Below are 279262 nucleotides of genomic sequence, written 5' to 3'. Positions count from 1 at the left end.
TTATCTGCGCTGGGGCAGCAATTATATGGGACTCCTTGCCACCAATAGGCCCACCATTCCTCCCTGCTCCACACAACTACTAGTGCTTGAGGGGGTGAGGGCCCCCAGAAATATCAGTGTATGAGGCCCCAAGATTTCTGTTGCTGGCCCTGCCTCCAGTGTCCTGCCTCCTGGAAGTCAGAGACAGTCAGGAACGGTGACTGGTGTCCTAAGCCGCCAGTCATTGGTAGCCGCTCTGGGAAGAGGAACACCCAGCGCTGTGATGGGACAAAGTGATGGCTGTCACAAGCTTTCAATCCCCTCTCTCCCCCCTCCCTCTCCCCCCCCTCCCCCCTCTCTCTCCCCCCTCCCTCTCTCTCTCCCCCCTCTCTCTCTCCCCCTCCCTCTCTCTCTCCCCCCCGCCTCCCTCTCTCTCTCCCCCTCCCTCTCTATCTCTCTCCCTCTCTCTCAAGAGACAAAGTGATGGCTGCCACAAGCTTTCAATCCCCTCTCTCTCCCCCTCCATCTCTCCCCCCTCTCTCTCTCCCCCCTCCCTCTCTCTCTCCTCTCTCTCTCCCCCACTCTCTCCCCCACTCTCTCTCCCCCTCTCTCTCTCTCTCCCCCCTCCCTCTCTCTCTCCCCCCACCTCCCTCTCTCTCTCCCCCCTCCCTCTCTCTCTCTCTCTCAAGAGACAAAGTGATGGCTGCCACAAGCTTTCAATCCCCTCTCTCTCTCTCCCCCTCCATCTCTCCCCCCTCTCTCTCTCCCCCCTCCCTCTCTATCTCCCTCCTCCCTCTCTCTATATCTCTCTCCCCCCCTCCCTCTCTCTCTCCCTCTCTCTCCCCACTCTCTCTCCCCCCACTCTCTCTCCCCCCTCTCTCTCTCTCTCTCCCCCCTCCCTCTCTCTCTCCCTTCCCCTCCCTCTCTATATCTCTCTCCCCCCTCTCCCTCTCTCTCTCTCCCCCTCCCTCTCTATATCTCTCTCCCCCCTCTCCCTCCTCTCTCCCTCCTCTCAAGAGACAAATGATGGCTCACCTTTCAATCCCCTCTCCCCCTCTCTCTCTCTCTCTCTCTCTCCCTCCTCTCTCTCCCCCCCCCCTCTCTCTCGCTCTCCCCCCTCCCTCTCTCTCTGCCCCTCCCTCCCCCCTCTCTCCCTCCCCCCTCTCTCCCTCCCCCCTCTCCCTCCCCTCCCTCTCTCTCTCCCCCCTCCCCCCCTCTCTCTCTCCCTCCCTCCCTCTCTCCATCCCTCTCTCTCTCCCCCCTCTCTCTCTCCCCCCTCCCTCTTTCTCTCCCCCTGCCTCCCTCTCTCTCTCCCCCCCTCCCTCTCTCTCTCTCCCTCTCTCTCAAGAGACAAAATGATGGCTGTCACAAGCTTTTAATCCTCTCTCTCTCCCCCTCCCTCTCTCCCCCCCTCTCGCTCTCTCCCCCTCTCTCTCTATCTCCCTCCTCCCTCTCTATCTCCCCCCTCCCTCTATCTCTCTCCCCCCTCTCCCTCTCTCTCACTACCCCCTCCCTCTTTCTCTCCCCCCTCTCTCTCCCCCCTCCCCCTCTCTCTCTCCCCCTCCCTCTCTCCCTCCTCCCTCTCTCCCTCCTCCCTCTCTCCCTCCCCCTCTCTCCCTCCCCCCTCCCCCCCCTCCCTCCATCTCTCTCCCCCCCTCTCTCTCTCTCTCTCCCCCCCCCCTCTCTCTCTCTCCGCCCCTCCCTCTCTCTCCCCCTCCCTCTCTCTCCCTTAAATCCTGAAATATCTACACTTTCAGCTGCGCTGGTGCAAACCATTGCTCAAGAAATGGCTCCTGCCCCTGTCTCCATGGCCCCTGTTGCAGTGTATGTTGCTCCTGTAGCTGTTCCCATGGCAAAGCCCCTGCCTGGCGTCACCATGAGCCATGCCACTACGCCTATGTTTAAATATCCCATTGATTCGCAGAGCATGCGCATAACAGCCATACCTCACTAATTAATGTCTTTCCCTTTGCTTGTTTTCTTATGAGCCCAAAAGCTATGGTTCTCATGTTAAAGGGAAACTTCTTTAAAATATATTTTGCCGGTGGGGAAAATAAGTTCAAATGTCGTAGTGTTGTAGTGATTGAGATAACTACCAAGAAAAATGTAATGTACTTACATTCAAAATCATATGTTAGGTTTTAAGGCATTAGATTTCTATAATAGTTTTAAGTTAATCATATACATTTCTGTTATAAAGTATGTAATGGGCATCATGTGTGGTCTTATGTGTAATTGGCAAAATGTGCAATGGGCATTACAGTGTGTGGTATAATGTTGGGCTGTGCCCCCTTTTCAACGCGCCAGAGCCCAACTACTAAAAATTGGGGGGGGGGGGGCGCAAAATATGCCCTTGCACCGGGCGATATGGCACATAGCTACACCACTGCCAACAGGGACTATAATGATATTGTATTCAAATACATATACTTTAATATGGAGTTGATGCCCCCTATTCCACTTCTTGGAAGGCTGTTCACAAGACTTAAAAGGGTTTCTGTGGAATTTATTCTGTAGAGCATTTATGAGGTCAGACACTGACGATCAATGAGAAGACCTGGCTAGTAATCTCCATTCTAGGACATCTGAAAGGTGTTTGATGGGGGTTGATGTCAGGGCTCTGTGTGGGCCAGTCAAGTATTTCCACACCAAACACTTCAAACCATGTCTTTATAGGATAGGGTCTTGTCAATGGCCATGCACCCTCCAGTACAAAGGCAAGACACAGCTGTTAGCGCTCCTGCATCTATTCTCGGGATAATAGTTTTTTTTCCTCCTGCTGTCCAGCTTCTATAGTAAAGATATCATGATTTGGGTACAATGGGTTAAAGGGGCAGCCTTTTGGGTATCAGAAGTCTAGACATTCTAAATGCAGTACACGGCTGTCTATGAAGATCTTATCAATCATTTTACATTCTCTATTTTGTTAGAAACCTTGCATGCAGAGTGACACAGTACAAGCTGCAGATGTTATGTAAACATACAGTTTTGATGCCCAGGTTTACACTAGCGTTTCCACTATGATACATTGCCTGCATGGCCTCGGGTCATTTTGGATCACTGATTTTGCTATGTTATGTTTGTGTTGCCAAAGCCATGATGGAAACATTGTCATTACACAACAAAGGTAACAAATTACATAATTCTACAAAAGCCAAATGACTAGACAACAAACATTAGAGCCATTCATACATAACGTGCAAAGAGGTGACCATTGTATTTGCTTATAACAATCTAATTTTACACTTGTCAGCTGTCTTTGCTATTGTGTTTCTTCTAGCTCGTTACTACAGACACTGCAGTCATTTGGTATATTGCACTTTTTTTTTTTTCAAAATAATTTTTTATTTAGAGTTTCAAAGCAGAACAGTCATACCACTTTCACATCGCCGACACGTTTTAAAAACCGGTATTTAAAACGGTAATTAAAACGGGTCAGAGCCTTAACATTGCCGCAGATTACCGTTTTAAATACCGGTTTATACCCCTTTCACATCGCACTTTTAAAACAGTAAATTGCCGTTTTGTTTTTCCCTTTTTTTAAACGTTTAAGCCTGCACTGTGAATGCATAGCATTGTACACATTCACATTGCACAAAAAACGGCAAGGAACCGTGTAGGACTCTGCTTTTTACACGGTTCGAAATGCCAGTTAACTTTAAACGGTAAATCGGCTGTGGTGCATTCACAGTGCAGGCTTAAACGTTTTAAAAAGGGAAAAAAACGGCAATTTACCGTTTTAAAAGTGCGATGTGAAAGGGGTATTACATAGTAGATAGCAATCAGCAGGTACATGACAAAGTAAAAACATAAACAACAGTTAAACGGGATGGTAGGGGGTGGGAACTGCAGAAATGTGTCCAGTTCCTTATATATACAGGTTGAATATCCCTTATCCAAAATGCTCTGGACCACAAGAATTTTGGATAACGGATTATTCCGTATTTTGAAATATTTTTATATTTGAATGATGTATCTTGAGGTATCTTGAATTTATGTTGTATAAGCACATCAAACACATGAAATACACACAAAGATATTTTATCTGGGCATAAAACGGTTTTAAAACATGAAACAACATTTGTGTACTATCTCAGGCATTGAATTTAAATGTCAACCAATAATTTTCTTGCACATATTGCCAGTTACATGTTATTTTCCCAGTATTGCCAGTTACAGATGTCCCCAGTAGTGCCAGTTACATGTTTTATCCCCAGTAGTGCCAGTCAGGGCCGGATTAACAATGGGCCTGATGGAGCTACAGCTCCAGTCCCACTCTCCAAATTGGCCTAATTTGTAGATGAGGACCGGGGCAAATCTGGAATGTTTTCCCCATAGGATAACATGGGACCCACTAATTCCGACCCCCACCCAGTTTCAATAGCTGCCAGCCCCCCCCCCCCCGGCATCACAGAAGCTTGAGGTTGATCTCATTCGAACCCAAATTGCCTTCAATCTAATACCAGGCTGGTTCATGTGAGTTAATTGGTTCCAGAGATATTGCGGGTAAACCGATTTTTTTATTTCTGAAATGTAATTTCCTGGCTATTTATGTTCTTTGAGGGCAGATTTCTCTGGAATCAAATTGCCCAGTTTCATGGGACAAAAATCATTCGAAGCCCACTTAAAAGTTCTTCAATATGATACTGGTCTTATGTAAATGGGTCAGTTGGTTCCAAAGAAATAGCCGGTTAAATGATATAGCAGGTTAAAGGGGGAGGGTTTCTCTCCCCTTCACACCAGAAAATGCAGGGACTAGGCTGGTGTTAAAGGGGCCAAACTGGTAATGTCCCTGCATTATCCTGGGACCATATTCCCAGGTAAATCCCTGCATTTTTCTGCTCTCTGTCCGGCTCTCAATGGCTGTCACTTCTCATTTTTAATAGGCATTATGGTGTTTGGCATAATACATAATGTACATTATAGTGTGTGGCTTAACATGTAATGGGCATTATGGTGTAAATTTTTAATGTGCACCAATGTCCCTATTTGTGAAGCATATTGTAAATTTTGGCTCAATCTGTTTGGTATAGTGTGTATTTTGGCTCAATCCATGTGGCAAAATGTGAATTTTGCCTTAATCTGTGTAGCATAACGTGAATTTTGACTCAATCCATGTGCCATAGTGTGAATATTGGCTAAGTCTGTGTGAATTTTGGCTCACTCCAATGTGTAAGAGACAAATACTGTGTAAGGGGGTTACTATTGTGTTTCATGATTTGTATAAGGGGTATATGGTGATTGAGTCGGATGGCTGCGTGTTCGGTCAGACGGCCGATGTTTTGTGTTTCCGCATATCCAGAGGCATTTCTGCACATGTGGGAACACTTCGCACACCTGAATACGGCGTGAATTCCATACAGAAAATTATCGGTCGTAACAATCCGAACAGGGAGTGGAGAGGGGCGTGAAGGGCTGTTTGGGCTCATTACCATATGCGTACACCCCACGTTTCATGGGCGTTCCCATGAAAACCCTGGTCGTACGTATGGTAATGCGGCCGTGACGCACGTGTGGGGGGGCGGACAGCTGACATAGACGGATGCCAGCTGCCCGTCCATATCGCTGCTTCCGCACGGAGAAATGTCCGAGTGGTCTGGAGCACACGGAGCTGTCTGACCGCTCGGTCCATCATTCGATGGTCGGTGACCATCGGAGGATGGGGGAAGTTCCCACAGATGGGGGAGTTGTTCACACTCGCGGTCTGTTCGCTTGGCGTCTTACCGCATTCGGACGGTGTGAGCGATCTATACAGTAGGCGGGTGGCCATCCGAAAATACGCATCCGTCCGAGTCAACTAGAATAAGGGCCAAAAGGTGCTGAAATGTTGTCTACCATGTTTTGGCTTTCAGTATTTTTTTTTATGACTGAAGTGCCGCCTCACCCCGCAAGTATCTTAGGACATCAGCGTCCTGTGGGTGCACCTTTGGAGGGCACCCGGCAATATATCTCCCTGCATTCTGCGGGTCACAAAAATGTGATACTTTAATGTGTTAAAATGCATTAAAGTATCTACTTTTTGCATGAGACCCGGAGTGACGGCCATCTGTTCCTGCACTGTATTGGCGGTATACCCACCCAGGCAGTTCACCATTGGAGAGTGGGGAGTGCCGGACATTCTACAAAGCTACTGGCAGGGCCGGTGCCACCACTAGGCAGAGCTAGGCATTTGCCTAGGGCGCCGGCCACCGGAGTGCAAGTGGGGGGGGTGCATTGGGCGGCGGGCGGAGGATTTGCCTGGGCGGGGGGGAGGCTTGCACCGGCCGTGGCTACTGGTCACAGCACTGGTCACATCCCCCACGTTATTAGATGCTGGCCACAACCCCTATTATTGCACATAATAGACCCTTGATAATTTTCAGCTCCAGGTCCATTTAGACCTTAATCTGGCACTGGTGCCATTTACAGGTTTTTAGCAAATAAAAAATAAAAAATTAAAGTACATTTTGGAGACTATTGTTCTTGGAATACTTTGGATAACAGATATTTGGATAAGGGATACTCAACCTGTATGTGTGTGTGTGTGTGTGTGTGTGTGTGTATATATATATATATATATATATATATATATATATATATATATATATATATATATATATATATATATATATATATATACGGATGGGGGGGTGTTCAGAGTGCGCTCAAGTGATACCACTTAGCCACAAACTGATAGTCCCAAATAGATGTGATCCTGAAGTCACTTTTATTCAGACGGAGTATTCGTAAACTTCAGAAATGAAACCGAAGACCTCGAATATAAAAAGCAATTCTTTATTGGAAGCCCAATGGGTTTCGTCTACGCGACTTCATCAGGGGCATGGCATGGCCTAATACGGCCAGAAATCCAGAAAACAGTGGCAGTAATGGACAATGTTCCTTTACACGTACAGTCAGTTAAAATCAGTGTGGGTGGAGACGGAGAATAAAGCCAAGGATAAAAATCCAAGGATAGGTATCCACAAACAATCCCTTCAAAGGTGGACAAGCAGGTGTAAATAGCCAAGGGGGTGAGATCCAAAAATGTGGATATAACCTACAGGCCTGGAGGTAAGGACTTCCTTTCTCACACTCAGTAAAAAATAGTAAAATCCGCAGTAGGGGAATGTGGATGCTTACTCCACTGCAACCAGGATAGCTATCCACCTTTGAAGGGATTGTTTGTGGATACCTATCCTTGGATTTTTATCCTTGGCTTTATTCTCCGTCTCCACCCACGCTGATTTTAACTGACTGTACGTGTAAAGGAACATTGTCCATTACTGCCACTGTTTTCTGGATTTCTGGCTGTATTAGGCCATGCCATGCCCCTGATGAAGTCGTGTAGACGAAACGCGTTGGGATTCCAATAAAGAATTGCTTTTTATATTCGAGGTCTTCGGTTTCATTTCTGAAGTTTACGAATACTCCGTCTGAATAAAAGTGACTTCAGGATCACATCTATTTGGGACTATCAGTTTGTGGCTAAGTGGTATCACTTGAGCGCACTCTGGACACCCCCCCATCCGTGTATTCTATTTTCTGTCTCTCACTAACAGGAGAGCCGTTCCAGAGGTGCAGCTGGTCGAAAGACCAATTCTAGCGCAATTCCTGACCATATTGTTTGTTTTATATATATATATATATATATATATATAAATATATACACACACATACACATTTAGATTCTCCCATTAAACCATATTAGGGGGGTATGCAATGTTGGATCACGGCTGTCGATACCCGCCGACAGCCGTGATCCAGGCCCATTTGCAGTCAGATCGACCGCATAACGACAGACGGGACTCAATGTCCCGCCTGCCGATGGGCACAAAGGGGGCGTGGCCGCAAAAAACGGCCGTGGATTGTCGATCTGCGGCCTGGATAATGACAATCCACGGCCGTTATCGGCAGAACAGGCCTGACAGCTTCTGAAGTTGGGCCTGTTCTGCCGTCATCCCGCATCAATGCTGTCGTTAATGACAGCATTGAATAGGGAGCCGCCGCTATTTCCCACGTCGGAAATAGTGGCGGCAGATTGCATAACCCCCTTAATGTCTAGGAAAATTAGCTGAAAAAAAATTATTTTCACTAAATGTAGTGTTACTTCATCACATATGAGAACAAGATTACAGCATGAGCTTGAAATATTAGATTCTAAGAGAACTGATTGAATGCAAATAAGGAAACCACTTACAATAGAATGCTGAATTCTGAAGATTGCAAGCCAGCAATATAATGGCACAATGCACTCTATTTATGGATAGCAGGATCCTTTTTTTCTATAATAAGCTTGTTTTGACAATTCTTGATTTTTAAGCTCTTTGAGATGGATCTTTTGCATTGGAGACTGTATATCAATGCAATATACAGCTGGTAGTGTTTCTGTTTTCAGACCTGCATATTCCAGTTAAGAAAGGAAAAATATGTGAGTTTATGGGGTAAATTTACTGTCTTCTAAAAATAGGTGATGTGTGGCCTAAAACAACCAATCAGATTTTGCCTATCATTTTCTAGAATAGACAGAATCTGATTGGTTGCTATGCACAAAATTACCTTTCATTTTTGAAAGCTTAAGTAAATGTATCCCAGTGTGTGCAGTAAGCTTTTTCTGTACTGAACAAATCAGTGCTATAGCAGAAATGTGAAAGGTAATGAGGCCTACATACGTAGTGATATACAGGCATTTTGTAAGAGATCTCACTGGATTGCTTAGCAAATACCCTTACATCTCTCTGTGTGTTGGGGCCATAGCAATAGCGATGCACGGTCCTGCGCTTCACTGTCATCCGGCGATTAATATCCAGCACGCTGGATATTAATTGGTCAGGTCCAGTGTTCTCACCAGAGAACACTGGCCCTGACAGATTGCTCAGCACACAGTGCTGACACATCTCTGTGTACTGAGTGATCTAGAATTGCTGTGTGCTGAGCCGTCTGATATAAATATTAATGAGAGAACTTCTGTTGATTCCTGATGTTGCGGTAGACCACCAACTCTCACAAACGGATCGCTCAGTGTGTATGCCCACATTACATATTTAACATGGGCATCTATGGTGGGAACAGCACCATAGACACCAATGTTAAAATTTAACATGGGCTTCTATGGAGCCGCAAACAGCCAATCAGCCATGGAGCTCGCCTGGAGTCTGCTCCTGATTGGCTGGGGGAGGACCCAGTGATTGACATCACCAGGAAATCCTTCAGTTTGGAGGAGGAGCTGCAAGTGTACAGTTGCGGCTTCTCAGTTTGTATGATGTTTGGACTCTCGGTTTCTTTTTGTATCACTCGTGGATGCCTTCTTTGGACTGGAGAGGACACAACCTATGCCGTAGGAGCTTGTGAGTATAATTTCCTTTCACAGGTACCCTATATTATGGGAGAAGTGGACAGGCCTACGATGGATCGAATAAGTAAGTATGCATGGGTGATTTTAGTATGTATTAAAGCTGTATGTTTTGGGGTGTGTATCATTTATTTGAACATTGGACTTGTTGTAGAAGCTCTCCATGCTTCGGGCTCGGTGGCTCGCTGCGCTCGCAACACTATATAAAATCAACTCCACGCCGTCGTGGATAGTGGGGGTATGAAAAGGTCAGAGGACGCGTTCCGCCGCCTCTCGCGGGGCTCGCTGCGCTTGCCATGCTTCGGGGTGACATGGAGAGTGGTGGTGTTTTACCATATTAACTACTAAGATCGCATCTCACATCTCATGCCACAAAATGCCATGCGATGCGATGTGCGATGCGATTTCTCTACGTTAGCATACGTAGGAAATCTGGGCGCCGTGCTAGGAAACAAGTACCGTAAATTCAGTTGATTGGATATAATTTGCAAAGGCACATGACTGTCTATATAAGGTCCCACACTTGGCGATGCATGTCAGATCACAAACCAAGCATTAAAAAGGAATTGTTTGTAGACCTCCGAAACAGGATTGTCTCAAGACACAAATCTAGGGAAGAGTACAGAAAAATATCTGCTACTTTAAAGATCTCAATGAGCATAGTGGACTCCATCATCTGTAAATGGAAGAAGTTCAGAACCACCAGGACACCTAGAGCTGTCCAGTCATCAGGAGAAGGGCCCTTGTCAGGGTGGTGACCAGAAACCCATGGTCACTCTGTCAGAGCTACAGCATTCCTCTGTGGAGAGAGGAGAACCTTGCCGAAGGACATCATTCTCTACAACAATCCACCAATCAGGCTTGTATGGTATAGTGGACAAACGTAACTCACTCCTTAGCAAAAAGCACATGGCAGCCTGCCTGGAGTTTGCCAAAATGCACCTGAAGGACTCACAGACCATGAGAAACAAAATTGATTGGTCTGAAGAGAAAAAGATTGAACTCTTTGGTGTGAATGCCAGGCGTCATGTTTGGAGGAAACCAGGCACCACTTATCACAAGGCCAATACCATCCCTACAGTGAAGCATGGTGGTGGCAGCATCATGCTGTGGGGATGTTTTTCAGTAGCAGGAACTGGGTGACTAGTCAGGATAGAGGGAAAGATGAATGCAGCAATGCACAGAGACATCCTGTATGAAAACCTACTCCAGAGCACTCTTGACGTCAGACTGGGGCAATGGTTCATCTTTCAGCAGTACAACGACCCTAAGCATACAGCCAGAGTGGCTTCCAGACAACTCTGTGATTGTACTTGAGTAGCCCAGCCAGAGTCCAGAATCCAATTAAACATCTCTGGAGGGATCTGAAAATGGCTGTGCACTGATGCTTCCTATCCAACATGATGGAGCTGCAAAAAGGAGTGGACGAAACTGCCTACAGATAGGCAGCCATAGCTTGTGGTATCATATTCAAAAAGACTTGAGGATGTAATTGCTGCCGAAGGTGCATCAACAAAGTGTTGAGGAAAGGCCGTGAATAATTATGTACATGTGATTTCTTAGTTTCTTTTAATAAATTTGCTAAAATCACCCAAAACTTGTCACTATGGGTTATTATGTACAGAATTTTAAGGGGAAAAAAATTATTTTTACCATTTTGGAATAAGGCTGTAACATAACAAAATGTGGAAAAAGTGAAGCACTGTGAATACTTTCTGGATGCACTGTAATAGCCCTTTACCAGTAGCAAAAATAACCCGGAATTTTGCCGCATCCTTTGTAAAAATCCAAGGTCGGCTGACCCAGAAATCCAACCCAGGTAATTACCTGGGTTGGACCAGAGGGCAGTGGAAACTGGTAACCCGGGTCAATGCAACCCGGGTCCCATTAACTGAAATGCAATAGCCAGCGCCAGAATACAGAATGCTCTCTTCACCCAGAACCAGCTCAGGACCCGCCTCCGGTGATGTCATCCACACAGCATTATGCCGGGTAGGGACACTAGTGGAAAAGGGGTTCACAACCCCTCGCCTTTAACTCCTCCTGCAGCCCCCACAACTTACCATTCTCTGCGCCAGTTGTCGGTCCCAGGACAAGTAGGGACAGGACCACAGCAGCAGTACATGAAAGGAGGCCATATAAGGACAGTACCAGTGGTATTTCAAAATTAGAGCCAGTTGTGAACCAAATCAGACTTTGAGACCTGTCAGCCAATCAGGAGCTGAGGCTGCTTATGATTGGCTGCCTGCTTTGCACTTCAATCTACACTGCTAACATATGGGTCTCCTCGCTGTCTGAGCCTGGGACTGGAGTTTCGGCTGTCTTACCTGATGGCAGCCCTGATTGTAGCCCTTTGTTGCTGGTAAACACAGTAACTATAAATTGGACAAATACAAATATCCCAGAAGTCACTGTCCAAAAGAATGTTAACAATGGTTCAATAGCTTAATTGACCTCTTCTAATTTATTCAACGTGCAGAAGGATTGTTACTAATTACCGGGTGTTATTCCTGTTTTTGCTGTCCTAATAAATACTGGGACTTTATTGTATGGGCGTAAGACATATGTCAACAACACCAATCAGTACGTAGGCAAATATGTGCTAATTTGAATAGGCCAGTAAGTGTAAGTGTATGACAAATTCAATTACCCAGAGAACACAGTGTTTCATTGTGCAACCTTTGGATCAATTTGCATTCTATTTGATTTGCTTTGCTTTTTTTTTGTAGAAGAAAGGAGTATTGTGCCTTTACACTAAATAATTTAAAACTGGTTTTAAGATATTCTGTGGTATTTGTTTCCTAGCACGGCCACAATCGCGGGCATCGTGTGTCATTTTTAGTGGTATACGACGCGACCGACGCGATGCCCCCGATTTTCCCATTGAAATGCATTGAAAATAGTCAAAATCGCGTCGGTCGCGTCGTATGCGGCTAAAAAAGCCTTAAATGGTCCAGACGCGATGCCCACGATTTCCCTATAGGAAACAATGTTAAATGGCTCAATGTACCCGCGATGCCCCCGATTTCTCATAGGGAACAATGTTAAATACCTCAATTTCACCAAATCATCATAGGGAACAATGGTAAATGGGCCAGAAAGCCCCAAAAACACCCCAGAACAGTGAAATGTCCCCCCAAAAGTACTTTACGCCATCCCACGATCAACGCAAACCCGAAGCGTGGCGAGCACAGCGAGCCCGCGAGGGGCGGCGGTACGCGTCCTCCGACCTTTTCATACCCCCACTATCCACGTCGCCGTGGAGTTGAGAATAGAATAGTGTGGCGAGCGTAGCGAGCCACCGAGCCCGAAGCGTGGCGAGCGCAGCGAGCCCCGCGAGGGGACACGGATACCTTCACAGGTAAATGCGTCCCTTCGCGGGCTTCACAGGTATCCGCGTCCCCTCGCGGGGCTCGCTGCGCTCGCCACGCTTCGGGCTCGGTGGCTCGCTGCGCTCGCCACACTATTCAATTCTCAACTCCACGCCGACGTGGATAGTGGGGGTATGAAAAGGTCGGAGGACGCGTACCGCCGCCCCTCGCGGGCACGCTGCGCTCGCCACGCTTCGGGTTCGCGTTGATCGTGGGGTGGCGTAAAATACTTTTGGGGGGACATTTCACTGTTCAGGGGTGTTTTGGGGGGTTTATGGCCCATTTAACATTGTTCCCTATGATGATTTGGGTAAATTGACCCATTTAACATTGTTTCCTATGGGAAATCGGGGGCATCGCGGCTAAATTGAGGCATTTAACATTGTTCCCTATGGGGAAATCGCGGGCATCGCGTCGCGACCATCGCACCCGATTTTTTAGTGCTTGCGATGGCCGCGATGGCCGCGATGCCCCCGATTTTTCCTCACGATGCCCACGATCATGATCGTTGTGGCCGTGCTAGGAAACAAGTACCTATTCTGTATAAAAACATGTCAAATGCAAAGATATGATTTTTAAGCTAACCACAATGGGCTCAAATGAATTTGAAGAAATTAAATAGATACCAACTAATAATGAGTACTATGATCTGTTGAAGAAGGACTACTAACCCAGAATCTCCCTACATTGATCTGGGGGTTGAGCTTTCAAATTTGTTGCGCAAACTTAATGGAACTCTCTTCCTCGCTCAGTGCGAATGTAGAATCCTTTAAAAATAGACTAAAGATGTACCTATTTACACAAGCATTCTACTGATTTCTACTGTTAAGCTTGTTTTGTATTTGGAGCTGTAAAGACAATGGTGATGCCCCAGAGTGATGAGTGATGTTTTTTAAAGCAGCAATCACTTACACTGCAAAACCAGGCTGATTTTGCCATGTAATTGATTGCTGCTTTAAAAAAACATGGGAAAACTCTCCCAAAATCTCTCACTTTCTGAAACTCTCACCCTATTACATTTGGCCCAGGATCTGATTGGTTGCCCATAGCAACATCACATGTGAAGTAGAATACACATCTTAGTAAATTTCCCCTAATGTGTCATATGAGTAATTTGGTAACAAATTCCTACCCTAATTTAGAAATGACCCAGTAGTTACAGCATGTAAAGTAAAATATGTATAAGAAGTGTTGTTTCTTGATGCTATAGTGTCCCAGGAACACAGTCCTTATGCATTTGGCCGAGGATTTACCAACACTGATTAAGTGGGCAATTCAAATTCTCCACTTTTCCCATATCTCATTGATGAAGGTATACATTTCAAGTGTTAATCAGTGGCGTAACTAGAAATTTTGCGACCCCCTTCCAAAAAAGTCCCCATCTTCCCCCCTCTATTCATTAATTAATATTTATTACCTACATGGGTTTTATATTGTCAGGGGTTACATGCTCATTATTAAGGGTTTCATTCTCATGTCCAGGGGTTCATTTTTCTTTGACAGGTGTTTCATGCTCGTTGTCAGGTACATTCTTGCAGTTAAGTCAGCATTCCTGGAATCCGGCACTTACAGGTAACGGAATATGCCCTGCACTTTCCTGACAGACACTAGAGATCCAGAATGACGTCTACTCTAAGGTGGTGGCCATTTTGGAGGGTTGTTCTTGCAACAGATTACATGAGGACAGCCAGACTGCATGGAATCTGGATAGACCATGCGCCTGACCTGCAATGGTTCCACCAAGCCACTGCTACAATTGTCACGTCAAAGTCATAATCTCAATCCAACTATTAAAAAGCATCATCACACCAACCAGAAAACAAGGAAGAATGGGAAAATCACTGCAAAACAGTGTGTATATATATACCAGGTACAAACTTACCCAACACTAAAGCTGTAATTGCAGTAAAAGGTGGTATTACCAGGATCTCATGCGGTTGAAAACACTTTTTGAAACAATCTGTGTATTTGTCATTTGTAATACAGGCAAATCTGTTGATTTTGTAGGGGCTTGAATACTTTTGCAAGTCGCTGTATATTTATCCTGAAGCTATATGATGGTTTGTGTGTCTTTCTGCCAGACAGTACAACATTGAGTATATGGCATTATTATGTCTTGTGTAAATATAGATCATAAATGATATGTTGGAAAAAAATCCATGGTGGTAATTAAGAGAATAATAACATGTCTGTCATGAGCTGAGTCACGTCAGTGACAGACAGAATATGTGACAATGTAGGATAGTTATTCATCACAGCTTTTAATTAAAAAATATGAAAGGAGAGCAGAATGTTATGTTACAGTAACAGCTCCCGCTGGCAGGAATATATTTCCACCAGGTGAAACTTGGCCACCTGCTATGTGTAGATTTTTATTATTATTCTCAAAAAAAAAACTATAAACTCCCATATTCAAAGCACAAACCCGGTGCATTTACACAGCAGGGAGCTAAAGACAGTACCACAATATTGTAATTTCTCATATCCCCTACACACAGCCATACATCCCGCTTTGTAGAACACACTTTTGTACTGATACGTAGCTATGCAGCATCATTCCACAATACTATGGGGGGTATTCAATCCTATATTTCGACTGTTGGGATCCTGCCCTATTTTGGGCCGGCTTGACAGTTTATCGACAGGCGAAATTCAATGTTCAATCCTGTCGAGTGTCAAAAAAGAGGCATGCCGGCGAAAACAGTTGTGGATTGTCGAGATCAGGTCATGAACTTGACAATCCACAGTCATTTCCGATAAAACAGGTACAACTGGTTTGAAAGATATGTTTTGTCAAGTTCCACCTTCAATGCTGATGGAAAAAGCGGTGGGGATTTTTACTATTACTTTTTTACTATTTTCTTGTACTCTTGGAAGGATCTGGATAGCTGAACACAAATAAATAGGTTCCCGAACTTACTATGTCTCACAAATACAGAAATCAATATACTGTATACCAAGTAATTCATCTTCAAATTGCACAACAACCAGAGCCCTGTTGGCTGCTTGGTCCAATGATATTTTCCAGCGTTTCCTCTTTTTGTTTTACACTCCTGGGCAAAAACTGTTGAGGAATCAAATTTGATTGGAAGGAACAATCACAAGTTTTATACAAGAGATTGCAATTTGTGATTGGTCCTTCCACTCACATCCCTTCCAATGCTCTTTTAAAGTTAATTAATAAATTAATTTGCTAGTTACAGTATTTTTATTACGCGTTCCAGCAGATCTCAGAGAATGAAAGAAAATCTATCATATAGGTGGCAATGCTCTTTTAGATATAGTTTTGGACTTTATCAAGAAAGCATTACATAACCATTAAAATTGCATTTAATATGAAAGACCTATGCATAATGGGCCTGATTCAGACCTGTTCACTAAGCTATATATACTCGTGTGATGTCAGCCACCCACATCGAGTAGGCATCAAGCCACCTGCGTTCCCAGGAGAAATCCCAGGCGTTTTATGGGGACACCCATAAAACACTTGGCTTTCCCCTGCTCCTGCTCCCAGTCGGCCCCCGTCCGCCTACTCTGGAGTGAATGACCTGGTGAGTGCATGCGCAAACCCCAAACTTCAAGGAAGGGAACAAATTCGAACCGCTATGAGTGGGCCTGAATAGGACCCAATGTTCAAAAGGGGTTATACAATGTTACTTCATATGTCAGCCCTTTATGAAAGCTGATTTTTTGCTCACTGGAAGATGATCTGGCAGCTGCTCACAACTAACTGATGTTGGCCCATAGACATGGTCACACGTCTCAGTCATACTGTATGTGTATTACAGTATCTACAGTCATCCTATGCAGTCTTAACTGCATTGTTGTCCCTGGGCAAAGCAATGCACTGGGGCATCTACATCTATCCCTCCTGCATTTCTGAGCCGTTTCCCCACATGCTTCCATACAGTGAATGATTATCAGCACAATGGTTGGTGGAGAGCTTCAGCCGTTCACCATGCTGCTAGACCGTCACTGCCTGACTGTAGGCTGGGAGGCAGGTAGAATATGCAGTCTGGCTGATCTGATCATGTGACCACCACCCACACTTGCTTAAAGTCCCCTAAAATTGTTGGGACACTGAGTAGCTCAGTGCACCTATATGTTAAGATGGCCATGCGGTCATCACATCATTTGTAATATAATCTTCTAGCTCTGTATAGTTTTTGTGAAACCTTAACCCTTTGCAGGCCAAATTTGTTTTTGCAATTCAAAAAGCCTGGTTTAAATGTTTAAATTAATTGTCATTTTTATATTTTTTTATTCAAAAATGGTCTACATTGAATGTTGAATGATGTTAATGTTCTTATTTTAAAGTGGCTCACCACTGGATCCGCTATTAGCGCTAGGGCTGTTGAGCCTGACTGGACATTGGACCTGAAAGGGTTAAAGTGGTCCTTAAAACTGATCATGTATACTTTAGAGATATTTTTAATGTTAAGGGTATTTGATAAGAGTCATGATAGCTTGACAGTGCCATATATAAATGTAAAAGTTGCCTTACCCTGTTCCAACACAAAGAAATGCAATGAAGTGTCATGTACACAAAAGTGTCATGTACACAAAAGATTTGTCTCTACAGCGTTAGTAATAAATACAAAACTTTCCATGTAAAATGTTGTTGGATAAAAATGACACAGGATTCCCTACTGTTCTGCTTATAAATCCAGTGGGCATCTTCTTTTCTACAGTGTTCCAAATAGCAATGATAAATAAGATAGTCAAATAGACTGTCACAACCTGGAACATTATAGCCGCAATGTAAATAAATGAAGTAGTCAGCTTAAGGTGTCAGTAAGCAAACAGTCAACCAGAAGTGTCTAAAACCGTGCTCTAAGTCAGCACATATCTGTATACCAGGCTTCCAGTCATGTCTGGGGATGCACCTAGTGTAAAAATAGATCTCCACATGGCACAGTACACGTACTGTACTTGTACATGCCCTTCCTGCATTGTAATACATTGTAATACATATGGTTATGTCCAACTCTAGATGAGGCTTGGTATATTATGTAGAGGAATATGTTATGACTAACATGTGCAGGAGACATCTCCTATATCTTCTGTGAAAGGAATGTATTAACTAAGGAGAGGGCCCATGTGCAGTCTTTGACTGGCCTCCCTCCTCTGACAGTAGACTTTAATACTGTGCATTTGCAGGTCTCCAGGAAAATGGTGCAGCAACCATTTTCCCAGCACTTTTTCTACTGCACATGTGTAGATTTTAGTAAAATTTCCTGGTAATTTGTGCAGTGCTGCTACTGTGGACTATGGAGAGGTACATATTAAAGAACTTGGGTGCATGGTGTTTGGATACCCTAATTCCAGAGGCCCATGTGTAACAAATACCCTGCACCCATTATACAGCATACACTGTGCTGCGGTCCCAGTGGCGTAGCTACATATGTGGCAGACCCCGCAGCGGCTTGGGGAAGCAGTGCTAGCGGGGTCTGTGGTGGGCGCCGCTGGCTGAACTGACAGGCGACCCAGGCAGCAGTGAGTGCTGAGCTGGTCCCGCTCTGTACATATCTATTGAGCGGGGACCCAGCGCAGTGCATATTTAATGAGTGGGTCCCCGCCCCGTGCATATATAATGATTGGGTCCTGCTCATTACATATGCACGGGGCGGGGGCCCGCTCATTAAGTATGCACTGCGCTGGGTCAGCGCTCATCAGATATGCATGGAAGTGGGAGAATATCCTTTAAATATTTTTATGACAATAAAAATACTGATAGCACAATGGGGGGAATTTACTAAGATGGGAATAAGACTTCACATGTGATGTTGCTATGGGCAACCAATCAGATCCTGTCTACTATCTTCTAGAGGGTGCTAAATAAATAAGAAGTAGATTCTGATTGGTTGCCCATAGCAACATCACACGTGAAGTCTTATTCCCATCTTAGTAAATTTCCCCCAATGTGTTTAACCTATGACTTATATAGTGTATTCAAGGAGGATCTTGGTTACTATGTTATCTATTTCAATTTTGTTTGTGGAAATTGTGAACAATGAAAACCATACATCTAATGTTTATGTAAAAGGATCCAGTGTGAGAACTTCTGCAGTTGTGGTGCAGCTTTTTGTGAAGCTTTACAAAGCCCATTCATTAGGTCTTGTCTAGAGAGGAAATTACAGACTCCTGTAATTGTTTGCACTTTCCTAAACTCTAATGGGGAATTCCTTGCATCAAAGTATAATAAATAAATAAATAAATAAATAAATGTTATGATTCATACATTTGTTGTAAAATGATCCCTGGATGGCTAATTAATGGAGAAAACGAGCTCTGAATGTCCTACAAGCTTCTCAGCTTGATTTGGATTGTACAGTTTTCAAGGAGCTCACTGCTGTCTTGATCTGTCAATATGAAGCTCCCAACTATCCTGATTTTGGCATCCCAATTTTGGGTGACATTTAATAGAATGCGATTTTTAGGCACTTTCAAATTCGCCCATTATCGCACTTTTTAAAATCACATTTTTTTCTGCGAATTCGCATATTTAATGAGGTGCGTGTTCCGGGGGAAGAAGCGCGATAATGGGCGAATTTTAGTAATGAAAGTGTGCAAATTTTAGGCATGAAAATGTGGGAATTTGAGCAAATATGCGAATTTCTGTTTAAAAAAATAAAAATTAAAAAAATAGCGTGAGGTCCCCCCTCCTGAGCATAACCAACCCAGGGCTCATTGAGCCGGACCTGGTTTCAAAAATACGGGGGACAAAAAGCATAGGGGTCCCCCGTATTTCTGAAACCAGCCCCAGACTCTTGGACCGGTCCTGGTTCCAAAAATCTGGGGGACAAAAAATCTGGGGGTCCCCCGTATTTTGAAACCAGCACCGGGCTCCAACAGCCCGTGGTGTCATGCCACAGCCGGGGGACACTTTTTATATAAGGTCCCCCAGCCTTGGACTGGGTACCTGGAGGAGTGGGGACCCCCCAATAAAGGGGCCCCCCCAGGCTTCACCCATCCAGGGCTGAAGCCCGGGGCTGTCAACGGCGTCCATGGCCAGTGGACGCCGGCCTGATAGTAACCCTATTCACATATTCCTAACATTGCTTTATGCAGGAGAACTACAAGTGCCAGCAGACCTCCCCTGCATGCTGGGACTTTGAGAACCACAAGTCCCAGCATGCGGGGAATTAATGGGCCCGCTGGGACTTGTAGTCCACCTGTAAAAAGAATGTTAAAAGAAAACACACACACACAGAAAAGTTCAACTTTATTTCACACACAAACACACAACTCACTTTTCCACCAATATACTTATTAATCCAGGGTCCAGCACTGGTCTGTCTCCTGCATAGCCGGCTCACCCCACACTGACAGCAGGGTGAGACTGTCTCCTGCGCAGCTAACACCTTAGAGGCTGATAGCATCTTGGGCTTATGCGTCTCCATGGAGATGCATAGCTCAACCAATCAGGGCTGAGCTATGCGTCTCCATGGAGACGCATCGGCCAATCACGCTAACAGCCTCTGTAGCGCTGGAAGCGCCGGAACAGTCCTAAATGTCAACATAGTCCATATGGACACCGTATTGGTGCCCTGCGTCCCCTCGCATGGCTCCCTACGCTCACCATGCTTCGGGCACGGTGCCTCGCTACACTCGCCACACTATTCTATTCTCCCTCCACGCCCTAGTGGATGGTAGGGCATGAAATACATATGCCGGCTAAAATAAAACCCATGTCGACCTTTTGACTGTCGACCATATGTCGAAGTAATGCTTCTGTCGACCTAAAGACCCTGTTGACCTACAGCCATGTCAACCTTTTCAGGTGTTGACCTAAGGCCATGATGACCTTCAGTGGTCGACCCAATGCATGTTGACCTTAGTTGTGGTGACATTACGACCGTATCCCGCGACAGCTTTCCAGTCTTATAGCAACCTGTGGTGGAAGCTGCTGCTGACAGAAATGTGGTCCCTCCTGGTATGCGTCATGTGGTGATATGTAATATTTCAGGGTATGCCCCTAAAAAAATATCCCACTAATATTATTTGATAAATAGACTCTTTAGTGTTGAAGAAGTGAGTTCTGTAGATCATCGAATGCTTTTAATTTAATTCAGTGTGTCCCCAATAATTTTCATGGTGTGACATACCTGGCACCACAGAAGCCACATGATCCGTGCTTTCCCTGTTACAATGAATGCATGTGACCTTCAGTCTAGCAATTAGACACATATGCTGTCAAACTGTTGGATGTCACTGAGGTACCGCTATATGCAAAGAGTAATGGGTATGAATATATATATATGATTTTCTATCCTGATATTGGTGAAGATACCCTGCTCTGTCTGTTGGCATTATGCTGGAGTGTGCAACTGCAAATATTCCTGAAAAGTTTAAACTGTTCAAAAAGCTAAACAATACAGTCAGTCACATGACTGGTTCTATACAAAGTATTTTCCATGTGAGTCATCCAAAAAACACTGACAGACATTAGATGTAAATGCTTCAAGCCATATTCTATCAACATGGGAACTATGCAGCATTAAACTCAAATGTGTCAACAACACCTACAAAATAACTTTAATTGCACATTTACGAGTAGCAATTTGTTTTTACAGTTTACTATACCTTGGAGCAGCAGTATTGTATAAAGTACCTTTACAAACAGGTGCACAGAGATCTCCAATCACATGACTCCGTTACAGAAATCACAATTACTGTAGTGTGCCAATTCCAATTTTTTTTTTTTTTTTTTAAGTCTACACTTGCTTCAGTAGTGTGGAGAAAAATCTCTTAACAATAGAGAAACAACAACAGATGAATGTATCTACTTTCCTTTGGAGTTGTGCAATAATTATGTATACAGTACTTTAACTGCAATACATGCAAGTGCCTGAGCAGTGTAAACAGAACTGACACTATAGCATGAATATTTCATGAAAATGCGAGCCCATCAGTATAACCTCCACAGATGTCACAACTTAGCACAGTGCATTTTTCCAGTTAAGTGAAGGGTTCCTATCTAGCAGTTGCCAGCTGGTCTCAGATCTCAATCTTGCAGGTTCTGGTGTTTCTTTAAGAGAGTAAAATCTATGTTTTAAAAAAAAAAATACTTTAACTTTACTTTAACTACTTACTCCATAAAGATTCCTTTAAAACATGGAGAAGCCAGCACTTGACTTATCGAAACCAGCAAATAAAATACATTCTATTGAATGAAATATTAGTTACTGTAGCAGGTCTGTCTTTATAGTTGCTCCACCTTAGACTGCTCCTGTTGAATTTCTTTTGGCAAAAGTCTAAGTGCGAGCAATGCTCCATAGGCACCTGACCTTAGGGACACTTGTGTTATCGATGCCCTAGTTAGCGTCTAGGTAGGAACTGCACTTGAAATGCATGCACAAGTTTGGGCACATGCCCATTACATCAGTAAGACTTTATGTTATTTTAATTAATTCTGCCCTTTATCTAGTTTTTGAGCAACAGGTTTTGTACCCACAGTTAGGTTCGTCTTAACATATCACGGCCTTGTTTATTTAACCTCTGACTTTTTGTGGCCCACACAGATATCTATGTATGACCCAGATCCACCTGCGCTTGTCTTTGGACTATGGGCCTGATTCTGGTTCCATCAGTCCCTCGTGTATTCACACGGGGAATCGATGGTAAACCTCTGTGCATGCGCATATTCTCATATGAGCATGTGCAGGGTGTCAGGAACCCCGGTTCTCAGACCGCTCGCGTGCGCCCCTTACCGGCACGCTGGGGTAATATACTCCGCAGATCAGCTGCCGGTACAGTCTGTAATCCCTGGCGTAATGTCTCCTGCTTCCAAGTCATCCCCTGCGTCACTTAGAGCTCCAGGTGTATTCCCTGATCAGATTGCGGGTCACATGATCCAGGTAAGCTCCAACTGACTTCCTGGTCTGTGTGCTGCTGCTGTGGCTGATTCCCTCACCTGCGTCTGATTCCCTGATTACCTGGAGGGATAAAAGCCTGTCTCACAGTCTCCTCCCTGTCTTGAACAACTCGTCAGTTTCCCCTGAGAGTTCTCCAGCGTCAGCTCCTGTCAAGACTCCCCACTTGCTCCAGAGGTCCGGTTTCCTGAGTCCACTGTTACTTGTGTCATTCTCAGCATCCCTGGTCATTCCACTCCTGCCAGAAGCTTCCACGAGTTCCATCTGCCGTGTGATCCAGCCTTCTCTCTGCAGCCCAGGTTGTCTCCTCAGCGTCCGGATACCAGTGGGTTCCCATGCCCGTCTCCTCTCAGCTCCCAGGCCGCTCCAGCGATCCCCAGTGATCTCCAGTGATCTCCAGCGATCCCCAGCGATCTCCAGTGATCTCCAGCGATCTCCAGCGATCTCCAGTGATCTCCAGTGATCTCCAGCGATCCCCAGCGATCTCCAGTGATCTCCAGCGATCCCCAGTGACCTCCAGTGATCTCCTGCGATCCCCAGTGATCACCATTGAGTTTCCCTCCGGCTCCCAGGCCGCATCTCACGGTACTCAGTCCCCATCACTGTGTACATCCTGCTTTACAAATTCCTCTGTGCCCTCCGTGTTGCTACCAAGCATTCAGTGCCATCGATCACCATCGATGGTTTAAGTACCCCTCAAACATCTTTGCTCTAGAGACTCCAGAGTATCAAACCCTGCTAAAGCCACAGAGGAACCTGGGCAGAGGGCCGCGACCTAGTCGGCAGTTGCAGCTAAGTCCATATCCCCTTGCGGGGGTCCCTGGTGAATACCGCTGTCGGCTTAGACCCCGCGCCTCTGCTTTAGGTCTCAGCCAATCCTCTGTGTCCCCGGCAGGTTATTCTCATCTATCCTCCATGCATGAGCTCCAGCTACCTCAAGCCTCCCCGCTTCCGGTTCCCTGCGCCCTCCACTGGCGCACCCAGGTCAGTGCCGGGAACACAGCTAGTCCAGGCCGTGACACAGGGCTTCTGCACAGTTGGTGTGGCGCTCGTACGGGGAGGGGGGGCAGGACCGGACAGGGGCGGAATGGGGCAGGAGGAAGTGTGTCGGGGTGGGCGGCTGACGTTATATATGATGTCAGCCACCCGCCCTGTCTTTGTGCAGTGGCCCGAAAATATAAGTCAGTCTCCACTGACTTATATTTAAAAGAGGGTTGCCAACCATTGAATGAATTCACCTGCTGTAGGTGCATGGATGCGAGGGGATATGGCAGCGGGGAGGCGGGGATTCGCCAGGGCGGCGCCACAACTGCTTTGTATGCTGTGAGCTTCACAGCTCACCGAGCGGATCAGAATCAGGCCCTATATTCTGATTTTTTTTTTGGGGGGGGGGGGGATCCGTATCTACATACTGCCCGACCTAAATCAATATCTAATCATTCGACTGTGTGTGTCAGAAGCTAAACAATTTTAGGCTAGAAGAACCAATCGGGCGCAAATACTAAAATTTACTCTTGGAAAGAAATATTAATAAAAAGTAGGAGTTACGGCTGCTCCCAAAGAAACAAACTGGATAATTTGTTAAATGGAACACTAAAAGCAAGGGGGTAAGGATATACACGAAAAATCGCATATAACCAGAGAAAACCACACAATCGATTGTAATCGGGATAAAATTAATTTATTAATAAACAAATGCATATAGTATAAAACTCCTTTGAAATATATAATTATTTCAAAGGAGTGTATGTATGTGTATGTTACCTTTTCTTTTTAATATTTTTCAAAAGTCTATACTGTTGGTATAGTTTTATACTACAGGTACACCACCGATTTTCCGGCATCATTGGTTCCAGTGTCATGCCGGATTATCGATTTTGCCGGATTAACAAAGGATTTCTAGTTTTTACTAATTTTGCACCTTCAGTACATTACTAAAGCAATAAATAGTCAAATATATGCTACAGCATAATATTAATGAATGAATAAACACAGTAGTGTTTGCAAAACTGTTTATTACAGTGTACTACGTGCTGTATAAGCAAACAAGTATCAGGTATATTTTGAACAAACATTATCAGTAAGTGCAGTATGAATGAAAGTCTTGCTGGGACCTTGGACGCCATATCAGCCCCACTGCTGCCTGCTGTGTCACCTGCAGTGTCCTTGGAAGCTGTACCCAGTGACACCTGTTTATGCTGTCTTTATGTGCGGTACTTGCTGGGACCTTGGACGCCATATCAGCCCCACTACTGCCTGCTGTGTCACCTGTGGGATCCTTGGAAGCTGTACCCAGTGGCACTTGCTCATGCTGTGTGTTCCGCCGATGTGTGGTACTTGCTTTGACCTCAGACAACATGATGCTTCCTGTGTCACCTGCAGTGTCCGCGGAAGCTTTACTCACTGACAGTTGCGCCTATTGCGTGTTACGCATGCGCAGAAAGTGTTCAGGATTAAAAGAGGTCCCTAAACTCCTTTAATCCGGACAAATCAAAATTGTCCGGATTAAAAGAGGTTCCGGACCAACGGTTGCCAGAAAATCGGTGGTGTACCTGTATATGCATTTGTTTATTAATTAATTAATTTTATCATGATTACAATCGATTGTGTGACGCTCTCTGGTTATATGTGATTTTTCGTGTACATCCTTACCCGCCTGCTTTTAGTGTGTCAGAAGCTGCCTTGAGAAACTAGCTTGTAAGGCATGGGTCTTTGGTTTAAGTAGGGCAGTGGTGTCCCTACCTTAGCAGACGCCCTGGGGGCCAAATATAATAGGGTGTGAGAATTGGAAAGTGAAAGATTTTGGGAGAGTTTTCCCAGTTTTTAAAGCGGCGATCAATTACATGTTAAAATCAACCTGGGTTTTCAGTGTAGATGATTGCCGCTTTAAAAATATGGGAAAACTCTCCCAAAATCTCTCACTTTCCCATTCTCACATTCTATTACATTTGGCCTCCAGTGCAGGGAGCCTTAAGCTCTGCCAACACAAAAGCTACAGCACTGTAGTGTGAAAAAAGCAGCTAAATACTGCATGAGTCTGCACTTTTGTGTTACCCCCTTTTAAATATGGACACCCATGTTACCCCCTTTAAAACATGGACACCACTAAGACTGGATACCCATTATGTTTGGCAATCTGGCTTAGGCATTTCCAACCAATTGCAGAATAGTGGGTCCACATCATACACATTTTGTGACACATAGAGTAAAGGACTTGTAGTTTTTTTCTTTTCTATTAATTAAACATTGTTATGACTGATTAATGATTCATCAAGCATTGATAAAAAATAGGATAAATACCTATATAACATGCATTTTATGACCAAAATGTGTTGTTGTTTTTTAAATTTCAATATAATACACAATTCAAAATGTATAGAGCTCATTATGGAAGTGACAAACTTAATTTGCCCTCAGAGCATGATTTCAGAAATGAAAAACTAAAATATAATAGAAAGATCAGTCAATGTCCAAGCAAATTACATTATGCTAAAACTCAGAGAAATAATCACCACTGTTTGTTTTGCAAATTAAAAAATAGCAGAAGTGCTTTAAAAAATGAAATCTGCAAATTGAAACACACTGGGATTATTGAGCAACAGAGACAAGCGGTGAGGTGAGTTATTCTCCACTATACTTCAGAATTCTGACTATAAAAATGATATGTGAATACCTTGCGGAAACTAATTCCATTGGTGATTGGTGATATCAGGAACTGCGTTACAGAGGAAACCAACTTGCAGCTGCATTAGCATCAGCGGCAACTCATACCTCATCAAGGAGGTGGGCTGCTGCTGGTTGCACTGATGGCACACCCCTTCCCCCACAGTAGCTGCTCATCGCTGCTACCAGTCCCTGCACATAACCCCAACTTCTATGGGCTGCAGCCCATAGAAGCCAAATTGGGCTGCACAGCAAGGCAGAGAGAGGCTTCCTACAGGAAGCCAGCTTTCTGTCTATAGCAGCCCGGACTGGCTGTCTCCGAGAGGGTGGGAACAATAGGAGTGCCTTTTATGTGTATGACTGGCAGGTAGGACTTCCAATGGGAAGTCACTGCCGGTAACAGTGAGGCCAATGCAGTCTCATGCACTACATCTGGCTTCACTAAGACTGAGCACAGTGGACAGGGGGGGGGGGGGGGGTATTCTGCAGCCACTGATGAACATCCATCTCTAAATTAGGTCCCAAAATCGCCCAAACTCTTAGTTGTATATTAAGTACATTAATTACAATAACACTGGCATTTAGAGGTTTAACTTTTTGTTGTTTTTCCTCTTTTATGTCTCCCTTGATTCCTTAACCATTGATTAAGTGTCCACACTGGACAGGCATTAGACATCAGTGACATGGGATAAACAACACATAACTTTGTAATTTGGTTTGGTGCCTCCTGCCATATTTTTCTTAAGACTATTATGCACAGATGAAACAATTCCTCACAGTACCATAAACAGTGCTTGCAACGTCTTTATATATATACAAACAAAATACCACGGCGCAAAACCTCTGCGACAGAGATATGTTTACAGGTCCCCAGTAGTGTGCCGCTTACTCCAGGACTCTACCACGGTCCAACGGTGTACTCATAGACAAATAAAGGAGAAGCACACCATAAACAAAGTAAAAAACAGTTATTTTATTGATCATATATGCTCACATACGGCCTATACGGTGGACTTCGTGATGTCATCCTGGTGAAGCGAGCGGAGAAGGACGGCAGTGACCAGAGTTATTGCAGCGTGAGAGGCTGCTAAGACGGAAGATCCCTTGAGCCGTGTCTGATATCTGTGTTTGATATCCCATCCGTTCCAGTTCCACCTGGGCTTGGCAAGCTGATTTATTTTAACACCATGTATGTGAGCATATATGATCGGTAAAAGAACTGTATTGTACTTTGCTTATGGTGCGCTTCTCCTTTCTTTGTATATATATATATATATATATATATATATATATATATATATATGTACTTGTTTCGTAGCACGGCGCCCAGATTTGCTACGTACGGCACCGTAGGGAAATCGTATCGCATCGGGCCATTATAACGGCATGCGATGCGATTTTTTCATGTATTTTTTTACACCACAATATCGCATCGCATAGCATCTCATGTCTGGCAAAATCGCATGCCGTTTTATAGGTTGTACAATGCCATGACATTAGGTATACAATAATATGATTGTATGTCCCAAAAATAGATGTAACGCACCCCCCCACTATCCAAGCCACCCTGAAGCATGGCGAGCGGCGGCGGAACGCGTCCTCCGACTTTTTCATTACCCCACTATCCACGTCGGCATGGAGTTTATTTTATATAGTTTGGCGAGCGCAGCCCGAAGCATGGCGAGCGGACGCGGATTACTTTACTTGTATTCCGCGTCCCCTCGTGGGGCGCGCTGCGCTCGCCACGCTTCGGGCTCGGTGGCTCGCTGCGCTCGCCACACTATATCGACTCCACGCCGACGTGGATAGTGGGGTAGTGAAAAAGTCGGAGGACGCGTTCCACCGCCCCTCACGGGGCTCGCTGTGCTCGACATGCTTCGGGTTGGCGTGTAGTACCTATATATATATAGGAAAGCTCAGAGTGCACTATAGAAGGACACACAATTTATTATAGCAACATTTAATAAAATATTGCCTCTGGAGGCTATATGACATGTAAGATAAAACAATCACAACATAAAATGACTAATTTAACAGGATTTTTTTTTTATCTTTCCAATGAAGTTGCAGTCCCAGGGCCTGCAACTTCATTGGAAAGATCAAAAAACATTCATCCAGAGGCAATATTTATTAATATTTTATTAAAATTTGCTATTTTAAATTGTGTGTTCTTCTATAGCGCACTCTGCGCTTTCCTTTATCTCTATCAATTTCCCTGGTCAGGGGACGATCAAAGGTGCTGCTATTTACCTTTGTGCGCGGTTTTGGTATTTCCTTGTATTTGCATATATATATATATATATATATATATATATATATATATATCTATATATATACATTGTTTTTAGATTTGTTAATTGATCCAATGTGAATTGTATTACTCTGCCTTAATATTTCAGTAAACAATAATGGATCAGATGCACTAAGCTTCAAAAGTAATAACAGAGAGTGATAAACAGCCAGCCAATCAGCTCCTATCTGACATTTTTCAAACACGGTATGTGACATGGCAGGTAGGAGCTGATTGGCTACTTCTTTATCACTCTCCATTTTACCACTTTTGAAGCTTAGTGTATCTGGCCCAATGTCACTATGAGAATGGTGTGCATGTAATTCACTTAAAACATTGTGGGCGGTATTCAATGTGCACCGTCACTGCTTCGCATGACGATAATAAAATGTTATCGCTTGTTTCGCATTGCGTTAATGTATCGCTTAATACCTTTTTCCAGCTATTCAAAATTTGTCTGACGCGTAACGCGTAATTGCGATAAAACACCTATTAGGCGAACGGTGGGAGTTTCTATTTCGCTTTCCCGCCATCGATAAAAGGTATATATTGGCATGCACGTGCAGAGTTTAGTCATTGTGGACACGTGCGTCGTAGATAGGAGTGATTTGATCATGAGAGAGATATGAATCATGGGTAAAAAAGATCACATGGTGCACCAGAGCATCATGGGTAAAAGTTAATGTAGAAATATATTGCCGCATAAATTAAATATATATTTATTTACAAGTGTTACAGCTTTAAAAATGATTTATATAAAATTCGTAGAAAAAAAGCATTATTTCAGTTCTGTTATTATAGCTGAAAGCATGCAAAATAGTTATTTTACTTTCATTGCACATGTAAATAAAATCGATATGAGGTGGCGATAATTACACCGTGAAATGTACAGAAGGCTGCATAAAGTAAACATCGAATAGGTGATAAATTAACGAGCTCTTTCTAAGGCCATAAATTAAAGAAATCACTTGAACAATGCAAATTTTTCACTGAAAACTAAGCGAAACAAACGAAAATGAAAAAAACGAGCGAAAACGTATCGACATCCCATAAATCCAACTTTGAATAGGTGAAAAGTATCGAACATAGAAAAAGAGCGAAAAAATCAGAAACTGCGAAAAAAACACAACTATCGGAGAACATTGAATACCGCCCTTTGTGACATGTACTGACTAAGATCATGTGATATGTATATATCAGTAATACCAGTGATGCTATTATAAATATCAATGTATGAGCTTTTCTAATTTTTTTAAGCACAGACACAAAATGCATTTTATTTGCATAATTGCAGCTACGTAACTAAGGGCCTTATTCTGGTCGGATGCGTATATGCGGACAGGACCGAGCGTCCTGAGCCCCGCCTTCCGTACGGACCGATCACTGCGTCCGAATGCGGTAAGCCGCTGACCGCACGGAGCACGAGCGGATTTCTCGTGTGTACACCTCCTCCATCTCTGGGAACCTCCCCCATCATTCGATGGTTGCAGACCATCGAATGCAGGACCGAGTGTCCAGGCAGCACCGAGTGCTCCAGACCACTTGGGCATTTCTCCGTGCAAAAGCAGGGATATGGGCGGGCAGCTGACATCCGGCTATGTCATATGTCCGCCCGACACACGTGCATCACTGCCGCATTACCATACGTACGCCCAGCGTTTTCATGGGAACGCCCATGAATCTCTGGGCGTACACATATGGTAATGAGCCAAAACAGCCCTTCACGCCCCTCTCCTCCCCCTGTTCGGAGTGTAGAAAATTCATGCGGTATTTGGACGTGCCTGCCGTTCGCACATGCGCAGATATGCCTCTGCACGATGCTCGCGATTTTACATAGAAATGCATGGTAAAATGTAAATTGCGACGGTCGCATCGCATGCGGCCAAAAAATCACATGCGTTGCGACCGACACGATTACCGATTTTACATAGGGAACAATGTTAAATGGCCCAATTGACCCAATTTTACATAGGGAACAATGTTAACTGGCCCACAGACCCCAAATAGCCACCTTGAAGTGTGAAATGCCCCCCCCCCAATTGTTAACGCCACCCCACCATCAACGTCAACCCGAAGCATGGCGAGCGCAGCAAGCCCGCGAGGGGCGGCGGTACGCGTCCTCCGACCTTTTCATATGTCCGCCCGACACACGTGCATCACTGCCGCATTACCATACGTACGCCCAGCGTTTTCATGGGAACGCCCATGAATCTCTGGGCGTACACATATGGTAATGAGCCAAAACAGCCCTTCACGCCCCTCTCCTCCCCCTGTTCGGAGTGTAGAAAATTCATGCGGTATTTGGACGTGCCTGCCGTTCGCACATGCGCAGATATGCCTCTGCACATGCGCAAACACCAAACATCGGCGGACCGACCGCACGCGGACAGAACCGCACCAACCAGAATAAGGCCCTAAATTATGATTCCAATTCAACACATAAAACATGTTATAATATCATATATTTATAGCAACTAATATTGAATTAGCAAATTTTCTAATATATAATATGCTGCAGGTGTTAAGGAGGGTATTCAATCTGTGGGTCATGGCTGTTGAGCCAGTCCCATTCTCGGTCAGCTCGACCGAGAACAAGCAGGCGGGATTCAGAAGGGGGGCGAGAAGGGTGTAGATATATATATATATGGTACTTGTTTCCTAGAACGGCGCCCATCGCGGGCATCGCATGCCATTATAATGGCATGCGATGCGACCGATGCGATGCTCGCGATTTTACATAGAAATGCATGGTAAAATGTAAATTGCGACGGTCGCATCGCATGCGGCCAAAAAATCACATGCGTTGCGACCGACACGATTACCGATTTTACATAGGGAACAATGTTAAATGGCCCAATTGACCCAATTTTACATAGGGAACAATGTTAACTGGCCCACAGACCCCAAATAGCCACCTTGAAGTGTGAAATGCCCCCCCCCCCAATTGTTAACGCCACCCCACCATCAACGTCAACCCGAAGCATGGCGAGCGCAGCAAGCCCGCGAGGGGCGGCGGTACGCGTCCTCCGACCTTTTCATACCCCCACTATCCACGTCGGTGTGGAGTTGAGAATAGAAAGTGTGGCTAGCGCAGCGAGACACCGAGCCCGAAGCGTGGCGAGCGGACGCGGATACCTGTGAAGCCCGCGAGGGGACGCGTATAGCTGTGAAGCCCGCGAGGGGACGCGTATAGCTGTGAAGCCCGCGAGGGGATGCGTACAGCTGTGAAGCCCGCTAGGGGACGTGTATAGCTGTGAAGCCCACGAGGGGACGCGGATACCTGTGAAGCCCGCGAGGGGACGCTCGCCACACTTTCTATTCTCAACTCCACGCCGACGTGGATAGTGGGGGTATGAAAAGGTCGGAGGACGCGTACCGCCGCCCCTCGCGGGCTCGCTACGCTCGCCACGCTTCGGGTTGACGTTGATGGTGAGGTGGCGTTAACAATTGGGGGGGCCATTTCACACTTCAGGGTGGGTATTTGGGGTCTGTGGGCCATTTAACATTGTTCCCTATGTGAAATCGGGTCAATTGGGCCATTTAACATTGTTCCCTATGTAAAATCGCGGTAATCGCGCCGGTCGCATCGCATGCGATTTTTTGCCCGCATGCGATGCGACCGACGCGATTTTTTTCCCTGCGATGCCTAAGATCAATATCGTGGGCGCCGTTCTAGGAAACAAGTACCAAAATATATATATATCTGCCACCCTGGTAATTGCTTCAGTGTCCTGTCTTCTCATGCAACTATCCTTATTAACCATCTATTATTTATCACTTTTCCTAAATTGTTTTGTACTGTAATTTATTTGTTTTTTTTGCTCATTTATGTATTGTTAGGCACTGCAGAACCCCTGTGGCGTCATATAAATAAATGATAATAATAATTATTATTAAAGTAATCAAGGCTTGAAACGTGTGACATCTGTTTTAAAGAGGAACTGCACTAGTCACTTGTTATGAAACATTACTACTTACAGTTTACTATTGTTGGGTGGAGTTCACCATGCTAAGATAAAACATTGAAATGTTACTTATCCAGGGTTGCCATATGCTAGATCAACATCTGTGACCTTCCAGTTCAAGGTCCAGTTGGACTTTGCACTATATATATTGCTTTAAGTTTTAGGATTTGCTGTTGCTAATTGTAATGTATCAGAAACCCATATATACAACCTATGCAACAAGGAATGAGGAACAATAGAACATTAAGTTATCAATAATAGTCCATACATTTATATTTGTTCCATGCACTTTGTTTACCACATCTTCCGCACTTTTATTTGGTATCTGGTACTAAATACCTTCACCCTCTCCCCAACACCTCAACCCCTGTCCCCAGTGCTAGCAACCACTTGCCTGTGGTCAGGTGATGGAAGTGGCCCATACATCAGTATGTATCCCTCTAGTTGTGTCGTGCCCATAAACCCCCCCCCCCATATATAGTTAAGGCCCTATAAATGTACAGTTCCTGTGGCAGCAGCTACATACACAGCCTCTCCTCCGAGTCCCTGCATCCACCAACCCATCTTCCTTGTGCACGTTCCCCCCACAGCATCTGCATAGTTATTGCCTGTGAGTTGAAAAGCTACTACGGCATCGCAATGCTGCTGCCTCACAGGGCACCACTTCTTCTCATCCCCAGGCTGGTGTTCATATGCATGCCTCTCTGCAGCTGCAGTCACATTCACAGTGATCCCATGTACTGTAGATGGGTTATTAACCCTGCGAGGCACTGCTGGTCTGGCCATCACACAGCTATCATCCTCCTTTAATTTATTTATTTGTTAACAGTTTCGGTACTCTTTACCTAGAACGGCGCCAGCGATTGAAATCGCGGTCGTCGCGGGTAAAAATCGCGGTCATCGCGGTCATCGCGGGCATCGCGGGTAAATCGGGATGACCGCGATGCCCGCGATGACCGCGATGACCGCGATTTTCCCATAGGGAACAATGTTAAAAAGGCTGATTGACCGCGATTTGACTGTTAAATGCCTCAATGGACACGATTTGGCCCTAGGAATCAATGTTAAATGGGCCACAGAGCCCAAATAAGCACAATTAACCCTTAAATGTCCCCCCCAATTTTTAACGCCACCCCACGATCCACGCGAACCCGAAGCGTGGCGAGCGCAGCGAGCCCGCGAGGGGCGGCGGTACGCGTCCTCCGACCTTTTCATGCCCTACTATCCACTAGGGCGTGGTGTGAGAATATAATAGTGTGGCGAGCGCAGCGAGCCACCGAGCCCGAAGCGTGGCGAGCGCAGCGAGCCCCGCGAGGGGACGCGGATACCTTCACAGGTAGACGCGTCCCCTCGCGGGCTTCACAGGTGTCCGCCTCGCCACGGACACCTGTGACGCCCGCGAGGGGACGCGCATAACTGTGAAGGTATCCGCGTCCCCTCGCGGGGCTCGCTGCGCTCGCCACGCTTCGGGCTCGGTGGCTCGCTGCGCTCGCCACACTATTATATTCTCACACCACGCCCTAGTGGATAGTAGGGCATGAAAAGGTCGGAGGACGCGTACCGCCGCCCCTCGCGGGCTCGCTGCGCTCGCCACGCTTCGGGTTGGCATGGATCGTGGGGTGGCGTTAAAAATTTGGGGGGACATTTAAGGGTTAATGGGCTCTGTGGCCCATTTAACATTGATTCCTATGGCCAAATCGGGTGGATTGAGCCATTTAACAGTAAAATCGGGTCCATCGCGCCTTTTAACATTGATTCCTATGGGAAATCGGGAGCATCGCGTCGCGGGCATCGCGGGTACATTTATGGCCGGCCGCGACGCGACCGACACGATTTCCATGTTTAACATTGGTTTCAATGGGAAATCGCGGGCATCGCGTCGGTCGCGTCGCGGCCATACATAAATGTATCCGCGATGCCCGCGACGGGCGCCCTTCTAGGTAAAGAGTACCACAGTTTCTTATATAGCGCATACATATAACGCAGAGCTTTACAGAGAATATTTGAACATTCACATTTGTCCTTAGTCTGGGCCCCAGGGCATGTGTCTGTCTGCACCCCCATTTTAAGCTCTCACAAACAGGGCTGTCTGATTAGCTGTAAATCCATTCGCACCTCACTCACCATGTAATGATTTTCCTACTATGTGTAGTCTGTGTGTAGCCCAGGTCCTAATCAGCCAGTGCGATAGAAACATGAGGAATGAGGTCACAGTTTACATCACAGACCCTCCCTTCAAACTTCTGACACTCCCAGAAAATGGACGGATGAAACCCCTTGACTTCCTGTCAATCTCCTGGCAGATGGGCAGCGATTAAAAAAAGATGCTAGATTTTACCACAGGATGGCCTCACGATGATCCATATGAATGTGGTCGTACGATAATGGCTTGTGTTGCAAATTCACAGCTGTGCTGCTGAATCCTTGTGATACCATATAAATAAAGGATAATAATAATAAGAGTACTAATAATAATATATGACTAAACGATTGCTCAATATGATTCTTGTGTTGGGTAAAGGGAAGTGTAATTGGCTGTGTTACTGAGACACTGTCATGGTGCCACCAGAAATGATGCTGACATTGTGCGTTTTCTGTTTATGACAAATAGCAACATATAAACATGAGTTTCCATAGACGTATGGAAAAGTGCAATAACCAGCAAGATACGGAAAGCCATCACATTTCACAATGTCTTGTGAGGAAATGGTTCTCATGATGTGCTGACTATGGAGGTTGTCAATATGTGTTCTTATCATTTAAAGTGTGTGGTGTGTTTAACAATTTTTAAATTACATCCTGTGGAAAAGTGTCCTGTTTTGGAAACTATAAGAATAAATGTGGATCATGATAAGCTATCACACTGAATTTTTCCATTCTGATTGTAAAATACATTGTTTTATAGCATGTGAAATTGCAGATCTTAAAGGAAAATGTTAATTATTTTCTTCAAACTGGTCATATAAATTGCCCAGGTTTAAAACCCCAGTAAAACATTTTAGCCAGCAACTTAAGCTACAATCATGGTGCAATAACCTGGTCATAAATAGTACAAACAAAGAAACAATGTGATGTGAGAGGCAAAGAGTTCTTCTATTTTGTAGAAGAGTTTAAAAAATGTTAGTTCTAAGCTTTTAGAAATGTTTGCAAATGTTAATGTTTTTGTAACTGGTTATAGGCAAAAACATTTTAAAGAGAATTTTTATGTTGTGCTCAGGGCCGTAAATACAGTATAGCCAAAACTGGGTATTTCAGGGGAATAATCCTTGCAGACCCAGACCCATGGCTACAGTATCCCTCCCTCCCAAGTTATTATTTATTTATTATTTATTTATTAACAGTTTCTTATATAGCGCACACAAATTCCGCAGCGCTTTACAAAGCATAATTAGGAACAAAAACACATATCAAATTACAGTACAAGACAGTTTAGGACAAGTACATGGTTAATATGGATAGTTGCATCAGGGGACAGGACACTGAAGCAATCATCAGGGTGGCAGAGGTTTATATATTCTAAGAAAGGCACAAGAGGAGAGAGGGCCCTGCCCGTGAGAGCTTACATTCTAAAAGGGGAGGGTTAGACAGACGGGGTGACACAGAAGGGAAAGAAGTGGGCATAAACAGTAAATTAGGATGAGAGATGGTCAGGTTTTATGCTGGAGGGTGGGAAGAGGTCAGCTTAGTCTTTGATATTTTAAGTCTAAAAAAGCGCTGGGTCATCCAGGAGTAGATAGCAGAGTGACAGTAGGAGATATGAGTGAGGATGGAAGGAGAGAGATCAGAAAAGGAGCGGTAGATTTTAGTATTATCAGCATAGAGGTGATAGTGGAAGTTAAGTGAGCAAATAAGTTCACCCAGAGAGGACATAAAGAGATAGAGAAGAAGAGGACCAAGAATAAAATTTTGGGGGACACCTATTATCAATGGAAGAGCAGGAGAGGTGAAGTCATTAGAGGTACAGCAGGGCATTTTCAAAACAGACAGTGCAAATACCAGCATTAACAGTGATATTCAAAGTTTTAGCAGTTGCAGAAATGGTGATAAGCTGGATGAACAGTCAGATACCCAGGAGTAGTATGTTGTGAGTATGAAGTGAGCTCACTCAAAGCAGTCCTTTGGTTTTCTGAGTTGCTGTAGTTTCTGTTTTTCTGAATCACTTTGATATCAAGATGTTAAGTTGGTTGGCAGTTTCTGTCCAGTTTAAGTCCAGAATAAGTCCAATCTTTAATCTATGTAACTTTTTCTCCCTACTTAAAAATCTTCCTACTTTAAAAACTGACAAAATATCAATAGTCAGCTTTCAATAGTCAGCCAGGCTGTGTCAGCCTAGTATTCTCACTAAATACTAAATGCTGTTTCTAAGTTAATTGATTAAGACCCCACCCAGCCAGAGCCCCTCTCCCACTAGCAATAAAACTAAGATAAACAAATGGTAAGAGGTTACATACCATCCCAGCCACTAATACATTCAAACTCACTTTAATTCTTAATACAATTGCACAAATACCTATACGAATGCAATATGCAGGCAGAGTGATGGTGACTCAATACTGGCAATGGCATGTAAGGTTAAATACCTATAAGAATGCAATATGCAGGCAGAGTGATGGTGACTCAATACTGGCAATGGCATGTAAGGTTAAATACCTATACGAATGCAATATGCAAGTTATGTCACACTTATTCTAATATTCTGAGGTTCCAAATCTTTTGGTTTTTGCTCCTCAACTATCTAGATGAGTCAATGTTTTATTGAGAGGGTTTATGACAAGAATGAGGTTGCAGAATCAAAAGACAGATGCCTGAAATTAAGGAGGGAAGATTTGCTCACAGCCCAAGTGAGGAAGGAAGATGACAATAGACTGATCTTCTCCAACACTTATTCAATCAACTCCTTTTTTGAAAACAGCCATTATTAAACACTGGCACATACTGCGAACAGACCCAATTGTGGGGAAGCAGTGTGAAAAAACTCCACTATTCTGCTATAGGAGGAGTGCCAATATCAATCAGAAGATTGTTTATAGCGATGTTGGTCCTAAGACACCTAGGAGCAATACATGGTTGAACACAGGCATTGGAGTCAGTAAATACTCCGGCTATGTAAACTGTACACACATTGAGACAGGCAAAAGCTGGCAACATCTATTCACTGGACAGAGTTATCCGATCAAGTACCGGATGGACTGTGAGACCAAGTTCACGGTATATATAATTCAATGTCCCTGTGACAAAATATATGTCAGTAAGACCATATGTATGTTGAAGGAGAGGATAGGATTGCACCATTCCAAAATGAAAAATACTTTATCTAATATGGATGACACCACACCCCCAGTGGCTAGACATTTTGCCACTCGTGGACATCACCTCAAAGATTTCAGATTCACACCTCTTGATCATGTCCCACCTCTCAAGAGAGGAGGTGATCAGCACAAACTTCTACTTAAGAGAAAACTACTGATTCCATGAGTTACAAACAATGGAACCTGTTGGACTGGATGAATACTTCAATATTTCAGTCAATTTATAATCAATCTTGATGGAGCCAGGTTCTAATTAATGTTTTTAGTCTTTCTATTTGCTTATAATTCATATAATTGTTTGTACTCTATCCATACATGACCAATTCGGTTTCCCTTGGTTTCATTCCTTCAATCTAGTTGTTATGTACTATTTGCATATTTGAGTACAGACTAGTTCAGCATGCGCCTAGTAAGCATTACTATGTCCCCCAAATAATAGTATATCACATAGACACAGACACATCTGATCTTTTAGTCTGCAGATTAGTTTGTTTATTTGCGTGTGTTTGTTATTAGGAGCCGCATCTGTTCCTGTGCTGGTGAGCGACTTCCAGCAGATAGAAATTTTCCACGCTTCCCCTCCGGCAGGTTGACAGCGTTTAGGTTCCGGGTACCTAATGTCATATGCGGGAGACTGGGCCATGTGTGGCAGCTGAAGGAGGGTGATGGCGTGGATAAGGCGTGGTAGGAATCGCTCCTATCACAGGACAGGTGAGTTCTCCAACCCACTTTTGTACATATACTGCTCTTGGTTTAGCATTTAGGTGATGCCCTTTGATGAAGGTGTATTAACACCGAAACAGTCCGTCAGGCCTCTTGCAAAGGAAAGTGTATTCCTCCATGCTGTATTCAGTCAGTCTGTCCGGTATCGACATGATAAGTAACCAATGCCTGTAATCGAATCATGAGTGCTATATCTGTTATTGCATGTTAAGTATCACATTTTAAGTGAATTATAAATGGGAGTGAATGTCTTCTCTGGACATTAGAGGCCACAACACCTCTTGATGTGTTAGACAGTGAATATATATATATATATATATATATATATATATATATATATATATATATATATAGGTGCACGAATGGAGGTAGGCGGCACTCTCGGAATTTTCAAAATGCAAATAAGTTTATTGTGGTGACTCCAACATGTTTCGGGCACAGCCCGTCCTCAGGGAACAACTCACACAGTGCACAGTGCTCAAATAAATACCAAAGCTCTACATAGGAAAACCCGCCCCCCGCCTCATTAATCCCCCACAACTCTCACCTGTGGGCTCCCCTGCAGACTGTCTCACCCGTACTCCTTTGCCGCGCTTCGCTGGCTCAGACACCTCAGTAAGAGCTCCGTTACCACACAGGCTTCCGGCTTCTCCCTCTGATGTCGTCACCCCGCGCTGCGCGTCATCTGGAACGCACAGGGAGTCCAAGCCTCTCTCTGGGTGCCGCTTCAGGGATGTGTTGCTAGGGCAACCAGGCGCTCCTGTAAACAAACCAAAAACAAACATCTATGAATAAAATTGTGCTGAATGTGACATAAGAGACCTTTGCAGGCCTATTTAAGAGATGCCTATTCTGGCATCATACAATAACTGCGTTTTAATGCAGTTGTGTTATAAAAGATGTGTAAAATTTACATACATATAAACATACATTTAAAAATGGCACAGCAGATCTATGGAAGGGTAGCTTTTATCTTTATATACTCTCACTATTGAACGCTATACCCCTCCAGAGCAACACTCAACATTAGTATCTTATACAAAATATTTTTAACTCATTAAATAAAGTGTTGTAACCCGTGTTGCTCGTTCAGGCCCCTGGGAGCCAGTGTATCCAACAGGTGGATCCATCTGGCTTCTGCTTGTAAAAGCTTTTTCTTCCTGTTGCCTCCTCTAGCCGTGGCTGGGACTTGATCTATAATCTTTGATCTTATGCTCGCGAGACTGTGTTTGTTTTCTACACAGTGGCGGGCTACGGGTTGGTCACTTCGCCCTGTATCGATAGCCTGGCGTATGGCCAATCGATGATTGGCCATGCGTTCTTTGAACTGGCATTCTGTCTTGCCCACGTAGTATAAACCACATGGACAAGACAGAATATAGACCACGAATTTTGATGAACAGGTTACAGAATGTTTAATTTTAAATTTTTTCCCTGTATGAGGATGATTAACCGTGTCTCCTGTGAGCATTGAACTGCATGTCACGCAGCCAATGCATTTGTAACATCCTTTTGGCCTAGATAAAAAATGTGATGGTGTACTTTTTTTCACCAATGACGAGACATCTGTCTTTACCAAAAGGTCTGCCAGATTCCGCCCCCTCTTATAGGCTGGCATGATTCTGGTGTTATGCAGGCTTTTTAAATCACGGTCTGTGGCTACTATAGGCCAGAGTGCTTTGACCTGTTTAGTAGTATCGCTACTTTCTACACTAAATTTTGTGACCCAAGGGATTTTATTTCCTAATGATCTTTCTTTAGTGGCCCCAACTAGCGCTTTTTCTCTTGGGGTGGCCAGTACTTTTTGCTTGATTTTAACCAATTCCTCAGTTTTATAGCCCCTTTGTTCAAATTTCTTTTGCATGCTGTCAAGTTCGTCTTTCACATTTTCCTCTCTGCTGGTAATACGCCTTACCCTAAGCATTTGAGAATAGGGTAGGCCCTGTCTGAGGGGGATTGGATGGCAGCTTTCCTGTCTCAGGATCGTATTACGATCTGTTTCCTTTACGTATAAGGATGTTTCAATTTTATTGTTGATCAACTGTATCTTGACATCAAGGAAGTTCACTGTATCCCTACTCCAGTTATAGGTGAGCTTGATAGGGCTATCACTAGAATTTTGTATCTTAAAGATATCTTCTAGCTCACTAGAGGTACCTTGCCAAAAAATCAGTAAATCATCAATGAACCGTAAATACAGTAAAACTTTCCCAGCATGTTGTCCTGCAAAAAAAAGTTTGTGATCAATTTCGTTCATGTACGCATTGGCGTAGGATGGGGCCACATTGGATCCCATCGCTACGCCAAGTCGTTGGCGGTAAATCACGCCATTAAATAAGATGTAGTTCTTATGCAATACCATAGATAATAATACCATGAACAAAGAAATAGGGGGGCCATTATACTGTGGGCTATTCCTAAGCAAGTTCTCTACCGCCTGCATGCCCTCTTGATGTGGAATGCAGGTGTATAGTCCAACCACATCGGCGCTACACATGATCAAATCATCTGGCAAATTCCCCAATCTGTTAAGCCGGTCAATCAATTGATTAGTGTCCTTCAGGTATGACCGTGTGGCCTGCACACAAGGGTTTAGTACTGCGTCCAAGTATGTGGACACCGGCTGGTAGAGAGACCCCCTGGCCGAGATGATAGGTCTGCCAGGGGGCCTCTCCAGTCCCTTGTGTACTTTTGGTAGTGTGTAGAAGGATGGAGTGATAGGATATTCTGTGCTCAATGCTTTACCCAGTCCTTCCGATATGATGTCATCTCGGACTGCTGCAGACAATACCACCTCCAATTCCTTCTTATACTCCATGGTAGGATCTTGTTTCAAAACCTCATAGATCGTGGTATCTTCCAGTTGTCTCGAACATTCACGGATATAATCAGGGAGATCCTGCACCACGACAGCTCCCCCTTTATCCGCCTTTCTTATAACAATGTCAGTTCTTTTTTGCAAATTAATTAGGGCTTCTTTTTCTGATTTAGTCAGGTTTGGGTGACCACCCGAATAGTTGTGCTGGTTTGTTGCCTCCATCATCCTTATTAGAGTTTTAATTGATGGACTTGTTACTGGGGGATCAAATGATGATTTTTGTTGTAGTTTCTTCACCTGTGGCGGTATGTCCGTTCCCTTTGACTCCACCACAGGTTTATCCTTAAAGAACTCTCTAAGGCGTAAAGTTCTTCCAAATTTATAGCAGTCGACCTTCCACTCAAAGTTGTCACGTGTGTGGCTTGGTACAAATGACAGCCCTTTGGAAAGGACTGCCACTTCCATCTCACTGAGTGGTGTCTTAGACAAGTTGAAGACCAGTTCCTTTAGGGGCGGCTGCTTTTTCGGCTTGTTTTGCCTCTCGGTCTGCCGACCGCGCCGCGTCCGCCTCCTCCCCTGCCTGCGGGTGTTTTTAGACCCGCCCGGGTCCGAACCCCTAAAGGGTGGATATTTTCCGTGAGTGTGGGATTTGGATTTTCCATGTCGCTTGCGGACGTGCTGGTCCCTTCGTAGTCAATGCAAGGTGGTTGTCTCTGTCGATTAGGGTTACTCATTTGGGGCCCCGCCGTACTGAGCCACTGGTATACCCGGTTGGTTTCGTAGTCGGCCTGCACCTTCCTGCGTTTCTCACAATTGGGCGACAGAACGTGGCCTTCTGCAAGCGTTGGGTCAGCATCTTAAATAAGTGCTCAATGGACCTGTTATTATTAGTAATTGATGAATCTTCCAAAGAATTAGCAGCTACCCGCACCAAAATTGAAGTATTTGAAAATACTAATCTATCTACTATTAATGCCGACACACAAGTCGACTGGTGCAGCAAATTGAAGAACCAGATTGAAACCTATAGAAAAGAACTGGTTAAATACAAACGTGAGAAACGCAGGAAGGTGCAGGCCGACTACGAAACCAACCGGGTATACCAGTGGCTCAGTACGGCGGGGCCCCAAATGAGTAACCCTAATCGACAGAGACAACGTCGACACAAACAACCACCTTGCATTGACTACGAAGGGACCAGCACGTCCGCAAGCGACATGGAAAATCCAAATCCCACACTCACGGAAAATATCCACCCTTTAGGGGTTCGGACCCGGGCGGGTCTAAAAACACCCGCAGGCAGGGGAGGAGGCGGACGCGGCGCGGTCGGCAGACCGAGAGGCAAAACAAGCCGAAAAAGCAGCCGCCCCTAAAGGAACTGGTCTTCAACTTGTCTAAGACACCACTCAGTGAGATGGAAGTGGCAGTCCTTTCCAAAGGGCTGTCATTTGTACCAAGCCACACACGTGACAACTTTGAGTGGAAGGTCGACTGCTATAAATTTGGAAGAACTTTACGCCTTAGAGAGTTCTTTAAGGATAAACCTGTGGTGGAGTCAAAGGGAACGGACATACCGCCACAGGTGAAGAAACTACAACAAAAATCATCATTTGATCCCCCAGTAACAAGTCCATCAATTAAAACTCTAATAAGGATGATGGAGGCAACAAACCAGCACAACTATTCGGGTGGTCACCCAAACCTGACTAAATCAGAAAAAGAAGCCCTAATTAATTTGCAAAAAAGAACTGACATTGTTATAAGAAAGGCGGATAAAGGGGGAGCTGTCGTGGTGCAGGATCTCCCTGATTATATCCGTGAATGTTCGAGACAACTGGAAGATACCACGATCTATGAGGTTTTGAAACAAGATCCTACCATGGAGTATAAGAAGGAATTGGAGGTGGTATTGTCTGCAGCAGTCCGAGATGACATCATATCGGAAGGACTGGGTAAAGCATTGAGCACAGAATATCCTATCACTCCATCCTTCTACACACTACCAAAAGTACACAAGGGACTGGAGAGGCCCCCTGGCAGACCTATCATCTCGGCCAGGGGGTCTCTCTACCAGCCGGTGTCCACATACTTGGACGCAGTACTAAACCCTTGTGTGCAGGCCACACGGTCATACCTGAAGGACACTAATCAATTGATTGACCGGCTTAACAGATTGGGGAATTTGCCAGATGATTTGATCATGTGTAGCGCCGATGTGGTTGGACTATACACCTGCATTCCACATCAAGAGGGCATGCAGGCGGTAGAGAACTTGCTTAGGAATAGCCCACAGTATAATGGCCCCCCTATTTCTTTGTTCATGGTATTATTATCTATGGTATTGCATAAGAACTACTTCTTATTTAATGGCGTGATTTACCGCCAACGACTTGGCGTAGCGATGGGATCCAATGTGGCCCCATCCTACGCCAATGCGTACATGAACGAAATTGATCACAAACTTTTTTTTGCAGGACAACATGCTGGGAAAGTTTTACTGTATTTACGGTTCATTGATGATTTACTGATTTTTTGGCAAGGTACCTCTAGTGAGCTAGAAGATATCTTTAAGATACAAAATTCTAGTGATAGCCCTATCAAGCTCACCTATAACTGGAGTAGGGATACAGTGAACTTCCTTGATGTCAAGATACAGTTGATCAACAATAAAATTGAAACATCCTTATACGTAAAGGAAACAGATCGTAATACGATCCTGAGACAGGAAAGCTGCCATCCAATCCCCCTCAGACAGGGCCTACCCTATTCTCAAATGCTTAGGGTAAGGCGTATTACCAGCAGAGAGGAAAATGTGAAAGACGAACTTGACAGCATGCAAAAGAAATTTGAACAAAGGGGCTATAAAACTGAGGAATTGGTTAAAATCAAGCAAAAAGTACTGGCCACCCCAAGAGAAAAAGCGCTAGTTGGGGCCACTAAAGAAAGATCATTAGGAAATAAAATCCCTTGGGTCACAAAATTTAGTGTAGAAAGTAGCGATACTACTAAACAGGTCAAAGCACTCTGGCCTATAGTAGCCACAGACCGTGATTTAAAAAGCCTGCATAACACCAGAATCATGCCAGCCTATAAGAGGGGGCGGAATCTGGCAGACCTTTTGGTAAAGACAGATGTCTCGTCATTGGTGAAAAAAAGTACACCATCACATTTTTTATCTAGGCCAAAAGGATGTTACAAATGCATTGGCTGCGTGACATGCAGTTCAATGCTCACAGGAGACACGGTTAATCATCCTCATACAGGGAAAAAATTTAAAATTAAACATTCTGTAACCTGTTCATCAAAATTCGTGGTCTATATTCTGTCTTGTCCATGTGGTTTATACTACGTGGGCAAGACAGAATGCCAGTTCAAAGAACGCATGGCCAATCATCGATTGGCCATACGCCAGGCTATCGATACAGGGCGAAGTGACCAACCCGTAGCCCGCCACTGTGTAGAAAACAAACACAGTCTAGCGAGCATAAGATCAAAGATTATAGATCAAGTCCCAGCCACGGCTAGAGGAGGCAACAGGAAGAAAAAGCTTTTACAAGCAGAAGCCAGATGGATCCACCTGTTGGATACACTGGCTCCCAGGGGCCTGAACGAGCAACACGGGTTACAACACTTTATTTAATGAGTTAAAAATATTTTGTATAAGATACTAATGTTGAGTGTTGCTCTGGAGGGGTATAGCGTTCAATAGTGAGAGTATATAAAGATAAAAGCTACCCTTCCATAGATCTGCTGTGCCATTTTTAAATGTATGTTTATATGTATGTAAATTTTACACATCTTTTATAACACAACTGCATTAAAACGCAGTTATTGTATGATGCCAGAATAGGCATCTCTTAAATAGGCCTGCAAAGGTCTCTTATGTCACGTTCAGCACAATTTTATTCATAGATGTTTGTTTTTGGTTTGTTTACAGGAGCGCCTGGTTGCCCTAGCAACACATCCCTGAAGCGGCACCCAGAGAGAGGCTTGGACTCCCTGTGCGTTCCAGATGACGCGCAGCGCGGGGTGACGACATCAGAGGGAGAAGCCGGAAGCCTGTGTGGTAACGGAGCTCTTACTGAGGTGTCTGAGCCAGCGAAGCGCGGCAAAGGAGTACGGGTGAGACAGTCTGCAGGGGAGCCCACAGGTGAGAGTTGTGGGGGATTAATGAGGCGGGGGGCGGGTTTTCCTATGTAGAGCTTTGGTATTTATTTGAGCACTGTGCACTGTGTGAGTTGTTCCCTGAGGACGGGCTGTGCCCGAAACATGTTGGAGTCACCACAATAAACTTATTTGCATTTTGAAAATTCCGAGAGTGCCGCCTACCTCCATTCGTGCACCTACAAAGGACCCACCAAGTCCCCTAGGAAGGCACCGGGTCATACTGAGTGACATCCGCAGGAGTGCCGGGCATTGGGTAAAGTATATATATATATATATATATATATATATATATAGCTGGGAATCACTCACCAAACTTGAAATGCATTTAAAAACCACTGTTTTTTTAATAATGGTATAACATCCAGTTATACATACAGGTATATTCAACATTTCTGTCCTCTCTGGACAATCATCAGGAGGAAGTATCCATTAGAAAAAAAGTAGTAGCACCACAGCAAAGACCACGCATCAATACCTACAGCTGTATATATCAATTCTCTTCAGCTGAGGCCTTGATTTTAAACAAAGGGTTGAAGTTTGCACCCGATAGCCATCTGGATCCCTTTAATTTATTAATTGATTTGAATAAGTACATCAGAAATCTTACTGTACAGAAACATTTTTTTTAAAAATCCTGCCAACACAAAAAACGTGGAAGAAGATAAACCATTAGTATCCCTACCCTGGCGGTTCTACTCCATGGAGTCAAGGGGGAGCCACCTAGAATTTTTTTATGAAGCAATCCGGAAAGATTTTAGAAAAATCAAACCCAAAAAATGAGCTCCAAAGACTCTAAACCCACAGGAAAACAAAGCACTAAAAACCCTTAAGAAAGATGGAAATACAATCATAAAAAGAGCTGATAAAGGGGGAGCAGTAGTTTTACAAAACAAATCAAGTTACCTAACCGAAGCCAATAAAATTTTGGATGATGAAACAACTTACATTAAACTACTGAATAACCCCACAGAAGAGTTTCAGTTTGAACTGGAATCCCTCTTATCTTCAGGTCTTCAAAAAAGTGTCATATGTAAAGAGGAGTTTGATTACATGCTGGTGAAATTTCCCACGCTGCCCATTTTCTGTCACATTCCAAAGGTACATAAGGACCAGTCACATCCACCAGGATGCCCCATAATTGCTGGAGTGAACTCTTTAACATCTAATCTTTCAGACATTTTAAACCTTAAGTTGCAGCCTTATGTTCTACAAAACAGCTCCCATCTAAAGGATAGCTCCGCAGTTTTACAAATATTGAAAGGTAAAATATGGTCTTCTGACTTTTGTTGGTTGAAAGGCCTTGAATCAATTGAAAACATCCTAAGAGGTGACCCTTAAAAAATTTCCTTTCTAGCTAATAGCATCAAATTTATACTGGACCACAATTTTTCCGAGTTCAATGGTGATTTTTTTTCTCCAACAACAAGGTACCGCCATGGGGATAACATTTGCCCCAGCTTATTGGAATCTGCATATGTGAATGTGGGAGGAAGAATTCATCTATGGTACACCATATGAAGAGAATGTCATTGTGTATAGAAGGTATATAGATGACCTACTCTTGATCTGGCAGGGAGACCAAACAAGTATAGCTAAATTCATGACTCATATTCAAAATAACAACTTTAATTTAAAATTCACATTGAAATTAGATCCTATAAAAATAGAATTCTTGGACCTAGAGCTTGAAGGAATTCCAGGAAAAGAGATCACTACAAGAACTCATTTAAAATCCGTCTATGCCATTAGCTACATCCCAGCCACAAGTTGTCATCAGCCCACCTGGAAGAATAGTGTACCTTATGCACAATTCCTAAGAAATAAATTAACTTGTAGCGATATCAAGGACTATTGGCAACAGTCACAACTACTATTCCACCGCTTCCTTGAAAGAGGTTATGACAAAGAATTCATAGACATAGCTAGGGAGAAAGATTCAATTAAAGAGACACCCTACTGTCACAAACTAATAAACCCAAAAAGGAATGGAAATGCAGACCTTTCATAGCCCAGTTCAATTGTGAGAACAAACAAATCAGAAAAGCACTGCAACACCATTGGGCTATACTATTGAGAGACCCAATTTTGGGACAAGACCTTCCCCCAAAACTCAACCTGGTATTTCACCAAGTATCAAATTTAAAAACTATTTTAGCACCGAGAAAATTGAAATCTGCTAACCCTGTAAACTCAAACGCTACACATTTTCTTAACAAGAAACCGGGTATATAGCTGTGCAACAAATGCATCTTTTAAACAAAACTAAGTTTAGCTATACTGTAGACAATGGAAAGTTCTATAATATTACCGAAGCAGTAACTTGTAATTCAGACTGTCATCTATATTATATAAAACAGAAATTGCGCTAATTATTTACTTACAATTAACACAATTGCATGGGATTGCCTGTAAAGATATCAAATTTATTAAAACATAATTTTAAAAACAATTGATAAAATAATTATATATATATATTTTGTTGATTTATTGATGGAACCTGCCTGTGCAGATGGTAACGTGGGGATAGGGGATAGGCACCTTTAGTGTCTCAAATTGATTAACATAGTTGTAAGTTAATCCCTCACCCGTTCACACGGCACATGCAGCAACCATCCGTTTTGTTTATTTATATTTGGATAATATTTGTTTTTGACTATGATGTGTTTATTCTATGTATCAGGGATGGAAACAACGCGTCTCCATGCCAACGCTGACGCCGTGATGACAACATCCGGTGCTGTGCGGCCGTCTTCCGGTTCCCCGCACTCCTTTGACCAGTCTTTTGGTTCCTAGGCCCGATATCAAGTTCCGGCTAGTACAGGGAACCAGACGGAAGTGGAGAAGCGGTGGGAGGATGCGCCGGCGAGGATGGCGTCCACGGCGCACGTGAGGATGTGAGTATGCACTAATTTACTCCCTATTTAAGGTCTAACTGAATCCATGCCAGGTGATACCCTTTGAGAAAGGCGCCCCAGCGCCGAAACGGCCCGTCAGGGTTACTGGTTTTGATTCACGGACACCGCCATTACATGTGTGATCCATGCTGTTCATTATCCATGTCAGATCCACTGCTGCCCGTGATAAGTATATTGGCCTTATATACTTCTATTATTCACATTAAATATGTGTTGAATTCTTACCTAGATTGGTGATTATTTGGATGTGCTGGTCCTATCAACGGCTTTGGTATAAATCTCTATATTATATAGACCTGGCACTCCTATTGCTTGAACTGAATTGTGTGCGTCTCCCTACACGAATATATATATATATATATATATATATATATATATATATATATATATATATATATATATATATATATATATAGAAACAAATACATTTTTAAGCAGAGCAACTTTAAGTTTGGTCAATGGAAACTGCTGGCTTGACTAAATCCTCTTGGGAAATCAGCAGAATATATATGGCAACGTTTTGATAAACGTTATGAAGTCTCACTACTTGATGTTTATGGGATTTTTCCGGCTTGAGTCCAATGGTCCTCAATAGGGCGTGGTTGTGCAGTATTGGTAAGTGGCTGCTGGAGGAATATCAAGGACATTGAGGGGCTTCCCAGATGGTGGTAGAGTCTTTCACTGCAGTTTGGTAAAGCGCTGGTTGCCAGTTAAGCTGTTTACCGTGGTAGAGGATGTAGTAAAGTCTTGTGCCAGGTTAAGTATGCCAAAGGGGTGCTCTCAATAAAACTGAGTCAGTGGCGTAACTAATAAAACTGCGCCCCCTCCCCCCCACCCGCCGATTTCAGAAGCGGCGCCCCCAAGCTCCCCCACACCCTGAGTAAAGTAAACATCCCCTCCTTACCCCTCCGCATTCCACTTGCCGCCGCATTCTTGGGCTGGATCTGTGCCACGGTCCGGCGCTCCTCTTCTCCTAATGAAAACATACCCTCCCAAAATGGCTGCCCCTTATAGCAGACCGTTTTTAAGGATGCTAGAGGAGGCCGCCGCCGCCTTGTGTATGGGGGCAGCCATTTTGGGAGGGTCAGTTTTCACTGCAGCAGAAGCAACGAGGAGAGCCGGGACCACACAGACCAGTAACAGTGAGTCCCGGCCACAGACACAGACACTGCAGCAACGTAACCATAGCCCTGCAGACCCCCGGCGCCTACACTTTCTCAGCGCCTCCCCGCCACTGCACTGCTATAGCTACGCCACTGCACTGAGTTATGTCAGCTTTTTCAAGGTGAATCATCATCTATATGATAACCTGTAGCTGCAACCTCAAATACATAGGAAAAACAATAAGACAGACCAAAATATGGAATCAAGAACATATGAGAAACCTCAAAAACAAAGTTTGAGTACACAGTCTACCAAGACATTTCATGGATAAACGCAACTCGTTACAAAGGAGAATTTTAAATTCACTATTCTAGAAAGAATCATGGAAAATCCCAGCGGTGGCAATAGAGGCCAAGAAAGCTACTGGATATATACCTTGCATACACTCCAAAAGGTCTATGAGGGAGTGGATTTTGCGGCTTTTCTTTAAAATCATCATTTCCTATTTGGACAATTTTTCTACTACCCTTCATTAACCCCTCTTCCACTTGTCTTTGCCTTTCTCCATTATCATCTTTTTATTGTCTTTTTTCTTGAAACTCTCCTTACAATTGTTTATAGGTTGAGTAAGAACTGCCGACTGTTTAAAATCGAACGTTTGTCTGGATGGATGCACTATTGTAAACTGCTGTATATGTCCGATTATCGTTCATTAACTGCTGCAGATATGCGATTATCGCGATTGATCCAGATAAGTAATCTGTAGTGACCATCCTAAGATCGCTCATTATATCCATGAATTACTAATTGGTATGTTTATTAATATATTTCACTAATCGTGATGTGTATAAGATCGCTCATTATTTCCACAAATTCACTAATTGGTATGTTATATATATATATATATATATATATATATATATATATATATGCCTCTGGCAGGGTTATTAAGAGTACTGTAGCACATAACTAAGCTGGATCTCCATTTGTGACTACGAAGGTGAGTAGACAGAATTGTGGGCTATTCATAAGCGAGTATACACAATGGTCTGGCAATTTCAAATGTTTTTCATAAACGATGGGATTGGGGCAAGTCTGTGCTGACGGTTATAAAGCCAAGCTCTCACAAGCACAGACAAGGGCGATGCAGCTGTATAGATATAGCCAAATCTGAATGCAGCCAGAAGTCTGTGGCTATTTTCAAACATGTAATGCAGCTGCTTTGTCTGCAGCTATTAACCAAGGTTGCTTGCTGGTACTGGTATGGGGTCATAGGTGTGCGCACATTGAGTGTTAGGGGGTGCACAGGCACCCCCTAATGCTGTGCCCCACCCTTATGAACACCGCTAACAATACCAGCAATACCCTTAACCAAAGACTTTTGCTTTTTAGAACTGTATTCCATTTAAAGAAGCGCCCATCAATCAATTATATGTGTGTTTGCATTGTTAATTGTACTAGACCAGTGGTTCCCAACTCTGGTCCTTTAAGTACCCCAACAGTGCACATTTTCCAGGTCTCCACACAGAATCACAGGCAAAATAATTAGCTCCACCTGTGGATCTTTTAAAATGTGCCTGAATAATGAGTGCACCTGTTGGGGGACCTGGAAAACGTGCACTTTTGGGGGTAGTTGAGGACCAGGGTTGGGAACCACTGTACTAGACCATTGTCATATCACTAAATACCTGCGTCATCCATATATGTTTATGACTGTATTTGCATGTACTCTTACACAGAGTAATTAGAAGATTAAAACTGAAATAGGAGGGAGATTATTTTTTATAATGTAGCGAGTGCCAATAGATGATGGAAGACACACCTGATTGGCGGTGTTAAGGTGGCCATACATCAGAAAGATATTGTACCCAATCATACAATCTCAATCGATTGTAAAGCTGGCCATACATCAGAAAGATCGATCTTAAGATCGATTGCGCTCATGATTGTGTACAATTTCCCTTGAAATCCCCGGCAGTCCTTGGTGGTTTTTGGACACACAATCTACACACAATCGATCATACAATCAATCATACAATCCATCTACTGCATGATTGTGTACACAAGATGTGCACACAATCTGCATACAATCCATCTTACAATCAAACATACAATCCATCTGCTGATTGATTGTATGATTATGTACATAAGATGTGCACACAATCTGCATACAATCCATCTTACAATCAGTTGAGATTGTATGATTGGGTACAATATCTTTCTGATGTATGGCCACCTTTAGATGGATTGTATGCAGATTGTGTGCACATCTTGTGTACACAATCATACAATCAATCATAAGATGGATTGTATGACTGATTGTATGATCGATTGTATGCAGATTGTGTGCACATCTTGTGTGCACAATCATGCAGCAGATGGATTGTATGACTGATTGTATGATGGATTGTGAGTAGATTGTGTGTCCAAAAACCACCAAGGACTGCTGGGGATTTCAAGGGAAATTGTACACAATCGTGAGCGCAATCGATCTTAAGATCGATCTTTCTGATGTATGGCCAGCTTTAGACACGCCCAATAGATGCACCCCCTAATAAAATGTGCTGCGCACGCCTATGTATGGCGTGCTTGCATCGCTAACAGCCATGAATGACATAAAAGGCTTAATGACATTACTGCATTACAAATGTATGGTTAGATTTAATGGGTGAAATTTAATAGGAAGAGAGATTCAGAAAGTGAGATATTTGGTAAGAAATCTCCAGGGTTTTTAAAGCGGCAATCATTTACACTTCAAAATCAAACTGGTTGAATCATTTTTTTCGGTACATGTGAGTTATCCGGGCTGCCGATTTGGTCCTTAAGTTTGGTTAACTTAAGGACACCCGACCGACGCGATGCCCACGATTTAGCTCCAAATCGGGGGCATCGCGTCGGTCGTGGCCGTTATAAGGGGCCGCGACGCGATGCCCCCGATTTCCCATAGACAGTAATGTTAAAAGACACGATATCGGGGGCATCGCGTCGGTCGTGGCCGTTATAAGGGGCCGCGACGCGATGCCCACGATTTCCCATAGACAGTAATGTTAAAAGACGCGATGGACCCGATTTCCCATAGACAGCAATGTTAAAATAAAATTACAATGTGAAATTGGCCAATATGTTTTTAAAATAAATGTTTCATGGCCCCCCACCACCGTTAACGTCACCCCGCTATTGACGCCAACCCGAAGCGTGGCGAGCGCAGCGAGCCCGCGAGGGGCGGCGGTACGCGTCCTCCGACCTTTTCATGCCCTACTATCCACTAGGGCGTGGAGTGAGAATAGAATAGTGTGGCGAGCGCAGCGAGCCACCGAGCCCGAAGCGTGGCGAGGGCAGCGAGCCCCGCGAGGGGACGCGGACACCTGTGAAGCCCGCAAGGGCACGCGGAGACCTGTGAAGGTGTCCGCGTCCCCTCGCGGGGCTCGCTGCGCTCGCCACGCTTCGGGCTCGGTGGCTCGCTGCGCTCGCCACACTATTCTATTCTCACTCCACGCCCTAGTGGATAGTAGGGCATGAAAAGGTCGGAGGACGCGTACCGCCGCCCCTCGCGGGCTCGCTGCGCTCGCCACGCTTCGGGTTGGCGTCAATAGCGGGGTGGCGTTAACGGTGGTGGGGGGCCATGAAACATTTATTTTAAAAACATATTGGCCAATTTCACATTGTAATTTTATTTTAACATTGCTGTCTATGGGAAATCGGGTCCATCGCGTCTTTTAACATTACTGTCTATGGGAAATCGTGTCGGAAATCGGGTCCATCGCGTCTTTTAACATTACTGTCTATGGGAAATCGTGGGCATCGCGTCGCGGCTCCTTATAACGGCCACGACCGACGCGATGCCCCCGATTTCGGGCGCGATGAAAAAATCGGCAGCCCGGATAACTCACAAGTACCTTTTTTTCATATAATCATGTCACTTGTGTAGTATATATAGTTATATATTTATATTATTGCTGCATATACATGTATTAAAAAAATAAACTTTAATTGTAGAGCTTGTATTCCTAGGCACTGTTGTGGAAAAAATCATTGGACATTCCCTCAAGAGATAAGCACACACACACACCCACTTCTTATGTGTCAGTGCAGCCATCTGTGTGTGCTGGATGACACAATGAATCTTTGATTTCTATCTGAATAATTAACTTCTTCCTTTAATGGAAAATAAGTTTTAGACATACTGTATCATGGTCTCTGGTGACTTTTCCTTTTTTGGGGATTATGTAGTGCTTTAATGTAACACAGACCATGTTATCAGATTTCAATAAAAACATCACTCACTGGGTAAAGATTTTATTTTGCATTATTTTACCAAGTTTTTATCGGCTTACAATGCTAGACACTTGTAATGAATGTATTCAGTAATCTATTCCATTTTTTTTATGTATTTGTTGTTCAGCTATAGAAATTGTTTAAAGTAAGCACAGATCCAGGATATACTGTAGGAATGGCTGACTTAACAATAGGCATGGATAATAGGGGTCAATTATCAATCTGCAAAATATACAGCCATGCAAAGCAGATGCATTTTGGGCTACTGTATTGTACTTATATCATTTGCATTTGCTTAGTAAGTCAAGGAAACAACTAATATTTAAAATCCAATGGGAGGAACTGGATGGACTGAGGCAGTCATTGGTCGCTTAAGGCTAATGTAGCTGCTGAGAAGTGGCAGGCTCTGCACTAACAGACAAGCTATGCTGATATGCTGAGTAGAGATGAGCGCCAGGGCCAAAGATTTGGATTTGGATTCGGCTTTGTCGAGCGGTGGTGAAAAGCTTTGGATTTGGATTTTTTTTAAAAATGGTCAAAAACGCCCAAATCACATCATTTTGGCATTTTTTGCCCCTAGAGTAATATTTACCTCAATAACATTAATTTCCAGCCCTTTCCAGACAATTTTGAACACTTTACACCTCACAACATTGTTTTTAGGGCAAAAGGTTACACAGAGGTAGCTGGATAACTATGCTAAGCCACACAAGTGTGTGGCACAAACATGTGGCTCATCTGGGAGTGGCACTGCAGCCGCAGACAGGATGGCAGTTTGAAAAAGTAGGCCTCAAAAAGCACATAATGGCAAAAAAAGAGGTGCAAGATGGAATTGTCCCTGGGCCCACCCACGCACCCTTTACTTGTAAAAAATTGACATACACATTGCACACTTGAACACAAACCAGCGACGGCGTTAGTATTAGTAGTACCATATTCGTCACCATGAATGATGGCAGCAGCTGGTATGGGAGTATTTGGTCCAAGCTGTTTGTTCTCCATTTTTAAATTAAATTTAAATAAGAGCAAAATATTTTTTTTCTTGTTTTTGAGGACAGAGCTTGTATAACGCTGCGTGAAGGCCGAACAATCACACACCCACCTTCTCACAGTATATACTATGAGTGCAGTACACAGAAAGAATGAATAATAAAAGACGAGAAAAATTGATTAGGATTTTTTTTACTTTAATTAATTTAATTTGTTTTTAATGCACAGCTTGTATAATGCTGCGTGGATGCAGAACAATCACACACAGAACTTGTGGTGTATACTATTGGGGTGCAGTATACTGTACGTCAAAAAAAAGAACAGCAAAACAATTTTTTTTTTTTTTATGGACGGGCCTTGGATAACACTGCGTGGAGGCAGAACTATCACACATGGAACTTGTTCTGCTTCTGACAGTAGTATATATTATGTATGGTGTATTGAATTGCAGTGCAGCACACCACAGTGACCACACACCACAATGAAAAAAAAAGAACAATGAAAAGCTGACTGACAGCCTGCCTGTGTACCCAACTACACTGAATGACAGCCTGCCTGTGTACCCAACTACACTGGCTGACAGCCTGCCTAACACACGACCAGCACAATAACAACATAATTAAGTATATACATTATATATATATATATATATATATATATATATATATATATATATATATAAAATCAACCACCAACATTTCTAGAATTGCGCTTAAAATTGATTGGTCGCCTATAACACTTGGCTCCCTACTAGTGGAGCCTCCACAATCCAAATACACCCACAGTAGTGTCATTAGGCACCCCAGAGAAAGTTGTACGTTATTCCAATCTTTCCTTACTCCAAAAAAATCATAAACATAAATTTATACATAAAACATTTATTAAAATATAGATTTTAAAACAAACTTTTTATGTCAATTTCTTGTCATAGGAGTACTTTTCTTTGGTTTATGGATGAAAGCAGATATCCAACGGATTTCGTCTCACTACGAGACTTCATCAGGGGTGTAAAATGTTTATACAAATCTTTTATGGATTCTATTATTATCGAAATGGCTTCTTTAAATCTCCTTAATGTTCAAAGTTTAGCTGGTGGTCCATTCAATGATGGGCTTCTCCCTGTAATAAAGGAACTTATAGTCTAAATCAATCGTGTCATCTTCTTTTCCATCAGAAAAATTGGTATCTAATGGGTACCCTTCTCAATTGGGTTATGATGTGATTATTATGTCATGGATGTTCCACAAAGAGTGTGTTCCAAAAAGTAGAATTTAAGAATTGGATATTTTAAAAGGGAAAGAACTCTCTATTGGTCCTTTAACAAGTTTTAGACCTGGGCAAGAAAATTAACCGCTCCTGGTGAATGAGTGCAGGTGTTCTGCTCAGAGTCCATACAGCAAGTCCACACAAAAAAGCAGCAACAAAAGTCCTTAGAGCTAGTGAAAAATGAATATGTGTATAATTTTGTTTCTGTATACACACACGGTGGCTGCTTGGTGGAATGCTTCTTTGTACTATAGTTTTCCTTTGCCACTGCAGTATACAGCCCTGAGAGGCAAAATATATACCCATAGGTGAAGCTACACGGAACATGACATGTCTCCTCATTAATGTGTGGCGAGTCACCGCATTCAGGGCAGCCGAGAGGGGGGGGGGTACTAATTACCCGGGCCCAGGCTTGCTCCCAGGTAGCAACAGCAGCACAAACTTCTACAGCATGTGCTGTGCTGACAGCAGGCTCAGCATGAGCATCTCACTGACAGCGTGAGAGGTCATACTGAGCCTGTTGTCAGCACAGCACATGCTGTAGGTGTGTGCTGCTGCTGAGATTACAGTTTTTAGAGTTTTCTTTCACCCTATTCTAAACATTTTGGGGGCATGGCCTAAGTGTGGGAGGTGACCACACACCCCACTTTGGCCACGCCCCTAAAATTTTACAGGGGCCCGGAATTCCTCTCGGCTGCCCTGAGTCCACATTCTGCTACATCCTAAAACCTCGCTTAAGCTAGTTTTCCAAAGAAAGCAAGTACAGTATGTTCGCACCCCCAGAATCAGGTCCTGAGTGATCCACTTCCACCAGACAAAGCAGCAGAGTTTCTTTTTCTCAATAATATCTTTGGATTTTTACAAGTGCTCAGAAATGGCGGACACTGGTGTTTACTTTTAATAGGATGCCATTGCACCAACAAATATCAATGTCATAAAAGGATTAACATGAATAAATAGGTAGAGTTAAATACATTCCTGATATCTCAAGGTTTGCCAGCAGGCAGGGCATTTGCCAGTGAGCACTTTTTGTTTGGAAAGTGGGTGTGCTCCTCCTTTGCAATGGGTTTTAGTCAAACTTTAATGTGCTGTGTCCTACATTTTTGGCAGCTACTAAATGAGTCAAATAGTCAGTATGCTTATGCTGTGTACACACGGGGTAATATGATTGCAGGGGATATATTGCTAGCAATATATCCCCAGCAATCATATTGCTCAGTGTCTCCTTTTCATCAGCGATGAAAAGGAGACACTGCTACGGGGCAGAGGGGGAGCGCAGCAGCAGCAGACGCTGCTGCTGTCACTTTGATGGGAGGAGGGAGGGAGCAACGGCACGGGGCTGGGGAGATCAACGCTGATCTCCCCGGCGCTGACCTCCCGGCACAGCGATCGCAGGGGAAAGCCGCTGGTCGCAGGAGCATGCTCCTGTGACCAGCGACCATTAGGCAGTGCACACGGGACCGCGCAGCTAGCGATTTATCGCTCAGCGACCATATTCCCAGCGATTTTACATGAAATTGCACCCGTGTGTACTCACCTTAAAGCCCCGTACACACGGGGGAGATATATTGCTCAGCAATATATTGCTAGCAATACAATATTGCTGAGCAATATATTGCCCAGTGTCTCCTTTGCATCAGCGACCAGAGATGGTCGCTGATGAAAAGGAACCTCTGCTGGCGGTGCCGCAGAGGTAATTATCAAGCTCCTGCGACCAGCGATTAGAAAGGGGCTGAAAACGGGAGCGCGCACCCGGCGATTTATCGCCGGGGCACACTCCCAATCACTGGCAATATGGTCGCCAGTGACCATATTTCCAGCGATTTCAGCCCCTATTGCCCCCGTGTGTACACAGCATAAGTCTCTAAATGCCAGCCTTGCTGTATGTAAAGTATGTACATCTACACTTCTGCACAACCAAAAAGCTAATTTTGAGGACAATGTAATCAAACACATGAATTGGGCCAGTGCTGGCACAAAAATACATATGACTCTACATACGGGGTCATTCTGTCACGGCTGGTGAGGATATTTTCCCCAGACAATGGTCTCTTTAGGCTGGAACCAATAAAGTTTAAGTGCAAGTTGATTAGCCAAATACTGGCGAGTATCAGACAGAGATGGAACAACAAAACATTAGTACATGTGGAGCTAATCAGACTGTCGAGGTATAGACTAGAAATAACCAGCAAGGCTTCCGTACAAGTAGAGTTGAACCATGAAACAAAGTATCCACTGAACACTGTACTGACTTCCCTTAAATAGGTACTGGTTGTCTGAAGTCAGCATCCCAGAGATGTAAGTAGGACTAGAAAAGTTCATGAATATGTGTGATCTGACGATGCCCTGGTTGATTGGGGTGTGGTATGATGGTCAGAATTCTGACGGTCAGTATACTGACATTGGAATCTTGACCACTGGTACTCCGACAGCGGGTGAGTGCAAATAAACCCCTTGCGGTATCGCTGAGCTCACCATGCTGCTGGCTTTGTGGATTGCTGCGCTGGCCACAGGCTCTTTTCTTCCTCTATAGGGGGATCGTAGGTCCCCACAAGCGAAAATAGCCCCTGTCAGTCGGGATCCTGACTGACGGGCATTTGAACATTCGGGATTCTGATGTCGATGTGCGGCCCTCCAAAAATAATCAGGGATGCACATTTTCAGCCCTGCATCGGGATCTGAATCAGACCCATTGTACAGTACTTTGCTGGACATCTTGAGTAAAGGTGGCCATACATCTACAGATCGATTGTCAGATTGGGCTGGTTGGAACAAAAACCTGGTAATATCTGAATGACAGTTTTTGGCAGTTTACCAGCAATTCAAAGCAAATGGTCAACTGTCATTTGCTCTCATCCATTGTCTGGAGATGTATGGCCACCTTAATCTGAGTGATAATCCTGTGCATTTGGCACAGGGCTTCTGCATTTGGTATTGATAACAGTAGCACCAGCACGTTCATTAGCCCAACAGACACTTTAGCCCCATACACACTAGAAGATTCAGTTGGAGTGACATCAATAACAATATCATCGAAACTCCAGGGCGAAGGATATAGCGCATACATCCTGAATTATTTCATTAACACAACATCACCCTCCCCAGCTCCTAGCATGTATTGTCGCTAACAATGTGTGGGAATGTGCATTGGTAATGATATTAAGCGTACACACCAAGCGATATTATAAACGATATTGCTCAGAAGGGCCAAAATACATACCTCCCAACTTTTGAAGTCGGGAGGTCGGGACGTTCGCGCGGCGAAGCCGCGTGCTCCCGGAAAGGGGGCGTGGCATCGAGAAAAGGGGATGTGGCCTCACGGGGTGACGCGAACTCTGGCCACGCCCCCGTTTTCGCCGCTCGTCGGCGCTGAATAGATGCTGTGCGCATGCGCACAGCGTCTATTCTCGGCAAGCTGGGGGGCTCCCAACTGTCCCCCCCCACCGCGGGACAATGGCGGCCCCGGGCGGGACGCGGGAACGTCCCCGAATATCGGGACGTTCCCGCAGAAATCGTGACAGTTAGGAGGTATGCAAAATGAGCAATATCATTTATAATATTTCTTAGTGTGTATGGGGATTTACATTAGCATAAAGCACCCGCAGGATCACCACAGAACATAACCACTTTGTGTCCCTGTATGTTTATTGCTGCTAGCTCACATCTATTCAATACCCATTAGGACGTGGCAGAGATGTTACTGCTGTGAGACAGTTGCGTTATTGCACAACTTCAACATCACCGTAATTATTAAAATGTAATAGCTCGTTTATCCTGTTAAGTACATCTGCAGCAGTGGTAGCTCAGTGCTAGCAATACAGCTATGGCACTGATTCTTTCCCACATCATTTACCTGCCACAATATTCAACTAAAGTGTAAATTAATAGACAATGAGTGTGCGCCACTTTGCATCGCAGTGCACACGCCGATCAGCGCCACTTGCTGTATGTCCTCACAAAATGAAGAGGGATGCCGGCCTTTTGCCACAAGTTACTGACTGACTGAGAGAGATATGAATGGGGGCATGTATGTGTGTAGCAGCAGCGGTGCAGGGAATCCCGTGTGCAGAACACTACACCATGGTATATGCCAGTCACCAGCACACACATTAAAGCACAACACAGACACACAATCACACACCGTACCCGCAGCAAGCAGCAGTATATTATATATATATATATATATATATATATATAAAACGCTGCCACAGGCAGACACAATGTACAGCACGACGTCATGGAAATAAGTGCGTCAGGACCAATTAGCCAACGGCAGCAGGCCGAGGGGGCGTGTCCGACAGGGAGGCGGGGCAGCGCACACTCCGGCAGCGCCTACTCCAGGGCGCGGACCAATGTCCGAGCGGAGGCGCTGAGAGCGAGACGTCACTGGCACTCTGGTGAGCACGTGACGCTGTCGGGTGAGGCGGGCACTGAGGGGGTGTGAGCCGGGGAGGGAGGGTGTCTCGGGCGGCTCCTCCAGCGCCTCTCACACAGCGTCTCTCCGCGCTCCTCCTCCTTCTAGCGGGCTGCTCCATTATTGGGACACCCGACGCCGGTATTTCGGAGTTCCCCTGCCGCCCTGAGCCGGTGTGGGGATGCGGGTGCGGCGCCGCTGAGTGTCGGGCTGTGCTGTAGCGGTGCCCGTGGAGGTGCGGGGCTGGCGGCCGGCGGGCTGCTTGTCATTTCAGTCAGGTCTGTGTCTCTCCTCCTCGCCGGTCCCCCCCTCCTCATCCCGAGCAGCAGCCCTCCTCCCCCTCCTCCTCGCCCTCCCTCTCCCTCCCCCATCACCTCCCCAGCAGCTCCAGCCGCCTTCAGTCTGCGTGTGAGGGAGAGAGCGGCCGGCCGTCGGGGGAGCCGGGGACACCATGCTGTGAGCGGGCACCTCCTCTCTCTCTCCCCCCACTGCTGCACTCCCGGGACCGGACGCCACCTGCACAGCCTCCCCCTGCCAGGTAAGCGGCCCAGGCTGGGACATAACGGGAATGGAAGTGCCGGGAGCGGCCGCCGCTGCTCAGCCGGGTCCTCGCTCTCTCAGCCGTAGTGACAGGTGCGGGCAGTGCCCTCTGCGCTGCTACCAGTCGCCCGCCCCCCCCTACTCGCCCACATGCTGCCCGCCGCTGTGTGCTAGGGACGTCTCTTGGGCAGATGCCTCCAACAGAGCAGGCCGGCGGTAATGCCAGCACACAAGGAGATGGCCGTGGTGGCAGTAGCTGCAGGTGGTGCATCGCCGCGGCATCGGGTTCCACAGGTTTCTTTGGCCATTTGCCTCTTCCTTTTGTGTGGGTGGCAGAGATGCCCGGGGTGGGCACCAGGTGCCTCTGTGCCGGGGCTGCTGGTGAGGTGCCTGGCTGCTTTGACCTTGAGTCCGGCTGGAGCTGTGCCTCGGGGGGCAGAGCTGTGTGCCCTGTCCTGGGGCAGCAGGTCAGTGAATGGGTGATGTGATCCCGGTGCAGCCTTGGTACAGACGCTGTGCTCTCCCGGCTGCATACATGGGAGCAGCAGCTCTGGGCTGGCTGGTGAGGAGAGCAGGGGGGTACACAGATAATGCAGCATATAATGTAGCTCTTCTCATTGTACTAGTACATGGCAGAGGCAGACCAGGCACAGACTGGCCTTGCACTGCTCCCGGTAAGGGCCATCATGTAGGGATGGTAAATGAAACGGACTAGTGAACCTTTATGCGTGTGCTGGTCGGATTAAATAGCTGGGATTAGTCTCCTGGCTGCTTACGATCTCAGATGGTGACACTGCTCCATGCCGGGGACACTGCAATAATCTGGAATTTACCAGCTGCAGCTTTTACCACACAATACTGTTTAGTCTGACCGCACACTCTTCATTTATTTTTCATCACACACATTCATTGAAATGAAGAGACCATTATATGGATCGGTGCTATCTCTATTTTTAGCTTTGCATTTATAACCATTTGTTTTTGCCTAGGTTGTTCTTCTCGTTTTGAAATTCTTGAATGTGCTAAATTATGTATTTATTAGCATATATCAATAATATCTGCTGAAATGATTGAAAAGTAATATTGCACCATTAAACTGATTATGGTAATAGTGCTGCAGGTGAAAATGATGTGATGTGCTTGGAAGGGACCTCCTTCCCCAGGTGTAGCTCATTGACACTTCCTTTACTCTGAATGTGTTTTTTTTTCTTGTAGCTGTGAAACGATTATGGCTTCTATATTCATTGATGGTAAATCCCATATGCCATGACTGACCACAGTCCTATATTGGGTCAAGTTTCAGGATAGATAGATATTCTGATCTCTTAGCTACTCATTTCTTAGGTGATTGCTGTGTTGAGCTTTCATCTGTTTTCTTTGATCATTTTCTCCCTTCTGTGTTTGACAGTTCCTGGTGCTCATGAGTTACAAGAATAGGGTTTTGTGTTTCAGATTGTCACTGCATTAGTTTTATTAAGAGCATAAGATAGAGCTCCTTGGGGAACATTTGATTAATTTTAGATGTGTAAATATGTGGTTTTTCCATTGGTAAAGTTTCTGTAGTGTGTTTTATTGAAACTGCTAAAAATCTATGATCTTTAAGTGTGTATGTATATGTGTGTGTGTGTGTGTATATGTATATATGTGTGTGTGTGTGTGTGTGTGTGTGTGTGTATGTGTGTGTGTGTGTGTATATATATATATATATATATATATATATATATATATATATATATATATATATATATATATATATATATATATAATTTTTTTTTGTATAAGCTTATCTAAAACAGCTGAAGTGACTAATTGTTATTTAACAGTTTCTTATATAGCGCATACATATTCCGCAGCGCTTTACAGAGAATATTTGAACAGTCACATCAGTTCCTACCCCAGTGGAGCTTACAATCTATATTCCCTACCACATGTACACGCACACAGACATTCTAGGGTTAATTTTTGTTGGAAGCCAATTAACCTATCTGTATATTTTTGGATTGTGGGAGGAAACCGGAGTACCCAAAGTAAACCCACGCAAGTACGGGGAGAATATACAAACTCCACAGTAATGCCATGGTGGGGATCGAACCCATGACCTCAACGCTGTGAGGCAGTAATGCTAACCATTACACCATCTGTGCTGCCCTAATTAGCTGAGGTCTATAGCAAGTAACTTACATCGTTGACTTATCAAACATTCTGTACTTTAGGAGGTTCTAGACATTGAATGATTACCGTAAACTATGTACAATCTTTCAACCAATGTTCTAATGTACATTAAAGCCCTTGCATGTAAAATGTCTACCTGCAGCTTTAACAGACATGTACATCAATAGGTTTGAATAACTCCAAACATTTAACCGCTGAACTCTAATTTAACAGACATGTACATCAATAGGTTTGAATAACTCCAAACATTTAACCGCTGAACTCTAATTTGGCTATTTCCCTCTGTGTATATATTGCACATTAATGCTGACTAAAAGAAGTACAGTGATTTAATTGCAGGTGGTGTTTACTTCATACCAATATGTGTACACTATATGAGGAGTTGTGAAATGCAGTTATTTCAGTGGTGGTGATGTCATAGTCTGTAATTGGTCCCAAATCATGACTGATTATTGTGGATATGGTTTGCATCAATGCAATAAAGTAGTGATAGGTCAGCTATAACTGATAGAAGGGCTTTTGAGGTAGTTAAGTGAAAGCACAAATATCTCAAATACGTCTACTGTAAATTGAGTTGATCCGTGAAATTACTTAACTTTTTTTTTAAATTACAAACTAAAGTCTAGTTTATGTCCAGTTACAAAACGTAAAGCAAATGTACGGTTATTAATGTTACATAGTAGGTAAGGCTGAAAAAAGACTTGCGTCCATCTAGTTCAACCTGGTAAAGATATCCATTGCTGATTTGGTAGGTTCTGGTATTTTACAGACAAATTATATTTCTTATTTGTACCCATGGATGTTTTTCTCCAGTAAATGTTTGTCCAACTTTGCCTTGAACGCATTTAATGAGCCAGCCGTTACCACCTCTCTTGTAAGAGAGTTCCAGAGTTTGACTGTTCTGACCGTAAAGAAATTCTTTCTACTAGCTGAATGAAATCTTTTTTCTTCTAATCTATACTCATGCCCTCGTGTCCTAGATTCCTTTCTAGTAGAAAAGAGGGTGTGTGACAGTTCCTTATATTGGCCCTTGATATACTTGTACATGTTGAGCATGTCCCCCCTTAAACGTCTCTTTTCTAATGTAAATAGTCCCAAATTGCTTAATCTCTCCGCTTAGCTTAAATTCTCCATTCCCCCTAATAAGCTTTGTTGCTCGCCTTTGGACTTTTTCTAATTCTATGATGTCCTTTTTATAGTGTGGGGCCCAGAACTGCACTCCGTACTCGAGGTGAGGTCTCACCAATGCTTTATACAGTGGCATAATTACCCTTGAGTCCCTATTTCCCATTCCCCTCTTAATACATGCCAGAATTTTGTAGCTACATTACAATGGGCACTACATCCCAGTTTGCTGTTTATTTGGATTCCTAGATCCTTTTCAAGTATGGAATTACCCAGTTCCTCTCCGCTAAGGTTGTAACTTGCACACTGGTTGTGTCTCATATAATAAAACATGCAGAATCTACTCACACATTTGTTCAAGTGTTTATGCAGTTACATTTCTTTCTCATTTTGCATATATAAAAATATTTCTTTCATTCCCCTTTTTAGTATGTGGCATAAAAATTGCTCAATTGCAAGATAATGCTCATCCGTTTGCATATTTACTAGTAATATGCATTTTAAAAAAAATCCATTAATTGTGTTTTTAAAAAGGAGATATATTGTAACAAATGAGTGTACTCTTTACCTAGAAGGGCACCCACGATTTTGATCGTGGGCATCGTTAGGGACCAAAAAATCGCATGCGATGCGATGACCGCGATTTCCCATAGGGAACAATGTTAAATGTCCCAATTGACCCGATTTTCCGTAGGGAACAATGTTAAATGGCCCACAGAGGCCAAATAGGCACCCTGAAGTGTGAAATGGCCCCCCCAATTGTTAACGCCACCCCATGATCAACCCGAAGCGTGGCGAGCGCGGCGGTACTCATCCTACGTCCTTTTCATACCCCCACTATCCACGTCGGCGTGGAGTTGAGAATAGAAAGTGTGGCGAGTGCAGCGAGCCACTGAGCCCAAAGCGTGGCGAGCGCACGCAGACAGCTGTGAAGCCCGCGAGGGGACGTGTATACCTGTGAAGGTGTCCGCGGGGCTCGCTGCGCTAGCCACGCTTCGGGCTCGCGCTCGCCACACTTTCTATTCTCAACTCCACGCTGATGTGGATAGTGGGGGTATGAAAAGGTCGTAGGGCGCGTACCGCCGCCCCTCGCGGTGCTCTCCACGCTTCGGAGTGGCGTTAACTATTGGGGGGGCCATTTCACACTTCAGGGTGCCTATTTGGCCTCTGTGGGCCATTTAACATTGTTCCCTATGGAAAATCGGGTCAATTGGGACATTGAACAGGAACATCGGGTCAATTGGGACATTTAACATTGTTCCCTATGGGAAATCGCGTAGGTCGCATCGCAGGCGATTTTTTTTTTTTTTTTTTTTTTTTTTTTTCGTACATGCGATGGGCGCCCTTCTAGGTAAAGAGTACCCAAATGAGTCCAGTATTTAAGCCCCACACACAGTGCTTAGCAATGTAGGGCAGACTATTTCCCCAGTGGCTAGATCACCCATGCACACATAGCGATATGTGTATATGAGCGATCTGCACTAACTTGGTGTTCTTAATGCACGTGAAGGCAATCTATCTAGATCTTGACTGCATGTGCAAAAGATCTAAGCAGGCGATGGCAACATGCTGGACTGTGCATGGCCATTGGGTGTATGCGCGGAATCATTTGTGATAAATGTCTAAAGCCCCATACATACTCACTGCAGCCTATATAGTTAGCCATATCTACCGTAGGCAGCGGATGTTGTCAGTAGACACTGAATGGTGTTGGCTGCCGATACTGTCCAGTGATGTCATCGGGGCATGCAGGTTGTTTAGCTATATTGCTTAACTGGCCTGCATGTTTAATAGATATCACTTAGCGTTAACGATATTGAGTGTAAACAATATCTCTCAGGAGCTCCTTACTGAGCGTTATCGTGGTTTACGCAATGCATTTATGGTTAATGCGATGGATACAACCTCACGAGTGACACAGGAAGCCAAATTACGAAGTGACAGATGTGTTCTGGAGAATACTAGTGGCTTTTATATGTTATGTATAATTTATGGTTGAGGCAAGCAACAGATTGGCAGGGGCAGTCTACATTATTTGTATTGTTCATCATGCTAAGTTAATGAAAGTGACTTGCTGGTTTCTGATCTTATGTGCACTTAACTGAGGAATTTTTTGGGATGCCAACCATATTTTGTCATCCTCATACCCTCAATGATTTAAATGAAGACACTGCAGTCTGGTTTACCAATATCAGATGTTGCCTCAGGTAATGTAGCAATTTGCAATATGGCAGCATGGACGGTGTAATGATGATATCAGTGAGCTCATGGGTACAATTCCTACAATGGCCCCTGTTTGTAATGTGGTTTTTGAAGTGTAGGATCTTCAGTACATGGAACTGTTCTGTTTTATTTATTCATTATCACATCTTTTTAAATACCTGGAACTATCATGGAATCTTTGCCGAGAGATGTCATTTTTTTTCTTTTTATAAATGTCTTTAATAGTTGCGTTATGTTGGGACACTTGTATTATCCTTTGAAATGTTTTCCTTTGTTCCTAGCAAATGCATAATGTGAGGTAATACTGAAGCTCACTGTTAACATAAGTGCTTATCACTGACCTCATTCCTTGCCAGTCCATTATTAAGACTTTTGTCAGAGCATCCTTTGTTACAGGACGTTTTGGTTAGTTTGTATCAAGTTGCTTATTAGATGCTTGTGACGTCAGAGTGCATGTGACTGAAATAGAGCCGAGGTTTGTAGAAAGGCCATCTATATATGTCTCAAGCTTTTGTCATTGAATGGCTTTCTGAATGTTCAAGTAACTTCTTTAGTCCGTTTTGTCACCCATTCTTATTGCTTGCAGTTTCCAAGTTATGCATTTGTTAACCAAATGTGTTCATAACTTATGACTATCCAGGCCTCATAGACTTCATGTTTTGGAACCCTTGGAAATTTCTGTAGCGCGTCTGTTATGTCCTGTGTGAAATGTATACCAAAAAAATTTGAAATAGCGCTAAAAAAATAAAGTAAGCTTATGTTGACAGATGATGCAATGGTGATTGAGCAGTATTCCAGCTCAAAACTAATAGAGGCTTTTAAAGGGAGTGCATTTTTATCAGGATGTTGCCAAAGGATTTGGTTTTCTAAAGTTGGCATCAAAGGAATTGATGCATCTGTAAATATTTGATAAAAATCCATGGCTTTTTTTCTTGTTCCAGGGTGGCATGAATTCATTCAAAATTTCTTATTCGAAAATATTTGGTACGTAGATGTTCTGGCTTTCAATGTCCAAGCAGAATAATATTATCTCACAGATGCGTGAAGGATAAGCATAACCAATGCATTTTGGTAAAAGTTTATCATCTACCCAATTTGACCCTGACAAGTTCCACCTCACACCAGAGGAGCTCTTGCGCTCTCTGACCTGGAGCTAGGCCACCTCACACCAGAGGAGCAGTCGTTCTGTAACAAACAGAATTGTGTATTTATGCCTAAGGGTTCTGTTTTCTGTGTATGTGCAGCTGACAGTGCTATAATGTACTACATTTAAAAAAAAAAAAACTTTATTGTACCTTGAGCATGCCATCCATAAATAATAAATAATATTTTTTTTTTTGTAAGAACATTGTTCTGTATTATATTTTCAATAAGTTATGTAAAATGTTTAATAAATATGCAATTTATTTGGCTTGGGGTGTGTATGTGTTCCCTTCTCTTCTAACTAATGCCTCACTAACTAAAGGCAAAAATATTTATTAAGTTTCTTATATAGCACACATATTCTGCAGCGCTTTACAGAGAATATTTTGAACATTCACATCACCCCAGTGGAGCTTACAATCTGTATTCCCTACCACATGTACACGCACGCAGACATTCTAGGGGTAATTTTGTTAGGAGCCAATTAACATACCAGTATTTTTTTTTTTGTATTGTGGGAGAAAACCAGAGTACCTGGAGTAAACCCACGCAAGTACGGGGAGAATATACAAACTCCGCACAGTTAGAGCCATGGTGGGAATTGAACCCATGACATCAGCGCTGTGAGGCAGCAATGCTAACCATTACACCATCCGTACCACCCATGCAGGCGTTCCTTTGATAAAGTTATCTTCAAATCTGTCCAACAAGTTACTTTGCATTAGAAATGAACATTAAACACACACCTTGTGAGTGTTCCAGTATGACTGACTGGAATTCTTACATTGAAAATGTAGATCCCATTTCAAGGGGTGTATGTATGGACATACCATCTCCTCTGTAAGACCATTCTGCTTTTTGTTTCACTTGGTTGCCTTATCGTTGCAGTCCTTGTTACCTGTCTATTCTGTTACGTTCATTTATTTTCATTGAGTTCGTTACAGTATCTAAACACACAGCGGCTAGGTTAACATTGTCTTCATGTTGGTCATGTATGGTGCTTATAAGCATTGCCATGGATACATAAATAGGATTTGAATAAATAACATCATTCTCCCTCTGTGCAACTGTTAAGCTTTCTGTCCATTTTTATCCTTTGTAGTGTACCTCAGTTGTATTTGCTTTGATTCAATTCTTTTGTATGAATTTAGCTACAGCGCACCATGTTAAAATAATAATAATTTATATAGCGTGCACATATTCCGAAGCGCTTTACATAGAATAATAGAACATTCACTTCAGTCCCTGCCCCAGTGGATCTTAGTTTATATTCCCTAACACATGTACATGCATACACATTAATTCTAGGATTAATTTTGTTGGCAGCCAATTAACCTACCAGTATATTTTTGGATTGTGGCAGGAAACCGGAGCACCCAGAAGAAAACCACACAAGCACGTGGAGAATATACAAACGCCACACGGTTAGCGCCATGGTGGGAATCTAAGCCATGACCTCAGTGCTGTGAGGCAGTAATGCTAACCATTACACTGTCTGTTCAGCCCTTTTGAGGTTTTTTGTAAATTTGAAACACCCCTGTAACCTTTACATTTTTGAGTGCCAAGTGAATTTGTTAAAATAGTTGTAAAGTGAACATTTTTATTCGACCTATGATGTTTACCTTAAGTTATTATAATGTGACGTTTGTGTGTCTCCAAAACACTGCCATCTGATGGCAGTGGGTGAAACTACATCTTTCTCTCACACATGCGTAAACACAGAGGCAGTCACAAGGTAGCAGACTAGCTTTCAAAGCATTTGCTTCGAGCGGGCTTACTAGTATAGTAAATCTATTTTTGCACAACACTTGTTTAACTTTCTATAACAAATGTGAGCAATGCTGGATATTTTGAACATCTCTCAGATGTTGGCACTCAACGGGTAAACCACCACGGTGGCCATAGATGCCAATAAAAAAAACAATACTTTGCACTGCTAGCCAATAAAAAAAACAATACTTTGCACTGCTAGCCAATAAAACAAACAATACTTTGCACTGCTAGCCAATAAAAAAACCAATACTTTGCACTGCTACCCAAAAGATCATGAAATGGAGATTTCACACCCCTTCCTTCTCTAGTCTATTTATTTATACAAACTTAGTGGAAATCTGTTAATCGCTGGTTATTTAAAAAAAAAAAAAAAAAAATTCTATCAAACAACGAAAGTAAACTTTCATTTAAAAAAAAAAAAAAGTATTTACTTTAGGACTAGAACATTTTGCATACACCTAGTCTGAAACTGAACTAAGCAATTTATGTAGATAATGGCAAGATCCCCTACACAAGGTAAACTTAAAGTGGATATGGTAGAGCAAATGTTTTGGTGCAACACCCGAACAGTTGCCCCAATCTAATTTGTCTCTTTTGCCCATATTCATGGTAAGAACTCTCTATTTTGGCACCTCAACACATTTTTACTCTTAGCCTTGCTCCGTTCTCACAGTAAAAAAAATCTTATAATTGTATAAATATTTTTACAGTCCACGAGCTCCAGCACTCCAGATACATACACATTTTAGTACATAATGTAAACATGCATGGTATACAATAAAAAAAAAATAATGTAATTTATTTTTATTTATGCCAAGTAACATACATTCTGTTTAATGTAACCAAACAAATGAAAGTTATAATTTTGGAAATGACCCACTGAGGGATGAAATGTGTATCACAATTGAAAAAAAAAAATATTCTCACCCTGTTTATTTATAATAATCAAAAAGCCAGAGGGGAAATTGTATGCCTATTCTGTTTGATAAACAATCACATACTTACAATTTTTATTATAGGATGCAATACAATGTTTCTGTCGAACTGGACATTTTTCCAAGCATACCTCCTGCAAGTTGTACAAAGTAAGATGCTCAAATAGATATTCCAATTGTGGGAGGATTAACCTACCTCATGTAAAATCTCTCATTACGATGCTGCCGGCCAGGGGGTGGGATGTATTCCTGGGCAAGTGAACAGTAGCTTAGAAGTTGATGTGTTGGAAGCGGGAAAATATGGGCAAGTGTAAGGATCTGATTGACTTTGACATGGGGCAAATTGTGATGACTGGGTCAGAACATGTCCAAATTGGCAGGTGTTTCTTGTATGCAGTGGTTAGTACCTCCCCAAAAGTGGTCAAAAGAAGAAGGGAGGAACTGGTGCCCAAGGCCCTGATGCTAGCCCATTTAGTTATGTCCCGTAGAAGAGCCCATTCCAGGTGGGACAATTTATGCTCTTTATCTGGAATTCCGTCTTAATACTTAACTGGCGTCACCTGTGCTGCACTAATTTCCAATACATGTGATTGCAATCATGAATTTAGAGTGAAGTCCAAGAACAGAGCACTTTATACTTTCTGGAACGGGTCATGTTGGGAGGTACAATGTAGCACAATTTCTGTAACGTTAATGCTGGCTATGATGGAATAAATGGCACATAGCAGCTTGGGGCTGCGTCGCCCCAGACCAATCGCAGTGTCCATCCTGACCCTTGTCTACTGTCAAAAGCACCTCCACAGAGCCAGACATTGGAGCTATGGAAGAAGATGGCGTGGTCTGAGTCACGTTTACTTTTACGTTGGGTTGATCACCTGATGCATGTGCACCTGTACTTGAGGAAGAGTTGGCACAAGGATACGTGTGCTATGATAGGGATGGCCATAGTTTTGAACTTTATTATCTACTCTAGAGCTGGGTACACATTAACGATATTGTTGACTGAGCAGACTGCATAACTATTTTCCATGAACTCCTCAGAGCCCAATGATTGAATGATGTTGCGCATACAACCGACCAATTAGACACACAATAAAGATATATATTGTTTTCAGTGACCATCTTTTTATATTTTATCATTATCGCTTGTACACTCAGAACAATGGGCTCCGTATCATAAACATGCAAATGTTTAACTGCATGTACAGATGGCAGGGGGGGTTTGATAAAGACCCTTAGGAGCATGTGTCCTTAACGATATAGATACAATGAAACGCAGCACATTACACTTTTATATAGCTTGATAATGTATTGTACACAAGGTTACAAGACCTAATGTTCTGGACATTGCAATTTCTGTACCCAGTTTGAGGGGAGCTGTGTGTGCGGGGTGAGGGTGAAATCTGAATGGGGAAGAGCTGTATGCATATATACATGAATATGGGTCCCCTGAGTAGGTCTAATTTCAAGGGTAATGTGGTGGCGTTTTCAAACTTATATAAAATATTTGCCTCCCTTAGGGCCAGGTGTATCAAGCTTCGAAAAGTGATAAAATGGAGATTAAAAACAGACATTTTTCAAACCCAGCCTTTAACATGACAGTTAGGAGCTGATTGGCTGATCGTTTATCACTCCATTTTATCACTTTTGAAGCTTGCTACATCTGGCCCTTAGTGCTTTAACACGTACAGGCTTCTCAAGCACTTAACTGGCAATGGTTCATGGGATGCAATAGGCATCTGTGTGAGCCATTGGGGATCTTTTGCTGTCTAGGATTGACTGTACCAATGCAATGGAGGTCTAAATATCTTATCCCTCTTATGTCAAAATACATGTTCTAAACTTACATTTAATGAAAAACACAATTTCTGTTAAGTAGTTAATAGTACTGTAAAGGGATGACTGTCACAATACTAATTGTCATAATGTGACTTATTGGGGGGTATTCAATGCCGCAACGAGTGGCCGGCGAGGGGGTTAAACAGCGAGGATTGCAGAAAACCAGCGATCCTCGCTGTTTAACCCCCGCGCCGGCCGCTCGCTCTATTCAACGTTCTGGGGAAAACCTCGCCGTCACAGGACGGCGAGAATTCCCCAAAACAGCGAGACCCACGGCTACTGCAGAAAACTCGCAGTTTTTAGCCGCGAGTCTCCCTGCTTCTGGAGCCGCATCCGCCAATTCTCCCTCGCTCAAGAAACGTTTCTTGAGCGAGGGGGAAATGGCGTATGCGGAGGGTGTGTTGAATACTGTCAGGGTGAGTGGTGAAAGCGAGCAGGAAGCCCTGCTCGCTGTCACAACTTGCAAACGGCATTGAATACCTGCCATTGATTCTTTACTTAGGTAAAATAGTTGTCCTTAAAGAAACCAGCTTCAGGCAGCTGTAGGTGGATGAGATCACCACTATCTACCTAATGAGAGCTGTCTAGCTGAATCACCTCCTAACTTCCCCATACTCTTGTCCGGTGTATGTGTATTTTTTGGGGGCGACCTCTGCTCTGGCCTTGTACTTGTGTCTCATTCAATAAAATAAAAGGTGTTCCTTTGCCAAGAGCTTTTTGAATTATTGTTTATGTATGGCCAGTAATATCACTTGTGAGGTGGACACCCTATTCTGGGATGTAATCTCCACATATGAAAAAGTCGACATGATTTTTTAATATTTTTCCTTGATTTTGGGATATAATTTCCCTAAAACCATACCTTTTCCATATGTCAAACTTTTGAGGTCAACCAAGATGCTGTCTACCTAATTCGTGTTAATCCTATGATCCAAACCATCCCACTGCACATACTTTACTAATATTTTCCCATTGTATGATCTTGTATGTTATTTAGGTTTGTTATTTTTGGTACTATTTTAACTGCGTAAATGATCCCAAGCTGTTTGACACCATACTTCTAACAGGAAAACTTTGTGTGGGCATAAAGCTTCTATATTACATACTGTTCAAATACTTAATACTTTGGGGGTTATTCTATTAGCCACACTAGATTTAGCATGGAAGAAACTGGCTTTTATCTTAGTATATGCCTGATGGTCATTATATCAGGCTATCCTATTATAGCCCGTTTTTATCCTGTGGCAACATCTATGGTTCGAAAAACCAGACCTGTTTGTTTTCGGGTCACGGATTGGGGACAAAAAGGCTTCATATCTGGGAAAGCCAGATTGGGGGCATTAAAAGATGAGGGATTAGCCATGGTAAATGCCTATGGCTAATTGTATAGCACCTTATCTCCTGATCTCTAATATTACAGTAGTTTGTAAATTATGTTAAGTATTGCCAGCAGTACACATCTTAAACAATTTGGCAAATTTCCTCAAGAATGAGAAGGAAGGAGTTAACACTGTTTCACTGTTCCACTGTTCTTGAGGAGTCTCATAGAAGAATGTATTAGCACATTGAAAATGAACAGTATCAGCTTAGGAGACAGATGGTAACAAATGCATACTTATGCCAGCAGCAAACACCATTTGAGTCATCCTTACACTAGTAGAGCAGATGGAGTGGTTAGGTAGAAAATAACTATTTTACAAATTCTTGGTTTCGGGATATAATTGCCCTAAAACCATCTCATATGCGATTTTTTTTTTTTTTTTTCACATAATCGTTCTGCATACACAATGGGCAAAAATGTGTAGTGTGTATGCACCTTTCGAAAGATCATGGTTTGGAAATAGTTGCATTATCTTCTCCATATTGATTACATATTTTTACATATATATATATTTATTTATTTTATGGTGTGTACCAGCTTAAAGGCTGAACATCTTTTGCAGTTTACCATGGTGTAGTGTTCATTCTAGCACCCGCATGTGTCTGCATCTTAAGCCATGTAGAATGAAGGCTCTAATTTGGTAGGTACTGATGTGAATGATTGCACTATATGGCACTGGGTAATTAAACTGATGCTATGTAAATGAAAATACTGCCAAAAAGCTGCTGAACCTGAGAAGTTTTCCAACCTATTTTAATGCCTCACACAGTACATTACCTTATCTATTTCTACTGTCTGTGAAATGCTTAAATAAGCTTCAATTTGTTTCCTAACATAGACTTTTAATATTAAGTTATGCATTTGGTACAGAAATACTGTGTTGTTTTTTTTATTCTATGGTTTCTTTGTGGTCCGATATGACATCGCTTGTAGCTGTATATTTCTGTCACTTTCTGCCTGACCTCATTGGCAGTCTTCTCCCGATCAATCCTAGACTGGGGCCACACATAGTGGTGTAGCGGGATCCACTTCACCACAAGGAGCTTGCACACAGGCTCCCATGCCGCTGCCGGCACATTAGCGGCAGGACTGATGGATTTCATCAAGAACACATACATTACTATGGATCGTAGGGTTCCAGCCTAAATGTTAAGTAAATCCCACATTCTAATTACCAGAAGGTGGATTTTGCAGGAACTGTAAGATTTTTTTTATTATTATGAACTCTTGTTATTATAACATGCATGGAAACCCATTGAGGAGTATTCAATGTTTTTTGAGAGTCTGGCTCACCGCTCACTGTTCTGTGTCCCTGTGATCTCGCTGAAGTGCTCGCCACTTTTTCATCTCCTCATTTCTGACTTCCTCAGTATTCAACGTGTGGCCAGCTCACTGACCCCTTTTGCGAACTTAGCATAATTATGCGAGTTCAAATGGGAGAGCTGTAACTGGAGACATCTGTTTTCTTCTGCTCTCCACGTGAGCTGGTCAGAGTGGGATATTCCTGAGCAGGGTGTTCATCTCAGCAGCATGTTCCTCACATTTTGTGGACTTGTATTTTTTTACAAAGGTTTAGAAAGGTAAATGTTTTGTTCAGTATTTATTTTACACCAAATGGCTGTGTGACTATTTTAATTGGGTTTGTGCAGACGGGTGTATTTTGTTCTGTTTGGCCTTTATCCTTGTGTTGTGCTTTTAGCATTGTTTCTTTGCCCTGTGTTTTTTTATTTAATTTATTTTATAATGGTTAGCGTGTTTAAAAGCCTGTTTGGGGGTTAGGTGAGGAAAAAGAGAGGAAGCATGGGAAATTACTAGGAGCATTACAAAATGATTTCTTATTGGTTACCATTAAAATAACTTATTAAATTCCAAATAAATTAATATAGAAGTACAGCATTATGGCACTTGCAATAAATACATTAGAGTACATTTTAATTTATAAGCCATAAAAAACAAAAAAAATAACAACTTTAACAAAGATAGCCCTACAGTTCACCTAAAAAAGATGCAGAGGGAAAAATGGAGAACATCTCTAAAAAAAGAAACCAGCAGGACTCGCAATTTGTGCATTGAATACACTTTTTGAGAGAGACACTAAAATCCCCATTGAACAGACATGGGGAGAAGTGCAGGGTGAACGGAGTTAGCTTTGCATTTTTTGGGAGAAGCAACAGAGCTGAATACAGGGAAGCACAAAATAGGAGAGAAAAGTTCACTACTCTCCACATGCACACTCACCGTTATTTACGGCGACATAGGAGCATTGAATACATGCCATTGATTGTACGTTTTTATGCAGAATTAGTGTGCACTAAAAGGATTACGGTGTTGAAAAAACAAACGCTAATTGAATAGCTATTTCCTTTTGGCTGCAATTAGCTGCCAGATTAACCACATGGCTATTGCAATATGCACCGATATATCCACATCTGTATTAAACTGCACAGTTAAAGCTTAGCGGCTATTTAGTGAAAAGATCTCTTGCCTTATTTAGCCATTAGGGTACGTGAAAAGTGATCTGACAAATGCTGTTGTATAATAATGCACACTTAATTTGCTGTTATGATCTTTGTTCATCGCGGCGATGGTGGCTACCAAATCTATGGTTTATTGCTAAGTAGTTAATATGCTATATAAAAAAACCCTAAATTGAGAGACTGTCCTTGTTGCTAGTTATAGATGTTCAATTCCATGGCTTGTATTCAATGCGGCGAGCGAGGGGGTTAAAAAGCTGGATCACAGAAAACAAGCAAGCCTTGGTGTTTAACCCCCTCACCGGCCACTCACCCTATTCTTCGTTCCGGGGGAATCCTTGCGGTCACAGGGCAACCCCCTCCCCTATGGCATGGTAGCCATTCACCAGCATCCCGATCAGGGCTCGGTTAGCAACCTAATCCTACCCCCCCTCCCATTGTATGTGCCTCAACCTAAGCCTCCCCCAAAAAGCCTAACCTTACACCCCCCAGCAGCCTACCCCTATGCTCCCTCCACTGTTCGCTAAACCTAACCCCCCCCCCCCTCCCAAACCCTTCTCCAGCCACAAGGTAGCCAGCCCTGCATACTTAATGGTCAGGAGTTCAGCTGTCTGTATTCCGGTATCTGCATCCTTTTCGAATTTCCAGGCCTGTTTTCTGATGGCAGACAAGATGCTATGAGATGACATGCCAATGTCCTCCATCATACTGCATGTTAAGAGGATGGAGGAGGTCATGGATAATGGGCAGGTGAGGGCATTGTCTGTGACAGTGTTCACACCCCTGGACGATATTCACATTTTATCACATTCTGCACGATTAACCCAAAATCAACTTATATTCATGTATTCTGTTTATGCTGGTAAATGCCTCATTGTAGTTTTTTTTTTTATTTTGATGGCCAAGGAATTCTTAACGTTTTAAGTTACAGTTGCACACTTATTTAAGAAATATAGTTGCTGGCTTTTGTGCTGCATTTTAGTGGTCAATCAGCACTTTAAATATAAAGCTTCACTTTCACCAGTGATGCTCAATGTCAACTCTAAAGAAATCCGCATTGGGTCCTGTTGTAAGTATTTCAGTCTGTCGAAGCAGCTGAGAGAATTGCTAATACAAGAAAATCTGGTAACTGGCCTGTGGATGATTAAAGAAATCCACAAAAACATGACCGGAGGTATTTGTGAATCATGAATCTAAATACTTTAAAAGTAATGTTGAGCATTCATATACATACTTTTTGTGGTGTTCTGATCATTCTGTAGTTTTGGGTAGTCTATTTATGCAATGAATAGTGTCTCCATCTGCCCTCAAGACCTGTGCAACACAGCTCGCCCCTATCTTTACCAGGATTTTCAACACTTCACTAGAAATGTGCAAGGTCCCCACCTGCTTCAAAGGCTCAATTATCGTCCCAGTTCCCAAGAGCTCAACTGCGAAAGACCTCAATGACTACAGGCCGATTGCACTAACATCGGTGGTCATGAAAGTGCTTGAACGTACTGTGCTGAACCACCTGAGAGTTGTGACAAATGCTCACGTCGACCCCCTGCAGTTTGCCTACCAAGCAAACAGAAGTGTCGAGGATGCAGTCAACCTAGGGCTGCACCACATTCTACAGCACCTGGACAGTCCAGGCACCTATGCAAGGATACTATTTGTTGATTTCAGCTCGGCATTCAACACTATCATCCCTCACATCCTGGAGCCAAAACTCCGTTCACTAGGAGTCCCAGAACCTACATGCTCCTGGGTCACTGACTTCCCGACTGAAAGGAAACAGGCGGTGAAAGCAGGCGCATTAATTTCAAACACATGCACAATTAGCACCGGTGCCCCTCAAGGATGTGTCCTCTCCCCCCTGCTCTTCTCCCTCTACACAAACGACTGCACCTCAGCAGAACAGTCAGTAAAAATTATAAAATTTGCAGACGACACAACGGTTATCGACCTAATCATGGATGGAAACGAGTCGGCATACAGACGGGAGGTGGATCGGCTAACTAAATGGTGTAGCAGAAACAACCTTACCCTCAATCCACTCAAAACGGTGGAGATGGTGCTGGACTTCAGAAGGAAACCAAATGCCATGCACCCACTCATAATATCTGACAGAGTAGTGTCGAGGGTCGACTCCTTCAAATTCCTAGGAACAAAGATTTCCTGCGACCTCAAATGGGGTCCCAACATCATTACAACTGTCAGGAAGGCTCAGCAGCGGTTGTTCTTCCTGAGGCAACTCAAGAAATTCAACATCCCGCAGGAGCTGCTGCTCATCTTCTACACTGGCATAGTAGAGTCTGTCCTTTGCTCCTCGATCACAATCTGGTTCGGAGGAGCAAACGAGAATGACAGACGAAGGTTGCAAAGAGTGGTGAGGATGGCAGAAAAGATCATTGGGGCGGAGCTCCCCACTGTCCAAGAACTATACCTAGCCAGGGTCAATAAGCGTGCAGGAAAGATCTTGGCGGACAAGCTACACCCTGGCCACAACCTGTTTGAACCCCTTCCGTCAGGCAGACGTTTTAGGTCCATCCCAGCAAAGACGACAAGAACTACAAAAGGCTTCTTCCCAATAGCTGTCCACCAACTAAACCGTATTGAACATACCAAATACTAAATACTAACTCAAACTTTTCTAGATACATGTGAAATGTATGTGATGTATGTTTATGCCTCTCTTCCCACCCCCTTTGTGTTCCCTGATTGATGCTGCACTGTTACCACAAAAAATTCCAAGCATACGCAAGTATACCTGGCCAATAAAGATGATTCTGAATAGTCTTTACATTAAGCTCAGAACTCCAACAATTTGTTTTTGGCCCAATTTTGGTAACCGAAGGAAGCTCACTCCCCCCTCGCCTTCATCTGACACACATAAAAGGCAAAGTATTTCAGTCACCTCCCACTGCAGGTTGTATTGTATTCGCAAATGCAGAAATTTTTTGAAATTGTTAATAAATTCGCAAGCTTTATGCCTGTGGGTTTTTTACATCAAGGTTGTTGCTGCTCTTTAAGATCCTTAAATAAGGGCTTGACAAATTTCTCTAAAATTGAAGATCCAGACCCCCGCCTCCCAAAAAAAATGACTGCAGCCACAATCCTGGGCAGCTTCCCCCAAGGCAAAACAACTCCCATGCCCCCACCCCCACCTGAGCATGTTAAAATGTGGTGCTTGAATGCTGGGCTGTGCACAAAGAATCCTGGGGCATTCAACAGGAAGTAATGTTTGTGGTAGACGCACAAGGCCCGTTAATGATGTCTTCATTGCCATATAAAACAGCAGGGTGAGAAGGGTGGACTCCAAATTTGAGAAGAGCAATCACTTTTTCTTATGCAACATCTATAATACCACGATTGCTGAATATAATGTTCTATGCACAGGAACATCACTAATTCTATATAACTGAAGCTGTATGCTGTGACTAGATTTGGCAATAATTTTACTGGTTTCATCACTGAACAGAATTGTTGAATGGTCATAATGTTGGGGTGACTACCTTCACAGATGTGATGCTTCAGACATTACCCCCTTATTACAGGGGGGGGGGGGGGGAGTGACTGCGCACCTCTGTCTTCACATGACCTACCAATTCTCTACATTGACTGACCGGATTCCTTTTTTCCTGAATCGGTTAATTTAGCACAGATTTACAGTTGGATAGCCCAACTGTTAAAAGAAAAATGTATTTATGTGTAGCCAATATTATGCTGTAGGAAAAGTTTTCCACTAGTTTCTATTCTGATTTTCCAGTGAGCTTGGTACAAAGTGCAGAAATTGTTTTTTAATGAACTTGAATGCTGTAGCAACACTTTGAAGATTATAGGTATTGTTACTAAGTCTATCCCTGCTAATCATACTTAACATTCACAAATTAATACTTAGAAAAGAAAATCTGCTGGTGTAAATTGGATTTGCCTATTTAACCATAGCCTTAATGTCGTAACTTTAACAAATATTTTTTTGGCTTCATGGATATTTGATGTACTTTTTTTTTTTTTTTTTTTTTTTTTTAAGCATCATGAGTCAAGACAATATAAACCTAATGTGTACATTTTCCGTGTAACAAGTTTTTGTTAAGAGTATATCATTACCATAGTACATTGTAAGAGTAGTTTTTGTTTAGAAAAGTTCACAAATACACAGAAAAATATCCCAAAAGAACTTATAAGAAGGGCCTGAGTCTGCTTCCACTACAACCAGTGTTACAACCCATTAGATGTTATATACTTTTTTATATCCCACATAATAAAGCATTTCACATTGAATGGTAAGGTATGTGAGGGCCTGACAGTGTTTCTTGTTGTGGAGGCAATACTTGTTTGAATGCTGCTGTAGTTCTCATTTCATGGACAAACTATTTTTCAGCTTGTCAGACAATAGGTTCTTGGTGACGCGCATAGTTACTTTCAAACCTCTGAGACTGTGATATATTAAGATATGCCATTAGGGACATTGTTGAACAATGTTCTACAGCAATAATAAAATGCATGTCCTTTTTGAAAACTATTGTGAAATGGTAATGTCTGGTTTCATAACTCATTAGTGTTTTATTTTAGAGACAGATTTTCCTGGTTTCCTACAACCTCTTCCTTATCTACCACATAACGATTCTTCCCCTGACTATCGTATTAATGTACCCACACAAGTGAAAAGGTAGAGCTATTTTGTGCAAATATATAGGTGTAATCCCTTCAGGATCACTTTTTTTTTTGTTTTTTTTTTAAGTATGCCTTGCCTAAAGCCACAGAAAGAACTGCCAATATGAGCACATGTAAAAATATAGACTTACTAATAAGACTAAATAAATAACTTCATTAATACTACAGTGATACGATCAGTTCAACATTCTAGATCAGTGATAAACAAAAGGCCTAGTTCAGTGTATCTTGTATGGAAAATGTGCATTAAAGACCACCCACAGTTTTCCGACCACCTTACTCTGCACTAGAAACTTTAGAATGTGAAATAATTATTATTATTTAAAAAAAAAAAATTGTATAAACATGATTTTTTTTTTTTTTTTTTTTATTGTTCAATCCAGTCTCCCTCTTTTCTAGTCAAGGATGCAGTTTGGTGTTGGTATTAAAACCGGTTTGTATTGATTGCTCTGCTGTTTCAAAATGTAAGAACTGTGTATTAGGAGATGTTGTTAGTTTATTTTATTTTTTTAAATTTTTGTTATTGAAGCCCAAGCATGAAATGCACAAAACAAATGTAACATTGTAAAGTGAATACATTGACAATGTTGTTACAATCTATAAAAATGCAGCAAATGACACTGCAGGACAAAAAAGAAAAAGTGAAAATCCACTTGAGAAACCTCCCCAAGATCGTGTCACATGATGCACAGCTTCACCATGACTATTTCTAATTTTTCAACCAAAAGAAATGGAAAGCAACTGTTAATCTGCAGTCTTGCCTCCCTGGAAGAAAATGTAGTCCTATCAAGTCAGAAAAAAATTAGAGCTCAACCAAAAATGAGAGGGCTAATATGGCTACATGCAAAAACTATTAAATAAAAATGATGGTGCAGGGGAGAGCCACCAGACATTCCATATAGACTATATTCCACTGCAACTCCCTAAATAGCCTGATATAAAAAAAAAGGAAGGGGGGGGGGGGAAGTTGTGAGGAATGTAGTTATATAGACAATAGGAAGAGGGCCCAAAAACAAATGCTATTTGTAAAATGTGTGCTAGGTGAGCCAAAGGTAACAAGGCGAACTAGCAAGGGGCAGTATTAGTTACCAGACTTTAAGTGTAGTGTATAATGCTGATTTTAAGTAATTCTATTACTTTTTGTCTCTGCCCATCAGACTGCATGAGTACATATTTAGGATTTGATGATCTACAACAAAATAAATGACTGAGCTAGTAATACCCCTTGAAGACCACTCTCTCAACCCATGTTATTGCCGGGACATTTCTTCACCAACCTAATTCGAGGTGTGGTGTGAAAGGGCCACCCCGAGTCCGGACTAAGGTTGAACATGGCTCTGACCCGGGTCAAGGTGCAGTGTGAACGGGCAATCCGGGTCAAGCGACCCGGGTCCCGTTCACAGTATGGAGGGCTCAAATTCCGGTGGCTTCTGATTAGCTGATAGGTCTCAGCAGGCCACACAGTCTTTTGGAAAAAAACATTTATTCAAATTCTGCCGCCCGTCTCTAATTACCACTGCTTGACTGCCCTCCTATTGCATGCTTCGCTAAACAGATGCCCGCCAGTCCTCTTCCAGCACCCAATGTGGCATGCAATCAGATGCTGGAGGAAAAAGCACTTTAGATGTGATAGGAAATAGCATTGTGATGTCACATTGCATCCGTTCGCACATGTGTATGGGCACCATTTGTAACCTATACCATTGACTTTACCTTATTCCTCAAACAGCATTTGTAGAGTTCTCCTCTCAAAAAAATGGAATGTTACAAATATACCTACTTTTTTTAGTGTTCCCTCTAGGAATTTTTTGGGGCAGCGCAATGGGGGTGGACCGGGCCGCCACCGTCGTGCAATGGGGGCGGACCTGGCCCCGCCAAAGTCCCTGAGCTGCTGGGGGAGCCTAGCACTGACGAGATTGCGATGCCTGGAGCTTCCCCGGGCAAACCAGTAAGACAGGCAGAAGGCTCTTTTAGAGGGGCAGGGCGCATTTTGCCCTTTAAAAATCGGGCAGGGCCCAGCGCCCCGCTAAAACAGCCTAGCGGGAACACTATTTTTAATGATGAGCAGGTCAATAATTGCGAATACAAGTATGCTAGACTAACATTATTTGGATATTGCTTTAAATGTGAACAATGAAAGACTGCCTGGAATGAAAAATGGCTTGTGATTTGAAGCATTGACAGAAAAAGTGATCAGTGGTGACTATTAATAGTGAGTGGCGACATCGGGAGATCAGACTTTAATATCCTTAAAGACTGCAGATGATTCATAAATCTGGCCAGATCTACATTTCAGTTTCTATGTAAAAGAGGGGGCTACCATAGAGAATATGGATGCAGTTGTTTAAACTGGCAATTTGTTTTCACGATTTATATGCAGTAGTCATTGTCCACATTTTTGTTCTCATAACAAATATTTAACTTTTTCACTCTTTAAGCCTTTGAGTGCCAAATTAATTTGTCAGAATAGGTGTGAAAGTTGCCAAGCAAACATTTTTCATTCATCGTAATGACCTGTCATGTTTCTTTTTTTTTTATATATAGGTGTGTGTGTGTGTGTGTGTGTGTGTGTGTATATGTATGTATGTGTGTGTGTGTATATGTATATGTGTGTATATATATATATATATATATATATATATATATATATATATATATATATTCTCTCTATCCCATTCTAGCCGAACGCCGTGATGCCCCATTCTACATACGCCGCACGCCATGATGCCCCATTCTACATATTATGCCACATAAGTGCCACTTACCTACTTGCTCATTGCCAAGGGGGTTTGAAAGCGCTCCACCAGCCGCACACAATCTATAGCTGTGACAGCCAGGCAGAGTGCTGGGCTGCCCGGCTGTATTATACTGAAAACAGGTCCGCTGCTATTTTGAATGCTCCCGCTTTACCGCGAGCCAATGGGAGCTCACGATCCGGCAGCTAATCAGGAGCTGGCAGTTGTGACTCTTGATTGGCTGCTGGATCGCGAGCTCCCACTGGCTCGAGGTCCAGCGAGAGCATTCAAAATAGCGGCGTACCTGCTTTCATTATAATACATCTGGGCAGCCTAACGCTCTCTACCCGACTGTCACAGCTTTAGATTGTGTGTGGGGCGGGCACGTTACATAGGATTTGCCTACCCCTCAGAAGGGAACCGGTGGCGGCTTTGGGCGATGGATGGGTGACTGCAGAGTGGTCGAGCCACCCGGATTGCTACTGTTTTGTTGAACACCCAAAGCTAATAGCCTTGGTAACCATTGAATTCCCCCTTAAGTAATCTTTGTGGTTTAGTTACCTATGTTTTATTTGTGGAATTCTTGTTCACTCCTTACAATGCTGCTTGTTGTGTTCATTTGTTTCTGAATGGCTTACTTTCTGAGGATCTAGATATAGATAGCAGTAGGTCCGGTACTCCAAACACCAAGTTAAGATGTCTCCGGTGCCCTCACATGGGTATATTGGTCGCTGGTGCGGCACTCGGATAATAACGACAGGTAGTCAACGTATAAGACAACGTTTCAGTTTTTCAAACTGTTTTCAAGTCCAACAAGAATAAAGTGCAATACATGTATTTATAAGAAAAAGACCAACAAACATACCTCCAGTGAATTGCTTCCGTGTGCCTGGGGAGGGACCGGCAACCCACCCGGTGTTTAGTTATGTATATATATTAGTACTGCTTTCCTAGGACGGCGCCCACGATCTAGATTGTATGTGTGGGGCTGATATCTCAAGCATCTCATGCATCTTATGTGTTTGTGCGGCATAAGATGCATGAGATGATGCAATCGACGAGATTAGCATCTTATGTGTTTGTGCGGCATGAGATGATGCAATCGACGAGGTTTTTACATTGGAATCAATGTAAAAAGCCCCCAAAACCCCAATTTTAATTGCTACCCCCCCCCCCTAATGGGTGAAATGGCCCCCCCCCATTAACGCCACCCCACTATTGATGCCAAGCCGAAGCGGGGCGGCGGTACGCATCCTCCGCCCTTTTCATACCCCCACTATCCACGTCAGCGTGATGTTGATTTTATATAATGTGGCGAGCCCGAAGCGTGGCGAGCGGACGCGGAATACATGTAAAGTAGTCCGCGGGGCTCGCTGCGCTCGCCATGCTTCGGGCTCGATGGCTTGCTGCGCTCGCCACACTATAGAAGTTCAACTCCACGCGGACGTGGATAGTGGGGATATGAAAAGGTCAGAGGACGCGTACCGCCGCCCCTCACGGGCTCTCTCCGCTCGCCACGCTTCGGGTTGGCGTTGATAGTGCTGGTGGCGTTAACAATGGTTATTGGGGGCTCACGATTTTTATCTCATGCATCTTATGGATGCAGAAGATCCATGAGATTAAAAAATCGCGTGCATTGCGTTGATTGTATGCCTTAAGTACCTTAAACTTAAGGCATACAATCAATGAGACGGGCGCCATGCTAGGAAAGCAGTACCATATATCTATATATACAGGTTGAGTATCCCTTATCCAAAATGCTCGGGACCAGGAGAATTTTGGATAATGGATTATTCCGTATTTCGTATATTTTAATATTTCAATGATGTATCTTGAGGTATCTTGCATTTATGTTGTACATATACATCAAACACATGAAATAAACACAAATATATTTTATTTGTGCATAAAACATGAAACAAAGTTTGTGTACTATCTCAGGCACTGAATTTAAATGCCAAGCAAGAATTGTCTTGCACATATATAGTGCCAGTTACATATCATTCCCTCAGTAGTGCTTTTACATATGTCCCCAGTAAGTTTTTAGCAAAAAAAATTTTTGTTCACTTTCTGGAATGTATGGTTTTCTTAATAATTCGGGTAACTGATATTCGGATACGGGATACTCAACGTGTGTGTGTGTGTGTGTATATGTATGTATGTATGTGTGTATATATATATATATATATATATATATATATATATATATATATATATATATATATATATATAAATTCCATGCAATTCATCTGTCTGTTGCATAATACAATTTTGAACAACTTTCAGGCATTGGTGAGATGGTTTATTTATTAACAGTTTCTTATATAGCGCAGCATATTCCGTTGCGCTTTACAAAGGGGACAGTGATGCAACAAAACAGGGTATTTACAGTCAAAATGTAGGAGGGCCCTGCTCGCAAGCTTACAATCTATAGGGAAATAGGCATTGATACATAAGGATAGATACTGTATTCTTTATTGCATCAATTCCACCAAAATGCAAGGTTCTATGACTGGTTCTGGAATTTGATAAGCTTGCCTGAAGAGATTAGTTTTTAGGGAACGCTTATAGGTTTGTAGACTGGAGGAGAGTCTTATTGTGCTTGGGAGGGCATTCCACAGAGTGGGTGCAGCCCGTAGAAAGTCCTGCAGTCTGGAATGGGAGCGAGTAATGAGTGAGGCTGAGAGACGCAGATCTTGGGAGGAGTGTAGAGGTCGTGTTGGATGATATTTTGAGATAAGAGAAGATATGATATGTATGTTGGTGTAGTTTGGTTTATGGCTTTGTGTGTAAGTAAAATAATTTTGTATTGACTACGGTAGAATACAGGTAACCAATGAAGTGACTGACAGAGTAGCTTTGCAGATGATGAACGTCTAGGAAGATTACGTTTTTATCCTTGAGTATATTTTAGTATAAAAAGGAGCTTATGGTGGACACGTTGCTAAGTTGTAAGGTTCACCAATAGCTGCCTTAGTCACTACTTCAATGGTGTACTTCAAACCATGCTTATTCATTGTCTTTCTGATAATAGATCTGTATGACTTGAGTTCTTTGTATGTTTATCATATGTATTGATTATATGGGAGAATTTGCCAGGCTTTCCACTCAATGGGTAGTATTCAATGCTCCGGCGAGCACATGGCAGTGTACTGTTTTGGATTTGCTGTGCTTCCGCAATCCTCCCTGTCCGCCGCCAGCCCTCCCTCTCACCGTATTCAACTAGTCAGGGGCTCGCTGCCCCTGACAGTGAAATTGTTCTTACCCAGCGAATGCCGTACACAGCAGTGAGGACGGCGGAAGGCAGGGGGACAGCAGCCTCCCTGTTAGCGCCGCACACAGCAGCAAGGGGGACGGCGGAGGAGAAGGAGGGCTGGCGGGGAGACAGGCACACAGAGCACCAGAATGAAGCTGCAGTTGGAGAGGAGACCAGGCAGGCTGGGAGCGCAGATCTGGTCCCGCTCCATGCATATGTAATGAGCAGGACCAAGCGCAGTGAATACCTAATGAGTGGGTCCCACTCCCACATATGTAATGGAAAATAAATAAAACCAGAAAATCAAAATCTAATTATGTGGTGCTTGTAAAGAAATCCAAATAGCAAGATCCTTCAAATAATAAACTGATTTTTTGACACACAAAATTCATAGAAAACCTTTATTTTAAAAGTACATTCCAGTTCACCTAAAGATGTCAAATGCAAAATGATGAAAATCAAAAATCACGGTGAAAGCAGTTCTCTATTTTAGCATTGAATACACTTTCGGTGACTTAGAGCCAAACTATGAAACAGTGAATTGGCCGGCATTCACTGTTCGCTTTTGGCGAACAGTGATTATTGAATACAGTGAATATAATTTTTGGTGAAAATTACTTTTTCGCCGAAAAATAGCCCTGTTCACCGAAAAAAAAAAAACGGTGAATCAAGAGCATTGAATGCTGGCCATTGTGTTACATGTGTAAACCATTTTCCTCGCTGTATAATCTTTAAATTTGCCTTACTGTATACAGCCTTCCAGACTGAGCCACAAAAATTAGCTCTGCGCTCTTATGCGTTCAACAAACCTGAGTGTTCCAAAATAGCTTGCTTAGGATAGAGTTTTATGATGGTCCAATAAATCAAGTGCAAATTTCCTTATTTATTGACCTGGGGGCTTGGTTGTCCACACACAGCTTTTTTAGGCTGGAATATGGTTTTGTTTGATGAATGACCGTTTTTGGAACCATGAATTGTGCACGATCCGTGACAATCACATCATGAATCAATAGCTATATATTTAATATGTAGATAATGTTGCATTATTTTTTTGTTTGTTTTTTTGCCCACTGGCTGTAAAACAAATGTGTATATAAAGTAAATTACATACTGGTGCAACATATGTTATCGCAACATATTATTAACGAGCTATTTTGATGCTTTGTAAATAAATGTGTTCTGGAGTTGTGCCATAGCTTTTTTTTTTTTTACATAAGGTCTTAACTCGCTGCAATTCCAGGTATACATGTCATTATGGTTTCAGTGATTGAGGTGCCATGTCCTCCAATCAAACCTGTTGCTTAACCAGACCTAGGAATGATTGGGCTCTTTAATTGTGGAAGGAAGAACTTTAGTTTGGAAAGAAATGCTTAAATCAATTACTTGATGGCCATGTGGTTGCATTTTCTTTGCACTGGGACCACATGTGTACTTTTTTGTAGAATTTAGCAAAGGTCTTCAGCTAAGATTAGCCCTTTCCCCCACTGCTCAGTAGTCCAGTCTGTGCTTTTTCTGCCACTGAACTACCAAACATTCATTGGCAGGTGTGGTGAGTGTTGTAAGCACTGCAACCAGCCTGTATATTGTACACTTGCTGGTAATTAGTCATTTGTTCTGTAGTTTCTGCCTTTCTTTTTCACATTGGATTAATGCACGGTATCGCAATGATGTGTTATCTCCTTTACTTGGAGTTCCATTTCCATATTGCTGTACTCTACAACACCATTTCTTATGAATCACAAGCAAACTGTCTTCACACTTGTTATGGATGCCCTTCCTTTTCTAGGCGTCTATTGCCAAGTTTCCTTTTTTGGCCATTGCTTCTATTTGAGTATGTAAAATTAATGTTTCAAATGCTCACCACGTTGTCGGAGGTGAAACGTCACAATTATAACAATGTCAGCAATCGGCGGTGCAATTATTACACAGGAAAGTACCTACCAAACCTGAATCCCTGTATGTGGAGGCAAGTACCCTATGTTTAACAGGCGTATGTACCTATCCTTGGCTCCGAAACCTCCCCTTTTTAAACCACAGAGCATCACTTCACTTGTAACATTGTGACCGTAGACAAGCTGACAGCTCCTATGTTTTTATAACTTGATCATGCCTGCAGTTGGGGAACACTGGAAGGGCTGTGAAAAGTGTATCTATAAATAACTGAAAATGTAATGTTCCATCCATTTAATAGTTCTTTACTTATACATCCCCTTTTTGTATATGTAGCTTTTGTTAGTGGAAAAGGTTGCCCAATCAGAGTAGTGGTGGTTCTGTGGATAGTTCATAATTGTAACAGCAGCTCATTGTCTTACTTATGTAGTAGGCTTCCTAGAGTCTTAAATGTGCTTAAAGATTAGTAATGCCTATTTTTTAATTCAATTTGTGTGTGTGTGTGTGTGTGGCTGTTTTAGCGGGGCGCTGCGCCCTGCCCAATTTCGAAAGGGCAAAATGCGCCCTGCTCCTCCAGCAGCGCCCCGCTAAAAGAGCCTGCTGCCTGTCTAATGTTGTGCCTGGGGAAGCTCCAGGCACCGCAATCTCGGCGGCGCTAGGCTTCCCCGGCAGCTCACGGACTACGGAGGAAGCCCGGGCACGCCTCCTGGTGACGCGGCGGCCCGGGCACGCCCCCAGCTGTGAGGTCGGTGTTCCCGGTCCGCCCCCCAGCGCCCTGCCCGGTGTCACTCCTAGAGTGAACACTACATGTGTATATGTATATATGTATATAGTGTGTATGTGTCCAGATAGGAGCAGCACTTCCTCAACAGGTCACAATCAATGGGGTGCCATCCTTAACCCCTCGGGGTCAATGTATAGATCCAGAAGGCGGCACTCACCCAAAAAATATTCTCATAGGCAGAATTCAACGTTTCAAACCTTTTTATTAGCGGTTCTTCATCAAAAAGGTTCGAAAACGTTGAATTCTGCCTATGAGAATATTTTTTTTTCATTCACACATACTGGTTCTTTGGTTTTAACCCAATTGCCAAAGCTCTTGGCAGCTACTTGTGCCTTTTTGTACAGTCTTCATTTTCAGCTGTTTTATATACAAGATAAAGCACCCATATGAAGTCCCAGAATAAATAGGCCCAGCTGTCCTGCAGTATTATGCCACACTGTTCTATTTCAGTATATGGGAAAAAAAACCTAAGTTAGTATTGTAAATTATGAATCACCCTGGTGTACACATGCTGCATATAAAGAGTGGTACAGTATGACTGTAATGCCAAAGTAATATGATATGTGCAGGTAGTGATATAAGCTGCTGCAGGTAGACATGTGCTTTCACAAAGTACTCTTAACCGTTCAGCATAAAGGCATCTTTCCACAATTAATCAGGCAGTGCTAGTAATGTGCAAAATCTGGCTTTTGGGTACTTAAACAGCACTTTGTGTTGCAACCATCCATTTAGTTTGGTTTAGCGGCTTTGCATGACTACCACCAGTATTTTCAGGTTGGACAAGAAAAATACTTAGTGGGCGCCCAAAACAATTGAATTGCTCAGTTGGTTGCAGATTTATCTCTGCCCAAAAATACAATTGAATAGTTCTCATAAGCTGATCACTGGAAAGCATGCAATTTTTAAGGAGGGAAAAAAATTGCCGTAAGTGATAACTGAATTATAATTTAATGCCCGGTATATCTTTTTTTTTTTCATGTGACCTATAGTTTTCTGGCACCCCACACCTATGACTAGGGCAAAGCATTAATTTTTGCCATGTTCTGTAAGTCCATACTACATGGGTTTGTGAGGCCTCAGATGAACTAATTAGATTAACCAAGAAGCTTTCCTTAGATAATCAGTTAGGGAGCCATTTCTTATGCCGAAGCTCACTGCTGATAATGTGCAGTTGAAGGTCAAATGCTTAGCAGAGAATAGCAGCAGCAGAGGCTTAATCTCAGTCAGGCAGTGGTTTAAAATTACTTAACGATTGCCTTTTTAAACATCCATGTGAATCTGAGACTTTTAATTTGACTGAAGTCTGGCAAAAACAATTACCAATATTCAATGTATATTTTAAACATATTAACATTGATTCTTCTTCACTGATATATGTTCTAAAATTCAAATGGCAAGTGTTCTTTTCTTGGGTAGGATCATTTGGGATAAGAATCTCTTGTCTTTCTCTCTTGCCTCCTTCATTGCAGGGCTACAAGCTAGCTTAAGACATTTGGTGTTTGCTGTACACTGCCCAAAATAGTTGTGCTTATATTAGGCACATGTCTGAGGAGTTTGTCACTGGATGCTAACAAATCTCTTTATCCACGATTGAGTATGAGTTGTAAACCTGCCTGCTAAAGACAGAGGGAAAAACCTTAACTAAAAAATTTATTGTGCATAAATTAAGTTTTGATAGCACTCAAAATATTTTAAACTAATAAGTCTGCTCAAAGCAAAAGTTTTGAAAGCTAGTTGCCTCTGTGAGAAAGATGTAGTCTCACTCGCTGCCAACAGATGGCAGGGTTTTGGAGACACACAGACATCCCGGGGGCATGGAGCCGTAACTGCACTTGTTATAGTGAGGAAATGTAATGGGTAAACTATTGTGGGTTAGTTTGGTAATATGCTGTAAACTCCACTTTGATGTGGCAGAATGTAATGGAGGAATGTGTTCTTAACAAATCTATGGAATTAAACTCATTTGTGGGAGTACTTTCTACCTTATGTTTACACTAACAATTACGGTACAGTTTTGTTTTTATTTTGCAGTTTGGGTCAAGAATACAGTTATACATTTAGATGTGCCAGCAAGTATTTTTGGGTCTGTTCTCACCTTGTGACATTACTGTTTGAATGAATCATTTGAATTAAATGCAGAAGTGATAACTCATGAGTCAGAAGTAAAAGAATTAGTAAAGTTTTACTTTTGCAAGGACTGCATTTATTTCCATACATGTCATGATATAATTACTACAGTATATTGTTGTCTTAGTGATATTTGCATTCTAGTATGCTTAATATATAGTGATGGTTTTCTTTTCCTTCTCCATTCTTATAGTGAATTCTGGATGCAATTACATGAAATTGCGAAGTTTTACCATGGAACAGTATTCTAGACACATCAGTGGAAGTCCACTTATGCGTTTTTGATTATCCCTTGAAATGAGCTTGGTATAGAGTTCTCAGAGAAGGGTTTCATCAACTTGGAAGAAAACCTTTGCTCCCTACTGGATTTCCCTACTGTCTGTCTTCACTTGGCTATCCCAAGGGATTTTCTGTGGCAACAATGGCAAACAATTCGGTTGCGTATAGTGGTGTTAAGAACTCTATTAATGAAACAAATCATGGTGGAGAATTTGGGATCACAGTTGAAGAGCTCCGGGACCTTATGGAATTGAGATCAACGGATGCATTACAAAAAATACAGGATTGCTATGGAGACGTCTTTGGCGTATGTAGTAGATTGAAGACTTCACCACACAATGGTAATGCAAACCTTTTCAATTTTGAGTTTTATTATTATTATTGTGCTTTTTTTAATTTTGGGTAAACATTTAATATCGATTCCTGTTGAAATGTCAAAATCTGTAGTCTTGGGGAAATAGTGATTGAAACAGCTGATATTACAGGAGTAGAAGCACTGCATAATTTGATATGTAGGGAAAATAATCCATATAAATCATTCCATACTTTGGAAGCAAATTAAAGCATGCAGAATTGGAGTATACCTCCACCTATTGTAGTTGGTCAAGATTAAAAACTGAAACAGATGCCCTTTTTATATATATATTTTTCCTTTACTTCGTAAACGTTGTATTTTCTAAAGAATTGGTATTCTTTTGCAGGCTGTTGCATTGAGCTATAAGAGATTATTTTATTCTTAGCATTACACCTTTTTTATAGGGGTGAGCTAAACTGCTTTATTCGGATAGATAATGAATGGGCACATAATGATAGCAGTTTAATTGTTCCGTGAGCTCATTAAAAATTGTGCTTTTTATGCCATAATAGGCAGGGTTTAGCAGCATACAGTGGCTAATGTCTTGGTAAGGGCACCCAAGCCACACACTTCTCTTACATCCTGCTTTCTGACAAGTAGTAATGTGTCCAGCTGTAGCACTCGTGGTCGAAAAGGAGCACCAATTGAATTATTTAATCAGGTCTTCCGTTACAACCACTGTAATCATCCCCTGTCCTTTAAAAAAAAAAAACTTTACCACTTGAGAAAACAAAAACGGCGTCGTTTGTGTGAGGGTTGCTTAAAAAAACAGTTGCTGCTTAGTGAGTAATTGACTCTATGTAATACTATTATGCATGGCTGTATTATGCTATATGGCCTGCAGAGCATTTTAAAAAGGTGGAAAAACTGTCAGCAGGGCAGTCGACAGATGTGACAATCACCCGATCATATACAGCTGTCTGTGACACATTCTCACCCTCACTTTGAAAATTGCTGTAGCTCTTAAGACTGGAGAATACAACCTCCAGTAGACCTTTAACACTGTTCTGCTTTTCGCTTAGGAGGAAAAGATTAATGAACATTATCTCCAAAATATTTTCATATTGCTTTAAATAAGACCACCTTGGATAAGAGTACATACTAGAATAAATGGTGTATAGATTTTTGTTTGTTTGTTTAGATCTGTCGTATATGCAAGTGCTATATAAATGGTAATACGTGTTTTTATTCCAAAAACACCTGTTTTAGCTGGCTCTATGTGCTTAATCCCCCTCCCCATGTTTCTGGACTATGGGGTGGGTGAGGTGGATTCAATGGGGCACTATTCACCTGTGGGTTTTTTTTTTTCATGCCCACACAAACCAACCAAATCCCTGGGCACCAGGGGAAACTGCCATTTGCTCACATTACTTTTTTCGCATTTCCGAGTGCCACCTCTGCGAGAAATGTTAGCATGTCTGTCGACAAACAAATGCATAGCTGCCGGTCGGGGAGTACAAGAAGAAATATCTGCCCTTACCACCTTTCTTTTTCCTCTATAGCAGGGATGGGGAACCTTCAGCCCTCCAGCTGTTGTTGAACTACACATCCCAACATGCCCTACAACAGTTTTAGAATTGGCAAATAGCAAAACTGTAGCAAGGCATGCTGGGATATGTAGTTCAACAACAGCTGGAGGGCTGAAGTTTCTCCGTCCCTGCTACAGGTATGTAGTGCTGACGAGCTTTCCATTGCATCTCCTTGGGGCCTGGCAGACTTGTTGTGCTATTCTGTAACTGCACATCACATCAATATCTCTCTGAGAATGCATTCACTTCAGGGCATGCAGTATGAATGAATGAGTCTATCTTGTTTATTTTAGAGCAGGGGTAAGCAAACATGTTTCGCACTCCAGCTGCTGTGGAACTGCACCTCCCAGTATTCCTTCCCACAGTTGTGCTGTTTTTAAAGTATGTCGTCTGTGCATCCTGCAATGTTCAGTTTCACATTGTCTGCCTCTGTTTTTAAAACAATCCCTAGGCAGTTCATAATTGTCAAGTACAAACCTACTTAAAACTATATATTTGAAAGAAGTAAGACTTCGATGACAAATGATATATCCTCCTAACCCTCTTTGAACAGCATCCTTGAGAGAAATCTGTTGCATTAACCCTTTAGTGTACTATGCAGATATATCGGTCACATCTGCTTGTGTATACACACGACCGACCAATATGCTAATCACAGCATCCAGTGAACATAACATAGGACTTGGATCTTTTGGGCAGATATATTTTCTGCGGCTAGTTGGTGTGTGTGTGTTCCTGCGCGTGTTACACCTCACCAAATTGTCAGGCTGGCTGGCTGATCAAAGTGGGTACCCCACATTATCCTTCTGTGTACAAATACATAAACTGGGCTATATAGACCCAGTTTTGGCACTCGTTGGATGTAACCTTGATTGACCTTGACCAGGTCAATAAATAGGATGCAAGGGAAATTCTCTGCATGGTTTACATTAGGATTCAGTGACTTTTTATTTTTTTGCCTGGGCTGTGGGTTTCTGTGCAGTGGATAAATGGAACCTGTTACCAGCATTCCCACTCCTGTGATCTCTAAGATGAAAGAGCACCTTAAGGTTGAGTCCTAGTGTCGACAAAAACCACCAACTTTCTTCTCCGACCGGTTTTCTTGACTTGTCAAGCGCATGTGTGGAAAAGGATGAGGACTATGTTGAAAAATGAATAGTGCATTACCTAGAGCTGGGGTAGCCAACTCCAGTCCTCGAGCTACCAACAGTTAATGTTTTCCATATCTCCTCACAGAATCACAAGTGACGTAATTAGCTCCACCTGTGGATCTTTTATAATGTTTCAGCTAGTAATGAGTGCACCTGTGCACAGCTAGGTTTTCTGGAAAATGTGAACTGTTGGTAGCTCTCGAGGACCGTAGTTGGCTACCACTGACCTAGAGGATAAACTGAGTTATCAGGTTAAAAAAAAAAGTGTTCAAATGGCTTCCCCAAATTTATAGTCATGGAGGCTTTACTTTTTTTCCAGCTACATCCATCGAATAAATTTGGACACCTTTTGAAAATGTATTCAAAGTCTGGGGCATTGACTCTGATCATGCCTAGCAGGCTGCTGATTTGCAATCTCCGGAGCAATTGGACCATGTAAGATATCTGAAACTCCGGCCTTTATTCAGTATACTGGGATGGAGCTGTAGCTTCAGTGCGAAAGCGGTATAAAAAAACGACTGATACCATTTATGTACACTGTTAACTTGAAGTGCAGGGTGCTAATCTGTGAGGTATATTTTAATTTGAAAGGGTGATATTTTAGATGTGAAATATTGCTACAGAAGCTGTTGTGCTCGTACATCACGTGTAAAGTGTTGCCCAATAAATATGCCATCCTCCTTGATTAGCACCTTGCACTTAAAGTGAACACTAATGTATATATTTCTGGATATTCCAAATTGTAGGATTTTGGCCTAATCCTAAACCCTGTTCCTTTAAAAATAATTGGTTCAGGTACTTATGTAGTATCTGGGCTGCCGATTTTGAAATCGGGTCCATCGCATACGACCATATCGCATGCGATGCGATGGACCCGATTTTTCCATAGGATTCAATGTTAAAATGGACTGAGTCCATTTTAACATGGAATTCAATGGGAAAAGGGGTCCTTTTCATACCCCTACTATCCAAGTGGGCATGGAGTTGGATATAAACCTGTAGCGAGCCCCGCGAGGGGACACAGAATACCGTCCCCTCGCGGGGCTCGGTGGCTCGCTACGCTCGCCACAGGTTTATATCCATCTCCATGCCCACTTGGATAGTAGGGGTATGAAAAGGACCTCTTTTTCCCATTGAATTCCATGTTAAAATGGACTCAGTCCATTTTAACATTGAATCCTATGGAAAAATCGGGGCATCGCACTGATTGTATGCCTTAAGTTAAGGCATACAATCAAAAATCGGCAGCCCAGATACTACATAAGTACCTTGGTTCAAAACATTTTAAGGGAAAAGTGGCTGAACAATTACTTTGGACGCCATCCCTAGCTATACAGTAGATCTGTGTCTAAGTTTAACATGCCCAAAATATCTTCAGATAATCAAGGGAGAATGGATCGCTGTTTGAGGAACATTTTATTTGGGAAGGATTGTACACTTTTCTTTTAACAGTTTTACTCTTGGTTGGAATGCAGTATTCATTTTGCTGACTATAATGGAAAGCTTTGTAGTGTTCAATGTGATTATTTTTTATATATATATATATATATATATATATATATATATATATATATATATATATATATATATATATATATATATATATATATATATATATATATATATATATATATATATATATATATATATATATATATATATTTTTTTTTTTTTTTTTATTGAAGTAAATTTTGAATTGTAACATTATTTTATAGGTGAATGCAATAATCTAAAGTATTCCAGGAACCACAAGTGCCCATTGTGCTTGGGTGTGTTTGCCAGTGCCTAAAGTTGCCAATGGTTACAATAATACTCCTTTAATCCTATTCTATTATAACAGATTTCAAACTAATTTGTGCTTACATGTGTATGTCCTGTGTGTTTTTATTTTGTTTAGTGTGGGGTTATTTCTATTCTGTGGGGGAATGTTTTAGAGAGTATTTACTACTCAAGCTTGACAGTGTTATGGCTGGCATGGTTTTGTCCCCAGACTGACTAGTGGAAGTTTTCATGCCACTATCATCCTAAAGAAAGTGTGGTTTAGCAAAAAAATCTTATTTACAGGAAATTGAAAACAAAAACGCACAGATTTTTCTTTGTGGCGTATTTTGGAAACCCTTTACTTTAATAGTGTGTACACCTGGTGAGAGATGGCCGATGTTGCCGATATGTCGGAAGCCATATCGCATGCAGATCACATGCTTTTTTAGGGCTTGCGAGCCCGATGAGCGCTCCCATGGGAGTGAACATCGGCAGACAGAGAGGGCAGGCAAGACTATAGAGTGCAGATCTGCACTATATAGTCTAAATTGTGCCACTGACTGTATGCCGTGCAATGCGAGTCCCGATACATTCTGATCGCATCGGGACTCGCATAGCACGGCATCTCGACCGTGTTTACACACCATAAGATAAGTGAACCTATACAATGCAAATATTCTGCTATATTTTTTTGAATGTCCACCTAAAAGATATACAGCAGAAAGGACTGAAATGCCCTGTATATTCTTAGCTTTGTGGTACCAAGCAGGAGAGGCTGGGCATGTCCCCTTCAACAGAGCGCATAACATGGACAAGAAGGAAATGCCATTTCAGCTGATAGTTTCCATGGAAACTGACTAGTCATTGAAAAATGATCTTCATATACATCCTTTTCCAAGAGTGTTTACCATTTTAGTGGTTTCAATTTTTTTTTCTTGCATATATTTACATATTTTGCTACATACTTTACCCTGACCGTACAACCTGGCCACACCTCCCAAACTGAATTATTAATTATTTCTTTTTTTTAGTTTAGGTTGCTATAGATATCAATATGCAGAGTTTGCTCCATTTTGTCAAATCTGCAAGTTTCCGGATAGTATGAAAATATTTCAGTCCTTTATTTTCACTTTTTGTATGTATCAACCATACTCTAAATGTCTTATGAAATGTGTGGGTTTTTTGTTTTGAAAAACAAAAGTAATGATCGTTCTGAAACGACAAAGTTTGCATTGATAAATTTTGGATACCAAATACCGTAACATTGCTAGAAATTCTGTTCCCTCTAATACTATGTGCTATATAAACTTAGCTTCATGTCGTAATCAGTACATGCAGTTGTTTGCTTTAGATGTTACACTGTAAAAATGAATTGATATTTTTAATTTAGATATGCTGTGCTATGTGAGTCCCGATACGATCAGATCGTATCAGACAGTACTCGCATCGTATGGCATGCATGCAGTGACACAATTTTGACTATATAGTGCAGATCTGCACTATTAGTCAAGGCAGCCAAGACTATCTGCCTTGCAATACGTGAGCGCACATCGGGATTGTAAGGGTTAAAACCCTTGCGATGCCGACACGATGTTAACTATATCATCATCGGGAGGCATATTGTACCATGTGTACACACTGTTAGCGTTCTTTGACTTTATCAGAGCCCTTTCATTTTTTATGTTGCCTTCTTTGGTCTGAAGTCCCATACACACTACTCACTTGCCAGCTTCTCACGGCGCCCCCCCCCCCCCCCCACCTTCCACTGACACTGCTGCTGTCGACTCGAGTGCTGCAGCTGTAGGGGGGCACCTGGCTCCTTCATTGTTCCCCCAACTGCTTGAATTGAAGTCCACCGCTGCTCTCCCGCCTCCACATGAGTGACAGCAGCATGGCGTTACTCTCCTGTCTGCACACTATTTCCCACTCGGCAGCTCCTCAGTCAGGCATGCACAGTGCAGAGCGCTGAGCCTAGGAACCAGAGGGGGAGCACAGATAAGCATCATCAGAGTGTTCTCGCTCTGTGTCCTAGGCTCGGTGCTCTGCAGGCTGCACTATGCTGTGTGCGTGCCTGACAGAGGCAGCCTGACTGAGGAACCACCGCGCCGAGCTTGAAACAGTGTCCAGGCAGGACTGGTGAAGCTGTGCCACTGTGTATATATGTATATGTGTGCCTAGCGATCCCTTCCTTCAATGTTTGGTCGGCGCAGCACAAACTGATTCGGAGCATGACACAGGGGCGTTAGGGGTATGGGGCACTATCTGGGCATTATGAGCCTTATTCTAGTTCACTCTTTCTGACAATCTTTCTTAGATGGACAAAACCATGTGCACTGCAGGGGGGCAGATGTAACAGGTGCAGATAGAATTTGATTTGGGTGAGTTCTTTTGTTTATGTGCAGGGTAAATACTGACTGCTTTATTTTTACCCTGCAATATAGATCTCACTTTGAAGTAAAACCCCACCCAAATCTAATTCTCTCTGCACAAGTAACACCCCACCCAAATCTAATTCTCTCTGCACAAGTAACATCTGCCATGATTTTGTCAGAGTGAACTAGAATAAGACCCTATGTGTAAGTGTTGCTATATTGGGCATTATGCATATGTGGCACTATTCTGGACATTAATTATGTGGCTCTACTATGGGCATTATGAAAGTGGCACTAATCAGGGCATTATGTGTAACCATCGCTACTCTGGGCGTTATGTGTATGAGTAGTGTTCATTCTAGCACCCACTATATTTGAAAACCCATGCAGTTCCTCTTACCTGCCAAGGGTGTCAGTGTCTGCTGTAGTGCTTCTAGCACAGTGTGCAATGTATATCAGCACTGATCTAAAAACCAGACCTGTGCTAGAAACGCCACAGCAACGGCAACATCCCAGGCAGGGAAGAAGGAACTGCATGGGTTTTCAAAGATAGCAGGTGCTAGAATGAACACTACGAGGCATTATGTGTAAGTGTCACTACTTTGTGAATTATGTGTATGGGGCACTACTCTGGGCATTGTGGCAGCGCAACTATTCTTGGCATTGTTGTAAGGGGGCGCTTCTGTGGACATTATGGGTGTTATAATGGTTCACTCGCAAAGGCAATTATGGACAAACTGATATCTATATTGCAGTGTAAAAATAAAGCAGCCAGTATTTACCCAGCACAGAAACATTATAACACCCACATCTAACTATCTGCACATGTTACATCTGCCCCACCTGCAGTGCACATGGTTTTCTCCATTAGAGAGTGAATTTGCCTTTGCGAGTGAACCAGAATAACCCCCAATGTGTAACCTGCACTACTCTGGTCATTAAGTGACATTATGTATAAGCAGCATTACTGTGGGCATTATATGCAAAAGGCACTATTATATATATTAGGGGCACTACTGTGCTCCTAATAGATATAGATATATATGAATCTAGGGTGTGGTGTGATGTGAATCAGTGACACTATATGCAGTGTAATTTAAATAAGATTATACTACTGTGTGCCATAATTTGAAAGAAAAAGAAACACTCCTTGTGAGAACATACCCCCCTTTTTTTTTATGGTGCAAGCCTCAGCATGCACTCTTTTATAAGGTATGGGAGAGCACAAAATTATAGTTTGCAGGAGGGCGCCCAACACCCTTGCACCGGTCCTGGCGAGGGGGTTTGACGTCGAGCTTGGCTTTTTTTCGGCAAGGAAAAGCCATCCTCTCCTTTCAAAAGGACATCCACTCTCCATCGCCAATTGAATACAGCCCATTGTGTACAGGGCTTGAGTTATATCTACCAGTTGTCTTTCCAGTGTCACAGTTGAATGTTAAATAACACATTAAACCTACTGTAGAAGTACCATAAAAGCTTTTTAATTTGCTGTTGTGGTTTTATTTTTTTTATATTTTGTCAGGGACATATAATAGGGAATACTAGAATAGTATTTAGTTTGCTCTCTGTGACACTAAAAATAAACAGAAAATAATTGAAAACTGTTTAGCAGGTTTTAAACAAGCTTTTATTTTAACCTTTTAAGTTCCTGTCGTTTGGGAACTTTCTTTAGGGCAGTTTTGCAAGATCCTGGCATTCATCTGTTTAGACTTAGGGCAGTACGGATGGTGTAATGGTTACATAGAATTACTGCCTCACAGCACTGAGGTCATGAGTTAACATTTCTACCTCAGTTCTAACTGTGGAATTTGTATATTCTTGCCATGCTTCAATAGGTTTCTGCTGTGTACTCTGGTTTACGCCCACAATCCCAAAATATACTGCTAAGTTAATTGGCTTCCATAAAAAAACAAAAAACCCGCTGTGTGTGTGTGTGTGTGTGTGTGTGTGTGTACACATGGGTTTAGGGCAGACTATATGGGCCAAGTGATTCTTATATGTTGTCAATTTTTGTTATATTTAAACACATTTAAAACACTGGGCAGCACTCTGGCTAAAAGAGCACTCTAAGCCAATCAGTGGACGCCTGAATGTGAGGCTTTTGGCTGAGAGCTCTCTAAGGGCCATACAGTGTTTTAAATACTTTTGTATCAAATTCTGCCACTGACTTTTGCTGCCTGCCAGACCTTCTGCCCAGCGTTGCGATACAGACTCCTGCTGCCAGCCCTCTCCCAGCACCCGATGTGGCATCGCAGATGGCAAGCTGGGTGCTGGGGAAAAAAAGCACTTGGGCCCCATAAGATGCCATGGGACATCTCGTTGCTATGTCGGAACACATGTGTATGAGCACCATTATTCCCTTAACCGGTCAGTGATTTAAATGTGGTGTGTAGTTATATAGATATAAATGTTTTCGATCTTTTTTTTAAGCATGGCAAAGTACGGTCACCTGTGGGGGGGAAAAAGTTTTATTCTCAAACTTTGATACCTGAAGGCAGTCAGGATGCTCACTGCATCCACCCTGAGGTACCAGGCCCTATCACCTTGAGCAAAAGATAATACTGGAGCACTGCCCTCCACCCCATCTGTTTCTTGTCTCTTCTTACTGCCATTAACTTAACTAATATATTTGTCCATCTCTACCACCATCTTATAGCTGTAATGATTCCCTCTCAGCCCCATCTCTTATATAATGTTTTTCTCTGACCCCCATCACTTACAAAATATACTGTATTTAATAATTTTCTAACCCCAAATGTTAACATGATTTTTTTTTCTAGCCCTAAATCTTTACATGTGTTTTGCTCACTGAGGTCCCCAGAGTTGCAGCATTGTCAGCTAGCTTTGAGTACTCTTTTTGGAGGATGAGGTCATGATGTCTTATGCCCTTATGTCAGCAGTGCTGCTTTGCCATCGATTGATCACCACCACCAGCCGAAAGGAAGCTATCGCATAAGAACAGACTGATGCTTTCTCCATGGACGATTCCACTGTGTCCCTAGGTCTTCCTGCCTGCACAGCAGGAGCCTGGAGCCTTTATCATTCGGCCTATATCATTTTTAAGGTACAGATAGCCAGTCACTGTGACGTGGTGCGCCAAATTGGGTGACGATGTAGCCACAATATATAGTAACATAGTAATTAAGGCTGAATAAAGATGTTAGTCCATTGAGTTCAACCTATCTAACTTCTAACTACTGAGTGAAGTAAGTCAGATTTATAGGATTCCCTTAGTGGCCAAAAATTCATCCAGTTTTGATTTTAAATTCATTAATAGTAGTTGCTGTAACCACCCCCACTAGGAATAGGTTCCAGAATGTTACTGCTCTAATGGTGTGTGTACACATCTGTATACGACCATGTGAATGTTGGACTTTCCATATGTGATGTCATATGCGTGGAATACAGAAGCATTGTTTTTTTTTTTGTTTGTTTTTTGTCTGGTTGATTATTTAGGGAGCCACAAGAGACACAACTAGTGGTAATTGTGGCTACTCTTTGCTTTGTAGAAGTTGCTCTTAAGAGGCCCAGGCAGAGACTGAGCTATTGAAAACACACATATGCTAGATATCCCTCATGGGGACTTCCTTTTTCATAAGACCATTCTGTGCCTTTCATGGGGTTGGTGCACGTTTCAATGGTACAGCCAATGGTGCGTGGTTGTACACAAGGTAAGGGTGGTATTAGATTATATGGACAATGAATTTAAGCAAAATATATGAAAGCTAGTGGTAATGATTATTTAGGAGTATTTTGCCACAGACTATAAGTTACCTAATGTCAAAAGTGGGTTTTTTGATACATGGTCATTTTCAGGCGATCGAGCAGGCAATTTTTACCAAGCAGTAGGTTAATTACCGATTTTTGGGTGATAACACGTGGGATATGTTGTAAGTTCCTGAACCCATGTGTATTTGTGGAAAACAGGTCACTGAAGGCTAGGTATATGGTACTTTGCTGTGAATTATAATGCCCAATAAATAGATATTTGTCAGGGCTAATTATCTACCCGCCTTAGTATTTCATCAATTATCCCTTTGATTGCCATCCCATTGATCTGTGAGATGTGCAAAATATCTGCTAAAATGCCAGCATCTCACATTTCGTATATAAGATAAATATTACAAGTCTTTTCATGAATAAAAATGTTTTTGCTTGGCATTTTTTTTATTTATTTTGACAAATTCACTTGGTACTCAAAGGATTAAAAGGTTGTCATGTTTTATGCTTAAAAATGTACTTTATATAAGAAAAAATAGGACTTTGGGTACCTACTGGTAAATCCTTCTCTCGAAGTCTATATGGGATACTGGGTTCACTACTATGGGGATAGAGTTCCTCCGCAGGAGAGACAGGCACATTAAAACTTTCAGTTTGGGTGCACTGCCTCCTCCCCTCTATCTCCCTCCACTAGTCAGTTAATGAAAAACTGTGCCGAAGGAGAGCCATGTGAGGAGGTATGTGAACAAACAACGTGGTGAGATTCTCACAGCACACCCAAACCAAACATAAAAAAAAAGAAAAGAGGTGAATCATAACTTCTGATGTCACCAATAACTGTTGAAGAAAGTCAAAATTGGCAACAAGCCCTAACATTGTAATGATTAGTGTCTTACAGCAGGAATGCCGCACAGAGGCGGGCTCCCAGTATCCCATATGGAATACGAGAAATGGATTTACCGGTAGGTACCCAAAATCCTATTTTCTCTACCGTCCAATGGGATACTGGGTTTACTACTATGGGGAGGTCCCAAAGCTACCAGAACGGGCGGTTATGTGTGGAGTATGCTGTAGAATCTCTTGTCCGAACTGGGAATCCTCCCTGGCCAGGTTGTCAAATCTTACAAATGTGTGATGACCCGACCATGTTGCAGCCCTGCAAAGCTGCAGGGCCGAGACCCTACGGGCAGCCGCCCAAGAAGTCCCTACTGAACTGGTTGAATGAGCCTTCAACGATGGTGGAAGGGATAAACCAGCCTTAGCATATGCCTGTTAGGTCATGCAGCGTATCCAACGAGCTATGGTCTGCGTAGAAGCAGGAGAGCCCTTCTTCTGCGCATCGTAAAGCACAAAGACTATCAGTCTTTTGGATTCTAGCCGTGCACTTAACATACACTCTGATAGTGTGAATCACATCCAAGGAAGGAGGTATATCCGGATGTGCCGAGCTTGAAGGAACCACAGGTTGGTTGAGGTGGAACGCCGACACAACCTTCGGCAGGAATTGTGGTCTCATCTTGAGTGCTGCCCGATCCTCATGAAACACCAGGTAAGGGCTCTTACATGACAATGCCCCAAGCTCAGATACCCGCCTGGCCGAAGCTAAGGCCAGCAGGACAACAGTCTTCCATGTCTGATGCTTTAAATCAGACTCCCCCAATGGAACTGCAGATAGGTTAGAACCACGTCCAAGTCCCAAGGTGCAGTGGGCAGTACTAGTGTTCACTCTAGAAATTTTTTAGGGCAGGGTGCTGACCACAGGAAGGGCACATTTTCAATCGCGAGGGCACATTTTATTTTAAAAGTCAAAATGGTGACACCTGAGCTACAAACAATCAGCACGTTTATGCTACAGTATATAATCCACCTTGTGACACCTGAGAGCGTCACACCATCGGCACATTTATGCTATATAACCATCTTGTGACACCTGAGCGTCACACCATCAGCACATTTATGCTATATAACCATCTTGTGACACCTGAGCGTCAGACCATCAGCACATTTATGCTATATAACCATCTTGTGACACCTGAGCGTCACGCCATCAGCACATTTATGCTATATAAACCATCTTGTGACACCTGAGCGTCACACCATCAGCACATTTATGCTATATAGCCATCTTGTGACACCGGAGCATCACGCCATCAGCACATTTATGCTATATAATCCATCCTGTGACATTGAATATTTACTGGGAGTGTTAAGCGGCCCCCCAGCCAAAATAGTTGCCCACCCCTGTGCTAGGATGTCATCATCATCCTCAGTATTAGGGGCCATTGCTGCAGAAGGCCTTTTCTGAGGCTGTGCAGGGGGAGGGGTGAGTATCAACCCTTGCAGACAAAATGCCCAATTTTCTCTGTACCCTCTGGATCTGCTGATTATTGGTAGACAGCTGGGTAGAGACAGTCTAGCAGTGATTTAATGCTGCTGGCCCATGCAGGTTCCTGACTATCAACCTGCGACCCACCAACCAGCTGTGGGGGTACCCCACTGACCTGAGTGGCCACACCACTTGGCTGTGGGAACATACACGGTTCACAGGTAACCTGTGACTGAAGTTGGTATGAACTTAGTGCTGCATACCATACAGGTCAATTTCTCTTTCAATGGTCCTGGTGACACAGCTTCACATTGGGATGTAGGAGGGTCCGCAGGAGCCAGGAACCTATCCTAAAGCTTTTGGAGGGTAGGCTCCTCCCCTACTGCATCCCAGACTCCTCAGTTTGTGTTAGGTGCCCACTGGAGTGGGTGCTATTCTAAAGGGCTGCCGGAGCAGCCGAAGGAGTAGTTAGTTAGGGTTTTTATTATTTTATTAACTTTTACACTAGCTAGGTAGGCACAGTGTGAGGATTCTCATTAGTGAATCCTCACACTGCTAGCGCAGCAGGAGCTGACAGAAGCGCGTCCTGTCAGCTCGCTGTGCACAGGGGAGATGCTGTCGGGCCTCCCTGTGCAGCGCTTACAGCTTCTTTTAAGAAGATGCCTGGGCTCCGGAGCGTTCTGAAACCGGCTTCACGCTAGGTGGGGATCATGGGGGACAGGCGCTCCGTGATGGCAGCGGCCATTTTCTGCGGAGCTTACACACTGAGCTCCTATATGAGAGGACAGCAGTGTGGTACAGGCATGTTCCGAGTGGTCCCCAGCTGAGGGGGAGATACTGGAACTAGGAGATCCTACTATGGGAGCGGCTGTCTGGGGGTAGTTGGCGCCAAGTCACAGACCCCGCAGCAGCAGGGACTTGGTCCCTTCCCTCACTCTGTTTTGGCGCCATTCAGAACGCTTGCAGCGGAGCTGAGCTGGCTTACAGATCCTGACAGAGTGATTGGATTTCCTGGGCATCGCTTTCCCCATTCTGAAGACTACAGAAAGCTAAGTGAACTGAGTATATTGGTTCTGTATATAATGTCTGTACATTTAATGCTGTGACTGTGTTATTTGAGAACATCATGTCTGAGCAACAGTCTGTGGTTTTGGGGGAGGGAGCCTTTAATGCATTGAGCGCTTGCAGTGGTTGTACACTGAAATTTGTCCCTGAGCAGATAACGGGGGGGGGGCTTATGTAATTCTTGCACTGCTGTGAAACCCATGGGGAGTGAACCCCAGAGGGTAGTGCTATCTGAGCTTGCGTGGGCTAAGTCCCTGGGCAGGTCTGAAAATGCTTTGGTGCATTACTGGACAGGCAGAGTGATGGCTGGTAACTTCCCCCTAGACCATTGCCATTCTCTCAGCAGTCCTCTAGCTCCTTGCCTCGGTCCCAGACAGACCCTAACTTATTACAGGTCTTGCAGGATACTGCTAAGGGAATCAGCAGGTTTAATTACTTGTTGGACAAGTTTTATGGTTATTCTGTGGGGACCCCTAAAAGGTCTTATTCAGTGCCATTGTTAGGCTGATGAGGAAGGAGAGTACACAGACATACCCTGGGATCAGGGTGATGATTCTGAAGAGTCCTCAGCCTCAGGGGTGGAGGATTTGATTACTGCTGTTAAACAGGCATTGAATTTGTCTGTGAAGGATAAACTCCTGCAAAGGTTGTTTTTAAGAGACAGCGTAAAGAAACTGATATCTCCCTGCAGACGAGGGTTTACAAGATTTATTGGAAAACCCCTGATAAAAGGCTTTAGATGCCTAAAAGATGTTTAAGCCTGTATCCCATGACTAAGGATCATGCAGAGCGCTGGGAGAAAGTTCCAGTGGTAGATGCTTGTCAAAAGCCACTGTGCTACCAGTGCAGGGGGGAACAGCCTTCAAGCATGGCAATGGTTAAAAGGGTGGGCTACACACTCCGCCCTCTGATTGCTTCAGCCTGGGTCTCTAAGGCCATGATTGGTGGGTCAATGACCTGTGCATTATTTGACATTCTATTCCTTGTGTTACTTGCGGAGAAGCTTAAAGCTGCTGCAGAGTATGTGATTGAGGCTGAGCAGGAAGCTCTCAAAATGGCTGCCAGAGTTTCCTCAGTGTCCGTCAATGCCAGGAGAGTGCTCTGGCTTATAGCTTGGGAGGCAGATAACGAGTCTAAGAAGGCTTAGAGGCATTAGCTTTTAAAGGAAAGCTGTTATTTGGTTCAGAACTGGAAGAGATTATTAAGCAGGCCACAGGTGGAAAAAAAGCACTTTCCTGCCTACCCCTGCAGCCAAGCAGACATCAAGGTTTTCTGCTTTCAGGCCGTCCTTTCGGCCCTCCCCTAGAGGAGGTGCGTCCTTTCGAGGACAGTCTGTTAGGGGATAGTCTCAGTCCTCCAGGGGCAAGGCCCCAAAGTCAAAATTTGGTTCCTTTCATAAGAAACCAAAGGAGAGGACAAACCCTCCGCATGACTGCCAGAGGTTTTGGCCGGCGGTGGGGGGACGTCTGTCACTGTTCAAAGACGCATGGGCACTGTTAGACCGGGACTCTTGGGTGTTAGAAATTATAACCCAGGGTTACAAGATTCCCTTCAGAGGTCTTCCGCCGAGAAGGTTCATTCCTACACCACTACCAAAGGAGGCTCGGCTCCGTACGGCTCTCTTGGGAGCGGCTCATTCTCTTTTAGAGAAGGGTGTGGTAGTCCCGTCCCCAGAGCGGAGTAGAAAAAAGGCTTTTATTCCACTCTGTTTTTGGTGCCCAAACCAGACGGGTCTTTCAGCTGATCCTAAACTTAGTCATTAAATATCCATTTGTGGGTAGACCATTTCAAAATGGAGTCTCTACGGTCTGTGCTGCTAAGCCTGGACCAGGGAGAATTTTTGGCGTCCATGGATATCCAGGACGCATACTTGCATGTTCCTATCCACCCAGAACATCAGGCTCTATTGAGGTTTGCAATAGGAGACCTACGCTTGCAATTCCAGGCGTTGCCCTTCGGTCTGGCCACAGCGTCTAGGGTATTCACCAAAATAATGTCAGTAATGGCGGCTGTGCTTCGACTGAGGGAAATCACGGTGATTCCATTTTTGGACGAACTGCGGTTCAAAGCGGAGTCAGCAGACGAAGAGTCACTTGGCAGAAGCCATCGGGTTTTTGCAGATTCACAGCTGGCTTTTAAATTTACAAAAGTCTCAGTTAGTGCCGTCACAGAGACTCCAATTCTTTGGGGTTGTTCTGGATACCAAGTTGCATCGGGTGTTTCTACCAGAGGCAAAGGCCAGGGATCTGGCTGCCTTGGTACAGGAAATCCTCGGGTCTCAGAGCACATCAGTATGGAGGTGCCTCAAACTGCTGGGGAAGATGGTGGCGTCTTTCGAGACGTTACAGTTCGCCAGGTTCCACTCTCGAGTGTTCCAGTGGAACATTCTGACAGACTGGTCAGGGAATACTCAGACCATGATGTCAGAACAAATAGTGTTGTCTTCAGAAACTCGATCCAGGTTTTATGCCAGGACGGGGGATCCACTGGCAGAAGCAGTGGATGCCATGACTATCCCCTGGGAGGGTAATCTTCTTTATGTTTTCCGCCAGTTCCAATGCTGGCAAGAGTGTTGAAAAAGATACAGGCCCAGACAATTCCAGTAATTTTAGTGGCCCCAGATTGGCCAAGGAGGTCCTGGTACTCGAGGCTTCAGAGATTGTCTGTGGACTCGTGGCGTCTACCTCTGAGGTCAGACCTTCTAAAACCAGGACCGTTCAACCATCTGGATTCAGCTCGATTAATTTTGCCGGCCTGGCTGTTGAAACCGCCATTTTGAGGAATATAGGATTCTCAGAGGCGGTGGTTAACACAATGATTAAAGCCAGAGAGTCAGTGTCTTCTGCAAATTATTATAGGGTCTGGAAGACCTATATTCAATGGTGTGAAAGACAGAAGTCACACACATCGCGATTTTAAAGGGCTAAATTGTTGGAGTTTTTACAGGATGGCCTTTCCTCTGGGTTAAGCCTTCAGTCACTCAAAGTACAGATCTCGGCCTTGTCAATTTCTTTCCGAAGAAGGATTGCATTAATACCGGAAGTACAGACCTTCCTGCAGGGGGTTTCTCGATTGAAACCTTCCTACAAGCAACCAGTAGCGCCATGGGAATTATCTCTGGTTCTGGAGTACCTTCAAAAGGCACCTTTTGAGCCGTTAAGGTCGGCTGACCTTAAATTCCTTACAGGGAAACTGGTATTTTTGTTGGCGGTGGCGTCAGAAAAAAGAGTATCGGAGTTGGGAGCTTTGTCCTGCAAGTCTCCCTCCCTTATGTCATGATGATAGGGCTGTCTTTCGGACAGTACCCCAAATTTTTACCAAAAGTAGTCTCTGCTTTTCATCTAAATCAGGAGATAGTTCTGCCTGTGTTTCAACCCCAGAGGGTTCAAGGAAAAGGGGCAAATTGAGGAATTTGGATGTTGTGCGCGCCGTGCGCATTTATGTGGACAGAGGAAAGAGTGTCAGGAAGACTGATACTTTGCTAGTTTTGTATGATGTACATAATAATGGTTGGCCTGCTTCTAAGCAGACCGTTGCTAGGTGGTTGCGCTCTGTTATAGCGTTTGCATATACTAAAGTTGGTAGGCCTGTACCAGCCAGGATTAATGCGCATACCACCAGATCAGTCGCCACCTCTTGGGCAGTTCGACATGGGGCAACAGCTGAGCAGGTTTGCAGGGCTGCCACTTGGTCATCTGTTCATACTTTTGCCAAATTCGATAGGTTCCATGAGTTCGCGTCGGAGGACGCATCATTCGGGCGAGCAGTGATGAGAACTGCAGACCTGAGCGTACCCACCGAAAGGACCGGCTCTGGAACGTCCCAATGTGAAGCTGTGTCACCAGGACCATTGAAAGAGAAAAAGGGATTTTTGTAAGAACTTACCGTTCGAATCCCTTTCTCTGATATGGTCCTGGTGACACAGCGATCCCTCCCTTACGCTCAGTAAGTATCCCAGTGTTCATGATGTTTCATGTTATAATTGGTTGAAAAGTTAAGTTTAAAATTGTGCATATAATTTGTGCAGGCGTTGTACTGAGTTAATGTATTCCAGTGGCTTTGAAAGATTGAACTGAGGAGTCTGGGATGCAGTAGGGGAGGAGCCTACCCTCCAAAAGCTTTACGATAGGTGCCTGGCTCCTGCGGACCCTCCTACATCCCAATGTGAAGCTTTGTCACCAGGACCATATCAGAGAAAGGGATTCGAATGGTAAGTTCTTACACCATGATGAAGCTGCACCTGTACCACACAAAAGCATACACACAGTGTACTCACACTGTTTTGTATAGGTTTCAGTGAAGACTCTGCGTCAGTGACTATCTGCAGTGTGTCTTTACTAGCCAGTGGGGTAAAAATACAGAGCTATTAGGGTGACCAGTACACCATTAAACTTAGCTCACAGATTAGAGAGAGCTGGTTGCAAACTAACACAGTGCTATTATCATAAACAGTGTAATACAAAGCTAAGCAGCGCTAAATAGCCCTTCAACTTGCTGTCTCTGCCAGCTTTAAGGATCTGAATCCACCACACCACCGAGGAGGTGTAATGGCAACCACAGGAAGCAGTGAAAGAGCGTGCTCAGCAGAGTCTGGTCCCGCTCTGAGTGAAGCCCCGCCCCCTTTACACGGAGCTGGCGCTTCCATAGATTATACCGGCATACAGCGTTTCACATATGAAAACAAAACATGACTAGCCCTGGCGGTCCAGCGCAGTGCTGGCGGTGACAAGCCCCACTCAGGACAAAGTCCCGCAGCAGGGTCAGCTCTGCGCCTGCAGAGGCCGGTGACTGACTCTTCCCCTGGCATTCCGAAGCAGGACAGCTGCTTAGGTCTGCAAGCAGCGCCCCAAAATAACAAACTAAAATAAAACTGAAGAAAACTCCTCTGGAGCATCCAGAAGCACTGCCACTCCTGAGGCACATTTTTCTAAACTGACTAGTGGAGGGAGATAGAGGGAGAAGTTTTTTAATGTGCCTGTCTCTCCTGTGGATGAACTTTATCCCCATAGTAGTGAACCCAGTATCCCATTGGACGGCAGAGAAATGTTTTTGTCACAGTGCGCTTACAAACATAGACTTTTAAAAGATAGTCCCCTGTCAAGTCAGCTCCCATAGATGGATCCCAAATGTCCTAAGTAGCTTCTGGTCCGGACCAGTCAACCACTGGATGTTTGGCAGGTTGCTGGATCAAGAAGGGGTCCTCAGTGCTGATGTGAGCACCATCTACAATGGATGCGGGGTGGTGATGGCTGATCAGTAAAATCAATTTGGTGATGCAGATAATTTTTTAGGGTGAAAATACAGGCTTTGTTGTCAGTATTTTTTTCCTTTTTACATGTAGTTTAATGGTGTTTTTTTGATCGCTACAGTGTTGTGTATTGGTCACTAGAACAGCCATCTTCTACCCCTGGCAAAGCCAGGTCTGACCCGTTATCTTCGGCTCTTTCAGATTAAACCTGGGTCGCCCATTTTACAGACGTGACCTGGGTTTAACCCTTATGTGTACAATTGCCAGGTTAGCAGACCCAGGTTATAAGCTATTGGTGCTTTCACACTGCACTTTGACATGTCAGCAAACCAGCAATAGCCCGAATCTGAGGTGCAATGTGAAAGGGGTATTAGTCAGATGAGGCTGGTAGGTAATGCATTTGTCACCTTTTTGCCAGAACAAATTTTCATATATTTCAATAGCCATTTAAACTTCTCAACGTAAGCAAGCTATGTCCACAACATTTTTTGCAAAAGCAGTTTTTCCATTGCATGTGCTGGTAACTTGCAGTCAGTGGAGTAGCTAGTGATTTTACTACATCGTGGTGCTTTGTTTCCTGAAATCACCTCAGCCCTTAAACCACTCCATTAATCCTGGTGAATTGTGAATATGGTCCATGTAGTCCTGGAGTTTTAAGGACCACATTTACTCTGAAGACCTTGTTAAAAAGGTCAAATTGGGATTTTTTGATTATCACCATATATTGTTTTGATACTTGTTTCCTAGCACGGTGCCCACGATTTTGATCAAAGTGCATCTTATACAATCGTACCGCATTGCGTGAAATATAGCGGCATTCGATGCGATTCAATTTTTAATTGTACAAGCAACCTAATGGGTGCTTACAATATTAAATGCACCCCCATTGTCAACATCACCCACTATCAACGTCAACCCGAAGCGTGGCGAGCGGCGGCGGTACGCGTCCTCCGACCTTTTCATACCCCCACTATCCACGTCACGTGGAGTTGATTTTAGATAGTGTGGCGAGGGGACACAGATTATTTTACATTTATACTGCGTCCCCTCACGGGGCTCGCCGCGATTCGTGCTCGATGGCTCGCTGCGTTTGCCACACTATCTAAAAACAACTTCACACAGACGTGGATAGTGGGGGTATGAAAAGGTTGGAGGACACGTAACCGCCGCCCCTCGGTGGCTCGCTGCGCTCGCCACACTTTGGGTTGGCATTGATAGTGGGGGGTGGCATTGACAATGGGGGTGCATTTAACATTGTAAGCACCCATCAGGGTGCTTGTACAATTAAAAATCGCATTGCAAGCCATTTGCTGGCATGCTATGCGATATTTCTTTGTACAAGCACTCATGTTAAATTAACGGGAAGATTGCATCGTACGCCACTAAATACAGTATGCGATGGGTGCCGTGCTAGGAAACCAGTACCATTGTTTTTTTTTTTTTACTATTGTCCAAATTTCTTCGCTGTATAGAGCCCATTATAAGGTCTAAATTTTGCCATACCCCTGGTGAAGTCGTTCTGACGAAATGCGTTGGGTTGGTTTTAATAAAGAATTTCTTATCTGAACGGAGTCTACGTTTTTATTCTTGAGAACAATAGAAGACAACTTTATAAAGTGTGATCGGTGCATCACGTAGTTATAATGATATTGCTGGCTAAGTGGTATAAAGCCGATCACCTCCTTTTTGATAGAGATAATTTTTTTTTTTTCAAACAAATTCTATAGGTGCGCTGACACCTTCCGTCCGTATTTTTTAAAAGGACACACTTTTCTTAGTGTTACTACACACACTAGTCCAATGGATATTTGCGGACTGCAGCTCACCTCCAAATGATCCAGATTCCCATGGGCACTTTACAATATCTCCACCTAAAACAAATAGAAGGGGCGCCTCAAAGTGTAATATCGTTTATTACAAACGTGAAATTCAATGAAAAACTTTCTTTGCAATGTTAATTGTGGTAAGTTCTCCACTTCTGACAAATTGGTAATTTAGAATTGCACACTGTATTGTTTGTTTAAAAATTGACTTTTGGCCTGTTCGCATGCAAAATTTTAGCATGGGCCATGTAATATGTATGTGTGTATGTCATTGTAGGTTTTTCTAGTTTTTCTTAAGGCCTAATAACCTTTTGGCATTCCTTTAATGCATTTTCATGCACTTTAAGAAACACTTTGTGCAGAATAGAATTGACCCCTATCTGAATAATGCTGGGAGGGAGCCCCCGGAGCGATTGAAATAAGTGTGCTGCTAGATTGGAGAAGATAGTGGGTGTCTAGTCCACAGCACCATGCGAATACCTGAAACCGCATCGCCACCCTTATATTGTCAGGGACGTGTGCAGGTAGAAATCCACTAGTTGGACTTGGTTGTTGCATGAGCTCCTTCCCAGCGTTATCACTGTGCACCATATTGAATAAACCCCATTATAAATTTTTTTTTTGCTGCTACAGCACAAATTTTATTTAAGGGTTATAACCATATAATGTAATATACGCCAAATCATACATAAGTTGACTGACACCAATTTTAATATTAAAATGTACTGTTCTTCTGGGTGCCAGTTTAAGATCCTGCTTGTTGTGCTGAAAAGCACCTGGTGTATACATATAGTGGGTAAAATACTAGTTAGGGTGCCCAAACCATGAAATGACAATGCCACAACAGACTGATCCCCAATAATAAGGACAGAATGGGGGTGCTATGACAGTCTGTTTCACAAATAAAGCAGCTGCTGAAGCACATGGTAGTTAGGCCTGTATGTACTTGAAAAAGAAAGCAGCGTTAAACTGCATGATCTAATAAAATGTAGTAACCTTTTACCGATTTTATATTGCCTTTACATAATTTTATATATCAAGCATTAATATACAACACATTTAAGGAATCTTACAAACCTCTAAACATTGAATTGAATCAATATTGCTGGAACTTGTAAAGGGATACCAATCAGTTATGACCTCTCTGTCCGTTCCTAATTTGCCTGTGTACACAATACCAGTCTTTAGAAGTCAGAGAAAAGATACAAATTGTTACCATCCACCTCTGAGGAGTGGAACTCTGTAGGATGGGATAGGCTGGTAGTCCCAGTGACCACTAGAGAAGATTATCCATAGTCCTGTCTCCTGTTTCTGTATCGTGTGGCATGACTGCAGGCATGGAGGTTTTTGCAGACAGTTCAATTTCTGTGTATAAGGCTGGTCAGGGAAGATTGTCTGATTTCTAAAAGAATAAGGTGTCCCCCCCCCCCCCCCCCCCTTCCCCCCGGTGTAAGCAGCTTTATCAAAGATGGTAACAGGACTAGAATTGTCACATGAACACGTGTTGGCCCATAGACAATCCTATTGCATAAAAATGCTTGAAAATCAATTCGCTAAACCAGCAGTTCTCAAACTGTGGTTTCCGACCTTCTCAGCATGGGGTCGCGACTCCATGTTGTGACCATCAGGATGATGACTTTTCTAATCTCAGTCAGTGATTCAAGGAGTTTGAAAAATCTGTTGAATTGCCTGTTATTTTAGACTCCTCCCATCATTTTGTGCCTTCACAATGCAGCCATGTATGTGCTGTCTGCTGACCACACATGTGATGCGATGACCTTCTGCAGGAACTTGCTGGGGTCCCGTCATTATTTGTATTGTCTGATGGGGTCACGGAGCAAAATAGTTTGAGGACCTCCTGAGATAAACCATACATAACTAGTACTCAGGTTACCTAGAACCAGTAGTTTTAAATCGAATTGGGTTACCTTAAGAACGTAATTGATCATGGGTCAATTCTGGTGTTTACCTCTTGAATCTCACAATGTTAGAAAGCTGATTGGCGTGTGGCAGTCACATGGTATATTGGAAAAGAGGCTCAGTCTCACTATTGGGATTTTATTGATATTCCCCTAAATGAGAAGTGTGTCTCTCGATCTCTCTAGTTATCTCTCTATAGATATCGATATGTAATGGATGTAACTCTCAGATAAAATATTTGTGGTAAAGATATAGATTGCTTCAAATTTAAAATGCAACACAAAGAAGCACATTTTACCACAATTGTATCTACCACTGGTAAATAAAAATATGAAGTGTGAACAAGCCTCACCATTGTTGTGTGCTATAAATCAATTCATTGTTTTAAATGTAGCGGATGTAACCAGGATAGGACATGGTAATTTCTGAACAAAAATAAGTGTCTAATTTTCTCTGAAACTACAAAAAATATTTATTCCATGCTTTTTATCAATAAAGCATATACCACACATTGTTTTAGTAAAATTTTCAGTAAAGTTTTTATTACCTTGACAATATTTTAAAGGAAAGTATATGTAACGGATGTAACCAGAAAATAGTCATGTATGTAACAATGAAAAAAGGTATCTTGCATTAACTGGTACAGGGTCATTTACCTTTCTAACAATGTTTGCAGATGGGTACTATATCTAATCATCTTGTTTTGGCCATAACCACCCACCTCTGGCTGGATGCATCACCCGAACACAGAACTCTCCATTCTCATTTATATCAGTGACAGTTCCACAAAAAAAGTGGACATGGGTCATGTGAAAAAAAAATTGTGGCTATTCAAAATATAAATTTCCCAGTCCATCAGTCATAGGGGGGTATGTAATAAACTGCTGCTGTTTCCGAACGGGGAATTAGTGGAGGGGCCCTATTCAATACTGTCTTTACCGACCGCATTGAAGAGGGTTCATGGCAGAATGAGCCCGACTTTAAAAGCTGTCGGACATATTCTGCCAATATCGGTCGTGGATTGTCCAGAATCCGAACATAGATCGACTCACGGCCATTTTTGCAGCCACTCCCTCTTTCGCCGACCGGCAGGCAGGACATTGAATCCTGTCTGCCGATTTGCCCAACAGAAAAAGGTGCCAGGATCACGGCTGTCAGGAGGGATCGAGAGCCGTAATCCTGGATTGCATACCCCCCATAGTGTATACCACAGGTGTCAAACACAAGGCCCACGGGCCAAATCCTGCCCGCCAGACCTCGTAATGTGGCCCGCGTGAGGAGATAGCACGCAGGGCAGTGTGTCCCAGCTCCTGCCTAGGCCACCACCTCTCACCCACCCCACCGCGGCCGCCTTACCTGTTCCTCCACTGTCGTCGGCCATGTTCCTGTAGGCACATATGTATGCAGCTACAGAAACATGGCTGCCGGCCTCCACGGCTACGTGGTGGAGGGCCCGGCCGCCTGTTCCCTCTGATGCCCGGCAGTGACAGACACTGAGAAGAAGTAGAGAAGTAGGAGCAGGCAGGGAAGCTGAACCGGGAGTCGGGGACAGTGTGGCCGCAGCAAGCAGTGAAGAAAAGCTGGAAGCCGCAGCAGCTGCAGGACAGACGGAGAAACAGTAAGTGAGGATGAGGATCACACTCACAATAAAAAAATATATATATATCTGCTGTTTCCTGAGGTGTCCCCGTGTATAATATTAATAATGCCATGACACCACAGGCTGCTCCTCCTGTATAATCATTTGTGTCATGGCAGTACTTTTCTTATATTATACAGGGGGAGCAGCCTGTGGTGTCATGGCATTATAATTATACAGGGAGACCTACAGATACAACCGGCCCTTTGATGGTGACCAAACTGCTGATGCGGCCCCCGATGAATTTGAGTTTGACACCCCTGGTCTATACTAATAGTCTATAGTAATTAAAAAAAAAAATCAGTTGGTAACAGTGTGTCACATGACATGCTGCCATTTTGTCTTATTTCAGTAATGGTTATCAGGCAGACACTGATTGTGACCACTGATTTATCTACTGTGGTTTTCTGAAACACTGGTAAACTTGGATTATTGTAGTATATAACACAAGTTGAGGACATGTACTGTCAGAAATTATATGTTGATAATCAGTATTTCATGTGCTTTTAATATGCACAAGAGAAATACAAAGATGGAAGCTATGACACCTGCAGGGTTTCCATCACCTGTACGGTTTGAGGCTTTCACTGTTTTTGTTAAGCAGCTAATGGAAGGATTGTGGTGACGCAAGTGATCTTGAGGGACTCTTGTCAATTAATGCCTGTTGATTAACACCTTCCCTTTTACATTTTCACATTTCTGTAATTCGGTTTCTGGATTTGACGGCTTCTGCTCGGCTTCTGGCCATTCGGACTTTTTTTTTTCTGGTCTTCCACATTTTTTTTTCTTTATTTCTGCAGCCTTTTCTGTGTTCAGTCTGGCTCTGTGTTTTCTCATTCTTTCTGCAGGTGTCATAGCTTCCTTATTTGTATTCTTTCTTGCATATTGTCCATCTGTGATAAGCAAGCTAACTTTTAATAACAGCTAACGGGCATATGTTGTTAATGTAACATAAACTATGTTACGTTAAGCATGTTACATAGGTTACAGTACAGAACTACCAAAGGTAATAAGTTGTGAACAAATGTCAATGGAATTTTTAATCAGCTCATAAACCATTCGAGATTTGGTTAATATCATGCATTTATCTTTTTAACCAAAATACGGGAAAAAAAAAACGTAACTGATGTAACACTTAATATGTGCCACTGTAACTTTTTCACTAACCTAAAACCACATGAAATACTGATTATAAACCTGTAGTTTCTTACAGTACATGTCCTCAACTTGTGTTATTCACTACAATAATCCAAGTTTCTTACCCTTGTTTTCAGAAAACAGCAATAGATAATCAGTGGTCACAATCAGTGTCTGTCGCCATTACTGAAATAAGACAAAATGGCAGCATGTCATGTGACAGTTACCAACTGATTTTTTTTTTTTTTAAATACTATAGACTATGATTGATGGGGATATTCATATTTTGAGTATCCCAACTTTTTTTTTTTTTTTTTCATGACCCATGTCCACTTTTTTTTTGGCGAGACCTGTAATTTATTTTTATTTTTTTTACAATATACACGGTCTTATTTTACTGGCTTTGTGGAGGGCAGTGTCTTGGCACTCAGATCAATTGTAAATAACTTAGTAGAGTGCTATTCCAGTTTCAGAATTTTGCATCCAGATTCTGTTGATCAATCCTGTAGCTGTATCATATATAGTCGCTGCGTAACCCTTGTGGCACCATATAAATATATATAAATCACAAGGCGCAATATCTTTGCATGGGCAAAACAGTTTGTCCAGGCTGTATTTTCATTTATGAAGACTCGGGAGGTAGACTTTCACAGAGATTCAGGAGAATCCATTCTCAGGTTGCAATAGATTTGATGACCTCCCCAACAACAAAGAGATCAAATTCTGATCTTAAAACTTTTATGCCTTCCTAATGTATCTACTTTTATGTTCCTTGGTTATCCTTTCTTCACTTAAATCTTCTAAATAACTGTGGATTTCAGACCTAATTATCCCATATTGGCCAAGGGGTGCTTGGTACTCTGACTTAATAACCGTGGCTTTAATTCACTGGTGGCGTTTTTATTCAGCAATGGTATCTGCTGACTCAAGGGGTGGGATGTAAGGACGTCTAAGTTATGTGTTCACGCGGTATGGCTGTGCCTTGTACATGATTGCATCTTTAAAAAAAAAAAAAGAAAAAAAACCTTTTGCAAAGCCGCCGATCTCTAAGTCATTACATCTGTGACTATTTTAAGAAAAACAAAATCTATCTATCTAGCCGCTAATTAAGTTCAAATGTGCCAGTCAAAGTAGAACGTGTAAAAGACTGACAGGTAGCCTGAGATACACCACTGATGAAGTCTGTGGATGAAAAGCATTGGGTGTGGCTGAACACTGGGACATATGCTGAAGCTTTACACCAGCCTGTTACTTTGCCTGACTGCTGAGAAGCTCCCGTAGTGTGAACCAATGTACCCGATCTGAGACCCTGCCACAGGAGCCAGTATGTGATTGACTGCCTGGGCTCAGGAAGAACTTCTGTTCTCATCGGTGTGGACAGCTGTTACTGTGGTCCAGTACTATGTTGCTGCAGAAGGTTGGAGATTCTATCTATAGCGGTGATGGTGAAAGCAAGCTGTTTTTAGTTTAGTTTACGTTCAGGTATGTGCATATGTTCTCCTTTATTCATATAAAGAAATAATTTTTACTCATTTGGTGCACCTTTCTGTGTACCCTTCTTTCAATATATATCTCTTATTCACTAGTTTTTTTTTTTTTTTTTACTTTAAATTTGCAGGTATCTACCTATTTTTTATTTTCAGAGAAAATTAGCTTTAATTCCAGAAGTTCCAGAGTGTTCATTTTCAGCCTTTATGTTCCTTTCTGTCTTGGTATATTTTTGCTTTTGCTGGTCCTCTAGTTGTTTCAGAACTTATGAACCCTGCACACATAATGACCCGCTGAGCATTCAGAGCGATGCTAGATTGCTCACCATGATCACGAAGCACACATTGATGTGCCAGTGATGTGTCCTGAGCGATTTGATCTGGGCCAGTGTTCTCTGTGAGAACACTGGCCCCAACCGATTAATAACCTACGTTCAGGTTATTTATTGGTGCCAGATACAGACCCTTGGGGCCACACGTACATTGCTGTATACCCTACACACGCAGAGCAATATTCAGGCATTTTGTGTGCTATTTTACATAATTTCACTTACAGAACGCTCAGAAAATGCCTGCATATCGCTGTGTGCAGGCACCATAAGTTATCTGACCTACAGGCCTGTGTTGCGTACATAGTAATTCTGACGGTACTTATTTCCTAGCACGGCGCCCGCGATTTTGATTGTATTGATCGGGTTGGAAAAATCGCGTCCATCGCATGCCAACCAAATCTCATGCGATTGACCGGATTTTTACATTGGAATCAATGTAAAATGGTCCCTGAGACCCGATTTTACATTGATTTCAATGTAAAAAGCCCCCAAACCCCCATTTTAATAGAAACCCCCCCCTCATGTTTTAAATGCCCCCCCAATGTTAACACCACCCCACTATTGACGCCAACCCGAAGCAGGACGAGCGGCGGCGGTACGCGTCCTTCGACCTTTACATACCCCCACTATCCACGCCGGCGTGGAGTTTATTTTAATAAAGTGTGGCGAGCGCAGCGAGCCCCCGAAGCGTGGCGAGCGCACGCGCATAACTTCACCGGTATACGCGTCCCCTCGCTACACTCGCCACGCTTCGGGCTCGGTGGCTGGCTGCGCTCGCCACACTTTATAAAATCAACTCCAAGCCGGTGTGGATAGTGGGGGTATGAAAAGGTCGGAGGACGCGTACCGCCACCCCACGCTTCGGGTTGACGTCAATAGTGGGGTGGCGTTAACAATGGGGGGGGGGGGGGGTGCATTAACCATACTTTATTACCATACTCAATGAGAAATTGGCCATATTGGCCCATTTCCCATTGTCCCCTATGTAAAATCGCCATTATAATGGGCCGCGACCGACGCAATCAACCCGATTTTGACTTGAAAAATAATTTAACATAATTCTCTAAGGGAAAATCGCGTTGATTGCGTCTGTCGCATCGCGGCCCATTATAATGGGACGCGATCAACGCGATTTTCTCTTTCACCGTCAAATTAGCAGGTGATTGACAGAAAATCGGGTCCATCACGTTGATTGTATGCCTTAAGTACCTTACACTTAAGGCATACAATCTATGAGACGGTTGCCGTGCTAGGAAATAAGTACCATTCTGACTAATATGGTAGTGTTTCCTTCTTGATAAATTAAATTGTGACTTTGGTTTAGAAGACCTCTTTTCAAATGTCAGCTTGCTTCTTATTGTATGTTAGATTGATCGCAGAGTAGTAGGATAAATCAAAATAGTTAAGACCGTTTCATCATCCTCTGTGATGCTAAGAAACGTGTTGACGAAAATCTAAGCAGACTATAACCTAACAAATAAAATCCACAGGGCAGGCGGTACAAGATCAACTGGTAGTTCTTGAGTGGCTAGATATGGAGCATCCTCTGAGCAGTTGTCGTGTAGCAGATTGTTCTTCTGTCCATGTTTTCCCTGATTCGGTGCTTTTTAGCTCTTAGCATCCAAGGTTTGTAGCAAGGACCCTGTGTTGGGCACAAAAAGGGTTGAAATTAAACTTAAGAACTGCATTTTATAAAAGTCTGCAATCTTCTATCTTAAAATCATAATAATGTGTAATAATAATGATATTTACAAATACTATATACACATGAAGGTGGCCATGTACATTGATATGTAATCTGACATTTTTTTAATTCAAATTTTATTCAAAGTGGTTTCTTCTCAGTAATCAAATCCCACTTCAAATTAAATACAATTATTTATATAGCGCACACAAGAGGAATTACGTTGTTGGCATGTTGACTCGGACACCCCCCTTGCTGGTGAGCTTAAATGTGCGTAAGTGACCAGTTTTGGTGCCAAGCGGCACTTTCACATTGTGTCCCAAATTTTAGTCAGATTTAGCAGTTTATGCTGATAAATCCCAGCATGACTTCAAGGTGCAGTTAGCATACTAAAGTGGACACCAAGATAATTGCATATTGCCCCGGCTAAGTGACAGGCAGTATGCAAATTTGAGGGCCCGTTAAACCATTGAATCTCCCCCCCAAAGATTGGCATGTGGATGAGCGGTCACTATGTGATATTGTATTTAAATTCTGTAGACCAGGCATGTCCAAACTATGGCCCTCCTGCTGCTTTGAAACTACAAGTCCCTTAATCGCTCGCACACTCGTAGTAGTAGTAGTAGTAGTAGAAGCAGTAGCAGCAGTAGTAGTAGTAGTAGTAGTAGTAGTAGGCCACAAGGTGTCCACAGCACCGTACATAGCTGCACAATATCCTAAGATGCACTACAATAGCACCTTAATAGAGAAGACTGTAGAAGGGGGGGAATAGGATGTAAGTGCGCAATCCCTACTGCTAAATAACAATTAACCAGTGACACCTCTCTGGTAAAGAATACAAATGTTTTATTAATTAGTGCAAAATACAGTTTTAATCATCTATAAGGTACACTTAAAGACTAAAAATGGGAGTGTCTCCTAATACCGGTATACATCAACTGGACATACGGACATGAAACATAAAATAAAAATAAATGAAAAATAAAAAATATATATAGAAAAAAATATATAAATATATAAAAGTTCCACAGGGGCCTGATTCAGCTCCTGCCAATAGAACAAATGTTGCACTGAAAAACCGGGGCCAAGGTTAAGCCAAAAATAAAATCCTGCAATGAGGATAATAAGAGTCCTGTAAAGCAGTATACCCACTGTATGGACAATTAGTGTGGGGGCCTGATTCAGCTCCTGCTAATAGGATGAAAGTAGGTACTTAAAGAAGGGCAAGATAGTGCCAAGAATAATCTCCTGCAATGAAGATGGTATGGGTCCTGTAAACCAGGATACCCTCTGTATGGATGATAGGTGTGGGGGTCCTTGAGGGTTTGGACAGGGTTATTACCTGATCACCAGATGCTCACTGACCATAAATCGAAAATGTCTGCCGGCAGACTTTCCTCCTGCTGAGCTGTAAATAAGACAGTCTGGAGTCCGATTATCCTCTGTACCTTCAACGCGTTTCACCTGGGTGCCAGGTGGAAAGTCTGCCGGCAGACATTTTCGATTTATGGTCAGTGAGCATCTGGTGATCAGGTAATAACCCTGTCCAAACCCTCAAGGACCCCCACACCTATCATCCATACAGAGGGTATCCTGGTTTACAGGACCCATACCATCTTCATTGCAGGAGATTAATCTTGCCCTTCTTTAAGTACCTACTTTCATCCTATTAGCAGGAGCTGAATCAGGCCCCCACACTAATTGTCCATACAGTGGGTATACTGCTTTACAGGACTCTTATTATCCTCATTGCAGGATTTTATTTTTAGCTTAACCTTGGCCCCGGTTTTTCAGTGCAACATTTGTTCTATTGGCAGGAGCTGAATCAGGCCCCTGTGGAACTTTTATATATTTATATATTTTTTTCTATATATATATATATTTTTTATTTTTCATTTATTTTTATTTTATGTTTCATGTCCGTATGTCCAGTTGATGTATACCGGTATTAGGAGACACTCCCATTTTTAGTCTTTAAGTGTACCTTATAGATGATTAAAACTGTATTTTGCACTAATTAATAAAACATTTTTATTCTTTACCAGAGAGGTGTCACTGGTTAATTGTTATTTAGCAGTAGGGATTGCGCACTTACATCCTATTCCCCCCCCTTCTACAACGTACAGGGTGTGTTGATAAAATACAGCATAAATAGGGGTATAGCTGGTAGAACTAAAATCAGCATCAGTTCTGAAGTAGGTGTGGAAATTGTCGAGGAGACTGAAGATGAAGTAGAGGTAGGGAAGAACCTGGCAGGAGCACTGGTGAGGTAAAGAGGTAGGGTGAGTACGTGAGGAAGGAGGGCCCTACTCATAAGAGTTAACAGACTAAAAGGAGGTGGGTGGACGAACAAAAAACTATAGGATAAGTAGGAATGGATGGAGGGGTAGGGTACCCACGATGTGCTGCTGATTGGTCCGCCACAGGTTTAATTTACCTGTAGGGTCTGACCCGGTGTGCATTGGGTTGAAGGAAATGTCATATATCTGATTTGTACCGATTTTTTTTTTCTCTGCTCAATCCATCGGAATTGGGCAAAATCTGATAAGTGTATGGGCACCTATAGTGTGTGTAACTCTGGCATTGGCGAGATGACTTTGATAACTTCTCAGAGCTAACGATCGATAATGAGTAACTCTCTCCCCCTGCTACATGGGCTGTATTCATATGTTTGCGCGGATAGCAGCCATTAGAGGGCGCCTAACTGAGCTTTTGAAATGTAGCTTTGTACTGTCACTACACTCCCTGGCATTTCAGCCCGCACCCCTTCCATGGTGGCAAGCTGATGCATGTGGGCCATAGCCATGCTAACTTTTTTTTTTTTTTGTATTGTCTGCCTTTTGCATGTCAACCTTTTCATACCTGTTGCCCATGTAGTGTCGTATTATAAATTGCCCCAGCCAGCGGAAATATTTGGTTTCTTTATGAAACTATATATAATGTCCACTTTTAAAGTTATGGCTATTTTTAGTTGAGCTCAGACCTGTAATAGTCCATTTCAATCTATGGACAACACCTGCCGCAATAAAACTATTTGTGGATGGAACCAAGTACAATCTTTATTGGAACCACTCAGTGATTGTGGTCAGTGGAAAAACGTGTGGGTCTCTGGGACACTTTATAAAGTTGGGGTCCTACTTCACTGTTTTTGGGGCCCATAGCACATTAAGCTACCCCATCCCCCTACTGTCACTACAGTGCCCCTTAGGATGACAGAATAAAGGGTGGTGTGAGAAAATGTCAGAAAGAGCTTCACAGAAAAATGAGGGGATGAGAAAGGTGCGAGAGAGGCTGTCTGAGAAATGGGGATGAGTAAGAGAGGGAGGGGTGCAAGAAGGAGTAAAAATGTCAGACGGAAGAAAGAGTAAACCTGTCAGGGAGAGAATGAAAGAGAGCTAGAGAGAGGGGGCCAGGGAGATGTGCAAGAGGGGAAGCATAGGGAGGAGAGACTAGGCGCAGAGAGAAACTCCTCAGAAAGGGGGATTGAGAGGGTTGGAATAGGGGGAAAGGAGAGAGACAGCAGGTGAGTGAGAGGGTGACAGATGGGGTTAGAGAAAAAAGTGTTGCTTTGCTCCTGTCCCCGAGCGGTCCGCCGATCCCCATATCAGAGCAGTGGGGATCGGGCGGTCCGCCGATCCCCATATCAAGAGCATATCACTAAGGACCCGCTCTGTTAAACTGAGTCTCCAGTCAGAAATTTAGGGTAAAATATGCACTAGATCGTGGATTTGCGAACATTGCACACATTCTCTTAAGTCTGAGTCCAATTTGTAGATTTTATCACATGTACAAAATGAGTGTACTGCACCCCACCCTCCCTCAGCTACAGCTTTGCTTGCTCACTTTACCATCCACATGGACTTCGAATGGATGTGTTTAAAGCATGAAAAGGTTCAAAGAAACCCTTATCGACAATCGCCATCTTGACCTTTTTTTTGTTAGTGTTGCACTTGTCACGGTCAACCTATTGACTATCGACCTTTGGGATGGGATTGTCCATACAAAGGTCAGATAGTGTTTAATGGATCTTTGTGATTGTCCTAAGCCATGTAGTTTGATCACTCATATTACACTACTTTACTGGTTTCAATTACTACACCAATATACAAATCTTCTCTTATCTCAAAATATCATCCAACACGACCCCTACGCTCATCCCAAGATCTGCGTCTCTCATCCACACTCATTACTCGCTCCCATTCCCGACTGTAGGACTTTCTTCGGGCTGCACCCACTCTGTGGAATGCCCTCCCAAGTACAATAAGACTCTCCTCCAGTCTCCAAACCTATAAGCGTTCCCTAAAAACTCATCTCTTCAGGCAAGCTTATCAAATTCCAGAACCAGTCCTAGAAATTTGCATTCTGGTGGAATCGATGCAATAAAGAATACAGTATCTATCCTTATGTATCAATGCCTATTTCCCTATAGATTGTAAGCTTGTGAGCAGGGCCCTCCTACATTTTGACTGTCTGTAATTACCCTGTTGTATCACTGTCTCCTTTGTAAAGTGCAACGGAATATGCTGCGCTATATAAGAAACTGCTAATAAATAAATAAAATACATTAATGCTTTACATACTCACCGAGTCAATAGGTCTCTTTTTTTTGCAACCAAAACTTTATTAGCCATAGCTTGTTTGCTTGGCCGTGCCAAGTTCCTATCATAAGTGTTGTGTAAGTGGTTCCACTTTGTTACGTATGTTGTACGTTGTGTAGCTAAAGACGATATCATGTTTCCTTTCAAGATAGCTATTTATATTCATATTGTGTGTTCTTTTTAAGATGGTCAAAACTACTATAGATAATTTGGGTCTTTTTTATTTTTTTTATTTTAAAGGATCCAAATTTTCACCTTGTTTAACCACTGTCTACACACTTCGGAGAAGTTTTAGTTTGACGACACATGTCTGGCTGTGCAAACATTAGGCAACTACAGTAATGACGACATTACAAAATCATTTAGCTTGCAGTGCCGACAGTAAAAATTCTGGGATAGCCGGCAAATTTCCTCAGTCTCTTATTTTCTCCTTTTTTTTTAACTTTTTTTTTTTCCCTTTTTTTTTTTGTATTTTCTCCTTTTTTTTTTTTTTTTTATCACCAATATTTTTTTTCCATCTTCTAGCTAGTTGCTAAACCATTTTTTTTTTTTAAATCTACACACAGTAATGTTATTTATGTAAACCATAATGAAGAAAAAAATAATTGGAAAATAAAGAGGGGGGCCATGATTCTAAAATTGATGGTCATAAGCTATACTGGCTGAAAATTACTTTATTACCGTTTTGTCATTTTAATATGAATTTCTGATAAACAAAAATTTACTTCTGATACTCCATGTTGCATATATAAATTTCTAACCTCTGCCCCATCGCCATTCATGTGCAATGGGAGACTGGTGGGGCCCTAGATATACAGGAGGTCTGCCTACTGTTAGTGAACTGTTGGGATGGAGCATCATATGCTAAGACAGTGGGCTTTATTCAATTTATGTATTATGTCCAATCTCCCGTCTAAAGCAACGGGAGATCGTGGGGCGATATTACATTTTATTTTTGTTTAAAGTTCCACATGGCAGCCATGGCAGTGGGGAATCCTTCCTCCTCCTCCCTCCAGACAGGACATTTTCTAGGGACCGCTCACCTTGGTATATCAACCTTCCTGGTTATCTTTTTCTCAAAGTTTTCTAGTTTTCTGTGAGTCCGCACATAATATCACTTATATCTGTAATGAAGTAAACCAACATAAATCTCATACAAAGGTTATCCATGGTATGACCTGTTGGTGGTGCAAGAAAAAGGCTGATTGTCTTATCTGGGGCACGCTTAATGATGTGTTTTTGTAATGTCAAAATTTTAAATATAATTAAAAGGAAGGGTGACATCTTGGTGGGATAATACAAGATTTCTGAAACACTCCTATCCCAGTTAAATGTTTGCACCAATACAGTAGACATAATTTTAATCAATATAAATCAAAACAATATTGTTCTCTAGCTGCGAAAATTTGTTAATATATATGCAAACTAATGATAAGTGGATGCCGCTTACAGTTTATCACCTTTTTTAAATTGCTCTCGTTGTCTCATGACAGATACATGGGGACGGCCCAAGAAATGTCGACACTCCTTCTTAGGTCGACACGGATTGAAGGTTGAGAGGGTCCTTAGGTCAACCAGTGGAAGGTCGACATGGGCGCCCCCCCCCCCCACTGTGGTTCCAGAACAGGCTGTAGTTCATGATGCACTACCATCTACTAGGGCAGGCATTCCCAACCACGGTCCTCAAGGCACACCAACAGTGCAGGTTTTAGTGATATCCAGGCTTCAGCACAGATGGTCTAATCAGAATCCCTCAGGTACTAATTAAGTCACCTGTGCTTAAGCCTGGATATCACTAAAACCAGCACTGTTGGTGTGCCTTGAGGACCGTGGTTGGGAATGCCTGCACTAGGGCATGGAGGGAGAATAGAATAGTGTGCCGAGCGTAGCGCGTAACAGTGCCCGAAGCACTTCTGCAAGGGGCTACCGTACACTTATAAAGTGTCCAGAACTAGACGTCTAGATGCCTAAAAAAAAATACTTGTCGACCTTCTGCATTGTAGAATTTCCACTGGTCAACCTATGGAGTGTTGACCTTTCTTTGGTTCTTTGATCCATACCCGACCAGGATCTTCAAGGATGAAGCGACTTGCCTGGAACTTCTACAGTAAGCTGTTATAAGACGCAAGTGGATATGGATGGGGAGTACATATGTTGCAGGTCTCCGCAAGGAAGATGGTCAGATCAAAAAAGACTTACCGTGTATATACTCGAGTATAAGTCGACCCGAATATAAGCCGAGGCACCTAATTTTACAACAAAAAGCTGGGAAAACTTATTGACTCAAGTGGGACCCTCACTCGAGTATAAGCCGAGGGGAGCTTTTTCAGCATAAAATTTTTTCTGAAAAAGTAGGCTTATACTCGAGTATATATGGTATGTCCTCGAATATGAGAGGTGGAAGTGGTTTGGAAGGCCATAAGTCACTTCTTCAAGAGTCTGATAATTTCCATCACTATGATGGTGGAAGCATGCCTAAATCACCAATGGGGACCAGGAGCAGCGACCTTTTGGTGATTATAGGGAAGTTTTTTAACTTGGCAGAGAAGAGCTTAAGGTGCGTACACACGGGGCAATAGAGCAATATACTGCTCACGAATCATATTGCCCCGTGTCCCGTTTTCATCTGCGACCAGAGATGGTCGCAGATGAAAATTTAAACACTGCTGGGTGAAGAGGCAGGGGATGTCGCTGGTCGGAGGAGCATGCTCCTCCGACCAGCGACCATTCAGGGGCTGAAAACGGGAGCACGCACACGGCGATATTTATCGCTGGTGCACACTCCAATCACTGGCAATATGGTCGCCCAGCGACCATATTCCCAGCGATTTCAGTCCCTATCGCCCCCGTGTGTACACAGCATTAGCCAGTGTTCCAGGAAAAGAGAATGTAGACAATTTTTTTTTTTTTTTTGAGCAGGAAGGATAACCTGCTAAGAGAATGGGAGTTGAATTTGGAAGGATTTCAGATGATTATGGCCAGAAGTCCAGAGGTAGATTTGATTGTGACAAACAAACAGCAAGGTAGAAAAAATATTTTAGATTCTATCTACAGCAAGCTGTAGCCACGGAAGTGCTCTTGATGCAGTGGTACATTCATCTGGGCTATTTCTACCCTCCATTTTAATTAATAAACAGTATCTTAAAGAAAATGAGAGGTCCAAGTGGTTGTGATGGCAGTTCTTCTCTTTGTATGTTGTCCCAATTTGGAGAAATTATGTCAGTGTCTGCAAATTGAGTGGTGTCTACTGAAGCAACATAGTCTGTCAGATCAAGTACTACAAATACTTTAGAAAACTAGGACTTTGTCCACTTTAGCGTATTATAGTGTGGCAGAGATTTATGGCATGTGGTAATCTGTTGGGAAATATTTCAAGCACTCCTACTGCTAAAGTCCTCCAATTTCTGTTTGATGGGTTCAGTCCAGGTCTAGCAGTCTCTACGCATTAAGTGTATTGTTGGTCAGAAGATTGGTGGGAAAAAAAGTTAAATTCTGTAAAGCCATAAAGAAGCTTTGTCCACCTATAAAATCCCTTGTGCCACCATGGGACCTCAACCATATCCTGAACTCTTAAGAAAATACCCTTTTGAGCATCCGACCAAAGCATCCCTCAAGTTCCTAACCTGGAAGGTGGTGGTGTTTAGTAGTGATTAGGTCAGCAAGAAGGATCAGTGAAATCCAAGCTTTCTGGATGGAAGAACCTTACTGGTCTTATGTCCAGACAGAGTGATGTTGAGTACCATCCAGACTTTCTTCCTAAAGTTGTCTAGCCTTTCACTTAAATCAGGAACTTTTGCTGCCAAGTTTCTACCTTGAGCCTAATGCTGGGTACACCCCATAACGATTTGGCCTCCCATCAATTTCAATGCAATTTTGACCAATTGTGTTTAAATTGGGCATGTCTTAGATCCGATGTGCTTCCCCTCTGGTCGTTTTGGAGATTCTACCTGCTGCAGTCAGGATTTGTGAAAGATCCCTTCAATTAGGTACAGATCGTGATCGGATCGTATGCAGATTGTGTGCTCAAATATATTGTGCGACCATCGTACGATCTTCTCACGATCTGATCATTCTGGTGTGTACCTAGCATTAGTGTAGGAACAAAGAGGAGAAACATACCCTGGATTTAGTCAGGGTGATTTAGCTTATACCTTGAGCAATCAGGCGAGATAAGCAATTTCAAACATTTTGTTAATAATTCCAGAGGGTAGTAGAAAGGGCATACTGTAGCTCCCACAAAGCAAACAATGGCCGGATGGATCAGAGATTTGGTATAAAAGCAAGAAGGAAAAATTGCTGCTTTAATTAAAGTACACTTGACTAGGGCCATGTCTACATCTTGGACACGGATGGCACAAGCATCCATGAAAGACATCTGTCAATCAAAGTTAGGTGGGAAGGTGGTTTGCACTGTGGCAGCGGGAATGCAGGCGGCAGGCCTGGTGCTGCAGAAACTGTCCCCTAAGGGGTGGCCTCCCCTTCCAGTCTTAAATGCCTGCTCCTTTGTTCTGGGCCTGCGGTAATGGGCAGGCTACTGTAATCCAAAGGAGTCAATCAGATTCATTATATGCAGGGGAATAACCAGAACTTTCTGGGCCCAGTAGCAACATCTTGAAAGGGGTCCCCTCTTCATCACAGAGGGCATGTGTGTCGCAGACAGTGTGGGGATAAGGTATCACAAAAACTCATATCTGGGTAGGGGACACACACGGGTAGGCGGTGTACAAATTATCTCATACGGGGGGGGGGGGGGGGGAATTATGAAGGCACAGTATGTCACAAAAATACACGCATAGCAACGATAAGTGTAGAGGGTGATGAACAAGGTTAAGGGGTAACCAGGTGTGTGCTTGAGACACACACACACACATATTGTGGTACAGGCAGTCACACACTCAGGAAGTGAGTAAGGGGGGGGGGGAGTTTCACACGCACAGGGAAAGTGGGTATAGGGGAGGTCACACGGAGGATGAGGGGATATGGGGGACAAGTTGTCTGTATGTATGCATGTATATCTATCTATCCATACATACAAACTGGGGGGGGGGGGGGTTCCACACATTGTGGATGAGGGGTAGAGGGCATAACATACACAAAGGTAGGGTACAGGGAGTCACAAACTGAGGATGAGGTAGGTAGAGGGGGGTTACATACTGGGAACGATGGGGGTAACACTAGTGGGTAGGTGGATACAGGTGCACTCGCCAATCAGTGCAGTGTGCCTTAGGCTCCAGGGTGTCAGTGAGGGAGAACTTTGGCTTCAGGTACAGGAAAAAGGGTAGGCTGGAGTAAACTGGTAACGAGTGGCTGGGTGCTCAGACGAGTCATCCCTGTATGGTAATAGGAGCAACCTAGCTCCTTTTTCTTCATCCATGTTGTGGGAGGATGGAGGGTGCAGGGCCTCTTGGGGGGGGGGGGGGGGGGGGAGGGGGGAGAGAGCTGGAACAGCTGACAGACGCTCTCATTAGAATGTGAGAGGCCTGTCCGCACGGGGGAATGATTAAAAAAAACATGCAAAATACACCTACAGGGAACAATAAGTACATACCCTATATGCTGCACTATGTCACTACAGTAAATTCCTTCAATGCAACACTGCTCTCGCCATCTAATATGCAAAGCAGAGATTGATGCATCAAGCTTGGGAGCACATTGCTGCAATAATTCCCTGCACCCAGGGATAGTTATAATTGATGAATTGGAAGCCGTCCAGGCTCTAAGTTTCCACTGCCAGGTGGACTAATATTGTCAGTGCAAGCTACACATAATTACCACACACTGCCACAGGCTTATGCTTGTTATGCAGTAGGTTGGTCGACGTGGGGTTTTTTTTATTTTATTTTTAGTGCTGGCGGGTGGTATTTCACGCCCTACCACCAACTAGGTCATGGGGTGATAATAAAGTAGTGTGCTGAGTGTAGCGAGACACCAGTGCACTTTGTGTCCATGTCGACTGTGTGAAAAACCCCATGTTGACCTAAGGCATGGGTCAACCTAACCTCATGTGGACCTTCCTCTTGTTGACCCTGTGACCCATACCCAAAGAAGCAAAATATGGTATTGTAGGCCATTGATAACTGGTGTAACTATAAGCATATTCGCAGTAGCTTAAACCTAAATAATTTAACATACAGTATATAAATACAGAGCCGGTAAACTTTTAAGCAGTCAATAACACTAGGCGACAGCCAAAAAACTTTCTACTTAAAAAAAAAAAAAAAAAAAATTCTTAAGGTGCCCATACACTGTGCGATAGCACCATGCAATGTGAAGCGCGCTCCCAAGGGCAACGCACAGTACAAGTATATGCTGCACATACTTTTTGTACTACCCACGGATCACATTGTATCGCACGCAAAACGCATGTGTTCCGATCCAGTCCATAATGGGTGCAATCGTCGCACAGTGTATGGGCACCTTTACTGATTTCAATGCGCTGAATGATGTTTAGAATTGTTTATTAGTTCAAGTTTTAAAAATCCTTAGCGCTGAATCTCTAAGTACACATTTTGAAAAAATAAAAAAATAATATATATACACATTTTTTTAGAAATAAGTTTATTAAAGATTAAAAATTAAATTAAATTTAGGTTTTTTTGTGTGCACTCAAATAGCGTAACCTAATTCTTGCACAACCTCTGTTCCACCACACTTCTTTGTACATTACAGTTACCTTGAGTAGCACCCCCGCAAGAGATATAAAATAGCGGGCAACACAGGTCAAAAATAATAGTGATCTATTTAGAGTGCAGACAAATTCCCTCCCCGTCCTCTCCCCACTTATTCATATATATTCACATATATATATATATATATATATATATATATATAACAAGATCATTGATATTGAATAAGTATGGTGTATATATATATTCTGCTATTTTAATTTACTTTTTTTATATTTTATATATTTTTTTTTTGTGTTATGAATTTTTGGATAGGAATTTACCTCAAATTTTGCATTTTTATTGCTTTTACCATATCAGTCATTAATCTTCCCTAACAGATCCTCTGTCTTATCTGTATCGTATATTGCAAACTGATTAGGCTGCATAATATTAAAATGCTATCTCGAGGACAGAAGCAGGATAGAAAATCAATAACAAAGCATAGGCATCAGGGTACAGGCAACCACCTGCGACCAACAAATGCAATGATGAACCAACAGAAGAAACTGTATATACATATATATAGAGAAGGGAAAAAAGTCCAAGGGGAAGAAAAAAATTTTTTTTAAAGAGAAAAACCAAAAAAAGGAGGAATACCAGAGCGTTTTTTTTGCGCGAAAAGTACTTTACAAAAAGTGAACCGAACTGTTGTGTACTTCTGGTGGTGGTGTTCATCTTATTTTAAGATATTGTAGGGGTTGTTCTCATTAAGTCCTCTCGGGGCCAATGCGTCCAACTGGTGGATCCATCTGCTCTCTCTTTTCTTAAGCATAAGACCGCGATAACCTCCCCGAGGGGGTGGTGGGATCCAGTCTTTAAAACGGCATCGAAGGGTGGAGATTTGTTGACCCGCTTGTAAGAAATGGCGAGGTATTGGCAATTCTGCTTTACCTGTTTCTAGAGCAGCTCTTACCGAATTCCGGTGATTCGCCATACGTTTACGTAATTTGCGGGAAGTCATCCCTACATAGGCGAGTCCGCACGGACAATTTAATAAGTACACTACATGATCCATTTGGCAGTGTAGTCGATATTTTATTTTTATTGCTTTGCCGGAGTGCGGGTGTGGGAAAGTTGTCCCCGGGATCAAGCGGTTACAGGTCGTGCAACCTGTGCACCGAAAACACCCTGGTCTTCTTGAGTGTAACTAGGTAGTATTCTGCTCTGTACTGGGTGTCGCCATTGGTCTCATGAGGAGCTCTTTTATGTTCTGTCCTTTTTTGTATGCCATCGTTGGTGGTGTGTGTATGTGTGTGTATATGTATATATATATATGTATGTATATATATGTATGTATGTGTATATATATATATATATATATATATATATATATATATATATATATATATATATATATATATATATATATATATATATATAAATAATTCTGAACAGGTGATAAGAACGATGATTGGAGCAATTTTTGTCTGGTAGCACAAAACCTTTTTTGGCAATAAGAAGGCAGCAAACTACATTTAATTGGTTGGAATTATGATTTCCTCATAACAGACACTTGGGTGTAATTTGTCTTTGGAAATGCATTTTCTTCAATACCACTTAGGTAAAAAAAATTGTTGTCCAGTGTAATTGCTAAGTGGTTATTTTTTGTTGGTGCTCCAGAGGCAGCTTTGGTGCATTGTTTCTGTAACAAAGATTATCAAAGCAATAATTACTGCAGCACTATAATAGATACTGATGCCTCAATACTTCATGCATTGAGATGTTTGGCAAAAGTGAACCTCCACCTTCTGTGTAATTTTGCTAATTTCGCGTGCCTTTTTTTTTTTTTTTTACCCGAAAATGCATCTTACAAATGACGTGAATAAGTAAGAGGTACACCATCTTATATAGAGAGTATAGATTAGATTAACGCAGTGGTTCCCAAACTGTGCGCCGTGGCTCCCTGGGCTGCCTCGGGACACATGCAGGGGTGCCCTGGGTTGGTGGTCCAGGACCAACTGAAATTATTAATTGTTAATTATTTATAAGCAAAAGCAGTGCTGTTGGCTGCCAATCATAAAATGTGTACAAATAGAAGCAATTCCTGCCCTTTTCCACATAACTGACCCTAAGAATCGCATATAAATCCAATCTAATTAAAATAAATTTGGCCTAGGGGTGCCGCAAAAAAATTTCTTATGCTCTAGGGTGCCGTGATTAAAAAAAGATTGGGAACCCCTGGATTAACGTTATGTTGGTATGCTTTTATGGAGGTGCGATAGAATTCATCTTTCAAATTTCTACCATGTGAGATACTAATTAAAGGAGGTCTTTTCTGTAATTTCTTAAAGGCAGGATCAGTAGTCGCCATGTGCCAATTCTTCTTCTTAGAGACTTTTTTGTGTTTATTCGTATCGCAGTGGATATTCAGCACCAATGCGATTTTTCGCTTTATTTTTTGTTGTCTGTAGAGGAGACTGGTGAGTGTCTCTTGCTTTCTCGAGGCATCTGAAAATGTCTTGTTTCTTATAACCTCTTGAAAGAAAACACTCTAAACACTCTTGTAACTGTACTTCTGGGCATTGTGGATTAGAGTTGTTAACGCAATACCCTTAAGAATTGCGATACCGGTAGGTTAGATTTTAATCGGGGTGATTTGTGGCCCACAGCAAGGTGTTCCTGTTGGTATCCTTTCTAATTAAGGTGTATTGTAATCCTTGAGCCATGCAGTAGATGATGGCATCTAGGAAATTTATCTGATCAGTGTCAGCAGTTGCTGTTTATTTTTTGGGCACAACTGCAGAAATAATATAGGAGGACAGGTCTGACGTAGGGATGCCAATCCCAGGGCAGTTTTTCAATCCTGGGATTTGAGATTGAAAAATGCTTAATTCCTGGGAATTCTGAGCAGGTGCTCAGACGCTGCACGTCATTAGACTGCACAGTTTAATCCCAAAATCCCTGGAAGGGAAAACTACTTTGTACACATTCACACATGAGTTGATTTTTACGTTTGTTTGTTTGTTTGTGTGTGTGTGTGTGTGTGTGTGTGTGTGTATACAGGATCTATGTAAATCTATTGTGTATGATGTCCTAAACTGAAGTGTGCCTTTCTCATGTTTCCTTTGAATATAAGGCTTGTTTGCACATACTGCTTGTGTGCATCTTACCACTCCATAAAGGGGATTTATAATCACTTTAGAAATGAGTGATGTGTTATTGGACCTTTTTACACACAGTAAGGGTTATTTGATGGAAGTGTACACAATGTAGGGGTGAGTTACTTAGGTTCTCATCTCAACTACTGTATGTAAATGTATACTAAGAAACCCTGGGATAAGTACATGAACCCATTTACCATTTTACAACTTCCTGTGCTATAAATGTTGGTTACCTGCTGTTATGTGGAAATAATCCAGAATGTGCATTGCATAGCAGGATCGGGTTTTATGTTGACCATGCTATGAATACTTGTTTTAAGACTCGCCTATAATTTTATTTAATAAATTCTTTTTTTTTTTTTTTCTCAATACAGGTTTAAGTGGACATCCCCCAGATCTAGAAAGGAGGCAAGAAGTATTTGGAAAGAATATTATACCTCCTAAAAAGCCAAAAACATTTCTTCAGTTAGTATGGGAAGCACTACAGGATGTAACATTAATTATATTAGAAATAGCAGCCATAATATCATTAGGCCTTTCTTTCTACCGACCTCCTGGTGGAGATAGTGAATGTGAGTATTTTTTATAATGTTGTTGTCTTTGTTGAAATTGTGACTGATTTATGCTTGTTTTAAACATGTTAGAAATACACCGCAGTACACGAAATAAGCTTGAGTAGGGAGACGGATGTAACAACAAGGAAAATTTTTTACCAATGGGTGGATCTAGTGATTTACAGGCAATGTGGGGGGGGGATGGGGCTAGTAGTGGATGGACAGAGACCATCATATAGCAAGCCAGTAAATACAGTAGTAAAGTGTACAAAGGGGTATTCATTCCAGGGTGCTGACTGTCGGAATCCCAGACTACAACCTTGACCACCGGAATTCAGTGTTCTGGCTGTTGAGTGTCAGAAAGTCAGAGGATTGGCAAAAAAGGCTGCGGATTGTTGCGAAACTGTTGTGTGTTCGTCAATCCGAGAAAAATAGATCTGATTTGTGTTTAAAGTCAGATCTATTTTGTACTAAACTGCCTTCAATGCTGTTGAAAACAGCAGCATAGAATAGGTGAGGGACACTATTTCCGCAGGTGGAAATAGTGTCCGGGATTGAATGTCCCCCTTAATCTCCAAATTTGGAAAAGTGACTAGCCGAATCCTTTAAAATGCTTGTGTGAGATACATGTGCACGATCTGCACATAAAAACTCCTACAGTACAGTGGGATCTCAGCTAAGGGATCAATACATCAGCAATTCTCCATTTTGTTGTTGACTGGGTCGGGTGATATGTAGAATCCAACATGGTGGGCAGTTTGACTTGCTGATTCTGATCATTTTTTGGTAGGAATTGGCAGAGATTGTGCATGAATGCTGTAAAACCGGGGTAGCCAACTCCTGTCCTTGAGAGCTACCAACAGTTCACGTTTTTCAGGTGCACTACTGACTAATTTTAAAAGATCCACAGGTGGAGCTAAATACTTATGTGAGGAGACATGGAAAATGTTAACTGTTGGTAGCTCTCGAGGACTGGAGTTGGCTACCCCTGCTTTAAAATGTAGATAGTCTTGAGGTTTGCATAAGTATAGTACCTTCCATGTTTTCTTATATTGCCTTTTTGGTTTAAAATTTGGTTGGTTAAAATATTTTCTGCTTAAATTTCTTGACATGCTGTGAGGTATGATGCGATCATTAGGTTTGACCTTATGTTAATCTACAGGTGCATTATGGAGGGTATGCACCTTTAGCGACAGCATTGAAGCGGATTCACGGCAGAACAGGCCCGTTTTGCCAATAACGGCCGTGGATTGTCGCTATACTGGCCGCAGATTGCCAATCCACGGCCATTTTCGTGGCCACGCCCCATTTGCGCTGAGCAGTAGGCAGGACATGGAATCCCGCCTGTTCTGAAGTCAATCAGACTGCAAATGGGCCCGGATCATGGCTGTCTGCAAGGATCGACAGCCGTGAGCCTAGATTGCATACCCCTATGTCTCTAAATTAACGCGTGTGTGAGTCAGAGCACTGGTTCTTCAAGCTTTTTTCTTATAAGAAATGTGATAGCAGAGACGGACCGCTTAGCCCATCCAGTTTACCCTAAACATTTATACAGTACATTTATGCGTTGGTGTAATTTTTTTGTTAACCGTCCAGTGTATTTTGGGATTTGAGTGGAAATCCACGCAGGTACATGGAGACTATTCAAACACTGCACAGTTAGGACCATGGTGGAAATCAAACCTATGACATAATAGCTGCTAAGGGACAAGAATGCTAACTATTACACCATCAATACAGCAGAGAGCTGTCTGCTTTTGGACAAGAACAACTGCTACATATGAAGTGTAAACTGGTTAGAAAACCTGTATTTCAGTGCAGGCGGTATATGCTGAACTGGTCAACTTACTTAAGATAACCTTAAAATCACATAAATTCATATGCAACACATACTGTATAGTGGGATGTTGTGTATAAAGCAACATTAGCAGTTTTCTTAAAATAGTGTTTGTTAAAATATTCATGTACATTTCAGTACTCACAGTAGCTTTAGAACCTTGTTACAATGTCATCTTCAAATCACAACTATTGCTTGTGATATTTATATATTTTGTTTCTTACAGTGTGCGGAGAAGCCAGTGGTTCTGTAGAGGAGGAGGAGGGTGAAGCAGGTTGGATTGAAGGAGCTGCTATTCTTTTATCTGTTGTATGTGTGGTGCTAGTAACTGCTTTCAATGACTGGAGTAAAGAAAAACAGTTTAGGGGACTGCAGAACCGAATTGAACAAGAGCAGAAATTTACAGTTGTCCGTGGAGGCCAAGTTATCCAAATTCCAGTGGCTGATCTAGTTGTTGGAGACATTGCACAAATTAAATATGGTAATTAAATTAACATTGGCTCATCTTACCGGTTTGTTAATGTTCTGCTTTTGACATAAGGTTTGTGTTTCAGGTGATTTGTTGCCTGCCGATGGAGTACTTATTCAGGGAAATGATCTTAAAATTGATGAAAGTTCGTTAACTGGAGAATCTGATCTTGTTAAAAAAATTCCAGAGAAAGACCCACTATTGCTTTCTGGTTGGTATCTTTTTTGTTGTTCTTTTGTCCTTTCCCCTGTCCTAGTTCACTTAGTTGGTACATTCTATGTACTGTAACAAGACTTTTATTGGGAGGCTGTTTAATCCCAGTACTGCTTAAATTGCATGCTTTAAAGAAAGTGTAATCAATAACAGTTTGTATTTCCCCTCCTTAAACCGTGCTTAACTGAGATATTTACATCATAGTGGTTTAATGTTCTAAGAGGGGTATTGAATCCGGGATTCCGACTGTCAGGATGTCCCGACAAATTCTTTCAAGCAGTAAAAAAATTAGACCTCATCTTTTTAAGGCATTTGGGAGCAAAACCTAATACTAGAGTATGTGATTCATACTGCAGAGAGTTAGTACAGAACATTCTTCAGATGGTGGTAAAGAATGTTCTGTACTAACTCTCTTAAGTATGGATCACATGTTGTTGAATGTTGATGTGGTTTCCTTTAAGTACCAACAATTATTGTTTTCCAGGTCACCCGGTAGGTACACAGGTGTGCTCATTATTCACGAACACATTATAAAAGATAATGAAAGGGGAATATAACTATTAACACTACTATTATTTCCTTGAAATACTCCATAGCAGCCTGATAACCCCATGTGTCTATTTTATTTTGTAGGGCTGCTTGGTAGAAGGAGCAGTCATATACCTTCCAGGGGTGGCTCTCCCTCCACCCTATTTCCCTATGTCTATTTAGATGACTAAGGGCCTAACTCAGACTTGGGGGCAGATTTATTAAGCTTGGAGAAGAGATAAACTGGAGATAAAGCGGAGAAAAGGTAAAAGGAGATAAAGCACCAGCCAATCAGCTGTGTTTGAAAAAGACAGTTGGGAGTTGATTGGCTGGTGCTTTATCTCCTTTTACCTTTTCTCCGCTTTATCTCCAGTTTATCTCTTCTCCAAGCTTAATAAATCTGCCCCATAATCTCTGATCTGCAGATGGTCAGCGAGTAGTTAGCCACCTCCCAGGTAAAAGAACACCCACCCTTTGCAACTCTAAGCGTGTTGCGAAAATTCTGCAATCTGTTATCCTGTCACACATCCATACGCAAGTCACTCCTATCATATGGTTTTCCCAGTCTGCAAATGTGAGAGAGTCTGGCCCTCTCCGATAGACAGGGCAATTGAGGCTGGTTCTGACATCACACACCTCCCTTAAAATGCCTGGGCACATCTGCGTTTTTTTGACACTCCCAGAAAATAGCTGGTGTCCACCCAAAAACAGCGATGTTCAGCAAATTGCAATGGGATTGCGATAAGATATTTAACTATTTCAGATTTTTCGCTACTCTGCAAACGCATGTGCAGTTGTAATGAATAATCGATAGGATTGCAAATTCACACTATAGCGATCGGGTATGAGTAACCCCACAAGGGCTTCAGAGACGGGTCACTTATCCTACACATTACACGCCATTAGCTAGTGCAATAATTAATTTAATTCAGGGACACTTAACTGAGCTTGGGAGTTTTCAGTTAAATGGTTTTCTTTTTATTTACCTTAGTTATGTAAGCTATTATTTTATAATTTAATACCCTTAAAACAAACTTTTATATATTTTTGTGGCAATTTTTTTTTTTAAAGGTACACATGTTATGGAGGGGTCTGGAAAAATGGTTGTCACTGCCATCGGAGTGAATTCACAAACTGGAATTATATTCACTTTACTTGGAGCTGGTGAAAATGAAGAAGAGAAAGAGAAAGAGAAGAAAGAAAAGAAAGGTATGTTTATGTAAATATAGTTAGCATGTTTTGCGTTGATGATGCTTGGTAGCCAATATTTTTTTCTCCAAAAAAAAGCATACCAAGTGCATGCCAAATATAAACAAATATAAATGTTTGCTTGTTTTGAATTTTGAGATAACTTAAGGTACCCATACACGGTACGGTTATTGTATGCCATTTGGACTAGATCGCATCACACGTTTTACAATGCAATCTAGTACAAGTATGTGCAGCACATACTTTTTGAGCTGTGCGATGGGATGTGTGCGGCAGCGCGCCTCTCATCGCACCCACCAATTGTACCATGTATGGCTAACTTAAGTTGACCTCAGTGTATTTAAGCTGCATTAAATGTGTAAGATACACCTGGAGAATTTTGGGAAAATTCTACAATTGCCTAAATTGCCCAAGTAAAAGAAAAAAAACAAAAAACTGGTTTGTTGTCATTTTTACATGTGTTACTGGCATTCGGAGTACTAGTGTAATCGTGTATTTTTATCCCAGTGGGTATGAGGATTAGATGATCTAGCCAATCATTCTATTATACTTTTTCCCCCCTTTTCTCTCACCAATTAGTGCTGACCACGTCGATATGGACCCAAAAAATATGAAAAACTGTCGACCATGTGGCTAGCCATGGCCAAAGGAGCAAAGATGAAACTTGCTCCTACTGTACCTTAGTATCCAAGTGGACATAGAGTGAGAATATAATAGTGTGCTGAGTGTAGCATCGCAAGGGGACACTGTGCACTTATACACACTGCTCCCAATACAGGCAATCCATGCAGATCAGACTAGTTGTAGCAATTTTCCATGAAAGGTCTCCTGTCAACTGCATGTGAGGAAAGTTGACATTCAGTTTTAAGTTATCGCCATGGCAACACTCCACTGTCAAAAGGACACGAAGTGATTTTAAATTAAGAGCATCTGATGACAAATGCCTGCTCTGAATCTGAAGATTATATTAAGTATTAGTGTAAGTGTTATCTGTGAAAAACATGAATTATTCTGTCAATTAGATACAAAATACTCCTCACTTTGTGGTGAAAGACCAATATTTTTTTTTGCAGTGGAAATTTATAAATGCATTATGGTATATTAATCTTTGTCACATTTAGTCACTTATCAGTGAGAATGTTAGTGCTTGCAAATGAATGTTCTGTGTTCTAGGCAGTAAATAAACACCAGTGACTAGGAGGGGGTGGGAATAACAGCCTCAGGGTCTAGTAAAGTGCTACCCGATCACTGTGCATAGCTCTGAAAGTGGACGCTATGTGCAGCTAAATATGGAAGACTAGGTATCCCAACTGAGCACAGGAAATCCTCTGATGTTACTGTAAAGTCATCAGGGATTTCCCCCAGTGTAGGGAAGTCCAGGCTGTTGCATGGGAGATCTCTCATATCTTCCTTGGCTGTCAGCACTGAGAGAAATGCAGAGCAGTTTGCATCTAATAGTGGCTGAAGTGTCAGCTGATGTTTGTTCTATTTACACTGGATCCATCGGTGCGAACAGGACGGGAGACCTGACTTAAGATGAATACATTATTTTTCTGCTGAAAAACTAGAGACCTTATCGATTACATTTGATTTAACCATGCTGTGTTTCAGGTAAACCTACATCCTACTATGTGCACCTTGTTACCAAATATAAATTTGGTAAATGAGCTAAATATATCGGTTAGCTTTTTTTTGCCCTAATAGGGAAAAAGTATGTATGAACGTTTTTCCTTGTATAAATATATCCACTAAAATGAAGTTTTACTATGCCACCATAAAAGCCTACTGTTTTTCAATAACAAATGTCAAGTTTCTAACAAACTGTGAAATGGGAGTTTGTCACAAAGATCTGAAAACTATGCATCATAATGCTGTGCTCAACTACATAACGGTGGTTGTGTGTGGATGGATGATCCACGATAACTCTCGAATGCATTACCTAATAGTTTTCAAACTTTTTGCACTACCTGATCTTGGGGGACGATCCAAGTTCGAAGATAGGTTAAATCGGACGAGTCCTTAAGGGTGCTGTCATAAGGGTCCATGCTATTTCGGTTTTCATGCATTGTGATGGATCATTAGAAAGCTTATGACTTATACCCCTTTTACACCGCCGAAAAATCCGGGTCAGCGGCGGGTCAGACCCGGATCTTCGGCGGTGTAAATGGGGTCAAGCAGTATCCATTTACACGGCTCCTCCTACCCAGGTCCTGATCTGGGTAGAACACCGGACCCGTGTAGAGGCCGGTGTAAATGGTCCCGCTGCGGGTTGAGGCACCCGCAGCGGGTCCGTGCACGGCAAGCAGCGCCGGGGAAGCTGTCCCAAGCTGCTGCGGGGGGAGAGGGGTGGGGGGGCGAGCTGTCCGGCTGCTGGGGGGGAGACGGAGGGGATGCTCGCTGCTGTAACTCCCCCCTGCAGCCGCGGGGTCGGGAGTGGAGGCAGCGGGAATAAGCAGTGCAGGTGGGCTGGGGACATCATCACCTGTAGCATCACATCATCAGCCCCCCCCCCCCAGCGCAGGGTTCAGCCTCCAGGCAGGGGGTCCATCCAGCGTATGGGAAGTTGCCGGCGGGGTCCTTCCAGCGTATGGGAAGTAACCGGCGAGCGTCCCTGCGGCGGCTGCGAACTGCCGCTACTAGTTCTCATCCGCCGCAGGGACCCCGCGGGTTACTTCCCATACACTGGAGGGACACCACCGGCAACTTCCTATACGCTGGATGGACCGCCTGCCCTGCACTGCCGGACCCCGCTGCCTGGAGGCTGGACCCCACGCTGGGGGGGCTGATGTGATGCTACAGGTGATGATGTCCCCTGCCCACCTGCACTGCTTATTCCCGCTGCCTCCACTCCCGACCCCGCGGCTGCAGGGGGGAGTTACAGCAGCGAGCATCCCCTCCGTCTCCCCCCCAGCAGCCTGCCCGCTCGCCCTCCGCCTGCCCTGCACTGCCGGACCCCGCTGCCTAGAGGCTGGACCCCGCACTGGGTTGGGGTAGTGATGATGTGCAGGGGGGGGTGATTTTATGCTGCAGGGGGGGTGATAATAAGAAGAGGGGGGGTGATAATAAGCAGAGGGGGGTGATGCTGCTTCAGTGGTGTGTGTGATTTGATGCTGCAGGGGTGGTGATGGTGCTTCAGGGGGGTGATGCTGCTTCAGGGGGGTGATGATGTGCAGGGGGGGTGATTTGATGCTGCAGGGGGTGATAATGTGCAGGGGGGGTTGTTGCTGCTGCTAGGGGGGCGTGATGATGTGCAGGGGGGGTGGTGATGTGATGCTGCGGGGGGGGGGGGGTGATGATGTGCAGGGGAGGTGAGGTAGTGCTGCTGCAGGCCATTTCAGATTCAGATTCATTTATTGTCATTGCCCCATGACAGGACAACAAAATTCAGTTTTAACATCCAAACCGTCATCCAGTCAACATTACGTACAATTACACAAACTACAATACATTACACAATACAATACATACTAATATAATACATAAAAGAAGGTATATTCTGCCTAAAAAACTATTAATAACACTAGCCAGTATTCAATGCTAAAACAGCTTTGTAATGACAAATGTGCAGACCTTGGTCCGACCGGTCGAATTGCTGTGTAAATGGGGTAGGAAGCAGGGACCTACCCTGGAAACACCCATGTTCAAGGACCAGGGTCCGACCACGGTTTTTGGTGTAAAAGGGGTATTACTGAATACAGCACAATAAAAAGATTCCCTTATGTGGTCCCTTTTTTAAAGACCTATAATGGTCAATTAAATTAAAAACATGTTTTACTTACAAAACTTTTGACAAACTGAAATTAATAAGCGGCTCATCGGCAGAGTCGATATAGTTGTGAAATCCATGTGAGATCGATTGACAGTTATTTTTTTCTCTTGATTTGCTCTGGCTGCTGCAGCAGCTTCTGCCTGTCGTGCTGTGGTTGGTTAGGGTAGGTGGAACAAAAATTGTGTAAGCATAAACCTTTGCCTGTCCATTGGACAGCCTTAAGACTAGTAAAGCACATAAGGGTCTATGTACTAAGCTTTGGAGAAAGAGAATGTGGACAGAGATGAATTATCAACTCCTAATTTCCAAGTTACAGGCTGTTTGAAAAATGACAGGATCGGACACTAAGCCTTAAGGTACCAAATGCACTAGATGATGTATGCACTGAAAAACAGACCAATTTCCCTTGAACTTCCCCAGTGTCCTGGACAAAAGCTGTGGTGCATACACAGTGAAAGATTTACCAAATGGTCTAGCTACAGACTTTACGTTTTTGTTTTTATTTTTTAAGATATCCAAATTGAGCTGCCTGCACAGTATATGAACAACCCTGATGAATGAATAAGTGGTGGGACCGCGCATGGTCATTAGTACATACACACTGGACAATTTTTTTGACCAATATCGTTCAGATAGTCCCTTCTGAGCGATATTATTCAAAACCTCATTCTACTGTGTATCCATCTTTAGAGAAAGATCAGGTGGACAGAGATAAAGTATTAGCCAATCTCCGGTCCTTTTTCAAAGTCTGTAATGTAATTATAAGCAGATTGGCTCGTACTTCATCTCAGTCCACTTTATCTCTCTAAAGGTACGTACACACGGTGCCGCAGAGGTAATCAGCTGGTTGCAGGATCAAGCTTCTGCGACCAGCGATTAGAACTGTGCTGAAAACGGGAGCACGCACCCGGCGATTTATCACCGAGGCACACTCCCATCACTGGCAATACGGTCGCCAGTGATTTCAGACAATATCGCTGCCGTGTGTATACGGCTTTAGGCTTAGGGGGCATTCCGATTATTAAGGGTGCAAGATGCTGTTGCAATGGTGTTTAAACTCGCCTTATATTGCGTCCGTCATGGTCTGATTTTAGCCTGAATTTGCACAAAGTTTCTGGTCTATTTGTGTGAATTTAGGCTGCTGTAAAGTGCTGCTGCGATGATTTGCACTTGCGACTATAGGACAGAACTGATGGTTAATGTCAGCTCTACATGACCAGGTTTTGTTCATGAAGTGCTGCACAAGCTGGCTTAGTATGTGTCTGAATGGATGGGAAAAGTGGCCACAGGCTGTTGCAGTATGTTGGTCATATGGACTGTTCTCTATAATTGACCACATTTAATAACTCATTAATAATCATTGTTAAAGGGTGACAACTGTTCTTAAATGAAGATATGCCAAAGGGCTTTCAGTACGGAGATGAAAAATGTAAATGAAATAAGTGGAGTATTTTACTTGGTGTTCTTCCACTCCTCTGCAGCAGGCTGGTATGTTAGCAGTGAGATCCTTCTCTGACTACGCAGAGCAGGCAGTGTAGCAGAATGTCAGTGTGAGGATTAATACATGGGGGAAGACCATTATGTTCCATTTACAAAAATCATTGTTTGCAATCCAACTAGGATTTGAGCGGTCTTAAATGTAAGAAAATAGAACATTACTTTTTAAAAGATCTATCTATCTCAGGGCGGGATGTTGTAACATCCGCTGCCCATTATTGCCCCCCCCCTACCTTCGCCGGACACCGCATTATTAACGGCATATGCTGTAACATATGCGGTTATTAACACAAGGGACAGCTCGTGTGATAAAAGCTGTCCCTTGCGATGGGGTGCCGGCACTGGACTTCCGGGTCTGTGACCCGGGAGTCCATCTGCGCATGCACAGAGTGACGGTGCAGGCCGCAGGGCATGCTGGGAGGGATCCGTGACAGTTTCCTCAAACAGCACTGCGGTAAGAAGCCCAAAGGCTTCTGCAGGTAATTGCTGGCGATTCCCTCCGCAGCGCTGCCACTGCAGAGGGGCCATACAGAAATGCGGTAAAAACCCTGATAACGGGGTTTTTACCGCATTTCTGGTTTAGAGAATCCCCCCCTCTTTATTTGAAGCTTTATCTACAGGAAGATAAATGCCAAACTTGTCATTTTCGTATATGAACCATATAAGCTAAAATGCCTTTATTAGATAGTTAAACATTTCTGCAAAGATCCAATCATGTGGCAGCAACTCTGCATAAAAGCCTGTAGGAATGGTCAAGTGTATTAGTTATTGCTAAGGCCAAACACCAGAATGTGGAAGAATGTGATCTGTCACTCTGGCTATGGGGTGATTTGAGTATATCATATTGCCTATTTTCATATACTGTGCCAAAGTCTCAGTGGGTACATGATGTGGTCCTTTAAAGAACAGAAAGATAATGTCTTTGAGGAGACTTTCTGCTTCAACATGCAGATAGGGTTGACCAGCACGGCGCCATGCTGGCGCCGTGAAAGTAAAGAAGTACCACCATTTCTGCATTGAGGAGGGTTCTTCACAAGGGTGGAGGGAATTCTTTCCAGAGAGGGTGCGGCACATGGGGGCAATTTATTATACTTAATATACTTTTTTTTTTTCCTAGTCTGAGGTTTCTCCTTTGTAGGACAATGTGTTTATTGCTGTGGGGGGCAGTGTGTAATTTTTGTGCAAGACGTTCACACCCAGTGCTTTTGAGGTGGTGAATGCTCTACCCATGTAGATCATGAAAGCTTTTCTGCTTTCAAAGTAGATTGCCAATTCCAAAAGTCTGCCCCCTTCTGCTTTAGACCTTTCAACCACTCATGTACACATGTATAAGAATATCTGAGGGAATTTTTTTTTGTTCTATCAATTTTAATAGCACCACATTTGTACTACTGCACTTTTGTCAAGGTTTGGTGCCATCACAAATAAACAGATGGCGTGTCACTCACCTCTTTTCCCACTTCTATGCTGACTCTTAGCTGAATTAGCCATTACTTATATACACTAAGGTTGCTACACACATAAATGTGTTTATTTTTATAACTGCATAACCAGCACTCAATAGGTCGACAACTATTGGTCGACAGTCAAAAGGTCAACACATGAAAAAGGCCAGCCTAGTCAAAAGGTTGACGAGTTTTTTTTTTTGTCTGTCAACAAAAGTAGACATAGGCCAGTATTCAATGAGAAAAATTTGCCTTGTTTTATGGCGAGTTTGTGCTATTTTCGCGTTGGAAGGAGCATTTTGCTCTCCAAAAGTGAACCACCCTATTCAATGTGATATTTTCGCCGTCTTTTTAAGTGTTTTTTGCCGTGTCTCTCCGTGTAGCAATTCTCCATCTTTTCATGGAGAACTGGAATGTGAACTTTTAAACTAAAAGGTTATTTTTTTTTAATTTTGGTGTAAAAAAAAATCAGGATTTTTTTTTTCTGTGAAGGGGCATGTTATTTTTATTCATGTGCTTATAAAGCACATGAATATATATTTAATTAAAAATATATATTTTTTAAATTTTTTTTTTTTTTATTTATTTTTTTTATACAGAGCAGCCAGCAGGGTGCCGGAGCTCTCGAGCCGCTCATTAGATATTCATATATTCACTGAACCCGGTCATTACATATGCACGATCGGGTGCAGTGAATACTGGGTCCCCCGCTGGCTATAGGGGGGGGGGGGGGGCAGCTTGTGCTGCCTGGGTCCCAGGGAGCCCACCTCCCCTCCACATATGTTCTGGGGCAGCCAGGGAGACTTTAATCTCGTCCGCTGCAGGGGTTAAGACTCGCCGCGAGTGGCGGCAAGTCTTAACCACATTGAATAGTGGAAGCAGGAGTGGCAGCGAGCCCTCCGGAACAGGGCGAGTGCATGGCGAGAGAAAAAATCTCTCGCAATGCACGGAGAATTTTTTTCATTGAATACTGCCCATAGACACCGTGCACATTTGGGCACAATTATATACTCCTCCCTCTATATCCACAAGGATAGATAAGTATGAAAAACCGCCTTTAAAAAAAAACAAAACATAAAATTAATCTTGACCTTTTTCGTGTGTCGACATTTTCACGGTCAATCAATAGTGGTCGACTTAATTAATGTTGACCGATCAACCGCATCCCAGCTGGCCAGCAGTGAACTTTTGAACCGTGTTCTCACTTTTTCCAATGAAAATGGTCTCTCCCTGCATCCCATTTACAGTGGTTGAAACTTTTTGAAGTCAGACAGACTTTCTCCTAACTATACAATGAAGCAATATTTAAAAAAATAGATGGACAATGGAGAAATCTCTAATGAACAGACAACAGCCTCTATCTGACCATGGAAAAATCTGAGCCCCCACATTTAAAAGGAAATTCACTTGGGGAGTTTGGCCCTAAACCTCCTGATTAGGAATCAAATGACTGGTGTCATGATACTAAATCATCATTTTCAGCAGGAATAGGGGATTTTTGGTCCTCTGGCTGTTAAACTACACCTCCCAGCATGCCTTGTGACCGTTTTAGCATAGCTAGATGGCAAAACTGTAGCGGGATTGCTGGGATGTGTAGTTCAACAACTGCAGGGCCAAAGGTTCCCCATCACTGACTTACACCCAAAAAAATTACGGAGGATGCCTGGATGGCTTTGTCATTCCAGTCTGATCTATCAAATTGTTTTCTGCCACCTTACATTCAGTATGTGGATGGAGATCACCTCCAAAAAGTGTGTAGTGTATGAACATGCTCCGATTATCGTACAGCCTCTCCTGACCTCTAACCTGTAAGCTGTATGTATGTAGTAAATTGCCATCTTAAATAGTATTTGTTTTGCTTGGACAATTTGACTTAAACATATTTTTTTCATTCTTCTTTTCCTCCAACTATTAAGTGTGATTTTATATATTTTAATACTTACAAAGTACAGTGGTACACAGTTCTGTATCAAAAAAATTAACTTGTGTATGTTTTTTTTTATTTATTTTTTTTAAATTTCAGGTAAGAAGCAAGATGGAACTGTTGAAAATCGAAACAAAGGTGCTTTGCTGCTTCTGTAATGTAATTCTTTTTGTAGGGGTTAGCATACCCTAGTACAGACAATAAATATAGGGGGGGGGGGGGGGGTTATTCAATTGGTGCCAAATTTTTCACCTTGGAGAAAAATTGTCCCTTATTGATAGTTTTTAGGTCAAATTATTATGATTCAACCTATTTATTTAAAGTGCAATTTTTTTCAGCAAATTTTTAGCCGATGCGCGTGTTTTCGGCAGAATTGCAGGCATTTTTGCCCGGTTTAGTCTGCTTTCGATGATGCAGTTTTGACACCAAAAAAAGTGAAACTGCATCAGTGGAAAATCGGGACAAGTTGAATACCCTTTTTTAACTTATGTACTGCCATGGAAAATCTGGACAGGACTAAGTGCCATACTACCACAGCAGTACACTTGGTTTGCCGTGTGCTTTTACAGCCTGTTGAATATATATCTATAGTGGGTTGTATTGCTCACATTCTGAAATTTTGCATTAATAGATTAGGTTGATACTTTGGCACATACATTTGTGTAATGACTTCCTGATGAGCTAACGATGCCACAGAAAATGTATAGTCTATACTAGACATTCCCAAGGCACACCAACAGTGCAGGCTTTAGTGATATCCAGGCCTCAGCACAGATTGCTAAATCAAAATAACAGTGGGCAGATCTCCTGTACACACAGCAGGCGCCAAAAAATCTTTAAAGCTGGCATTTGGTGTGTGTGTGTGTGGGGGGGGGGGGGTCGACGCGGGTTATCCGTGAATGACACCATTCAAATATCATTTGTACACACTAGTTAATTGAACGGCCGAGATATCTCCAGTGTGTAGGCACCTTTAGTGTGCCTTGAGAACTGAGGTTGGGAATGCCTGGTCTATCCGATACAGTACACACTTGTAGGAATGATACATCTCTCGATTGTAGTTTTCTTTAGGTGCCATATTGTCCATTTTGGTTTTCATTTATTTTAAAAGTAACTACAATTTTTTTTTTTTTGTAGCAAAAGCTCAAGATGGTGCAGCCATGGAGATGCAACCCCTTAAGAGTGAGGATGGTGTAGATGGAGAAGACAAGAAGAAAACAAGTATGCCAAAGAAGGAAAAATCTGTTCTGCAAGGAAAACTTACTAAACTGGCAGTGCAGATTGGCAAAGCAGGTAATTAAATACCCTTTCATCTAAAAATGTTGTGTGTAGGTCTCCCATGGCCTTTCATTGTGTTCTCTTAAAATCTATTCCAAATAATTTCTCAACCATGATCCATATCCAGTTACAATATTTAAACATTGCATCAGATTTAAGGTCCCCACACATGGTGCTATTTTACCTTGCGATGCGCGTTCCCCATGCACATCATATCGCATGGTACAAAAAGTATGTGCAGCACGTACTTTTTGGACAAGATCGCATTGCATCTACTTCAAAACTCACGCTGCTTTAGCAGATCTCATGCAATTTTGACTAGATCACATTGCATTTAGACCCAAGTGCATCGCACAGTGTATGGGCAGCATCACAAAATCACTCTCATTAATATATTTAGATTACCCTTCCAGAAGCACACATGAATACCTGATAACATAATTATTGGGTTTAATACCATAATCTTTTACCCCAAAACTCAATCTGGCTTTGGGGGAAAAAAGTTGTTTTGTTATTGTTAAACCTATTTAGGCCTGGCGTTCTGAGGCCTCGCATGATGGCAGACCAAGCCTGTACAGTGTTCCGTTTTCATTGTGTCCATGTTTTACCATTGATAGAACTTTTAACTTCCTGGAAAGCGTATGCAAGGACATTTCTACTACAGCTTTACTAATATGTTAATTGGACATTTTTTTCTTATTTTATATTCAGTTTAATCAATTTGGACATATAATAACCCAAAAATAAATTAATTTACATGCTTGATACAACATTTGCTTTTTACTTGGCCAATATTAAAACATTTTCAGTATATGCCACTAGGGGCTATGTTTCCTTAGATGTTTTATTCACTGCCAATATGTCAGATGTAGCTTCAATCAATGGGGCAGATGTATGAAAGGTCATTATGGGGAGAAGGGGTATCAGCGCACGTTATGTGCACTGATACCGCTTCTCCCCCATGTATGATCGAGCCGGGATGCGTTAATGGACAGGGGCGCTATGCTATGATAGCAGGCCGAATGTATGAACGGTCAGCATCGCTGACCGTTCCGCACGAAGCCGGGTTTGGCTTCGCCAGCATCGGGCTGGCGAAGCCCTATCTAAACAGCAGGGACAGCGCTGTCCCTGCTGTTAGGTCTGGGCTGCGCTGGGGATCTCGCGTGAACAGCGAGATCCCGCGCATGCCCAGTGCGGCCGGCCGGGGGACAGGAGATAGCGCATCAGTTATGCGCTATCTCCAGAAAGGGACATCGCCGAAGGGGGGAGTTAGCGCTCCCCCGCTTCGGCAGACAAGATGTTAATACATCTTGTCGATGTCCCTTCCTGCTTCGCCTCGCTATTGAGGCGAAGCAGGAAGTATCATAGCGGCGCGATAAGCGCTGCTATGATACATCTGCCCCAATACCCTAAACAAAAGTGGTTACCTATCCTCTTTAGGCTCAGTTGTGGTGGTGAGCAGGGTTGTGCTTTTGTTTATCCAAATTGTATGAATTACGACCACCAGAACAAGATTTGTCTATCACATTGACCAGAAATTTTTTGAAGTAGTACTGGACCATTAACCCATGGCAACATCTGCAAGTGCCCCAGAGAGCCATGCCACCCAGTTTGTGATCCACGCTTCTAAAATGACATACTTTAAAAACATAACAAAACTTGTACAATTTATTTGTATACTATGGAATCATTTAAATAATTTCGGCATCCAGTTCTCCGTGTTTTAGGGAGGGTATTCAATCACTGTCGTGCTCCCACAGCCATCTTCCGACAGGGGAGATGGCTGCGGGGCCCTATTCATTGCTGGCTTCCCCGACAGCATTGAACAGGGTTTCTCTGCAGAACGAGCCCGACATCACAAGCTAACGGGCTCGTTCTGCCGAGAAAAGCAGGAAATAGGTGAGCTCCTGGCCGGAGCTCGTCTATTTCTGCCCTCAATTCGCGGCCACGCCCCTTTCTCGCCGCTAGGCGGCCGGGATATTGAATCCCGACCGCTGAGCTCCAGTCGAGCAAAGCGAGAACGGGACAGGGGCACGGCTGTCGAGCTTTCTCGACAGCCGTACCCCTGACATTGAATACCCCCCTTAATTTAATTTGAACTTCGTATTATGAAAACTAAATGTGTGCTTTGATATGTACATAATATATTGGGCTGTTTATGTAATTTTTATTTACTGGTACAGAAGTGGGTTTGACCGTATACCTGCTAAATGTAAATGGACAATTTATTTTACGGCAAAAGAAACCTAGTTTGTCATAGGGATGTGGCTGCTATGGGGCCCAGATGGTATTTAGGCAGCCAGCTCCTTATGCATTCAGTCATACTCCACTGCACCTAGAGCAGGAACTCATACTTGACATTACTGGCTATACTGTACCATGTGGTTGCTTAGCCTCTTGCTGAGCTCCGTGTTCAGACTGGATCCCCTCCCCTGTGGACCTCCCTTTTAGACCTGTACCGTGTTTTGTTGGCCTCCCTCACTGACACCATTCAACTCACCTGGAGGTGGATTAGAGCACAGAGCAGTGATAGGTTGGTACAGAACTTCCCATACAATCTCCCTCTAACCTCTCCACCCACAGTTTGAGTACCCCCCCCCCTTCCACTTCCTGTGTATGACAAACTGTACATCCCTACCCCACAGTGTATTCCCCCTTTCTCTGTGTGAGACCCCGTAATCCCCCCTGTTAGTGACCGTGCACACCCCCTACCCATGTGTGTGTTTTGTGATGCCTTGTCCCCCCTCTACTTGTGTCTGTAACCCTGTACCTCGCCTCTCTGTAGAAAGAGGGCCCTTTCAATTGTGCTATGGACTTCACAAAGTTCTAGTTCCACCCCTGCCCATAGTGCGTAATTCTAATATGTAGACAGCAAATGAAAGGCGCATACTAATTAAAAACCTCTAAGGGCAGGTGGGTTGGGTGCTAGTTTATGTAGAATGTGTCTCAATCTTCAAATATACATGCGTGCATGCTTACATACATGAGTGAAATTAGGTTTTAAATTAGGGTGTGCAGTGTAGCCCCACCTTTTTACTCTGAGGTGCTACCACGAAATTATTTTTTCATTTAGAGAGTAAATCAGCAAATCCTTTCGGCTTCATGAAAACGGGAGCTATTACATTTACCATTTAAAAATTTTTTATTATATATTTTGCACTAAGAAAAGTGTAAATTGTTTAGTGTGTGCACCTATTTGTTCTATTTAGTCATTGCACTGTTAAGTTCTACTTCTCTGTTCCTAGCTTCATTTTTAATGCAGTCATTGCTGATTGGATGCAAGTTCTTAAATATTTCAGTTGTTGTCCTTTCCTGAGGTGTCAGAAGGTGGTCAGATAGAATGCTGTCCTTTACAGAGAAAAGCTCCTCTTGTCATTTGCTGTAACAAGATACCCAGTGCTTTTCTATAGTTCTTACAGAGCTTAGCTGATCACTGCTGCAATATCTCCCTCCTTGTGCAGGTTTGACTCTGACTCTACAGTATATTCATTTATTATAACTATTTCAGTATTCCCTAACATTGGTGGCTATAATTTTCTTCACACTTTGTTTGTGAATAAATATATAATACCATTTCTTGCTAAGGATAGTTAGGTTAAAGTTTAATGACTAGTCTCCCAAAAACAGTTATTTGCTGTAAAGCAGGGGTTCTCAACATGTCTTGGTCTGGGATCCCCTAAGACAGGGGTGGCCAACCAATCAGAGGCAAAGAGCCAAAAAATATGTTCTGGTAAGACAAAGAGCCGATACCATGCAAAAATGGGAATTGCCGATCTCCCGAAAGGCCACACCCACTTTTAAAATGGGTTGTGGCTTAGCGGACACAAGGCTGTGTTACTCCAAACAGTTAAATTGAATTTTAGATATGTAAAATTAACAGTGGCCCAAGGAACTTAGAGGTGGCACTCAACTGAGTTTTCAAATGGTCCTCTTGTTGTGATAGCAGCCTGTGTACACAGGAAAGTGTGGTGCAAAAAGACCACACTTTCCTGCACGGAGACAGCTGTCCCAACGAAAAGGCCTGCAGCCTTGAAACGTTAACCTGCATGTTTCTGTGACCATTTATTTATTTTTTTAAATTAAACCTCTGAAACCTCACACCGGAGAGATGATTGGTCATGAATCAGGCCCATAATGCCTGCTGTGTTGGTTCAAATACATATAATGCCCCCATGGTGCCACTTATACATATAATACCGATTAGTGCCTTTTACATATATAATAACCCCTGTGGTGCCAGTAATACAAAACACGCCCCCATGTGGTGCTGCTAATTCCTATAATGCCCCCTGTTGTGCCCCCCTGTGGTGCTGCTAATACACATAATGCCCCTGTGGTGCCCCTAATACATATAATTCACCCTGTGCTGCTCCCAGTACATATAATGTACTTGGTCCTCTTGGTTGATAGCCTCACTGTCCCCAGCTTTCTCCTTAGTGCTGCACAAATGCTTCTGTGTGTGGCAAAGAAGGGTTCTTCTCCCCCTTTTGGCAGATGCGGCCGGGAGAGGAGGTGCGGACATGGCCGATGGGTAGGGTGTATGGTGCGGACGGGAATGGCGGGAGGTGCGGGTGCTGACATGGATGCTGGGGGGGTACAGCCAGCAGGGGTGTGCGAATGCTGCCTGTGGGGGTGTGGATCTTTGTCACCCCACTGAAGGGTGACATCCGGCTGCAACGCCCTAATGACACCACTGCATTTAGTATGGCAGGCATTGCGGTAGGTGGAAGAGGGCGGGAGACACTGCTGTGAGCATCCTTCTAGTGCCTCACTGCTTATACAGCCGCGACCCGGCGGTGCTGTGCATGCCAGAGCCGCAGATCAGAGGGAGAAGAGCCGCATGCGGCTCGCGAGCCGCGGGTTGACCACCCCTGCCCTGACAATAAAATGATTACCGGACCATAGCAAGTTAAAGCATAATGGCTGCCACATGTGGTCAGCAGGCAGAACAGTAGTATTGCAGAGGCACCCAACAAGTGATGTGAATGCTAATGCAACATGGATGCAGTGGGTAATAGGGGATGGAACTGGGAGGCAGTGGGTAGTGGGGGATGGAACAGGGAGGCAGTGGGTGTTTACTTAATGACACACACACACACACACCATAAAGCAGGCATGTCCAAACTATGGCCCTCCAGCTGTTGTGAAACTACACATCCCAGCATGCCTTGTAATAGTTTAATAGTTTTAGCATTCCCTAATAGCAATACTGTGGCAAGGCATCATGGGACTTTTAGTTTCACAACAGCTGGAGAGCCATAGTTTGGACATGCCTGCCATAAAGTCTGTGCACTTTCTTTCAAGAAGTTCTTCACAGATTGAGTCCTGCTTATTGAGAAATGACTCCTGTGAATGCAATGTATTGCTGGGTACACACCAGGACGACAAGGGCCCGATCCCCTCAATCTAGATCCAATTCCAACCAATTGGATGTAGATTGTGTGGTGATTGGGCCCTTTTCTGTCCTGGTGTGGACCGATACCGATCCGATGTGCGGTCCCACGGGTCGGTCGGTCGTTATTGAGATCCTACCTGCTGCAGGTAGGATCTGAATGACGACCATACAGCCCGGTCGCCATCGGATCGGACCCGCTCACGGTGCACATCGTGAGCGGGTCGTGCCCCCTCGCATCACTGTGATCGGGTCGGACGAGACACTGACGACCCGCTCACGATGTGCATCGTGAGCGGGTCGTCGTGGTGTGTACCCTGCAAAAGCTTTGTTTTTCCTACAGCTCGGAAACACCATGACCTGGGTGTGCTCTCCCTGCCAGTCATGTTCCCCCTGTGGTTATCTGCATGTAGATGAGGGATCCAGGAGTGCAGCCTGCTGGTGGCAACAGCTGCTGCTGGGCGAGAAAGGAGACACTGGAGTAGGGGAAGGAGCTGCCTAATGACTCCTAGGATCTTTTAAGTGGCATACACATGGATCGATCCATACTAAGCGATTTTACTATATATTTATTGCATCACTATGGCCTGTGCACACGCCGCACTTTGCTTTATTTTTCAGTGATCTAGATAGATCAATTAGAAAATAGGCAAAAATCACCCCATTAGAAAATAGGCAAAAATCACCCCATGTGTAGGCCCCTTAAGCCAATTATACTAGAAGTCTGTCTTCTCTGACTACTTTGATCACTGGTTGAGAGATCAGGGGAGTCATTAGCCAGACGCTCAGCAATATGGTGTTGCGACCCAATTGTAAGATGTTCAGGGACCGAATGCTACAAGATGGACGGTGTAATGGTTAGTACTACAGCCTCACTGCACAGAGTTTATTGGTTCTATTCTCAACATCCTGTGGAGTTTGTATATTCTCTGGGTACTCCGGTTTCCTCCCACAGTCCAAAAATATACTGGTAGGTTAATTGGCTCCCAACAAAAATGAACCCTAGAATTTGTGTGCATGTAAATGTGGTAGGGAATATAGATTGTAAGCTCCACTGGGCCAGGGACTGATGTGAATGTTCAAATATTCTCTGTAAAGCGCTGCGGAATATGTGTGCGCTATATAAGAAACTGGTAACTAAAACCCCACATTGTTACTATCAGGATACTGGCTCTCTTGGCAGCATTCAGGATTCCGGTGCTGGGATTAAATCACCCAGCATCCTGACCGTTGGGACTTTAACTCTATCCCACAGTAGAGTACATGATACAGTAAGTGCTTTATGGCAAATTATTTAGCAAGGACTTTCACACAGTTTCTTATATAAATAACCGAAACAGTTGCACGATGGAACGAAAATATCAGTGACTATAAATAGAAAAAGTAATATTTGTGTCTTGTTTGTTCACTGCTTTTGTAACTTACTGATTTTTCAACTGTTTTTTTTTAAATTAACCTGTTTCCCAGTCTTCTACTAGGAAATATACTTTATTTAAATTTAAAAATGTACAGAAATTCATGATATTTTGCACCACATTTATTTTTGTGAATAAGCCTACATTTAAATATATTCGTGACTTGGCATATTGCTTCCACAGCAGTGACTAATTGTGAACACATGCTAGATTTTAACAAGCTAAAGCTTAAAAGGAAGCTAAAAAAAAAATAAAAAAAAATCTGTTAATATGTGTGCATAATGTAGAGCTAACTCAGGCTGTGTAATACAAAACTGTGTAATATGCGCAATGTGAAGTAAAGATGAATTTCAGTTACTGTACATCTGTCCCGTCTGCTCTTTCACTACTCTGCAGGAAAATACGATTAGAAGATAGGTCTGTGTAAATTGGAACACAGGCTTGAGTGAGCAGCGCTGTAACAGAAATGCCTCTGGTATCTGATAAAACTTGCTGTGAACAATACTCATTGCATATGATAAATGCCACTCAGATCCTGTTTGTTTGTAAATTGACATTAAGGTTCTGAATGGTTGGAGCACAATTTATGATATGCAACGAGTTTTATCATTCACAAGTTTGATCACTCATTGATAAATGGGCCCCTTAAAATCTATATCCATGGTTCTTTAATTTTGTCCTGAATACCTCACATGGGACACATTTACCAGGTCTACCAGTTGGAACACTGTGTATCACTGTCACCTTTTAAAAATCACAGATGACATTGAAGAAATGAACTGTGAGGGGTCCTGAAAACAGAGATAAAAACTGATCTATATAATATCCAATTAAGTTATTGCGTCAACGCTTGGAGAGTAATAAAGTGGAGAGAAAGTACCAACCAATCAGCTACTGGAACTTAATCTCACTCTCTCTAGTTTATCACTCTACATGCGATTAATCATCCTGCCCATTTTATTGAACCTGTAGCTTGTATAAAATAAATGGGAGCTGTGAATGTTGTTGGCTAGCTGGAGTAAATAAACACTAAATAATGGTTCATATCTCGGTTTTATTTTAATAGTACTTGATGCAAATTCGTATCTCTCCTTTCATATCAATAAATAAATAGTAGGCACATGGCACTGGGGAAAAAAAGTGCCCTGGAATTTGTGTAGGGTGGGGCAGTACTCTAGAGCTATACTCCTTCCAAAGTAATAGTGCAATTTCGATTTGTTTCGTAAAGCTCCATTTTTCATGTGGCCTTCTACAGGATCCGGTCCAGAATTATGATGACTGCTTCCTAAGCTTTTGCAACAACTGTTACCCTTAAATATTAATTATTACATTTATATTTATCGTAAAGTCTTACTATGGAGAGAACTTATTTTCTTAATAAATTGCAATGCATAGTCCTGACGTTGAAATATGATCTTGCATAAGTAGGTAGACCGAGATATATACAAATTTAATCCTAACTTGTAATCTAAAATTAATATTTTTATTTTTTATTTTTTTTATGTATTAATTTGCTGGATACAGAGAATGTAAACCTAAGTGTTAAATCAAAATATCAAAGGACAAGGCTAGCAGGATTCCACATTTTTCAACTGATAACCCTTTGAGTGCCAAGTGAATTTATCAAAACTGGTGTGAAAATTGCCAAGCAAACATTTTTATTAATCATAATGACCTGTAATGTTTCCCTTTTTACCGTTTTATAGAAGAAATGTGAGCGCTGCTGGCCTTTTTAGCTGATATTTTGCATATCTCACAGAACTGTTGGATTTTTTTATGGATCTTTTTGCACCTCTCGCAGATATTGGCAATCAAAGGGTTAAACTTAGATTTTATTTTAGTTTTTTTGTTTTTATTCTATACAAATAAATCAATGGAAACTGTTCCATGAAAACATGATAAAGTAACTATACTGGTAAATCGTTCATTTTTGGTGCAACCTACAATTTTAAATTACATATGTAAAATCTGTGGTCTAAAATAGTCTTTTCAGTTAAAAGGATAAATGTGTTCCAAGAATAGTACATTGTATGAAGTGAGAAATCAAAAGTCGAAAATCTGTTTAATTCCTTGAAAATACTTGAAAAAATAGAAATGAACTTATGGTCTCAATCTGTTTTATTTTTCGTTTTGCGAACCAGGTAGTGTAACGTCATTGTCTGGTCTCCATTACATTTGTAAGTTTTAAAGTATTTGCTAGTATTGTGAATCAGGTTGTTAATGTTTTTTTTTTAGCTGGAAGATGCTTAATGGTGTTTTTTACATGGACAAAAGGTGTACTTCTGCATATTTAACTACCTGGAAAACTTAGGTTTTTTTTTTTTTACAAATTCTATCATCTTGTATGTCATTCTACATGGACCTCCTGAGACATTGTTTTATTGTTGCATACTAAACTATTTTTATCTGTTCTTTAAAGGTTTGGTTATGTCTGCAATTACAGTAATAATCCTTGTACTATACTTTGTCATCAACACCTTTTGGATTAATAAACGCCCCTGGTTGACAGAATGTACACCAATTTATGTCCAGTATTTTGTCAAGTTCTTCATTATTGGAGTTACAGTTCTGGTAGTAGCAGTACCAGAAGGTCTTCCACTTGCAGTAACCATATCACTGGCATACTCTGTTAAGGTATGTTTTTTGTTTTTTTCCCTTTAACAAATTGTATAAACATTTTATTTGGTTTGCCATCTAATGTTGAAGATGATGATGAATTAAAGGTGCTGACATGATTTTGCAGATTACATATTTTGTTTTTAAAAGTTCCATTTTGAGACTGTTTTATTTGGCATCCTTAGTTCCACTAACTAGGACCCATCTGCTGTACCACGCCAATCAGCTGTACCGTTTTCCAGGAAGACTGTTAAATAGATTTCCGTTGGAGATAAATTCCTCTGAAGATAATCTTGAGGATGCACTTATTGACAGACGATAACAGGAGCGTTTTGGGATCACTCCTCAAACAGGCCCAGTGCCATTTTGCACTCTTTATATACATTACTACAGATGTCTCCTCATCTAATCTCAATACTCCATGCAATGTGAGATGCCTGGCATGAATGAGCTACCAGGTTCTGTAGCATTTGGGGTCTTTTGTTTTTGCCCAAAATGCTTCTCTGTCACAGTGCACTGCAACTAGGATGCACCAGGAGTTGGTGCATATTCATGTTATATGCAACTTGTGTATATTGTGTATAAGTCAGTATTTGAAGCACAACAGAACTTGACATGGAAAAAAGATTGGGGTGCCAGAGGAGTCAGACAGTCGGGATTCCGACCGTTATTTATCAACAATTGGAATCCCTTTAGGAGCCAGACAGTCGGAATCCCGACTTACACTGGTTACTTTCCCTCGTGGGGGTCCACGACCCCCATAGAGGGCAAATAGAATAGGTGGTGATCGCAGCTCACCACTGAGTCTGCAAGGGGCTTGAATGCGCTAGCCCTCCTGTTGGGCTCCTGATGGTCAGAATTTCGATGTCTGAGAAACGACTGTCGGTATCTCGATTGTCTATAAATCATACGATACCCCACAGATTGATAGGTGTCTAATTTCAAATTAATGAGCACAATTTCCTGGTGTATCGTGTTGATGCTTAGAAGCATCTTTTGGCAAACCGGTGACTGAGGCTAGAAGAGTTTCATGGTAGCTAGCGTGCCAAGAGGGACTGTGTAGCGCAACTACAGCAATGATGAATAAGGACACTTCTGTATGCAATTTTGACTTGAATATCAAATATCTGATTTACAAGTACTTTCCTAGTGTTGGGTATTTTTTTTAATTGCAGTTTTGGGGAAATTCTATAATATAATTCCTCGTATTGTGTCCGTAATGAGGCAGACTTTATTTTTCACACCATGCTCTAAATTAAATTTATAATCTGCTTTTGGATGCTTTCCTTAGCACTCCATTAAACAGAATGTGTATCTGGACATACCCTTGTTTTTGTACCCTTTTTCTGATCAACTTCTATAGATGTGCCAAGATCTGACTTGTTAGGGGGGTTGTATTTAGAGATGAATTCCCCGTTAAGCATGTGCAGTTAACCCTGACTATCACACGTGTATTCAGTTTACTTGATTAATCAATGCACAGATACTGTACACACTGCAGTATACCTTTCTTTGTTTAAAGCTCACTTTTTATTGACTGCAGGATTTTCACTTGTGTGCTTATCAGTTTGTGGTATTGCTTAAGAAGTGAATAAGTGATCCAGCAGCCTTTCCAACCCATGCCAACTCCTTGCTGTTTCTGAGACATTGTTCCTATTGCCTATGTGGCGGTTAAAGAACGGGTTATGCTGACTACTGTTTTCTATTTTTTTCTGTAGAAAATGATGAAAGACAACAACTTAGTTAGGCATCTGGATGCTTGTGAAACCATGGGTAATGCCACTGCCATCTGTTCAGATAAAACTGGAACGTTGACCATGAACAGAATGACTGTTGTCCAAGCTTTCCTTAATGAGAAACATTACAGAAAGATTCCGGATGCAGAGTCCTTACCTGAACATTTGCTGGACCTCCTTGTAACAGGGATTTCTGTGAACTGCGCTTACACATCTAAAATTTTGGTAACCCTTTGATATTGCAGATCATTATAGCCTATCTTTTTACTCCACCTATATAAATATATATTTAGGCATATGTCTGTCTAGTTTAGTTTACGGAGTTTTACATGGGGGTATCCTATATATTAGATGTGTTGACAACCCCTTCTATCTGCAACCGTTTTCTACTTCAAATAAGTGTATCAGCCTATTAAAATTACCTACTATAGATGTTGCCTTTGACGTGACCTTTTTAGATCTACTGTCCGATGGCATGGTAACCGCCACATACTGTGGGTGCTACATATTTTTTCTTGTAATTAGTACTTTTATAAACATGTTAAAGTATTGTTCTAGCATGTCAATAATAACCCATTAAAGTTTGTCTGACACATGACTGATCTTTTTTCAGCCTCCTGAAAAAGAAGGTGGTCTACCACGCCATGTCGGTAACAAAACTGAATGTGCCTTGCTGGGATTTCTTTTGGACCTAAAACGGGATTATCAAGATGTAAGAAATGAGATCCCCGAAGAAACCTTATTCAAAGTGTACACTTTTAATTCTGTAAGAAAATCCATGAGCACAGTGTTAAAGAACAATGATGGCAGTTACCGAATGTTCAGTAAGGGTGCCTCTGAGATTGTCCTTAAGAAGTAAGTGTTACTGAAATCCCCCAATTTGAAATACACAAAATACACATCTTTTTACATACTGGATTTTGCAGGTGATCCAGGAATTGTCCCTACCGATGCCTTGCTTACATTTGTGCCCTTTTATTATAAATAAGCATTGATTTTTGGGGGCATTTTGTACTAGAAGTGCGCTCCAGCATATGAAGTACATCCCTGCTTTTGCCTTGTTATCTATAAAGTGTTACTGGTACAGGTATTGGCAATCAGATTTTAGTATGCAAATGTGTCCACATACATTGATCGAATTACACACATTACTCTGTGACTATGGAGTATACGTAGAAGTAATGCTAAGTTTCAATATTTCACTAAAAACTCAACAGTACCATTTTTGTATGCAGACACAGCCGCAAAACAGAATATAGGCATGCTGTATATCTTTTTAACCCCTTCACGACATTGCCTTTTAAGGTAATTTTTTTTTTTTTTTCCTCCTTGCGTTCAAATAAGCGTAACTTTTTTTAATTTTCCGGCTATATAGACACATGAGGGCTTTTTTTTTGCGGGACAAGTTGTACTTTGTAATGGTACCATTTACTATACCGTATAATATTCTGGGGAATCAGGAAATAATTCAATGTGGGGTAAAAAAAAAAAAAAACGCCATTGCACAATTTTGCGCTGGTTACGGTTTTTTGGGAGTTCATAGTTCGTTTAAAATGATGGGTTATCTTTATTCTATGGGTCGTTACGATTCTGGCGATACCAAACTTATATAGTTTTCGTTATGTTTTACCACTAAAAAAAAAAATCGCAACTTTTACGGTTTTTCTAATTTGCGTTGCGTCGCCATGTTCTGCGGCTTATAACTTTTTTATTTTTCCACCTACGGACCTGGGTGAGGGCTCATTTTTTGCGGGCTGAAGTGTACTTTTTAATTAATACCATTATGGGATATGGGCGACTTTCTGATCTCTTTTAGTTATTTTTTTTTGGGTACGCGATGCGACCAAAAAACGTAGTTTTGGCGTTGGGGATTATTTTCCGTTTACGCCTTTAACCGTGCGGGATAACTAATGTTATATTTTAATAGATCGGACTTTTAGGAACGCGGCGATACCAAATATGTTTATTTTTTTTATTTTTTATTTATTTTTATTTGGGAAATGGGGAAAGGGGGGTGATTTGAACTTTTAATATTTTTTTATTTTTTTTTTATTTTTAAACTTTATTTTTTTTTTTTTTTTACTTTTACTACAAGGCCCCCTAGTGTACTTGACCACTAGGGGGCGCGATCGCCTGTACTAGGTTCAGCCATAGAGCTCTATGGCTGAACGTAGTGATTTTATGCACTTCCTATTACATCCTGCCTGAGGCAGGATGTAATAGGTATGCATACACGGCCAGCACAGGGGTCTACATTAGACCCCTGGCTACCATGGCAACCGATCGGCACCCTCCGATCTCGCTGCGGGGGGCCCCGATCGGCGCCGGAGGGGGGCGCCCCCCCTCCGATCAGCTATTTAAGCACTGCGGGCGCTTTGCCCGCGGTGCTTAAAGGGTTAAACGGCCACGATCGGCGAACTCGCCGCTCGTGGCCGTGAGAGCAGGGACCTGGCTGTAATATACAGCCATTACCTGCTCTCTTTCAAGCCAGCTCACTCCGTGAGCTGGCTTGATTCCCCTGCAACGGACATATGACGTATATATACGTCATATGTCGTGAAGGGGTTAATAAGCAGAAACTGTTTGCATGCCCTATTTGCTCTGTATTATCAGAAAGAAGCATTGTAGCAGAAAAAAAATTGCACACAAGGATGCTTAGTACAGTTATTACCAAGTCATGCTATGCGTGGTGCCACTAGAAGGGCTGTTTAATGCGCAAGGATGCTAGATGTATGTGGACTGGTGCATTTATTATCATTGCATCCTCTCATGTGATCAGTAATATTGGCTTTGTCTCCAGTGATCAATAATAATCATAATAGCTACATCTTCTAATTTTTCAAATATGATGGAATTTAGAATATCCATTTATTTTAATGTTCTTAGAACAGTTATGATGGGCATATGGGATATGGCTTTCTGATGGGGATCAAGGTAGATGTGAGGAGCTCATGGGCTACAGGTTTTGGGTTGATGGATCTCTAAGTAGATGTGAGTTGTGATGTGAGTTGTGATGTGAGTTGCTGATGGGCTACAGTTTTCCCACAAAAGCTCATTTTCTGAGCAAATGTTGCTTTTTAAAGTCATGTTTGTTTAATGGTAATTTGGCCCCTATATCCTTTAATGCCAAATATGTATGTTTAATTGAGGACAATGATCTGTCTCCTTGTCACCACCATTATTCCCATAATTGAAATGCTTATATATCTAAAACCTATTCTGTTTCTTTCCTGCTCATTTGTACAGAAATAATGTGACCTATAGCTATCTAGTTTAGTGCTTTATTTAGATTTACAATCCTTTCATTGATCTGATATGGTATGCTTTTGTGGTACTTATGTATTATCTGGGCTCCCATGTTAAATGCACCCCATTTTTTCATACCCCTACTATCCAACTACGCATGGAGTTGATTTTATATAGTGTGGCGAGCGCAGCGAGCCACCGTGCCCGAAGCGTGGCGAGCCCTGCGAGGGGACGCGGTCTCATAAGAAAAACGGGAGCCCAGATATTACATAAGTACCGCTTTTGTTACTAAAATGTCATTGTATTTACTAGGATTATATGGGAATTATATATTTATTTTAGATCTGTCAAATAAGCACAATAGTAATTTGTTTTAATCAAATATACAGACAAATGTAGACTTTTAAAAACCATACACTGTACGATGAGTTATCGATGATGCTCCACATAATAGTTTTTTTTCCAGTATATGCATTTACTATATAAATAGTAGGATTTTCTGTAGTTCTTTAATGTAACATTTTATTCTATAATCCCTTCTGTTAATGTTCTAGATAACAGCTGTTGGATGTTGTGGAAAATGTGTGACCCTGAAATGCCTTTTCTGTTCTTCCTCTGTCAGTGGGAGTATCTGACATCTAAGAGCTTAGTACATGCCGCAGCATAGATATTGTCAATTTTTAAACATTTGAAACATTTTGTAGGCATGAAGATTTCTTACTGATAGAAATGCTTCTTCCATCATTTGCTTTACTGTACTTTTATGGTAATTCTCACTCATCTTGGCTTTGTTCCTGCTTTTTATATATCCTCCTTGTCCTAGGTATAAACTTATACTTTGATTTCAATGGGTGATAAAATAATGCAACAATGCCATATTGTCTGAATAAAAACATGGCGGACTTTTCCTTTTTTACTTCTCTACCAAATGGTGCTCATTTAGTTGCTTCTGTATTGGCACTAGATTCCTGCTTCTCTGGCCAATCAAATTTCAAGTGACATATTTAGTTTCCTATTATTATTGGGTTATTGAACTGGACAGCTCCGAGCAGCAAGATAACTGATCATTTTGATCGTTCATCTGGGAAACAGAATATAATGCTGCTCTGGCATAATTCGCAGTTTGGGGTCACAACCTTTCCTCTAATTGTTTATACTGATACTTATGTCGATGGTTGAATACTTAAGCTGGCCATATATCAGGATGACCAGCATAGGACCAGGTTGTGGAGTGGTCGAGCAAGTGATCCTATGTGTTTAAAAAAAAAAAGCACAGAAGTTTTGCTCACGACCGCAATAAGAGCCGACTGAAACATGCAGCACATCTTATCTGAGGGACGACCTCACAACCCACAGGACTGTGCACAGGATCCGTCGTAAGACAAGTCGAGATTGGACATTCGGGTCCAATGTCGTTCTGGTGATTTTCTCCAGCAGCTTTTCAGACACACGATAGATCTTATGTGTGTAATTTCACATAAGATATATCTTAGGATTTGCTATTAAAAGCATACTGGTCATTAGAAGCATCTTCAGATCTTACGTGTAGCACATATGATCTGAGGATCCACCTCATGACCCACAGGCCCACGCATCGTACCAAAACAACTAAAGATTTGCACTCAAAACACACACAATGCATCGCAGGAACTATCCTTTCCTTCCATAGACTGGTGAACATAGTGTTTCCCATAGAGTATGGTATCTAGTTTTCCAAAAGCTATAATCTATAGCAGTGCCCACTCACAAATATCTCTGCAGATGAAGTGTCTTGTTGGCCTTAAAACGGAGTGGGCCCAGATTCTAGAAGGTTTTACAAGATCCTTGGTTACTTGTTTGTGGCCAAGCATGGGTATGCCAAAGACCTTTATAGTTAAGGTGCCTTGAGGACTGTGTTTGAGTGATTTTTGTTTTAAACCATAGAAGTAATTTTCAAAAGTTTCCCCCTCAAGGGAAGCCTAGATTATATGCTGTGTTTTATAATCACACACGGGAAGGTTTCTGTGGTCCTGTGTCACCCCTCTATTCATTAATTCAGATTTATATGGATTGTATTTACTGGACCGTCATTTTCTGTTTGTATGTGTAGCATCTGCAAGAAGGCTCTGGAATGGAAGAAATAAGAGCTCTGTTCTCGGTTTGATGTGTCACAGAAGTTTCTTTAGACTTTAGGACTGTAGTGGACACCATAGCACCAATTCTCTGTATCTTGTTCTGTGTACATTCTACCTTGATGGAGATACCAGTAGAGATGCACCAAACCTTCCAAAGTCTGGAGAAGTAGCCCATAGCAAGCAATCCACCTATTTATAGAATGTATTTGATTAATGTGTGCTATGGGAAACTTCCCATTCTATTTTAGAAGGATTTAATATGTTTCCGAAATAGAGGACAACTCAGATACTCGTAAATACACCCACCTGACGATTTCAACACTTTATGGTACCTCTGAGAATGGCTCACAAGGTTGTGGTGCCGGTGGTGTTAACACACCATTACCGTGGAAAGCAACATACCCCCACAACCGCATCATTTAACAATATTGAATGTACACATTATATTTTGTTGTGAAAAATATGTCAGAAGCCTTTCTGAGCTACATCTTTTATAATATCCTCTAGTGTGTGTATGGGGCTTTTGTGTGGCTTTATAGAAGTAGAGATTTTGCCCAGATTCTACTAATCCTTTTATCTAGCACAGTGATTTTAAACTAAACTTATTTAATTTGTGGCACACCAAACAAGATTTTTAAATTGCCAAGGCACACCATCTGACCGCCACAGGGAAAACACATTGCCCCCACAGGAAAAACAAGCTTATTATCCCTTAAAATAAAAAAAAAATAAAAAATCACTAGTCCCCACATTTAACAAACATAAAACACTCAAATGAAAATAAGAGGTGGCTTTAAACTGGTGTGGCCCGATCTAGATCTGATGGCACACTTCAGTTCAGTTCAAGGCACAGTAGCATGCCACGGCACAGTGAGTGATGCCTTTTACTTAAAGAGCTGCAGAGTAAATGGTGTTGCTATTTGGAGAGACTTCATAATCTTCACAAATCTTTATGTAAATTGTTCATCAGCATACAAAAACTATTGAGAATTTTGTTGCCCTCCACAGACATACCCTGTGTAAAAACAGTTTAGCTATCTTAGTGTGAAATGACTGCTAATGTAATAGTAGTTTGCAACTCTCTGCATAGAACTTGTAGATATTTATAATGTGTTATTGCTATTGGTTTTTTAAAACCGAAGTTTTTTTTCTCCCTTTCCTAGATGCTACAAAATTCTCAGTGCAAATGGAGAAGACAAAATCTTCCGACCAAGGGATAGAGATGATATGGCAAAAAGAGTAATTGAGCCTATGGCTTCTGAGGGACTGAGGACCATATGTTTGGCTTACAGAGATTTTCCTGCTGGGGAACATGAGCCTGATTGGGAAAATGAGAATGATATTCTTAGTGGGCTCACTTGCCTTGCTGTTGTAGGGATTGAGGACCCAGTCAGACCAGAGGTTAGTAAAGCAAAGTGTCAATGAAAATGATGTCACGGGTGTGCGACCAGAACAGAAACTACTGCATGCACAGCATGGTGTAAGGAGGACATGCATGTACTTTGAGGAAACTAACAAAATATTAATCTCCTGTAGATTAGTAGCAGATTTTCACTGTTTAATCGTTTTAATGATTTATTACGTATTTTCTAGCAGCACACTCAGTATGTATTTGTCGTTTTCTATATATGTTATGTTATATGTATTTTGGATTTCATTTTTCCTAGGTACCGGATGCAATAAAAAAATGTCAGCGTGCAGGTATTACAGTAAGAATGGTTACAGGGGACAACATTGACACAGCCCGTGCCATTGCCACAAAATGTGGGATTCTTAATCCTGGAGAAGACTTCCTTTGTGTGGAAGGCAAAGAATTCAACCGGAGGATACGAAATGAAAAAGGAGAAGTAAATGGCTTCCCCCTTTACCCACCACCCTTTTTGATCTTTTATTTATTGGTTTTTATTTTCTAATGTTGTTTTCTTATGACAGATTGAACAAGAAAGAATAGACAAAATTTGGCCTAAACTTCGTGTGCTTGCTAGATCCTCTCCAACTGACAAACATACACTAGTAAAAGGTAAGGCGGCTTTACTTGTTGGCCATTCAAAAACTAAAAGATTATCTTGATACAGGTAGCTTCAATTAGAGGGGGATAGGGATTGGTTTGTCTCAGTGTGGTGTACCAAAAGTATTTATCCCAATACTGTTGCCCACGTTGGAGTTATTAGTGCAGGTTATCTGTAGAGCCTAAACGGAGACCGGCACCGCGTATAGTCACGCCTGTAGCCTGATGCAAGTGCACACTACAGTAAGGTCCTGCTGCGGACTGACATTCTCTGAATATGCAACTTTGCTGAGACATACAACACAGAACATTAGAGTCCTAAAAAGGACTGATCATCACATAAATTATAAACTAGGGCGACACACAGTGAGGGGTCCGTGCAGCCAGTCAAGGCGACGTACGTTTCGCAAATCTTTTTCAGGTAGTTTCACACATTTAAACCTGTTTTATTTCTAAAATTGGTATAAAAAACGAGAATAAACTATTAAAGTGGTTTTCATCATTTTTTTTTTTTTTTTTTTTTGTTTTTTTTTTTTGGTGCAAAAAAATCAGGAATTTTATTCTGTGAAGGGGCATGCTATTTTTATTCATGTGCTTTATAGCACATGAATATATATTTAATTAAAATTATATATATTTTTTTTACACATAACAGCCAGCAGGGGGCCGGAGCCGAGAGTCGCTCATTAGATAATAATATATTCACTGCACCCGAACATTACATATGCACGATCGAGCAGTAAATATACCCGGTCCCCTGCTGGCTGGGGGGGGACAGCTTGTGCTGCCCTCCTCCCCTCCACATATGTTCTGGGGCAGGCAGGGAGACTTCAATCTCCCTGCCTGCCACCGTCCCACGGCTCCCTGCAGCGGACGCTCATCCGCTGCAGGGGTTAAGATTCGCCGCGAGGGGCAACGAGCCCCTGCGACATTGAATAGTGTCTAAAGACCCGTGATGGACAATCTCCAAACATGGAGAATCTCAGTAAAAACACGGCGAGTGCATGGCGAGAGAAAAAACCTCTCGCCATGCAAGGAGAAAATTCTCATTGAATACTGCCCTATATATTATGTTAACGGCCAGATGTATCAAGCTTCAAGAAGTGATAAACAATCATCTCCAGCTAGTAGCATGACAGTGAAAAGAGCTGATTGGCTGGTTGTTTACCAATCTCCACATCATCACTTTTTGAAGCTTGATCTGTCTGGCCCTAAGCGGTTATTTTAACATGTCACCAGAAATATTTCCTATTTGTTTCCTGAAGTGATACATTAACTTCTTTTACCTAGGTATCATTGACAGTACAGTCTGTGAGCAAAGACAAGTGGTGGCAGTGACTGGAGATGGCACTAATGATGGCCCTGCGCTGAAGAAAGCAGATGTTGGTTTTGCTATGGTAAGACTTTCATCATTGCGTCGTATCCTAAACATGTTCATGCTGTCCAATGCAAGTACATGTCTAAGGGGCAATGTATCTAGATTGCTTAGAAATTAAGCAAGGATTGCTCTGTGTTTGCCCCCGAGAAACGACGATGCACTCCCCCATGCGGGTCACCGTCACCTGACTAGATCTTGACTACATGTAGTCAAGATCTAGTCAGATCGTCCAAACACACATAGCTACCTGTGTATGGGTGATTTATTCTAACCAGTGAACACTGGTTAGCACAGATTGCCCATACACACAGCTGTGTGTACAGTGATCTAGCCACAAGGAAGCACAAGAGCAATTTCCCTAGCCTGCATCCCTCAGCATGCCGGCTAGCAGAAATTGCCCAGTGTGTGTGGGGCAATTTGATGCTCCAAATTATGTTTCAGTACTGGCTGTTTTTTATTTAATTTTTTGTGCTAAAAAAAAACATTTTTTTTCCAGCTTGATGGAAATAATGATGGCAAACATTGCACAACATAATTGTATATACAAGCAACTTTTACCCTTTTCAGTTATAACTTGCAGCCTAAAAGGGTTATTCTTTGCATGAGGGATGTAACCACTTGGGGGTATTGAATCCCAGCCACTATTTCTGACAAGGGATATAGCGGCAGGCGCCTATTCAATGCGGTCTTGCCTGACAGCATTGAAGAGTCAGATCAACAGAATGGGCCTGACGGCTTTTAAAAGCTGTTGGGCCCGTTTTGCCGAGAGCGGCTGTGAATTGTCGCAATCACGGCCGGATCTGAACAATCCACGGCAGTTTATGCAGACACGCCCCCCTTTTGCCGATCGGCAGGCAGGACATTGAATCCAGCCTGGCGATTTTGTGGTCGAGCAAAATGAAAACGGGCCAGAGTTACAGCTGTTGGGACGGGACCAACAGTCATGACCCAGTATTGAATACCCCCCTTGGACTCTAATACCCCTTTTACACCAGATCCTCAACCCAGGTTATTGCCACTCCGGCTCGGGGCTTGGTGTAATATGAGGCCCAACAAAAATATGTCTGGTCTTGTTACCTGGGAATCCAACCCAGGAAATGGTCATACATGGATCAGACTTCGGTTCAGGGGCAACTGACCTGGGACCCACTTCCACGAATGTAGGAGCCCATACCTCAGGGCCACAGCGTCCTGTGGTCAGTCCGGTGGGTTGGGCAGGGGGATGCATACAGACTCCACTGCTGTATGCTGTACTATGCAGATAGCAGCTGAGCCTGGGAGGAGGTGAATGAATGCCTGTGTATGTCACATTCACCTTACGGATGGAGGCTGGGGGCAGCTTTCACGAATGCTGGTGTTGCACCCCATTGTGTTGGCGTCGTGGGGATACCAGCTGGCGGATTTCCTGGCGCTTGAAGATGATTTAATCTCCATGCACTGGCTCAGGGCCCGCCTCTGCTGGAGTTTGCCGCTGTGCTTTATACCAGGTGGGGACGCTGTGTCAAAGGGGTTAACTGACAGGTTGGAGCCACAGAGAGGGGGAAGGGTAATTGGTATGTATTGCGCTGCTGAACCCAATTTATTGTATATATACTCTAAAATAGAGGAAATGACCAACGTGCAGTGAATGACACGGACACACTGCTTAAAAAAGTATAAATTTAATATATTATATCAAATAATACATAAAACATTAAGGGAAATAATCAGGAACACAAAAATTACATATATAAGAAAAATAAAAAACACATTAAATATATGACACTCTTTCATAGGATAGATATATCGGCTGGGTGGTTGTAGCCTGATAGATAATAGTCCTTAAATAGGGCTAGAAATGGACGTTCGTTAAATTGGAGGCACTCCGCTGTTAATAAGCCACATAAAGAATAATGAGAGTTGTTAGATGGTTTTTATGCGGCTCAGAAATGCTGTTAGTGAGAATTGGTTGATATGAATAGTAGAATAAATGTCCGATAAAAGGTTATGGTTTGGTAGGGTGAAAAGACGGATCCGTCTTGAAAATGTCTCCAATACCACGTAGGAGACGAAACGCGTTGACGTCATACCACTGAGACGTTTGGAGCCGCCCGCCGCCACTCATTGTCCCGCTGTATACACAGCCTTAGCGCTACACGGAAGAACAGCGCAAACATCTTCAGCAGCAGTATCGCCGTCTGAGCATTAGGACGCTCCGTCCTTTCAGGAGAGCAACACCACCCGCCGGCGCCAGTGCATCTGGCGACCCACAGAGGACAACTACCGACCACTAACATCTTCCTCCTTACGGGGAACGGAGCAACCATCAGACTTGGCAAGCGCTATCTGTGGGTGAGATAAAACCATTAACCCCCTGTTTCCAATCACTGCATACCATCACTGCTGCATACCTTCTGCTTGCTATACGCAAAATCAACCATCTGTTTGCTATAGTGCGTGCTACTTATACGCCAGAGTGACTGTTACCTTTATTCATTTCATTTCACCCTACCAAACAATAACTTTTCATCGGACATTTATTCTACTATTCATATCAACCAATTCTCACTAACAGCATTTCTGAGCCGCATAAAAACCATCTAACAACTCTCATAGGGGCAGATGTATGAAGGGTCGTTATGGGGGAGAAGGGGTATCAGCGCACGTTATGTGCACTGATACCGCTTCTCCCCCATGTATGAAGGAGCCAGCGTGCGGTAATGGACAGGGGCGCTATGCGCCCCTGTCCATATCGGCGCTGCTATCAAAATGATAGCAGGCCGAATGTATGAACGGTCAGCATCGCTGACCGTTCCGCACGAAGCCGGGTTTGGCTTCGCCAGCATCAGGCTGGCGAAGCCCTATCTAAACAGCAGGGACAGCGCTGTCCCTGCTGTCAGCTGTGGGCTACGCTGGGGATCTCGCGTGAACAGCGAGATCCCGCGCATGCCCAGTGCGGCCGGCCGGGGGACAGGAGATAGGGCATCAGTATTAACTGATGCGCTATCTCCAGAAAGGGACATCGCCAGAGGGGGAGTTAACGCTCCCCCGCTTCGGCAGACGAGATGTTAATACATCTTGTCGATGTCCCTTCCTGCTTCGCCTCGCTATTGAGGCGAAGCAGTAAGTATCATAGCGGCGCGATAAGCGCTGCTATGATACATCTGCCCCATTATTCTTTATGTGGCTTATTAACAGCGGAGTGCCTCCAATTTAACGAACGTCCATTTCTAGCCCTATTTAAGGACTATTATCTATCAGGCTACAGCCACCCAGCCGATATATCTATCCTATGAAAGATTTTTAATAGAGTGTCATATATTTAATGTGTTTTTTATTTTTCTTATATATGTAATTTTTGTGTTCCTGATTATTTCCCTTAATGTTTTATGTATTATTTGATATAATATATTAAATTTATACTTTTTTAAGCAGTGTGTCCGTGTCATTCACTGCACGTTGGTCATTTCCTCTATTTTAGAGTATATATACAATAAATTGGGTTCAGCAGCGCAATACATACCAATTACCCTTCCCCCTCTCTGTACTATTATACCTTTGTGGGTATAGGCAAACCCACAGGTGTGATTTGCAGCAGCTGTCCCTTATTGGATATCTCTAAACATATTAATTCTTTTTAAATTTTGAGCGCTGGGGCTTTTTGCAGATTGTGAATTGGTATATTTCCAATTTTACGGTCTGCAAGAAAACTTTTTTCCTATAGAAATTCTCTTTGGAGCCACACCCAAAAGCCCTGGTGCGACCCATCAGCTTGGTGTAAAAAGTGATTTTAATGAGTTTAAAATAAATTAGAGGGTAACCTTACGTTACCTGCAGACAATAAGTGCCGTCATTCATTACTTACAATGTGACTGACTGCCTGAAGCCTAGTAATATGTTTTCATAATGTATGCTTGTCTTACTCCTTAATTAGGGTTGATTCAGAAAGTGTTTTACAGTTTTGTGTGTTTCCCCTCTACCGAGCTTGTGGCATTTCATATTGAGTTTCTTAAAGCCTTGTTATCACGCAAGAGATGTCATTACAGCTTCAGACTTGTGTTGCACAGTATCTCTTTCAAGGTGATCTCTGTAGTGCCAAGTAATTGTGTTAACTGGTCATTTGTATCCCATGGCTACAAAGTATGCCTGAGCGTTTGTTTTGTATGCATCCAAAAAGCCTTTTACCCACTATAATAAAAAAAAAAATAGTTTTCTGTATCATTAAAAATAGAAACACTAAAATATTGAAATCTCCCCTATGATTTTGAGTTCTGGATATGTAGTTTTGGCATCAGTCAGTGGTGCCAGCAGATGGCTGCATGGTTACACTCCCACTGTCCCCAGAGCTTTAACCCTCTGAAATTGTTAGTAGTCCTCTCCTGTGATGATACATTTGATTGACAACGGCACATTATTTGGTCAACCTTGTCAAGCAACTGCATTTGCCAATTTGTTTGTTGAAAAAGCATTAGACATTGGTCCCCATAGCTTTGTAAGAAGAGTTGACTTCTTAACCAATTTTCTTTTGTCTTTAAGGGTGCCAACAGTTTAAGAATGTTGGGAATTATTGCTTACATCCATTTGATCAATACAGGGTCATATTGACCATATGCAAAATGTTTATTTTGGTACTTTTGTTTCAACAGTCAGTCTTCTTTCTTATACACCTGTTGTTTGTCAGCCATACAGTAGGCAATATGTATGCAATTTGGACATATTCGATTGCAGCGATCAATCTTATAAAAAGCATCAAAATCCCATGTATTTGACAGCAGATACGACTCGATGCGCGGTCCCATGCGCATCGCGCCAGAGCCTGCCAGTTGCACTGGATGCAGAAGCAAACTGCTGGATCGCACCCGAGCTGGGCAGGCTTGCTGGGTTTGCATACAATATATCTTATGCGGTTTTGGAGCGGGTTCACCCCTTTCTTGTCTGTCTTGTCAAAGATCTGTGAACAGATCGAAACGTTGATAAATATGTAAGATAATGAATTAAAAATAACTGTTTAATTGGCTTTTGCTTATAGTGAGTGCCTGCTTTCTATTTTTGATTATATTTGGACTGTGATAGCACCATTGTGTTGAGGATGGTGCAGCATGAGTGGGGATAGAATGTGGCAACAGAAAAAGATGTAGCTGCTGTATCATCGCACTTCATATATGGGTTCAGATACACCATCCTATTGAGGGCTTAATATCTGCCTAAGAAAAATATGTTTTTAGTGCCTTTTTTGGTATAAGAAAGTTGCATTACTGTATTGTAGAGAGTACAAATTGTAATTGGGATCATTTAGACTTCTTCTCCCAGTATATAAGCTATTATAGTTTTAAGTGTACGAAAGGAAAGAAAACCGATTACTCAACATGTCCAGATTGACTGTTCTGCCATGGTCTTTTTTGCCTTAAGTGGCTCAATAGTACTGTGTTGTGGGAAGTGAGTCAATATATGTACTGCCTTTTTTATTTTATTTTTTCTTTCTTTTTAAACTGTGTAAGTAACCTGGGACCATTTAGATCATTAAAGACCCCTAGCAGGACCAGCAGATCAGCACCATTGCAAAAAGCAAATCTTATTATTTTATATATTTTTTTAATGTTTTGAGCACATTACCCATTAACCCCATTTTGAGTATGGTGGATGGACCTTAAACTCCAGAATATACATGTAGTGGTTGTTGTCCTTCTAGTCTAATGTAGTCATTCTAAAAGCACATTGGGTTCTGAGGACACATTCTCTGTGGGGATCATTGATGGCAATTCTGAAAGTCGTAAATACATTAACTGTGTGTCTGGCCACAACTCCGTTTTTTTAATTGCTCCCAAAAGCATTCAAATTACTTTGTGCTCACAGCCTTAAAGGAGTATAATCATGTGCTGAAAAAGCTATGGATTATTTACAGCTAAGAATTTCTGTTTACTGGGGAATGAAAACTGAAGCATTGAAATGCTGCCATCTAGTGTCTGAGTTGGGTATTATCTGTTCTGTTTTTTATTTTTATTTTTTTGAGCTTGTTGCAGATTTATTTATTTATTAACAGTTTATTATATAGCGCACACATATTCCGCAGCGCTTTACAGAGAATATGTGAACATTCACATCAGTCCCTACCCCAGGGGAGTCTACAATCTATAATCCCTACCACATGTACACGCACACACATTCATTCTAGGGTTAACACCTCTGTCTCCCAGGCCACCACTGTGTAATATAATAATTTAATGTGGGAGGCCTGCACTGTCGACCTCCTGTTGCAGCCTCAGCGACAAATTGGCGGCCCAGGCACCATTGTGGAGGTTGATGAAAGCCTCTTTGTGAAGCGCAAGGCCAATGTTGGATGCATGCTGCCCCAGCAGTGGATCTTCATGGGCATCTCCAGACAGACTGGAGTGTGTTTCTTGACGACAGTCGAGAGGCGGGGCGCCAGCACCCTCATGGCTGCTATCAAGAGGCACGTGCTTCCGGGGACCACAGTTTATGGCGACTGCGTACCAAACAGCAGCTGGAGCAGGCTGGGTATCATCACGCTAGGGTGAACCACTGCTACCACTTCGTGGATCCGGTAAGCAGGTTTCACACCCAGAATATAGAAAGACTGGGGATCCAAAGGGGGACTGCGCGCCATCAGCTGGACTCATATCTCCAGGAGTTCATCTGGAGGATGACACAGCACAGAAGACACCTTCAAGCGCATTCTGCATTCGCTGACCCTGCTCCCCCAGGCAGACAAATGCGATGCCGCAGAGGCAACTGTGTCTACTTTGGGTGGAGTGTCGAATTTGGCTGCTGTCTATGACAGTACACTGTCAGAGGAATGACTTTTTATATTTCTCCTTCATCCTTGGGGACACTGAAGTCTACGCTGGGGAATAGAGTGGTGTATCGGAGGAGTCGGCACTTTAAGAAACTTGAACTGTGGTATGGCTCCTCCCCCTCTATTCCCCCCTCAGACCTCAGTCTTAGTTTAGTGCCCGGAGGAGTCGGATCCCTGGGCAAGGGGCTCCGTTTGGGGCCTTTTGTTTTTGCTTGTTTTTTTTTTGGAGACAGGCAGCCAGCGCGTGCCGGCTGCCTGCGACGTGGGATAGCTCTCCGGGGAGTCAGAGCGGCACCGCTTGCGGCGCACGCGGCTGACTCCGGTCACAGACGCATCAGCGTCTGGGTCCCGCCACAGCTGCCTGCGGCGTGTGTTACGGGGCCGCGACCTAGTCGCCCGCCGGAGAGAGCAGGGCGTGCGAGCGCATAGCGCTGGGTGACGGCTGGACCAGGGTTAATTCGCTGGTCCAGCAGGGAGCAGACAGCCAATCAGCGCCGCTGTATACAGCGCGCGCTTTGATGAGGACGGAAGGGGCGGACCAGGAGGGTCGCGTCCTAGCTGCAGTCCTCTGTGTCAGACGCCGGTGCCTGCCACGCTGCTCCCTTGTCGGCTGTGCCTCTACAGTTCTCTGGAACAGGACAGCAGGACGCTTTCTCCCCCTCTTCAGCCTGGATATTATTGAATACTGCGCTGGGTGAGTGGAGGGGATTTTCTCTTGTGAGACTTCCCCGCTGGAGAGTTTATCTGGTGGGCCTAATTCGGGGAAGGTGCGCTCCTCTCCCCCTATTAGTGTGGTGCTTTTGCTCTTGGTGTGGGGTCCTTGTGGGGGCTCTCTTTGTCTGGCTTATTTCACCTCCTTCCACCTGTGTGTGTGTAAGGGGCGTGTGTGTGTGCAGCATGACATCCAAGTCTCAGTCAAAAGCTTCTCCAAAGCTGTTTGTATGCACTAAGTGTGAGCAACAGTTTACGCAGCATGTGAAGGGTGTATCCTTGTGTAAGGATTGCTTCAAAGGGGATGCTGGGCAGAGTCAGGTCCCTGTTCTGAACACTGAGGGAGTTACCAGTGTGTTAGCCACTCTGGCATCAGAGATGGCTGCATCTCGCAGGGACAGGGAGTCATTGCAGGTGCAACTGGCTTCCATGTCTGCTGCGGAGCCCGCCTGGGCCAGAGAACTGATTACATCAGTGAAGGCGTTGGCCCAAGCCGCTGCGGTGCCTGCAGGGGCCGCAAGTGCTCCACCTCCCCCGAGGAAAAGAGGTGTTCCTTTATTGTTACAGGGTGATACTTCAGAGGAGGAACCGGGGGACCCCTTGGAAGGGGATATGTTTCAGGATCCTATTGATCCTGTGGAGGACGTTCCTCAGGAAGAGGCCCAGGGTATAGAGGCCCTCATTCAGGCTATCAAATCTACCCTCAATGTTAACGAGCAGGAGCCGCCGACGCAGGTCTCTATTTTTGGGAGGTCTGCTAAGGCAGTGGTCACCTTTCCAGAATCTATGGAGTTGGAGAAACCTCTTCTGGATATTTGGAGATCTCCAGAGAAAAAGGTTCAGTTATCTAAGCGGTTTAAGACCTCTTACCCATTTGCTCCGGAGGCTAGGGCAAAATGGGAGACCCCGCCGTTGGCAGACGCGTCAGTGTCAAAGCTTTCCAAGAAAGCGGCACTTCCCATTCCTGGGGCAGTGGCCCTCAAGGAGGCGCCAGATAGGCGTCTGGAGGCGGGGCTTAAACAGATTTTTTCAACCGCAGGTGTGTCACTTCGGCCCATTCTTGTGATCTCCTGGGTCAGTAGGGCCATGGAGAAATGGGCGGAGGATTTGTCAAAGGGTCTGAATGATCAGGGTTCTTCTGAGGAGTTCATTCAGTTAGCAGAACAGATGCGGGAATCTGCAATGTATATTGGAGAGGCTGCAAGGGATTCTGCGGCTCTGGTGGCAAGGATTTCGGCTCTCCATTACGGCCAGGAGGTCTTTGTGGCTTAAGTCCTGGCAAGCGGAGGCGGACATTAAAAGGGCGGTAGAGGCTCTTCCGTTTACGGGAGAGGTCCTGTTTGGCCCGGAGTTAGACAAGTTGATTTCCCTGGCCACAGGAGGCAAATCAACTTTCCTGCCTTCCGCGACTCCTCCTCCCAAAAAGCCTTACCAAGGGCCGGCCTTTCGCTCCTTTCGGGGGGCACCTAAGTTCAGAGGTAAGTCCAGAGGATCCTTTACCGCTTCTCGTGGCAGAGGCAGAGGGTTTGGTGGAGCAACCACTTCCTCAGGACCAGCTGCTCGGCGCGCAGACGTCAAGCAAACCGAAAAGCCCGCAGCATGACTCCCGGCCCTCCTACCTGGGGGATCCCAGAGTAGGGGCTCGCCTGTTGGACTTCTGGCAGGCATGGGAGGGGTCTTGCAAGGACAAGTGGGTTCTGTCCGTCATTGCGCAAGGGTACAGACTGGAGTTTTCCAGTACTCCCCCTCACCAGTTTTTTACAATAGGTTTGCCTCACGTGGAGTTGAACCGTCAGTTGCTTCTTCAAGCAGTACAGAAACTGTTGACCGCAGGAGTTATAATGCCGGTTCCTGCCGAACAACGCACAGAGGGGTTTTATTCTCCCCTGTTCCTGGTCCCGAAACCGGACGGTTCGGTTCGACCAATATTGAATTTAAAAGCTTTAAACGTATATATCACGTACCACAGATTCAAGATGGAGTCTCTTCGTTCTGTGGTTGCAGGGCTGGAGCCGGGGGAATTTTTAGCATCTTTGGATGTCAAAGATGCTTATTTGCATATTCCCATTTACGTCCCGCATCAGAAGTTTCTTCGTTTCGCGATAAGGGATCTCCATTTTCAGTTTCGGGCTCTGCCATTTGGCCTTTCATCGGCCCCACGTCTGTTTACCAAGGTAATGGCAGTGATGGTAGAGTTGCTTCATTCTCTGGGAGTAAAAATCGTTCCTTATTTGGACGATTTATTGATCAAGGCCGAATCCAGGGATCAGTTGACGCAGGCTATTCAGGTAACCTGCCAGACGTTACTGAACCATGGCTGGATTCTCAACTACCAGAAATCTCAGCTGAATCCTTCAAGAAGGATTGTATTCCTGGGGTTGATTTTGGACACGGAGGTTCAAAAAGTTTTTCTGCCTCGGGAAAAGATGTTGTCCCTGCAGGAGTTGGTTCGGCAGGTGCTTCGACCTCGGAGAGTGTCGGTGCACTTATGTATCCGACTGCTGGGCAAGATGGTAGCCTCGTTCGAGGCTCTGCAGTTCGGGCGTTTCCATTCAAGGACCTTTCAATTGGACCTGCTCAGGAAGTGGTCGGGCTCCCACTTGCACATGTACAAGATGGTGGTGTTATCGCCCTGCAGCCGTCTCTCTCTCCAGTGGTGGCTACTGTCGGCCAATTTGTTGGAGGGCCGACGGTTCGGAATCTGGGATTGGACTATAGTCACGACCGATGCCAGCCTCCGAGGCTGGGGAGCTGTTGTGTTGGGGCAGCACTTCCAGGGTCGTTGGTCGTCTCAGGAGGCGAAGCTGTCTATAAACATCTTGGAGCTTCGCGCGATTCGTCTGGCCTTGTCCTATGCGGACGGGATCCTCCGGGGGAAGGCGATTCGCATTCAGTCGGACAATGCCACGGCTGTGGCTTATGTGAACCGGCAGGGCGGAACGCGCAGTCGCGGAGCCATGCAGGAGGTACGTCCAATTCTGCAATGGGCAGAGCGGCATGCTCTGGCTTTGTCAGCGGTCTTCATTCCCGGGGTGGACAACTGGGAGGCGGACTATCTGAGTCGCCAGGATGTTCACCCTGGGGAGTGGGCCTTACATCCGGAGGTATTTGCCCAGATCGCCCACCGATGGGGGATGCCTCAGGTGGACATGATGGCTTCCAGGAGCAATCGGAAGGTGCGGCTGTATTGTTCCAGGTCTCGGGATCCAGAGGCGGTAGCGACGGACGCGCTGACCGCGAGTTGGAACTACTCCCTAATTTATCTGTTCCCTCCGTTGCCCTTGATTCAGTTGGTACTCAGAAGAATCAAGCGGGAGAGGTCCACGGTCATCCTGGTGGCACCGAATTGGCCTCGTCGTCCTTGGTATGCCGACCTTCAGGGGCTCCTGATAGATCATCCTTGGCAGCTACCTCTAAGGGACGATCTTCTACAGCAGGGGCCGTTTGCCTACCAAGGCTTACGGCAACTTCGTTTGACGGCATGGCCGTTGAGGCCACACTGTTGAGCAGAAGAGGAATTCCTAAATCAGTGATTCCCACTATGATAAGGGCCAGGAAGGAGGTGACTTCACGGCATTATTATAGTATTTGGAAGGCCTATGTAGCGTGGTGCGAGTGCCGTAACTTGCCCACGGCTGTGTTTTCTTTGTCTCGGTTGTTGCAGTTTCTGCAAGCCGGATTTAAGGCGGGTTTGCGCTTAGGGTCCCTTAAGGTACAAGTGTCTGCATTGTCAGTTTTCTTTCATAGGCGTCTTGCCGTCATTCCTGAGGTGCAGACGTTTCTGAGCGGGGTTCTCCGTCTTCAGCCCCCAGTGCGGGCTCCGGAGGAACCTTGGGATCTTTCCTTAGTTTTGGATTATCTTAAGTCAAGTGTTTTTGAACCTTTAGACTCTATTGAGTTGCGGTTGTTAACTTGGAAAACGGTGTTACTGCTCGCGTTAGCATCGGCACGCCGGGTGTCCGATCTTAGCGCTCTTTCATGCCGGTCTCCCTACCTGGTGTTTCATCCGGACAGGGCTGAGCTTCGGACCAAGTTGGATTATTTGCCTAAGGTGGTTTCATCTTATCACCTAAATCAGCCAATCGTGGTTCCAGCTCTTACGGGAGATTCCGCCTCGCTGAACGTGGTCCGAGCCTTGCAGGTGTATGTGAATAGGACCAAGGATCTCAGAAGGTCGGATTCACTTTTTGTCCTTTATTCTTCGGCAAAGCGGGGTTGGCCAGCGTCTAAACAGACTCTGGCTAGGTGGATCTGTCTCACCATTAAGCAAGCCTACCTTCATGCTTCACAGTCACCGCCAGTCAGGATCTCGGCCCATTCCACCCGTTCGGTGGGGCCGTCCTGGGCCGCTGCCAGGGGAGTTTCCCTGACACAGTTATGTAGGGCGGCCACTTGGTCGGGCCCTAATACTTTCGTTAAGTTTTATAGGTTTGACACCTTTGCGGCATCTGCCTCCAGTTTCGGCCGTGCGGTGCTTCAGGATGCCCAGTGCCTTCCCACCCGTGGGGATGGCTTTGGGACGTCCCCAGCGTAGACTTCAGTGTCCCCAAGGATGAAGGAGAAAATAGGAATTTGGTACTCACCGTTAATTCCCTTTCTCCGAATCCGTAGGGGACACTGAACACCCTCCCGGCACTGTTCAGGCCTAAAGGGGGGATTTATTTTTAGCGCATGCGGTTATGTTTGGTTATGCATGCGTCTGGGTGTTGGTGACAGCCTGCTGAGTAGTATGGTTGTTCGTTTTGTTTTGTTAATATCTTTCTCTCTCTCTATTGGGGATTCCCTGGTCTCTTTTCTCCTCTCGGGCACGGTCAACTAAGACTGAGGTCTGAGGGGGGAATAGAGGGGGAGGAGCCATACCACAGTTCAAGTTTCTTAAAGTGCCGACTCCTCCGATACACCACTCTATTCCCCAGCGTAGACTTCAGTGTCCCCTACGGATTCGGAGAAAGGGAATTAACGGTGAGTACCAAATTCCTATTTTTTTGGTGTATTTTACCTTCTTGTTATTGATTGTATTCTTTAATCATTTTTTCTTGAATCATTCTCTTTAAGTTAACTAAAATCAAGTTAACATTTAACACATGTAGTCATTACTGTCTCAGGTGCATGATATGGGAGGTGTGAATGTGTTCCTGAAACACCCCCACTCTCCACGCCAGCCCGAAGTGTGGCGAACGCAGCGAGCCCCGCGAGGGGACACGTTATGCGTCCTACCAACCTTTTCATACCCCCACTATCCACGTCGGCATGGAGTTACTCTTATATAGTGTGGCGAGCGCAGCGAGCCACCAAGCCCGAAGCGTGGTGAGCGCACGCAGGAAACTTCACACGTATTCAGTGTCCCCTCGCGGGGCTCGGTGGCTCACTGCGCTCGCCACACTATATATATTCAACTCCATGCCGACGTGGCTAGTGTAGGTATGAAAAGGTCGGTAGGACGCGTAACGCGTCCCCTCGCGGGGCTCCTCACGCTTCCGGCTGCCGTGGATAGTGGAATAAACAAGGTTGACAGCTGTTACGTCGACAGGTGTCATTGTCGACAGGTTTACCAGTGTTTTTCACATTTTTTTGGTCTGTATATTTTGGGATAATGCTGCACCCCTATACCTGACTAAACTGTAGAGACAGTAAGGGTCTAAATTTAGATGCACCCTTTGTTAGCGGTTTGCCGGGGTGTCTACTTTAGATGCCCCCTTTTTTAGCAGTGTGCCTGGCTTTCTATTTCTCTGTGGAACTACAAGTGCCACAATGACCTGTCAGCGCTGGGCTGCCGCTGAGTCACTACGCTGACAACGTAGTTCAAGCTGGCGCCGTGAAACTACACAAGTAATGCAGCTACGTTGATAATGTAGCAACCTGTCAGCACTGAGCTGCCGCGGAGTCACTACACTGACAACGTAGTTCAAGCTGGCGCTGTGAAACTACACAAGTAATGCAGCTACGTTGATAATGTAGCAACCGGTCAGCACTGAGCTGCCGCGGAGTCACTACACTGACAACGTAGTTCAAGCTGGCGCCGTGAAACTACACAAGTAATGCAGCTACGTTGATAACGTAGCAACCTGGAGTCACTACACTGACAGGTCATTGTGGCACAGAGAAATAGTTGAAGCTGGCGCCTCGAAACTACACAAGTAAGGCAGCTACACTGATAACGTAGCTTTACCGGCGCTGTACTATAGCGTCTAAGTACTAGACTCACCCTTCAGACGCCCCCTTTGTTAGCGGTGTGCCGAGCGGTCTGTTTCTCTGTGGAACTAAAAGTGCCACAATGACCTGTTAGCACTGGGCTGCCGCGGAGTCACTACACTGACAACTTAGTTCAAGGCAGCCAATGAGCTACGCTGATAATGTAGCTACCGGCAGCCAATGAGCTACACTAATAATGTAGCTACCAGCAGCCAATGAGCTACGCTGATAATATAGCTACACTGATAACGTAGCTTAGATAAGAAAGCCACGTATAGCGCAGCACTGCTGCCGCGCTACGCTGATAGCGCAGCTTAGAAAAGCTGTTGGGCTGATCTTGGTTTAGCGCTGCTGCCGCGCTACGCTGATAACGTAGCTTAGAAAAGCGCTGCTGCACTATGCTGATAACGTTGGCATGCTGTCAAGATTCAAACCTAGCGTACAGCGGGATGCAGTCAAAATCCCGACATATAGAATGTACAGGTGAAACAGTCTACATGCCTTTCGGTTGGCAGGTGCGAGGTCGACGTGGTTTTTTTCACTGTTTTTTGAACCGACATGTGCCGACAGGCGGTATTTCTTGCCCTCCCATCCACTACGGCATGGTGGGAGAATAAAATAGTGTGCCCGAAGCATTGCGAGCGAAGCAAGGGGCTGCGGTTAACTTGCAACTGTATCCATGTCGACTGTGTCGACATTTGGGTAAAAAAAGTGAAAAAACCCATGTCGACCTCGCACCTGTCGACCGAAAGGCATATAGACTGTTTCACCTGTATGGGATTTTGTCCCATGTCGGGATTTTGACCATCGGGATTTCATACCGAATCCTGTACAGCTGCCGCCGTGAAACTAAACAAGTACCGAAAAAGCACTTAAGATGCCATATCGAATTGCACTCAGTAGGCCTAGTGTTTGTGCACGATTACAACCCCTGGAGATTGTACCTTTTGGGTACAATCTCATTTAGGCCTTATGTGCTATGGTAGTTGCTGATGACAATTGCTGATACAGAAAAATGTACATTGTGTACAGGGAATGGATGCTCTAAATGACTAGATACAATGTCTAATGTATTCTGTAGCAAATATGTTGGGCTCGAATGCAAAGTTCCTGAAAAAAAGCATGTGAATTATTTTGATACCTTTTGTGACTGTTTGCAGACTGCAGTGTTTTATTTCTTAACTGGTTTTATGTTCTCCATCTGTTGAGTCTTAGAACTTTCCCACATCACTGACAGAATAGCTAAAGCAATGTGGTTCAGAAGCTTTTTGGAGAGCACTTGAGGCAAACAAGTGTCTCTGGTTAAATAATAATCCTCATTTTCGTTTAACTGAGCTGATGCTTGTAATGTATTCATGTTTATTTAAGCAATATTCCTTTGCTCTCATATCTTTTCTTTCTCATAGGGTATTGCTGGAACAGATGTTGCAAAAGAAGCTTCTGATATCATTCTCACTGATGACAACTTTTCGAGCATTGTAAAAGCTGTAATGTGGGGAAGGAACGTGTATGACAGTATCTCGAAGTTTCTTCAGTTCCAGCTTACGGTCAATGTAGTCGCTGTCATCGTTGCTTTTACAGGCGCATGTATCACACAAGTAAGACCTGTATTTCAGCTGTAGTTTTTTTTTTTTTTTTCAAATCATATTAAATATGCAGCACTTGACCTTGTACATCTAGAGCTGTGACCTAAATTAACCCCTTCCCGACATATGACGTACATTTACGCCATATGTCGGTTGGGGGTGAATCAAGCTGGCTTGATAGAGAGCAGGTAATGGCTGTATATTACAGCCATGTCCCTGCTCTCACGGCCACGAGCGGCGAGTTCGCCGATCGCGGCCGTTTAACCCTTTAAGCACCGCGGGCAAAGCGCCCGCAGTGCTTAAATAGCTGATCGGAGGGGGGGGGCGCCCCCCTCCGGCGCCGATCGGGGCCCCCCGCAGCGCGATCGGAGGGTGCCGATCGGTTGCCATGGTAGCCAGGGGTCTAATGTAGACCCCTGTGCTGTCCGTGTATTCATACCTATTACATCCTGCCTCAGGCAGGATGTAATAGGAAGTGCAAAAAATCACTACGTTCAGCCATAGAGCTCTATGGCTGAACCTAGTACAGGCGATCGCGCCCCCTAGTGGTCAAGTACACTAGGGGGCCTTGTAGTAAAAGTAAAAAAAAAAAAAAAATAAAGTTTAAAAATAAAAAAAAAATAATAAAATATTAAAAGTTCAAATCACCCCCCTTTCCCCATTTCCCAAATAAAAATAAATAAATAATAAAAAAAATAAACATATTTGGTATCGCCGCGTTCCTAAAAGTCCGATCTATTAAAATATAACATTAGTTATCCCGCACGGTTAAAGGCGTAAACGGAAAATAATCCCCAACGCCAAAACTACGCTTTTTGGTCGCATCGTGTACCCAAAAAAAAATAACTAAAAGAGATCAGAAAGTCGCCCATATCCCATAATGGTATTAATTAAAAAGTACACTTCAGCCCGCAAAAAATGAGCCCTCACCCAGGTCCGTAGGTGGAAAAATAAAAAAGTTATAAGCCGCAGAACATGGCGACGCGACGCAAATTCGAAAAACCGTAACATTTTCTATTTTTTTTTTTAGTGGTAAAATGTAACGAAAACTATATAAGTTTGGTATTACCGGAATCGTAACGACCCATAGAATAAAGATAACCCATCATTTTAAACGAACTATGAACTCCAAAAAAACCGTAACCAGCGCAAAATTGTGGAATTGCGTTTTTTTTTTTTTTTACCCCACATTGAATTATTTCCTGATTCCCCAGAATATTATACGGTATAGTAAATGGTACCATTAGAAAGTACAACTTGTCCCGCAAAAAAAAAGCCCTCATGTGTCTATATAGCCGGAAAATTAAAAAAGTTACGCTTATTTGAACACAAGGAGGAAAAAAAAAAAAAAAATTACCTTAAAAGGCAATGTCGGGAAGGGGTTAATTTAGGAAAGTTAGAAAGTCAGGCTTCTGCTGACATGCAACAGCAATATATAGCTGTTGCAACCTGATGTGGCATCGTCAATGCCGTAGAAGCTTCATTCATTCTCTATTGAGAAGCCAATTTGAAGACTAAGGACAAATATAGGTTAATTCAGGTGTTCTGTCTTGGCAGAAGTCCATATCCTGCTCTAGTAACACGATAGGTGAGCCGCTAGCTCACAAGTTGTTATATATCCTCTACAAGTGTCTTCCCATGGAAAAGCATGGTCAGCCTTCATATTGCTACCTTCAGATGCGTACTTACACATTATTGCTGCATTTGCACCAAATCGCCCCCCTCAGAGCCTGGTCCCATGGTGACACTCTGCCAGTATCGGGTATTTTTGTTTAATATGCTACACTTGTATATGTGTGAATGAGTCTGAATATGCACACAAAGTGCTACAATGTAGCAGCCACAGCTTGTTTTGAGGTCAAGTCCTGTTGTACTTTGCATACAGACTCTGTCATACACAGATGTGTCGCATATCAAATTAATCCGACCAATCTCCTCTGGTGTTCTTGTTCAGACAGACAGATGGTCAAAAAAGACACCCCATGCCGCTAGTGTCTTACTGTTCAGCTCACTCACACCAGGGATCTCACACTGCATGACTTGTTGAGGTTATATATTTGAAGACACATCTGTAGTGTTCTAGTAAAGCCTACATTGTAATCTGTTTCATTATGGTTTTTTTTTGCTTTTCTACATTTCCTTTATATAATTTATCACCTTTTTTTTTTTTGAAAAAATAAATTTTAGTAGGACTGTTAAGTTGCTGGTTTTAGGTGAATTAGATGCTATATTGTTAATCCTTCCAAAGTTGTCTTAACTATTTTAATGGTTTATGCTTAACTATCAAATGTATTAAGTTTTACAAAAATCGAATTATTATATAGTGGGAGTCCACTAATTTCTTAGATGAAAATTCTGTTGCTCGTTGCACATTATACTAGAATAGCATTATACATCAAACTGACCATCTACATTGCCCGAGCCTTTGCTCTTCCCACCATCCCTCGGGGACTTATTCTGATCATTCATATACTTGGTATAGTTACACTTTATAGCATTCCTCTGCCCGGTACTTGTTTCCTAGCAGGGCGCCCACTACTCTATTTACGTAGTGGGCTATTCAGGGTAAGGAAATCGCATCGCATCGTATGCCATTAATGTCATCCAATCAGATGAGATCCAATTTTTGATCTTATCCTATCTTTTTAATGGGCTAAGTCAGAGAATACATTAAAAAGATAGGATAAGATAAAAAAATCGTATGGCATACAATGAGATGGGATCCAATTTTTTTTCTTATCCTATCTTTTTAATGGTGAAAGCGCCTAAATACATGTGAAAGATAGGATGCCCCCCACTATCCACACCACCCCGTAGCGTGGCGAGCACGGTTGACGCCACCCCGCCATCAACGTGAACCCGAAGCGTGGCGAGCGCAGCGGTACGCGTCCTCCGACCTTTTCATGCCCTACTATCCACTAGGGCGTGGAGTGAGAATAGAATAGTGTGGCGAGCGCAGCGAGCCACCGAGCCCGAAGCGTGGCGAGCGGCCGCGGATACCTTCACAGGTAAACGCGTCCCTTCGCGGGCTTCCCAGGTGTCCGCGTCGCCATGGACACCTGGGAAGCCCGCGAGGGGACGCGTAAAACTGTGAAGGTATCCGCGTCCCCTCGCGGGGCTCGCTGCGCTCGCCACGCTTCGGGCTCGGTGGCTCGCTGCGCTCGCCACACTATTCTATTCTCACTCCACGCCCTAGTGGATAGTAGGGCATGAAAAGGTCGGAGGACGCGTACCGCCGCCCCTCTTCGCGGGCTCGCTGCGCTCGCCACGCTTCGGGTTCACGTTGATGGCGGGGTGGCGTCAACCGTGCTCGCCACGCTACGGGGTGGCGTGGATAGTGGGGGGCATCCTATCTTTCACATGTATTTAGGCGCTTTCACCATTAAAAAGATAGGATAAGATAAAAAAAATTGGATCCCATCTCATTGTATGCCATACGATTTTTTTATCTTATCCTATCTTTTTAATGTATTCTCTGACTTAGCCCATTAAAAAGATAGGATAAGATAATAAATTGGATCTCATCTGATTGGATGCCATTAAGGGCATACGATGCGATGCGATCCGATTTCACTACGGTGCCGTACGTAGAAAATCTGGGCGCCCTGCTAGGAAACAAGTACCCTCTGCCCTATTAAGGGGCATTGTATTCCCGTGGGGCTATAGTCTTTATACAACCACTTAAAAAACAAAACAAATGCCCATCTAAGGCCCATACACACTGGGCGATTTTGAGCTGAAAGCAGCTCAGTTTTGTCTTTTGAGCTGCTTTCCGCTCAAAAGCCAGCCAGTGTGTATGGGGGAAATGATGAACGGTGAGTGCTCCCGCATAATCACTGGCAGCCGCCGCTCATCTGCTGGTATTATCAGCAGATGAGCTACGCGGTGGACGGCCTTCCATAGCATCCTGGGAAAATCGCTCAGTGTTTATGGACCTTTAGATACTTATATATGTGTCTTTGGTTTACTTTAACAGGACTCTCCTCTTAAAGCTGTTCAGATGTTATGGGTTAACCTTATTATGGACACTTTTGCATCACTGGCTCTGGCAACTGAACCTCCAACAGAGTCTCTCTTACTGAGAAAACCCTATGGAAGAAATAAACCTCTGATATCTCGCACAATGATGAAAAACATTTTAGGCCATGCCGTTTACCAGCTGGTTGTGGTTTTCACTCTTCTGTTTGCGGGTAAGTTCTTCTAAATCAAGTTAGTTAATGCCATCAGAACTTCAATTAATCCCTTTTATTTCTGTAAAGTAAGTATTTTTAGTTGCACGAATGAGCTGGTTTGGTAAAAATAAAATTCAGGTAATCTTATTGATACTTGTATATTGGAGTGTATGTGTGTGGATAATGTATAAAGCGGGAACAGGGCCGGTGCTAGGGGGTTCGGCGCCCTCCTGCAAACTATAAATTTGCGCCCACCCAAGCTTTACAAAGGGACAGCGCACACCAAAAGAAAAATGTGTGATCTCTCAAGGAAGGGGAATGGCCACACAATAATACTCCCACTCCAAATTACACCACATAGTAGCACAATATTATTCACCTTACACAGCTGTAACTAGCCATTTTGGTGCCATGAGTTAAAAAAACAGGGAGTTTGCGCCGTAGGAGCGCGCAAAAATTAGGAGCGTAGCTTTATGGGGAATGGGCATTGTCACATAAAAGTACCAATTACACTGGTAATCCCCATAACACATTATGCTTCACACCTCAATGCCCATTACACGTTATACCACACACAGTAATGCAAATTATACATGGTCACACATCATGATGCCCCTTACACAATATGCAGCACACCATAATTCTCCTTACAAAATATGCCATGCACCATAATGCCCATATGATATTGACACACATTATGCTACACATAATGCTCCGAATACTCTTGGATATACCCACATTTGAAGGGCTGCTTATTCAGAATGCCCACACCAGTTGCCAAAAGTAGTTCCTCTGCTTATACGTAGTGCTCACACCAGTTGCCGACATTAGTAGCACTGTGTAACCATATGCCCACACCAGTTGCCGACATTAGTAGCACTGTAAGTAAGTAGAATTTATATAGCGCACTTTCTCCAACAGGACTCAAAGCGCTACTGTGTAACCATATGCCCACACCAGTTGCCGACATTAGTAGCACTGTGTAACCATATACCCACACCAGTTGCCAACAGCAGTAGCACTGCCTATACACGTGCCCACACCAGTTGCTGACATTAGTAGCTCTGACTATACACGTGCTGACATTAGTAGCGCTGACTATACACGTGCCCACAGCAGTTGCCGACATTAGTAGCGCTAACTATACACGTGCCCACAGCAGTTGCCGACATTAGTAGCACTGACTATACACGTGCTCACACCAGTTGCCGACATTAGTAGCGCTGACTATACATGTGCCAACACCAGTTGCTGACATTAGTAGCGCTAACTATACACGTGCCCACACCAGTTGCCGACATTAGTAGCGCTGACTATACATGTGCCAACACCAGTTGCTGACATTAGTAGCGCTAACTATACACGTGCCCACACCAGTTGCCGACATTAGTAGCGCTGACTATACATGTGCCCACACCAGTTGCTGACATTAGTAGCACTGACTATACACGTGCCCACACCAGTTGCTGACAGTAGTAGCGCTGACTATACACATGTCTACATCAGTTGCCAACATTAGTAGCACTGACTATACACGTGCCCACACCAGTTGCTGACATTAGTAGCGCTGTCTACACACATGCTCACACCAGTTGCCGACATTAGTAATGCTGCCTACACACATGCTCACATCAGTTGCTGACATTGGTAATGCTGCCTGCCTATACACGTGCCCACACCAGTTGCCAACATTAGTACACTCACACTTTAGTCTGCTGTCCTGGCAGCTCAGTCTCTCCTGTGTCTCTCTTCAGTCTTGCTCCATCATAGCCCCGCCCCCTCCGCCCGTGTAGCCCCTCCCCTTTTAGTACGTACTGCTGCCCTGATGTATACTATAGGAGCCTGGAGGGAACTCTGTGCCTCCGGCGCTGCTGCGTGCCCTGCAGTGTGATAGGCGCAGGAGCAGCCGGCAGCCTCAGCGAGTCAGAGACAGCAGGGGATGCAGCGCAGGGACAGTGGTGCCTCTCCTGCCCGGTGCCTACCTGCTTTGCATCCTCTGCTGAGCGGGTAGCGCCGGCCCTGAGCGGGATAATAACGGGTGAGCCATACATAAGTATGAAGAGGTTAGTACTGTATAAGGTGTCTGTATGTTTGTTTGTGTTTAGAGAGTGCTAAGGATTACGGAGTGTGAATGAGTCCATTTTTATCTGGCAATTGCCCATTGAGAAACAAAGCTGAGTGACAGGTGCACTGCTTTTGTTCCACAGGTGAAAAACTTTTCGATATTGATAGTGGGCGAAATGCCCCTCTCCATGCTCCTCCGTCCCAACATTACACCATTGTGTTCAACACATTTGTTATGATGCAGCTGTTTAATGAAATTAATGCAAGGAAGATTCACGGTGAAAGGAATGTTTTTGAAGGAATATTTAACAATCTCATCTTCTGCAGCATTGTATTAGGTACTTTTATTATACAGGTAAGCACATGGTAAGATTTTCCCCTTTTACGTTAGACTAGACTCCAGATACAGATATGGCATAAAGACTATCCTGTATGGCTGGGGAAGATTTATTAAGCCTGGTGAAGTGATGGTGTGGCCGGTAGTTTTTTATCACCGCCAATTTTGTTCCTAAATGACATTTACAGACCCAGCCATTAACATGACAGTAGGAGCTAATTGGCCAGTGGTAAAGTACCAGTCACTTTATCACTTCACCAAGCTTAATAAATGGGCCCCTCTGTCCTCAGGACACCACACAAATCATGTTTTCCAGGTAGCTGCTTTGATCTATAAAATTTGACTGTTGCCCTGCTAGGTGGCCTGGAAAAAGTCAACTGTGTGGGGTTCTGATGACAGTTTGGGATCCCTTTCTGTAATGGCCTGTGGGGAAAAACCGTTTTAACAAGAAAATTATACATTGAACATATCCTACAAAGAGATACCAATGTCTGTTGCAAATGCAAAAACTAAAACAATACATTCCCTCCTTTTTTTTTTTTCAGCATATATTGGGAAAGGGAAAGATTTTCTGGGAGCAAGATCAACTGCTTTAGTTTATCACTAATGTATGCTATAGCCTAAATTTGACATTTTTATAGAAATATGTATGAGCATATTTGAGTTTGAGGAATAGTTTGCAACGCTTCCTTTCAGAGTAGGCAAAGTTTGCAAACTCATCTAGGATTGGCGGGGAAAACAAGCAAATCTTTAAATTAAATGTTAGACCTGAGCAAGGTGCAACCGTGGAGTGCAAGTAATGAGTAATCCTTTCCATAGAGGCTACAAACAAAATCTTATTGATATTATCCAACGTTCAGATACATCTACTCTTCATGTGATACAAGTGGCAAAGTAAAAAGAAATTGCAATTCTAGGGACTGATGAGAACTTCCTGAAGGGATGTAAATTTGGGACTTCCCACCTGGCTGTTCCTTTTTCAAACATCTCATACATGGGACGAGTGAAGGGTAGGATGTAAGATTGTATTTCTTAGTACAGTAAGACCTGTCTAGACCTGTGATCCAGCAGGATAAGCCCGTGCATGCACGATGTATCTCTGCGGGCAACAGTGACATGTGGGACAGGGCATTCACATAGAGCGATCCGTGCTTCATTCATAAGCGATCTAGTCAGATCACTTAGAAAAGGGGCTTAAATCACACTGTGTTTATGCCCCATTTCTATTAAAAGGATGGCAAGGTATCTGCATAAAGCCACTGTATCATTCTAAATATATATTTGTTTAGCTGTTCCTAATTTGTTTACAACAAATTTAGTTTTTTTTTGTAAACCTCAAACCCACATCTACCTTTTTTATGGTTTAAAAATGTTTCTGATCATTCTTATTGAAAAGGCCTCCGCAGCATTAGTGATGCAATTTTTGTGCTTTATTTAATTATGTTTTTTTTTTATTATTCTTTTAGATCGTTATTGTTCAGTTTGGTGGAAAGCCCTTTAGTTGCACTGAATTGACCGTAGATCAGTGGCTGTGGTCAGTGTTCCTGGGTATGGGAACATTACTCTGGGGCCAGGTAATAACTTAAAAATGTGATGACCTGTATACTGTACTACAATGGCATAGCCCAAATGGGAGACCTTAATCTAGCATACAGTGATTTAAAGTAATTGTACGAATGATGCACAGATTTGATGAAATGCAGATTTAACAATATTTTTCTTTTTCTTTTTTCAACTACTAATGCAGTTTAAATGAGAAGCCACCAAAAATGTAATTCAGTGCTTTTTTTTTTCCTGTCGTGATTTGGTTTTACTTCTGTTCAGCTGGTAACCTCAATACCAACCAGTCGTTTAAAGTTCCTCAAGGAAGCAGGCCATGGGACACAGAAGGACGACATCCCAGAAGAAGAGTTTGCTGAAGACGCAGAGGAGATTGATCATGCAGAGAGAGAGTTACGTCGTGGTCAGATCTTATGGTTTAGGGGACTAAACAGAATCCAAACCCAGGTATGGCTTTGAGTGTGGCAAGATTTATGTAGGGGATGAGGTCACAATATTTATAAGACACATAGTTCATTTTGTTAGTGCAAATTCTGTTCAAATGAGACGTGTGTGTGTGTGATCTCTACCTATCTGTGTTTTCCTCAATACGCTTGAAAGAATTTTTTTAGTTTCTCTTAATCTTCCTTCAATTTGCTTTTATTAGCTGCTCTATAAAAGTGCCTTTTTTTTCTCTTTTCTTTGCTTTTTTATTTGTTGTAGATGGGATGGTCCTTTCTCTTGTTCTCTCTCTCTCTTGCTGAGCAAGCTGTCACAATCTCTGATTCCTTGCAGATGGATGTAGTGAATGCTTTCCAGAGTGGAAGTTCCATTCAGGGGGCTTTAAGGCGGCAACCCTCCATCGCCAGCCAGCATCATGATGTAACAAATATTTCTACCCCTACACATGTAGTGTTTTCCTCCTCTACCGCTTCTACTACTGTGGGGTGTGAGTGTGTGTTCCTAAGTGCATGAAATTAACACATCCTTATTTACACACCTAACGTTTCTCATTTTCTCCTCAGTAATCTCATTGTTCAGGCTGCTCATTAAGCTTTCCCTTCACAAGGATAATAAACCCCATGTTTATTTTTAGAGGGCTACTTACTTGGTTTTATTATAAGTCGCAAGCTGAGATCCTGCACGCTTATTTTATGTATCATATGTTTTTATGGAAAGTCATGATGTAAATTTTCGAGTATATGCCTTTTGGTTGGTTATCGAAGTCAGAAGTTCTGTACATTGCTGTTCTCTATTCACAGCACCTTCATGGCAGTATATAAACTACTTTACAAAAATCATGCTTTTTACTAGCATTGGTACTTATGTATTAGCAGGGCACCCACTAAGCAAATTGCTTAGTGGGCGATTCTGCGTAAGAAAATCGCATCGCATGTGTCTTTTGCATACGATGTAATTTTCCTATGTAATTTATTCACTGCTTTCTACCCTCGGGCGGTGCGATCGCATCTCCCGCAAAATCGCATGCGATTTTATAGGGTGCGATGCCATTTACTTTACTATATATTACTATGAGATTTATGCACCCCCTCCCCACTATCCACGCCACCCCGAAGTGTGGCGGAATGCGTCCTCCCGACATTGTCATACCCCCACTATCCACGTCGGCGTGGAGTTGATTTTATATAGGGTGGCGAGCCACCGAGCCTGAAGCGTGGTGAGCGCAACGTGGATAGTGGGGGTATGAAAAGGTCGGGAGGACACGTTCCGCCGCCGTTCGCTACGCTTCGGGGTGGCGTGGATAGTGGGGGGAGGTGCCTAAATCTCATTGCATATCATATCATAGAAGTGTATAGTAAAGTGAATGGCATACCACCCTATAAAATCACATGCTATTTTGCGGGAGGTGCAATGCGATCGCATCGCACCGCCCGAGGGTAGAAAGCAGTGAATAAATTACTTAGTGAATAGTGAAAAAATTACATAGGAAAATCGCATCACTTCGCATGCGATCGCACGCAAAAAACGCATGCAATGCGATTTTCCTAAGGTGCCGTACGTATGCAAAAAGGGCGCCCTGCTAATACATAAGTACCCTAGTAATTGCATGGAAACCTGTATGGCTATAGGGCATATTAGTTCTGATGTCCACATCCTCCTGATCTAGAACATCCATGCAGCAAGTCTTGTATTAGATACATCTCGAGCATCTAATTTCTTTCACATCTTTAGGACTCCATCCAGATAAAATTGATTACAGTTCATAAACCTGGGACTGACAATAATTGAGTTGCCTTGTTATCAATGGCCATTTTAATAAAATGTGTGTGCAGTAAGTGTAAATAGAACAATTTTTAAGCATCTTAAAAACAAAACTACCAAAAAACTTTAGAGTATTCGCCAGGGGAGTCAATGCCAACCACTTGGCTAAGCAAGTGGACCAGTCTGAAGCAGGAATTTCTTCTACATGCTGGATCAAGGTCTCCATTGCAGCTTTTGATGCAAAAGAAATCAAACGCATTTATGTATGTGTTTGTATGCATGCATAGTGGATGACAAAGCTGCTGGTTGCGTTAGTGGGCCAGAAAATCCACCACTTTCCTGGACTTGTGGGCAGGTGCATTGTCGTGATGGAGAAGGGTACCACATTCGAGTTCTTGGCTGGCTCCTGAAAATGTATTCAAGCACTTCCCGCAGGCATTGGCTGGTGTACCAGTCCCCAATGACTGCACACTTTCATGAAAGTTAAGGCAACTACTTCTTGGCCACAAAAATAGCCACCTTCTGCTTGGCCATGCTGCTCTCATCTATGAACTGCTGTTCCAGCTGGAGTCAACTGGACTGCCTGTGGCCCACACAACAGCAATGCTGTCCTGTGTGATGCGTTGGCAAGCATCAGAGATTCCACCCCCGTACTCCGGCACATGATGAAATATCTTGCCACTTCCTCTTCTGCTCAGTAAAGAGGCAAAGCAGAAAGTTTTTATCTATGTAGGCAAAAGTGGATACAGACACAAATAGATCTAAGAGCTATGTTTTGCTATTCCGCCTTAAGTACAGTGACCAATATAGTCGGGTCATATCATACATTGCACATCTGGATGTCTCTCGACACTTCTGCCCATGCTTTGATTTCTTTAATAGTTGCAATTACATTTTTTTTTTTTTTTTGGCCCACTGCAGTGATCTCACTATCCTTTTTTTTTTTTTAGTAGAGTATACAATTACATGCTTGGATTCAGGGTGCTGTTATGTCATGCATGCACAATGCGACACACTCCTAGTGGTGCTGCAGGAGACCATAAGCATCCAGCATTACAGTTTACATAAACTGCTGTATCTTGGCTGCTGATTTATTTTTCTTAAATACAAACTTTAAGAACTGTCCTTTGTCACTTTAGTGCCACCGCATCCATTTTACATATTTGTATTTGTATTTGTTTTTCATTCAAATTTTGCCATGTTTTTACCCAGTGGTCCTCAAACTCCTCAAGGCACATAAACCATTCAGGCTTTAAGGAAATGCATGATTACTCACAGTTGGATTGGGAAGGACTGACTCAACCCATTTCTAAATTGATATTTTGTTAAACAGTGCTTTACAAATGCCATTTAATAACATCATGTATGTGAGGTAGTGGATTGTAGGATTTTTTGCTAGTGGGGTTAATGTGCCCATAATAATGGTGAAATATCTAAACTTTTCACAGTTGATGTATATACAGTATATTTTGTTAATATGCCCAGAATTGGATATAAATATAAAAAGTGGTATAGGCGTAAGTTGAAGTGTAGCTATAGGATAATTTCTGTATTTTCATAATGTTATGCTTATAGTCCATAATCCCCCCTCATTGATAGACTGCCCTTCATGAGTGAGTGTGCAAGCTGCTTAGCAAGAGTTTGTTTCCTTGTGGGGCACCAGTGCCAAGACTTGCTTGTCCTGATGGATATGTAAACTAAAGGCAGGTCATAAATCTATCTTCATTCTGCTGTTAGACAGTTGATTGTATTTATTAGTGGCATTTCCAAAATATGTTGTTTTGCTTTTGCAGGAATATGTTTAAGGTTTCCACGGGATCCCATAGTAAATGCTCTATTGAATATTGGTAATAATGAGTAATGCTGGATACACGCTACACGATGTGTGTAGCCTGAGATATTTAGTGGTAGAATGCGGTGATGCTGGCAGTAATGAGTGTTGGCGACACATATTACTGCGATGGCAACATGGTACTGCTCGTGGCATCCTCAGATTTAGTTGGATAAACAGATGATGACCGATGTGGTTAGCTACCTATGGGAGTGCGTATAGCTAACCATTTTGAGGATACAGTATGTTATTACATTTTGCTATTGGCAATATCGTTTAAAATATTGTCCAGTGCAGAGGTGCCCAAACAGTCCTCAAGGCACCCCAATGGTCTAGGTTGTAGGTATATCCATGCTTGGCCATAGGTTACTTTTTTATTTTTATTTAACATCCGTGTTAAGTCACAGATATACTTAAAGTCTGGATCGTAGGGGTGCCTTGAGGATCTCGTTTGGGAACCTCTGTTCTAGTGTATACCTGGCATTACTCTTCCAAAAGCTTCTGACTAGAAAAAAAAATTGGAGTCTATTTTGGTTAGATGGAAAAAAGTCGGTATATACTCGAATATTTACACTTGTGAGGTATTTTACACAGTTGTTTTTGTTTTGCGTTCTGCATGATTTTTGGCTGCTCCAAGCTCATTGTGGCACTCAGCTTACATATGCCTGGCTTAATAGTAGGTATCCCAATTCCTGGCATGAGGATTGGTTTACCTTATGTGCTAATATTTTTGTTCCTTAATGTATCTGTTAAAAACATTTGAAAGTTGTTGAACATTTTTAAGAATATTTTTGCAGCAGTTTGAGTAGTGTTTGGTAATATTGCAATGCAAAAAAATATTTTATAGACGTTCTCTACCACAATACTGTACATCAGTGTTATTTTACCCTTGACTAAAATGTTTTTTTATTTGTTTATTTTTACAGTTTGTTGCAAGTCCACTGCATTTTGCACTGATTAATTCATTGTTTTAGTATCTGTGAATTCAGAATCCCATACAAACATTTTCAACATGTATTTATTCTGATTGCTGACTTTTTGTTTTCTTTTCAATTTGCTTTGTGACTGACTTAGATTCGAGTGGTGAATGCATTTCGTAGTTCTCTATATGAAGGATTAGAAAAGCCTGAGTCACGAAGCTCCATCCACAATTTTATGACACATCCAGAATTCAGAATAGAAGACTCTGAACCTCATATTCCGCTCATTGATGACACCGATGCCGAAGATGATGCTCCAACTAAACGTCACTCTTCACCACCACCCTCTCCAAATAAAAATAACAATGCTGTTGACAGTGGAATACATCTTACAATAGAACCGAACAAGTCAGCTACCTCTTCATCCCCAGGCAGTCCACTACATAGTCTGGAGACTTCTCTCTGATTGTAAGATGAATGTTAACATTCTAGCTGATTTGCAAAGAACACTGGGTCCTTCTCGCATATTGTGGCAGGCAGGAGAGAATGCCTGCTTATTGGACTTCAAACGAAGACACACTTGTATGAATGTAGATTTATTTTTTTAAAAAATGCTTTCTGCCAGACTGAGGGTGCTTTTTTCGGGAAGGAAAAGGGATGGGATTTTTGGGATGATTGACAGATAAATCGAAATCCAGAAAAAGTGGCCTGCAGAACATCAGTTACACTAAATGACGATTGCCCTGGACAGTGTGTTAGCAATGCTCTAGTTTCATTATTATTTTTGGGGGCCCTGGGTTGTTAATTTGATTATTTATGTTATAAATGATACAGATCTGTTTACAAGGTTTATAGATATTTAGTTCCTGTTCATAGAAGGGAAATATATATATATATATATATATATATATATATATATATATATATATATATATATATATATATATATATATATATAGCGAAAAAGTCCTTTAAACACTGCTGTATTTTCAAGAAAAAAAGGGTGTTTCTATCGAAACTGTTCTAAATTTTGCCTGCAATTTGCTTGTGAAATATTGTAGATAATTTAACGAATAGCCAAATAGAGAAAAACAAGACACTACTGCTTCAGATTTTGAGCAGCAGTGTTCTAAAATAATGGCCTCTGTTCTTAGTTTCATACAAAAACATTCATTTACTAATCAATGTTTTTTTTTTTTTTGAAACAAATGATGAAGAAATTTTGTTCCAAAGCTCAATGGAATTTTGTGAAATGCAGGACATTGATGTGCGACGGATAATGGTTGAAGTCCTTTTACTATCTCCGTCAAAATATATAAAATCAAAATACATCACAAATTAGTCTTCTTAATTTTTTTTGTTTGTCTAAACATGTTAGTTTTAGAACTGTCTTGGTGAACTGTGAGTGGAACCGTGTTGATTTTCTAATAAATCTTTAGATGACCTTCATACAGCATGAGGGGCTGTTGGCATTTAAAAAAAATAAAAAAAAAGAATGAAAAGAAAAACAGATACTACTAGAAAGTAGTAACGTCATAAGTTTTCCTTTTTTTGTTTTTGAAAGTTGTTTGTAAACACAATAAACATGCCCTTTTATTAAATACATATGCAGCAATGTTTTATTGCGTAATGTTGCCACTACATTTAAGTGACTGTATGTGTTTCAACATAAATTTTATGTTAACTGTTGGAATATGTACACAACTTATGGTGGCTTCAATAAACATTTCAGTTGAAAAAAAACCTTTATGTGGAGAAAAATTGTCAATGTCTTAAGTGAGACTAATTTCTCCTCATATGCCGTATTTTAAATATATAGTTATAATATATTTTGGTGGGGGGAGGTTCCCTCAACATTTTTTGCTGACATTTTTGGAGAAAGCAATATTATACTCTTATAAAGTGCCAACTTGTTAAACAGCACTGTGCGCTAAGGGAAATCTGCTCCAGATTAATAATATGGAATGTTTAAGCAAGACTGTCTTAATTGCACTTGGTCATTGGACAAGATCAAAATGAAAGGTACAGTGAATTTGGAAAGGTGAATGGTATAAACATACAGAAAGTGGGAGGTGTGTAATCAGTAATTTGAAGAATATTGTTATACTAGGATTTTGGGACCAAAAATTCGGCATGTTTTGAAAATACTGGTTAAGTTAATGGACAAATATCCTGGCCAATTTAGCCCAGGTTTGTGGTATAAATAAATGTATATTGTTTTCTTGTGTGAGTTTTATTAGGTGATCGAATAAATTACTTTCAGCTAAGTTTTTTGTGTGGAAGCTGATAGGTGACTGTACGGTTTCACATTGCATTTCTATAAAATGTTGTGTAATATATATATATATATATATATATATATATATATATATATATATATATATATATATATATATATATATATATATATAGACAAATCACAATAGAGGGCACTCACAAGATTTTCAAGCTGCACGGCGGCAGACTGGCAATAAATATCACAACTGACACAAGTAGATGTGAGTCAACGTTTCGGGCTGGTCGCCCTTTATCAATGTCTTGATAAAGGGCGACCAGCCCGAAACGTTGACTCACATCTACTTGTGTCAGTTGTGATATTTATTGCCAGTCTGCCGCCGTGCAGCTTGAAAATCTTGTGAGTGCCCTCTATTGTGATTTGTCTACATCTCCTGCCGCCGCGCATGGACAGAGGGACACCCAAGTCTTTGCTACCTTCGGATTGAGTGCCAGGATTTCTACTATATATATATATATATATATATATATATATATATATATATATATATATATATATATATATATATATATATATATATATATATATATATATATATATATATATATATATTACAGTTCACAACCCTGTACAAATGGCTACATTACAAATACTGACTGTTGGTCTCTGCTCTGACCCCTCCCACCACGTCCACTGACCAATATTTGAGCGACTCAATACCTAATGGGCAGGTTAAGAGATGGCACATACCGTGCTATATTATACATTATGACCATTGATTTCTAATCCTTGTTACCGTTCACTCCGCACAAATAACCAGGGTCCGATCCAGGTTGTTGCTGGGTCACTGCGTGGGCTGGAAGGTCCTTTTGAAGAATCCCTGGTCAAGCTACCCAGCAATCCGGCCCAGGTTAAAAGAAGGGTTTTTACCCGGGTCAGACCCAGGTTGTTGGGGAGTGTAAACAGATAACCCATTCACACTTGAGGGAGGAGGAAGCAGCAGCTCCAAACGCTGCCTCCACCTCCCAGATGACACTCTGCCCCGCCCTCTGATTACATTAATAAGCTGGGTCGCTGCAGGTGAGCTTCATCTCGCAAATGCGGATCGCTCCCATAATGGATTTGTGTCCAAATACCAGGTCTGACCCAGCATTGGTGATGTAAAAGGGGTATTTTACAGAAGGGTATATAAGCAGCACTGTGTCAGAAGATAGTGCTATGGGAATAAATGCTGCACAATGGTACAGAACAAATCATGTAATGTCTGAAGAGACATTGCCTCAGTTTTAGAAAACTGTAAACTATTGGGTAAATTTACCAAAGCTTCAAAAAAAAGGGTGATGTTTCCCATAGCAACCAGTTTGACTTTTTTATTTTATTTCTGTTTCATACTAGAAAATGGTAGACCTCATCTGATTGCTATGGGCTTTAGTAAATTTACCGCAATTAGTCACACTAAAAACCATAACCTTGAGCTAATGACAATTTATTTAATCACCTAAACTATAGACCAATATCGGAAGCTTTAAAATTTAATATATTTAGTTAATAAACCATTAAGTGACCCATCATTATGTCCCAGTGACCAGCCAATGTTATGTATAAATATGTGCACTAGGTGAAGGTGAACTTGCTTTGAGAAAGCCACAATGTACCTAAAAAGATGGCTATATGCTATGGTAGAGAACAGATCTGTACCCAAACAGTGTAGTCACAGTTCTAGGTTATACTGCATAACATGTATCACTTGCAATGTTCCACAAGGTGCTACATTTCATTCTGTATAATGCACTGTGGCATGTGCGTCAAGACAAAAAAAAAAAGTATTCATTAGAAATAGCTTACTTTTTAGAAAGGCAATATTTCTCTTTTCACTTTAAATAAATCTGAGAAATTTAGGATTTGTCTGCAGTTTTAAAAAAATAATGAAATTTAAGGCTCTTAATATATCCATGGCAATTATATATTGGACATAATGTGCTTTTTTTTTTTTTTTTTTTCATGAAACATTTTTTTGTGAAGCACAAGGGCTGATTAAATAACAGCTCTTCTACTTGCCGTGACCAAAAAGATGACTCTGCCAGTCAAACCACAGGTTCGGGCACTTTGATGTATGAGTTTCACAATATCTAGCATAGTGTTGTCACTTCTGCCTTTGGGGCAGGAAAATAAATGCAGTCTCATTACTTTTCAATCAGCCCTCACTGTTAAATTATGTTGTGCGCCTTCATTCTGCGCAAGCAGCTATTTTTAGGGGAACAAAATATCAGTGCTGAAAGGTAAGGAACTATTGAATTGCTCAGTCCACCTTGCTTATTTCACTTTGATAGAAAATAGAAGCAAAGCATTAAAGCAGCAGAGCAGTCCCTTGCTGCTTTTTTTTTTTTTAAATAAAGAATCTTTATTAGGCACACAAATTCAAAATAGTAGTTCAGGTGGTATCTGTGTGCACTCCAAGCTACCTATGCATGTAAAAAGAAGGGATCCACACCCTTGCTTCAAACAAACACATATGGATAGTGTATGCAATGGCACGAAGGCCCTTATTCTGGTTCACTCAAAGGAAAATTCCTTCTCAAATGGACAAACCCATGTGCACTGCAGGTGGAGCAAATGTAACTTGTGCAGAGATTTTGATTTGGGTGGGGTTTTACTTTAAAGTGAGATCTATATTATATTCTAATATATATTAAAAATAAAGCAGTCAGTATTTTCCCTGCGAATGAACCAAAATAAGGGCCTAAATGCAGAGCAGTAAATTACAAAAAACAAACTTAAGTCTTCGACCATGGTATGGTACTTGGGTTAATAGAACAATAACATCACAAAAGTGTGTAATACAATAGAGTGTTTAGGTTTTCACGAAATAGAGTGCAATCGTAGAATCCCCTTCCCCACCTGGGATGCTTTGATGCTGGATGAAGGTAACTTCAGAATAGAGGGAGACGTGCAGCAGAATTATGGCTCTGTTAATAAGTCACTGCACGTTTTCTTCAAACCTCTGGTAGGAGTCCCATATTGTTGTTCTTAAGGAATATGGTTCATGTGTTCATTGTACAATAGGAGGTTTTATGCCATGAATAGTATGCTCTAGTTCAGTGGTAGCCAACTCGTCCTCGAGCTACCAACGGTTCACATTTTCCAGCTTACCTCACAGGTGCACTCATTGCTGACTGACACATTTTAAAAGATCCACAGGTGGAGCTAATTACTTCACTTGCGATTCTGTGAGATCTGGAAAATATTAACTGTTGGTAGCTCTTGAGGACTGGAGTTGGCTATCCCAGCTACAGTTGGTCATAGTTCAATACAGGAGCAGCCTCTTGGGGTTGGTGGTGATGTATTTTACTGTAAAGTACTAACTTTATTTTTATACATATAACTGCGCACTGGGGTTGTAAAATATTCAGTAATGTACAGTGGGTTATTGTAATCCATATTAACATAAATTAACAAGTTGTTCATATTAGGTTAAGTATCTATGCAAGTTTGTCAAAATGTTACTGTGAAAATATGTTTGTTGGTAATGTATAATGTCTAGTAGAACAATATGTAGATCTGAAATATGAGATCTGTTACATTTGCTTCTGTGACCTACTATAATTGTATGAAAGTTTCTCCCTGCTGTAATCGGGTCCATTAAGGTGACGCTGTGTTTCTTTTTCTGAGATCAGGTCTAAATGAGTGATTAGAAACTCCACTGCGTCTTCAATAAAGTTGTATTGGTTGTTTGGACTACGACATGCAATGCTTCCTGCAAAAGGTGCAAATGCTATCCCTTGTTACAGCACGAATTGTCTTGCTCTATGCTTTTTATCCAATCCTAAACGGATGGACAACATGATCACTTCCTGGGTTTTTTTTTTTTTCATTGGGTGTCTTACATAACTATTAACTTTGCTCATTTGGAGGTCTCAACGGTACAGGATCCCAGTGCCCCTATTATACAGTCCCCGGCATCCCGATGCACCCCCCTCCTGCAGTTTAGACCCCTCCATTCTCGCATCATCCTCCCCTTCAATCTGATTGTTGTGTTTGGGCAGGGTTGCCTACCTGACCCTCTCCATGAGGGAGAAAATGCACTGTTCCTGCACTTTTCTGGTAATGTACGATTGCCAGCACCTGTGATGAAACACCTTTCTTATCAATTACCTAGGTCACCACAGGTGATGGCAATCGTACATTACCAGGGAAGTCCAGGAACAGAGCATTTTCTCCCTGAAGCAGAGGGTCAGGTAGGCAACCCTGTGTTTGGGGTGTTGACTTCGAGATGCTGGTGCCAGTCTCCCATTTACTGGTATGCAAGCCACATCCCCTTGTAACGGTGTGTTCTTAAGCTCCGTACACATGGAACAATATATTGCTCAGTGTCTTGTTTACATCGGCGACCAGAGATGGTCACTGATGAAAAAGACACTGCCAGGGAAGCTGCAGGGGAAAACAGCTGATCCCGGGGGAAGCCACTGCTTGCAGGAACATGCTCCTGCGACCGTTTCAGGGCTGGTCACGGGAGCACGCTCCCGTCGACAGTCACACCGTACACATGGGGATATTGGTCGCTTAGCGACCATATCCCTGGCGATTCTGGCTAGAATCGCACTGTGTGTACGGGGCTTTACTGGTTCAGAAACAATTGCTTTATTTAGACCAGCTTAAGTGTTTGGCTATGTTTTTGTATCATTAGCATGTGACAGTACAGAATGCATGAGGCTATAGTAAAGATTGATATTTTTTTTTTTTTTTGCCACACCGTAGTAAGGAATCCCATTTCTTATAGGAAAGAGAAAACTTTCCCAATTAGAGAAAATTAATTTCCCAGGAAATACATTTTACAATTCTGATTGTGTTTTATGCTAGATATTCAAAAGGACAATGCTTTTAGTAGATGTGTCTTGCTCATACAATCATTGCTATTTTAAGTACAGTACCAGGCACAATTCAAAGTTCTGAGTTCAAACAATTGCTTAAAAGCTTCTTAAAGTCCTTGTACATGTTTTGTTTAAGTTGGGTATGAGAAACCCGACAGTCAGGATGGCCGTGGTCGAAATCCATTTTTGTAAGAATGCTAATACTTCTCCTTAAGGTGCCCATACACGGTGCGATGAATTCCTTGCTTTTTGAACTAGATAAATTGCAATGTAGTACTAAAAGCACGGTCTGAACAGACTTTCTGTGCTGTGCGATGTACTGTGCGTGGGAGCGTGCATCACATCCGAAAAATGCACCGTGTATGGACACATGTAGCCTTCCTATAACGTTCCCTACCTGCAGTCAAATCCTAATCTTCCCTTCCTTTACCTGAATATAGTACAGGTTTAATCTGATAAATAAATGTAAGGTGTGTTTTTTTTTTTTTCTTTGTATATACTGTATTAGGGCCACATATATGTATATATTTGGATATGGGCTACATTTATGTTTCTTAAGCCATTTATCAAAACACACTTAAGGGGTGTACACACAGAGAGTTTTTGACTAGATAGAATCTAGAAGGTTAGCCAAAAGCTCCCAGTTTGCTTATCATAGATTGACTGTGCAGACAAGGCAATTTTGACTAGATCGTAGTTCAGTGGTAGCCAACTCCAGTTCTCGTTTTCCAGCTCACCTTGCAGGTGCACTCATTACTGACTAACACATTTTAAAAGATCAGGTGGAGCTAAATACTTAACTTGTGATTCTGTGAGGAGACCTGGAAAATATTGCCTGTTGGTAGCTCTCAAGGACTGGAGTTGGCTACCCCTGTCATAGACTATCACTACTTAGACAAACTCACTTAAGGCCCATACACACTGGTCAAAGTTGCTCAAAACAGGAGGTTTGAGTGGCTTTCAGCTCAGTCGCCCAGTGTGCATGGCCCGGCGATGAGCAGTGAGTGCTGCTGCGCACTCCCGCAACATCGCCGGGAAAGCTGTTCATCTGCTGGTTATACCAGAGATGAGTGGCTTTCAGGACTGTTTTGCATAGCGCTCCACCCCCTCCATTTGTGCCGGGCAGGGGGAAAGCCACTCAGTGTGTATGCACTGAGCGGCTTTCGCCGGTCATACACGCTGGGCATAGTCGCCCAGTGTGTATGGACCTTTAGTCAAAATCTCCAATGCATCTAGCCAAAATTGCTTAGACAAAATTGGCCATTAGCCCAATTAGATGATGTAACCTACATACGAACACAGATAAGTGGATGAATAATTTGCACATCCAGCAGCCAGACGGTCAAATTTTCCTATAGGTTCCTCAAAAACCTTCACCATACACCAACGCACAAAAAAATGGAATATGATTTATCCGGCGCTTGGAAACTCTGTGGGTACCAGGATTCCTCCCATATAACAGGTCATATGAGGATAAAAAATGATATATGATGGTGAAGTACATTTTAGAACTTCTTTTAATCACAATTCATTAAAACACACATGCAGTTAAACACTTTCCAAGCTTCGGATAAGTCATATTCCAATTTTTTGTGTTGTAACCTGTTTAAGGGGTGCTACTGTGTGGTGTATAGTACCTGAATAATGGGAACTACTGTGCAGCGTAATGTGAAATGTTACCATTCTGTGGTCATGGCCCTTTCCCATAAAGCCACGTTCCTATATTCTTAGCGCGCACTGTGCCAGTTTTTGATTAATGGGGGGGGGGGGGGGATGTCTAGTTATGGCTCTGGCTGTTAGTGGCCATAAGGAACATATTGGAGTTATTTAGTTTTTAGCAAGTTAAAGGCCCATACACACTAGGCGATTTTTTTTAAAACTCAAAGTAGCTCACTTTTTGTGTGTTTTTATATATATATATTTTTATTTTTTTTGCTACTTTGAGTTTAAAATAGCCTAACTTGTATAGGCCGGTGGTGTGTGCTCCCACATTATTGCCAGCAGTCTGCCTGTTTTACCAGCCGAGTAAACCACTTTCCGCAATCTCCTACTGTGGTAAGGGGTTCACCCCTGTGAAAATCACTGTGTCAGATGAAAATTGCCAAAACACCAAATGTACCTCAAGTCTTGTAAGTATAGTAATGTCTCAGTGTTTTAATACAAGTTTGCAAAAAGTTATAATTGCACATCTAGGACCTAGAACAATTGGAGGTGTTGATCAAATAAATGAGCATAGTGGTTAGTAAATTCATATTTTTACAATAAGACATTAAACCAGGGGTATTCAACATGGTGTTAGTTATGACTTGCCGATGGTCAGTATACCGACATCAGAATCCAAGCCTCCGGTATTTCAATGGGGGGGAGGACAAAAAAGACCATTGCACGCTCGCAAGTTTTATTCTTCCTCTCTGGGGACCCCCACGAGGGAGAATAGCCCCTGTTAACCAGGATTGCGACTGTCAGGCAGTTGAACAGTTGGGATCTCAGCGTTGCTATATTGCCCGTTGGAATTCAGACCGTCGGTAAGTCATCCTTTAACATGCTACCCTCCAGCTGTTGTGGAACTGTACAGCTCAGAATGCTCTGCTACAGTGTAAAGGTGCCCATACACTAGTAAGATTTATCTTCAGATCTGGCTGGTTGGAGCAAAAACATGGTTATGGATGAGTGACAGTTTGTCAGTTTTCCAGCATTTCCAAGCAAATGGTCAACTGTCATTTGCTCTCATCCATAACCAGGTTTTTGTTCCAATCCATAACCAGGTTTTTGTTCCAACCAGACAGATCTGCAGATAAATCTGCGTGTGTATGGCCACCTTAAGCATGATCTACTAGCTTACTGTGGCAGGGCATGCTGGGAAACTGAATTCCACAACAGCTGAAGAGCAGCATGTTGAATTAGTTAAACCAGGCATGTCCAACGTTGGCCCTCCAGATGTTGTGAAACTACACATCCCAGCATGCTTTGCAATAGTTTTAGCATTCTCTGATAGCAAAACTGTGGCAAAGCATGCTGGGATGTGTAGTTTCACAACATCTAGAGGGCCAACGTTGGACATGCCTGCGTTAAACCACCTTAGCCAATTGCTAGCAAGGATTTGAAGATCGTAAGTCTGAGCTGCTTTATCTGAATTATAAATACCAATTCTGGAGGAATCCATGGCATAAATAACATAGGTATTTATCCATTGGGGCACAACACAAAATCTCACACTGTATAGATCATAAAAATTTCTTCTTGGGTTTTATCAGACAGATTGCTTTGGTGCTTTCTTGCGTTGGCAACATATTGGGCAGTATTCAATAAGGCCGATTCGCCATGTTTTATGGCGATTTTGTGCTATTTTCGTGCTGTACGGCGATTTTTTGACAAACTGTGAATCGCCCTATTTAATGACCAGATGGCGAATACATTTCAAGGTTTTTATCGCCATGATTCACCGAGTAGCAATCGCTATCTTTTTATGGTGAAGTGGAATGTGAACTTTTAAAATAAAGTGTTTTGTTTTTTACATTTGGTGTCAAAAAATCAGGAATTTTATTCTGAGGAGGGGCATGCTATTTTTATTCATGTGCTGTAAGCACATGAATATATATTTAATAAAAAAAAATGGTACTCTTTACCTAGAACGGCGCCCATCGCATGCACTAAAAAATGGGTGCGATGCGATGGCCGCGATTTCCCATAGGGATCAATGTTAAAAGTCAGATTGGACGCGATTTTAGTGTTCAATGCCTCAATGCCCGTGATTTTTCCATAGGAAACAATGTTAAATGGGCCACAGAGCTCAAATAGTCACCCTAAAATCTGAAATGGCCCCCACAATTGTTAACGCCACCCCACGATCAACGTCAACCCGAAGCGTGGCGAGCGGCGGCGGTACGCGTCCTCCGACCTTTTCATACCCCCACTATCCACGTCGGCGTGGAGTTGAGAATAGAATAGTGTGGCGAGCGAAGCAAGCCACCAAGCCCGAAGCGTGGCGAGCGGACGCGGATACCTTCACAGGTAAATGCGTCCCTTCGCAGGCTTCACAGGTATCCGCGTGCGCTCGCCACGCTTCGGGCTCGCTGCGCTTGCCACACTATTCTATTCTCAACTCCACGCCGACGTGGATAGCGGGGGTATGAAAAGGTCGGAGGACGCGTACCGCCGCCCCTCGCGGGCTCGCTGCGCTCGCCACGCTTCGGGTTCACGTTGATCGTGGGGTGGCGTTAAAAATTGTGGGGGCCATTTAAGACTTCAGGGGGACTATTAGGGCTCTGTGGCCCATTTAACATTGTTTCCTATGTAAAAATCGCGGCCATTGAGGCATTTAACACTAAAATCGCGTCCAATCTGACTTTTAACATTGATCCCTATGGGAAAACCGCGGGCATTGTGTCGCACCTGTTTTTTTATGTGCATACGATGACCGCGATGACCGCGATTTTTTGCCAATCGCGGGCGCCGTTCTAGGTAAAGAGTACCAAAAAAATATATATATATATATATATATATATATATATATATATATATTTTATTTATTTATTTTTTACACAGCAGCCAGCAGGGGGCCGGGAGCCGAGCCGCTCATTAGATATTCATATATTCACTGCACCCAATCATTACATATGCAAAATCGGGTGTAGTGAATACCCGGTCCCCTGTTGGCTATCCCGGGGGGCGGCCTGGCTCCCGGGGAGCCCACCTCCCCCCCACAAATGTTCTGGGGCAGGCAGGGAGACTTCCATCTCCCTGCCTGCCGCCGTCCTCAGGCTCCCTGCGGCATCGCCGCAGGAGTTAAAATTCGCCGGTCAGGGGCAGTGAGCCCCTTGACTCGTTGAATACTGGAGCCGGCGAGGCTCCGGAACGCGGCGGGCAGTGGCGAATGTGCAGCGAATCCTAAACATGATTCGCTGCACATCGGCAAAATTCTTATTGAATACTGCCCATTGTGTAGCTGGATTAGTATCTATCTTCAGGGCTGGGTGCAGGGGATGCAGTTATAATCCCGGTGGTCGAAATCCCGACACTTTCTCCCTCTTTAGGTGTCCACAACACCCATAGAGGGAGAATAAATTAGCGTGGAGAGTGCAGCGAGCCCACAAGGGGGGCGATCCACGTCTCCCCCCTTGTCGGGATTCGTAACGCCGGGATTTCGTATCAAATCCGGCTGCAGGTCCTCTAGCTTCCCATTTGACAAATTTTGGAGTATCTCCATTCGCCATACATTTATGTCCATAATTATTATTTTCTGATGTGTGTGTCACCATTTTTCGGGGGAGACAAACTCACCTTGGTAGAAAAAAATTATGTCATAAGCCAACTTAATTAGCCAAGTTCCATACACATAACCCTCTGAGTCACTTATGTATTTTATAGCTTCCCTTCTGGACTTGCAACTTGGTGGGACTGCTATGCTATCACTGGTGCCTGTCCTTGTGTTTCCCTCCTATGTCCCTATAGATTGTAAGCTTGCAGCAGGACCCTCTAACCCCCCAAGTCTGTCTGTTGTTACCCAGTTTGTTTTATCTCTGTATACTATTGTAAAGTGCAACGTAATCTGCTGCGCTATATAAGAGACTGTAAATAAATGTAATTAATTAGCATGTCAAAAATGTGGTTGTGAACCAGATGTTTCGAACTTTCGTATTCAACCGTTTGGATAGCTTTTCAGAAAAGTAGTTGGAGCTGCAATAGTGTATGTCATTTCCAAATTTATAGTTGCTGCCTCATTATCGAAGTCCATAAAGTTTAATGACTATGTTCACTTTCTAGCTTCTCTTTTGTGATAATTTGTTCAGGATTTGGTAACTGTGGGTGGCGGGTATATATAGAAAGCTGCGGCACTCCACAGGTTAAATGCAAACAATAGTGTATTCAAAGAGCGACATTTTGTGGTATATAAACCCCATTTTTCAAGGTGTACAAGAAAGGGTTTTATATACCCCAAAACATCTGTTTTTCAGTATACTTTTGTTTGCATTTTACCGCTGCTTGATTTGACGCCGATTTCTACCTACAGTGCCAGAAAGCACCCACACCAGCTGAATAAGGTATTTGGGAGTGCTGGACTGAATCCAGATAGATATTTGAAATGCCATCTGCCCAAGGGTGTAACTACCATAGGTGCAAGGGGTGCAGCTGCTATGGGGCCTAGAGCTAAAGGGGAACAATCTTTGCTATCTAAGTAATGTGTTTTATATACATTTGCCAAATTAGGGGGCCATTACAAACTTTTGCTATGGGGCCCACAAATATCTAGGTACGTCTCTGCATCTGCCTAATATTGGTGGCTGCACACAGTACCAAATACCACAGGAAATGTTCAGAGGTTCTAACACATTAGCAGCAGATGTTTTAAGACCTGAACGTTACAATGTGGGGACTTAATAACTCAGAGGGAGCTCATGTGGATTTAGAAATATGGGCAGGAAAGCGGGTTTTTACCAGCCATATGTCTGAGAATAGTATCAGCCGTGAAGCACAGATGATGGTGGTATAGTACAGGTGGTTGGCAAACTAGCTGCAGGGGTGATGTCACAGCTGTGTAGGCAAATGCAAATAATTGCCCAGCTGCATGACAGTGACCACCAACCTATCAAGTGACTGATCAGTAAATGTGTACATTAATGATGATCAGCAGCTTGACGGCATGGTGTGTCCACCAACATATTTGTCAAACGTGCGGGCAGCATAAAACCACCATGCAATCCAAGCAACAATGCAATGTCTTTTAAAACTGCACAGATTAGCCTGCAAAATATACAATTAATGGCAAATACCAAGATCTGAGGAACAAAAATGACAGTGCCCTCCTATAATTGACTATAGAGCTATAGCAGTAATTATAAGCTTGATATATTAAATCTCAAATGGAATATTTAAATTAAGATCTAGAAAGATAGTAGGATACTTGTTTCCTAGTACAGCGCCCATGATTTTCATCTTATGCCATCGTTTTGATCGCATGCGATTTTTTAATTGTACAGGCACCCTGATGGGTGATTACTATGTTAAGTGCACCCCCACTATGAACCTGAAGCGCGGCGGTACGCATCCTCCGACCTTTACATACCCCCACTATCCATGTCGGTGTGGAGTTGATTTTATATAGTTCGGCGAGCCACCGAGCCCGAAGCATGGCGAGCGGACGCGGATTACTTCACATGTATTCCTTGGTGTATGACTTCGGGCACTCGCCACACTATATAAAATCAAATCCACGCCCGACGTGGATAGTGGGGGTATGAAAAGGACTAAGGACGCATACCGCCGCCCCTCGCGGGCTCGCTGCGCTTGCCACGCTTTGGGGTGGCGTTAACAATGGGGGTGCATTTAACATAGTAATCACTCATCAGGGTGCCTGTACAATTACAAATCGCATGCCATTGTAATGCGACACGACGCGATATTAAAATTGTACAGTGCGGCTCTTAGGACCAGAAAATTTGGTCACATCGCATACCTTAATTAGTGGTATGCGATGGCATACGATGGGCGCCGTGCTAGGAAAAAAGTACTGATAGTAGTTACAGCTGAACAATGTAGCACAATAAAACCATTTAATAACGTTCCTAATAAACTAATATTGGAAGCAAATGAAAATAATTCTATGATAAAAGCAAACAAATGGCTATTAATATTGAAATTAATTCTTATTCCTCTAGAAATGTATAAATAGGCAGGAACTTCAGAAGCATAGAAAAGTAGGAACCACAAGTATAGCTATACCTGCTGTATAGGGAGTGGGTAAAGCTCCTCAATAAATATATAGACAACAAAAAAGGTTATACAGCGCTAGGTTTGACTGAATAAAACACACTACCACATGCAAAAAGTTAATAGCGTATATTTATTAATACAATGCATATATCATAAAAACAATTTAATAAAGAATTCTCATCAATTAAAAAAAAGAAGGGGGTGTGCAATTGCTGACACTGTTGTTATTAAGTGACCAATCATTGGTAGTATAAATGTTCCATTGAATAAAAGTTGCAACAGTTCATAGCATTGTGGTTTCTCTTATAGTTACCCAATTGAGAGGCACCAAAAAGGTTTGTATACCTTCTGTATTAGTAGGAATTGTCAAGGAGTGTGTTTTATTCAGTCAAACCTAGCGCTGTATAACCTTTTTGTTATCTAGATAGGAACTTCAGAAGCAGTTCTCCCAGAGAAACATCATGCAAGGTGGTCCATGCTTATCATTCTACTCTGATGCTTTGTCCCTTTCTGAGCTACATTCTGCTGTTTCTACACTGCACATGTGCAGGGCTCCCCTCTATGACATACTGTAGATCTTTGTAGCTGCTAACATTTTCATAGACTGACCTCCTAATTATAGGATCAGCTCTGATTTCCAATAGTCATGCCATTGGGAGCCTATCCCATTCACCAGCTCCTGTAACAGCTGATCACTAATGCTGTGCCCATAGGCCAGTCATTTAAAGAAAATAGATGACCATCGATAGTCAAAAACATATGATAGTACAGTCATCAATGGCAGCATATCTAATGAATGACCATCACCATCAATGGCGACCACAACGATCCTGTGATATGTATGCCATGATGCGTACTCATTGTGCCAATAACTTAAGTTGGGGCAGTAGGGATGGTGTAATGGTTAGCATTACAGCCTCACAGCAGTGAGGTCATGGGTTCAATACCCACCATGGCCCTAACTGTGCGGAGTTTTGTATATTCTCCCCATACTTGTGTGGGTTTCCTCCCCAAAAATTAACACTAGAATGTCTGTGTGTACAAGTGGTAGGGAATATAGATTGTAAGCTCCACTGGGGAAGCGAGTGATGTGAATGGTCAAATATTCTCTGTAAAGCGCTGCGTAATATGTGTGCGCTATATAAGAAATTGCTAATAAATAAATAAGTAACACGTGTAAGCAGGTTGAACTGGGGATCAGCACCATGTATCACAGCAGCAGCTGATGAGTGCCTCCCTATTGGCCACCCGAACCCCCCCCCCCCCCCAAGACTCCTCGTTGGTTAAAACAACAACAGTTACTACCCTGCCATAAGTAGACAGTAACACTCCAAAAAGAGTCATTGTGAGTCTCTAGTCTCTAAACTGCAAGCAGGAAAGATAGGCGAAAAACTTTGTTTCACTGAGGTCCATGGAAATTATTATCTAAATAGCAACTATGAAAATACCTATGGCAACATTATACTGCTTGAACAATTTGCTAATTAAAATGAATTTTCCATAATGTGGTACAGTTGGAAAACAGTATTAAAATACTAATGAATAATATGTATATTGTGACAGTGACACCCAGGGGCTCAACACAGTACTGCAATACAATTTTTTAATAGTTGTATTACTAGTGTTTAACCCTAATAATTTATTATAGTGTTCTACAATATAAATATATAAAACACATTTCACTGATGGCAGAATGCCTAATGTGCTTTTATAAAGTAATACCATATTTGTGCAAATGAAGATGGAAAGAGAACAGCTGTAGGGTTTCAGGAGTATTCCCCAATGCGGCACAACTTTAAGAGTATGTTTATGTGGAAGTACCGGGTGCAACATCTTTCTGCATGCTGATATTGTGGATAATCTGGCATCATGAAGATCTGGTGAGCTCTATAAAACACCTTGCCCAACTCGTATACCTCTTACTAATGTGAGCAGCAAAAAAGGGATGGAATACTGTTTGTTGGATTTTATATACATCTGACCTTTTGGATTGGAAAGCAGACTGTTTTATATATACACAGCATATATGTTGAGAAAAGGATCACATGTTCTGGATAAAGTATCACCAGTGTCCTTTATTGCACAATTTTAGCAAGCAAAATACAGGTCACAGCATCACAGTTTACAATCCTCTAACAAATTGGTACAGAACTCCAGTACACACGGTGCAATTTTTGCTAGTGGACAATTTTGACTAAGCCATATTTTCTGTGTTCATAATGGGCCGCATTCAATGAAGCCAGTGAGGGGGTTAAATGGCGAGGATTACTGCGCATCCTATTCTACCTTCCGGGGGAATACTCACTGTCAGAGGGCGGCGAGGATTCCCCCAAACAGCGAAGCTCACAGCTAATGTAGGGCGCCCGCTGCATTTAGCCCGAAGCTTCGGTGTTTTAGCGGCCACACACGTCGTTTCCCCTTTTATACAAAAACCTAGCAAAGTGGAAACGGCGTGTTCAGGAGGTCAGTTGAATACTGACCGTGCGAGCTGTCACAGCGAGCAAAAAGCATTGAATACACCCCAATGAGTCAGTGCTGTGTCCTGGGCTGGGGAGAGAGGCAGCCTGTCCTCTCTCACCTTGCACAGGTGTGCGATCACACCCGCACCCTGCCTCACACCTCTGCCGACCACCATCTCTGCTAAGTTTTCTTTTTTCTTTTTTTTTTTTTACAGGGGTGTGACAATGCTTCTACTATTGGCCATGCCTCCTTATTTTATTGGGTTCCAGCAGAGCTTATCTGCACCCTTGACAATATGTGATGAATAATGATGCTATAAAAATGTTTTGCCTTGCAACTTTGAAAATTGTAATTAAAAGGAGGGTACTTGTGTATTATCACGGTGCCCATCGCATTGCATACCACTAAATAAGGTATGCGATGGCATGCGATTTTTGCGTCAAAACGGAAAATGTACAATTAAATATCGCATCGCATGCCAGCAAATTAATTGTACAAGCAACCTGATGGGTGCATACAATGTTAAATGCCACCCCGGGGCGTGGCCTGGCTGGAGAAGAAGGCAGACGTGGCTTCCATGAGCTCCTGCCCCAGCACTTTTATATAAGCCTGCGCTGGCTATTAGATTCCCCCGCTGAACTTCCCCTCACCCTCGTCGGTTGCAGGTGACCGCAGGGAATCAGGCGGGTTAAATCTGCAGAGCCGGGGAGTGTTTCTAAACACTCTCGCGGGTTGCGGCCTACCTGCCTTCCAGAAGCCGGGACCTCGATTGCTGTGGCCGTCCGCCGGAATCCGCGGCGGACGCGAGTGACGACCCCCGACGAAGCGCTCGCCTTCACAGGCTGATTGAAGTGACACCCCCTCGATTAAGGTGAGGCATTATAGCCCGACAAGGCTGCGGCACCTGGCGAGTCGCAGCGGGTGACACCCGCGGGAGGCGGCCGCCATCTTGGCCGGGACCGCAGACACGGAGCTGCAGCTTAGTGCTCCAGACCTCCCTCTCCTCCCTAGTTATCACTCACCCGGTGAAATCTGGGCCAGGACCGCAGACTCAGGGCTGCAGGCTGGAGCACCGGTCCTCCCTCTCCTCCCCTGCTAACAATCACCCTGCAGCGTGAGGTGCGGGGTGACTGACACCCGCTCCCTCTGCTGTATAGCTCAGCCACCCAGCCCTTCCTTACTGGAATTAAACTGTGCAGCCATATAACACTCTATAAGGCTATTAGGTGGACTATGCCATATACAATCCAGGATATCACAATACATCACCAAGCTATTGCCATCAGCATATCATACTGATAGGACGCTGTGGTCTCAATCACAGCCAATACAAGGTGCTACAGCCAACTGTGTATTCCAGCAGTCAGAAAGTTAAATAACACATAGGCTGGGCAGACTCCACACCCACGGCTTATGGGCAGCAATTAAATATACGTTTTGCTTGACCTATCTAGACCTCAGTGAACCGCCTTGTTTGACTGGGTGAGCCTGCATTGAGGGGTGAGACCGCGGACGCCCTCCGCAATTGGGTACGATCTGCGGAGACCCCCACTCGTATGTCTGTTTGAGCCTGGGACAATCCGTTGGAAACGGGCATTACACTGAATATATGGTTGCTGACTACCAGATCTGAATACCCACCGGCAACTCCTCTGTGATATTTGTATAAACTCCTGCACAAAAAAGTTCAGGTGATGTAAAGTTACTAACTGGCTGTCCACCCGGGTTTAATTCAGCTATTTGATACTACAGACTTGGCTTTCTGCTATTCCAACAGCCTCATTATGAGCAAAAGCAACACCAAAGGAGGTAGAAAAAACTCCCAACAAAGCATACGTCCACACTTTGCCCGTCCGGACCCATCCTTGTCGACACAATCTCCTTCCTCCTCTCCAGGACAGCTATCTGAAATGTCTCTTCCAGCTGAAGATACTTTCGCTACTAAAAACGACATTCAAGCTATGTTTGCGGACTTCACCAAAACTTTAACCTCTAACCTGCAACAACTATCTGTAGACCTACGCAAAGAACTTGCTGTTTTGTCTACACGCACTTCCACGATGGAAAAAAAGGTCGACTCTATGTCTAAAGGACTTTCCGATGCAACTCACGACATAGACTTCCTCCACCGGGAATTAGAGTTCCTTAAGGAGAAGACTGAGGATCTCGAAAATAGAGAGAGACGGAATAACCTGCGGATACGGAATATCCCAGAATCGGTCTCTCCCAAATCTCTGGAAGCATATTTCAAACGTCTCTTTATCTCGCTGGTTCCCACGTTAGTGGAAAGTCAGATTCAGATTGAAAGGGCGCACCGAGCCCTGAGGCCCAAGCCTAAGGATGATGCCCCCCCGAGAGACGTTATTCTGAAGTTCCTCTCATTCCAGGTGAAGGACCAAATTACTCAGGCTAGTCGCTCTTCTTCTAACATCCGCTTTGAGGACAGCTCCTTACAGATATTTCAAGATTTGGCCCCCAATACTCTCATGCGGAGAAGAGAATTACGAGACATTACTAAATCTCTCAGAGATAACGCATTCAAATACAAGTGGGGATTCCCGTTCCGCCTCATAGTGGAAGTTAATGGTCGACAAGAATCTGTATATAATGTTGCTGAAGGGAAGAGCCTGCTCCGCAGACTCCAGCTACTTCAGATGGATGATGAAGCTTCTACATCGGATAGTGCTACTCTACCTACCTGACTAGGTTATAGAAGAAATTAATAGCACTCATTTACATTTAGAAATGTGTTTACTGATAGCCTTTTGCTCAGTTGTTGTTGATGGTTGATGGTTTCCCCTCCTCTTCCTCCTATCCTGCGGGCGCACTATTTTGCGTGCGGAGGGAGGAGAGGACTTCGGAACCCTGATCTTCTTATAATTTTTTTAGTTTAGTTCCGAGTTTGTATTGTGGCGCACCATAATACCGGGTGGATCGCCTTGTATTGTATTTACCTGTTCTCCCTTTTTGTTCAGTATATTAACATAAGTTATTGTCTTCTTGCATATCTAGGCCATGCTCCCTTTATTTATTAGGGATTCCTGTGGAGTGACCTGTGGGTTCCACAGCCTTCCCTAACTTTGCACCCTTATAGATTTGCCTCCCAGCAGGAGGTAGTCTTCCTTTTTTTTTTTCTCTTTCTTTTCTCTTTTTTTCCTTTTTTTTAGGGTGCTCACTCTTTTCAGGGAATAAGGAGGGTAAAGTTGCCCACTCCTCTCTTGTATCTTATCTTATTTTCCTTTTTTTTTTTTCTTCTCCCTCCCTTCTTTTTTCTCTGTCTTCTTCTCTCTCTCCTCCCTTCTCTCCCTCTCTAATCCTTCCCTAGACACTGGTGTGAGTAACAAATTGTACCTTGATAACATGACACTGACCGTACTTTCTCTTAATGCTAAAGGCCTTAATACTCCTCACAAAAGGTCATTGCTATATAGAACCATCCAATCTAAAAAAGGTGACATCATCCTATTACAGGAAACTCATTTTAAAAAAAACACTCCCATCCCTCCTTGTCATCCAGGCGCTTTCCCAATGTTTTTCATTCCACTAACTTCTCTAAGAAACAGGGAGTTTCAATCCTAATCCGCTCTTCTGTACCTTTCCAGCTCATTTCTAAAACTGCAGACCCAGATGGGAGATATATTATTTTAATAGCACAGATCGGTCACCAAATTATGACTATTGTTAATATTTATGCTCCCAACACAGGCCAGACTAAGTTTTTCCGTGATGTGCTTGATAAACTACATCCCATTTGCAGAGGGTTAGTTTTGTTGGGAGGGGACTTTAATGCTGTACTTTCGCCAAGTTGGACAGAAGCTCTCCTAAAAAGGGTCCCACCAGTGGTACACATGGTGATTCTCTCCAAAAGGTAATAACAGAGGCGGGGTTGTTTGACACCTGGAGGGCGGTCCATCAAACTTCGCGAGATTATACCTTTTATTCTATCCCTCATGACACTTATTCCAGGATAGATATGATACTTGGATGTAGTGGACTGTTGGCTACTTTGATCAAAGTCGACCATATACCCGTGGTATGGTCCGACCATTCAATGGTCTCTATTATTATTGACCCCCTTAATTCAAAAAGAGGGCGGCCCCCCTGGCGGTTAAACGAAACCCTGCTTCAGATTCCTAAATTTAGAGATCTTCTCCAGTCACAGATTAAGGAATATTTTGATCTTAATTCTTTGTCTGTGACTTCTGAAGCGACAGTGTGGGAGGCCCACAAGGCTGTTATTAGAGGCGCAATCATTAAATATGCCACTTATAGAAAGAAAAAATTAACGGGCAGAATCACAGCTCTGACTGAACAACTGGAACGCTTAGAGACCCTACACAAACAGACACGCTCCGCTGAGACACTTAAACAAATACAAGGGGTGAGAGGTGAACTTAATTCTATCCTAGAAGAACAGACAGAAAAATCCCTCCGTTGGGCCAATCAGAGGTTTTACGAAAAGGGTAATAAGTCAGACGCATTGCTAGCCAGACAACTGAGGGCCAAACGTGCCGCCCAGGCCATTGTAGCTATTCGAGATAGTACTGGTACGCTAACATACGACCCAATCTCGATTAACAACACATTTTACAATTACTATAAGTCACTCTATAACCTATCTCCGCCTCAATCGCCTAGGTCCACACCATCTCTTCTAGCCCAACAATACCTGGACTCATGTAAACTTCCAAAACTTTCAGATTCTCAAGCTTCAACCCTGAACGCGCCCATAACGGCTGAGGAATTACATTCTGCATTAAAGTCACAAAAATCATCTAAGGCCCCTGGCCCGGATGGTTTCTCTTCTGTATATTACAAAACCTTCTCAACCATTCTGTCTCCATACTTATTATCCCTTTACAGCAAAATTCTACTAGGCGATAAATTTCACCCAGACTCATTAAAATCTGTTATTATTGTCATCCCCAAGCCTAAAAAAGATCACACATGTAAAACTAATTTCAGACCAATCTCATTGATCAATTCGGACATCAAATTATTCGCTAAGATACTGGCCAACAGATTAAACCTTTTGCTGCCCCAACTTATCAACCCCGACCAAGTGGGATTTATCCCTACACGGCAAGCACTTGATAACACCAGACGGACTGTTAATCTGATTTCTTTCATTAATAGGTCTAAACTACCGTCTGTGTTGTTATCATTAGACGCAGAAAAGGCCTATGACCGGCTATCATGGCCATTTATGTTTCAAACATTAAAAACTTATGGTATTAATGGCAATTTTTTAAAAGCGATTGGCTCTTTATATGACAACCCTTTGGCTCTTGTTTCCACTAATGGTCTCTCCTCTCCGTCCTTCACTCTTCATAACGGAACAAGACAGGGCTGCCCCCTTTCTCCTTTTCTCTATGTCCTGAGCATTGAACCTCAAGCTGCTAAAATCAGAGAGAATCCAGATATTAAGGGTATTACGGTCAAAGACAAACAGTACAAAATATCGCTATTCGCAGATGACGTACTTTTGACCTTGTCATCTCCTCTGATTTCCCTTCCTAACCTGATGAGGGAGCTTTGTACTTATGGGGGATGCTCGGGACATAAGATCAAAGATTTTACGTGGAAGTCTAATTCCTTTTCCTATTTAGGTATCCAGATCACAAAATCTTTTAGTCAACTTTTTAAAGCGAATTACGCCCCTTTATTACACTCTATTAAAACGGATCTAAAACGCTGGGCCACTCTTTTTATCTCCTGGACTGGCCGTATTAATTCTATAAAAATGAACGTTCTGCGAAGGGTATTATACCTTTTCCAAACAATCCCTTCTAAGGTCCCCTTTTCATTTCTAAAAGAACTTCAGTCTCAGTGTGTGGCTCTTTCGTATGGTCCAATACTAAGCCGAGAATTAACAGATCGATCCTCTCTAAATCAAGAACAACTAGGGGCTTAGGACTTCCCGTTTTCGAAAGATATTACCATGCAACGCAATTGAGTCATATCTCATCGTGGCATACACCTCCGGGCAATAAAACTTGGGTGACATTGGAATCAGACCTCATGGGTTTGCCATCGGTTAGTTATCTCCCGTGGATCCCCCCAAGACTGAGGCCTTCTTCAATAGGCGAAGTTCCATGTGTGCACGCTATTCTACAGACATGGGATAAACTTAATAAAAAATTAACTCTTGCTGCCTACCCCTCACCATTGACCCCGCTTTGGAAACATCCTGGTTTTTCCGTTAGGGAATGTTAAATCATATTCAGATCACTGGATCTCAGTTGGCATCGATAGGGTAAGACATATTAGAGTAGAATTCCCCCCCCCCCCCAGATTTTAAATCACTTTGTGAACGCCATGGCCTCTCAACCACTTTTAATTTTGCATATATGCAAATAATTAGCTTTATCAACTCCATTAACAAATCAGACAAATTTAGAAATCCTACCCCTTTCGAACGGCACTGTATTTACAGCCCTGGGCGCAAGGGGTCCATATCTATTTTGTATTCATTGACCATTCCACAGACCCAGATGACTAAAGAAAAATTTGAGTTGGATTGGGAACGGGACTTGGGTGTGAGCCTGGAGGATGAGGACTGGTCAGATTTGATGCAGCATGTGAGTAAAACCTCAATTAATACAAACATTAGAGAGACCTCCTTCAAAGTTTACTCCCGTTGGTATATGACTCCGGACAGGATATCTAGGGTTTTTCCAGGCTCCTCTGATATCTGCTGGAGGCAATGCGGCCACAATGGTACCTTTTACCATATCTGGTGGGAGTGTCCTGTAATTTCTAAATTTTGGGATGATGTCATACAGGTGGCCTCGAATATAACTGGCCAATCTATTCCTAAAACCCCTTTAAATGCCCTTTTGTTTAAACCCTTTGACTCCTTATCTAAAGCCCAGAACTCATTTTGCTTCCAATTATTTAACGCAGCGAAACTTCTTATAGCGACATGTTGGAAGCAATTAGAGGCCCCATCTTTAAATGCATTGAACAACAAGATGTGGTATCTAGCATCTATGGAGTATATTACAGCCCTTTTAAACAAGGTTAAAACATTTCACCTCGTATGGGATTCCTGGTACAATTTGCATCAAAGACAAATACCGGGTAGGGAATGAGCTGGCCTCACCCCGAACCCGTTTAAATGTGCACAGTGTCTGCCTCTCCCTTTTCCCTTTATCTTTTAGTTATTTATTTTCCTCTTTCTATCTTTTTTTACTATTTTTATTTTTTTTTTTTTCCCTCCTCTTACACATTACACACATCTATTTCTCTTTCTCTCTTTATTATTTCTACTAAAAAAAATTGAAAACTAATGGCCACACTTGACAGGTTGTTATACGCAGGCCAGTTATTAGCTTATGTGTTTAGCTGTTTTCCTAACAGTTTTGTTCTGAACTGGTCGACTTGGATGTTGTAATTTTTGGCTATTCTAATAAAAATATACGTAAAAAAAAAAAAAAAATGCCACCCCATTGTCAACGCGACCCCCACTACGAATGCCAACCCGAAGCGTGGCGAGCGGCGGCGGTACGTGTCCTCTGACCTTTTCATACCCCCACTTTCCACGTCGGTGTGGAGTTGATTTTAGATAGTGTGGCGAGCGAGGCGAGCGGATGCGGAATACGAGCCTGAAGCGTGGCGAGCGGACGCGGAATACATATGAAGTCATCCGCGTCCGCTCGCCACGCTTCGGGTTTGGTGGCTCGCCACACTATCTAAAATCAACTCCATGCATTCGATGTACAAAGATGAACATTGTGGACGCCGTGAAAATACACAAGTACCAAAAGGTGTAACTAGGTTTAATGGACAAATAAAAAATAGGTGCCCCTTGAAAACGGGGAAACAGTCATTGGGTCACCAGCAAGTTGACAGTCATTATGTCGACGGTCAAAAGGTCGACATGGGGTTTTTCACTTTTTTTTGAGCCGACAGGTGGTATTTCATGCCCTACCATCCACTAGGGCGTGGTGGGAGAATAAAATTGTGTGCCCGAAGCATGGCGAGCGGATGCGGTTATACGTTTCAGTGTGTCTACATTCGGGACAAAAAAAATTGTGAAAACCCCCATGTCGACCTTTTGACTGTCGACCTAACCCATATCGACCTAATGACCCTGTCTACCTAGACTCATGTCGACTTAAATGCATGTCGACCTAATGGTGTCAACCAACTTGTTGGTGACCTAATGACCCATACCCTTGAAAACTGCAACCCCACTGTATTAGACATGTTGAGCATGTGAACACATCAATGTGAATGTGTGTCCGCACAGAATTAAGTGTGATTACTATTAATATTCCTAAGTAACTATAATTTTGTAGATGGGAATGAACCAATATGATCCTTTGTTCATTAAAAATGACTTGGTAGGGGAGGAGTATCCAGAAATCATTGTTATAATCCACACAAAGAAAATAAAGAAAAAGTGAATTTATGTGAGGCACTCATCAAACCGTTAGTAGTGCTGTTCTCTGGGAACTACTAATGGTTTAATGCATGGGTCTTCAAACTGCGGCCCTCCAGATGTTGTGAAACTACAAATCCCAATATGCCTTGCCACAGTTTTGCTGTAAGGGAGTGTTAAAACTGTGTCAAGATATGCTGGGATTTGTAGTTTCACAACAACTGGAGGGCCGCAGTTTGAATCCTACATAGGAATCCCTTTTTCTTTCCTTTCTTGATGTTGACAAATTATCAGTGTCTACATGCTAAACATGCTGCATGTCAAATTTAAGACCAGCTTAACATTCTCATGTTAACATTACAATGTCAACAAAATAAACCAAACCGGAAACATCAGGAAAACAAAGCAGGACATGCCTCCATTTTGGAAAATGTCTCTCTCCACCCCAAAACAGTAGAAGATCACTGACGGTCTGCAGCCGTGCAACTGACATTGCTGATCCATACTGCACTTGTAAAGTATGGGTCCTGTGTATTCAAATAGTACTGAACATCAGTACTTTGCCGCATGCGCCACAGATTCGATGGCATCAGGCCCTTTGTGTAAAGATAAAAGTGCGAACAAAGCTGAACTGGTTTTAGTTGCCTAGAAAGCCTTTCCTGGTCTTCATCCTGGTCACAGGTAGCTTTACCTCTGTGGCACCCCCGGCAGAGGTTTCTTTTCATCAGCGACTATCTCTGGTCAAAGATGAAAAGAAGATATTAAGCGATATATCGCCCAGTGTGTACGCACCTTTAGAGAATGCCAGAGATAAGGAGCACAACAGCTTGTCAATCAGAGGGGATAAAGAAGCTATGTCAATTGCCTCAATGTTACGCTTAGTGAGGTAGCCTTAGGAGGTAGAGATGGAGAATCAGGGAGGGATAAGTTAAAATAGAGCAGGTGATGGTCAGAGAGGGTGAAGGGGAGTTGAAAAAGTCAGAAATAGCACAGCGGTGAGTGAAGGCTAGATCAAGTGAGCTTACACTTGGAGAAATCAAGTGATGTGAAAGTAAAAAGTTTAAAGGCAGAGGAATCTGTAGAGATATCAATTGGGATGTTGAGATAATATAGGGAATGTCCGAGAGGAAGTGAGTGAGCCAGGATGCAAAGTGATCAAGGAATTTGGTGGGAATGCCTGGAGAACGGTAAGTGACAGCTACTCGAAGATGAAAAGGTTGAAACAGGCATATGGCATGGACCTCAAATGTAGAGAATGTAAGGCATGGGTCCTCAAACTGCGGCCCTCCAGATGTTGTGAAACTACAAATCCCAGCATGCCTTGCCACAGTTTTAACACTCCCTTATATCAAAACTGTGGCAAGGCATGCTGGGATTTGTAGTTTCACAACATCTGGAGGGCCGCAGTTTGAGGACCCATGATGTAAGGGATGGTTCTGGGTGTATGCGTTGGCTGGGGGGTTGGTGTATGAATGCTATGCCCCAGCATAAGCGAGCATTGTGAAAAGTGTCAGTGGGTATAATCCAGGTTTCTGTAATGCTAGGAGATTCAGAGTGTTAAGGTGCGCACACACGGGCAAAAATCTCCAGCAATAATTGCCAGCGATTGGAGTGAGCACTGGCGATAAATCTCGTTTCCATCTTCAGCCCCCCTAATGGTCATCGGTCGGAAGAGCATGCCCCTCCGACCAGCGACTTACCCTGCCTCTTCTCCCGGCAGTGTATAATTTTCATCAGCGCCCATCTCTGGTCGCTGATGAAAACAGGACACTGAGCAATATGATTGCTGAGCAATATATTGCTAGCAATCATTTTTCTTTCAATGGTCCTGGTGACACAGCTCAACATTAGGATGTGGGAGGGTCTGTAGGAGCCAGGCACCTATCCTAAAGCTTTTGGAGGGTAGGCTCCTCCCTACTGCATCCCAGACTCCTCAGTTCGTGTTAGGTGCCCACTGGAGTGGGTGCTATTCTAAAGGGCTGCGGGAGCAGCCGAAGGATTAAAGTTAGTTAGGAGTTTTTTATTTTATTAACTTTTACATTAGCTAGGTAGGCACAGTGTGAGGATTCTCACTGAATCCTCACACTGACAGCGCAGCAGGAGCTGACAGAATCGTGTCCTGTCAGCTCACAGTGCACGGGGGAGACACTGTCTGGTCTCCCTGTGCAGCGCTTACAGCTTCTATTAAGAAGCTGCCTGGGCTCCGGAGCGCTCTGAAACCGGCTTCACGCTAGGTGGGGATCATGGGGGACAGGCGCTCTGTGATGGCGGCGGCCATTTTCTGCAGAGCTTACACACTGAGCTCCTATATGAGAGGACAGCAGTGTGTTACAGGCATGTTCCAAGTGGTCCCCAGCAGAGGGGGAGACACTGGAACTTGGAGATCCTGCAGTGGGAGCTGTTGTATGGGGGTGGTTGGCGCCAAAAGCCACGGATCCCGCAGCAGCAGGGACTTGGTCTCTTCCCTCACTCTGTTTTGGCGCCATTCGGAACGCTTGCAGCGGAGCTGAGCTGGCTGACAGATCCTGGCAGAGTGATTGGATTTCCTGGGCATCGTTTTCCCCACTGTGAACGCTTCAGACAGATAAGTGACTGAGTACATTGGCTCTGTATAAAACGCCTGTACATTTTGCGCTGTGACTGTGTTAATTTTACATCATGTCTGAGCAACAGTCTGTGGCTTTGGGGGAGGGAGTCCTTAATGCATTGAGCACTTGCAGTATTTGTACACTGAATTTTGTCCCTGAGCAGATGGCCAAGGGGGGCTTGTGTATTACTTGCGCTGCTGTGAGACCCATGGGGAGTGAACCCCAGAGGGTAGAGCAATCGGAATCTGCCTGGGGCCAGTGCCCTGGGCAGATCTGTTAATGCCTTAGTGCAATTGCTGGACAGGCAGAGTGATGTGTTGGTAGCTTCCCCGAGACCTATGTCATCATCTCAGCAGTCCTCTGGGTCCTTGCCTCTGACTCAGGCAGATCCTAGCTTCTTACAGGTCATGCAGGATACTGCTAAGGGGATCAGCAGGTTTAATGATTTGTTCGACAAATTTGATGGTGATACTGTGGGGACCCCTAAAAGGTCTTATTCAGTGCCATTGCTTGTTGCTGAAGAGGAGGGAGAGTACACAGACATCCCCTGGGATCAGGGTGATGACTCTGAGGATTCCTCGGCCTCAGGGGTGGAGGATTTGATTACTGCTGTTAAACAGGCTTTGAACTTGTCTGTGGAGGATAAAACTCCTGCAAAAGGTGTTTTTAAAAGGCAGCGTAAGGAAACTGTTACCTTCCCTGCGGATGAAGGTTTACAGGATTTATTGAAAGGGGCTTGGAAAACGCCCGATAAAAGGCTGCAGATGCCTAAGAGATTTTTAAGTCTATACCCATGCCTGAGGCTCATGCAGACCTCTGGGAAAAAGTTCCAGTGGTAGATGCTACTGTGGCATGGCTTTCTAAAGCCACGGTGCTACCTGTCCAGGGGGGGCAGCCTTTAAGGACCCCATAGACAAGAAGCTGGAAGGTAACCTCAAGGCAATATTTGAGGGGGTAGGCTTCACTTTACGCCCTCTTATAGCATCAGCCTGGGTCTCTAAGGCCATGATTGTGTGGGCCAATGACTTATGTACAATTTTGCATGCTGATCCAGGTGTGTTACTGCTTGCTGAGAAGCTAAAGGCAGCTGCAGAATATGTGCTTGAGGCTGAAGAGGAAGCTCTCAAAATGGCTTCCAGAGTATCCACGGTATCCGTCAATGTCAGGAGAGTGCTTTGGCTTAAAGCCTGGGAGGCGGATAACGAATCAAAAAAGGCGTTAGAGGCATTAGCTTTTAAAGGAAAGCTGTTGTTTGGTTCAGAGCTGGAAGAGATTATTAAGCAGGCCACGGGAGGCAAAAGTACCTTCCTGCCGGCTCCTGCAGCTAAGCAGGCCTCAAGGTTTTCTGCTTTTAGGCCGTCCTTTCGGCCCTTCCCTAGAGGTTGTGCGTCCTTTCGAGGACAGTCTTTTAGGGGAAAGTTTCAGTCCTCCAGGGGCAAGGCCCCAAAGTCAAAGTTCGGTTCCTTTCATAAGAAACCAAGCACCAAAGGAGAGGACAAGCCCCCCGCATGACTACCTGGGGAATACCCCAGCGGTGGTCAAGGTGGGGGGGCGTCAGGGTTACAGAATTCCCTTCAAAGGTCTTCCTCCGAGAAGATTCATTCCTACACCACTGCCAAAGGAGTCGCGGCTCCGTGTTGCTCTTTTGGCGGCGGCTCAATCTCTCTTAGAGAAAGGTGTGGTTATCCCGGTCCCTCGAGCGGAGTGGAAGAAAGGCTTTTATTCCACTCTGTTTTTGGTGCCCAAGCCAGACGGGTCTTTCAGACCAATCTTAAATCTAAAGTCCTTGAATCTCCAACTGTGGGTAGACCATTTCAAGATGGAATCTCTACGGTCTGTGCTGCTAAGCCAGGACCAGGGAGAATATTTGGCGTCCATGGATGTCCAGGACGCATATCTTCATGTGCCTATCCATCTGGAACATCAGGCTCTCTTGAGGTTTGTGATAGGAGACCTGCATTTGCAATTCCAGGCGTTGCCCTTTGGTCTGGCCACAGCGCCAAGGGTATTCACCAAAATAATGTCAGTAATAGCGGCGGCCCTCCGACTGAGGGGAATCACTGTGATTCCGTATTGGGATGACCTGCTGTTCAAAGCAGAGTCGGCGGAAAGGTTGCAGAGTCACTTGGCAGAAGCCATCAGGTTTTTGCAGGCTCACGGTTGGCTTTTAAATTGAAAAAAGTCTCAGTTGGTGCCGTCACAGAGACTCCAGTTCCTGGGAGTTGTCCTGGATACCCATCTACATCGGGTATTCCTACCAGAGACAACCTTGGTGGAGATCCTGGGGTCTCAGAGCCCATCGGTTTGGAGGTGTCGCAAACTGTTGGGGAAAATGGTGGCGACTTTCAAGACGCTACAGTTTGCCAGGTTCCACTCTAGAGTGTTCCAGTGGAACATCCTGACATCTTGGTCAGGGAATACTCAGACCATGAAGTCAGAGCACATAGTGTTGTCTCCAGAAACACGGTCTTCCCTGCATTGGTGGATGGAGGTGGATTGCCTTCAGTGGGGTCGGTCTCTGCAGTCCTGGGATTGGCTGGAAGTCACTACCGATGCCAGTCTCAGGGGCTGGGGGGCAGTGGTTTTGGACCTGCGCCTCCAGGGCTTATGGACCTCGGAGCAGTCTGCCTTGCCGATCAATATCCTGGAACTGCGGGCTGTGTGGAAAGTGATATCTCTGGCAGGAGAAAGATTGCAGGGTCTTCCTTTAAGGATTCAGACCGACAACGCCACGGCTATGGCGTACCTGAATCATCAGGGAGGCACACGCAGCAAGCTGGCCATGTGGGAGGTTTCCCGGATCTTCTTGTGGGCGGAACAGAATGTTCCAGCGTTGTCAGCGATATTCATCCCAGGGGTGGAGAATATCGAGGCCGATTTCCTGAGCAGGGAGGAGCTGCTAGAAGGGGAATGGAGCCTGAACCCACAGGTGTTTTATCAGATTACACTGAAGTGGGGAACTCCGGAGGTGGACCTGATGGCATCGAGGTTAAATCATCAGGTGCCCAGGTTCTATGCCAGGACACGAGATCCACGGACCGAAGCAGTGGATGCAATGACTATTCCCTGGGAGGGGAATCTGCTTTATGCCTTTCCGCCGTTTCCAATGCTGGCGAGAGTATTGAAAAGAATCCAGTCCCAAGAAATTCTGGTGATTCTAGTAGCCCCGGATTGGCCAAGGAGGTCCTGGTACTCGAGGCTTCAGAGATTGTCTGTGGACTCGTGGCGTCTACCTCTGAGGTCAGATCTGTTAAACCAAGGGCCGTTCTTACACATGGATTCAGCTCGGCTAAATTTGACGGCTTGGCTAATGAAACCGCCATCTTAAAGAACCAAGGGTTTCTCGGAAGCTGTGGTTAACACCATGGTAAAAGCGAGGAAGTCAGTGTCTTCAGCAAACTATTATAGGGTCTGAAAGACCTATATTAGGTGGTGTGAAAGGCAGAAGTCGCATACATCGCGGTTTCGACTTTCAAAATTGTTGGAGTTTTTGCAGGATGGTTTTTCGTCTGGGTTAAGCCTTCAATCACTCAAGGTACAGATATCGGCCTTGTCGATTTATTTCCAGAAAAGGATAGCATTGCTACCGGAGGTGCAAACTTTCCTGCAAGGAGTTTCACGATTGAAACCTCCCTACAAGCAGCCAGTGGCTCCATGGGATTTATCGCTGGTACTGGAGTGTCTTTAAAAGGCACCCTTTGAGCCGCTGAGGTCGGCTGACCTTAAGTTCCTTACAGGGAAGCTTGTATTTTTGTTGGCTGTTGCGTCAGCAAAGAGAGTATCAGAGTTGGGAGCGTTGTCATGCAAGTCTCCTTTTCTTATTTTTCATGACAGGGCTGTTCTTCAAACAGTACCCCAATTTTTGCCAAAAGTAGTCTCTGCTTTTCATCTGAATCAGGAGATAGTTCTGCCTGTGTTTCAACCCCCAGAGGGTTCAAGAAAAAGGGACAAATTGAGGAATTTGGATGTTGTGCGCGCCTTGCGCATTTATGTGGACAGGGTGAAGGGTGTCAGGAAGACTGACACTTTGCTAGTCTTGTATGATGTGCACAAGATTGGTTGGCCTGCCTTTAAGCAGACCATTGCTAGGTGGTTGCGTTCTGTCATTGCCTTTGCATATACTAAGGTTGGTAGGCCTGTGCCGGCCAGGATTAATGCGCATACCACCAGGTCGGTCGCCACCTCTTGGGCGGTTCGACATGGGGCCACAGCTGAGCAGGGCCGCCACTTGGTCATCTGTTCACACTTTTGCCAAATTCTATAGGTTCCATGAGTTCGCCTCGGAGGACGCATCATTCGGGCGAGCAGTAATGAGAGCTGCAGACCTGAGCGTACCCACCCAAAGGACAGCCTCTGGAACTTCCCAATGTTGAGCTGTGTCACCAGGACCATTGAAAGAGAAAAAGGGATTTTTGTAAGAACTTACCGTTCGAATCCCTTTCTCTGATATGGTCCTGGTGACACAGCGATCCCTCCCTTACGCTCAGTAAGTATGCCAGTGTTCATGATGTTTCATGTTATATATGGTTGAAAAGTTATTTTTGAAATTGTGCATATAATATGTGCAGGCGTTTGTACTGAGTTAATGTATTCCAGTGGTTTTGAAAGATTGAACTGAGGAGTCTGGGATGCAGAAGGGAGGAGCCTACCCTCCAAAAGCTTTAGGATAGGTGCCTGGCTCCTACGGACCCTCCTACATCCCAATGTTGAGCTGTGTCACCAAGACCATATCAGAGAAAGGGATTCGAACGGGAAGTTCTTACAAAAATCCCTTTATTGCCAGCGATCACATTGCTCTGTGTGCACAGCTTGAGAGATGAAGAGGTTGCGGGTATTAACCAATCTGTTACAGACATCTGACATTGCAGAGGACACAGGAGAGAGAGGGAGATTATATTGTGGAGAGATGTAGTGGATATTATCTGGGTTGCTGTAGCAATAAGGTGAGAGTAACATGGAGGGCAGGGATGATGACAATGATGGTGTGAGTTAGGAAGGGAAACTGTGGGAGATGGGCAGGGAGGGAGTTCAGTATGAGGTGGAGAGAAGGGAGTGCACAGCATTGAGTGGTAGGGTCGCAGGACTGTTTTTGGGCAGATGTCGATGAGAGTGAGTTAATAGGAAAGGAAGCAGAGTAGCAGAGAGGAGGGGAGAGAGGTAGTAGTAGTAGTAGTACGTTTATTTATAAGGCGCCGCAAAGTGTCCGCAGCGCCGTACATAGCAAACAAAAAAAACAAATTACAAGGTAACGTACAGGGTGTGTTGAAAGATACAGTATAAATAGGGGTATAGCTGGTCGAACTAAAATCAGCATCAGTTCAGAAGTAGGTGGCAAAATTGTCAAGGAGACTGAAGATGAAGTAGAGGAAGGGAAGAACAGGACAGGTGAGGTAATGAGGTAGGGTGAGTACGTGAGGAAGGAGGGCCCTGCTCATAAGAGTTAACATACTAAAAATAGGTGGGTGGACGAACGAAATACAATAGGATAAGTAGGAACGGAGGGGAACGGAGGCAGGATAGGAGGATCAAAAGAGGTTAGGAGGAGGGATAGGCTAGTCGAAAAAAGTGGGTTTTGAGGGAGCGCTTGAAGGAGGTAAGGGAATCAGATAGCCTGATGGGTGGCGGGAGGTTGTTCCAGTGCAGGGGGGCAGCGCGAGAGAAATCTTGGACACGGGAGTGGGAGGAGGTAATTAGGTGAGAGGTCAGTCGGCGGTCAGTGATGGAGCGAAGAGGACGGGAGGGAGTGTGGATAGAGATCAGTGAAGAGAGGTAGGGAGCTGTGGAGGAGGAGAGAGCCTTGTAGGTGGTGGTGAGGAGTTTAAAGAGAACTCTGAAAGGAATGGGGAGCCAGTGAAGAGATAAACAGAGGGGGGAGGCGGAGGTAGAGCGGCGGGAGAGGAAGATGAGCCTAGCAGCAGTGTTAAGAATGGATTGGAGAGGTGCGAGGCGGGTGAGAGGTAGCCCAGAGAGAAGGATGTTGCAGTAGTCAAGGCGGGAGATGACAAGAGAGTGAATGAGAATTTTGGTCGCGTCAGTGGAGAGGAATGGTCTGATGCGTGAGATGTTGCGTAGGTGAAAGCGGCAAGACTGTGAGAGAGCACGAATGTGGGGGGTGAAAGAGAGGGAGGAGTCAATGATGACACCGAGGCAGCGCGTTTGGTCGGTGGAGGTGATCTCGGTTTCACCAATGCTGATGGAGATAGTGGGAGAAGAGGGGATGTTCGGGGGATGGAAGATTAGAAGTTCAGTTTTAGCCATGTTTAGTTTCAGGAAGCGTTGGGTCATCCAGGCTGAGATGGCCGTGAGGCATTCGGAGACCTTGGACAGGAGTGATGGGGATAAGTCGGGGGAGGAGAGATAGATTAGGGTATCATCAGCATAAAGGTGGTAATGAAAACCATAGGAGCTGATGAGGGTGCCCAGAGAGGTGGTGTAGAGGGAGAAGAGGAGAGGGCCAAGGACTGACCCTTGGGGAACACCGACTGGCTGGGGGGTAGTAGGAGAGGAGGAGCTCGGAGTGGAGACAGAGAAGGAGCGATCGGAGAGGTATGAGGTGAACCAGGAGAAGACCGTGCCAGTGATGCCAAAGGAGCGGAGGGTGTTGAGCAGGAGAGGGTGGTCAACAGTGTCAAAGGCAGCCGACAGATCAAGCTGGATGAGGATAGAGAAGAGGCCTTTGGATTTAGCCGATAGTAGATCGTTAGTGACTTTGGTCAGGGCAGTTTCAGTGGAATGTAAAGGGCGGAACCCGGATTGGAGGGGGTCTAGAATGGAGTTAGCAGTAAGGTGGCTTAGGAGACGATTATAGGTCAGACGTTCTAGGAGCTTGGAGGCAAAAGGGAGGAGGGAGATGGGCCTGTAGTTGGATGGAGAGTTGGGGTCCAGATTTGTTTTTTTGAGAATTGGGGAGACAAGAGCGTGTTTGAAGGAGGAAGGGAAGATCCCAGAGGATAGGGAAAGATTAAAGAGGTGAGCCAGGTGAGAGCAGACTGATGGACTGAGACGACGGATAATATTGGAGGGGATAGGATCGAGCGGGCAGGTGGAGGGAGAAGCGGATTGAAGGATAGAGTGGACTTCAGCAGCAGTGGTGGGGTAAAATGAGGACAGGGGTTGGAAGGAGGGGAGTGGAGATGTAGGAGGGGAGGAGGGAGAGGGTGAGGTCATGGCAGCAGTGATGGCAGTCCTGAGAGAGGAGATTTTGGTTGAAAAGTAGGTAGCAAAATCAGCGGCTACGATGGAGGACGGAAGAGCTGGAGGAGGGGGGGAGAGCAAGGAGTTGAAGGTGGCGAAGAGCCTGCGGGGATTGGATGATTGGGAAAGGATGAGGGACTTAAAGTAGGATTCCTTGGCCAGAGCAAGGGCAGAGCTGAAGGAGGAAAGAATGAATTTGAAATGGAGATAATCCGCAAGGGAGCGTGATTTCTTCCAGAAGCGCTCAGCAGTGCGAGAGCACTTTTTAAGGAATCGGGTGATAGGTGAGTGCCACGGTTGGGGGTTGGAGCATCGAAGGGGGATAGAGGAGGGAGGGCAGGCAGAGTCCAATGCCGAAGATAGGGTGTCATTATAGAGGGAGGCAGCGAGGTTCGGGCAGGACATGAGGGCGATTGGGGCGAGAAGAGGACGCAGCGTGTTTGAGAAGGCAGCAAGATCAAGTGTGTTGACGTTATGCCGTGAGACAATGCGCTTGGGAGGGGGGGTGGGAGAGGGGGAAGCAGTGAGGGAGAAGGAGATGAGGTGATGGTCAGAAAGAGGAAAAGCTGAGATAGTGTAGTCAGTAAGGGAACAAGAGCGAGAGAAGACGAGATCGAGGGAGTGTCCTTGGATATGGGTGGGAGAGGAAGTCCACTGAGATAGGCCAAGAGAAGAGCAGAGAGAGAGGAGTTTGGAGGTGCCAGGATCAGCGGGGTTATCCAAGGGGATGTTAAAGTCACCAAGAATGACAGATGGCAGGTCGGAGGAGAGGAAGTGTGGAAGCCAGGCGGCGAAGTTGTCAAGAAATTGGGAGATAGGGCCAGGGGGGCGGTAGATTGCAGCGACACGGAGGTGGTAGGGGTAGTATAGACGGATAGAGTGAGACTCAAAGGAGGAGAAAAGGAGAGAGGGTTCAGGGTGAATGACACTGTGGGTGCATGAGGCTGAGAGGAGAAAACCCACACCGCCACCTTGGCGACCGTCAGGCCTGGGAGTGTGAGAGAAAGAGAGGCCACCGTGGGAGAGAGCAGCTGGAGAGACAGAATCAGAGGTGGAGAGCCAGGTCTCGGTGTTGGAGACTATGGAGGGAAATATAGAGGTGGAAGCAGGGATATATGATTAGGCAGACAATGTATGAAGGAGAGAGATGAAGAAAACATGGACATAATGGGGCTGATGCAGGATTGCTCGTGAGATCCAAATTTGTCCCCAGCCCCGATGGTTGGGGTTTGTGCATGTGCATTTCTGTGCATGTGCATTTCTGTGCATGTGCAAATCCCAGCACCGAACGGGAACCATCCAGCATTTTATGGGCGTCCCCATATAAACATTGTAGTCATTTGGTTTTCAGAGTTGTGGTACATTGTTGTCCCTCTGTTTCACTTTGGTGTAATGCCGGTATAACGCTGCAGTTATGTTCCAATTACATTGCACTTTGAAAACTGTGCGCTTTGAATATTATATGCACACATATAGACTATGGCCACAGACTACATACATACATCATACATGCAGATACAATGCATGTGCTCTCTTTAATTGGAATCTACCCATCCACCTACAATGGATAGTAATAAAAGTAGCTTACATAAACAACCATGGCATTCCAAGATACCAAATCATTAAGAATTAAAAATGAGTTCCTCTAATCTGCAATTGTGGACCTTTCCCCTATATTAATAAGGGTGATTACAATCTGGATTACCTTTTATCATGGTAGCACCAATTCACCTGGTTCTGCACTTGTTTGCCTATTGGTTGTTACTTTTATAGGATTTAGGGGTAGATGTATGAAGGGGTAATTAGGGAGAAGTGATAAAGTGCCTGGTACTTTATCACCGGCAAATCAGCTTCCAACTGTTAAGTTACAGGCTGGGTTTAAAAATGGAGAGTCAGGAGTTGATTGGCCAGTGATAAAGTACCAGACACTTTATCACTTCTCCCTAATTACTGCCTCAGATGTAGCGCTTGTCAAAGGCAGGTGCTGGCGGTGGGGCCGGAAGGGGATGCGCGCACAAGACACACGCGCATCCCCTTCAACCGGAGCTCCCCCCGGATCCCCGCCACCGGTTCCCACAATCTTGTTATACACTATATGATGACTGAACTGTGAACAAGTTGTGACCAATGAGTATGTTGTACAATGTAGACAGTATTGACTAGGAGTCGAGGTTTTGATCAGAAAAATATACCATGATGGAGCGTGGCATTGTGCATATTCACACGGTAAGCACCTGGTGTCCTGATGGATAAGGAGCGCTCTATAAATAATTTTTTTATTATTAAACACTTTGTACCAAATGGTACATTAATTGAAGGGGCTCTATACACAATCGTGCCTGGTTAGCCACAGGGAAGAATAACATGGAGAGACCTCTGCATCTAATGCCCGCAGTTTTGTGAAGGACACCATACCAATACAGACTGCACTCTCTCTCTCAATAATCTTTTCCATATATATTGTAGCTGCAATCTACCGACCACACAGGTCTCAGCACAACACCGCACTAGGCTCATGTGCCCGGCAGATCAGCACCGGCATCTTCACCTTGACTGGGTAACAGTCACACCATCTCCCGGCCACCTTGCCGCATACATCACCCTGGCACTAGAAGCAGCAACTCCCTCCGAGAGAGAATCAGCAGCACACAGCAAGCTTAGCAAAACACGCAACTCGCCGCCCAGCTCCTCCCCCTCTGGACACTGATGCTCTGAGTCTAAGCATCCACTCCCCCTCACCGTGTAATCACGTGACTAGGTGACGTCATCCCCGAGGCTGGTCACCTGACAGCTATAGCCAGTTTCTGGTGTAGTGGGATTTTGAAAGTGCTGCTGTCACTGTGCGGCGGAGGCGACGATGGCGTCTGCTATGGTGAGATACTGACAGTGGGTGGGTAGCGTGTGGCCAGGCTCTGCACTGCTGCTTGTCTCGCCCACACACGGGCTTACGTGGTGGCTTCCTGATGCTGCTGTAGTGTCAACAATTGCACTGCTCATAAGTAAACGTGTATGTGTCTTTATACAAAATATATATTATACCGCCCAGCGACCCAACAGTGACAGACTGAGGGCCAGATGCACTAAGCCTCGAACGTGATAAAATGGAGAGTGATAAACAACCAGCTCCTACCTGCCATGTCACAGTTTGTGTAAAAAATGTCAGGCAGGAGCTAATTGGTTGGTTGTTTATCACTCTCCATTTTATCAGTTTTCAAGCTTAGTGCATCTGGCCCTGGGGCATAAACAGCCCTGTGGGGTAAAGCAGTGGTCCAAACCCATGTTTAATAATTTCTCCCTACGGTCACAGTTGTGGCAGGACACTACCACCAGTAGAGTGGGACAGGGGCGTACTGGTAGGGTTAGGTCTAAAGGTGCCCATACACCATACGATGATCGCACCTTTTATGAGCTGGATCGCAACGCATGCGTTTTGCATGCGAGGGTAGTACAAAATGTATGTGCAGCACATACTCTACTGTGTGATGAGATGCCTGCGAGAGCGCGCATAGCATCGCACAGTGAAAATGTATGTGCACCTGAAATCCGGGTGGGCTAAAGAACCTGTCACGTGAAAGGGGCGGAGCAAGGTTGGAAGAACGGTCCCTCGCATTCTTGCTTTGCTCGCCACGCTTCAGGCAGAAAGTTAATAAAGTCAACCTGTGGATAGTGAAGCTGCAAGACCCCCAGCCTTGAATTCCCCTGGGGGTGAAAGGTCCTTTAGCCCACTTGCACTTAGCAACTATCCTGCTGGTAGGCCACTGAGACTTAAAAAGGGCTGTGCTTTTCAACTGCTGCAATTTCCAGGAGGTCAAGCCCCCGATTTTGGGCATGTGCTTTTGACATGTGGCATATGCAAATTCCCTTCCTGCAGCCACCACAAAGTTAGGAGGTGCATCCCTAGGCAACTATTGGCAAGTGCATGATCTGGACCCCTTGATAAATAGATATAGTAAATACTGCTATATCTAGTGCTAGTGCATTCATGATAATGAAACAAGTTAATGACAGCAATGCACTGTAGTGTATACATCGAAGTCCTGTGCAGTATAATGTAATAAATATATATATATGTATATATATATATATATATATATATATATATATATTTGGAAGAGTCCGCACTCAGGGTAGATTGTTGTCATAGGGGGTGCTCCAACAGATGAATGAACATCACAAGGATATAGAAGTATATGAAATGGGCACTCACCAAGGTCTTTAAATTCAGCAAATAAATTTTTATTCATGAAAAGGTAGTACATCCGACGTGACGTGACGTTTCGATCAAAAGATCGTCATCAGGAAAGTAACAACACAGGTAACAGGTATCATTTCCAACAACAGGCAACCTGGTATCCATCCATGGAGGAGATACAACTGTATAGCCTCACCGGGCCAGTTTAAATACCCTCAGACCGGAAGTGATCACTTCACTTCCTGGTGTAACACCATGAACGGTACATTATCGCGTAAAATCATATATAGAGGGGACAGGGCAATCTGCTGACATGAGCAATAAACAATACGAGCAGCGGATAATATCATAATGTAAAACAAAAACATCATATGTCAACAAAAGCGCTGTTTAGCGTTAATCGCTCTAGTTCCGCTAGACCGGAAGTAGAACTTGCGTTCCACCGGTCTGTGTAGCGGAAAACTTCCGCGTGTCAGGACTGTCTCAACCCTATAGACGCTAGACCGGAAGTAGAACTAGCGTTCCACCGGTAATAGCGAGGGGAGACTTCCGCGTTCCATTGGACACGCAATGAACAGTGGTATAGATACCAGAAGTTCAATTTGCGTTCCGGCAGTTTAACCAAGCGCAGCATCATGTGTCACATCAATAGTATTGTATAGATAACTAAATCAGAGGAGAACCAATCAGCGGAGTGCAAGGGATGAGCAATTAGAATGGTGTTTTCCCTCGACCTAAGAACGGTTGTTTTAGATGTAGCGACTGCACTACGTGCAGGTCCTTGATGACAGGACCATCATTTGCTCACCCACATAGTGGGAAAAAGATCCTCATCAGACATCGGCTCCACTGCAGAATGGATTACGTAATATACATCCTTATTTGCCCATGCGGGCTGTATTATGTGGGCCTGACCAAGCGGGACTTTCGAGAGAGGATGGCTAATCATAGGACCACCATTAGGGCGGCGATTATCGCAAAAACTTCGGACAAACCGGTCGCTAAGCATTTTGCAAAATTGGGCCACAGTGTGGCCAGCCTCCGATGCATGCTGATAGACCACATCCCTAAGCCCGTGAGAGGAGGTGATAGGGATACTATGCTCAGAAAAAGAGAAGCTAAATGGATCTTTGAACTGGGTACCATTGCCCCTAAAGGCCTAAATGAGGCGAATCCATTATCCATTTTCTTGCGATAATAACTTCCGATACCCTTTTCCTGTTTTTTCATTTTTATGGTTATTTTTCCAGTTGCCTTGGTTTGGATTTTTTTGCTTTTGAGGTTGGATTTGGTGTCTCCGGGTCATTCTTTATTTATTTTATTTTTATTTTTATTTATTTCTATTTCTTTTTATGTGCCTATTTATTTTAGTATTTTGTTACATATATGCAGTTCCGAGTGTTATTATGATACACTTGTCTCACATTGATATCACTTCGATAAGATATCCACTCATGTGGTGCCAATTCCTGATGACCCCTTTGGGGTACCTTGTATATCGTTAATTTTAAAAAAAAATCAAAAATCTTTAAAAAATCATAAAAACTATATAAATCATAAAATTATAAAAATATACACTGTACATATAGTCTGACTTATATGTCACTTTCTCATTGTAGATGTTATGTATATATTGCATATTTGTGTGTATATATGAATTTTTATGTATTTTTTTGTTTATTTGCTCTATATATCAACAAGTGGTGATATATGGGCATATTCATGTGATTTGTTTGTATTATGCCAGAACTAGTGAGGCCATCCGGGCTGGTTTCTAAATACCCAAACACCATTCTAATTGCTCATTCCTTGCACTCCGCTGATTGGTTCTCCTCTGATTTAGTTATCTATACAATACTATTGATGTGACACATGATGCTGCGCTTGGTTAAACTGCCGGAACGCAAATTGAACTTCTGGTATCTATACCACTGTTCATTGCGTGTCCAATGGAACGCGGAAGTCTCCCCTCGCTATTACCGGTGGAACGCTAGTTCTACTTCCGGTCTAGCGTCTATAGGGTTGAGACAGTCCTGACACGCGGAAGTTTTCCGCTACACAGACCGGTGGAACGCAAGTTCTACTTCCGGTCTAGCGGAACTAGAGAGATTAACGCTAAACAGCGCTTTTGTTGACATATGATGTTTTTATTTTACATTATGATATTATCCGCTGCTCGTATTGTTTATTGCTCATGTCAGCAGATTGCCCTGTCCCCTCTATATATGATTTTACGCGATAATGTACCGTTTATGGTGTTACACCAGGAAGTGAAGTGATCACTTCCGGTCTGAGGGTATTTAAACTGGCCCGGTGAGGCTATACAGTTGTATCTCCTCCATGGATGGATACCAGGTTGCCTGTTGTTGGAAATGATACCTGTTACCTGTGTTGTTACTTTCCTGATGACGATCTTTTGATCGAAACGTCACGTCACGTCGGATGTACTACCTTTTCATGAATAAAAATTTATTTGCTGAATTTAAAGACCTTGGTGAGTGCCCATTTCATATACTTCTATATATATATATATATATATATATATATATATATATATATATATATATATATATATATATATATATATATATATATATATATATAGATATAAAATTCATGTGCGTAGTCTAAGGCCCCCTTACATTCTGCAATTTGGTCCCGATTTCACCTGAATCTGGTGGATCGGCCCAAATAGCATGTCGAACATGCAATCTGTTGCGTGCGGTCCTGTGCAAATCAGACCAGACCCGGAGATCTCTGGGTCAGACCCCTCCTGGCGGCAAGGAGCGATGATCGTATGCGATACATCGCAAGCAGGAGTGCCGCATGCGATCCTGCCGCACAGGAGGGTCACGGCGGCTTAAAGGGAATATTGCATAGTGTATTGGGGCCTTAAAACCCGATCCATAAAGGAGGCTTTGGGACCACCAGGGGGTTCCCCTGCATGCTTATACCCCAGTCCAGCCCTCACTCCCAATATGCAGGGGTATAAAATGTTCTGCTGCTGGAGTGTGTGAGCCTTTTGTCACATAGCAGCAGCTGCTGAGCAGCTCTTCTTCAGATCATTTACAGTTTGCTAACATGACGCAATGTCTGCTCATGCCATGCAAAATACTACAGTAGCGAAAACTTTAATCCCAGCTGTTGTTCTGCCACTTCCAATAAGTATTAATGATCTGAAGAAATGCATCACAGCAGCTGTTGTGAGTGTTAATGAGGTCACGCACCAGTGGGTTTGGGGCAAATTGGATTTTTATATTGATATGTCCTGTGACAAAGGCTCTCACACAGGGTTTTAATTGCTTCTGTGCAAAGTGACATATTTCAGCTTGCAGCCCCCTGTGCTGGCGAGCTAAAAACTTGCAGAATTTTCACTTTTCGGGTCACATCCTGCATTTGGTCGGGTTTAAATGTTGTGCAAGACTAAATCTAGCCTGTTTGGTCACAATAACAAAACAATATACTACAGACCTACATATCCATGTAAGTATTTTGACTATATAAATAATTATTACTTTGGTTTATATAAAATGTTAAAACTGTCTATTTCTGTTATAGTAACCATGTATAATTTGCCTTCTTAAAAAAACGACCTCTGTTCTCATGTTACACGATGATTAGTTGAGTTATGCCCTCTATTAAAGCTTCTGTTTTCAAATCTACAGAAATATTTTCACACCAGCATTAAATTACCGCATTAAAGCTTTTCAACCTGGGAATTTGCTGAAAAACCCAGATTTTCTTTGGTGTGAAAGGGTCAAACCAGGTCTTAAATTCTGGGTTGCCGACCCTGCTCTTTACCAGGGTTGGCGACCTGGAATCTAAGACCCAGGTTGACCCCTTCACACCGAAGAAAAACCCGGGTTATTCAGCAAATTCCTGGGTTGAAAAGCTTTAACCTGTTAATATGCTTCTGGTGTGAATTTGGGTCAGACTGCACCGGCAATCAAAATTGCCGGGTAATTGCCAGGTCGGTGATGTGAAAGGGGTATATGTGTGTTCAAAATTAGAACACCAGAAATGAAAGGCAACAATGGAACAAGCGAATGAAAACAAAGGATCTGAAAAGCCACCTGATGAGCATTGGGTGGGGAAGTATCTAGTGAAGGTGTACCAAGAGCTCCAAATCTGAAGGAATTGGGGTGACTTGGAGTTGAGGTAAGCTAAATTCCAGTGACAACTTGCTGATGGACAATTGTGTTTGAGCTAGGGTTTAGCTGCCGATAAATCAGTGATGGATTGGGGCAATTTTATGATGATTGATTGCTCTAAATAGTGTTCATTCTAGCACCCCTGCATCTTTCAAAACCTGTGCAATCCTCTTTGCTGTCTGTGGTGTCTCTATCTGCTTTGTTGTTTCTAGCAGCCTGGTCTGTTTTCCAATACAGACCAGATTATACTAGAAGGACCAAAGCAGACAGCGACACCCCAGGCAGGAAATAGGAACTGCTCAGATTACGAAGACTCAGGGTGCTAGAATGAACACTACTAAACCATTGCTGATGTATTTGCTTCCCCAATTGAGGATAGCAACCGCCATCTCAGATTGTTCAACATTGTCGCATGTGATCCCTCCTGGGGAGCTGCCGGGACAACCAGGTCCGACTTGTCCTTACACAAGTCAGACTAATGTATGGAGGCCTTTACACTTGTGAGATTTTGTCAGATTTGACCCAATTCAGATGGATTGGGCCAATTTATCTGACAAAATCTGATGTGCCTGATGCTGTAGGACCCAATGTACGTTCCCGTGCGCATTGGGCCTAACCAAGAGATTGATCCTCCAGCACATAGGATAAATCTCAGGTCAATCAGGTCCAACTTGTCCCGAAGACAAGTTGGACAAGTGTAAGGGGGCCGGGGCATTGCATAAAGAATCCAAAAGGCCTCTGTAGTGTAATTCAGTGGTTCCCAAACTGTGTTGTGGCACCTTGGGGTTACTTGCAGGGGTGCCCTGGGTTGGTGATCCATGGCCAATTTTAAGTAAATTATGTCCAAAGTAATGGTCAAATTGTGGATAAACAAAAGTGACTCCTGTCTATTACCACATAGGAAGAGATATTAAGTTAAGTAAATTGTATTGTTATTTTTTTCTGACTTTATTTATTATCAGTTTCTTATATAGTGCATACATATTCTTCAGCGCTTTACAGAGTATATTTGAACACACATCAGTCCCTGTCCAGTGGAGCTTACAATCTATATTCCCTACCACATGTTCACGCACACACAGACATTCTAGGGGTAATTTGTTGGGAGCCAATTGGCCTACCAGTATATTTTTGGATTGTGGGAGGAAACCGGAGTACCCGGAGGAAACCCACGCAAGTACACGAAAAACCTTTGTCCTAGGGGTGCCGTGAAAAATATTCTGCCGGGATTCAAAAAAGTTTGGGAACCCCTGGTGTAAATCCAACAAAAGCCGGTGTTACCCACAGCAACAAAGCCCCATGGTATGGGGCTTAGTACACATGGAAAATGCAGACATTTTCACTTCAGTACATCCCATCCATAGTGTTTATATGTATGGTGGTGCTTTTTTTTTGTAGACACAAAGAATGCTAATGTGTATTTGGCCTTAATGTTTCAGTCTGATTATTATATTGAATGAAATGATTGACCATGGTGCAATTAGCATTTCATGAAACCAAACTAAGCAGTTAAACGTATCTTTATTTATGTTTTTAAGACTTCATTCCCTAGTGAACTAAATCTTTAAGTTGCTATTATATTGGATACTTAGTTTTGCATGCACTTACCATTGCAATCTAACCAAAAGAGTTTATAAAATTGTAGGATCGGGCACAACCTTTTTCTCATGTGTTACCAAGCTATGATCTGTACACATGCGCAGTCGTTCGATTTCTGGTAGGATTGCAAATTCGACCAATAGCCATCAACTCTGAATAACCCATTTCATTTGTTAGGATGCAGAATCAATCCTCTTTAATGCAGTAATGTTAAAACCTTACTATTTTCTTCAATTTTTTTTTATTATTCCTTGACAGTTTTTCTATTGAAGTGATCTCAGTTTTTCTATATTTGTTTCTTTTTTTTTTTGACAGGAAGATCCAGTTCTTCAGCGTAACTTCAAAGGGCACAAAGATGCTGTTACATGCATTGACTTTAGTCCAGACAACAAACAACTTGGTATATATTATTTATGAAATATATAACTAGTTTTATATACTGTGTGTGTGTGTGTGTGTATGTATGTATGTATGTATGTATGTATATATATATATATATATATATATATATATATATATATATATATATATATATATATATATAGTGTACAGACGGCGGCACTCAGCACAAATCATAGGCAGGAAACAGCAGTAACTTCAACGTTTCGAACCAACTTTATTGGGTTCTTCTTCAGGATAAAAGCACATTACATTACATACATACATTTATACATACCACCGAGTACCTCCCCTTCGTGAATTCGCGCCGTTTCCCCGCTCAGCGTGGTCGCGCAGTGACGTCACGCGCACGCGCGCTTACAATGCGCGTCATCGCGTCGGCGTCACCACGTTAGCCGCGAGACGGAGCCAGCAACAGTAACCATGGTGACACAATAACAAATCGGCTTCATCAGCCGGAAGAATATAGCATAACGCTACAATGGTAAACCACTGTAAGATACATATGGAAATCATTACTGTATATTGGATGGGGTACATAGCGCAACTACTATTCTCACCCACACACTCTATATAGACCCAAAAATAAACAAAAAAATAACATAACTTAAAAGAATATATACACCACCTATTGAACATAAAAAACAAAAGATGTGTACACAGATGAGAAAATCACAAGCCACCTAATACTGAAAAAATACAAAAAAAGATTAAACAAGAAAAATGACAAAATACAATCATGAAGACTGTGCAGGGAAAGAGCGAGAACTGGGAAATGTAAATAGAAATCAATTTAAAGGTGTACACACCCCATTATCATAACTAAGTCATACATGACTTTTAAGCAAATATGCATGTTCTCAAGGAATAAGGCGATGTGACAAACATATCAAATAACCTAAGCATGTTACAGAAAACAATGTAGACCCTTACTTTCGTTCAAACCTCGTGGTGACAGAGTATTTAAGCGATGGATCCATTGTGCTTCACATTTAAGGAGAGCTTTAGATCGATTCCCACCACGTAATGACGGAGGGATATGATCTATAATCATATATTTTAACATAGGTAAAGAATGGCGGGCCTCTAGAAAGTGGCGGGCCACTGGTTGATCACTTGATCCCTTTTCAAGCGCCTGTTTAATCGAGGAACGGTGTCCCGCCATACGGTCACGAAGTGTACATTGTGTCTTACCAATGTAGTGCAATGAGCACGGACACTTAATCATATATACTATATATTTAGTTGTACATGTGACACGATGTCTTATGCAGTACCGTTTGCCACTAAGGGGATGGCAAAAAGAATCACCCGTCATTAGTGCCCGACAAGTGGCACAGCCCAGACATTTGAAGCAACCAGGTTTAGCAGCAAGAAACTGTATGCTGCTTGCCTCTCTAAGTTTAGAAACATCTGTTTTCATTACAATGTCGCGTACACTTCTTCCCCTAGTGTAGCACGGCATTATCCTGGTGTCTGTCAAATTCAGGGCTGCGTCCATTTGTATCAAGGGCCATAGTTTCTTAGTGACCTGGCCAACAGTGGAGCTGGCAGTACTAAAATGGTTAACCCACGGTAAGCTTTTACCCTTAGTAACATGCTCCTGATACAGTAATAGCGAGGACCTAGACTTAGACATGGCTTTTACCTTAGCCTCACATAAGAGTTTGTAGCCATAACCCCGCTCCAGGAATTTGGCAAACATCACATCAATCTGCTCATTGGCCAATTTGTCCGTGCTACATATCCTCCTCGCCCTCAGGAACTGTGAATATGGTAAGCTAAACTTCATGGGTGCTGGATGGCAACTACTAGCGTGTAGTACCGTATTACGGTCAGTAGGTTTAACGAATACAGATGTAATAATCGAGCCATCTACAACCGTGAGTGCTACGTCAAGGAAGTTGACGGCCACTCTGTCCATAGTGTATGTCAGTTTAACCGTACTGTTGGTAGCATTGTGAGTCTCAATGACAGATACAAACTTTTCCTCCTCACCAGACCAAATCAAGAACAAATCATCGATGTATCGGGTGTAAAAAAATACATGCTCCGACACATCAAGATTAGAAAAGAAAATATCACGTTCAACCTCCATCATAAATGCGTTGGCGTACGATGGGGCGAAATTACTCCCCATCGCACAGCCAACGCACTGCAGATAGAAGTTCCCGTCATAAACAAAATAGTTATGCGTCAATACTAGTTCAAGTAGGGAAAGCACAAAACCAATATCAGGCCCTCGATAATTTACATCATTTGTCAACAACCTCCTCACTGCCCCCAGTCCTGCCTCATTGGGGATAACAGTGTAGAGGCTAGTGACATCGATGCTACACAACAGGCAATTAGCAGGTAATGGTCCTAATTCACTCAGCCTATTCAGAAAGGCTGTAGTGTCCAGCAGGTGCCCAGGTGACGCTCTAATGCTAGTGTCACGGCAGAAGGGCTGGATGGAGTCGTGTGGTGCACAGAAGCTGGAGACGGACCAGGGCGAGTAGGATTGAAACGTGCAGGTTTAATAACTGATTTCATAAATAATAAGTTCACTTAAATACTTCTTTAAGTGGCAAAAGAATAAATCAATAAGTCCAGCACAATATACTGCCAGTGGTAATTCTGGAACCAGTCTTTAGGTGAGCCAGAGTACATAGAAGAAGATGCAGGAAGAGGTTGATTTGATGATGGAAGAAATGGATCCGGAAGACTGGAAGAGGATGGAATGGATGGATGATGAAGAAAGGGAATTCTGGAACAAGCAGGGACCAGCACTAGATAGCGCTTGCAGCATTGGTGTCAGGAGAAAACCTTCCTTGGATAAGGTGCAGGGAGCAAGGCACCAGAGTCAGGAGAGAGAACCAGGATCCAGGAGTCAGCTCGGAGTAGTGAACGACTCAGAAGACTCATTGCACTGACACGGATCAGCCTGGGCAGCTCCACTATATCCCCAGGGAGTGGCTGCCATTGGCTGTCCGTGCAGGATGAGGAGGAACTCTCTACTCTGGCCCAATCCGCTACCTGCCCTTACTCAAGATGGCGCCGCCGGCCTCCCGGCGCCGCAATCGTCAAGGACGCTGCTACCTGATGCTCCGTCGCTGCCGCCTCTACCCAGCGCTGCCCCCACCTGCCCGCCTCAGAGTGGAGCCTGCACACGCTAGCCGGCGGCGGGCGCGGACGGGTGAGTACTGTACCCGCCGCGCTCCGTCGCGGCTGCGTGTGACAGTACCCCCCCTTTTCAGGGTGGCCCCAGGACGCCTATGGGCCTTGTGAGGATTTCGCTGCAGAAATTGCTTAATCAGCTTTGGAGCATGCAAATCAACGGAGTCCACCCAAGAGTTCTCTTCAGGACCAAAACCGACCCACTCCACCAGATACTGAGTACGAGCATTGCGGTGACGAGAGTCTATGATACGTCTTACCTCGAATTCGATCCCACTCTCGGAGTTAATCTTGGGTGGTTTGGGAACCTTCTTCTGATAAGAGTTCAATCTTAAAGGCTTGAGGAGGGACACATGAAAGGAATTCGAGATCCTTAGGGAAGGAGGAAGTTGAAGTCTATAAGCGACTGGATTAATGACTTGGGTGATAGCATATGGCCCAATGTACCGGGGAGCCAGTTTCATAGAAGGCAGACGGAGGCGTATATGACGGGTAGATAGCCATACCCGATCCCCGAGTTTTAATCTGGGCGCTGCTCTTCTTTTCCTGTCCGCCATTCTCTTATATCGAGCAGAAGATTTAAGGAGAGCGGTGTGGACATCCGACCAAATCTTCGCAAAGCGTTGGAGGGAAGTGGTCGCTGCAGGAACTTCAGAAGAGGGTAATTCTGAGAAGTCTGGAGATCGTGGATGTTTACCAAATACGGTAAAGAAGGGCGTGGTTCCGGAGGAAGAGTGATAGGAGTTGTTATGCATAAATTCTGCCCACGGGAGGAGATCTACCCAGTCATCTTGCGAGGACGAGATGAACAATCGAATAAAGGCCTCCAAGTCCTGATTCACCCGTTCCGTCTGGCCGTTGGTCTGGGGATGAAAGGCAGTAGAAAACTTGAGGTTAACCTTTACCGTGGCACAGAGAGCTCTCCAGAATTTCGCCACGAACTGTACTCCGCGATCAGACACAATTTCTTTGGGCAGACCATGTAATTTAAAAATGGTGGAAATGAATAGCTGAGCCAGTACTGGAGCAGAGGGAAGACCTTTTAATGGGACGAAATGGACCATTTTTGAGAATCGGTCAACCACTACCCAGATTGCTGTATGACCCTTGGAAGGAGGCAACTCGCAAATGAAGTCCATAGATAGATGAGTCCATGGTTCTGTGGGAATGGCCAGAGGACGGAGAGGACCAACAGGAGTTGTTCTGGGCACCTTATGCTGAGCACATTTTACACAAGACGCGATGAAGTTGGTGACGTCGTGACGAATGGTTGGCCACCAATAAGAACGTGACAGGAACATCAAGGTCTTCTGTATTCCTGCGTGACCTGCGAAACGGGAGGAATGTGCCCATGATAATATTTTTTTTCGCAGTTCGAGAGGAACAAACGTCTTGCCTGGAGGAGGAATTGGCTGTACGGACACTTGAGCAAAAACCACTGGATCAAGGATTGGACGAGGAAGAATCTCTATATCAGAAGTCGTTTCAAAGGAACGGGATAGGGCGTCAGCTTTAATATTAGTGGTGCCAGGTCGAAATTTAATTTGAAAATTAAAACGTTCGAAAAACATAGCCCATCGGGCTTGACGAGCAGTGAGGCATTGAACTTGTTTGAGAAAGGACAAATTCTTGTGATCTGAATACACGGTGATCTTATGCCGCGCACCCTCCAGAAGGTATCGCCACTCCTCTAACGCAGTTTTGACAGCAAGTAACTCTTGTTCCCCAATGGGGTAATTCTTCTCTGCCGGAAGGAATTTTTTGGAGAGGAAAGCACAAGGATGTAATTCTTGATCCTCTCCTCTTTGTGACAAGATGGCCCCAATACCTTCCGAGGATGCGTCCACCTCGAGGATGAAGGGCTTGTCGAGATCTGGTTGGAGGAGAATGGGTGCCGTCATAAACGCCCTCTTTAACTGTTGGAAGGCTGAGAATGCTTCTGGCGGCCATTGACTTGGATCAACTCCTTTGTGGGTAAGAGCTGTGAGGGGAGCAGCGATGGTAGAGAAGTTCCGGATGAATCGCCGGTAATAATTTGAGAATCCTAAAAATCTCTGAATTCCCTTGAGTGTCGTGGGAGGTGCCCAGTCTTGGATCGCTCTCACCTTCTCTGGATCCATCTCGATACCAGTAGCAGAGAGAATGTGGCCTAGGAATGGAATGGAGGTGACTTCAAAAACGCATTTTTCCAACTTACAGAATAGTTGATTTTGACGAAGACGTCGTAGCACCTCGGACACGGTCTGTCTGTGATGTTGAAGATTGGAGGAGAAGATGAGTATATCGTCTAGATAGACTACAATGGAATGGTACAGCAAGTCCCGGAAGATATCATTCACGAACTGTTGGAAGACGGCAGGGGCGTTGCAAAGGCCGAAGGGCATCACCAGATATTCATAGTGACCGTCTCTTGTATTAAAAGCCGTCTTCCACTCGTCACCGGAACGGATTCGTATCAAGTTGTAGGCCCCTCGTAGGTCCAATTTGGTGAAGACAGTCGCTCCTCTGATCTTATCAAACAGTTCTGTGATAAGGGGTAAGGGATAGCGATTCTTTATAGTGATGTCGTTCAGACCTCTATAGTCGATACAAGGCCGAAGACCGCCATCTTTCTTCTTCACAAAGAAAAACCCAGCCCCGGCCGGAGAGGTAGAAGGTCGGATGAACCCCTTGTTTAAGTTCTCTTGGATGTACAAGGACATGGCCTCAGTCTCGGGTAGCGACAGAGGATAGATGCGGCCACGAGGAGGAAATTTCCCAGCCATCAATTCTATTGGGCAGTCCCAAGGCCGGTGGGGAGGTAAAGTGTCAGCACCTCCTTTACTGAAGACATCTGTAAATGGACGATACGGTACGGGTATAGACAAGGGTGGAGCTGAAGAAGATGAAGAGCAGTTATCCTCACATTGTGGATGGGTCTGGTAGACCGGAAGGATCTGAGGAATGCAAGTAGACTGGCAGACTGTTCCCCAGGCCTTGATCTCCATAGTGGTCCAATCAATTTGTGGATTATGTTTGGAGAGCCAGGGAAGACCCAGGACCATTTGATGAGAAGATTGTGGAAGAATGAAGAATTGAATGGTCTCTTGATGTAAGGCTCCGATGAGCAACTTCAGCGGAATGGTTTGATGAGTGATTTGTCCACTCCGAATTCGACTCCCATCCACAGCCGTGAGGACCAGCGAATGATCCAGAGGTTGCACAGGCAGGGCATGCTGGTTGACGAAAGAAGAAGAAAGGAAGTTCCCCGCTGCTCCAGAATCCAATAAGGCTTGAAGTCTTCTCTCGCCTTGGGGACACACAAGAGTCACTGGAATAGTAGAGTCAGTAGAAGAGGGAGATGAAAACAATACTCCTAATCGGACCTCCCTCGGGGGGATTAGGAGCGGTCGTTTCCCGGCCGCAGTGGGCAGGCAGCCAATAGGTGAGCAGATGAGCCACAGTACATACACAAATTCTCTCGCCGTCTTCGGAACTTCTCCTCGAGGGACAGGCGGGAACGATTGATTTGCATGGGTTCATCAGCTGGTGCAGCAGGCGAAGGAATTGCCTTGGGACCCGGAGCAACATTGGGAGAGAAACGAGGACGAAGGCGATCAGAACGATTCCTCTCAAGTTGGCGTTCTTGGAGTCGCAGGTCGACTTTGGTACATAGGGAGATGAGTTCTGCCAGGGTGGAAGGAGGATCGCGAGTTGCTAATTCGTCTTTGATGCGCCCAGCCAGACCGTTCCAGAAGGCAGATACGAGAGCCTCCTCGTTCCATCGAAGTTCGGACGCCAGGGTTTGGAACTGTACGACATATTGTCCCACTGGGCGACTGCCTTGACGAATCCTCAGGATCTCCGTGGCTGCAGAGGACACTCTGCCGGGCTCGTCGAATATACGACGGAAGGAGGCCACAAACTCTTCATAATTATTGAGAAGAGGGTCCGCACGCTCCCAGAGGGGGGACACCCACTCCAGGGCTGGACCAGCCAGTAGGGATACGATGTAGGCCACCCGGGTTTTGGGCGAAGGGAAATTGGAAGGCTGGAGGGTAAAATGCACGTCACATTGATTTAGGAATCCTCGACATCCTCTCGGAGACCCGTCATATTTACTGGGTGTCGACAGCTGTAGATGGTGAGGAACAGATGGACTCGCAGGAGCAGGAGGGGCAGAGACTCCAGCAGTGGGTGCGGCCGAAGCTGAGGGAGCCACCTGAGGTGGTGACAAGGACTGGAGGAAGTGAGCCACTTGACGCTGGGTGGTTTCTACTTGTTCCAGGCGAGCCATGATGCCTTGAAGAACATCCGTCATGGAAGCCTGTGCTTCACCCGATTCCATCGGGTCAGTGCAAACTGTCACGGCAGAAGGGCTGGATGGAGTCGTGTGGTGCACAGAAGCTGGAGACGGACCAGGGCGAGTAGGATTGAAACGTGCAGGTTTAATAACTGATTTCATAAATAATAAGTTCACTTAAATACTTCTTTAAGTGGCAAAAGAATAAATCAATAAGTCCAGCACAATATACTGCCAGTGGTAATTCTGGAACCAGTCTTTAGGTGAGCCAGAGTACATAGAAGAAGATGCAGGAAGAGGTTGATTTGATGATGGAAGAAATGGATCCGGAAGACTGGAAGAGGATGGAATGGATGGATGATGAAGAAAGGGAATTCTGGAACAAGCAGGGACCAGCACTAGATAGCGCTTGCAGCATTGGTGTCAGGAGAAAACCTTCCTTGGATAAGGTGCAGGGAGCAAGGCACCAGAGTCAGGAGAGAGAACCAGGATCCAGGAGTCAGCTCGGAGTAGTGAACGACTCAGAAGACTCATTGCACTGACACGGATCAGCCTGGGCAGCTCCACTATATCCCCAGGGAGTGGCTGCCATTGGCTGTCCGTGCAGGATGAGGAGGAACTCTCTACTCTGGCCCAATCCGCTACCTGCCCTTACTCAAGATGGCGCCGCCGGCCTCCCGGCGCCGCAATCGTCAAGGACGCTGCTACCTGATGCTCCGTCGCTGCCGCCTCTACCCAGCGCTGCCCCCACCTGCCCGCCTCAGAGTGGAGCCTGCACACGCTAGCCGGCGGCGGGCGCGGACGGGTGAGTACTGTACCCGCCGCGCTCCGTCGCGGCTGCGTGTGACAGCTAGGTTGTAGTATAGCATCGATAAAAGTAGATACATTTTGGAATAATGAGCCACGCGCAGCAATGATGGGCCTCCCCGGAGGTGCCACCATGCTCTTGTGGACTTTGGGCAACGTATAAAGGAGAGGTGCCACAGGATCAACCACTTTCAATGCAAGACATAATTCAGGGGAAATAACATTGTTATCAACAGCACTTTTCAACATTGAATCAAGAATATTAGAATAATCATTAGTGGGGTCTTTCCTTAGGGGGCTATACACCGCGACATCACCCAACTGTCTGGCGATCTCACGTTTATAGTCACCCAGGTTCTGTACCACTACGGCACCGCCTTTGTCGCGGGCCGAATGACAATATCAGTATATGCCCCCAAATCATGTAATGCTGCAAACTCATCCTTGGTCATATTAGAACATGTTGCACCTGGATGCTTAGGGTTAGAAACAACTTTTTTGGACACTTCAGTGTCTAATGTATGCATAAAGGTTTTAATTGTAGGGTTCATTGAAACAGGTTCGAACACAGACTTAGGCTGTAACTTCAAAACTTGTGACGGAATATCACACACATTGGAAACAGTAGAAACAGAGGGGGGAGAAATAGCAGGTTTGTTAAAGTATTCTTTCAGCTTTAAAAGCCTATTTAGCTTATACTTCTCCACCTCCCATTGCATTGTATCAAAACGGGTTGTGGGAACAAAGGACAGCCCCTTTGCCAACACCCGTTCTTCAGCATCAGTCAATATGTGTGTAGAAAGATTAAAGACTATGTCCTTAGAGGCGGTCTGCCCCTCCTTCCGCGACCTCGTACACTGACCTCCTCTCCTCGTCCTGTACCTGCGACGGGGGGTTTTGGTTGGCGTGTGCGTACCCCTAAAGGGGGAAGGATATTCTTCACACGCTTCCTAGATCTTGAAGGGCCATCAGAATCACTGGTCGTTATTAGGTCGGCAGAAGAATCAGTAGCTTCCTTATCAGTATGACCACGCCTCCGATATTGTCGGCCATATTGTCGCGGGCCATAGGGGTTGCCACCTCCTTGGGTCCAGGCATAGACCCTGTTCTGCTCATAGTCTGTATTGACAGTGAGTAGTTTGTTTTTCTTAAACTGTATAAGTTCACGTTTGTAAAGACTGACCTGCTTGGATAATTTGTCAAGCCAGTCAGTGGATACGTCAGCAGTAAAAGAGGATTTATGGCTATCTTCAAAAGTCTTAATACGTTCACGTGCCACCTCGAGCTCACGCCCGGACTCCTCTATTACAAGTAAAATAAGATCAAAGCTACATTTATTCAATATAGCGATCCACTTTTTACAAAACGTGATATTGAACCGTCCAATAGTGGGTGAATTCCGTACACGGAACCCCCTGGGAATACGCTTGTTCTTATAGTACTCGCTCAGAGTGATTCCATGATACATATAGTCTATCTCACGCTGCTTCAATTTAACCCAGTCCTTGTATAAGAACTCCAACGGGCGTACATCATCACCAGCCTCATCAGTAACTTGTTTGGCAAGTATAGCATCAGCCTCGGATTCCGAGAAGGACATCATATTACCCTGAGTAAGCAGGGCCAGATTGATAGATTCAGCATATTCAGCCTCAACTCCTTCTCCTCCCTCAGCCATGATGTGACTTGACTAAGGTGAAAGAAAACGATACCTGGTTCAGAAGATAAATGCCCAGTAACGGGGTGCTCAAGCTCCGAAAACCGCAATAAACTGCAATGGATGCGGTAATTCAACAATGTCCAGAGTGGAGCTGCACATCCTCTTCAATATTCATTAATCGGTGGTGCCATCCACAGACCCCCCCAGGGGTATAACAATAGTGTACAGACGGCGGCACTCAGCACAAATCATAGGCAGGAAACAGCAGTAACTTCAACGTTTCGAACCAACTTTATTGGGTTCTTCTTCAGGATAAAAGCACATTACATTACATACATACATTTATACATACCACCGAGTACCTCCCCTTCGTGAATTCGCGCCGTTTCCCCGCTCAGCGTGGTCGCGCAGTGACGTCACGCGCACGCGCGCTTACAATGCGCGTCATCGCGTCGGCGTCACCACGTTAGCCGCGAGACGGAGCCAGCAACAGTAACCATGGTGACACAATAACAAATCGGCTTCATCAATTAATCTTGATGTGTCGGAGCATGTATTTTTTTACACCCGATACATCGATGATTTGTTCTTGATTTGGTCTGGTGAGGAGGAAAAGTTTGTATCTGTCATTGAGACTCACAATGCTACCAACAGTACGGTTAAACTGACATACACTATGGACAGAGTGGCCGTCAACTTCCTTGACGTAGCACTCACGGTTGTAGATGGCTCGATTATTACATCTGTATTCGTTAAACCTACTGACCGTAATACGGTACTACACGCTAGTAGTTGCCATCCAGCACCCATGAAGTTTAGCTTACCATATTCACAGTTCCTGAGGGCGAGGAGGATATGTAGCACGGACAAATTGGCCAATGAGCAGATTGATGTGATGTTTGCCAAATTCCTGGAGCGGGGTTATGGCTACAAACTCTTATGTGAGGCCAAGGTAAAAGCCATGTCTAAGTCTAGGTCCTCGCTATTACTGTATCAGGAGCATGTTACTAAGGGTAAAAGCTTACCGTGGGTTAACCATTTTAGTACTGCCAGCTCCACTGTTGGCCAGGTCACTAAGAAACTATGGCCCTTGATACAAATGGACGCAGCCCTGAATTTGACAGACACCAGGATAATGCCGTGCTACACTAGGGGAAGAAGTGTACGCGACATTGTAATGAAAACAGATGTTTCTAAACTTAGAGAGGCAAGCAGCATACAGTTTCTTGCTGCTAAACCTGGTTGCTTCAAATGTCTGGGCTGTGCCACTTGTCGGGCACTAATGACGGGTGATTCTTTTTGCCATCCCCTTAGTGGCAAACGGTACTGCATAAGACATCGTGTCACATGTACAACTAAATATATAGTATATATGATTAAGTGTCCGTGCTCATTGCACTACATTGGTAAGACACAATGTACACTTCGTGACCGTATGGCGGGACACCGTTCCTCGATTAAACAGGCGCTTGAAAAGGGATCAAGTGATCAACCAGAGGCCCGCCATTCTTTACCTATGTTAAAATATATGATTATAGATCATATCCCTCCGTCATTACGTGGTGGGAATCGATCTAAAGCTCTCCTTAAATGTGAAGCACAATGGATCCATCGCTTAAATACTCTGTCACCACGAGGTTTGAACGAAAGTAAGGGTCTACATTGTTTTCTGTAACATGCTTAGGTTATTTGATATGTTTGTCACATCGCCTTATTCCTTGAGAACATGCATATTTGCTTAAAAGTCATGTATGACTTAGTTATGATAATGGGGTGTGTACACCTTTAAATTGATTTCTATTTACATTTCCCAGTTCTCGCTCTTTCCCTGCACAGTCTTCATGATTGTATTTTGTCATTTTTCTTGTTTAATCTTTTTTTGTATTTTTTCAGTATTAGGTGGCTTGTGATTTTCTCATCTGTGTACACATCTTTTGTTTTTTATGTTCAATAGGTGGTGTATATATTCTTTTAAGTTATGTTATTTTTTTGTTTATTTTTGGGTCTATATAGAGTGTGTGGGTGAGAATAGTAGTTGCGCTATGTACCCCTTCCAATATACAGTAATGATTTCCATATGTATCTTACAGTGGTTTACCATTGTAGCGTTATGCTATATTCTTCCGGCTGATGAAGCCGATTTGTTATTGTGTCACCATGGTTACTGTTGCTGGCTCCGTCTCGCGGCTAACGTGGTGACGCCGACGCGATGACGCGCATTGTAAGCGCGCGTGCGCGTGACGTCACTGCGCGACCACGCTGAGCGGGGAAACGGCGCGAATTCACGAAGGGGAGGTACTCGGTGGTATGTATAAATGTATGTATGTAATGTAATGTGCTTTTATCCTGAAGAAGAACCCAATAAAGTTGGTTCGAAACGTTGAAGTTACTGCTGTTTCCTGCCTATGATTTGTGCTGAGTGCCGCCGTCTGTACACTATTGTTATACCCCTGGGGGGGTCTGTGGATGGCACCACCGATTAATGAATATTGAAGAGGATGTGCAGCTCCACTCTGGACATTGTTGAATTACCGCATCCATTGCAGTTTATTGCGGTTTTCGGAGCTTGAGCACCCCGTTACTGGGCATTTATCTTCTGAACCAGGTATCGTTTTCTTTCACCTGAGTCAAGTCACATCATGGCTGAGGGAGGAGAAGGAGTTGAGGCTGAATATGCTGAATCTATCAATCTGGCCCTGCTTACTCAGGGTAATATGATGTCCTTCTCGGAATCCGAGGCTGATGCTATACTTGCCAAACAAGTTACTGATGAGGCTGGTGATGATGTACGCCCGTTGGAGTTCTTATACAAGGACTGGGTTAAATTGAAGCAGCGTGAGATAGACTATATGTATCATGGAATCACTCTGAGCGAGTACTATAAGAACAAGCGTATTCCCAGGGGGTTCCGTGTACGGAATTCACCCACTATTGGACGGTTCAATATCACGTTTTGTAAAAAGTGGATCGCTATATTGAATAAATGTAGCTTTGATCTTATTTTACTTGTAATAGAGGAGTCCGGGCGTGAGCTCGAGGTGGCACGTGAACGTATTAAGACTTTTGAAGATAGCCATAAATCCTCTTTTACTGCTGACGTATCCACTGACTGGCTTGACAAATTATCCAAGCAGGTCAGTCTTTACAAACGTGAACTTATACAGTTTAAGAAAAACAAACTACTCACTGTCAATACAGACTATGAGCAGAACAGGGTCTATGCCTGGACCCAAGGAGGTGGCAACCCCTATGGCCCGCGACAATATGGCCGACAATATCGGAGGCGTGGTCATACTGATAAGGAAGCTACTGATTCTTCTGCCGACCTAATAACGACCAGTGATTCTGATGGCCCTTCAAGATCTAGGAAGCGTGTGAAGAATATCCTTCCCCCTTTAGGGGTACGCACACGCCAACCAAAACCCCCCGTCGCAGGTACAGGACGAGGAGAGGAGGTCAGTGTACGAGGTCGCGGAAGGAGGGGCAGACCGCCTCTAAGGACATAGTCTTTAATCTTTCTACACACATATTAACTGATGCTGAAGAACGGGTGTTGGCAAAGGGGCTGTCCTTTGTTCCCACAACCCGTTTTGATACAATGCAATGGGAGGTGGAGAAGTATAAGCTAAATAGGCTTTTAAAGCTGAAAGAATACTTTAACAAACCTGCTATTTCTCCCCCCTCTGTTTCTACTGTTTCCAATGTGTGTGATATTCCGTCACAAGTTTTGAAGTTACAGCCTAAGTCTGTGTTCGAACCTGTTTCAATGAACCCTACAATTAAAACCTTTATGCAAAAAGTTGTTTCTAACCCTAAGCATCCAGGTGTAACATGTTCTAATATGACCAAGGATGAGTTTGCAGCATTACATGATTTGGGGGCATATACTGATATTGTCATTCGGCCCGCCGACAAAGGCGGTGCCGTAGTGGTACAGAACCTGGGTGACTATAAACGTGAGATCGCCAGACAGTTGGGTGATGTCGCGGTGTATAGCCCCCTAAGGAAAGACCCCACTAATGATTATTCTAATATTCTTGATTCAATGTTGAAAAGTGCTGTTGATAACAATGTTATTTCCCCTGAATTATGTCTTGCATTGAAAGTGGTTGATCCTGTGGCACCTCTCCTTTATACGTTGCCCAAAGTCCACAAGAGCATGGTGGCACCTCCGGGGAGGCCCATCATTGCTGCGCGTGGCTCATTATTCCAAAATGTATCTACTTTTATCGATGCTATACTACAACCTAGCATTAGAGCGTCACCTGGGCACCTGCTGGACACTACAGCCTTTCTGAATAGGCTGAGTGAATTAGGACCATTACCTGCTAATTGCCTGTTGTGTAGCATCGATGTCACTAGCCTCTACACTGTTATCCCCAATGAGGCAGGACTGGGGGCAGTGAGGAGGTTGTTGACAAATGATGTAAATTATCGAGGGCCTGATATTGGTTTTGTGCTTTCCCTACTTGAACTAGTATTGACGCATAACTATTTTGTTTATGACGGGAACTTCTATCTGCAGTGCGTTGGCTGTGCGATGGGGAGTAATTTCGCCCCATCGTACGCCAACGCATTTATGATGGAGGTTGAACGTGATATTTTCTTTTCTAATCTTGATGTGTCGGAGCATGTATTTTTTTACACCCGATACATCGATGATTTGTTCTTGATTTGGTCTGGTGAGGAGGAAAAGTTTGTATCTGTCATTGAGACTCACAATGCTACCAACAGTACGGTTAAACTGACATACACTATGGACAGAGTGGCCGTCAACTTCCTTGACGTAGCACTCACGGTTGTAGATGGCTCGATTATTACATCTGTATTCGTTAAACCTACTGACCGTAATACGGTACTACACGCTAGTAGTTGCCATCCAGCACCCATGAAGTTTAGCTTACCATATTCACAGTTCCTGAGGGCGAGGAGGATATGTAGCACGGACAAATTGGCCAATGAGCAGATTGATGTGATGTTTGCCAAATTCCTGGAGCGGGGTTATGGCTACAAACTCTTATGTGAGGCCAAGGTAAAAGCCATGTCTAAGTCTAGGTCCTCGCTATTACTGTATCAGGAGCATGTTACTAAGGGTAAAAGCTTACCGTGGGTTAACCATTTTAGTACTGCCAGCTCCACTGTTGGCCAGGTCACTAAGAAACTATGGCCCTTGATACAAATGGACGCAGCCCTGAATTTGACAGACACCAGGATAATGCCGTGCTACACTAGGGGAAGAAGTGTACGCGACATTGTAATGAAAACAGATGTTTCTAAACTTAGAGAGGCAAGCAGCATACAGTTTCTTGCTGCTAAACCTGGTTGCTTCAAATGTCTGGGCTGTGCCACTTGTCGGGCACTAATGACGGGTGATTCTTTTTGCCATCCCCTTAGTGGCAAACGGTACTGCATAAGACATCGTGTCACATGTACAACTAAATATATAGTATATATGATTAAGTGTCCGTGCTCATTGCACTACATTGGTAAGACACAATGTACACTTCGTGACCGTATGGCGGGACACCGTTCCTCGATTAAACAGGCGCTTGAAAAGGGATCAAGTGATCAACCAGAGGCCCGCCATTCTTTACCTATGTTAAAATATATGATTATAGATCATATCCCTCCGTCATTACGTGGTGGGAATCGATCTAAAGCTCTCCTTAAATGTGAAGCACAATGGATCCATCGCTTAAATACTCTGTCACCACGAGGTTTGAACGAAAGTAAGGGTCTACATTGTTTTCTGTAACATGCTTAGGTTATTTGATATGTTTGTCACATCGCCTTATTCCTTGAGAACATGCATATTTGCTTAAAAGTCATGTATGACTTAGTTATGATAATGGGGTGTGTACACCTTTAAATTGATTTCTATTTACATTTCCCAGTTCTCGCTCTTTCCCTGCACAGTCTTCATGATTGTATTTTGTCATTTTTCTTGTTTAATCTTTTTTTGTATTTTTTCAGTATTAGGTGGCTTGTGATTTTCTCATCTGTGTACACATCTTTTGTTTTTTATGTTCAATAGGTGGTGTATATATTCTTTTAAGTTATGTTATTTTTTTGTTTATTTTTGGGTCTATATAGAGTGTGTGGGTGAGAATAGTAGTTGCGCTATGTACCCCATCCAATATACAGTAATGATTTCCATATGTATCTTACAGTGGTTTACCATTGTAGCGTTATGCTATATTCTTCCGGCTGATGAAGCCGATTTGTTATTGTGTCACCATGGTTACTGTTGCTGGCTCCGTCTCGCGGCTAACGTGGTGACGCCGACGCGATGACGCGCATTGTAAGCGCGCGTGCGCGTGACGTCACTGCGCGACCACGCTGAGCGGGGAAACGGCGCGAATTCACGAAGGGGAGGTACTCGGTGGTATGTATAAATGTATGTATGTAATGTAATGTGCTTTTATCCTGAAGAAGAACCCAATAAAGTTGGTTCGAAACGTTGAAGTTACTGCTGTTTCCTGCCTATGATTTGTGCTGAGTGCCGCCGTCTGTACACTATTGTTATACCCCTGGGGGGGTCTGTGGATGGCACCACCGATTAATGAATATTGAAGAGGATGTGCAGCTCCACCCTGGACATTATATATATATATATATATATATATATATATATATATATATATATATATATATATATATATATATATATATGTGTGTGTGTGTATGTAGACACCAAGATATAGAGAGCGCTAAGGGCAGTATTCAATGAGAAAGTTCTCCGTGCATGGAGAGCGTTTTATTTCGCTCTCCATGCACTCTCCGTGTTTTAGCGGAGATTCTCCCTGTTTCGGAGCCTCCTGCTCCCACTATTCAATGTATTTAAGACTCGCCGCCACTCGCGGCGAGTCTTAACCCCTGCAGCGGACGAGCGTCCGCGGCAGGGAGCTTTCAGGGAGCCGGGGGACGGAAGCAGCCAGAGAGATTAAAGTCTCCCTGGCTGCTCCAGAGGAATGTGGAGGGTAGGGGGGCTCCCCTGGACCCAGGCAGCACAGGCTGCCCCCCCCCCTATAGCCAGCGGGGGACCCAGTATTCACTGCACCCGATCGTGCATATTAACGATCGGGTGCAGTGAATATATGAATATCTAATGAGCGGCTCGAGCGCTCCGGCCCCCTGCTGGCTGCACTGTGTATTTTTTTTTAATTAAATATATATTCATGTGCTATAAGCACATGAATAAAAATAACATGCCCCTTCACAAAACCTGATTTTTTGACACCAAAATTAAAAAAAAAACCTTTTAGTTTAAAAGTTCACATTCCAGATCTCCATCAAAAGATGGAGAATTTCTACACGGAGAGAGACGGAGAAAATCACTTAGAAAGACGGAGAATATTTCACATTGAATAGGGTTGCTCGCTTTTGGAGAGCAAAATGCTCCGTCCAAGGCGAACAAAGCACAAATTCTCCATAAAACACGGAGAATTTTTCTCATTGAATACTGCCCTAAGAAGTTATGTTCCACCACCTGGTTAGAGTGTGATTTTACACCGCATATAACAATGTATACAACTTGATATTAAAAAAATCTTTTATTAAAAAGTTTTTCTCTTTGAAATTCCGTAGACGTATTCTTTAATTTCTTTCAAGATGCCAAAAACTAACCCAATGCGTTTCGCCTTTCACAAAGGCTTCACCAGGGTTTTTTTTATATACATGTGCACGAAAAAGAACAGTATAGAATCAATCACGGATGGAAGTGTCGGTTTTAGTAAGACTTCCCACAATAGTGGTAAAAAGAGGTCCAGTGGCAAAAAGCCCGGAATAATTCTTTAGTTTTTCACAATCTTTTTAGAGAAATCTGGGATGGCGAGAAGCCTATCACAAACGGAAAGGGACCTATCCTACAGTCTAGTAGATGGGTCTTTTTCTACTATTTGTAAGGATTTTTGACAGCCTTTGGAGAGGCTGATGGCCAAGCATAGAGAGAAATTTATCCCACAATCTGATGGAGAGGTATTTCCTACTATTAGCAGAGAACCGATATCAGGTAACCAATACCTTGAGGAGACTTCTACCTAGTGAGACTTCCACCAGATATATATATATATAATCCTAAACAAATGCACTGCGAGTACACTGATGTTGGGAGCAGAGTTTCATATCTAAAGCTGTATAAATAAATGTGTACTCTAGGCTTAGAGGAAAGTGTAATAGCAAAGCTGTTTCATTCATTGTGTATATGTTTTTAAATAAATTATTGGAATTGTAAAACAATTTTCAGTTCAATTTCAGTGTTTTGAAAAAGCTGCTTACAAAGTAAAATCTCTTATTCTATGGAGTATAAATTAAGTTGAACTCTGTATAAGGTTATTGTTAGTATCCACCACGTTACTATACTATAAGAACACTACTATATTCACTGTGACATTATACCTCAGACTAGTTGTGATAACCTCTCTTGGTCATTACAGTTTGTATGTAAAACATGCTAGACTGAGAGAACTGCTTTTTCCCCCCAGACAAAGGGGTATTGTTCCTCTGCAGTGGCAGCGCTGCGGAGGGAATCGCCAGCAAAAGCTGGCGATCTCCTGCAGAAACCTATGGGCTTCTTACCGCAGCGCTGTTTGAGGGATCCGTCACGGATCCCTCCCAGCATGCCCTGCGGCCAGCACGTCACTCTGCGCATGCGCAGATGGACTCCCGGGTCACAGACCCAGAAGTCCAGTGCCGACACGGCATCGCAAGGGACAGCTCTTATCGCAAGAGCTGTCCCTTGCATTAATAACAGCATATGTTAGAGCATTAATAATGCGATGCCCGGCGATAGAGGGCTGCGGATGTTACAACATCCCGCCCAAAGTGTGTAAAAGTGCAGCCTTTACATTTAAAGGGGTATTCAATTACAGTAGGTCAGATTTTTCTATATTCTTTTTTTTATAGCGAATGGAGAGTCACTATTCAGTTGGAGAGCTGATTTTTTATTTTCTTTTTTGCATTAGCTGTAGAGACACATATTTTCACCACTGTGCTGGTGAAATTGCAGCCATTTTCAACTCTTTTTGAGGCATGTTTCACCAATGCCTTTTCGGTGAAAAAAAAGGGAAAAGGCATTGGCTTTTTATGGGGCCAAAAACGTCCGCAATTGAGTAGTCAGGGATAAAATTAGTTCGTTTTTTTTTTCCGCCTATGCAGAAAACTAGACTAATTAGATACTCCTATTAATCTACCATGTCCACATTTCTACAGTTTCTATTTTTGAGCTAATGCTACAATTTTGATGAAAGTCCTGTTGAACACTATAATGGATTGACTTTTAAGCATCAATAAGTGTTTTAAATAGACCAGGCTAAGGTTACATACATTAAATACAGTAAGTCAGACCCTCTGTGTGATTTTATATAGTGAGCTACATTTAAGTTGTCAACTATTTATGGTCAAATTGTAGGCAATGATAGAGTGCATGCTGGTCGATGATGGGGACTATCGCTTGGCTAAAAAACACTCTGTGCATACACAGTGAGCATTTTTAGCGATTTTCTCGGGGGTGGATGACTTTCCATAGCAGGATGCTATGAAAAGCCATCCAGTCCATTTCTCATTAGATTGTAATACCAGCAGATGAGCAGCCAGGCCATCGGTGATGCAGGAGCGGGCATCAGCACTCATCGCTGCCCCTATTCTATTCTCCCAGCATGCTATCAGGTACAGTAGGTGTAACAGCTTCAGATCATGTGAATGGAAATTGGCCAGCTAAGTAATGCCTCATTCACAGTTCTTATGAAGGAGGAAGATTATTAAGCTGCCATCAGCCTTTAGAGATTTAGGACTAACACAGAGCTTGCTTGAAAGGTGGGGTCTGGGCAGGCAGCCTTTGATTGGCGTCCCACACTAGGTCCAGATTAGCTGATAATGGTAAATCTGGTACTCTTTACCTAGAAGGGCGCCCATCGCGGGCATCGCATGTACTAAAAAATCGTATGCGATGCGACCGACGCGATGACCGCGATTTCCCATAGGGAACAATGTTAAATGTCCCAATTGACCCGATTTTCCTGTTCAATGTCCCAATTGACCCGATTTTCCATAGGGAACAATGTTAAATGGCCCACAGAGGCCAAATAGGCACCCTGAAGTGTGAAATGGCCCCCCCAATAGTTAACGCCACCCCACGATCAACGTGAACCCGAAGCGTGGCGAGCGGCGGCGGTACGCGTCCTACGACCTTTTCATACCCCGACTATCCACGTCGCGTCCCCTCGCCACGCTTTCTATTCTCAACTCCACGCTAACGTGGATAGTCGGGGTATGAAAAGGTCGCAGGACACGTACCGCCGCCGCTCGCCACGCTTCGGGTTGACGTTGATCGTGGGGTGGCGTTAACAATTGGGGGGGCCATTTCACACTTCAGGGTGCCTATTTGGCCTCTGTGGGCCATTTAACATTGTTCCCTATGGAAAATCGGGTCAATTGGGACATTGAACAGGAAAATCGGGTCAATTGGGACATTTAACATTGTTCCCTATGGGAAATCGCGGTCATCGCGTCGGTCGCATTGCATGCGATTTTTTGGTCGCATTTTTGTAGTTTCCCCAGCTGTAGTCACGCAGATATGGTGTTTTGGGGGTTTGCATAGTGGCATAGTATTATTTTCTTATACAGCTCCTGTTGGGTTTCAGTGTTTGTCTTTTTGCAGTGTTCACTATTCCAGGTTATGTTCTCTGTATCGATCACTTTTCCTTCATCTGTTAGATCTGTGGAGAAGAGTCTTGTTAGTCTAGTAGAACAGTTCTCAAACTGTGAGTCCTGACCCCAAAGTGGGTCCCACCCTTCTGAGCATGGGATCGCGGCTCCATGTTACTGACCATCAGCCTGATGACTTTTCTAAACTTAGTCAGTGATTACAGGAGTCTGGAAAATCTGTTGAATTTTCTGTTATTTTAGACTCCTCACATCATTTAGTGTCTACACAATGCTGCCATGTATGTGCTGTCTGCTGACTACACATGTGATGTGATGACCTTCTGCTGTAACTTGCTGGGGTCCCGTCATTATTTTTATTGTCTAATGGGGTCCCAGATCAAAATAGTTTGAGGACCCCTGGTCTAGTATATTTATATAGTAAAGGCGTGTGCATGTATTTGCGATCCCTGATTGTGCTAATGCTTCCGAGCAGCAGGGCAGTGAGTGTGATGAGCTGTCACCCCCTGGGACCTCCTGTGGGGTGGTGGCAGCAATGGATGGAGTAGAGGTTGTGGCTACTCTATGGGGATTGGGAGGTTGCATGTGCAGACCACGGGATGCAACCTCCTGGTCCTGACCACTGCAGGAGCTTTACAAGCTGTTTATTCGCTGACGCTCCTACATTGGCACAGTGTACACACCTAACAACCTGCAAGTTTGAAAGTACTGTTGGCTTAGCTATTGATCTGGCAGAACAAGCCTGGGCAAACTCCCTGGCACATACTACTGTATTTCTGAAGAGAATGAGGTAGCAGAGAAATCAGACATTGAGGACTCCTTTTGTTATGAAGAGGGAATGACTCATTAGAAACTTGTTTCCCCTGTATCTATTGTATACAAAGTATTTTTCATCTAGGGAGTCACATAGATTATTTACAGACACATGTAAAATATCTATTTTCTCTACAGGTGTGCGTCAGAGCTAGATCAGTGTTTCTCACCCTTGGTTCACAAGGACCCCAAATAGTGCACGTTTTCTTACAGGTGCACTCACTGACACATTTCAAAAGGTGGAGCTAATTATTTCACCGGTGATTCTGTGTGGAGACCTGGAAAACGTGCACTGTTGAGGGTCCTTTCTGGATCATTGAGCTAGATGAGTCAAAGCTTGGAGAACCTAAATATTATTTTTCAAACACAGCCTATAAATTGTCAGCAGCTTATTGGTTGGTGCTTTATCTTTCTCCACTTTCTCTCTCCAAGCTTTAGTAAATTTAGCTTTACATAAGTTGATTTCAACCTTCCAAGCTATGCAGTTTGTGTGGTTTCTTAGTGTTGAGTTTGAAGAAACTCAGGGAACCCAACTGATAAGAACAGATACTACACTTGATCTTAGTGTTACAGCTCAACCTCCTCTTGTAATGGGACAAGCCAGCAACAGACAGCTGTTCAGTCTCCAGCAGCATGTCTGTTGCTTCTTTGGATGCTTATGGAGAACAACATGAACAGTGGTCTTCCTTGTTACTTGAATGATTTGACATTTTTTACAATGGAATTTAGTATTCAGGGTTGTCTGCTATCCTCTTTATTGTTGTTTTAAAGAGTATAGTCAATGGCAGAACCCATACCTTTGATCAGTGTTGTATGACTAAAAGCGTACTTCATTTAGTGACATCATCTGTTGGAAGAAAACAATATAGAAGAATTCATTCAGACCATGCTACAGTACTGGCGGATATCTACCATCAAGAAGACATAAAGAACTTGTAATGGACAAGAGCAGCAGGATCGTGCTTTTGTCCGAACCAAATGTTTTCGTATTCGTTCAAAGGGTTTAGATGTGGGTGTCTGCTTACCTCAGCAGATATGGCCTGCATACCTAAAAACTTGTACACTTGTATCTGAGAGATATTGGTCAATGGACAATTTTGACTGAAAAATTATGACTAAGCGATTTTGGCTAGATGCACTGGAGATTTTGATTAAGCAATTTTGTCTAAGTAATGATACTCTATGATCTAATCAAAATTGCATTGCCTGCACAGTCTATCTATGCTAAGCAATCTCTGCTAGACAATATTGACTAAGCAGGAGAAAAACTGGGAGATTTTGGCTAAACATCTAGGAGATTTTGACTACCTAGTCAAAAATCTCCTGCCAATATCTCTCAGTTACAGTATCTTTTGCAGATAGAACTTTTTCTTTTAGCAGATTGCATAGAAATCTGGCTTTTTTTCCCTGATTTATCTTTTTACCCCAGTTATATTTCTGTACTCTCGCAAAAAGTTTGAGAGATTGCGCTAGGTGAGATAGTATGTTACTAGTAGTTGTATGTATTTTCCACAGAAGCCTTTGTTTTCTTACACTGTGTATACTTTTACCTTTGTAGTGTCATCTGCAGCAGATACGTTTGTCATGGTGTGGAACTTCAAGCCTCAGTCCCGTGCTTTCCGGTTTATAGGACACAAAGAGGCTGTGACTAGTGTTCAGTTTTCTCCTACTGGACATCTGGTGGCATCAGCTGCTAAAGACAGAACAGTCAGGCTTTGGACCCCAAACATGTAGGTACTGAATAAGAATGTAAATGTGCCCCTCCCCACACTGATATGTATATTTGTAAGTGTTCTTTTCTTAGTGAAGCTTGTTAAGGTTTTGTGTGTGTGTGTGTGTGTGTGTGTTTTCAGTTACACACTTGGCATGCATGTGCGAATGTTCAAAATAAACCTCATTTAAGTATTTTATATCTCTTTTGATTGCAATTACTATTCTCATACATTTGGGAATCCAATTGGAAGAAAAAATGTGCTTCAAGGTGTTCCAGCAATGCCTTCATAAGTATAATCTAGTTTTTATTTTTTTATAGTTCTCTCAAAGAGAAAAAAAACCATTGACTTCATACTTAGCTGTAAATGGAAATCTAGATGGAAACCTTTGCTCTGAGCTATGGCACTGCATAATGTGGAGGAATATTTCATATAACATTTTTTCAAAGTACTGTAGTTTGTTATTGAAGCAAAAGTTAGGAAATGAAGCAGAATCTTAGACCAGTCTATTAAAATATGTGAAAAAAGTGAAGTAGTAAAATACAATGGCTCAGTGTCAGATACACTGCACTAGGAAATATTGTATATTCAATTTAGAAACACTGATAGAATACAGTATGTAAACAAAATGCCAGTGAGTAATACTGGACCCAAAAGTAGATACTGTACAAGGGTTCACAAGAAAGTAGAAAGGGGTTTCCTGATGCTCGCCCTCATGCAAATAAATGGGCGAATCAATGTGGGCGCTGTTATCGGGATGTGTCCAGCATCACAGTACTGACACCGGTATCCCGTCTACCGACAGGACACTGGTGCCAGATTCCCGGCAACATCAATAAGGATGCCAGTGTTGAAATCCTGAATGCCAGGATGCTTTACAAGTTAGGGTTAGGCTGGGGAAGTGGGGGTAGTTAGGTTTAGACACTGGGTTAGAGTGTGTGTGTGTGTGGAGGGGGGGGGGGGGGAGCTGCCGGCACCCTCTCCAGCGTTAACATTTTTCTGTCAGAGAGGGATGTTGGATGGAGCGCCTGGTGTGACACACCAGGTAGCACACCATTTGGCATTCGAGGCTATACATACTGACGTCAATGGAGGGCAGAGATCCCTTCCACTGCTTTAAAAGAAGAGGCACACTGTTTGGACAGGAACAGACACCTGAGGATATTGAAGAGAGTGGTCGTCCAGGGTCCACACTCTATTCTTTACATTATTATTGTGGCAGGAGCTGTTAAACTTTGGGGAGCTAGCAAGTGGGCGAAAGACTTGTTTAAATATCTGAGAGATGTTTTTAGGGGCAGTTAGTATTTCTGGAAAGTAGGGTCAGTTAGAATTTCTGCAAAGTAGGGGCAGTTAGTATTTTTAAAAAGCTGTTTAGAAACAATTCTGCCATCCAGTATTGGCCAGTATCTGGAAAGCTAATAAAAATGAATTGTGCAGTACTTGTGTATTAGCAAATTGCTTAGTGGGTGATTCTGCGTAAGAAAATCGCATCGCATTGCATTGCTTGGGGCGTTTTAATATGATGCGATGCGATTTTCCTATGTAATTTATTCACTGCTCTCTTGGCCCTGACAGATCGGATTGCATCGCACCTCCCGCAAAATCGCATGCTATCACATGCGATTTTATAGGGTGCGATGCCATTACATTAGCTATACACTTGTATGACATGCAATGAGGTTTTATGCACCCCCCACTATCCACGCCACCCCGAAGTGTGGCGTGCGGCGGCGGAGCGCATCCTCCCGACCTTTTCATGCCCCCACTATCGATGTCGGCGTGGAGTTGATTTTATATAGTGTGGCGAGCGTAGCAAGCGGACGCAGATTACTTTACATGTATTCCGCGGCCCCTCGCAGGGCTCGCCATGCTTCGGGCTCGGTGGCTTGCTGCGCTCGCCACACTATATACAATCAACTCCACGTCGACGTGGATAGTGGTGTTATGAAAAGGTCGGGAGGACGCGTACCGCCGCCGTTCGCCATGCTTCGGGGTGGGGGGGTGCCTAAAACCTCATTGCATGTCATACAAGTGTATAGCTAATGTAATGGCATTGCATCCTATAAAATCGCATGCGATTTTGCGGGAGGTGCGATGCGATCCGCCAAGGGCCAAGAGTAATGGTCCCTACCCACCTTGATGCCACCCTGCCTGCCAACTTTATAGGGGAAATCACTGAATGGTAAAGATTTGCTGCCTCTTAACCACATCTAGGGCAATTGTGGGAGCTTGTAACTCCCATTCTAAATTGTCCATGAAGGTCCTGGTCTAGAGAAAAACTGATCTAGTGAGTTTTGCCAACTGGCATCTGAGAATGCCATCACCAGTAATCCAATATAATGTTATTCCTGAAAGTTCGCTAAAGGAAACGCGCTCAAAGTTTGACATTTTCCGGTATAAAAGTGTCCCATCTATAATAATAATAATCCGTGTTCTGTCCATGTCAACCTGCTGAATTAATGTCATGAGTTTTTGTTTTTCAGCAAAGGGGAATCCACCATATTTAAGGCCCACACAGCTTGTGTACGCAGCGTTGACTTTTCAAGTGATGGTCAGTGCATTATTACTGCATCTGATGACAAGTCAATCAAAGCATGGAATGTTCATCATCAGCGTTTCTTGTTTTCCCTCACCCAGCATACAAACTGGGTGCGATGTGCAAAGTAAGTGTGTTTGCCAAGTAAGCCTTGTGTTTTGCTAGCTAAAATGTGCAATCTTCTTGTGTGTTTGAAAATGTCTCTAATGGGCTTCATTACTTACAAAGGGTAATTTTCTGCCCTTTAAAATTGGACTGATGGACTAATGGACTCATGGTAAGCAAAGTAAATGCTTCACCTGAATTTAAATCTATCAGTCAGTGCCGCTAATAATCAGCGGCTTTGACAAAGCATGGGTTAGTATAGCACAGGGGTCGCAAACCTTTTTTGTGTCAAGGGCCGTTTGTATGGGGAAAAAATCCTTCGGGGGCCTTCACAGAAAAAAAATTCTGATTTTTTTGACACCAAAATAAAAATAAACGCTTTATTTTCAAAGATCACATTCCAGCTCTCCAGAAAAAGATGAGGAATGTAAAATGGGGAATCCGGGGAAAATCACTGGAGAAAGCAGTTCTCCACTTCACTATCACACAATTCCACTAAAAACCCCAATGAAAGCCACTGGCGAATCCGAATCACAAACAGAGAATCGCCAGACATTCGCTCTTCATTTGCAGAGAATTGTGTCCATTGAATAAGGCGAATTGTTTTTTCCGTGAGAAAATTCCCTGTAAACCCAGGGAATTGCCTGATTCCCCAGAAAATATGGCGAATCAGAGGCATTGAATACTGGCCAAAGTATTCACACATAAATCTCCCTCTATTGTTTGAATTTGAGTGTTTTGCATGCTGGAGCCCACTATATGGCGCCCAAACTAGCACTTCAAATATTTTGTTTTTGGCTCACACAACTCCCGCCACTAAATATGCCAGGTCAGCACCATAGTGTAAACGTTACCAGCGAACCTCGTTGTTTGTGGGAATCCTCGCCATCCTCTCACAGCGAGGATTCCCCTAGAACAGGGATTGGGAACCTTCGACCCTCCAGCTGTTGTTGAACTACACATCCCAGCATGCCCTGCTACAGTTTTGCTATGTGGCTATGCTAAAACTGTTGCAGGGCATGCTGGGATGTGTAGTTGAACAACAGCTGGAGGGCCGAAGGTTCCCCATCCCTGCCCTAGAACGTTGTAAAGGGTGAGAAGCTGGCGCAGGGGTATTGATATCGGCCCATTGGAACTTCAATCTCAGCTAGTGCACTTACGATTCACTCACCGCTCAGATATCCTGTCATTTTAGAAAAAACATATGATGAGGCATACGTGCTGCTTAGAAAAGTTCACCCTTCCGTACTTTTTCTAACAGTACATGCACATAAATTTGATTTTTCTCACCAGGATCAATGACATTTATGTCAATGCCTGTGTCTGTCTACTTAAATTGCTGCAGAGAGAGAAGAGATCGATATTAAAATCTGTGTGTAGCTTTCATGATTTTTTTTATTATTTTGCTAATGTGCTTTCATGCTGTAAGTACAACCAAAGCCTCTGATTGACATTTAGCAGTGGATACTTTGCCCGGCCAAATCAGTGTGGCAGAAGCCACATTTTACAGCATGCCGTGTTCTGCGGATTCAGACGGTTTAGGGTTGCAAAATACGGTGCCACTGCTTGCGTTGAAACACTGTACAAACAGAATTTCCCAACCTTCATCCACAATTGAATTACCTACTTGATGTACAGCAAAAAGCTTAGTTTAAATCTAAAAATGTAATTGCAGCAAAGCCAAAACAATGCTGAAATTATTTGTCATCAGGATGCAGAGTACCTTCAGTCATAAAGGGTTAATAAAGCTTTCTCTCAGTACACATGTGTATTGCATTTAGTGTGTGCACCGCTGTCATCTAACGTGACCTCCTTTCTGATCTCATGTTAAGTTTTGTATTAGCACTCGTTTCCCGCTGTTCAGTGTCAGTTTGTTTCACCAGGTGTTTAAACAATTTAATTCATTCCTTTTATCAGCATCCTCTCTGGGGTTCTCTAATCTTTCTTCATTTACAGATTTTCCCCAGATGGAAGACTAATCACGTCATGCAGCGATGATAAGACTGTACGAATCTGGGACACAACAAACAGAATTTGCATTAACACCTTCATGGATTACAAAGGGTAATTATGTATTGTATCTAAATGACCCTGGAAAGTACAGGAATCAACACAGAAGGAGCTCAGCTACTAGAAAACATCATTACTGTTATTATTTTACTTAGCGTCAATTTATTGTACAGTGCTTTACAAAAATGATTGTTTACGTTTATATCTGACGCCATTAAGGATTTCTGCCCTGCAAACACACACATAGATACGATGTGTGTGTGTATATATATATATATATATATATATATATATATATATATATATACACACACTAGTGTTCATTCTAGCACCCGTCAGCTTTGAAAACCCATGCAGTTCCTCTTCCCTGCCTGGGGTGTCGCTGTCTGCTGTAGTGCTTCTAGCACAGTGTGGTCTGTATATCAGCACTGATATGCAATCCATATCTGTGCTAGAAACACTACAGCAGACAGCGACACCCCAGGCAGGGAACAGGAACTGCATGGGTTTTCAAAGCTGGCGGGTGCTAGAATAAACACTATATACACAAATTTAGTAGGAAATGGTGTCCGACTTTCGGGGTTCACCTTGACAAAGGTCTCTGTTTGTTTGAAACCGATTCCTATCTATTTACTGAGATGGAAATTGGGGGCCGATGAGTTTATTAGGAGAGTGTAGCAGACTGACTACAATTTCCTATGTACATAATTTTATATATAGCAGTTGTGCTTGTGTGTTGGATTACTGCCATGATTAAGGATCTCAGTAATGAGAAAATAAAGGACTTGTTGCAGACTATCAGTTTGGTGAGTGCCCTGGACCCTTGGATTATATATATATATATATATATATATATATATATATATATATATATATTGTGGAAAAAACTGGCGTCACTCCGAGGAATTTTTCAAATGAAGAAGATTTTTATGTAGCAAAAGTCGACATAAGCATGTCAGTACAGTCAACGTTTCAATGACATGTAGCCATTTTCTTCAGGACATGACATGCAAGATGAAACAAGTATACAGTGCATGATACAAGCTTTAAATAGAGCGCTTACCTGACAGGGTCTGCCCGGCGGCCGGGTGCATGCCGTCCCTCCCCCAACACGGGGTGTTCCGGTGTGCTGACGTCTGCTTCCGGCTCCCGTTGTCCGGTAAACACACCAAATAACGTACCCAGCCGCCGGACGTCATCCAGCAGATCTCAGCAGAGCTATACGTAAAAAACATGTATTGAATGAATAAGTGATAATTAGGTGCCAACCTCTTATTGTTAGCACCGCAATATGACATAAACAAGGCAGGACATGACACATACTGTATGTGACAACAGCGTGACAAATGAATGTTCAATATAACACACTCCAATTGAACCTCTCATTGAGTCCCAACGGTTTGCTGGTCTGTAGCCTAAATATCCATCTAGACTCCAATTTGAGGAGTGCCCCATCACGATCACCCCCTCTGCACAGTGGGGAGATGTGATCAATCAAAATGAATTTTAAATATCCGATGGAATGGCCAGCCTCCAGGAAATGCCTGGCCACTGGCTGATCTGCAGATTTGGGCCCTTATTCTGGTTGGTGCGGTAATATCCGCGTGCGTTCGTGCCGCCGATGTTTTGTGTCTGCGCATGTGCAGAGGCATCTCTGCGCATGTGCGAGCGGGGCGTACGGCCAAATCCCGCATGAAATGTGAACACTACGAACAGGGGGTGGAGAGGGGCGTGAAGGGCTATTTGGGCTCATTACCATATGCATACGCCCCGCGTTTCATGGGCGTTCCCATGCAAATGCTGGGCGTACGTATGGTAATGCGGTCGTGACGCACGTGTAGGGGGCGGACATATGACATCGCCGGATGTCAGCTGCCCGCCCAGATCCCTGCTTTTGCACGGAAAAATGTCCGTGTGGTCTGAGGTTGCGGGAGCTGGTGGACCACTCGGTCCTGCATTCGATGGTCTGCGACCATCGAATGATGGGGGAGGTTCCCTGAGATGGAGGAGGCGTATTCCGTGAAAAATACACGTGCGGTCCGTTCGGCCAGCTTCTTACTGCGTACGGACGGAGTTGGCGATCCGTATGGAAGGCAGGGTTTCGCACGCACGGTCCTGGCCGCATATTCGGATCCGGCCGCACCGATCAGAATAAGGGCCTCGGTTTTGATAGCATTTCCAATAGCAGAGCGGTGCAAGGCCATCCTCTCATGAATAGTGCGAATGGTCTTGCCCACGTAGTGCAAACGGCAGGGGCAATATAGGAGATATATGACGTGGGTAATTAGACAGGTGAGCACATGTTTAATGGAGATGCTGGTGTGATTAATGGGATGGTTGAATGCCTTGCACACCACCATATTTTTGCAGGTCGTGCAGCTAAGACACCTGCAGCATCCTGGGGGTCTCGTTAGAAAATTGGATGGAGGCTGGGGTATGTCAAAACCTGTTATGTCCGTGTGGACCACTCTGTCCTTAATGTTGCGGCCTCGTGTATAACAAGCCATTGGTCTTATATTTTGTATAAGATAAGACCAATGGCTTGTTATACACGAGGCCGCAACATTAAGGACAGAGTGGTCCACACGGACATAACAGGTTTTGACATACCCCAGCCTCCATCCAATTTTAACGAGACCCCCAGGATGCTACAGGTGTCTTAGCTGCACGACCTGCAAAAATATGGTGGTGTGCAAGGCATTCAACCATCCCATTAATCACACCAGCATCTCCATTAAACATGTGCACACCTGTCTAATGACCCACGTCATATATCTCCTATATTGCCCCTGCCGTTTGCACTACGTGGGCAAGACCATCCGCACTATTCGTGAGAGGATGGCCTTGCAGCACTCTGCTATTGGAAATGCTATCAAAACCAAATCTGCAGATCAGCCAGTGGCCAGGCATTTCCTGGAGGCTGGCCATTCCATCGGAGATTTAAAATTCTTTTTGATTGATCACGTCCCCCACTGCGCAGAGGGGGTGATCGTGATGGGGCACTCCTCAAATTGGAGTCTAGATGGATATTTAGGCTACAGACCAGCAAACCGTTGGGACTCAATGAAAGGTTCAATTGGAGTGTGTTATATTGAACATTCATTTGTCACGCTGTTGTCACATATGTGTCATGTCCTGCCCTGTTTATGTCATATTGCGGTGCTAACATTACGAGGTTGGCACCTAATTATCACTTAATCATTCAATACATGTTTTTTACGTATAGCTCTGCTGAGATCTGCTGGATGACGTCCGACGGCTGGGGACGTTAGCTTGGTGTGTTTCCCGGACAACGGGAGCCGGAAGCAGACGTCAGCACACCGGAACACCCCGTGTTGGGGGAGGGACGGCATGCACCCGGCCGCCGGGCGGACCCTGTCAGGTAAGCGCTCTACTTAAAGCTTGTATCAAGCACTGTATACTTGTTTCATCTTGCATGTCATGTCCTGAAGAAAATGGCTACATGTCATTGAAGCATCAACTGTACTGACATGCTTATGTCGACTTTTGCTACATAAAAATCTTCTTCATTTGAAAAATTCCTCGGAGTGACGCCAGTTTTTTCCATCTGTGGATGGCACCCGGGGTACCTTACCATCGCTATTAAGGAGTGCCGGCTCGCACATCAACACTTAATCCTTGGTAGGAAAAGAAAACCAGCACTCACGATTTTGGTGAAACAAAACGATGTATTTCAACAGGTCATGTTAGTTATCAGACTGTCTGTAGTCCCGACAGCTGTTTCAGCCGGCAGCATGCCAGCCTTCATCAGGAGTATATGTAATACCCCCATTGCTATACGGTTTTTTTTTTGTTTCACTTTTCAACGTAGTCCCCATGCATGTGCGCCAACACTTGACGAGTCGGACAAACCCATCAGAGAAGGAAGCTTTTGGCTTTGTCAACACTAGGACCGAACGGCAGCTTTCACCTCGTCGTCAGAGTTGAAGGTGCTCTTTGCGTAACTCACTGGGCACAAGGTCAGAGCTGTACGACGGGTGTGGCAAAACTTCCTTGAACTGCAGGCACTGCAACACTTTTCCCAAAGCTGAAAGAGCACCTTTAGGGTCAACACTTCACCTGGTCCTGGTCAACAACAACCACCAGCTTTCTTCTGAGATAAGTTTGCCTGGCTCGTCAAGCTTTGGCGCACATGCGTGGAAAAGGATGGGGACCACGTTGAAAAGTAAATAGTGCATTACATAGAGGATAAACTGAGTTATGTTAAAAAAAAAAAAAAGCGTTCGACTGGTCATAAATGAAAAAACTTCTAGCCATGGAGGTATTACTTATCAAGCCATCCTCGTATGTATGTATATATAATATAGCAGCAATGAGGCAGCACTCACGGATTTTCAGTCAAATAAAGTGCAAAGGTTTATTGCAGACTGGTCAACACCATAAACTGGCGAATAATAAATTTTCCATGCCCGCTTGCAAACAGAGGCTGCACATGCACATAAATACTTATATGCATGCACGGTCTCTAAAAATCTCACCTCTGTGCGAACGTGCATGGGATTGATTGAACTACAATCACCCCCTAAGTCTCTGAATCTGTATGATGTGCATCGATGCAGCACCTGCAGCTTTTTCCAAGTTGGGGTCCTTTGTTCTTCATATACAGAACCAGTTGCAAACAGATACCGAAGTTGCCTATCAATTAATCATCTCTTTGCATCTGAAGGTGCGTACACACAGGGGAGATATATTGCTCAGTTTCTCCTTTCATCAGCGACCAGAGATGGTCGCTGATGAAAAGAAACCTCTGCCGGGGGAGCCACAGAGGTAATCAGCTGGTCACAGGAGCAAGCTCCTGTGACCAGCGATTAGAACGGGGCTGAAAACGGGAGCGCGCACCCGGCGGTTTATCGCCGGGGCACACTCCCATCACTGGCAATATGGTCTGGAAATTTTACATGTCCGTATCATTCAATGACTTGTGCTTCCTAGAGAGGGGTTATTCTACATTGGAGAAGGATTAGATTGCACAGAACATTCAAAACATGAGCAAAATCTTATGTTAATAGTATGCTAACAAATAAATAAGATTTTTTTATGTTGCTTCGGCATCTAGTAAAGTAGAATTCATTGTTTACCATACCTGGGAGTGCTGCTTTAACCAACCATTTCACTCTGCAAATGCAGACTTATTTGGGAACAATTTCAGTGTAAAAATGCAGCCCTACTTTAAACCACATTTGGTTAAATCATGTTAAGACTTGATATGTATGATTAATAACTGTTCTGATATTCTTCTGTATATTATTTAGTTACCTTACATTGTTTAAGATTCAAGACCTGATTTTTCCATTTAAAAATAGTTTTTAAATTTAATTTCAGACATTCCAGTTATGTGGACTTTAATCCATCAGGAACCTGTGTTGCTTCGGCAGGTGCAGACAGTACGGTAAAAGTCTGGGATATCCGAATGAATAAATTACTACAACATTATCAAGGTAACAATACAATAACACATGCATCTTCACATATCTAGATTGCATAGAGCAGGTCTTAACACTTTCTATAAAACCTAGGAGTCACTCATCCTGAACCAAGCACATTCTTGAACCTAAACACATGCGTTCTTAAAGGGTATAGTACATGCGCCCATTCCTCCTCCCCAAGCAACATTTTTACAGAGCGTCCTATAAGAAAAGCTTCCATCAACCCCCCTCCCTACATGCCAGTTCCCCCAACCCCAGGAAAGGAAATAGGTTCCCTCTTCAGAAAGAGATGAAGTATTGAAGAATATATTATTCTGAAAATTAAAGTAATCTAAAGAATTAATAGGCTTGGCTGGGTCCCTAAATTACTGTAGAATACCCTGGACTGGACGGCTGAAGAATATTCTGGACCAGAGGATTTCCAACTGGACCGAACTGCTGAAGACAGTAAAAAATATCCAGATGGACTGGACTGAACCACTGAGGACTGAATAGTATACTGGACGGCTGGGGAGCACAAAAGAAGGCTCTCAGGACACACACAGACAGGATGTGAAAATTGTTGCCCGGACACTATGGGAGAGCCCTCTCTATACCCTGAAGTGCTCCCTAATTGGCCGCTAGTGATCACTGGAGCCCGATAGGGCGGTCTATGGTCATATGACCAAAAGAATATGGCAGCTCCCATAAGGGTCTACCACTGTTGATTACCGCCAGACCTTGAAGCCGGCAGAGAGAAGCATTTACTCCCCCGTCCGACAAACAGAGCTCCGAGCAGTAGACTGTGCCGGATTGTCAGGACGGGAAAGTGAGGCCTCTGCTGGACTGTGACAAAGGCGCCCAACCTTTCCCAGATCTGCATTTTGTTCATTATGCTGCTTGTTTTTTCTTGCAATTCTGTGAAGCATAACTTAATAAGCCCAACACTCCTTTTAGCCCAAGTCTGATCATCTTGTGGAACAGACACAGGGCCTAAAGGCCCCCACAGATGAGTTTATTTTCTAGAGGTTTCTGTATGAAACTTGTTTAACGCTAATGGGTGTGCTTTTTGCGGATAGAAAATAACCTCCCTCCAGAGCCTAGATTTTACCTACTGGGTAAATTACAGGACAGTGACCGCCTACCTCTTCTGAAGCAGCTGATTTCTGGCCCCATTGTAGAGCAAACTAGACTTCAGTATTTTCACTCCTCACACATAAAGAGGTAGTACATTCACATTAGGCTTTGATCTGCAAACACGGTCATGATCAGCAGTGGATGTGACAGGAGGCCTGAATGCCATCTCTTGCAGTTAAGTAAACGAGGTAGAAGGTACTACAGGGAGTGATGGGCAGAGGAGGTAGCTCATCCTACTTTAGGCATCTCCCAACCACTGGTGGTGTTCAGAAGGCATAGAATATATTTTAGGAGACTGTTATTTCTCTCACTGAGGGGCATATTTACCGATCCTTACATAAGGAAAATATCATTTGTTTTTGACACATGGCAATAAGAAATTCTCACGTCGGAGCCCATCTCTGATCCATTTAGACCATGCCCATCTGCCCATGGGCAAGTGGCATTACAAGAGAGGCATCCATAGACCAT

At 43.4% G+C, this 279262-nt stretch overlaps 2 protein-coding genes across 14 annotated transcripts in view; both read left to right on the top strand.

Annotated features, from left to right (window-relative positions):
• Window positions 1-60370: 60370 nt before the first annotated feature.
• ATP2B1 (ATPase plasma membrane Ca2+ transporting 1) lies at window positions 60371-200442 on the top strand. 10 transcript variants are annotated; one of them, XM_083182373.1, is made up of 22 exons: window positions 60371-60435; window positions 91702-92128; window positions 136078-136275; window positions 138321-138575; window positions 138649-138774; window positions 140376-140513; window positions 149248-149286; window positions 150286-150441; window positions 159653-159867; window positions 161568-161810; window positions 162199-162440; window positions 168109-168346; window positions 168613-168792; window positions 168878-168965; window positions 170244-170350; window positions 185434-185625; window positions 189590-189803; window positions 191993-192204; window positions 193653-193760; window positions 194011-194193; window positions 194449-194607; window positions 198854-200442. In XM_083182373.1, the coding sequence occupies exons 2-22, from the start codon at window positions 91930-91932 to the stop codon at window positions 199163-199165; spliced, it is 3804 nt and encodes a 1267-aa protein (XP_083038499.1). In that variant the 5' UTR covers window positions 60371-60435; window positions 91702-91929; the 3' UTR covers window positions 199166-200442. The 10 variants fall into 10 exon arrangements, with proteins under 10 accessions (XP_083038499.1, XP_083038505.1, XP_083038500.1 ...); XM_083182379.1 differs by lacking the exon at window positions 60371-60435 and adding an exon at window positions 60470-60990 and having other exon boundaries at window positions 194449-194672; window positions 198854-198998; XM_083182375.1 differs by lacking the exon at window positions 60371-60435 and adding an exon at window positions 60471-60990 and having other exon boundaries at window positions 194521-194607.
• A 36428-nt stretch (window positions 200443-236870) lies between these two features.
• The window catches only part of POC1B (POC1 centriolar protein B), a 113785-nt gene continuing 71393 nt past the window's right edge, over window positions 236871-279262 (top strand). For 3 of the 4 annotated variants that reach the window (XM_083182368.1, XM_083182369.1, XM_083182370.1), the window contains exons 1-6: window positions 236871-237013; window positions 244399-244483; window positions 267424-267595; window positions 270061-270240; window positions 272175-272282; window positions 277572-277687. In XM_083182368.1, the coding sequence (XP_083038494.1) occupies window positions 236999-237013; window positions 244399-244483; window positions 267424-267595; window positions 270061-270240; window positions 272175-272282; window positions 277572-277687 (676 nt within the window). In that variant the 5' untranslated portion in view covers window positions 236871-236998. Of the gene's footprint in view, window positions 237014-237129; window positions 237149-244398; window positions 244484-267423; window positions 267596-270060; window positions 270241-272174; window positions 272283-277571; window positions 277688-279262 lie in introns of those variants that run through there. The other variant, XM_083182371.1, reaches the window with a different exon arrangement.

This window comes from Crinia signifera, chromosome 4 (assembly GCF_055691185.1).
Source record: "Crinia signifera chromosome 4, ASM5569118v1, whole genome shotgun sequence".
Taxonomy (NCBI): domain Eukaryota; kingdom Metazoa; phylum Chordata; class Amphibia; order Anura; family Myobatrachidae; genus Crinia; species Crinia signifera.
The sequence above is the reverse complement of the archived record's forward strand: the minus strand, read 5'-3'. Positions and strand labels throughout refer to the sequence as shown.

What these genes read in the sequence shown, in the direction of transcription:
- ATP2B1 (XM_083182373.1), top strand. Translation starts at nt 91,930, where the DNA reads ATGGCAAACAATTCGGTTGCGTATAGTGGTGTTAAGAACTCTATTAAT. An exon ending in AGAGAAGAAAGAAAAGAAAG is followed by an intron (nt 140,514 to 149,247) that starts GTATGTTTATGT and finishes TTTAAATTTCAG; the next exon opens with GTAAGAAGCAAGATGGAACT. An exon ending in TCTGAGATTGTCCTTAAGAA is followed by an intron (nt 162,441 to 168,108) that starts GTAAGTGTTACT and finishes TCCCTTTCCTAG; the next exon opens with ATGCTACAAAATTCTCAGTG.